Source organism: Gopherus flavomarginatus, chromosome 5, assembly GCF_025201925.1.
Source record: "Gopherus flavomarginatus isolate rGopFla2 chromosome 5, rGopFla2.mat.asm, whole genome shotgun sequence".
Taxonomy (NCBI): Eukaryota; Metazoa; Chordata; order Testudines; family Testudinidae; genus Gopherus; species Gopherus flavomarginatus.
The window spans coordinates 97,989,505-98,210,274 of NC_066621.1; the positions used below are offsets into that span (position 1 = coordinate 97,989,505).

Sequence of the window (220,770 nt, forward strand, 5' to 3'; positions counted from 1 at the left end):
ATGTGAGAGTTTTCAATGACCCAATGGGTTTTGAATCAGGCGCCAAAATCCCCAACATTTGTTATTCTCCTTTTTAAAAATATTTTTAAAATTATAATTTCACTCTTTGTAACAATTAAAAGAAACAAAACATGAAAAAGACTCCTTTATAAAGGATGAAATGTGGGTGTACATTTACAAATACATTTTGTTAGATTCTAACAGTGACATTAAAATGAAATGATACAACTCCTGCACACTGCTGCTTTGATTGCAACCATTTAGTGATCTCTCAATCAAGCATAGGGAGTCTCACTCTGTGAAATAGGCTTTATGGGGCTGATCCAATGGCCACTGAAGCTAGTGGAATGTCTCCCATTGACTTCAGTTGTCTTTAGATCAGAGCCTGAGTCAAGACCACTCTGAGGAACTTTTCAGGGAGCAGCTCCAGCCAGGGCTGTATTCTAATTCATTTAACAGCCTATTAGTGTATTCCAGAGGATTCTCAGTGTCAGCTGAGCTAGACAGAGGGTACTTTTTTCAGAGGGCTGGTCTACAACACAGAATCAGGTCAACTCAAGACATCTTACATCGGCCTAACTCTGTAAGCATCTGCACTAAAATGTCACTCCTGCCAAGGGTAACTTGCCCATTACTCTGATTTAATAACTCCATCTCCGCAAAGGCAAAGCGCAGGGGTCAGCAACCTTTCAGAAATAGTGTGTTGAGTCTTCATTTATTCACTCTAATTTAAGGTTTCACATGCCGGTCATACATTTTAACATTTTTAGAAGGTCTCTCTCTATTAGTCTATAAAATATTGTTGTATGTAAAGTAAACACGTTTTTTAAAATGTTTAAGAAGCTTCATTTAAAATTAAATTAAAATGCAGAGCTTATCAGTTTAGTGCAGTGGTCTTTAACCTGGGGTGCATGCACCCCCTGGGGCAGGGCCGGTGCAAGGATATTTTGTGCCCTAGGCAAAACTTCCACCTTGCCCCACCCCTTTCACATCGGTCCATTGAGGGGCAAATCCCAACGAGCCTTTATAGACCCCAGGGGCCAGTCATGCCCTGGGGCCAGCCATGCCCGGGGGCTGCTCCCTAGACCAGATTTCCCCCTCCCTGCCCCCTGAACTCTCCTGGAGGGTGCACAGCCCCCTCATGAGCCCTTCCCACCCCACTCAAGTTGCCCCTGCCCCGAGTCCACTCACTGGTTTTGCCTGGCAAAATCGGCTGCCGTGCCAGAGGTGGCACGCATGCCAGAGGTTGCCGACCCCTGCTATAGTGCTTAGGTCAATGTAGTTAGGGCAACACAGTGTCAATGTAGACACTACATTACTTAAATCGACTTTAAAGGCCTCCAGGTAGTGTCCCATAATGCCAAGTACACTGGTATAAGCCTGCGACAGTCCCAAGGATACAATCTGGACCATGGAACAGCTGTGTCCCCAGGTCTCCAACAAAGGGAGCCTTCTATACTGCTTTACTATGAGATCAGCCACTCCTGGCCAGATAACGCAGTCTCCAACATGTAACTTGCTCTTAGCTGCACAATATTGAGTGCTACTAGCTAGCCTCATGAATTAAACTGCCAAGCACCACCAGCAAGTTCTGTAGTCTTAGACGTTCCACCACAAATGTGAGTCTGGTACTGCCCATGCTGCTCACTGTGCAATACAAGCTCATACAAAGTCCCTCATTTCTTCAAAAGAAAATGATAATGCATCAGCCTTATTGTCCCAAATAGAGTTTCCTATACACTTTAATCCAAACACACTGGTTAAGATAAAACAGTAAAACAAGTTTATTAAGTACAGAAAGATTTTAAATGATTACAAGTCAAGATGCATAAAAGTCAGAACTGGTTACAAAGTAAGTAAAAAGATAAAAACCAATCTACATTTACCTAGCTAAATGAACTTAAAAGCAAAAGGTTTGTCTCAACATAATCTGTGATAAATTTCAGCCTGAGACCCTTCCCCCTTAGTTCAGCGTCCTTCAGGTATTCCTAGATGTCTTCAGTAGAGAGAGATGGAAGGTGAAGGAGAGGTGAAGTGAAGGCCACCGTGTCTCATTTTTCTACTACCTACTCCTCTGTGAAGATTACCCCCAGCTGGGGTGCAGGCAGCAAGCAGTTTGTTTTGGACATGAGATCTGCATTATCTCTGCGACGAAATGTAAATTTCTTGTTTATACCTTTCCCCTGCTGGAAAATGGCTGCTAAAGCAAGTGCTGACTCTAACACCTGGCAGAAGCCAGTGTGTCTTTGCCTCTGAAAAAAACAGTTTGTCGGTGTTACCTGAAATTACAGCATATTTCAGTAAAAATCATACAGTAGAATCGTACAACGTCATACACAGTGTTGCTACACATATTTAAACAGGACAATAATATTCAGCAAATTATGAGCTTTCCAATGATACATTTTGTACAAAGTCTGCCATGTGAGGTATCACAGTCCTGTAAAAGGGATGAACAAAATGGTACAGCCTGTCACAACGCCGCTCCCCTCAGAAGCCTTGATAATATTTGAAATTCTCTTTCCTCTTTGGTCAGAGTAGAGAGCTCTCCTAGCAACTACCCAGCTGACTATGCCAGCTCCACATTGCAGACACACTCCTGACTGGAGTTACACAGAAGGAGGTGGATCTCCTGGGTCTCTGAGGTAAAAAGGCTGTGCAGGCACAGCTCCGATCCAGCTCTAGAAACAACGATATCTACAAACAGATCACGAGGGGCATGGAGGAGAAGGGCTACAAGAGGGAGGTGCAGCAGTGCCAAGTGAAAGTCAAGGAGCTGCAGCAGGCAAACCAGAAGGCAAGGGAGGCTAACAGTCATTCTGGTGGAAAGCCACAGACAAAGAGCTGCATGCCAGCCTCAGTGTAGCCATCCCTCTACCCTCCCCCCATCCCAAGAGCTCCAGGGATACTTCAGGGGAGCAGGAGTCGGAGCCCCCTGCCATAAACAGACAAGGAGGAGGAGGAGGAGTATGGGGGACCAGCAACAGGGAGAATCCAGTGGTGCAACAAGCCAGGACCTGTTTTTGACTCCTGGATAGTTCAGCTAGTCCCTATAGTCCAGCATGGGCGAGCTTGATGCAGGTGAAGGAACCTCTGGTAAGTATGCAGTTTGCTTTAATATTGCAGGGACACAACTGTTTGTTTACTCTTTTTTACTTATGCTAGAAGAGGTAGTGAAACAACCAGTTGAAGTAGAGTTGTTATCTGCTTCTCATTCCCCTGTACAGTTGGGCAGCAGGGGGCCTGCAGATCAGTTTGTTAATGTGCACCAGATGACCCGTGAATCCTCCATGGAGATCTCAAGGAAACGTTCCAGGAGGTAGTGTGCAATCCTCTGCTGAAAGCGTCTGGAGAGGGCTGCCTTACTTCTTCTGCCATGGCAGGACACTTTCCCACGCCACTCAGCAATTACTTCAGCAGGCACCATTGCAGCACACAGGCTAGCAGCATACGGACCCGGTCTGCAGCCAGACTCCTTCAGGAGCTGTTCCCTTCCTGCCTCTGTTACTCTCAGGAGTGAGATATCAGCTAAAGTCACGTCCACTTGTGGAAAACAGAGCCAGTATTCAGTTCAATTGCCCTTTGCCCTATATGGATATACTTATGCCCACGAGCTATCCCCCAATTATTGTCCTAACTCGCTCCCTTCCCACTCCCCATCCCCCCCACAGGCTCTACTCACCATGGCTGGGACTGCTGCTGTGCTCTATGAATCCCAAGGAGAAGTGAGAATATAGTGCTTGCAACTCATGTGGATCAAGGGGAGTGAGTTCAGTATACCAAGTTTCCATTTATCTTGTGAAAATACTTTCAGTAGTACCTCTGTGCATTGTATCATGTCTCTCCATCCACACCAGCAGAGCAGTTCAGCCAGATAAGGAGGAGAAGGAAAAACATGCTGGATGACATGTTCCAAGAGATGCAGCAAGCCTCTGCCACTTCGGATACCGAGCACAGGGCTTGGAGGATCACCCTCGCAGACAGCATGGACAAGGATGGAGCGGAGGGGAGAATTAGGCACAGGAAAGAGAGAGAGACATTGCAGCAGGAAATGCTAGCGCTTCTCAAGTGGCAAACAGACATGCTGGGGACTCTTTTTGACCTTCGGGTTCAATAGACCCATGCTCACCTCCCTCTGCAGCCCATACAGAACTGCATTCCGGGACCTCCCTACATATACACCTCATATTCCACGTGGCATCCAGGGCCACTGCACTCCACCTACAACTCCACCACAGGGAAAAGTGCAGACAATCACATCCGCACATACACCAGCCATGTCTCTCATAGGTCAGTGTATGTGTTTGTGAAATGGAAATGACTGTTCTTTCCCCTCTGGAAGTAGAGAAAGAACTGACAAGGATTTGAAGGGGATTTCAAATCCATGCAGTCTCCTTATGTGAGGAAGACTCAGGCTAGCTGTAACTCTAATAACGTGAGATTTGTAGAAGCGAGGATTGTATGAAGCAAGTGGGAAAGAACGTGTGAAAAGTTGTTGCGACCTTGTGTTAGATAAGTATAGAATGCAGACTATAGTCTAAATAGAGGTGAGAAAAAATAAGATATCAGGATGACCTATGTATAAACAAAATGCAACTGTTGCTCATTATTGTATGTAACAAAGGTATAAATGCTTGCTGTAATTGTTTACTGGGAGAGAGCTGTTTAGCTTTCTCCCTCCATGCAACTGCTAGAGATAATAAAGTATCTGACTTGCTGCATCCAACCAGAGAGTGAGAACTCTATTTTTCTCTGACACCCCATTCAAAAGTTCTTTTCCCTGTATTTATGAAGTTTCATTCTGTTATTTTAAAAAAGTCTGTTTTCATGGTTTCGGAACAAAAGTCTATTTTTGGAAACTTAATTCATCTTTATTAGTTCACAAAGTATACTGACTGGGGTTGACATCATTTAGAGATAATAGCAATGTTATATTTCAACACACTCAGCACTCACTACAAGGTTCATAGCAGGGTGCAAAACAACATTGTCAGGCACAACACATTATAGCAACACACATTACTGTGGCTCACTGTTAAAATGGTATTTCAAAGCATCCTTGAGCCATAGAGCTCCCCATTGAGCTCTTCTTAGAGCTCTAGTATCTGGATGCTAAAAATCAGCAGACAGCTGTTGCACATCCACCCTGGCAGAAACATATCCCCCTTTGCTTCACGGATACTATGAAGTACACAGCAGGCAGCTATAATCCATGGGATATTTTTTTCACTGAGATCTAAACTCATGAGAAAAAAACAACGAGGAGTCTGGTTGCACCTTAAAGACTAACAGATTTATTTGGGCATAAGCTTTTGTGGGTAAAAAACCCACTTCAGATGCATGGAGTAAAAATTACAGATACAGGCATAATTATATATTGGCACATGAAAAGAAGGGAGTTACCTTACAAATGGAAAACCAATGTTGAAGGACAATTTAGTCAAGGTGAGTGTGGTCCACTTCCAATAATTGGTGAGGAGGTGAGAGGGAAAATTGCTTTTGTAGTGAGCCAGCCACTCCCAGTCCCTAGTTAAGCCCAAATCAATGGTGTTAAGTTTGCAAATGAAACTTGTTTTTGTGGATCCAGACTAACACAGCTACCCCTCTGATACTTTAAACTCATGAGTAGAGAGCACCACAGCCTTTTAGACAGCCAAAGGCACGTTCAACTGTCATTCTGCACCTGCTGACCTGTAGCTGAAGCGCTTGGGGATGTCAAGGTGGCTGGTGTTTGGCTTCATGAGGAGCAAAGGATAGGCTGAGTCTCACAGGATTGCTACTAGCATTTCAACATCGCAATGATAATCCTCTGGTCTGGAAAGAGAGTCCCTACTTGCAGCTTTCTGAACAGGCCTGTGTTCTTAAAGATGCACACATCTTGCACTTTCCTTGACCATCCCCATGATCCACCTGCACTTGCAATACCTTAGAGAAGTAACTCTTTCTGTTGATGTACTCTGTGGCAAGGTGGTCTGGTGCCAAAATAGGGCTATGTGTACCATCCGTCAACCCACTGCAGTTCAGGAACACCAGTGCTGCAAAAGCATCCACTATGTCCTGCACATTGCTCAGAGTCACAATCCTTCATAGCAAGATGTGATTAATGGCCTGCACACTTACATCACAGCAACCCCCACTGTGGATTTCCCAACTCCAAATTGATTCCTGACTGATTGGTAGCAAGCTGGCACTGCAAACTTCCACACAGAAATCACCACTCAATTCCCCACTGTCAGCGTAGCTATCATTTTTTTGTTGCTGTGCTGAAGGGCTGGGGAGAGCTCTGCACACACATCCAGGAATGTGGCCTTGAGCATCAGAAAGTTCTGCAGGCACTGCGCATCAATCCCATACCAGCATAACAATGTGATCCCACCAGACAGTGCGTGTTTCTCAGGCTCACAATCAATGCTCCACCATCTGCAGCTGCTCTGTGAATGCCAACAACAACCTTGAATTGTTTCTTCCTATGTCCAAGCAAGGCTACAATGCACAGATGTTCCCTACATCTACTCTGGTGGCTCTGCAAATACTGCACTCATCACAAAAGTTCAGAGCTGTGCAGGGTCCTTGCTTCTCACACAGATGGTAGGTGTGTGGGTTTGCGAGGCTTTTGAAATAAGGCACAAAACATTATGGGATGCAGATAAAATTATGGAACAGAGAAAACTGAATGATAGGTCACTGAAATCATGTTCCCAGTCACCACTGTATTACTCATTTGCCCCCATGAGGCATTGCAAACCCTTCCCAAACCCCCGAGCGAGATGATGGTAGGTTGCACAGTGGGATAGCTACCCACGGTGCACTGCTCTCTGCATCGATGCAAGCATCTGAGGAGACGCTCCCATGACACAAGAAGCGTAGTGTGGACACATAAAAGTGATTTAATTACTATGGTGGCTGTATTGTGACATAACTTAAGTCAACTTAATTTTGTAGTATAGACTTACCATGAGGTGAAATCAGGCCTGATATACTGAACTAGTGGGGTTTCACCAAAAGATGGGGTGCTGGAACAATTTATATAGTGAGGCCACTGAGAGCCATTGAACCAAACTGTAAACTCTGTAGTATATTATGGAAACCACTTCAATCCAGGGGGTGTGGCAGCACCCCCAGAAACCTTAGTTCCAGCACCTATGCCAGAAGACCAAGATGTCTCATTGTGGCCGAGACATATTCCAAAGGACAGGACACTGCACTGAATTCAGAGCATTAATCTCTTTTATTCCCTTTCTTGCATGCACACAACAACAAGGCTATTTCTGCTAGAAGTGGGAATGTGCAAATTGTCTTCTTGCAGAAATCAGCTATATTTTATGCTTCTTGCTGTCAGAGCCACTATGAATGATATTGTTCTTTATGGTTACAGTGTGATTAAAAAGAAAGAAGGAGGAAATGGAGTCATAGGGACAAATTCACTGGCACTCATATCACTCTGTAAAAATTTAGAGTGATCAAACACACCCTCGTGTAATATTTTCTCCCCTTTGTGTATGTTCCAAGGGAGAGTAATGAAAAGATTCACTCACAGGCTGCACATCATTTCAGGCTATTTAGTTCCTCAATTTTAAAAGCGGTCAGCTTTCAACATTCAGGCAGAGATCAAAATAAATAAATAACGCAAATACAGTACAGAACTGTGGTAATGTAAACTATTAAAAAAGAGCAAGCAGCATTTTTCTTCTGCAGAGTAAACTTTCAAAGCTGTATTAAGACAATGTTCAGTTGTAAACTTTTGGAAGAACAAACATAACATAACATGGCCGAGGTGTTCGTAACTCTGAGGTTCTACTGTATTAGGCAGTTGTCACAGCACATTAACTTAACTTTGGGATCAAAGTAACTAGATTCTTGCTGTATCTTGTCCAGATGCCTCTGGGCATAATGATGTGGGGGATATACATGCTGTATAGTGTAGATATCCGCTCAAGGGCAGGAGTGGCGCCAGGGTTTTTGGCGCCCTAGCGGGGGTCCCTCCGCGCTCCTGGTCGTTGGCGGCAATTCTGCGGCCGGGGGGGGGTGTTCTTCCGTGCTCCCGGTCTTCGGGGCACTTCATCGACGGGTCCCGGAGCGAGTGAAGGACCTGCCGCAGAACTGCCGACGACAACCCAGAGTGCGGAAGGACCCCCCGCTGCCGAATTGCAGCCGAGGGCGGCCACCCTCCCAAATCCTGGCGCCCTAGACGACCGCCCAGGTGGCCTAAATGGAAGCGCCGGCCCTGCATAAGGGGTTTTAACATCCTTACATTTGGTAGTATTGAAAGCAACAGCAGTGTTACAAAACAGCAGTGTACAAACTGAAGAAAAACATAGTGCTCATTGCATAAAAATAATATCCCCATCTCCCCTTAATTTCTCCCTCTGCTTCTGTCCATCTCAATTCCCAGCTTCTAGTCCCTCTCCCTTCAGGCTCCTATCCTCCATCCCCTCCCCATTCCCACTCTTCCCCCTTACCCAACCATTCCTTACTCTGCTATATTTGAAGCAGGCAGACTCACTGGGTACCTACAGCAGGTGCCCTGAAAGCATTGAATAGACAGTCTCCCTGCTCTCAGTTCTGGCACTAGAGCAGCCCCTGGTATCTGGGAGGACCAATTTCAAGGAAAGTCCTGCTTAGCCCTTATAGCCGGGGACGGAGCATGCTCTTTGGAGAATTTAGCTGCAAAGCTCTAAGAAGACTCTACTGAGCATGTGGAAAGTGTGATTATTCTGAGTCTTATAATTTCTCCAAAGTTGGACAAATTTAATGGAGGCAGCAGATGGCACATCCACAATGATTATCCATCATGACACTCAAGCATTTTTCAGACTCCCTGCTTCCCAGGATAGAATCCTTCATCCTTTTAATATAGTCTACATTCCTGGTCCTAGATGTATGACCTTACATTGGCCATATTGAAACATATGTTGTTTTCTTACACCCAGCTTTTCAAACCAATACCAACTGCTCAATATCAGTGATAACTCCTCTTCATTATTTACTTAAGTTGCTGAAGTTTAACATCCTCCTTAGTTATTATTGAAATGGAAAGTATTTCATCATTAATTATAACCACCCAATATGAATACCTCATGTAGCTTTTTCCTTAATACAGGACAAAAATATATATTGAACATTCTGCTTTTTCTTCCTTATTATTGACAATTCTAGTATTTCCACCTAGTAATGTACCATTGTTAGGATTCCTTTTATTCCTTATAAACTTAAATGCTTCCTTTTTATTGTGCTTTACTCTGCTGGTTATAGATTTCTCCTTGTGTCCTTTTTGCTTCCCTTATCAGTTTTCTGCAATTCCTAGCTTTTAATTTATATTTAATGCTACTTTTTTCCCTTAAAATTTTTTTTTTAATATAGCTGCTTTCACTTCCCCTCTGAGAGAGGCTGTTTTTTAAACCAATGTAGCCTTCTGTCTTGATTGTGGAATCATGTTTCTTTGAGCATCTAGTAAAAGTGTTCTTAAATTATTCCAAATTATAATTCATTTTTTGGTTTACATACTTCCTCCAAGCTGATTTGGCTAATTATTGTCAATTTTGTGAAATTTGGCCTTTTCAAAGAACCAATTATATATATTCTAGTTGGGACTTTATTCTATTTACACATAGCAAATGTAATCAGCCCATGATCACTTGTGTCTAAGCAACCAGAAATTTTTAGTTCTGTGACCAATTCCTCATTATCTATCAACATGGGGTACAATATAGAATTCCTTCATGCTTGATGCAACACTTTTTGAATCAGCAAATTGTCATCTATAATTTTTAGAAATTCCAAAGATTGTTTAGCACTGGCATCATGAAACCTCCAGTACGTCACTCGGATTGCAATCACCCCATAATAATGCAGCTGTTTTTCCAATAGATAGATAGGTGCTTTACAAGCCAGTCATTGTGCTCTCTAGTCCAGTTTGTAGCAAACACCAACTAGTACCCAAACTTACATTTTATCTGTTAGAACATTGACCAATAGGATATTGTTCCCTAATCTCATTCTTACAAATGGCTGAACCATTTTAGCTGAAACTATTTTTAAAATTCAGCCTTCGGCAGACAGCTAACATGAAAAAAGATCAGTCCAAACAGTTAAAGATTGTTAAAGTTACAAGCCAATGAAAACAGGATGTTATAATGGGAAGTGTTGGGCAACCTTAACCAATGGCTACCTTTGCCACCTATAACACCCACACAAAAATTTACGCGAATAGAGAGAGACCAATGGTATAATAGTATTAGTTACGCTCAAATTGGTTTATTATTTGCTCAAAGTAAACTAATGAAAAAAAGTCAAAGGTATTTAAAATTTCCACATGATACACATAAAAATGCAGGTGTGTCTCAAACAAACCTTTGGTAAGGAAAAATCTTATTGCCATGAAGCACGAGGGTAATCCTCACCATTTTATCCATGATAATGGAGAGGTTCCAGGTTAAAAAATGAAATGACGTTAATCATTATATTCTTACTGATACGTTTGCGTAAAAATGCGTGAATCAGACTGTAGGTCTGAACAATAGAAGGCAGGAGAAACACCTAGAAACTGATATCAATATCAGTAGTTGGGTTCCATTCTCTCTGCATAAGCCTTGTTACTCCATTCTGAAGAGAACTATAAATGATCTGGTTTCAATTTTAGGACTGCCACATTGGGTCCTCTAATATGTGGACTAGAGGGAATTATATCTGCAGCTCCACATGAACAACGAATCACATCCCTTTAGAAAAAAAATAAAGGAAAAGGGATGTTTAAAGTAAGATATTCCCAGTACCTTTCTAGTGGAAAGGAAATTCCATAAGTATGTAATATGGCTACAGTTAGCAGAACAACAGCAACAAAGAACGACTTGAAGGACATCTCAGTTTTCCCTTTATTGAATGTTGTTAATACACCATTTCAAGTGTGCTTTAGCTATTTTATACACAGTAAGTGCCTGGTTTATATAGAATCAAAACAAATAGGTTGGAAGACATTATACTAAAGACATTATACTAGGTTAGTTTATAAAGGCCAAGAGGGACAACAATGTTAGCTGACAGTCATTGACTGTCTGTACAGCCATGTAACAAAATTACTCCTTTGTATTGTATTGCAAGTATGAACATTTATACTTGAGAAGCAGTCTATGATCACATAGTAAAGATTATAGCATAAAATATATGCACAGGGAAATAGAGAAAAAGTTGCAACTGTATTTCCTAGGAATTCCAGGCATTTGGTGCGTTTAAGGCTTTTTGTTGATATTTTCTAGCTTAGACATGCAACATTAACATTATCTTAACACCATTTTACACACATTTCCTAGGTTTATAAAAAAGAAATTCCATCTTCTGGAAGACGTAACACTGCCTCATTCAGTGTTTACCTTACTCTGTGTAACACAGATTCCTGCAGCTCCTGCGTCTCTTGGTGAACACCTTGTGCCACTGAAAATTTCATCCAAGAGCACATCAAGATTCAAACATCATGGAAAAATCACCAGTCTCTGGAACGTAACATTTCCAACTGTACTAGCTACTCACGCTAAATGAAACAGGTTTCTGACAGAGGCTTGCTTTATTCAGGTCTGAACTGTGACTGGCCCTTGCGTGAGTGCATGCAGCAAAAGGGCAGAAAGAACCATCCCACTTTGTTTGCCCTGCATAAGGGCCGCTCTTAATCCCAGTCCCAGCACTTAAGGAGCTGAGGACAATGGCTTCAGCCTGCCCTCCCCCCCCCCCCCCCCCGCCCACACACACACACACTCTTTCTCTCTCTCTGCTGCCTGGATCATGGAGAAGGCTAGGTACACCAGAGAGAACAGGCTGCTTCAATCCAAAGTATGATGCAAGCTGTGCACCTGTCTTGTAAACTGGGAAACCCTGAGGCACAATTTCTCAATCTAGGACTGTGTGACTTCCCTACTGAGACTGTGTCTGGCTGCTACAATCTAGTTCTTAATGACCAAATCTCCCCAAATTTTAGGAAAGTTTAGACATGGACTCCACAGCTCAAGTTCATCATTAACAGGAGCACACTGGTAGCCAGTGAGGACACCAAAATATGAGTGAGCACAGTGTAGCACAGGGGTGGGCACACTTTTTGACCTGAGGGCCACATTGGGGAGTAGAAATTGAATGGTGGGCCATGAATGCTCACAAAATTGGGGTTGGGGTGTGCAAGGGGTGAGGGCTCTGGCTGGGGGTGTGGGCTCTGGGGTGGGACTGGGGATGAGGGGTTTGGGGTGTAGAAGTGTGCGCTGAACTGAGACCAAGGAGGTTCAGAGGGCAGCAGCGGGATCAGGGCTGGGGCAAGGGTGCAGGAAGGGGTGCAGGTTTCAGCTGAGAGTGTCGGTTTTGAGGTGGGGCTGGGGGTGAGAAGTTTGGGGCGGCACATCGGGCTCTTCAGCAGCAATTCAGGGGCGGGTCCCTCACTCCCTCTCGGAGGGAAGGACCTGCCAATAAAGAAGACATCGGCATGGTGGAGCTACTGCCAATCGTGATTGTGAGGTTTTTTTTGTTTTTTTTTTCCACCGCTTGGGGCAGCAAAAACCCTGGAGCCAGCTCTGGTCCATTGGAGCACGTAGGAGCAGGAGGGTGGCCATGCCGGGGCTTCCAGGAGCCACATGGTGTGTCCCCTAACCCTGCACCTTGGCTGGAGCCCCAGAGCAGGCCAAGCTCCAGACCTCGCTCTTCAGCGGTAAATATGCCCAATGGTCTGTGATGGGAATTCTTTCCTGGGTGCTGGCTGGTGAGTCTTGCCCACATGCTCAGGGTTTACATGATCACCATATTTGGGGTCGGGAAGGAATTTTCCTCCAGAGCAGATTGGCAGAGGCCCTGGAGGTTTTTCGCTTTCCTCTGCAGTGTGGGGCACTGGTCACCTGCTGGAGGATTCTCTGAACCTTGAGGTCTTTAAACCATGATTTGAAGACTTCAATAACTCAGACATAGGTTAGGAGTTTGTTTCAGGAGGGGTGGGCGAGATTCTGTGGCCTGCACTGTGCAGGAGATCAGACTAGATGACCATAATGGTCCTTCTGACCGTAAGTCTATTAGTCTATGTGCTTAAAACAACCCACAGTTTGCCCACCCCGTGTAGCAATACTGATTTAAAGAGTGCGGGCTGCAGGGCTGCCCAGAGGATTCAGGGGGCCTGGGGCAAAGCAATTTTGGGGGCACCTACCATAAAAAAAAGTTGCAATACTATAGAATACTATATTCTTGTGGAGGCTCCTGTGGGACCTGGGGCTTGGGGCAAATTGCCCCCCACCCGGGCAGCCCTTGCGGGCTGGTAGCTCAGTCTCAGGAACCGCACCCAGCATGGAGCAATTACATATCCTCTTGGCTTGCTGAGCCACAGAGAGAACAATAATATCTAGCCACAGTCAATGGCCTATAGAACAGAAGAGCTTGTATCTTAGTTCCTGGTAACTATACCTTCATAACCTTGACATTCTAATTTGTCAAACTTCCTTTACTGTTAATCTGTAAGAGTCAACAACTTTAATCCTAAATAAATACAAAGATTCCCCTACTCAAACTTCCATGTCACATAGGGAATTCAACAAATAAATTATACTACCAAAACAAGGCGGAGGTAACAAGTAACCGTTGATAGTGGGAGGACACAAATTTGAACCACTCCCTGAAAGAGAGGAAATAAAAATAAAAATATAAATCCATGCAGAAATAGGGGGGAGGAGGGGCAAGGCACATGATCCACATGCTGCCCCCTCTCCTCCAAACAGATACACACATCTCCTCTGATGCACAGTATTTCATTAGACACAGAAAGAGAAACTCTAGTCTATGGTATATGTTAAAGGTATAAACTAAAAGAAAATGGCTGCACAGCAGAGCAAGGTGGAGAGCCCTCTTACAGGCTGCTAAGAGCCAAGGGACTATGACAAGTTACTGAGAAGCCCACTGCCTTCTCCTATCAGACAACCTCAAATGGAGAAGTCCCACTCTACTAAACTGTATTAGATAGAAAATAAACATTCAGAGAAGGGAAGGCCACACCAGGGGAATGGCACACTTCTATTTAATGCATGGTATGCAAGGGGAGAGAGGAGAGCGTTTGCCTTTCCCATACCTGGGTGTCTGGCCCAGGCAAAGGTTCTTTGCCCACATACAGATGCCTTTCAGGAGGAGTGTCTGGCAACCTTTGATATCAGGTCCTTCCTACCTTCCCCAACCTTGGGGAGTCAGGATCTCCAAGGAGGGGAGAATTAACCTGACAGTGGAGGGAAAAGGGGTAAAATCTGACAAGCAGGAGGCAAAGAGGGACTCTTGGCTGTGCCCATAGTGCTCTGATTGCTGGGGGTTTTGCTCCAGGTTTATTTAAAGAAAATGTCCTGTAGCAGCTCAAGCACTCACTGCCTTGGCACTGTCTGCTGGTCGTTCAGGAATTAGCTTTATTCCAGGCTTGGAGCGCCTCATGTTGGCCAGTGTCCCTTCCGGACCCTGGTGCCCTTTACCTTAGGGTTCTGCCCACCATAGTACCCCTACACTCTGGGTCTCCCCTCCCAGGGGAACCCCAACCCCTATGCCCACCTTGCTTCAGTGCTACTGCCAGTCATCATCTAGCCTCCTCTCTCTGGGGCAGACTGCAATCTGTAATGGCCATTCATCATGGGCAAAGGGGTTGGACCAGCTGCCTCTGCCTATCCGCAGGCTGCACCTCTGCCGCCCCAGTACCTGCTTGGGCCTTAAACGAGCAGGCAGCAAAGAGGGACTACTGGCTATGCCCAAAGTGCTCTGACTGCTGGGGGTGTTGCTCCACGTTTATTTGGAGAAAATATCCCTAGAAATTTTTTAAAACTCTGATAAAAAGGACTACAGTTTCTTACCTTTCCTGCTACTTCATCCACTTCCTCCCTTTTCTATTACCATTGACTATGCTTCCCTTTTCCTAGGCTCACAAACTCCATTTCAGTTCTGACTCCTTCTTCACCCACATCCTGTTTTTAAGGTAATAAGGCTGAATCACTTAGACATGCTAGTAAAAGACGGCACCTTGTTATATGTTATGGGCTACTCTCCACCAACTAAATCTCCACTCTCATTTACTCCTACTCTGCCCAAGAAAGCAACACTCTTCCCAAACTTCCCTCTCTATAAAGCCCTTCCTCACCTCTCACCTGTGGCTTTGCATCTTCTCTAATGCTACCACTTATTCTTGGATCATTCACCCCATTACTTCTCAGCTGGTCTATTTTTAAAAACCCACTTCTTCCATAGATCTTCCTTACCTGATCACTTCATCTGCTTCTGCATTTCCAACTCCTTAATGGTCTCCCCCATGTTTTTCCTTGTCTCAGTTCAAGTGTAAACTCAGTTCAGGGCAGTGACATTGATGTATACCATGTTTTGTAAAATGCCATATGCATTTATGATGCTACATGGATAATCAACAAAACTCTACAGTCATTACTGGTAGGGCCCAGAGCCAAACCAGAGACCTAGAGAACAGACCTTTTTAGAGACCCATGCCATCCTAACCCCGATTTTTCAGTTCTTGGTTTAAACTCTCATACCATCCAATTATGAGAGCAAAAAGAATGAACAATCACATCCCCTTCAAACACACCTCTTTATTACACAGTGACAGAGATGATGCATCACCCTTGATAGTGGAGGGGCACAATTTAAACATGCACTCACATATTTTGAACCCATTTCACACAAAAAAAGAGAAACAAATATATAAACTCTGGCAGAAATCTGGAGGGGGGGTCACATGACCCCCCCCCCATGTTCTCCCTCACGTCACTTCTCCAAAATCAATTCCTAAGAGGAAGTTTATAAACAGTATAATATATTTCTGCACAGAGAAAGAGAGAAGAGCAGCCTTTAGCTTTTTAAAGATACAGACTAAAAGAAACCTACAGTAAAGCACAGCAGTGTACTGGTAAGAGCCATGGGATCACAAGAGTTTACTAAGAAGCCTGCTGTGCTCTCCTATCAGACAACCTTAGATGGAGAAGTCCCGCTCCCCTAAACGATATTAGACAGAAAATAAATAATTCAGTAACGGAAAGAACATGCCAGGGAAAAATGCACCTCCGTTTTATGGACTGGTGTGCAAAGGGGAGAGAGGTGAGCGTTTGCCGTTACCCATGCAAAGCTTCTATGCCTGTGCACACCTTTTTAGGAAGGCTCATTTCTCTTTTCTGTTTTATTACATGCAGTTTAAATAATAAAAGGTTGCTATATTGCTCTGTTCAGTGGGCGCTGCACATTCTACATATTATCATACTCTGTGTTGTATCTCTATTCCTAGCTTATGTAGTAAATGTTTAACCCTTTTCTATGCCTGTGTGTGTGTCAGTAATAACCTTTTATAGTTTATCATGTGCTTCATCCTGGGTGTGTGATCGACTATTTGTTTCCTAGTCATTTCTCTACCAAAAAATAATATCATGGGAGTTTTAATACTGGTTCAAACCCAAATCCATATAGTCTTTTATTTTGCCTGGAGCAATGAACAATACTGAATGCTTTTAGAAGGTGAAATATTGTCACAGTGCACCTCGTTAGTTGTGTGATCCTTTCTCACTTTCCCTCATCCCCATTCAGTGCTTGAAGTGGAGAGGGGCCGCCAGGGGTCGCAGACCCAGCTAAAAATAATAATTGAGCTGGGTAACTGAGCAGTGCACTTTCAAGCACTGTCTTACCAAAACTGATTATGATAGACCCACTATTTTCAGACCACTTCAAGCACTGCCTCCACTTACCACTCCTATCACACACACACCTCTGGATCTCACATTTTGAGTATGAAATGTAATTGCCTATATCAACTTAGTTTGTATAATCATAATCATAAAATTATCCAGGCTACAGTATTTGATCGTGCTGGCCTCCTACTGCACTGAATGCCCCTGGGGACCTGTGAGGTAAGACTTCTTTTTATGTGTTCCAAATGTCCTAACGTTTACTTTCCTAACGTTTACAGATTCCACATTAGGTATGGTATTATGGGCCATAAAAAACAAGAAAGGACTGATCCATTTTCAGTATATTCTTTATACCTTTGTGTGCCTCAGTTAAATCTTTCTCTGTAACTTGTGTTCTTATACCACACCCATCACTGTGACGTCTTGAGTGTTTCACACTGTTCTAAGGAATACTCATAAAGATATAGTAATCTTTTTTCCTATCTACCATCTGGCCTTTTGTTTTGGCCTTGTGCAATTTTGTGGGCAGACTGTTTAAAGAAATGGGTTTTATATTTTGCTTTGAAGCTTCAAAAATTCATGGTCAATCTGATCTCTTCCATAACCGAGTTACAAATTCATGGGCCAGCTTCCCAGATAGCTCTCTGGCCTGCTGAGAGTGTCACTTATAGATGATTGGTGGGGGGAGGAAATTTGCAAAACTTTTTTTTAATTTGCCTTTTATTTTGAAATTCAAAATTGTATTAAATTATATACTGTACTTTGAAAACTTTTGACAAGCTCTATCATTAGTCAAAAATGGGGTTGGTAAATTATAAAAGTTTTACTGACATTTTTTCCTTTTTTTTCAAATTTTTACAAATTAAATTTCTTCAGAGTTTCAAAATTTGAAAAATTTCACCTGGCTCTATTTTCATTTTTGGGGTTGACAGTTCACTGTTCCAGGGCATCACAGCTGTCATGACCATGCAGAATGAGATGTTTCCCTGGGTAACTTGGGCCAGACCCCTGAAGTGTTTTGGAGATGAAGGCTAAAATCTTGACTATGACCCAGAAATTCCATTGTGAGCCAGTGAGGACAGCAGAGCACTGGGATGATGTACTCAATGTGGTCTATGTTGCTAAATAGAGAGGCTGCTGCGTTCTGAACCAATCGTATCTTTTATAAGGACATGTTCTCATCCCTAGATACAGAAAGCTGTAGTCAACTATGGAAGTCACAAATGCATGGATCATCTTGGCTAAGTCTGAACCTGACAGAAAAGGAACAAAATCTTCTTGCCAGCAATAAGGCTATTTCCTTGGCTGTGGCGAGATCCTCCAGTCCTTCTGTCTATATAATCTTAGCCCTGGTCTACACTTGGGGGGGAGGGGGGCGTCCAGCTAAGATACACAACTTCAGCTACTCGAATAGCATAGCTGAAGTCGGCATATCTTAGATCAACTTATCTGGCCATGAGGACGGAGGTGAGTCGACTGCTGCTGCTCCCCCATCAACTCCGCTTCCGCCTCGTGAGAGTTGGAGTTCCGAGGAGCACATTCAGGGATCAATTTAGCCACGTCTAGATGAGATGTGATAAATTGATCCCCGATAGATTGATCTCTACCTGCCGATCCGGCAGGCAGTGAAGTCCTGCCCATAGGATTTTGGGCTATATAAATGCTGCTATATCTCCAACTTTTTCACATTCCCAAGGCCTTTTCAGTCTCCATTCTATCATAATTATACTGAAGTGGTCAAAACTGGATGCTGCAGTGCAGGGGTCTCAAACTCAATTTACCTTAGGGCTAGTGCCAGTCATAAAATCCTCCCAGCGGGCCAACAACTTGACTGAAGATGGTGTTCAGAAAAGAAAAAGTTTATATTGTACTTTTTATTTTGAATTTCTTAGAAATAATAAAACTGTCATACTACTTTATACAATTCTTCGCCTGCCAGAGAATTTTAAGTGTTTGCCAGACACCTGGCAACGCTTCAGTTCTGTCAGTTTCTTGATATTTGGCTTCAGTGACTGAGCAGTTGAAACCTTCAGGATTGCTGTAAGGTTTGCATCAGAGAGTTGTGTTTGGTATTTTGATTTGTTTATATTCATTGTGGAAAAAAGTGACGCTGCTTCCATGGCTGACTCTGCCCCGTGACTAGTGACGGTATCTCTCTCCCTCTCCCCTAGCCAACAGAATCTGCAGGGGGCAGCGCCTACAGCAGATATTGCCAGCAGAATGGCTGCCTGCAACTCTCCTTGGCTGGCTGCAGTGGGGAGTAGGATGACCAGATGTCTCGATATTTAACCCTTTCTCCCGCATCCCAATCAATGTACCATCGGGATGCCATTTGTCCCAATATTCAGGTAAGGAGGCGAGTGGGAGGGAGGCACTGACCCTGTGGGTGCTCTGAGGCTGGAGCACCCACAGGGAAAAATTGCAGCCAAGCTCCTCACTTCTCACCTCCTCCTCCCCCTCTCCCCCCAGCATGCTGCATCCCCACTATCCCCTCTACCCCAGCACTTTGCTACCTCTTAAATCTAGGATAATGCAGACCTTCTGGGGCTCAAATACTATTGAGAACATGTTCAAAACCTTCCTGCAGGATCTCACATTTCCTCATGATGCCGTAGTGAATGTTGCAATGCACATAGAGTGGAAAAATCACAATGAATGTCGAAATGTTCTGACTGGTGGTGGTGATTATTGTTGGATTGTTTTTATGTTTTATGTTATTTTAGAATAAAGTTAACAACTTTCTGGTCACTTCTCTAGGAGAGAGGACTTGTTTGGAGTTTTCATTCTGGATCAGGCCATGGACCAGATTCTGGCTCTAGCTATTGCAGTGCAAAGAGTCTCTGACCTGCTACACATTTTTTAGCTGAGCATTCCCATGACCGGGGTGGGAGGAACCCAAGCTGGCACAATGCCAGCTTTCCTGCAGCTACACCAACACCTTCCAACATCCACAAGGGTAGGGTACTTGATGGGGTGTGGTGAGAGCACTCCTGTACTCACAATTTCCAGCTGTATATGTAGCAATGATTCTGTTTGGTGCCTTGCACCTTTACATGTAAGATGTCTTCCTGCCTGCTAGAGGATTCCCATTGGAGGCTCCTGCATGGTTAGGGACACACACTACTTTATATTTTTTTATTAATTGAAATTCAAAACAATCTAGACTAAAAGTGGATGCTCTGAAACATCTGTATATGGAAAGGTCATATTCCCCATTCCTTTCCCCCATCATACCAAGGATCTCTGTGAATTTCACATACATTCAAGGCAATCAGATCAGCAGAAGGAAAAATCTCATAGAGATGAAACATTTGTTACATTGATTCAGTAGACAAGTTGTGACTCAAGCTGCCTAGGGTAGCTCACAATGAAAATGCCAAGGTCAGGGCAGGTTTAAAAAAGAAGAGCAGATTTTCCCAAAACCGGTGGTTAACACTGATTATAGTTAGATTAATGAACCAGTCACAAACTGTGCTCCCAATCCTTCCCAGTGGTAATCGAGAAGCTAGAAAAAAGAACTAACATAGCCCCCTTTATTGCATTCCAGTCTCTGGCTCCCAATCAGCAAATAGGTCCAGAAAAGTGAAAAGTTATTTAAAACTCTATTCACCATATAAAATATTCTTCTGGTCCCCCAAGGGCCAGCCACATTATCAGATCAATACTAGTTAGGATAAAGAACAGAACTATTTGTGGCACCTTAGAGACTAACAAATTTATTTGAGCATAAGCTTTTGTGGGCTACAGCCCACTTCTTCGGATGCATAGAATGGAACATATATTGAGGAGATATATATACACATACAGAGATCATGAAAAGGTGGAAGTTGTCTTACCAACTCTGAGGCCTGGTCTACACTATGCGTTTAAACCGATTTTAGCAGCGTTAAACCAATTTAACGCTGCACCCGTCCACACAATGAGGACCTTTATAACGATATAAAGGGCTCTTTAAACAGGTTTCTGTACTCCTCCCTGACGAGAGGAGTAGCGTTGAAATCGGTATTACCATATCGGATTAGGGTTAGTGTGGCCACAAATCGACGGTATTGGCCTCCGGGCGGTATCCTACAGTACACCATTGTGACTGCTCTGGACAGCAATCCGAACTCGGATGCACTGGCCAGGTAAACAGGAAAAGCCCCGCTAACTTTGAATTTCATTTCCTGTTTGCCCAGCATGGAGCTCTGATCAGCACGGGTGGCCATGCAGTCCCTAATCCAAAAAGAGCTCCAGCATGCGCCGTACGGGAGATACTGGATCTGATCGCTGTATGGGGAGACAAATCTGTTCTATCACAGCTCCATTACAGAAGACAAAATGAGAAAGCATTTGACAAAATCTCCAGGTTATGATAGACAGAGGCCACAGCACAGTGCTGTGCGACAAGCATAACGGAAAGCCAAAGAATCAAATGGATGTTCATGGAGGGAGGAAGGGGGTACTGAGGACTCTAGCTATCCCACAGTCCACAGCAGTCTCCGAAAAGCATTTGCATTCTTGGCTGAGCTCCCAATGCCTGTAGGGTCAAACACATTGTCCAGGGTGTTTCAGGGTATATGTCGTCAATTTACCCCCTCCCACCTTTGTGAAAGGAAAGGAAAAAAAATCGTTTCTTGACTTTTTTATATGTCACCCTATGTCTACTGCATGCTGCTGGTAGACGTGGTGCTGCAGCAATGAATAGCAGCATCCTCTCCCTTCCCCTTCCCGGTGGTAGATGGTACAATATGACTACTATCCATAGTTGTCATCAGCCCGTGAGTGCTCCTGGCTGGCCTCAGGTGAGGTCGGCCAGGGGTGCCTGGGTAAAAATAGGAATGACTCCTGGTCATTCCCAGTAGATGGTACAGAACAACTGGTAACCGTCCTCATCATAGCAACTGGGGGCTGAGTTCCATCAGCCCCCCGACCTTTCATGTCTAAAGAAAAGATTCTGTACTGCCTGGACTATCATAGCAGAGGGATGCTGGGCTCCTCTCCCCCCTACCGTTTAATGTCCAGCCTGGACTATCATAGCAGCTGGAGGCTGACTCCCCCTCATTTTATCTCACTAACAAGTCAGTGTTTCTTATTCCTGCATTCTTTATTACTTCATCACACAAATGGGGAACGCTGCCACTGTAGCCCAGAAAGGTTGGGGGAGAAGGGAATCAATGGGTGGTGTTATTGCAGGGGCACCCCCCGTGATTGGCATGCAGCTCATCATTTCTGCGGGATCTGACACGGAGCGGCTGTGCTCTCTGGTTCTCTGATACACTGGTTCTCTAGTACAATTGCCCCATATTCTAGGCAGGACTGACTCTATTTTTAGATAAACCATAAAGGAGGGAGTGACTCGGGGAGTCATTCCCATTTTTGTCTTTGCGCCCCCGACCGACCTCAGCTAAGGCCAGCCAGGAGCACCCATGACAGCAGCAGACAGTACAGAACAACTGATAACCGTCATCTCATTGCCAATTTACAATGGCACAGCAGACAGTACAGAATGACTGGTAACCATCTCTGCTACCTTGCAATGGCAAATGAATGCTGCTGTGTAGCACTGCAGTACCGCCTCTGTCAGTGGCATCCAGTACACATACAGTGACAGTGACAAAAGGCAAAATGGGCTCCATGGTTGCCATGCTATGGCACCTGCCAGGCAATCCAGGGAAAAAGGGTGCAAAATGGTTGTCTGCCGTTGCTTTCACGGAGGAAGGAATGAGTAAAGACATTTACCCAGAATCACCCACAACACTGTTTTTGCACCGTCATGCATTGGGATCTCAACCCAGAATTCCAATGGGCGGGAGAGACTGCGGGAACTATGGGATAGCTACGGCCCGAATTAATGTGCCCTCCGATTTAATGTGCTTAGTGTGGCCGCGTGCACTCGACTTTATACAATCTGTTTTACAAAACCGGTTTATGTAAAATCAGAATAATCCCATAGTGTAGACATACCCTGAGAGGCCAATTAAGTAAGAAAAAAAACTTTTGAAGCGATAATCAAGATAGCCCAGTACAGACAGTTTGATAAGTGTGAGATACTTACAAGGGGAGATAGATTCAATGTTTGTAATGGCTCAGCCATTCCTAGTCCCTATTCAAACCTAAATTGATTGTATCTAGTTTGCATATCAATTCCAGCTCTGGGCTATCTTGATTATCACTTCAAAAGTTTTTTTCTTACTTAATTGGCCTCTCAGAGTTGGTAAGACAACTCTCACCTTTTCATGCTCTCTGTATGTGTATATATATCTCCTCAATATATGTTCCATTCTATGCATCCGATGAAGTGGGCTGTAGCCCACGAAAGCTTATGCTCAAATAAATTTGTTAGTCTCTAAGATGCCACAAGTACTCCTGTTCTTTTTGCGGATACAGACAAACACGGCTACTACTCTGAAACTAGCTTAGATATTACCCAAAACACCATGCTGCCAGACAATGATTTAGTATCCAAAATCAAAAGGTTTATTATAAAAGAAAAGAACAGGAAGAGAGTTGTTAGGTGGTCAAAGCAATCAGATACGTACATATGACCTCAGAATCCATTTATCAGGTTCTTAGCAACACTGGTTGGTTTGCTGACTTGTAAAGTCCCTCTGGAACACATCCAAAGTATGGCTGGGTCTATCAGTCCTTTATTCAAAGCTTCAGTTTGTGGAGAATCATAGACTATTAGGATTGGAAGAGACCTCAGGAGGTCATCTAGTCCAATCCCCTGCTCAAAGCAGGACCAACACCAATTAAATCATCCTAACCACGGCTTTGTCAAGCTGGGTCTTAAAAACCTCTAAGGATAGCGATTCCATCACCTTCCTAGATAACCCATTCCAGTGCTTCAGAAGTTACTCCAGAGGTGAAAAGCATGCCTGAAGATGAAATGGAGGTGATGCAGCTGCCTTTTTATAGTCTTTTCCATGTGGCTTATACATCTTTTGTCCCAAACACAAGCTCACAGCGCATGGGCATGGAAAAGTACTTGGAGTCCCCTGTCCATAGGCATATCCTGACATGTCCTGCTGGCTCATAGATGTAGCCCCCGGCTTCTCTCAAAGGGTTCATTGGACAGCTGATTGCCCTTGATGGGCTATCAAGGAGGCTGGATAGTGCTGATGCTAATCTGTCTGGGGGTGTCACCCAGATACACAGCATAAATTTGAGATATCAATGAACCACACATTTATAACTCATGATACAAAGATGATACATATATAAGAACAAACTTATCATATTTAGCAAATCATACCTTTTCCACTGATACTTTACATGGCATATCTGGTATAAGATTCATTGCAATTTTGTAATATTGGTACTGATAATATAATTAATGACGTCCCTTATTCCATACAGCATCACACAAGTGCCTACAACTAATAGCTTTATGAGCTACAAAACACCAAAAGTGCTTGACTGCTACCATCAACCATCTGTAATCATCTTTGTAGACAACTTCATGTGATATTGTATGAATAAAAACTGCCTTCCAGCTCATACTGTATCAGTCTTGTAAAAGTTCATTTTCAAATCATAAGGATAGTTGAATAAGGCAAAATCCATCTGGTACAGCTTCTTGATCTTTTCAATTTGCTCTGAGCTCAGCTTTCTGAGATATTCCAGGGTGATATCATCATTAGTACGTTTCTCTGAGCTATGTGTCTTAAAGTTAGGATACTGCAAATCCTCTGGGGCTCCAATGTTCCTGAGAACATGATCAGAATCTTGCTCCAAGGTCTCAAACTTCCCCAGGATGTCATAGTGAATGTTGCAAGGATCACAGAGTAGAAACATTGGTTTCCAATGAATATCCAAATGTTCTTGGTTTTTTGACAGAATAAAGTTAACAAACTCCTGGAAAGTGACCTTTTCAGTTGAATTTTTGTTTGTCCTGAACATGGCCTTCATCTCATTTGCCACAGTGATACTATAGTATGGCTCAGAGTGCAGAAGCTTGTCTCTGTAAGCTGAAACCAACCGTTCCAGAGGATCTCTGGTGAACATCACTTTGGTGTAACTGGTCAGCAACTCCTTCTGGTAGTCAGAAGGGTAAGAACTCAGCCTCTTTATCAGTGGGGTACGGTGGATGAGGTTCTGTTGCACTTCAGTAGCCTTTCTGCTCAGGTTCATTGTGAGAAGAAGGATGATTTTCTTCCAATTGGAGCAGCCCACCTTAGGCACCTCACAGTAGATGAACTTGTGGTTATGCTCCACAAAGATCTGTCTTGCAACATTATGTTTCAGTTTGCTTTGTGAATGAGAAAGGTTGTTCATCAGGCAGGTGGAGTTCAGTATGTCTTTGCGATAGACTTGACTCATCAGCCAATCTTCCTTAGGAACTGGAAAAGAAGATGTATGCAAGAAAGGAAGGTACACCATCAGTGTAAAGTCATTTCGCTGAATTCTCTTTCCATTCCGGAAATGAATGAACTCAAATTAATGCCTTGAGGAATGAAAACAGCAGCTCAGGATTAAAACGAATCTCTAGTTCACTGTCACTTGCCTACACTATTACAGGTGTGCAACACAAGCTACCGTGATTATTAAAAGGCTTGTTAGAAGGAGAACCTGGGAAATGAATGGCAGGAGCAATATTCTTAGGGAGAATCCTGCCATGCATCTTCAAACACTTCAGTGGCAAATGTGGCTTTTTGTGGGTTTCTCTTCCCTACATGTTTCAGCATAACAAAGAATCTGACAGGACAGGCCCCTCAGATATTTTATTTGTATTATTTGTATATGCACCCTAGTTGTGCTACATATTTTATATGCTCCAAAAAGACGGTCTCTGTTCCAAGAAACACAAAATCCTTCTATCTATATATTCTTTACTTACTCATCGTTTTTGTTTGCCACTTGTAGAATGCCCCAGAAAGAAGACATCCAAAAACGAAAGTTAGGACAAGGAAAATGAACACCTTCTGGAAAACCTTGTCCACCATGTTTTCCCAGGAAGGAGAAGGATGTGGCCTTTGTGCAGGGAATTTGTCTTCCTAGCTACAAGAAAACAAGAGACAGTTTATTGTATGAATTTTGCTACAGAAATATCACATGCTACACAGAGTATAAGAGGTCAGAGAGTCAGTGAAATGCCAGAAATGTGCTAGAAAGAGGCTCTTTATTCTAACCAATGTATATCATGTATGTGATATATTTTCTGTAACAAAAATACCTCATGAGTTGGTGTACCAGGTCCTACCTCCCCTCCAGATGGCACAGGCCTACCCATCCTAAAGTAAATCTGGGCCCATGCTCCCTCACACCTGCTGTATAGTCCATGCAGTGCTGGAAAGTTCCGCATACACCTATGATGGACTTTGGCCATGTCTACACTACCAACTGTGGTCAACACAAGTCAGTCAGAAAATAGCTGCTATATTTAGAGTATAGCTCATGTTCATCCATAGTTGGCTCCTTGCATCAGCGCGTCACATACTCACCAGGAGTACTTGTGTCAAAGCAAAGTGCGGTACACCATGAGTAGGTATCCCAGTGCACCATGCACCATACTCCAATCCAATACCTTTTGGACAATTTTCACAATTTGTTCTGGGACATACAAGAGTGACACAAAAGGGACTGGAAGCAAAAGGTCAAGTTCCAAGCATGCAATTTTCTGCATCCCATAATGCCATCCCCATCCCATAATTTTTTCACCTTTTTTAAAAATCCCATAAACGTATACAGCTCTTATCACTGTCAGTTCCCCCGACCTCTCACTGCAAAACAGCAAACCCACACCCCACTGCCAAAACCCATGATGGAGGGGACCACTCAGTGCACAGGAGGATCCACAATACTTCCCACTGCAAAATAGCAAAACACTTTGGAAGGGAGGAGGAAACCTTGCAGCTGTGCCTCTAGTGCTCCCCCAATCCTAGCTTCGCCTCTGAAAAATCCCTCTCTTCCAGGTGCATTGCAGGGTGCTGGTGGGGTCCCTGCCAAGTATGGTGTGCAAACTGTTGTAAAACCAGCAGGTCTGCAGCTAGCTACTAGGGGAGAGATAGCTCAGCGGTTTGAGCATTTGCCTGCTAAACCCAGGGTTGTGAGTTCAATCCCTGAGGGGGCCACTTATGGATCTGGGGCAAAATCAGTACTTGGTCCTGCTAGTGAAGGCAGCGGGGTGGACTTGATGACCTTTCAAGGTCCCTTCCAGTTCTAGGAGATGGGATATCTCTATTGATTGTTGGCTTTCCTGGCATGCATGGCACAGGTCCTTGGCTTTCATCCAGCACTGCTGCTGATCTCTGTCATACCCCACTGCCTGCATCCACCATGCAATCTATTTGTAGATGTCCCCATTTCTACAACTGGTCTGTAGCTATGCCCAAACAGCCTCTTTCCTGCACAGGCCTAGAGAGCCAGTACCTCCTGTCTACTCCAGGCGGGAGCACATCTAGAGAATGTAGCCAGCATAGTCTGGCAGTTGCACACATAATCTTTCTGCCAGGCGGAGTCTGCAGCAACAGGGGCCAGGTTCAATATCTAGGGGTCCTTCTGAACAACACAGAAAAGAACTGGCCCGAGCCCCTGCCAGGGGAGGCTCCAGCTTTTTTGCTGCCCTAAGCACGGCAGGCAGGCTGCCTTCAGTGGCTTGCCTGCAGGAGGTTCCCTGTCCCACGGATTCAGCATAGCTGCCGCCATATTGCCAGCAAATCTGCAAGACCAGCAGACCTGCCACAGGCAAGCAGCCGAAGGCAGCCTGACTGCTGCCCTCACAATGACTGGCAGGACGCCCCCCGCGGCTTGCTGCTCCAGGCATGCTCTTGGAGTGCTGGTGCCTGGAGCAGCCGCTGGCCCCCACCCAGTAACCTGGGACACTAATCACCCCTCAGCACCTTTCAGAGGCAACACTTCCCCATCCACAAGCACTGAGTCTGTGTATAACAAAAGAAAGCTTTTATGAAAAAGGAAAGGGAACCCAGCATTAATCTGGCAAAACACCACAACCATAATTCAAAAGTGCCTAATCATAAGCAAACTACCTCCCCGCACAGTATTTTGGGCAGTGTCCTTTGCCTCAGTTTTCCAGCTCACAGGGTGAAAGTCTGACAAACAAATGTTCCTTTAACACGTCACTCCCTTTCCCTCCAGGGCACCCCACTCACAGTTGGTTGTCCGTGGTGAACAAAGACCCAGATTCCATGGGTGTGTTCACATGAAGGGGGGGCATCAAGCTGCTGCCACCACCTCTGCAACTGCTTCACTGCTCCTATTAGCTCTGCCGCTGCCACCACTTGCCTCCTGTGCCACAATTATCCCTGCTGCTCTAATCGCAACTGTCCACTCACTGCCACTGCTGTGATGCTGTATTGTTAGGTTCCACTACTGCGCCCAGCTCTTACTGGTTTCACGGGGTAGTGGGGAACCTCTCTGTTGCTGCTTCTTCATCCTTGTTCAGCCTAACTCTGTCCCCACACCAGGTCTAATTTAGCTCCTGGACTTGCTTATCTGTGACTTCAGCTCTAGTAATCCCTGAACAGAACCCAGGGCTCTCAATTGAGTCCATGCAAATCTATTGTTAAACACCAGAGAGGAAAGGGGAGGTGAAGGGGAGGGGAGGGTGAAATGGTGTCAAGGGTTCTTTAAACACAGCTCACATCGCCAGGTAACACCACCAGTCTCCACTCTCTCTCTTTTTTTACTGGGATTTGGCATCCCTCCCCCCTGCTTAGCAAGTGAGGTGAGGTTCAGGCTGACATACTATCCTCCCAACCCTGGCCCTTCAGCACAGCTTCAGGGAACGCATCCCTGTCCGCTCGCCCTGCCTGCCAGAGCCTGCGTAGAGAGCGTGTGTAGGAGGGAGTTTGGGGGGAAGGGTCTACAAAAACTTCTTTGAATCTGTACGTTCAAGATGCTAGGGATTACCAAACAGTTATCAATCCCAAACTGGTTTGAAACTAAGTACATCAGATGGTACGTAAGAATGAATTATAATGAATCTGTCGCTGAAGTCTCAATACTGTAACCTTATGAAGGGATCTTTTTCACGTCTTGTTCCTTTTAATTGTTACAAAGAGTGAAATTATAATTTTTAATTTTTTTTTTAAAAAGAGAACAAGAAATGCTGGGGATTCTGGGGCATGATTCAAAACCCATTGAGTCACTGAAAACTCTCATATTGATTTCAGAGGTGTTTAAATCAGGTCCTTGTTATAGACAAAGTCAACAGGCTACACAATGCAAGGATAATAGAACATGCAGTGAGGGAAAAGGTTAAAAGAGAGACCAACGATTCCAGCGAATCCATACTTTACCTTATTGCCAGCTGTCTTATGCAGCCAAGAATGAGACCCACACACATCTGCTATGGAAAGGTATTGTAGTGTACAGACTGTGAGGTATGCACAGCATTCAAGAATAAATCTGCTTTTCGTTTGAGCCAAGTTCTTAAGCGAACAAAAAGCAAATCTGAGTGACAGGTTTGCAAAACCGCACTGAACTCTGTTGAAAGGAATCCTGTGTCCAGGCAGGAAGCTTTGCAGGACTTCCTCCCAGCTCCTGGCGTTCCTCGCACCAAGTCCACTGGTGGCCAAGTGAATTGTAATCCAAAACCAGAAGAATTGATCACTTTGACAAAGCAGCTCTGTTGGCTCAACATTGAGGCAGAATGGGGTGTGTTTCCATCCTGCTTACTCACATGACAAGGGAGAGTCACTAGGTATGCTCACAAAGCTGGGGAACCAGGAAAAGGCCTTTAAAAAATACACAGGGGTTTCAAAGTGGGCGGTGGCTTCTAATCTCCATGAACACGGGGCAGTGGAGTTCACATTTGTGACAAGAGCAGTCACTTTGGGGCATTGTGGGACAGTTGCTGGAGGACTGTTAGGGTCAGCATAGGTCACACAGTGTCTACATTCACTCTGCGTTTACCAGAGTACATCAAGCACGGCTCACTGTCGTTGATAGAGGTACCGTCACTGTGTAGCCATTACAGGGTTCTTATGTCAGCAAGTAACAGATGAGAGTGTAGACACATGCACAAGTAGGTCGACACAAGGCAACTTATGTCCACCTAACAGCAGCATACACCAGGCCTCAGAATCACCACATGGAGTGGATCCATTGAGCTCTATTACAAAGAATACATAGATTAAGCCCTTAGACAACACATTATGAGGACAGTAAAGAAAAGCAACCAAAGTAAAGCAAATCTGCATATTCCTTCAAAAAAAGCAGTATTTAACCTGTATAAAAATAAGTACAACACTAGCAAACCAAAATATGACTGCATCACTAATGTAAACTGCAGTATTTTGGATCATTATTGTAGAGTACTGTAGCACTTTTTTTAAGAATAGACTCATTCAATGAAATTATGAATTGGGGAATAAAGCTGGCCATTTACTGGCAAGTCAACCAAAGCAAATGGTACAACTAAGAGTCACTTCTGTGTACAGTCACCTAACAAAGAATCTCTTACAGGTCCCTTTCAAATTAATGACATTTTCCCGACTTTCTATCAGAATCTTATTCAGGCTCAGTCATTAAGACAGGTAATTGTGAGACTTTTTCCTCTAAAATAAACTTTTCATCCATTATTTAAGAAAAAAGACATAGCATTATATTTCAATCCAGCATAATCAGTGATGACTAATTAATTTAACATATAGAGAGGAACAGACAAAGATGGTTTCTGTCACCATTATTGCTTTCACCCAGCTTTGGACTCTTCAGTGAGTTAAAAAAAGAAGGAACTGCCCAGGGCCAAATTTTCAAAAGGGTAGAAACTGATGCCTCTGTGCAAAATTGTGTATACACGCCCATAGTCACAGGCAAAAATAATTTACTCTTGTTTGCAATGAGTCTTTGCAACACCCATTCAGTTATGAGTGTTGCAAAGCAGAGGGAGTTTAAAACTTCCATATATTGTAGCAGAGTCCATCCTGTAAGAATAAATGTTGGAATTAGCTGGAAATTTTAGGTGACTATAACTAGGATAGGAACCTAACTATCTTAGGTGCCTCTGAAAAATATGATTTACAATCACATATTTTAAGACTATAAAAGGGTTAATATGTTCTGGAAATGCATCAATAATGAAAATACGGTTGGTGGAAAAGAAAATGTGGAGGCATCTGTTTGCATTCCATCTGCATTTTCAGGAATTACAAGAGTCCCTACATTAATGTAAAAATGGATTTCTAATAGCTTACAGTTATTAAAAATCATATTTAAGGCTGTGGAAGGATAGGAATGCCTTGTCCTTAAGGGGCTTTCTTATGTCTTCCAGCTGTGCTTCATGTAGAGAAGTAAATTAAGGATAAGAGAACAAATGGAGAAATTAATAAGATCATGAGCCTATTTTTAAATTATGTAGAAAAACAGAAATTAGTAGCTATAGAGTGGTGTAAACTCCAGTGAAGTTTGAAGTAGTCTATAGATTTTGGTGCAGTATTTCTTCTGGCCATGTAACTCTTACCAATTTTTTTTTAATTATATGCTGAACATTTAGAGTTCACATCTTTTTCCTATATCTATTTTAAACTGATATGCATGGATTATATTTTGAGGGGTATACAAATTGTTCAGAGGATTTTTAGCTATGACATGATATGCTTGAGCTTTTCTTTTAAAACGCAACTATGGCATCTTGTCAATATCAATAAAAAAGCACTATCTACAAAATTATTCCTGAGTCTTTTAGCACCTATTAGAAGTCGTGTCATATTCTCCCATCACAAAATCTAAAGATAGAACTCATGATCCTATTTAGAAAACATGAAGGAGGCAAAACAAAAATCACTTTAATTTTATATATTCAAAGAGCAGTAGAAAGAAAGTAAGTGTATCATACCTGTGCTGTATAGTTGGACCCAACAAAGCTTCCTGACACGGGATGCCTCTCTATAAAGTTCAATGCAGTTTTGCAAACCTATGGTTCAAATTTGCATTATGTTTGCTTAAGAACTTGGCTAAAAAGCAAAGAAGGTGTATCCCTGAATGCTGTGCATGCCTCTGTACACTACAATACCTTTCTGTAGCAGATTTGTGTGGGTCTCCTTCTTCGCTGGATAAGATAGCTGCCCGACAATCCAATAAAGTATGGGATTGGCTGCAATCTTTGGTCTCTCTTTTAACCTTTTCCCTCACCGCATGTTCTATTATCCTTGCACTGTGCAGCCTGTTGAATTCTTCTATAACAAGGACCTGATTTATACACTACTGAAATCAACGAGAGAGTTTTCTGTGACTCAATGGGTTTTGAATCATGCCCCAAAATGCCCAACATTTGTTATTCTCTTTTTTAAAAAATATTTTAAAAATTATAATCACTCTCTTTCTAACAATTAAAAGGAACAAGACATAAAAAAGACCCCTTCATAAAGTTACAGTATTGAGACTTCAGTGATGGATTCATTATAACTCATTCTTATGTACTATCTGATGTACTTAGTTTCAAATCGTTTGGGATTGATAACTGTTTGTTAATCCATGGCAGCTTGAATGTACAAATTCAAAGACACTTGTATAGAAGTGTATGTGTTGCATTCATTTCGGTGCTCAACTCCCATCTGTGCCTTTGAAAACCTCCTCTGTGATCAGTCTATATTATAACTCCAAGTTAGTTTGCCATGTTAATACACCTACAGAAGGATGAAATGTGGGTGTACATTTACAAATAAAATTTATTAAATTCCAATAATGACCTCAAAATGAAATGGTACAACTCCTGCACACTGCTGCTTTGATTGCAGCCACTTAGTGATCTCTCAGTCAAGCACAGGGAATCTCACACTGTGAAATAGGCTTTATGGGGCTGATACAATGACCACTGAAGCTAGTGGAATTTCTCCCACTGAGTTCAGTTGTCTTGAGATCAGGCCCTGAGTCAAGATCACTCTGAGGAACTCTGCAGGGAGCAGCTCCAGCCATGGCTGTATTCTAATTCATTTAACAGCCTATTAGTGTATTCCAGAGGATTCCCAGTGTCACTCGAGCTAGACAGAGGGTACTTTGCTTCTGAGATGAAATCAGGACTCATATAATGAACTAGGGGGGGTTGCACCAGAAGACCAAGATGTCTCATTGTGACCAAAAGGTATTCCAAAGGACAGGACACCGCACTGAGCACTGAATTCAGAGTATTAATCTTTTTTATTCCCTTTCTTGTATACACATAATAATAAGGCCATTTCTGCTAGAAGTGTGAAGGTGCAAATTGTCTTTGTGCAGAAATTGGTTGTATTCTAATGATTCCTGTAGTTACAGCTGCTGTGAATGATGTTGTTCTCTACGGTTACAGTGTGATTCAAAAGAAAGCAGGGAGTCACAGGGACAAGTTCACTGGCACTCATATCACTCTATAAAAGTTTGGAGTGATCAGATACACCCTCATGTAACATTTTCTCCTTTTTCTGTGTGTTCTAAAGGTGGGTAATGGAAAAATTCACAGGCTGCACAGCATTTCAACCTATTTAGTTCTCATCTTTTAAAACCTGTCAGCTTTTTACAAATGGGACCAACTGTCCATAATTATTTATTACTGAGTTATCATGAGTGCCTAACAGCCTCAATCAGGGATGAAGAATCCATCGTGCTATAGTTTGCACATATATATACCAAATAGATGGTCCCTGCCCTGAAGAGCTAAATTGTAGTACAACTGTAAGACAGGAGAAGGCAGGTGGATATACAACAGACTGATGGAAGTAAACACAAGGTAACAATGAGAGTTATAATCAGTGTCATAAGGAGTTGTCACAGCACATTGAGTTAAGTATTTTTGGGGTCAAAGTAATTAGATTCTGGCTGTATCTTGTCCCAGTGCTTCTCAGTATAACAGTGTAGAGGGATATACATGCAGCGTGATAAAGACATCAGCAGAACACACAGGGAGATTTAACATCCTTACATTTGGAAGCGTTAAAAGCAACAGCAGTTGCTTTAATACTGTTGCAAAACAGCAGTGTATAAGCCGAAGAAAAAACATAATGTTCATTGCATAAAATAATATCCTCATCTTCCCTTAATATCCTGCTCTGCTCCTGCCCATCTCCACTCGCAGCTCCTAGTCCCTCTTCCCCCAGGATCCAATCCTCCATCCCCTCTGCCCTTCCCATTCTTCCCCCTTCCCCAACCATTCCTCATCCCTCTATATTTGAAGCAGGCAGACTCACTGGGTACCTACAGAGGGTGCATTGAAAGCACTGAAAGGATAGTCTACTTGCTTTCAGTTCTGGAACCACAATAGCCCCAAGCAGCTGGGAGGAGCAATTTCAAGGAAAGTCCTGCTTAGCCCTTATAGCCAGGGACGGAGCATGCTCTTTGGAGAATTTAGCTGCACAGCTCTAAGAAGTCTCTACTGAGCATACGGAAAGTGTGATTATTCTGAGGTTTATAATTTCTCCAAATTTGGACAAATATTCATGGGGACAGCAGATAGCACATCCACAAAGATTATCCATCATGACTCCCAAGGGTTTTTCAGACTTGCTGCTTCCCAGGATAGAATCTGCCACCTTGTAAATATGGCCTGCTTTCTTGGCCCTAGATGTATGACCTTACATTAGCCATATTGAAACATATGTTGTTTTCTTACACCCAGCTTTTCAAACCAATCCTGACTGCTCAATAACAGTGACCAGCTCCTCTTCATTATTTACCACGCCCCCAACCTTTGTGTCATATGCCAACTTTTCAGTAATAATTTTTCATTTTTCCAGGTCACTGTCAAAATATTAAATAGTGTTTATCCTTTTAAAATACTGGTACACAACATTAATTCTCTTACAGTCCTCTGAAACTTCCCCCATGTTCCAAGACTGATTGAAAATGAACATTAATGATCCCAAGAGCTCCTCAGCCAGCTCTTTTACAATTAATGGATGCAAATTATCCGGACCTATTGATCAAATAATGTCTAACTTAAAGAGCTGCGGTTTAACATCCTCCTTAGTTATTATTGGAATGGAAAGTATTTCATCATTCATCATCATCATCCAATATGAATACCTCATCTGGCTTGTTCCTAAATAAAGAACTAAAAGATATATTGAACAAAGCCAGCCACAAGTGATCATTTGGGCAAGCTATCGCATCATACTGAGTGCCTAGGCAGGGTGGGTGCATTCATGCAAATAAGATCAGCTCCTGAAGTCTTTTCCATATCTCACCACTAGATGTCAGGGGAGAGCTCATTCAGATTCTGCTTATATAGGTTTTTTAAAAAGAAATCCCGTCATCTTGAAGACGCAGACATGTGCCATGCAGATACGCTGCACTGCTTCATTCAGTGTTTACGTTACTCAGTTAAACACCGGTTTCTGCAGCTCCTGCATCACTTGGACTGCTGAAAACTTTATGCAAGAGCACATTAAGTTTCAAAGGTCATGGAAAATCACCTGCATCTGGAACGTAACATTTCCAACTGTACTAACTAATCACCCTGAATGTAACAGGTTTCTTACAGAGGTTTACTTTATTCAGGTCTAAACAGTAACTGGCCCTAATGTGCACATAAGGAACCTCCATACTTTGTTTGTCCTGTGTAAGGGCCAGTCATAATCCCAGTCCTAGCACTCAAGGAGCTAAGGACAATGGCTTCAGCCACACACACTCTCACATATATATCATGGAGCAGGTTAGGTACACCAGAGAGAGAACAGGCTGCTTCAATCCAAAGTATGAGGCAAGCTGTGCCCCGTCTTGTAAACTGGGAAACCCTGAGGCACAACTTCTCAATCTAGGACTGTGTGGTTTCCCTACTCAGAACTGTGTCTGGCTGGTACAATCTAGTTCTTAATGAGCCAAATCTCCCCAAACTTTAGGAGAGTTTGGATGTGGACTCCACAGCTCAAGTCCATCATTAACAGGAGCACACTGGTAGCCAGTGAAGACACCAAAATATGAGTGAGAACAGTGTAGCAATACTGATTTAAAGAGTGCAGGCTGGTAGCTCAGTCTCAGGAAGCAGCACCCAGCCTGGAGCAATTCCATATACTCTTGGTTCGCCAAGCCCCGGAGAGAAAATACACAGAGAAAATACACAGAACTATCCAACAAGACTCGACAGGCAAAAACCAGCCAAGACAATAAAATCTATTTTGGTCTAGTATGTCTTTATTGAGCATGCGTGAACTGCGATTTTTCAAAAGCTAACGACTTGGACAAATTTGTATTGATTTTCATGGGAATGGCAAAAGATGCATCCTTCCCCCTGCCAACATTAAAGTCCTTGCTCCACGGAATTGGGATGCTAGAATTTCTCAAAGAAAAGGTCAACAGAATTTTTGAACATGGGTAAAACAATACATTTTCCCTAAACTCATTCTCAGAAACAGCTGCAACATTTTGTCTGAAATTTTTCAAAAAATGAAGCCTGAGGCAGACAACTGGCATTTCAGTGCAAATTTCAGTGCAAACAGTTATAAGAAACTGAAAACAGGCTCTTGTAATGGGAAGCATCAGGAATCATCATAATATCCAGTACTACGTGTTCAGATTATAGTGATTTACAGTTATATCTGGGTGTGGTCAATGGCCTAGACAATAGAAGCATTTTTATCTTAGTTCCTGGTGTCTGTACCTTCGTAGTCCTGACATTCTAATTTGCCCAACTTCTTATACTATTAAGTTGTGGGAGTGAAAAGAATGAAAATCTTTAATCCTAAATAAACACAAATATTCCTCTACTCAAACTTCCTTGTCAGACAGGCAATTCAACAAACTAAGTATTCTAACAATACAAAGAGGAGGTGACACAAGTGTGGATAGTGAAAGACACAATTTTGAACTACTCCCCCCGCCAAATTTTTATATATATAAAAACCTGGCATAAAAATGGGGGGGGCACGTGATCCCACATAACCACCTCTCCCCCCATGCATCACCTCTGATACATGGTATTTCTTTTGGTGGGAGGGGACTCTAGTCTATGGTATCTTTTAAAGGTATAAACTAAAAGAAAATGGTTGCACAGCAGAACAAGATGGAGAGCACTCTCACACGCTAGTAAGAACCATGGGACCATGACAAGTTACTAGGAAGTCCCACGGCCCTCTCCTATCAGACAACCTCAAATGGAGAAGTCCCACTCCCCTAAAACATATTAGACAGAAAATGAACTATTCAGAGCCGGGAAGAACACACCAGGGGAATGGCACACTTATATTTAATGCATGGTATGCAAGGGGAGAAAGAAGAGCATTTGCATTTACCCTACCTGGATGTCTGACCCGGACAAAGGTTCTTTACCCACACACAGATGCCTTTCAGGAGGAACGTCTGGCTGGCAAACTTTGTGAACGGAGGGCTCATTTCCGTCTTCTGTTTCATAACATACACAATGTTAAAAGTAGGAATTTCCCTATGTTCCCTGTGGGCAGCCTCATCTGCAAATTGTAATGCCTGTTATTGCCCATGTTTCTGGGAAATATGGTCAACGTTTAACCCATTTCCATGCCTGAGTATGGTTCTATAGCAACATCTTGTAGCCTGCCAAGTGCCTCATACGCATATAATCTAGAGCAAGTTCACTGGGGTTTTCATACTGAATCAGACCATGGGCCAGATCCTGGCTCCAGCTATGGCAGTGCAAAGAGTCTTCAAACCTGCTTCACCTGTTTAGCTGAGTAGTCCCATAATGAGGGAAACCCAGGCTGATGTAATGCCAGATATACTATATCTGTGTACCGCCTCCTTCCACCAAGCCAAAGTTAATGGTATCTAGTTTGCATATTAATTCTAGTTTGCATATTAATTCAAGTTCATTTATTTGACCATAAGCTTTCATGGGCTACAGCCTACTTCATCAGAATCATAGAATGGAACATATAGTAAGAAGATTATATATACATATTATATTATATTATAATATATTGTGATGGGGAAAGGCCAGGAGGCTACAGTAAAGTACTGAGAAACAGGTATGTTAGCCCCAGGCTACACAAATCCCTAGGACCCTGGTAACCAAATGGCAGTTGCTCCAGGTTAATCAAGGCACCTGGGGCCAATTAAGATCTTTCTAGAAGGCAGTGGAGATAGCTACTTTAATTAGAACACCTGCAGCCAATCAAGGCAGGCTAATCAGGGCACCTGGGTTTAAAAAGGAGCTCACTCCAGTCAGGCAGGGAGGAGCCAGAGGAGAAGGAGCGTGTGTGGGGAGCTGGGAGCAAGGAGCTGAGAGTGAGAGAGTGTACTGCTGGAGGACTGAGGAGGACAAGCATTATCAGACCCCAGGAGGAAGATCCTGTAGTGAGGATAAAGAAGGTGTTTGGAGGAAGCCATGGGGAAGTAGCCCAGGGAGTTGTAGCTGTCATGCAGCTGTTACAGGAGGCACTATAGACAGCTGCGATCCACAGGGCCCTGGGCTGGAACCCGGAGTAGAGAGCGGGCTGGGTTCCCCCCCCCAAACCTCCATCAGACACAGGAGGAGCTGACCCAGACTGTGGGTTCCACAAGAGGGGAAGATCACTGAGGTGAGCAAATCCGCCAATAAGCGCAGGACCCACCAAGGTAGAGGAGGAACTTTGTCACTTTGTCACTATATATATATATATATATATATATATATATATATATATATATATATATATATATATAAGCAATAACAACAAACAACAAAAAAGGGTGACCGGACTGCTGAAGCAAAAAAAAACAAAAAATGCAACTGCAGGGAGCACATGGAGGGCAATCAAGGCAGCTCGTTGGGGAGTGAAGGGCCGTGCCCGCCCGCTCCCTCCACCCATGGGCAGCCAGGCACTGCAGCCTGCTCAAAGCAGACGAGAGGGGCTCCCCCCTCCAGCCTTGGGGTGCTTCTCCCGGGGGCTGCAGGAGGTGCTGGCTTAGCCGCTCCTTTAAAGGCAGCTTGGTGCAGTCAGCGGGGAGTGGCTCATCCCAGGAAGCCCGGCGGCAAGGTGAGTGGCGGGGATTGCTAGTTCCTGCGCCCCTGCAGGGCTGGCCTGGAACTGGAAGAGCGCAGGGAGCTGGTGGAGGGCTCTGGAGCTGCGGACCGGGCCAGAGGGCCTCCCCCCTCTGGCGTTGGGGTGCCTCTCCCGGGGGCTGCAGGAAGTGCTGGCTCAGCCACTCCTTTAAAGGCAGCTCAGCCGGGCCGGGCTCAGAGCGGTGCGGGAGGCAGAGACCGGTGCATGTGGCACGGAGTGGCGCATCCCAGGGAGCCAAGCGGCACAGTGAGCAGCGGGGATCGCTAGTTCCTGCCACCCCCAGGCCAGGGTTCCTGCCCCTGCAGGGCTGGGCTGGGACTGGCAGAGCGCGTGGAGCCAGCCAGGGGCTCCGGAGCTACAGACTGGGGTGCCAAAGCAAAAAATAAATAAATAAAAACAACCCATGGCAGGGCGACCGGAATATGCTGCCCCAAGATTGGCCGCAATGCCGCCCCTTACAATGTGCTGCCCCAGGCACATGCTTTCTCATCTGGTGCCTGGAGCCAGCCCTGGCTGGGTCATTACACAAACTGAATCTATTTCCCCATGTTAAATATCCTCACACCTTTTTGTCAACTGTCTGAAATGGTCCATCTTGATTATCACTACAAAATTTTTTTTCCCTTGCTGATAACAGCTCATCTTAATTAATTAGCCTCTTAGAGTTGGTATGGCAACTTCCACCTTTTCATGTTCTCTGTATGTATAGATATAGACATATCTTCTTACTATATGTTCCATTCTATGCATCTAATGAAGCAGGCTGTAGCCCACGAATGCTTATTCTCAAATTTGTTAGTCTCTAAGGTGCCACAAGTACTCTTGTTCTATTTTGCATAAATAACAGTGATCATCAAATTATCCGGGCTACAGTATTTGACCATGCTGGCCTCCTACTGCAGTGAATTCCCCTGGGGGACGATGGGTAAGACTTCTTTTTATGTGTTCTAAATGTCCTAACATTTACTTTCAGCAAATTCCACCTTACCTTTGATATTATGAATACCAATAAGAAAAAAAGAAAATTGACCAGTCCTTTCTCTATATCCTTCATACCTTTGTGCGCATCAGTTAAATCTTTCCCTATATCTTGTATGCCTATATCACATCCATCACCATGGTATCTTAAGTATTTCACACAGTTGTAAGGCATACTCATAAAAGATATTATCTTTTTTCCTAGCTACCATTTGGCCTTTTACTTAGTTTTTGGCATTTTTGCAGGAAAATTGTTCAAAGAAATAGGTCAGTCTGATCTCTTCCATAACCAAGTTACAAATTCATGGGCCAGCTGCCAAGATAGCTGTCTGACCCATAAGCGCCACCTTCTTCTGGCACCAGTGGGTGCTCGACCCCCCTCTGCTCCCAACCCCACCCTGACTCCATCTCATGCATCGCTGCCTCCTTCCCCCATTCCAACACCTTCCCCAAAGTCTCCACCCCAACTCCAACCCCTCCTTGCCCCTATTCAACTCCTTCCCCAAATCTCTGCCCCAGCCCTGCCTCCTCCTCCCCTGAGCGCACCACATTCCCACTCCTCCCGCCTCCCTCTTGGAGCTTGCTACAGCTGTTTGGCAGTGGCAAGCACTGGGAGGTAGGCAGAGGAGCTGGGACACGGTGCACTCAGGGGAGGAGGCAGAGAAAGGGGGCAGGGCCGGGGCGAGGGGTTGGGGAAGGAGTCGAACAGGGGCAAGGAGGGGGTGGAGTTGGCTGCCTATGCTCTGATCTGTTCAAAGACTGCCACTTACAGATGATTAGAGGGGGAGGAGGACAAAGTGGGAAATTCACAACTTTTTTATTTTCCCATTTTATTTTCCCAACATTTTATTAAAATGTCATGCTTTATCATCAGTCAATAATGGAGTTGGCAGATTAACATTTTGATTTTTTTTTTCCAATTTTTACAAATGAAATTTCATCAGAATTTCAAAATTAAAAAAATTTCAACTGGCTCTATTTTCATTTTTGTGGTTGACAGTTCCATTGTTCCAGGGCATCACAGCTGTCATTACCATCCAGAATGAGGTGTTCCCCAGGTAATCTAGGCCAGGCCCCCCTAAAGAGTTTTGGAGATGAAGACCAAAATTCCATTGTGAGCCACTGAGTACAGCAGAGCCCTGGGATATTGTACTCTATGTGATCTCTGTTGCCAGACAGAGATGCTGCTGTGTTCTGGACCAATTATACCTTTAATAAGGGTGTGGTTCCATCCCTAGATACAGAAAACTACAGTCACAAAAGGGTAACAAGCCTTGTGGACAGGGAAGAAGTGGTAGATGTGGTGTATCTTGACTTTAGTAAGGTTTTGATACTGTTTTGCATGACATTCTCATAAACAAACTACAGAAATACAACCTAGATCAGCAGTTCTCAAACGTCATTGCACCGCGACCCCTTTCTAACAACAAAAATTACTATATGACCCCAAGGTGGGGAGCTGAAGCCTGAGCCCCACCACTCCAGGTGGTGGACCAAAGCAGAAGCCCAAAGAATTCAGCCTTGGCCAGAGGCCTGTAACGTGAGACCCACTGCCCAGGGCTGAAGCCCAAGCCCATTGTCATGCAAGTCTAATGCCAGCCCTGGCAACCCCATTAAAACAGAGTTGCGACCCACTTTGGGGTCCTGACCCACAGTTTCAGAATCGCTGACCTAGATAGAGCTACTATAAAGTGGGTGTATAACTGGTTGGAAAATGTTCCCAGAGAGTAATCATCAGTGGTTCACAGTCAAGCTAGAAGGACATCTCAAGTGGGGTCCTACGGGGATCAGTTCTGGGTCTGGTTCTGTTCAATATCTTCCTCAATGATTTAGATAATGGCATAGAGAGAACACTTAAAGTTTACAGATGACACAAAGCTGGGAGGGGTTGCAAGTGCTTTGAAGGAAAGGGTTAAAATTGAAATCATCTGGACAAACTGGAGAAATGGTCTAAGAAAACACGATGGAATTCAATAAGAACAAATGCAAAGTACTCCACTTAGGAAGGAACAATCAGTTGCACACATACAAAATGGGAAATAACTGCCTAGGAAAAAGTACTGTGGAAAAAAGTATATGGGTCATAGTGGATCACAAGCAAAATATGAGTGAACAGTGTAACGCTGTGGCCAAAAAAAAAAAAAAAAAAAGGAAACATCATTCTAGGATATATTAGCAAGACTGTTGTAAGCAAGACCCGAGAAGTAATTCTTTTGCTGTACTCCATGCCGATGAGACCTCAACTTGGGTGTTCTGAGTATAGGACCTGAAAGAGATGATATGCAGAAGAAAGGAAGATAAACATTCACTGTGCAGTAGCCTCCTGGAATTGTCTTTGCATTCAGCCATTCACAGAGCTCAGGTTAACGTTCTGACGAGTTTAACCAGCAAATCAAGAATAAAAACTACCTACAACTGACTCTCCATAAGAGTTTTCAATGTGCAGCTGGTAGGGGGCAACAGCGCCTTCCCCCAAACACACTTTTGGTTGGGTGGGAAGAGAAGAGAAGCAGCAAAGGGGACAGAGGCTAAGTCTGCTGAGGGCAGCGGCGCTCAAAGCACTCCATCTTCTCACCTCGCTTCCCATTCTGGCTGCTGAGCAGCTTTAGCTGCTAGGTTCAACAGAAAGCAGCTGCAAGTGTACCCTTCCCATCAGCAGGAGTCACTGCTTCCTGCACTAGGCAGGCAGGAGCCTTCAGCTGTGGGTCCAGCTGGCTCAGCCTTTCTTGTGCTGGCCTGGAGGGCCTGCAGAGCAGGAGGGTGCTGGCTGGGGCATGAGGGAAGTGCCCTGGTTGGAACAGTACTGTCTTTTCTCTTCCTCTCAGCCCTCTTGGGGGCAGGCACAAGATCAGGGGAGAAGAAGGGGACCAGATACAGGAGAGAACAGGCACAAGGGGAAGGAACACAGGCACTAGAAGGCAGCTATGAAAGGAATTTGGGGGACAGGGATAGATGATGGAAGGATTTGAGAGGGAGAAGAGATGAGGCAAGAGGTGGCTTGGGGGGAGAGAATGGGGGTTTGGGGGATACTGAGATGAGTTTGGAGAAAGGAAGAGGGCAGACTAGGAGGAGGAGTGTTTTGGAGAAGGAGGTGAAATGTGACTTGGGGGAGAGGGAGGAGACCCTGGAAGAGTTTGTGGGAAGCAGTGGAGTCTGGGTCCAGCTCTACACTACAGACTTACATCAGTATAACTATGTCACTCAGGGGTGTGAAAAATCCACACAGACCCCAAGCAGCACAGTTATACCAACCTAGCTCCTGTGTGGACAGCCCTATGTCAATGGGACAAGCTGTCCACACACTAGGTCTAAGGCTTAGCCCCTGCACTTGCTCCTCAGTGACTTCAAAAAGCTCCCTGAACAAAACCAAGGGCTCTTAGTTGAGTCCAATCAGCTCAGTCTTTAAACACTAGAGAAGAGAGAGGAAGGGTAAAGGAGGGGAGGGTCAAATGGTGTCCGGGTTCTTTAAACAGAGTTCACACCACCAGGTAACACCACCTATCTCCAACCTCTCTCATTATCACTGGGATTTGGCATCTCATCCCCCTGCTTAGAAAGTGAGGTTCAGTTTAAGGTGACTCTCTTTATCGTCCAGCTCTGTTAAAATTATTTGATACAAATTGTCTAGACCTGTTGATCAAATATTGTCTAACTTTAGGAGCTGTGGTTTAACATCCTCCTTAGTTATTATTGGAATGAAAAGTATTTCATCATTCATCATCATCATCCAATATGAATCCTCTTCTGGCTTTTTTCTAAATAGAGAACTGTAGGGGACTGCGGAAGATTGTGTCACGGCCTAGCTAGAGTATTTTCGCTTTCTTGGCGGCCGGTCACTGTAGGACACGGCCCGCCAGTTATAACCCACTCCCTAACTGGTTAAAACCAGTTTGCATGGCCCTCAGCCAAAGGGCGTACACCGCCCATGGAAAGTCCCTGGCCTTTGGCCAAGGGGCGGACATAGCCTGTGGGACGTCCCCTTTTGCATATGTATGAGTTGCTTTTGTACTGTGTATATATAGCTGTATGCTCCTGGTCCCGCCCTTGGATTCCATACCAGGCCCGAGCTTCGGTGAACTGGGTTCCCCACCTCCATGACAGCAACGCCAGGAGTCCCCGTTGCGAGTGTGTCACTTTACCTTCATTAAAGCCAATAACTGTGTGTGTGTGGGCCTCATTCTTGCCGAGCACTCTGGGTAGGCCCGTAGCCTGCCACAAAAGTTGCAAGAACAAAAATCTAGATGGAAAAGTACAATTATTATTGACAATTCTATTATTTCCATCTAGTAATGGACCATTGTTAGCTTTAAAAACATTAAATATATAAATCTGTCACCTGCATACAGAGAGGGGGCAGTTTGGGTTTTATCTGGGCTGTGGTCAAATACTGCTTCCCATTTATGATGTTCTAGAAAAATCAAATAGGCTGAGTGAGTCTAACATTCCATCAAAGGCAAGTACTTGACAACTTTGATTCTGGTGCCATTTCCTGTGAGCTCAGCTTTCTGAGATACTCCATTGTGATAACAGCACTGGTCCTTTTCTCGGAGTCATACCTCTTAAAGCTAGGATAATGCAGACCTTCTGGGGCTCAAATACTATTGAGAACATGTTCAACACCTTGCTGAAGGATCTCACATTTCCTCATGATGTTGTAGTGAATGTTGCAATGCACACAGAGTGGAAAAATGAATGGTATGGTGGTAGTGATTATTGTTGGATTGTTTTGGGGTTTTAGGTTTTTTTAGAATAAAGTTAACAACTTCCTGGTCACTTCTCTAGGAGAGAGGACTTGTTTGGAGTTTTCATTCTGGATCAGACCATGGACCAGATTCTGGCTCTAGCTATGGCAGTGCAGAGAGTCTCTGAAGCTGCTACACACTTTTTAGCTGAGCATTCCCATGATGGGGGTGGGAGGAACCCAAGCTGGCACAATGCCAGCTTTCCTGCAGCTACACCAACTCCTTCCAATACCCACAAGGGTAGAGGACTTGATGAGGTGTGGTGAAAGCACTCCTGTACTCTTCCAATTTCCAGCTGTATATGTAGTAATTATTCTGTTTGGTGCCTTGCACCTTTACATGTAAGATGTCTGCCTGCCTGCTAGAGGATTCCCATTGGAGGCTCCTGAATGGTTAGGGACACACACTACTTTATATATTTTTAAAAGTGGATGCTCTGAAACATCTGTATATGGAAAGGCCATATTCCCCATCTCTTTCCCTCATCATACCAAGGATCTCTGTGAATTTCACATACACTCAAGGCAATCAGATCAGCAGAAGGAAAAATCTTATACAGGTGGAACATTTGTTACATTGATTCAGTAGACCAGTTGTATCTCGAGCTGCCTAGGGTAGCTCACAATGAAAATGCCAAGGTCAGGGCAGGTTTCAAAAAGAAGAGCATATTTTCCCAAAACTGGTGGTTAACACTATAGTTAGATTCACAAACCAGTCACAAACTGTGCTCCTGATCCCTTCCAGTGGTTATCAAGAAGCTAGAAAAAAGAACTAACATAGCCCCCTTTATTGCATTTGTCATAAACAGATAGTTAAGGGTTAATGTCTCTTTTACCTGTGAAGGGTTAACAAACAGGGAACCAAACACCTGACCAGGGGACCAATCGGGAGACAAGATACTTTCAAATCTCGGTGGAGGGAAGCCTTTGTTTGTGTTTTTTGGGTTTTGCTTTGTTCTCTCTGGGCTCTGAGAATGACCACACGTACCTACAGGCTCTCTAATCTTCTATTCCAATTTTGTAAGTACAAAGGTAGAAAGGCGGTATAGTCTTTATTTGTTTTTCTTTATTTGCAAATGTGTATTTGGCTGGAAGTATTTTAAATTGTATTTCTGCTGGAGGAGGCTTTTTCTCCAGTTTCTAGAAGCTGACAGGCCCTGTAATATTCCATCTTGAATTTACAGGGATTTTCTTTATTCTTTTTTCTTTTATTAAAAGTTTTGCTTTTAAGACCTGTCTGATTTTTTCCCCTTATTGAGGCTCAAGGGAACTGAGTCTGTACTCACCAGGGAATTGGTGGGGAGAAGGGAAAGGTGAATTTCCTCTTTGTTTTAGATTCACGGAGTTTGAATCTCTATTGCCTCTGGGTGAAGGGAAAAGAGGAGGGGGGGGAAGGTATCATTCCTCTCCGTGTGGTGATTCAAGGAGTTTGAATCACGGTGATCTCCTAGCGTACCCAGGGCGGAAAGGAGCTGGGAGGAAGGGAGGAGGGGGAAGGAAAATGGTTTATTCCCCTTTGTTGTGAGACTCAAGGAATTTGGGTCTTGGGGGTCCCCAGGGAAGGTTTTGGGGGAGACTAGAGTTTATCAGGCACTCCACTCTAAGTCCTGATTGGTGGCAGCACTACAGGATCTAAGCTGGTAATTAAGCTTAGGGGAATTCATGCTAGTACCCATATTTTGGACACTAAAGGTTCAGAATTGGGTATTATACTATGACAGCATTCCAGTCTCTGGCTCCCAATCAGCAAATAGAGTTTTAAGTAACTTTTCACTTTTCTGGACCTATTCACTATACAAAATGTTCTTCTGATCCCCCAAGGGCCAGCCACCTTAGCAGATCAATACTAGTTTGGATATTACCCAAAATACCATGCTTCCAGATAATCATTTTGTATCTAAAACCAACGGTTTATTATAAAAGAAACAAAGAAGAGAGTTGTTAGATGGTCAAAGCAATCAGATACATACATATGACTTCAGTGTCCATATATCAGGTTCTTAGCAGCTTCAGTCAGTTTGCTGACTTGTCTCTCTAGAACACATCCAAAGCTTGGATATGTCTATCAGACCTTTGTTCAAAGCTTCAGTTTGTAGAGAAGTTACTCCAGAGTTGAGAAGCATGACTGAAATGAAATGGAGGTGATGCAGCTGCCTTTTTATATTCTCTTCCACATGGCTTATACATCTTTTGTCCCAAACACAAGCTCACAGCACATGGGCATAGAAAAGTACTTTGAGTCCCCTGTCCATAGGCATATCCTGACATGTCCTGCTGACTCAGATGTAGCCCCCAGCTTCTCTCAAAGGGTTCATTGGACAGCTGATTGCCCTTGATGGGCTATCAAGGAGGTTGGATAGTGCTGATGCTAATCTATCTGGGGGTGTCACCCAGATACACAGCAGAAGTTTAAGATATCAATGAACCACATATTTATAATTCATGATACAAAGATGATACATACATAAGAACAAACTTATAGTTAGCAAATCATACCTTTTCCACTGATACTTTACATGGCATATCTGGTATAAGATTCATTGCAATTTTGCAATATAATTAATGATGTCCCGTATTCCATGCAGCATCACATGAGTGCCTACAACAAATAGCTTTATGAACTACAAAACACCAACAGTGCTGGACTTACCATCAACCACCTATAATCATCTTTGTAGACAACTTCATGTGATATTGTATGAATAAAAACTGAGCTCAGCTTTCTGAGATATTCCAGGGTGATATCATCATTAGTACGTTTCTCTGAGCTATGTATCTTAAAGTTAGGGTACTGCAAATCCTCTGGGGCTCCAATGTTCTTGAGAACATGTTCAGAATCTTGCTCCAAGGTCTCAAACTTCCCCAGGATGTCATAGTGAATGTTGCAAGGATCACAGAGTAGAAACGTCGGTTTCCAGTGAATATCCAAATGTTCTTGTTTTTTTTGTCAGAATAAAGTTAAACTTCTGGAAAGTGACCTTTTCAGTTGAATTTTTGTTTTTCCTGAACATGGCCTTCATCTCATTTGCCACAGTGATACTATAGTATGGCTCAGAGTGCAGAAGCTTGTCTCTGTAAGCTGAAACCAACCGTTCCAGGGGATCTTTGGTAATCACCACTTTGGTATAACTGGTCAGCAACTCCTTCTGGTAGTCAGAAGGTAAGAACTCAGCCTCTTTATCAGTGGGGTATGGTGGATGAGGTCCTGTTTCACTTCATTAGCCTTTCTGCTCAGGTTCATTGTGAGGAGAAGAATGAATTTCTTCCAATTGGAGCAGCCCACCTTGGGCACCTCACAGTAGATGAACTTGTGGTTATGTTCCACAAAGATCTGTTTTGCAACATTGTGTTTCAGTTTGCTTTGTGAATGAGAAAGGTTGTTCATCAGGCAGGTGGAGTTCAGTATGTCTTTGCGATAGACTTGACTCATCAGTCAATCTTCCTTAGGAACTGGAAGAGAAGATGTATGCAAGAAAGGACGATACACCATCAGTGTAAAGTAATTTCACTGAATTCTCTTTTCATTCAGCAAATGAATGAACTCAAATTAATCATCTATACTTGGCTGCTTGCATCAGCGTGTCACATACTCACCAGAGTATGTATGTCAAAGCAAAGTGCAATGCACCATGAGTAGGTATCTCAGTGCACCATGCACCATCCTCCAGTCCAATCCCTTTTGGAGAATTTTCAAAATGTGTTCTGGGGCACTGTCATAAACAGATAGCTAAGGGTTAATGTCTCTTTCACCTGAAGCACCTGACCAGAGGACCAATCAGGAAACCGGATTTTTTCAATTTTGGGTGGAAGGAATTTAGTCTCTGAGTCTTTGTTTTCTGGCTGCCTGCTTGCTCTGAGCTTTGGAGAAGTAGTTCTACTTTCTAGTCTTCTGTTTCTAAGTGTAAGGACAAAGAGATCAGATAGTAAGTTCTATGGTTTCTTTTCTTTGGTATTTGCATGAATATAAGTGCTGGAGTGCTTTGATTTGTATTCTTTTTGAATAAGGCTGTTTATTCAATATTCTTTTAAGAAATTGCCCTGTGTTGTATCATCTTAATACAGAGAGAATATTTGTACTTATTTTTCTTTCTTTTTATATAAAGCTTTCTTTTAAGACCTGTTGGAGTTTTTCTTTACTTCAGGGAAATTGAGTCTGTACTCACCAGGGAATTGGTGGGAGGAAGAAATCAAGGGGAGATTTGTGTGTTGGATTGCTAGCCTGATGTTGCATTCCCTCTGGGGGAATAGGAAAGTACTTTTTGTTTCCAGGATTGGGAACAGAGAGGGAGATTCACTCTGTTTGGATTCACAGAGCTTGTGTCTGTGTATCTCTCCAGGAGCACCTGGAGGGGGGAAGGGAAAAAGGATTATTTCCCTTTGTTGTGAGACTCAAGGGATTTGGGTCTTGGGGTCCCCAGGGAAGGTTTTTCAGGGGGACCAGAGTGCCCCAAAACACTCTAATTTTTTGGGTGGTGGCAGCAGGTACCAGGTCCAAGCTGGTAACTAAGCTTGGAGGTTTTCATGCTAACCCCCATATTTTGGACGCTAAGGTCCAAATCTGGGACTAAGGTTATTACATGAGTGGCAGCTGGTGGGAGATAGACAGAACCCAGAAGCCAGTAGAAATATTATATTTTTCTTTTCTCTGCTAAGGGCTTTTTAGCAGAGAGAAGCAGTTGGTTTTAAAAGGGAACCAGAGAGAATTTTTTTTTCTGCTCTCTCTCGCAGTTTGTGGCTTGCATGTTAAGGGTCTTTTGTCATGCAATAGCCCTCCCATTAGGAGTCAAGTACCAGCACTTATAGGCATGCAAATAAAGTGGTTTTTCTGGTTTCCCTTCATTGAACATTAGCTAGAAAGAGAAAAGAAAAATTAGCTAAAGGCACTGTTGCTAGGCAGACTTCAGGAGGCAACAGAGAACCTGCAGTTCAGAAGATAAACACCGGAGGGCACCCCAACACAAGAAAACAGGAACCATGACTTCTAAGGCAAAAATTGACGCCGAAGAACAAATCAAAGAAGCTGAACACAGGCGACAACTGGAAATAAAACAAAAAGAGATGGAGATGAAAGAAAGAGAAGAACAGATCAAAGAGGCAGCCTTCCAAAGAGAACAGGCAGCCCAAGAGGCAGCACACAAAAGAAAACTAGAAGAAGAAGAGGTGGCCCACCGCCGAGAAATGGAAAACCACCACCGAGAAATGGAAAAACAACAAAAAGAAAATGAAGAGAAGGAAAAACAGAGAAAACATGAACTGGAGTTGGCAAAAGCTGGGCTGCCTGTGCCAGCCAACCCTAACAACCCGGCGCCAAATATTGCTCCACAGCACAGGAAATTTCCCACCTACAAGGCAGGTGATGACACCGAGGCCTTCTTGGAAAATTTTGAAAGAGCCTGTCTTGGGTACAGCATTCCCGAAGACCAGTACATGGTAGAATTGAGGTCACAGCTCAGTGGACCTTTAGCAGAGGTGGCAGCTAAAATGCCTAAGCACCAAATGAATGACTATAAACTTTTTCTAACCAAGGCCAGATACAGGATGGGGATAACCCCAGATCATGCCCGTCGGCGCTTCAGAACCCAAAAGTGGAAACCAGAGGTGTCATTTCCCAAACACGCCTACTACATTGCAAAAAACTATGAGGCCTGGCTAACAGGAAACAACATTCAAACCTTGGAAGAACTGAACCTCCTCATACAAATGGAGCAGTTCTTGGATGGTGTTCCTGAAGACATCACGCGGTACATACAAGATGGAAACCCCAAGAATATCGCTGAGGCGGGGGAGATTGGAGCCAAATGGATGGAACTGGCAGAAAGCAAAAAAGCTACTGTCAAGGGGAACGATTACCCCAGGGGGCACACAGACCATAAACCCTACAACCGAGGACAGCCAAAAACCCCACATACCACCCAAGTAAAGCCACAGATACCCTACCCTTCAACCTCACCAGTCTCCAGTAACTCACCTCGGCCCAGTGACCCATCAGATGGAAGATGCTTTAAGTGTAATGAACTGGGACATATCAAGGCCAAGTGTCCCAAGAACACCATGCGAGTGCAATTCATTACACCACCATCACACCAAAGATCCCCAGGCCCGGATGCCTCTCAAATACCCTTGGAGCGAAGGGAAAATTTGAGAGTGGGCGGAAAGAAGGTTACTGCGTGGAGAGACACGGGGGCACAAGTGTCAGCTATCCACCAATCCTTCGTTGACCCCAAATTCATCAACCCAAAGGCCAAAGTTACAATTTACCCCTTCATGTCACAAGCTGTAGACTTGCCTACAGCTCAACTGCCTGTCCAGTACAAAGGCTGGTCAGGAATGTGGACTTTTGCAGTCTATGACAATTATCCTATCCCCATGCTACTGGGGGAAGACTTGGCCAACCAGGTGAGGCGGGCCAAGAGAGTGGGAATGGTTACACGTAGCCAAACCAGGCAAGCTTCCAGACCCATTCCTGTTCCTGAGCCGTCCACAGAGGCCCCGTCTGTGTTACCAGAGACCCAGACAGAGGTAGTGGACCCGGATTCCATGCCTACCACTAAAACAGCCACAGCATCTCCAGTCCCAGGCCCGGAACTGGAACAACAACCAGCACCAGCAAGTGCAACTACATCTTCAAACTCAACGCCAGAGGGCGCCAGCGAGCCAAAACTGGCAGAAGCGACAGACAGCCATACCCAAAAGGCTCAGCCAGAGCCTGAAATACCCTCAGGTGCACCAGCGGAGAGCGGTTCACCAGCAACGGAAACAACCCCATCACCTACATCGCTTCCAAAGGGACCAAGCCCAAGTCCACAGTCTGAGGAAGAACTGGTGACCCCAGCCTCAAGGGAGCAGTTCCAGACTCAACAGAAAGCGGATGACAGCCTTCAGAAAGCGTGGGCGGCGGCACGGAGCACCCCACCGCCTCTCAGCTCTTCTAATCGATCCCGGTTTGTTATAGACCAAGGACTTTTATACAAGGAAATTCTTTCTGGTGGACACCGGGAAGAATGGCAGCCGCAAAAACAGTTGGTGGTTCCAACTAAGTACCGGGAGAAGCTCTTAAGCTTAGCCCATGATCATCCCAGTGGCCATGCTGGGGTGAACAGAACCAAGGACCGGTTGGGGAAGTCCTTCCACTGGGAGGGGATGGGCAAGGATGTTGCCAAGTATGTCCGGTCTTGTGAGGTATGCCAAAGAGTGGGTAAGCCTCAAGACCAGGTCAAGGCCCCTCTCCAGCCACTCCCCATAATTGAGGTCCCATTTCAGCGAGTAGCTGTGGATATTCTGGGCCCTTTCCCAAAAAAGACGCCCAGAGGAAAGCAGTACGTACTAACTTTAGTGGACTTTGCTACCCGATGGCCAGAAGCAGTAGCTCTAGGCAACACCAGGGCTAACACTGTGTGCCTGGCCCTAACAGACATCTTTGCCAGGGTAGGTTGGCCCTCTGACATCCTTACAGATTCAGGGTCTAATTTCCTGGCAGGGACCATGGAAAAACTGTGGGAAACTCATGGGGTGAATCACTTGGTTGCCACCCCGTACCACCATCAAACCAATGGCCTGGTGGAAAGGTTCAATGGAACTTTGGGGGCCATGATACGAAAATTCATCACCGAATTCTCCAATAATTGGGACCTAGTGTTGCAGCAGTTGCTGTTTGCCTACAGGGCTGTACCACATCCCAGTTTAGGGTTTTCACCATTTGAACTTGTGTATGGTCACGAGGTTAAGGGGCCATTACAGTTGGTAAAGCAGCAATGGGAGGGGTTTACGCCTTCTCCAGGAACTAACATTCTGAACTTTGTAAGCAACCTACAAAGCACCCTCCGACACTCTTTAGCCCTTGCTAAAGAGAACCTAAAGGATGCTCAAGAAGAGCAAAAGGCCTGGTATAACAGACATGCCAGAGATCGGTCCTTCAAGGTAGGAGACCAGGTTATGGTCTTGAAGGCGCAACAGGCCCATAAGATGGAAGCATCATGGGAAGGGCCCTTCACGGTCCAAGAGCGCCTGGGAGCTGTAAACTACCTCATAGCATTTCCCAATTCCTCACTAAAGCCTAAAGTGTACCATGTTAATTCTCTCAAGCCTTTCTATTCCAGAGACTTACAGGTTTGTCAGTTTACAGTCCAGGGAGAGGATGCTGAGTGGCCTGACGGTGTCTACTACGACTGGAAAAAAGACGGTAGCGTGGAAGAGGTGAACCTCTCAACCACTCTGGAACGTCTGCAGCGGCAGCAAATCAAGGAGCTGTGCACCAGCTTCGCCCCATTGTTCTCAGCCACCCCAGGACGGACTGAACGGGCATACCACTCCATTAATACAGGTAATGCTCACCCAATCAAAACCCCACCCTACCGAGTGTCTCCTCATGCCCAAGCTGCTATAGAACGGGAGATCCAGAACATGCTACAGATGGGTATAATCCGCCCATCTACCAGTGCATGGGCATCTCCAGTGGTTCTGGTACCCAAACCAGATGGGGAAATACGCTTTTGCGTGGACTACCGTAAGCTAAATGCGGTAACTCGTCCGGACAACTATCCAATGCCACGTACCGATGAGCTATTGAAAAAGTTGGGACGTGCCCAGTTCATCTCTACAATAGACTTAACCAAGGGGTACTGGCAAGTACCGCTAGATGAACCTGCCAAGGAGAGGTCAGCATTCGTCACCCATGCGGGGGTGTATGAATTCAATGTCCTTCCTTTCGGCCTTCAAAATGCACCCGCCACCTTCCAAAGGCTGGTAGATGGTCTACTAGCTGGCCTGGGAGAATTTGCAGTTGCCTACCTCGATGATGTGGCCATTTTTTCAGACTCCTGGCCCGAACACCTACTACACCTGAAAAAGGTCTTTAAGCGCATCAGGCAGGCCGAACTAACTGTTAAGGCCAAAAAGTGTCAAATAGGCCAAAACAGAGTGACTTACCTGGGGCACCAGGTGGGTCGAGGAACCATAAACCCCCTACAGGCCAAGGTGGATGCTATCCAAAAGTGGCCTGTCCCACGGTCAAAGAAGCAGGTCCAATCCTTCTTAGGCTTGGCCGGATACTACAGGCGATTTGTACCACACTACAGCCAAATCGCTGCCCCATTGACCGACCTGACCAAAAAGACCCAGCCAAATGCCGTTAAGTGGACTGATGAGTGTCAAAAGGCCTTTACCCAACTTAAGGCAACGCTCATGTCTGACCCTGTGCTCAGGGCCCCGGACTTTGACAAGCCATTCCTAGTAACCACAGATGCATCTGAGCGTGGTATAGAAGCGGTGCTCATGCAGGAAGCAACAGATCACAACTTCCATCCTGTCGTGTTTCTCAGCAAGAAACTGTCTGAAAGAAAAAGTCACTGGTCAGTCAGTAAAAAGGAATGCTATGCCATTGTGTACGCCCTGGAAAAGCTATGCCCATATGTTTGGGGACGGCGGTTCCAACTACAAACTGACCATGCTGCACTAAAGTGGCTTCATACTGCCAAGGGGAACAACAAGAAACTTCTTCGTTGGAGTTTAGCTCTCCAAGATTTTAATTTTGAAATTCAACACATCACAGGAGCTTCTAACAAAGTAGCTGATGCACTCTCCCGTGAGAGTTTCCCAGAATCCAGTAGTTAAAAAGTGTTCTTAAAATGTAGAAGTCTATTAGTTATATACTTAGAAGTATATGTAAAGGTGTATGTGTTGTATTACTCTGTTTATTTTCAAGTTCTAGAAGGAAATCGCCGCCAGTGAGCTTCCCCACTGTCTGCAATTTGGGGGGCGTGTCATAAACAGATAGCTAAGGGTTAATGTCTCTTTCACCTGAAGCACCTGACCAGAGGACCAATCAGGAAACCGGATTTTTTCAATTTTGGGTGGAAGGAATTTAGTCTCTGAGTCTTTGTTTTCTGGCTGCCTGCTTGCTCTGAGCTTTGGAGAAGTAGTTCTACTTTCTAGTCTTCTGTTTCTAAGTGTAAGGACAAAGAGATCAAATAGTAAGTTCTATGGTTTCTTTTCTTTGGTATTTGCATGAATATAAGTGCTGGAGTGCTTTGATTTGTATTCTTTTTGAATAAGGCTGTTTATTCAATATTCTTTTAAGAAATTGCCCTGTGTTGTATCATCTTAATACAGAGAGAATATTTGTACTTATTTTTCTTTCTTTTTATATAAAGCTTTCTTTTAAGACCTGTTGGAGTTTTTCTTTACTTCAGGGAAATTGAGTCTGTACTCACCAGGGAATTGGTGGGAGGAAGAAATCAAGGGGAGATTTGTGTGTTGGATTGCTAGCCTGATGTTGCATTCCCTCTGGGGGAATAGGAAAGTACTTTTTGTTTCCAGGATTGGGAACAGAGAGGGAGATTCACTCTGTTTGGATTCACAGAGCTGGTGTCTGTGTATCTCTCCAGAAGCACCTGGAGGGGGGAAGGGAAAAAGGATTATTTCCCTTTGTTGTGAGACTCAAGGGATTTGGGTCTTGGGGTCCCCAGGGAAGGTTTTTCAGGGGGACCAGAGTGCCCCAAAACACTCTAATTTTTTGGGTGGTGGCAGCAGGTACCAGGTCCAAGCTGGTAACTAAGCTTGGAGGTTTTCATGCTAACCCCCATATTTTGGACGCTAAGGTCCAAATCTGGGACTAAGGTTATTACAGGCACACAAACCTAACGCAGGAGGGACTGGAAGCAAAGGGTCAAGTTCTTAGCGTGCAACTTTCTGCATCCCATAATGCCATCCCTATCCCATAATTTTTGCACCTTTTTAAAAAATCTCAAACATGTGCAGCTCTTATCACTGTCAGCAGTGGTGGATTAGCCACTAGGCCAACGGGGCCCGGGCCAAAGGGCCCCAGCCAACTGAGGGGCCCTGGAAAAAATGCCTCATACCCAGGACCAGATTAAGATCTTTAGAGGCCCTAAGCACTGAAAAGATTATGGTGCCCCCCCCCCCTCATTTAATTCAAAATAAAAACAATACTATACCGTATTTCTCCACAGAGATCCATGTTCAAGTCAGCAGGGTATGAGTCAACTAGCTTTTGGGAACCTTGTGAATATTGTTTGTCAGATAAGTCCATATCATTTAGAAAAGAAAAGAAAATCTACTTGATACTTCTTTGTACACTTCACCTCTCCTCTTCATATGAGCTTCAAGTGTATCAATTATAGCATAGTAAGGAGATATGCGCAGGAGCTCCACCAGTTTTTTTGCTGCCCTAGGCAGCGGAAGGTCCCACCCCTGAAATGCTGACGATGACCGGGGCAGCGGAAGGTCCTGCCCCCGAAATACCAACGACAACAGGCGGGTGAAGATCCGGCCGCCGCAGTCGCCGCTCTCCAAATGTTAGTGCCCTAGGCGACCGCCTAGGTCACCTAATGGGTTGCGCAGGCCCTGGATACGCAAAATTTGTCTCTAGGACTCAATGCTGTTTCCGTTGCACTGCTATCATTTGCTTGTTTTTTCCTGATTCAGTTGCAGAACTGAGCTTCTTTGTAGTTAGAATCAGGCAAGATATATTTTGGTAGGCCTTCAAATCTTTCTAAATCATTCCTCAAAGTGTGTAAGTGGTCTGCTAATGATTGACAGAGGTCTGCACATGTTTTCAAATCCCATTCTTTTTCTTGGAGAGCTTGACTTGTGTGGTAAAAGTGTAAAATTTCATTCCATCAGCCTATTATATTTTGCATGCTTGAGTTTTGATTCTAAGGATAACAACCTGTCTGACTGTCTCATTTTGTGTTCTTAATTAGTATTCCTTTGTTTTAAGTCTTTTCAGCATTTGTGTACCATTCAGCATTTGTGTACATGTTTACAGTAGAAGATTTGAAGTGTAGATAAGCTACTTATTTACAGCTTGTGTATGGAAAAACAATATCTGTACTGTGCACCCTGGTTCATTTTGAACAACAGTGCTGCAAATGCATCACTTCTCTCTGACCAATCAGGATGGAGCATCTACAGAGCCTCAACAGAGGTTGGAGGAAGTTGAAAGACTGAATACCATCACATGAGAGTTCAATGTCACACAAAGAAAACTATGTTGCATGGAAATCTGCCAGTAGGGCAGCATCAGCTGAAAGTTCAGTTGAGAATTTACTCTTGACTCAATTCTTTACCGAAACTAATAACTGGAAAAAACTTCTTGAGCACATCCTGAATATCATTCTTTTTCTTTCTGAGCAGGGATTGGCTCTCTTTGGTTCCAGTCAACGTATTGGTAATCGTGAAAATGGAAACTTTCTAGGCATCATTGAACTCCTCAGCAAATATGACCCACTTTTATCACAGCATGTTAAATATGTTTGAGACTCGCAAGAGAGTCAAAAGTGCATGCAAGATCATTAGCTCTCCTCAGCATGCAAAATGAGTTTATTGAGCTAGGTCGGTCATTCATACAAACAACAATTCATTGCTGAGGCCACTCCAGATTGTTCTCACAAGGAACAGACTACAGTGGTTATTCGATATGTTAAAATTGTAGACAGCTCAAAAATTTTTAATTGAAGAAAGGCTTATTGTGCTTGATAATTTCATGAGAAAAACTGGAAAAGAAATTGCTGCTCGAGTAGTAGCAATTCTAGAACGTTTTAAGTTAGCTTTTCAAGTCTACATTGGTCAAGCCTATGACAATGGATCTAATATGGCTGGGAAGTACAAAAGTGTACAAGCAGTTCTGTCTGAGCATAATTCAGACTGTATTTTCTCCAGCTGAAGAAACCACACACTAAACCTTGTAGGTGTTGACTGTGATGAATCGTGCAAGGAGGAAATTACTTTGGAATGGTTCAGAAAATGTACAATCTCTTCAGTAGCAGTCCACAAAGGTGGGAAATTCTGAAGCAATATCTTCCTGTTTCACTGCATGGGATGTCCAAAACTCGATCTGCATGGATTGATGTTACCACCAGTTGCGAAACATTTGAATTCAGTGAGAAAGGCTTTAAATTAGTTTGAATCTCTCAATCTCATTGCACAGGCTTGAACTGAACTTCAGTCTATTCAGAAACATGTCCAAATTTGAATTCATTCTGATGTTATCTGTGTGGATGAAGCTACTTACAATGATCCACCAAACCTAATTGTTAATTGAAGCACACAATGATACACTTGATATCGTGAGGGATAACATTGAAAGTCTGATCAATAACGTTCAACAGATTTGTGAACAATGTGATGCGATCCTGACTAAGTCCAAATTAGTAGCATGGAGTATTGGCATTTCAACTGAGTTCTCCACCAATCGCAACTTACCTACTGAATCTGACGCTGAGCAGCACTATAGAGTCAATGTTTTCCTTGTCGTCACTGACTGTTCAATCAGGTCTTATACGTCGATTTGAGTCACTGTGACTAATTTGTACCCGTTAAGGCTGATTCCTCACTCTGGCATTTTGAGTGCAGAAGGTGGGATCCCACAAGGATTTTAACAAATACTGGCCACTTCAGGCTTGTATTACACTTCCAAGGTTACAGCTTCTCTCTCACCTTGGATGGGTAGATACTGCGACCACCCAAATGCAAAAAACCCTTTGAACTCAGGAAGGCGCACTTGGGAATTCCTTCCTGTGGGGCACCCTCAAGCCCTTTCACCTCCTCTCTGGGAAAGAGCTGAGAAAGAAAACAGAAGGAAGTCAGCTGTTGCCACCAGCTAATTAAACAGCATATGCACAAACCTCTTAGGACACAAAAACCCAATTCTGTTCTTAAAAAAAAAAAAAGAAAAATTTTATTAAAAACAAAAAAGAAAATACATCTGGAACTTAGGCTATTGCTATATTTAAGAAGAGCAAATATAATAATTAAGCATCAAGAATGGTTTTCTTGAGGTCCAGCTTAATGGTTACAAGCAAAATAAAAGGATTTGGGGTTAGCACAGAGAAGTCCACAAGCCACAAAAAAATAAAGAGATAAACCTAATCACGTTTTCCTAGACATTTCCTGATCTATTTACATATCTGGGGGGTTAAATTAACAGTTTCTAGGTATGATCTGATGATTTTCATACCTGGCAAAAAGCTTTTTACAGCATAGTTCAGCCCAGTCCTGCCCTGTCCCCTCTCTCTGGAGAACAGACAGACAGAACTACCAAAGGGGAGTTTTGTTTCAATTTTTAAAAGTTCTTGCCTTCCCATTGGCTTTTTTGGCCAGGTGCCCACTCAATTCCTTTTACCTATGTATGCAGTCAGACTTTTTAACCCTTTACAGGTAAAGCAAGTAGAGAACAGCTACCAAGAGGGATTTTATAGCTAACTGGCTGGCTGGATGTCCATAAAAGGGAGCTACCTCCTCCCTCCACCCTGCTTCATTTGTCACAGTACCCTTTTGGGGTTTCTTTGGCAGTTCAACAGACTGGGTAATGAAGATCTACTTTCTGCAGCTGGACAATTTCAGCAACAGTACAACAAAGAAATCTCAAAAGATCTCATGCCAGTTTGTATAGGAGGGATTTGATATGTGCATGTCTGTTTATTAGGAAGTGGACAGAAACCACCAGTTAGGTAATTGGTGTCTATGAAATTATCACTGTTGACCACTAACAAACTGTGTAGTATTTGAACCAATGAACTACAATGAAAAGTTTCTATCTCATTACCAGTCCTCCAAACCAACCAGTCCCTGCCTTTCCTATGCATTTTATAGGAATCTCTCCTGTCTTCCGTGACTTTTCGAAGATAATCTCTAATAGCTCAGATACCTCCTCAGTCAGCTCCTTGAGTATTCTAGGATGTATTTCATCAGGCCTTGGTGACTTGAAGACATCTAACTTGTCTACATAATTTTATCTTGTTCTTTCCCTATTTTAAGCCTGTGATCCTACCTTATTTTCTTGACATTCACTATATTAGACATCCACTCACTACTAACCTTTTCAGTGAAAACTGAAACAAGTCATTTAATACTTCTGCCATTTCCAGTTATTGTTTTTCCCCCTTCATTGAGTAATGGGCCTACCCTGTCCTTTGTCTTCCTCTTGCTTCTAGTGTATTTATAGAATGTTTTCCTTTTACCTTTATGTCTCTAGCTAGTTTAATCTCCCTTTGTGCCTTGGCCTTTCTAATTTTGTCCCTACATACTTGTGTTATTTGTTTATATTCATCCTTTGTAATTTGACCTAGTTCCACTTTTTGTAGAACCCTTTTTCGAGTTTTAGACTGAAGATCTCCTGGTTAAGCCAGCGTGGTCTCTTGCCAGACTTCCTATCTTTCATATACAGTGGGATAGTTTGCTCTTGTGCCCTTAACATTTCTGAAAAACTGCCAACTCTCTTGACATTTTCCCCTTAGACTTGCTTCCCGTAGAGTCTTAGCTTCCAACTCCCTGAGTTTGCAAAGTCTGCCTTCTTGAAATCCATTTTCTTTATTGTGCTGTTTTCCCTTCTACCATTCCTTAGAATCATGAACTCTACTATTTCATGATCATTTCCACTGAAGCTGCCATCCATTTTCAAATTTTCAACCAGTTCCTCCTTATTTGTCAAAATCAAATCTAGAACAGCATCTCCTCTCTCCTAGTAACTTTCTCCCCCTTCTGAACTAAAAAATTGTCTCAATACATTCCATGAACTTGTTAGATAATCTGTGCCTTGCTGTGTTATTTTCCCCAACAGCTGACTGAGTAGTTGAAGTCCCCCATCACAACCAAGTCCTGTGCTTTGGATGATTTTGTTAATTGTTTGAAAAAGCATGACCCACCTCTTCCTGGCTAGGTGGTCTGTAGTAGACCCCCCCAATGACATCACACTTGCTATTTACTCTTTTTATCCTTACCCACAGACTTTCAACAAGTCTGTCTCCTATTTCCATCTTAACTTCAGTCCAAGTGTGTACATTTTTAATATATAAGGCAACACCTCCTCCCTTTTTTCCCTGCCTGTCCTTCCTGAGCAAGCTGTATCCTTCTATACCAATATTCCAGCCATGTGTATTATCCCAAGTCAATCTGTGATGCCAACTGTATCATAGTTGTGTTTATTAACTAGCATTTCAAGTTCTTCCTGTTTATTCCCCATACTTCTCGCATTAGTATACAGGCATCTAAAATACTGATTTGATTTCCCCACAATGATCTCTCTTGTCCTTCCCTTATCCCTGCTACAACAGCCCCTGCTCCCCTCCTTCTCGGTCTCCATGTTTTAGATTTACCTGTGGACTTTTGTCACCTGCCCTGTTGAACCTAGTTTAAAGCCGTCCTCAGTAGGTTATCCAGTCTGTAACCGAACATGCTTTTCCCCTTCCTCAGTAGGTGGGCCCCATCTCTGCTTAGAAGTCCTTCTTCCTGGAACAGCATCCTATGGTCAAGGAAGCTGAAGCCCTCCTGGCGACACCATCCCTGCAGCCAGGCATTCACCTCCAGGATGCATCTGTCTCTGCCTGAGCCCCTTGACTGGAAGGATCAAAGAGATCACCACCTGTATTCCCAACTCCTTCTCTCTTACTTCAAGAGCCCTGTAGTTACTTCTGATCTGCTGATGGTCATACCTCACAGTACCATTAGTGCCCTCATGGATGAGTAGCATGAGGTAGTAGTCAGAGGGCCGAATGGTCCTTGACAATCCCTACATAATGTCTCGGATATGGGCCTCTGACAAGCAATGTATTTCCCAGGATGCCATGTCAGGATGACAGATGGGTGCCTCTGGCCTCCTCAGAAGAGCATCACCAACCATCACTACTCTGTTTCTTCCTGGGAGTGGAGGCTGTGATCCTCCCGGCCTTGGGGGTGCATGGCTTCTCCTTCTCCACCTTTAGGGTGATTCCTGATCACTTGTTGACAGGGCAGCATAATGGTTCTTCATCACTATGGTGGGTGGTTTGGAAGTAGGGGTGGAACACTGCCCGCTGCCAGAAATAACAGGCAGCCAGTATCATCCCTGTGACAAAGCCATATTCTCCTCCCACAGTGGCACAACAACAATTGTCTCTAGCTGGCTAGCTTTCTCATCCTTGGACATCTCCACATAAATACTCTCAATTCCTTGTGTGCACAGATGCTTCTTAGCCTAGCCACCTCTTCCTGTAGCTCTACCACTGGCTTCCTGAGAGATTTCACCAGCAAACACCTTTCACACAGGACATTCCCCCCAGCCTGGCTTTCTGAGTGGGAAATACAGGACACTCCCTGCAAATCCATACCAGGATCTGGGTAGAGGCATCCATGGTCAGGTTTTCTGTCTGGATACAGGTGCAAGTGGAGGAGACAGGAGCAGTGCTGGAACTGCTTGTCTTGTTTTTGATAATTAAACTACTGAACACTTTAACCTCAAAACAGTAAAATATCCTAGAATTTTTTGGGAAAAGACCATCTCTACACAGTACGTCTGTCTCTAGTTATCCTTGAAAAAGAGAGTGAATGAAGAAAGAGTAACTACAGCATTCTGTTAAAAGATGTGAAATAATGCAGTGAGGAATGGGGACCACACTTTCAAAACAGCTATATAAGAGACAACAGGAAGCAATTCAATAAACTATTTCATTCTCTCTAAGAGAGATAATGCACAATCTGTTAAACAGCATTAGACAGAAAAATAAAATGTTTTATAGGTGGAACTCAGAGGGAATTACACTAATTTTATATATAAAAGTGAGTAAAAGAAAGGATTGCTAATAATATACTGTACCTATACATCTAGATCATGCATAGTTTCTCTGCTTGTAAGCCTTTCAGTTAAGGATTCCTAGAATTTGGCATTCCTGTTCTTTTCTCCTAAATAACCCCCTGCACGTGATGTTACAATTGATAGGTTTCCCGCTGTCTATTCAGCAATGGATTCTTGTGCGACCAGATTGGTGACTAACCTCAAGTTGATGATTAGTTTCCATAACTATGTTTCGGATTTATAATAGTACCCAGAAACATTCTGTACAAGGGTCATGCCTTCTAGAGGTTTCATGGGGAGTTTTAAGCATAATGGACTGTCAGTTGGTAAAAACCTCATAGATCAAGTGGAAAGGAAGATTGAAGTTATGTAATGAAAAAAAGTAAAGATGAGCCTTAGCTGCAAAGATGAGCATGGCATAAATGCCTAGACAGACACCCAGGGTTTAGGATTGAACTTTCAAAGGTTTGGAGTGTGTTTGTCTTCAGGGTCCTATATTGGGTTATTCTACTATATCCAATCCCTTCATCGGTGGGATATTTGTATGGCCAAGATGCCAGTTAAATAAAATTTCTGTTAAAAGTAAAATGAGCAAACTCTCAGGGTAGATTTGTTTTGTCACCACCGAAGACATTCAATAGGAATTGGAATAGATGGTGACATTCCTCCTTTGAAACCTTCCTGTTTTGGAAAACAGGTGGCTCATTGGGCTTCTTATCTCTATTCTGATCAATTGTTGAAATTTGGCTTTGTTCACCGGTGACTTGAATTCCTCACCAGTTGACCTCTTTTTAGAGGTCTGTATGGAATAAGTTGGTGGGTCTCAGCACAGTATCTGCTGACCAAATATCAGCATCTGAGAAAAGACCATTATTATTGGCATGCTGTGACAATTTAGAAATATGTCCGTGTAGTTTATGAATTGTGTGAGATTATGAGTATTATGTGGCTGGGCTGTGCTGAAAACTCCATTTTGAATGTGTTTCCCGGACTGATTTAAACACCTGCCCTGTTTCATGGATGAAAGTTGTCCTTTGCTGAAAAAACTTGGCAGCGTAGACAAGGCCTAACTTGTAAAAGCAGCAAAAAGAGTCCTGGGGCACCTTGTAGACTAACAGACGTATTGGAGCATGAGCATGAGCTTTCATGGGTGAATACCCACTTCGTTGGATGCATGAAGTGGATATATTCAGGGGCAGGTGTGTGTGTGTGTGTATATATATATATATATAGATAGATAGATAGATACACACACACACACACACACACACACACAATATATATATATGCAAGCAAGAATCAGGCTAGAGATAACAAGGTTAGTTCAATCAGGGAGGATGAGGCCCTCTTCTAACAGTTGAGGTGTGAACACCAAGGGAAGAGAAACTGGTTCTGTAGTTGGCAAGCCATTCACAGTCTTTGTTTAATCCTGAGCTGGTGTCATCAAATTTGCAGATGAACTGAAGCTCAGCAGTTTCTCTTTGAAGTCTGGTCCTGAAGTTTTTTTTGCTGCAGGATGGCTACCTTAAAATCTGCTAGTGTGTGTCCAGGGAGATTGAAGTGTTCTCCTACAGGTTTTTGCCTAACTTGTAATTACTCCTCAGGGGAAAATATAGTTGCATTATATCAAATGTTAGTACCTAAAGTGAATAAATCTGCTATAGCATTCAAACCACCAAACATTTTTCTAAAATAAGCTTGAATGTTTCTATGGAGAAGATAATGCAATTTTCAGACAAAAGGTGGACTATGTACTTTAGCACTAGAGTGGACGGTTGAGAGAACATATTTCATTCCAAAATGTTATTTTTAGGTAGTTATTAACATTACTGATCACAACTTTTTTGGGGGGGGGAGGAGAGGAGTATAAACATTACCTGTTAGTTCTTTGAGAGATTGTCCACACAAATGCTACTCTAGGTGCCCATGTGCCTGAGATCAGACTCTTTTGAATAGCAACGTTCATTGTAGTCACAGCTGCAGCCCCAACATCTCGCAGCTATGGTAGCTGAGGACATAAGGGGCAGCTGCATTCAATAGTCAGGTCTTTCTTATCACCCATGGTGCGAAAAAGTTTCAGCAGCATCTGTGGCTTCATGCAACGTAACAGTTTCCATTCATTTTGTGAATTCTTTCCTTATTTACTTTTCTTCATTATGGCACATTGCTTTCATTTTGGTGACCTTCAAATCTCCCAGTTTTAATTCCACCATGGCCATTCATGAACACTCCAGATGCTTTGTCTGCCTGGAAGACATCGTCATGGACTGTGGATCTGAAACCCCGATCCACAGGGCACTTTAGAACTAGCAGGTTCCAACCTGCCACCCAGGGACCTGGTAAGTGTTGTCAGAATAGGAGCTGAACTCAGCCAGCCAACCCCAGTGCTGGGAGCAGATTGGCAGAATGCTGGCGGTTCTGATTGGTCCACAGCCCCTATTTAAATCTAGCACAGGAACAGGAAGTTGTCCCTGCAACTGGACTCCACCTTGCTGTGGCCTGTGTGCCTTGTGCTTCCTGTTCCTGCTCCCCTGGCTTGACTTCCTCATATCCCAGCGTGGTCTGACTCTGGTTATCAAGCCATAGTTCTGCTCTCAAGTTTGTCTCCTGCTTTTTATCTTCTAGTAACCTGACCCCACCTGCCTCCTGACTCTTGGTTTGCCCCCTGGGCTATCTTGGACTCTGACCTTCTAGTATCTGACGCAGCCTGGCTCCCAATTCCTGTTTTGACCACTAGGTCAGACCATCCATATCTTGGCCTTGACAGAGGAGCACATTCCAGGTCGCAGCTCCATATGCTACTTCTTGAAAGGTCCTTTTAGAAAAGGACACAAAGGTGAGGCTGAAATTGTTCTTGATGGAGAAATCCATACAACCTCAGCTCTCAGCCACCAAGAAGTCCAGGAAAGACACTCAGCACTGGCTACCTGCACTACTGCCTACACTTCTCATGCAGTATCCTTGCATAGATCTCACTCGGCTTCCATGTCTGTACCATGAGAGGGAGGGAGGGAGAGAGGAAGGAAGGAAGAACTGCTCTGGTCAGGACTTCAGACCCAGATCACCCTTACCAATTCTGAGTAAGACACAGCTCCTTGGGTGTCCTTTCTGAGAGCTCGCAGTCTAAACATTCTCCCTAGCATCTCAGTACCTAAGGGTAACTCGACAGTGACAGCTTCTTCATACTGGAAGGATTGCACTGCGTCAGCACAGAATGTCCCGGTGCCTACCCCAGCACCAAGACCTATGGACACTACCACCTAGCCTCTGGTACCAATCACTTCCTCAGCATCCATCCCTACTCCGTACCAGATCTCAGCTACAAAGTCATTTATAGTACCAGCAGACCTATCAGTCCAATACCCAAGTCTCTTTTTCTAGATCATTGAACAGAGGTGACCCTTAACCAGCTCCCTCCTTCGGCTTCAGTCCATCCCATACTGTGCAGATCCCATATCCTGGACAGGACTGCTCCTCAGCTGGAGGAAAACTTACTCCTAGATGTCCTCCACTCCTGAATGCACTGGTGGGGGATCTCCCTCCGCCAGGCCCCAATCTCCACTCTGGGTGACCCAATGGAGATTAGCAGGGAGATGAGAGAGGTCTAAAAAGAAAAGACAGGCAGACTAACACATACCCTAAGTACCTGTGTGCCCACTTCCAGTTTCGCTTCCAAATGGAGCAGTAGTGATCTCTCTGGAGTATAAAAACTCTTATGCCAGAAGACCTACTCCTAAAGTTTCTTAACTGACATCCCCTTCTCTGAGGAGACAGCTACAACCTCCTCCATCTGCTCTGCTTCCCCAACATTAGCAGGTACAGGAGCAGTACATCAGGGTGGATGAGCCACCAACTTCTCAAGAAGCCACTTTCTCTTCTCCCCATAAGGCCATAAATCCACCTTCTTCAACATCTCAGGATGAGTTTAAGATTTTTCATGATCTCCTCAAGCGGACTGCTCAGACTCTGGACATTCCTCCTAAAGTTATTCAGGACAAACAAATTGTTGGTGATTATCCATGCTGCAACATTGGGCAGAATAGCAATGCCCATGAATAGGGGTCTTCTTCAGCCTGCTAAAGTGACTTGGCATACTCCCACCTCCATCCTACCAATCTCAAAGAAAGCAGACAGGAAAATATTAGGTCCCTGCAAAGGAATTTGAATATTTCTTCCAACAGCTGATTGGTTAAGGCTAAGGAGCAAGAGGCTGCTCAGAAAGCCCATCAAGAGACAAAAATACTGAACTTTCAGCTACAAGGTGTACTTCTCCACCAGTCTCCAAAGGATGGTGGCAAGTCACTAAGCCTTGCTCTCAAAGTACGTTTTTCATCTTTGGGACAGGCCATTGTCATGGATAATCTGCCACAGGGACAGCAGGGAGAGTGGAAGACCCTGATGACAGAAGACTAACTGACAGAGAATCTCCCTGCAGGCCATGTTGAATGCCGCTGAGACAGCAGCAAGCACAATGAAATCTATCACCATGAGATGTGCTTCCTGTCTCTAGGCATCTGGAATCCCCTGGAGGCCAGATTACCTTTGCGGATCTTGCATTTGAGGCTACTGATATCTTTACCAGTTCTACAGATGTAAGACTAGGTAGTGCTAAAGACACCAAGGCAATTCTGTGTCACTGAGACTTTACGTACCTACATCTCAGATTTAAGCTGTAGTGTAGATCTGCCCTATCTAGCTTGGGTTTCTTGTTGGGGGGAGTATCTTTTTCACACCCCTGAGCAACACAAGTTACAGCCACTTAAGTGCTGTCCACACCAATGGTACATCAGCAAAAGACTCTCTCCTGCCGACAGTTTCCGCCTCTCCCATCAGCATAGTGTCTTCACCAGATGCGCTAAAGCGGCTCAGCTGCATCGGTGCATCTGCGCCGATTTTGAGCTTCTAATGTAGACCTGCCCTCAGAGGAGCCTACTACAAGTATAAAAGCACTTGTCTGAATCCACATGAGAGACCAGTTCCACGGACACCATCGCAGTAGTCTTCCATCCACCATGCTGCACCTCCTCCCAGGATACAGCTTTGACGCAAAGTGTTGAGAGCCCAGCAGGACAGCCTATCAATTTAAGAATTGTCAGTGATGGAGAATCTACCAGTACCCTTGGTAAATTGTTCTAATGGTTAATTACTCTCACTTAAAAAAATTACATCTTATTTCCACTCTGTATTGGTCTAGCTTCAACTTCCAGCCATTGAATCACAATATACTTTTCTCTGCTAGACTGAAGAGCCCTTTATTAAATCTGTTTTCTGTATAGGTACTTATAGACTAATCAAGTCATCTCTTAACCTTCTCTTTGTTAAACTAAAATAGTCATAGATTTCCTTGAATCAATCGATCTATAAGGCATGTTTTCTAATCCTTCAATCAATCTCAGGGCTCTTCACTGAACCCTCCCCAATTTATCAACATCCTTGAATTTTGAGCACCAGAACTGGACACAGTATTCCAACAGCAGTAACACCCAAGCCAAATACAGAGTAAAATAATGTCTTTACTCCTACTCGGGATTCCCATTTATGCATCCAAGGATCACATTTGCTCTTTTGGCTACAGCGTCACACTGGGAGATGCTAACAAGGCTTACAGGCAAGAACAACTTGACCAATAGACTGAACATTACAAAGAACTCTATTCAAAGGATGCCATTATCTGTGATATTGCCTTAGCTGCCATTCCCCATCTTCCTACAATGCAGGAGCTGGACCAGACGCTAACACTTGAAGATGTAGAGAAAGCTATCAGAGATCGCACCTGGGAAAGTAGCAAACAAAGATCAGATACCTCTTCAGCTCCTAAAGGCAGAGGACAGGAAGTTTGAAAGTGACAACTATGCACTTTTCTGCACCTGTTGGGAAGGAAGCCACATAACCCAGGATCTGAAAAATGCAAAGATAAATTACTCTATATAAAAATAAAGGGGACAGAGCAGACTGCAACAACTACCAAGTGATATTTGCTCAGTGTGGTCAGCAAGATGCTTAAAAGGGTCTTGCTGAAAAGATTAAGTCCTTGCTGAGAGAGTCTACCGAGAGCCGGAGTGGGTCCAGAGCTAGACGCTCGATGACTGACATGTCCTTCACATTGCACTTGTTGCAAGAAAAAAAACTGTGAACAGGCATCTCTCTACATAGCATTTATTGACCTACAAAAGGCCTTCAATACAGTTAGCAGGAACAGCATCTATAGGATTCTGTTGAAAATTGGATGTCCTCAAAAGGTCCTCTCCCTATTCAAGGGGTTCCACGAGGGAATGAGGACAATCATACAGTATGAAAATTAAACAGTTTAGTATTGATACTGATATGCATCAAAGCCACCAGCTTTGGCATCTTCTCTGTTCTTAAGTAAGCCTTTAGAAATGATCAATCTGGCATACTAATTGAATCAAGGATGGACAGCAGCTTGTTTAACATCAGATGGTTCCAGAGCAGAAGGCATGTCACCCAGCTCATTATTCAGGATCTATTTTTCCACAGATGATGCTGTATTTGTCTCTAATTCACCTGTTCAACTGCAGGTCACGATGAACATGTTCTCTGATGCATGCACCAAGTTTGGCATGGTAATCAGTATCAATACACAGTTGTGTCACAAGATACCACCTTTCCACCTAAAATTGATGTCAATGAAGCTCTGGATAACGTGAGTCTTCTGTTTTCTCGGCTCAATTCTTACCAGCTCACTTAACCTTGATAGAGAACTTGATGCTAGACTCAAAGCTTCTGTCACTTTTGGCAAACTTACATCACGTTTGGAGCAACAAGTTGCTAATCCTGAACACAAAGGTGTCCATGTATCAGGCTTGCGTCCTTTGTACCCTCCTTTAGGATTGTGAAAACTGGGTTACATACTCCAAGCAGGAGCAAAGATTGAACCGCTTCCATCTCCGCTGTCTTAGAAAAATTCTTGGAGTTACTTAGGACCAGTGGATCACCAATAACAAGATTCTTGAGAGAATCTGCCTACAGTATATGCTGGATGTTCGCAGGCTTTGCTAGTTGGGACCCATGGAATGCAGGCCAAAGGCTGTGCTTTTAAGAACTGCCTGCAATGCATAGGAAGGCCAAAGTGCCAATACAGCAAGGTCAAGCAAGGTCTCAAGAAATTCAGCATTCCCACTGGGAAAATCCTGCTCACAGTCACTGTTTGAAGAAGTTGGATTAAGGCTGGTGCAATCACTGTGGAGTGCCATCATAGAGCCCAGGCTGAGGCCTGCAGGCAAGCCAGGAAGCAGAGTATGCTTCAACCTCCATCTGGCAAGTGGACCTGTAGCGACTGGAAGGTTTGCTGCTTGTGCATTGAGCTCTTTCCCATACCAAACACCACTTGTGGACTTTGTTGCATCTTCTTTAATCTGTCAAGATGTTGGATGGCGCACTGGGAGCTAGTGTTCAGCTGATTATCCACCAAGACCCCTAAAATCTTTCAGATCACAGCTTCCCAGGATAGCAACCCCTATCCCCAGGCCTATATTATTGGTTCCTAGATTAAGGCATTTATATTTAGTGATGTTAAAATAGGTTGTTTGTACTCAATTTACCAAGCAATCCAGGTCACTCTGAATCAGTGACCTGTCCTGTTCATTGTTTACCACATCCCCCAATTTTTGGGTCATCTGAGAACTTTATCAGTGATTTTGTGTTTTCTTCCAGGTCATGGATGAAAATATTAAAGTGTCGGTCAATGCCTCTGGGACCCCACTGGAAATAGATCCATGAAGGAAGGCCTCAGCATGTCTTTTCACATATGAGTGGACATATGAATTTGCATACCTTGGGGAGACTGGCTTAGAAAGAGAAAAGATTTGGAAACGTATGGTCTATTTCTTGACCTGTATGATCAGTGATCCATTGTTGTACACTGTAGCCCTCTTATTTCCACTTTACATATGCTATTCATTGAACACTTAGTTTGTCTTCTCTATTGCCAGTTCTTTTTTCAGGGAACAAGCACCCCCCATTTTTACCTACTTAAGAAAAAAAATTATCTATCCCCCCCGCCGCCCAAATATTGCTTTGATGAAAACTTCCAGAAGTCCTGTGACCCTGCAAGATTCCACATAGCATTTTAAAAGTGCATTTAGTTAAAATTCAGCAGAAAAACAAAAGCACAAATGTATTTTAAAGTGTTCAACAGTGACCTATAGGTATATACCTACCTAAAAGTGACAAGACAAACTATTATAAATAGCACACTTGGCAGATGATCCAGACACACTGAATTTTCCCAATGGATTTAGTGAGATGGGGTCAGTTTCTGCAGATTTGTTTTCTTCAGAAAAGATTCCTTGATGAGAAGTCTCTAGACCAATTTAGAAAATGTTAGGAAAAAAACATGCTATCAAAACAATAGCGTGTCCACCATATAAGCCCAGTTTCATGACAGCTCTCCTCAGACTAGGACCTGTGTGTATGCAGGCAAGCCAGGAGACAAGCCAGAGAAAACTGAAGGAAGTTTAAGTGATGTGGGATCCATTTCTTTAAATAGCTTCTCTGATCTCAGTTTCATGTTTCAGCACTTCTGACAAATAATGAGGTGGGAGAAGAGCAGCTCAGGTTTCTGTGGAATGAACAGAGCTAAGTTTGGGTCTGCAGTGAGGGACAATAGAAAGGCATAAATCATAGTGAACTATCCTTCCCAGTGGCTCTTACTTCACTCAACAGCATCATGGAGCCCACACTTGATTTTCCTGTACTTAGAAGTAGAGAGCTGCTCAGAAAACAATTGTCCATTTTCCCATTAATAACAGCAGCACTTTTCAATAAGTTTTTTTTTATAATGGTGATGTTTTTTAATCATTTCAGGTCATGTTATGGACAAAAATGCATAGGAACATGGGAAAAAACACAGGTTCCAAGCATGTGGAGATTGGAGTGTCTCATATCAGGGATTAAACATGATCAACCTTATTAAACCAACCAACCAAGTTTATTTATAGAAGTCTGTACATTTGTAATGAACTCAGCTAGGACACCAATGAAACAAAAACAAATAAACCCATCCCTTCCCAATGAGCGGGAGGTGTCACTCACCTTTACATGCACTTAAAAAAGCAAAAATATGATTACATCTTCATACACAATTAGTTCTGTAACTAGTCAAGAAATGGAGTCCCTTGATGCATTATTCTCAACACAGAGAGTGGTTTGCATACAGTAACTCCTTGGCTATTGCCTCTGTTCGACAGTATTTCTGCAGAAACCATTGAGGCTTCCAGAAGGTGGCAAGTAGTAGCTGATAACTGGGGATGCTCAGGACATAACCACTTCACAAGTTCTGCACACTAAATTCAGTGTGTGCACCTGTCTTTTTAATTTGATAAACTCCATTAATTAATGTGGGAAAACAGAGCAGATGTACTATTTACAACACTATCAAGGTCTCATCACGGTGTTTATTATAAAACCTGTTTCTTAGTTTGTAACTCAGTTGCAGACGTTTACTCTGGGATGAAAAGCATGTAAAAAGAATTTAGGAGTAAAAAGTTTCTCTGTAGACATTATAACCCAAAATAGTTTTTAGTAATTGTTGTAGGCAATTCAAGTTTTGCCTTGCACAATTTTGCAGTTATTCTTTAGTAAATCGTCAGAAATTTTGATAGCTGGGAAACTGTCTACTGCAAATAAAGTTTTTTTTTTATTACATATCTGTAACATCATTGTAGTTGCCGCAAAACCAAAATGATATCAAATGCACATCTATCCAGTGGATCATGATGTCTCCTATGAAGTGATAATGGCAGATTCCATAAATCCACTTTAAAAAAAAAAAGTCAAAAGGACATATGTAAATGAGAGCCCACGATAGCTCCAGGGACGTTGCTACAGACAGACAATCAAGGAAAAAGTCTATGATTACATATTTACACAATAGTCCATAAAGGAGTTCCAAAGCTATGGACTACCTAGTAAATAAGCTATTAAAAAGTCCACAATTTGTTTACACAGCAAATATGAGCTGCTTCAAAGGTGGAATTTTTTTTATACACAGTTCATTATATCAATTTTCACACAATTACATGACATTTCTTTAAAACTACTGTTAAAAAATTAACACAAGGAAATTAAAGTAAGAGCTAGATTAAAGTTTCATTAAGGATCCAACAAGCAAATCACCAAGAGTCAGACTCAGGTTTAGATATCACCACTATATAGGCTCTTAGAAAAATCATGCTACAACACTCCATGAGGTGGTGTCAGGATCTTCCACTCCTTCAAGCCTCAATTTAGCAGAGCATCCTTATTTGTTCAGCACTTAACCTCATGCTTTGGTGCTTAACTCAATCAGGGCCTCTGAACTGTCAGACCTCTAATGCTTTTTTTAATTTAGTTCTTAATTCAGTATATTCAGTTGCATTTGTTTTGAAAAGCTCTTTGTTAAATGCCACTTATATTTACACTGGATTTTTACACCTGAGTGATTATCAAGCAGTCATCTTGTTTCTAGTCAAACATTCCATAAAGCCACACAATCCTTGTGCTAGTGTTTTACTGCACCTGTACCAGTTATATATAGAAAATATGCATCAGCAACTGCCCTCATACATTTTCAGTACAGTTTCTACCTTGTCCTTCCCCTTCCACACAATATGAACTGATTTTTTTTTTTTAAAGCCAAGTTTAGAATTGCTCACAAAGCAAAAAAACCAAAAACCACAAACAGGTTGGAGCCCAGTAAAGACAAGGTGACATGAGAAAGAAAGGACATTGAATGATTAGTTGGATTTGTAGAAGAAATATAGGAGCCTGCCTAATGAGTGCCCAGGGGCATCCCAGAAGGATCTACTTCATTCAGTTACAGCAAGAGACTCAAGATACACTACAAATCTACAGAGGACGAGTCTCATACAAGAGTTGTTTGTGGGACTCTCAACAAGTATGTGTGAGTAAAAAGGGGAACGTGAAGGTATATCAGCCAGGCCTGTTTATTAAGAATCACATTTAATGAGTTTCTTTCTTTCAATTTCAGATGCTCAAATACAGCTGGTAGAAATTCAAAACAGCCGTAAAGAAATGTGACAGACTGATACAAATAGTACTGTAGCATAAAAAATGATAAAAAACACCTGAAAAAAAGTCACGTAACACCCTCCCCCCAAAAATTTACACTTTGAACCTAAGCCAGTTTTTGAAGTTTCCCTTCTCCAGAGCTAGGAGGAGGAAGAAGAGAAGGAAGAAAGTGCAGATGACCTTCAAGCCACAAAGGTCTTGTGCCAATGTTTACTCGCCATGCCTGGTGGTGGTATGTAAAGAGAGATCACCGAGTGCCGATGCTGCCACCACCAGAGATTCCTACAGAAATCCCAACTTGAGGCTAATACTGAACACTTAGAGTAGACCAACGAGCTGCATCAACAATAAAAAAAAAATAATAAAATCAAACTAAAAGAAGTGGGAGAACCCCAAATAGCACAGATCCACATTTGTGAAAGGGCAAGAAGGGAGGTCTATACAGTAAATAGTCAAATGGTTTATGTTACAGATGACTGGCAGTTTTAAAGAGTCTCTTCCCAGCTCCATTGCTGCTCCAACCCAGAAGGGAAACTGAAAAAGGGAGGAAGAAGAGAAGTTGGGACATCATCGTGGAGCATGCAGGATTGGAAGCAGCAGAGTGGGTATGCTCAAATAAGCCCCCGCCTTTTCTTGTAGTCTTCCAGGTTCAGTGATCGCCGAGGGGCACCATCTTTTGCTGGTGGAGCTTTGGAGGTGATGGCAAGCGTCTTAGACTCTGTAAGGAAATAACAGAAAGTCAGTACTAGAAGACATGGAAGTGGAAGTTCTTCTGCTTGGTGGTAACGGTAGGAGAGAAGAGATTTCAGCCTTCCCTGCCACAAAATGAACCAAGCTTCTTTGTGACAACTTCACCTTGGAAGTATGTTTAGCTTCTCTGCTAAACATAAATTAATAGTACATTGAACTAAAGGTATTTCCAATTATGTGACAAGCATGTTCTATTTTGACTTTGCACCTCTTAAACTTGCTCTCTGCCACCAATGTTTCCATCTCCGGAAGAAACTACTCTGAAGTTACCAATGTTGCTGTCTCACATGCTGCATTGCAGTGTTCTGACAATGAAGGATATTTGTTACATGAGCATAGCAGAGACACAGGACAGACCTCACAGGGGGGTAAAACCAGTCAAGTTTTCTATGCAACATTTCTTTCTTTACTTGCACAATAAAAAGCTTTATCTAAGCCAGGTTTTTTCATGCTGAGTAGTGCAGCCTCCCTGACTGCCATCTCACTCTCCTTCAATCCATCCAACACACTAATGTCAAGATGCAACTTTACAAAGAATCTATCTGCTCTGAGCACATACAGTCACTCTCAGATCCCGATACTGGTTCTCGCTCAGCAGTAAAAGCCAAATTTTGCAAAATCCCAACTTGTCACCCACTCTTACATTAGATTTAAGCTCCCTGCCATGGCATACACTGCGTTCTTCACCTTTTGGCTCTTCCCTTTGGATTTGCCTCCCTTGCTCACTTCATTCCTCCAAAGCCCTTCACTCCCACTACCGCCTTGTGTGTCCTTCAACTGTTGTCCTTCTGACTGCTTCCACACTGAGTCTTACGCCTACAAGGCCCATCTTAGCCTGTTCTGCCACAACTTAATGTTCTCCTTCATTTCCCTCCTGAAACTACTACTTGGGAACATAGGAACTTCCATATTGGATCAGCCCCACGGTCCTCTTCAGAGAGGCCTGCTAGCTCTAGTACTCCAAGCAACCTGATGCAAGTTAATCTTTCGTTATTCACACTGCGTTACACTGCCACCCACTCCCTACATTTATCAAGTTGTCTGTTTAGACTGCATGCTCTTTGGGACGGGGGCCTTGTCTTCCTATGTGTCTCAAGCCCATTGCCGGCACTGCATAAACAAACGTCACCATCAAAAAGACTATGTAGAGAGGTAGCTTTCATGGGTGAATACCCACTTCGTTGGATGCATGTAGTGGAAATTTCCAGGGGCAGGTATATATATGCAAGCAAGAAGCAAGCTAGAGATAACAAGGTTAGTTCAATCAGGGAGGATGAGGCCCTGTTCTAGCAGCTGAGGTGTGTAAAAGCAGCAAAGAATCCTGTGGCACCTTATAGACTAATAGACGTTTTGGAGCATGAGCTTTCGTGGGTGAATACCCACTTTGTCAGATGCAGCCTCATCCTCCCTGATTGAACTATCCTCGTTATCTCTAGCTTGCTTTTTGCTTACATATATGTACCTGCCCCTGGAAATTTCCACTACATGCATCCGACGAAGTGGGTATTCACTCACGAAAGCTCATGCTCCAAAACGTCTGTTAGTCTATAAGGTGCCACAGGATTCTTTGCTGCTTTTACAGATCCAGACTAACGCAGCTACCCCTCTGATACTCAACTAAAACTGGCAGCCCTGGTCCATATACTTCTGTAATCTAGCAAAACTGGAAAATCACCTCCCTGCACATACATAAGAGACACCCACCTGAGCTGGGAACCTGGAGATCAATCTTCACATCAAAGTCATGCACTTTGAACAGGTCCTCTGAGAGGTCACTAGCTGATTTCGAATTCACGTCTTTGTCCTTCCCCTGACCCTGAAATTTAAACAAAGTTTCAGCAGTAGCAGCAGCACAAATCTGACAAAGTAGAGTCAAAGCCAGAGATGAGAAAGTTATTAGCTACCATCATGTTCAGTCTGGTCCTTCTGTTGTAAGAGAGGCTACACATTTATCCTAATTATGAGCTTAATTGTAAAAAGTGAGTGAAAATTCACAAAATGTCACAATAACCTAGAACACCACAGATAAAAAGAGTTCCAAAATGGAGACAGACTGAATTAGTCCAACCTAAAAGGCCTGCTGATATAACTCTAGGCCAGTGTTAAGATCATGCCAGGTAAACAAGAGAAGTAGGGAACTGGAAATCAATTAACCAAAATGGGTACGTAGAAAATTAGGCCTAATCGGTGAACAAAATAATGAAAGGATGGGGTATTGCCCCATCACTCCCTTTTGGGGGTCTTTAAAAGACTTTGGGGGAAAACAATTGAAGGACGAATATGGACACTGGCTAAAAGACTGGCGAACAGGAAAGAGTGAGCTTCACCATCAGGACTGCCATTCTCACCATCTCTCAGACCTTGCGATCTACCGTGAAACCATTAGTCTTCATCATCCTAATCCTGAAAATATGTCCTAACCAGACTAGGGGCTGGGAGGGAATGCAAAAGGGACTCAAATGACATTACCATCTCCACCTGAATCCTGACCACCACCTGGGGTACAAGACAGTCTTCCCTGTCCCTCTGTGTGTCCTTTCCCTCCCCCACTTCATTTTCTTCTCTTTTCTATCCCTCTGCTTTTTCCTTCTGTCTAATAAAAGCCTGGCTTAGCTGGCTAAGACTGTTGTGAAATAAACACTGCTGTAACCAAAAGGTAAATAAAAGCAGCTCAACTAACTTCTTTTCTTTCTTCCAAAAGTACAACTATTTCCATCTTTATGTCATGTAATAACTTGCCAATTAGAGGGCGTGGAGAGGTTTCTTTTTGAAAATGCTCTCCAGCAAAAAGGTACAAGGAGAGTTAACATGAAAACCTTAATTAACAGTTTACATTACAAATGCTTTCTCCCCCTCCCCCCCGTTCTGTATTTGTAATAAAAGGTTAAAGGACATTTCATGGTGTTCGCGCCATGGTACTAAGCAGGCTGAGGTCTCTGTACCCCGAACTTTGTGTAACACTGTTTAATACTGGACAGTAACAGGGTCACGTTAACACCTTTAATTCTTTGGGCCCATTCATTCCATCTCAATTAATACAACACTTCTCTATAGCCATGACTCCAAGGCACTATGATAATACAAATAAATAGTAACGGTACCTTAAAATTAAACTGCAGGATTCTAAATAAAAAGATGGAGGAACACAGCAGAGGACGGATGCAGTACTTGCCTTGCCCATGTCCTTTGGCGCATCCGGTAAAGCACCAGATCCATATTTTGCATTTAGTTGGGCGAGGATGGCAGCTTGGACAGCAGGATCCCTGGACTACGAGCAAGAAAGACAGTGAGCAACTGTATTTCCTCGGTGATACCCATGCAAGATCTGCCCTGACATTAAAACTCAAAATGCTCAGATTCAAAGAGCTTAAGGCCCGAATGGGCCATTAGATCATTTTGTCTGACAGGGGTAACTGATATAGATATGTCAGTTACCCCTGTATTGAGCCCAATAATTTGTGCTTGGTGAAAGCATAACTTCCAGGAAAGCATCCAGTCTTGATTTGAAGACATCAGGAGAGGGAGAATCCACCACTTTCCTTGGTGGTTTGTTCCAATGATTAATGACTCTTACTGCTAAAAAACCCCCCAAAACTCTGTGCCTAATTTCCAACTTGAATTTTTCTGGCTTCAGCTTCCAGCTATTGGATCTTGTTATGCCTTTCTTCTCTACATTAAAGAGCCCTTTAGTATGGGGTATTTTCTCCCCATAAAAAGGTACTTGTGTCCACTGTAATCAAGTCACCTCAATCTTTTTTGATAAGTTTAAGTCTCTTCCTGTAAGGAATCTTCTCCAGTCCTCCAGTAATTTGTGTGACTCTTCTCTGCATCCTCGTAAACTTTTCAACATCCTTTTAAAACTGTGGACTCCTAAACTGTATGCAGCATTCCAATGTGCTAAACAGCGGTAAAAAAACCCTCCCTACACCTACTCCCATTTACACAAGGATCACATAGCCCTTTTTTGCCACAGCACTGCACCATGTTGAGCTGCTTGTTCACTGTGACCCTTAAATCCTTTCAGAGTCACTGCTTTCCAGTCCACAGTCCCTCTCTTCCCCCTCAGATGTTTTAGGAAACTATGCACTTAACTGAATATTTTAAGTGTTAAAATATATATTATGTTCCACAGTGAGACTTTGCAGCTATACCCACACAGAGCAGGTTGTTGTCCCAGAGCTGTTCTATAAGAATTTACGTAAGCTCCGAAGCGCCATCATCTCCCTGCTCCTCCATGCCCATGCCTGGATCACTACATCTCCAATATGCTTCACCAAGAATGAGCTGTAACACCTTTTCCTTGTGGTGGATGTACCGATCCTGGCCTGAGTATGTATCACCATTGTATCTGGACAACTGTTCCCAATAGCCCTTCCTGACTGTGCCACTAAGTATATTTATTCTTTTCCTTTCTATTCCACACATGGACAGTGTGCACTATTCCCTACCATCCTCCACTTGCCTTGGACTGACTTCAGTGTTATACTTACATTGGACACTATTGTGGGCTTGCACTGCCGCCTAGTAAAAGGGTCCATTTGCTGGTTTTTCATATTGTGACTTTCAGCCTGCAGAAGAAGCAATGAACAATCTTACACAGCTCACTATTTTCATCTGTCTTGCCTTTGTCAACCCCCACACAGACACCATAGCCATCTGCAGCATCAAGGTTAGAAGGACAGCAAGCACCACCAATAACCTCTACTAGGTCATATCCACAAATTTTAAACTCCAATCACTCTACTCCCTGAAAGACAAAGTGGAGAGACTACTTGCATACCTCTCACGGATGTTATGAGACTTAGTGTTTGTTAAAGTCCCTTGAACGAAAAGCACTACAGGGCAAAGCAGTATTTCCCTCCATTACTGTACCTCCTTAAGTCTGATTTCTGACTCATGCAATGCCTAGTATGCCAATATTACAACCATCACGGAAACCAGCTGAGAATGCGACTGGTCATGGGAGGGGCAACTAATTTCTTTATAAATACCACTTTCTGAGTTTTGTTTTGTTTTTAAAGAACATCTTGTAGGATAAAATAAAATGTGGTAAACCTCACCATGTAATCAGCTACCCGCCACTCCCCTACAAATTCCATTTTTTCTGGTAGCCCAAGTATTGCTTCAATATTCCTTACCACTAGAGCCTTCTCGGACTCCACAATGTTCCATTCTCGATTCCTCTGGTTGATGTAACTACAAAAAAGAAGGGGGGCAGAGAGGAGGGGAGAGGAGACAGAGTACAACAACAGTGTTACGTAATGCACACTACCCAAAGGCAGGAAATCATAGAAACCCAAGACTGGAAGGGACCCTAATAGGACATCTAGTCAAGTCCCCGTTACAGAGGCAGAGCTGTGTATTATCTAGAACAGCGGTTCTCAACCAGGGGCCCGAGGCCCCCTGGGGTGCTGCAAGCAGGTTTCAGGGGGTCTGCCAAGCATGTCTGGCATCAGACTTGCTACAGCCCAGGGCAGAAACCCAAAGCCCTGCTGCATGGGACTGCAACCGGGGCCCCCAAGCCCCACCACTAGGGGCTGAATCTGAAGTCTGAGCAACTTAAATTTGTAGTACCCCCTGTGGTGTGGGGCCCCAGTAAATTGCCTTCCTTGCTACCCCCTAATGGCGGCCCTGGCTTTTATATGTTGAAAAAAAGTCATTGTGGCACAGGTGGGCCATAGAGTTTTTATAGCACGTTGCAGGGGCTCAAAGAAAAGGTTGAGAACCCCTGATCCAGAAGACCATCCCTGACAGGTATTTGTCTAACCTGTTTTTAAAACCTCCAGAGGAGATTCCACAGCCTCCGTAGATAATTTGTTTCAGTGCTTAACTACCCTTGCAGTTAGGAAGTTTTTCCTAATGTCTAACCTAAAGCTCACTTGCTGCAATTTAAGCCCATTGCTTCTTGTCCTGTCTTCGGTAGATATGGAGAACAATCCCCTCCTCTTTATAACAACCTTTTATGTATTTGAAGACTGTTTTCTCCCCCCTCAATCTTCTCTTCTCCAGATTAAACAAATCCAGTGTTTTCAATTTTTCCTCGTAGGTCATATTTATCAGACATTTCATCATTTTTGTTACTCTCCTCTGTATTTTCTCCAATTTGTCCACATCTTTCCTAAAGTGTGGTGCCCAGAACTGGACAAAGTACTCCAGCTGAGGCCTTACCAGGGCTAAGTAATCCTTTATGTCCGTCCCTGGCTAGTTTAATTGCATTTTGTGCCTTGGCCTTTCTAACTTTTTCCTTTATGCTCTTTTTTTAATAGTCATTTTATTTAAATGATTGCTCTCACTGGCAATCATTTTCTGGCACACAACCCTTTATTTGAGATGGTTGGGAAGAAAGACTTCATTTTTGACAACAGGAAACTTATTCTGGTGCATATGATCAGATGGAGAGAAACAGCAAGTGAATAAGTAGCATAACTAGCAACCAAGGTATTCAGGCCATAAGTACATGTACAGGAAAGAAGTGCCAGAACTTGCAAATAGCACTAAATTTTTGTTTAATTGGTTTCTCTCTTCTGTTGCCTTTTTATTGATGTGCTTTGAAGGGACAATGCCAACTTCAGCTACCTACCTGATTGCAGAAATGTTCTTTGTCCGCTGGCGGTCCAGGGCCTCTGCTCTTTCTTCTAGTTCATTAAGCTGATCTTGAATCTGTTTTGCCTTGTCCTGGTCCCCCAAGTCCTCTGCCATAGCCTTCAACCAACCAGTAATTTGTTAGGCATAATTCTCCACCACAGGGCCAGTCATAGATATTAGGGATAGACCTAGAGTCATCTAGCCTGTTTTACTTCAGTGGCGTTCTTACTTTTACCACTAGAATAAGAGGATCTCATTTTTCATTCCTATACAGAAGACTGCTATAGTTTGATTAAAACTCATCTTTCCCCTGCCCGGTACAGGAAAAGACTGATTATTATCGCAATTGTGAATTTTAGTTTAGTTAATGCAATGGGAGTTTAAATCAGCCTCCTCATTCAATGAGATATACAATACAACCTTTGTCTAGCGTGCCACCTGGTGGCAGCGATCAGACATTCTTTCAACAAGTCAAAACTCAAAAGCTTCTCTCTCACCAACAGAAGTTGGTCCTATAAAAGATATTTCCTCACCCACCTTGTCTCACTAAAACTGAACATACATCATCACATAACCCACAACTCTGCATAAGTGAATTTCAGTAAATGATGGCTTATCTATAGTTAAATCAGTCCAAAGTGTGCAAGAGCAAAGTTAACAGGATGCTAAATCCCTTGTTTTCTTGGGTTTGTATTTTCTAGTACACTTCTACCTCGATATAACGCGACCCAATATAACACAAATTCAGATATAATGCAGTAAAGCAGTGCTTCGGGGGACTGTGCACTTCGGTGGATCAAAACAAGTTCAATATAACGCGGTTTCACCTATAATGCTGTAAGATTTTTTGGCTTCCGAAGACAGCGTTATATCAAGGTAGAGGTTTATCAACTTAATGAGAAAACCAAGTGTAGATTTTTCCTTGGTGTGAGAAGCTACGGCAATTTTTATTCTTCAAAAGGTATATTAAACTGTTTGACTTTTAGGCCTCTGCTATTCACATGACCAAGTAAGCCATTCAAGGCTCTGCATATTCAAGTCTCTTCACATGAGACGTTGACATGGAAAGAAATCACAACAGCCAGTAAACGGCTCAGCCATCTATTTCTTTCAATAGGAATTTGAACAGCAGGCTGTAAAAAACCAATATAGGCAAGCAATTCTCGAATTCTCCGAAGAGCATATAGCAGCAATAACGAGGAAAGAAAGTGAACTTCTACAGCCACCAGCTAGAAGCGCCTCACCCTGAGAACAAGAAAGGACAGCTGAGACAGCTGCTGGCTGTTGTGCCTCATCAGCAGGTGGCAAGTGCCCTCCAATGGAGGAGAAATTTAGTGATTCTGACTGGGCTCCAGATGTTCTGGAACCCTGCAGTTCTCTGCGTTCTATTTGCTGTAGAACTTAAGTCAAGTTGCTGCTTAAGTCAACATGGTGCTTTGGTTATAATGAGCATCCAAATAAGCTTGGATTCTTCAATCAAGAGAGCTTTGCACTAAGCAGGCGAATATCATCTCTTACCTTCTCCTTTAGTAGCTGAGTTTTCTTCATGGCATAGTTGGGAGGGGCTTTTCGGAACCTCTCTTTCTCTTTCACAATCTTTCACATGAGCAGAACAGAAGAGAGAAGTAATAACAATACATTCATTTTATAATACCTGGAGGAGCTACAAGTGACAGGCCAACTGGTCCCATTAAACATACGACAATATTTACTTCTACAGAACTTTTTTTTTTCAGCTGTAACTGACCTTTGCATTCATTACTCTACCAAAACACGAACTAACAAGTTACAACTTTCACTGTATATATGGCCTATAACAGACTAATGACACCAAATTACACTTAGTAAATCCTGAGCTAGTAAAGAGCTGAAGAATTGATAATAGCCAACTTTAATATGATGCCAATAGCTACTTAGGACTCTGTACTGTTTAACTCTGCTCAGAAGAGTAACAAAGCAAAGGAACTCTTTGCAAGGCTGCAGCACAATCCTGAGATTGGGCACAGAACAGAGAATATAATAAAATAGGAGTGGGTATTAAAAATCAGGCCTAATTAGACCCCAAACTATTCTTTCCATCTCTGTCATTTATTCCACTTAATTTTGTTACTTGTACCTTTCTCATTCAGCACCACCCAGGGCCGGATTTAGGTACCAGCAAACCAAGCACATGCTTGGGGCGGCACAATTCCAGGGACGGCATTTTTTGCTTTAGCAGTCCATCCTCGTCCTGGTTTGGTTTTTTTTTTGGTTTTTGGCTTGGGGTGGCAAAAAAACTAGAACCAGTCCTGGCCCCACCTCAGTGAAACCAAGCACGTCTGAATTCACAAGCGCCAGAGCTCTGTTCTTGTGAATTCCTGCTCCTTTTGAGCACTGCCCTAGTGTCATTCTAGGAGACACTACTTACAGGGCCACATCTCAAAGTACAGTCAATTCATTTACCTCCTCAATGTCTTGGTCATTAAATTTGTAGTTGAGGGCTTCTTTGATGGACACTTCCTTCTTGTTTATCTCATCTAGTGTAGGCAACTGCATCCCAGCAGAGAACATCTAGATACAAAAACAGAAGGAGTCAAGATCATTCTCCACTTAGAGTATCTCTGGCAGAGAGCTGCTGCAAAGAGGAAAAATTCGGGCAAACTCACCGCTTCCTTCCACTTCATGAACTCACTTTCAGTAAATTCCTGATTTGAGACAAACTCCAGACGAAACACACGTTGGTCACTGCCATGCCTGCAACAAAGAAAAAAAGTTACCAGGAAAACTCATATGCCAACCAATACAATAACGTGCCCATCTGCTGGATACAGGGCAATGACTTGGGTCTACAAAGAAAGACAAAGGTTCAATGCACTCTAGCCAGTTGAGTGACTATTTAGGCTACTCTCATTTTGTTCACTACGTCTACCTCCATCCCAAAATTCCTGCACACGCTTTGGTGAGTCAGTTCTGTTCCATTCTGCATATGAAAGACTGTATTGGGGGGGAGAGAAGAAGCATACTGCCAGATAGCCGAGTAAGGCACACACAAGAAGCTGAGGAGAGGAAAAGCCACATAGGCTGCAGTGGGTGGTGGTTTCTCTCAGGCACCAGGAGAAAAGCCTAACCTGATTCTCAGACTTGGGTTTGTGGACTTGTTTGGAAGCTCTGAAGCAAGGCCTTGGTGAACTGTTTGTTATGATTCCTGTTCTGTAACCTTCTTGAGAGGGGAGGTGGCATTTGGTCAATGTGTGTTAGTTTCTCCTGTCCTGAACTATTTAAGTGACTTTACCTTGGGAAATTAGTGAGACAGACTGACAATATCCTGTGATGTTGTGAACAAGCTTAACAGAATTAAGATAAATTTAATTCAATAAAGTTAAACCTCACTGAAATAGGGTTAATACTCTTGGTGTAAACTGTATTAAAAATGCAACTGTGTGTTGTTGTGGCATTGTATGCATCTTCTCTAGCAGCAGGGAGGATGCTAAATGAACTTCCTCCATCATCAGCCTTGGAAGCCAGACCATCCCTCTCCTTCCCCCCTTCCACTTCCCCCAAGAGACATATATTCTAGTTCAAAATGGATTCTCCCGTGACCAACAGACAAAGAAAATACTTTCTGATAAATAACCTGGGTTTAGATGGACTCAGGGCCGTCTTCCTGATCCAGCCAATGGACAGGACCTCTGATCCATGGAAGGTCCCAATCCTTTGGGGAGGGCTGGAAGAACTCTGTCTATTAAGGCCCCATAGGACTGGGTGCTTGTTCTGAGCTGGAGCTGTGGTGAACTGTTAAACACAAGGACTCCCCTAGAGTGGGCGGTTAAAGGATTTATGCTGCCAGAATCCATGTTAGGACTGGGGTTCCCGGTAAGCTTATTAGTGTGCATGGAGATTTTCTCTGTAATGTGTATACCTTAAGTATAAAGTAGGGTTGCTTAGAAAGCACTGCGTGGTAACATATCTACAGCAATTATACTGTTTATCCATCTCTGAAGAGAGAGTAAAACACGTCTGTTTCAGCAGACTGTCTTGGCTAGCAAATTAACATGGAAAGCAGGGAACTGTGCAGCCTGCAAATACCCTGATCACAAGGGGAAGAGACATGGGTCTCCACCCAGAAATGCAATGACTAGGAGCATCCACAGAGATACACATCTCAAAGAATCATCATTACTGCACAAGGCGAGTAACTTCCTCCTCGTCTTTGAGTAGTGTCCCTATGGGTCCTCCACGCCACATGACTCCCGTGCAGTATCCCTAATGGGAGGCTGAGGCTTCAGAATCTAGTCTGTTATGAATGACAATGCTGCGGAAGCAAAGACAGCATCAGAAGCACAGCACCTGGTAATCGCATAGTGTTTTGAGAAAGTATGCTCAGATGCAGAGGTTGCTGCCCTGCAGATTTCAGGGATACGGACATGCCTGAGGAAGGTGACAGAGGAGGAACCCGATCTCGTGGATTGTGCATGGATTCCGGATGGAGGTACTACATTATGAACCTAATAGCAGTGTTTGATACAGTTCAAGTTCCATTTGGAGAGTCTCTAGGATGATATCGCTGCGCCTTTATAGGAGAACTCCTAAAGGCCTTCAGCCTGTCCAGGTAAAAGCCCAGGGCTCTTCTAACGTCTACTGTGTGCAGTACAGCCTCCTTGTTTTCATGGTGAGGCTTTGGGTAAAAGGTCAGGAGATGAAAGAGTTGGTTTATGTGAAAAGATGAGATCACCTTGGGAATGAACTCAGGTGTAGCGTAAGAGTAAGCTTGTCCTGAAAAAATATTGTATAAGGGGTGTGTGCCATCAGTGCCGCTATTTCCCCTATTCTTCTCACCGAGGTGATCGCCAACAGGAAGGCTGTCTTCATAGACTGGTATGTGAGCAAAAGTAGCCATAGGTTCAAAAGACTGCCTAGTCAGGCTCTTTAGTACTAAGTTTAGGTCCCATGTTGGGGTAGGATGTCTGGGTTGGGGAAAAAAGTTTACTGTACCCTTGAGGAATTGATTTGTGGTTGGGTGTGAGAGCATTGAGAATCCCTCCATTTGTTGATGGAAAGCTGCTATGGCAGCTAGGTGAACTTTGAGTGAACTAAGAAATAATCCTGATTTCTTCAGAGTCAGTATATCATCTAAGACCACTGGGAGAATAGCCAATGTCAGGGAAATTTGTCTGGAATTACACCAAACTTAAAACATGGTCCACTTTTGAAGGTAAAGTACAATGTGCAGCCGATTTTCTACTGTGTAGTAATATACCCTGTACCGCCTCAGAGCAGGATCTTTCTATGATCAGCTGGGCAAGACACAAGCGCACCAACAGAGGAGCACCCATAGGGACACTATTCGAAGACAACGACTAAATTAGAGTGTCATTAATGCTAAGTGAAGTAGACAACCTCCATCTAGTTTCTAAACAGTATCAGAAGTTCTCACCACCAGCCAGTCAGCATTCTACTTCTGATGAACATCTCACATGGCTCTCAGATTACCAGAGAATCCTCACTGTCTGGGGAAGCTAGCTGCCCTTATGAACATTCCCTTAGAGCAATGATTTATCTCCTTAAACTAGACAGCAAAGACTATTACCAGCCATCAGAGGTGTGAATGATTAATAAGGCTTTTTCAGAGAACCTATCAAGTTATTGCAGACCTGCACCAAATGCATTCTCCAAACATTTGGGAGAATTAAGAAAGCAGGTGTCTCATTTTCCTACCTCACCAGGATGTTGTGAGGATCAGTACATTACCATGCTGAATGCCTCACAGTCTATAACGGGGTCCATATAGATACGAGAGAGAGAGATTTCATATTATGTCCACCTATCCACCATCTAGTATTTAAGCAGCACTGTGCGCCGGTCCCTGTTCTGCCTCTGCCATAGGAAGATACATTTCCCCATTGCCCTATGTGGAGGCGATGAAGAGGAAATAAAAAATACAGATGGCTGACATCGCACAGCAGGAATATACAGACATCTGCTCTGGCAATCTCCAGCTGAATTTCTCAGACCACAAGGGACCGAGGTGGCCATTCTGTGAGCTATTTACCTTCTCCCTATTTAAGGGGGAAGAGTGTTCTGACAAGCGTGTTGTGATGGTAGAAAAAAAAAAAATCTGCTTTATGGCTCTTGTCTCCATACCACACAGAAAACATTACATCCCATAAGAAGGCAATGCACCAATTGATAAAATTACTCTGTCACCTTACCGTAACTGTAGTCCTTTATTTGTCCTGGTACCCCCAAGCTGGTAAACTTTTGCAGTTTCTACAACACCAGTTATTTCAGCAACCTAAACCATAAAAAAGATGTGCAGAAGAACAGACTGTGAGGACTAAGTTCATGCCATTTTCTGAACACTATCCATACTTCAAAGTCCTCTCCACTTGAGACCAAGATTAGTCTGATTAATAATTTTAACTAAAAATCATCATCTAGAGCAAAGAAAGTTACACTGAAGACTAGTCCCTGCTATGTTAGCAGATATTGTACAAGTTACTTCGTATAAGTTTGTACTTCACCTTCAGCTGGCAAGCAGCTGGCAGTTTACAATGCCAGCTGAAATAAGTATGGCATTTAAATGGTCTCAATTCTTCCCCAGTAACATGGTGTGTATAATCCTACAGTAAAATAGCTGTATCTGGTATGGGGAGGAAATAAAATACACCTTCAGCACTGCCCCATGTGTTAAGCACAATCACTCAGAAGTACCAGTTTTTGACTGGAACTTCAGAGGATGCTGCCATATTGTTTCATGTAGTCACTGTGATGAACAGCAAGGAAATGATAAAATTATCTCGCCAAGAGTAGTCAGATGTGTCAGATTATTTTATTTTACACAATTACCACAAGAGAAAAAATGGATCTATGTTCTTGCTCATCAGTACACAAAACCAGTTTGACAGCACTATCTTGCCTTCACTGTTGAGCACAGCTGGTGTTAAATCCTTTACCAATGTCCTCAAATTCACTAACAGTTTTGAAGCAGCAAAGTATTTTTTCCCCAATTACTCTTCTTCTGAAGAGCACAGGCAAAGTGGAAATGTCTGGTACTGTAGTGAATACTTTCTGATTTCTCAAGAGATGAAGTGGTAAGAAGTTACGGGAGTGACCACAAATTACAGGAAGTGGGAATCATACTGATCCTTATTTGGTCACAACAACAACAACTCAAAAATTAATTTTCAATACAGAACAAAGAGAAGGAGAGCAGCATCAGTCAGTGTCGGAAGACTAGGTTTTCAATATTGTATTAGTATGGCCCCAATTTATCACATTGATTTAGAAACTAATAAAAGACGGTTACTCACCTTTGTAACTGTTGTTCTTCGAGATGTGTTGCTCATATCCATTCCAGTTAGGTGTGCGCGCCGCGCATGCACGTCTGCCGGAAACTTTTTACCCTAGCAACTCCAGTGGGCCGGCAGGTCGCCCCCTAGAGTGGCGCCACCATGACACCAGATATATACCCCTGACGGCCCGCCCGCTCCTCAGTTCCTTCTTGGCGGCTACTCCGACAGTGGGGAAGGAGGGCGGGTGTGGAATGGATGAGCAACACATCTCGAAGAACAACAGTTACAAAGGTGAGTAACCGTCTTTTCTTCTTCGAGTGCTTGCTCATATCCATTCCAGTTAGGTGATTCCCAAGCCTTACCTAGGTGGTGGGGTCGGAGTGAGAGGTCGCGGCCTGGAGCACTGCAGATCCAAAAGCAGCATCATCTCTGGACTGCTGGACCAGGGCATAATGCGAAGCAAATGTATGAACAGATGACCAGGTCGCTGCCCTACAGATTTCTTGAATGGGCACTCGGGCGAGGAAGGCCAGCGAGGATGCCTGTGCTCTGGTAGAGTGAGCAGTCACACGGCCCGACGGAAGTTGGGCCAAGTCGTAGCAGGTCCTGATGCAGGACGTAACCCATGACGATAACCTCTGAGAGGAGATCGGCAGCCCCTTGACCCTGTCCGCCACTGCCACGAATAACTGAGGGGACCTGCGGAAGGGTTTTGTCCTGTCCATGTAAAAGGCTACCGCCCGGACATCTAGCGAGTGGAGCTGCTGCTCCCTGCGGGACGAATGGGGCTTAGGGAAGAAAACTGGGAGGAAAATCTCTTGGTTGACATGGAAAGCTGAGACCACCTTGGGAAGAAAGGCAGGGTGCGGCCTCAGCTGTACCTTATCCTTGTGGAAGACCGTATACGGTGGGTCCACCGTGAGGGCCCTCAGCTCTGACACCCTTCTAGCTGAGGTAATGGCCACAAGGAAGGCGGTTTTCCATGAGAGGTAAAGTAGGGAGCAGGTAGCTAATGGCTTGAAAGGAGGGGCCATGAGCCGGGACAGGACCAGGTTGAGGTCCCATGAGGGGGCCGGAGGGCGAATTTGGGGATAGAGCCTCTCCAGCCCCTTCAGGAATCTCACCACCATGGGGTGAGAGAAAACAGAACAGCCGTCCACGCCAGGATGAAAAGCGGAGAAGCAGCGAGGTGAACTCGTAGGGACGACAATGACAGCCCCTGGGTCTTAAGGGACCAGACGTAGTCCAGAAGAGTGGTGACGGGAACCTCCATAGGACGAAGAGCTTTCTCTGCACACCAGCAGGAGAAGCGCTTCCACTTGGCTGTATAAGTCGCTCTGGTGGAAGGCTTTCTGCTGCCCAAGAGAACCTCGCGGACCGGGGTGGAGCACCGCAACTCAGAGTCAGTCAACCATGGAGGAGCCACGCCGTGAGGTGGAGCGACGGAAGGTCCGGGTGACGGAGCCTGCCGTGGTCCTGTGTGATGAGATCCCGATGAAGAGGTAGGGTAACTGGGTTGTTCACTAAGAGGTCCAACAACACGGGGTACCAGTGCTGTCTGGCCCATGCCGGAGCTATGAGAATCAATTGGGCTTTGTCCCTGCGCACCTTGATTAGAACTCTGTGAATCAGGGGAATGGGCGGGAAAGCATAATGGAGGTGTGTTGTCCAAGGGATCAGGAATGCATCCGCGAGAGACCCGGGCTCCTGACCCTGGAAGGAGCAGAATGTTCGACACTTCCTGTTCACCCGGGATGCGAAGAGGTCTATCCGGGGACGACCCCACCTCTGGAAGAGTGAGAGGGCGACGTCCGGATGGAGGGACCACTCGTGTGAGAGGAAGGATCTGCTCAGCCGATCCGCTAGAGTATTCCGCACTCCGGGAAGGTAGGAGGCGGAAAGGTGAATAGAATGGGCTATGCAGAACTCCCAGAGACGTATCGCCTCCAGACAGAGGGGAGAGGACCTGGTGCCGCCCTGCTTGTTGATGTAGAACATGGTCGTCGTGTTGTCGGTGAATACTGCAACACAACGACCGTGGAGGAGATGGACAAATGCTTGACAAGCAAGGCGGACCGCTCTCAACTCCCGTACGTTGATGTGGAGGTTGATCTCTTGCGGGGTCCACAAGCCCTGAGTTCTCTGAGTGCCGCAGTGAGCTCCCCAGCCCAGGTCAGAAGCGTCCGTGGTTAGGGATGCGGAAGGCTGGGGCGGATGGAACGGGAGCCCCGCACATACTACGGATCGGTCCAGCCACCAGTGTAGAGAGTCCAGCACCGCCTGAGGGACGGTGACGACTGTATCCAATGACCGTCTGGTCGGTCGATATTGGGTAATCAGCCATGTTTGAAGAGGTCTCATGCGGACACGGGCATGCGCTGTTACAAACGTGCAGGCCGCCATGTGGCCTAATAGGGCCAGACACGTTCGGATTGAGGTCAGCGGGGCCGCTCGCAACCGGAGAATAATGTCTGACAATGACCGGAACCTGGGCAGGGGTAACAAGGCCCTGGCGAGGGCAGAGTCTAGAACAGCTCCAATAAACTCTATCCGCTGTGTGGGGAGTAGAGTGGACTTGTCGGCATTGATTACAAGGCCCAAGGCAGCAAAGAGGGTGCTGATCCTGGTGACATGATCTCTGACCTGTTGCTCCGATGTACCCCGGATCAGCCAGTCATCCAGGTAGGGGAAGACGTGGATATGGCAGCGTCTGAGGTGAGCGACGACTACTGCCATACATTTTGTAAATACTCGTGGGGCCGTAGAGAGGCCAAATGGGAGGACCGCAAATTGATAGTGCTGGCGGTCGGCCACAAAGCGGAGGAAACGCCTGTGATGGGGGGTGATAGCAATGTGAAAATAGGCGTCCTGCATATCGAGGGCGGCGTACCAGTCTCCGGGATCCAGGGACGGGATGACAGTCCCAAGGGACACCATGCGGAACTTCAACTTCACGATGTACTTGTTGAGTTCCCGCAGGTCGAGGATGGGCCTGAGACCGCCCTTGGATTTGGGGATCAGGAAATAGCGGGAGTAAAACCCCTTGCCCTTCTCATTCTCTGGAACCACCTCTATGGCTCCTTTGGCCAGGAGCGTGTGCACTTCCTGACGGAGGAATTGCTCGTGAGAGGGGTCCCTGAAGAGGGACGGGGAAGGAGGGTGGGAGGGCGGGGGTGAGGAAAACTGCAGGCGATAACCGTCCTGTATCGTGCGTAGGACCCAGCGGTCCGATGTTATTTGGGACCACGCCGGGAGGAAAAAGGAAAGGCGGTTGGAAAACTGCGGGAAAGGATCTGTAGGGGAAACTGGTACTGCGCCCTCGGGTGCACCTTCAAAATGAAGGCTTAGGCCCTGGGGGGGCCTTAGCGGAGCCCTGGCTTTGTCCCGCCTGACCTCCCGACTGCCTGCGGCAGTTGTTCCTGCCCCGGCGTCGCGAGGGGTCCTGTCTCGGGCGGAACGGGGGTATGGACGCCACTGCTGCTGCTGGTTTTGTTGTCTGAAGGACCTGCGCTGGGTCGCCGGAGTATGCATTCCGAGCAACTTTATGATGACCCTATTATCTTTTAGGTCCTTCAGCCTAGGGTCAGTCTTGTCCGAGAACAGACCCTGGCCTTCGAAGGGGAGGTCCTGGATCGTGTGCTGGAGCTCTGGCGGAAGGCCGGAGACCTGCAGCCATGAGAGGCGCCGCATGGTGAGCCCGGAAGCCAGGGTTCGCGTGGCCGAGTCAGCGGCATCAAGGGAGGCCTGGAGTGATGTTCTCGCCACCTTCTTGCCCTCGTCCAGGATGGTGGAAAACTCCTGGCGTGCGTCCTGTGGCAAGAGTTCCGCAAACTTCTCCGTCGCTACCCAGGTGTTAAAGGAGTAGCGGCTGAGGAGGGCCTGCTGTTTGGATACGCGGAGCTGTAGAGCCCCTGCCGAATAGACCTTGCGGCCCAAAAGGTCCATGCGCCTGGCCTCCTTTGACTTAGGCGCCGGGGCCTCCTGTCCGTGGCACTCCCTGTCGTTCACCGACTGGACCACCAATGAGCAGGGAGTAGGGTGAACGTACAAATATTCATACCCTTTAGATGGGGCCATGTACTTCCGCTCCACCCCCCGAGCGGTCGGGGGAATGGAGGCCGGTGACTGCCAGATGGTATTGGCATTATTTTGTATAGTCTTTATGAAAGGCAAGGCAACCCTGGCTGGCGCATCGGCTGCCAGGATGCTCACCACTGGGTCCTCCACTTCCTCTACCTCCTCCGCCTGTAGGTTTAGATTTTGAGCCACTCGGCGGAGGAGATCCTGGTGAGCCCTTAAATCCAATGGCGGGGGGCTGGAGGAAGAGGTACCGGCCACCGCCTCATCCGGGGATGAAGATGAGGAGATTCCGGGCAACAGAGTATCCACGGGGGGTTGTGAAAGGGGCTGCACCTCGGTATCCTGAGGGAGCTCCGGGTCCCGGGAAGTGTCCTCCGTTTGCGGAGAGAGGGGTGGCCTGGACACCGTAGCCTCCGGTGGTCTACGCTCCGCCAATGGACGGGGGGTGATGTGATGAGGACCTTGTGTCTGGGCGTATGCCCACGGGGTCCAGAACCCCCACTGTGGATGTCCTCGATCTTGCTCCGGGAAGCGGTTTTCGTGCCTGTCGAGTGTCTTGTCACAGGCACTATCATCGAGGGAGGAGACGGAGGGCTCCGTAGCAGGCCAGGGAGGCGCTGAGCTGGAATGGTACAGCGCCGCCGGTGCCGCGACTGATGTTCCTCTCGGTGCCGTAACTCATACCGGGACCGGAACCAGGACCGAGAGCGGCGTGATGACCTGCGCCGAGATCTCGACCTAGAGCGGGAGCGATGTCGATGTCTAGAGCGGGATCGCGACCTTCTGGAGGCCCGGTGCCGAGACGGCAATGGAGACCGGGACCTACTACCAGCGCGGTGCCGGGAGGTCGACCGGGTTCGGGACCTGCCACCGGTTCGGTGCCGGGAGGTCGACCGCGGTGCCGAACGCCGAGGCGAACGACTCCTGGAGGCTCGGTGCCGATGGTGTGATGAAGCCGATCGGGACAGGCCAGATGGTGATCGGTGCCGCGAGTACGACCGGCACCGTCTGGGCGATCGGTGCCGGGACTCCGAGCGCTGCCCCGAGCGTGAGCGGTCGCACCTTCGGGGTGATCGGCGTCGGGACGCGGGAGAGGACGGACGAAGCATCGGCTTGCCCTTGGATACGATGCGTCCCGTGGGTGGCAGCTGTGGTTGAGTTGGCTCCGTGAGAGCAATCAAGTCCTGAGCCGAGGTGAAAGTCTCCGGCGTTGACAGGACCCTTAGCTCGACCCCTGATCATATTGGGGAGCTAGGAGGAGCTGGACTCGACGGACCCTCTGGGCCCGGAGTCGACAGTCCTGCAGGCGGTGCCACGGCTAAGGTAGGAGCCGGGCGGTCCACTCGGGTCTGCCTGGGTGTGGAGACAGACGTCGAGGGACGTAGGTCTGTCCCCGGTGCCGGAGATGGTCGGTGCTGGGGAGTCTTGCCGGTGCCGGCGCGGTCCGGTGCCGGAGCCGAAGCCGTGGACTGAGCTGCTGGTGCCGGAGAGAGAGCCGCTTCCATGAGGAGGGCGCGGAGACGTTGGTCTCTCTCTTTTTTAGTGCGCGGCTTAAAGGCCTTACAAATGCGGCACTTGTCACTAATGTGCGATTCCCCCAGGCACTTCAGGCATGCGTCGTGGGGGTCGCTTGTAGGCATCGGCTTCTTGCAAGTTGAGCACTGTTTAAACCCTGGCGAGCCAGGCATGGGCCCGGTGCCGGGTGCCAGGGAGGGCAACAGCCCACCCACAGGCAACGTTCAATAACTATTTACAAAAACTTAACTAACTACAACTACACTGAAAAGGTAACTATAACTAACTGAGAAAAAAGGTTTTAGAAGCTAAAAGACGAGGAGAGCTAGGGATGTGGAGGTCAGCGAACCGCACTCCACAGTTCCAGAAACCGACACGGCGGTAAGAAGGAACTGAGGAGCGGGCGGGCCGGCAGGGGTATATATCTGGTGTCATGGTGGCGCCACTCTAGGGGGCGACCTGCCGGCCCACTGGAGTTGCTAGGGTAAAAAGTTTCCGGCAGATGTGCACGCGCGGCGCGCACACCTAACTGGAATGGATATGAGCAAGCACTCGAAGAAGAAGCTGCAGCTCCCTATTTGGCCACCTTACCCCTCGAATTTTTATTTTTTTTTTAAAAACAAGCCATCTCCACTACTCTAACAGCAGCAGGCTCCTTCAGTACATAATGAAGGATCTTTTACTTGTAACCACCCAATAATTATGAGCTCTTTCTCCTGAGAGACCAGACAAATAATGGCAGCTGTGAATATTGCTGTGCTACTAAATGGGAATCAAATCCCTGGAAGACAAACTCACTCGATAGACAGGTTTACTGTTGTGGTTCCCAATGCCGATACGCACAAAGCAGCCGGTGACTGTCTTGGCAAAGAAGGGCATATGACACCAACGCTCCAGCTTATGCCGAGATAACCGTACTCGATTCAGTTCTTCAGGTAAGGAGACTGGCTGGGATTTGGGAGGAATTTCTTCTTTTCTGGTTTGGAAAAGACAAGGAGGACAAAAGAAATGTAAATCCATTAGCATCAAACAAAGGGGTTTCAATTAGTTATCTAAAGCATTTGTAAAAGGATTCAATTTGTCAGGATGGAAGAGTGTAGTTATTTGAATTTAGTGCTCATGAGAGGTGTCCAATGGAAAGCTCTGGAGATAAAAGCCCTATATACATAGGACAGGTACAGCATGGGCGGTAGTTTCTCTTACACTTCTCAACTATGAGCCATGTTCTTCAGGGTGCAAGTACTGTTGTCTCCAAATCACAAAGCAATGGTAGTAAATTTCAGTCACTACAAATATGGGCACAATTTGAATAGTGATGTAGGATTCTTATCCCACCATTACGAGGCTCCTCAACCAGTCAGTTTATACTCAACATTTTTCACAATGCAAGCGTGCAGCTTCAATTTTTCAACACAACTGAGGCTATTTCAAAATGTTTCCCCAACTGGTTTATCTCTCAAGGGTTAAGTGCAAACTCTGGTGCCAACAAGCAAGAATTATCTCATCTTCCAATCACTGCAGACAACAGGAAAGAACACACTTGGGTCACAGGAGAGTGTTAAATCCTAGCTGCTGATCCAGTGGTGGGAAGCTGGACTACAAGAGGGAATGCAAATAAATCCCAAATCTAGCTGCACATAGAAGCCCGCAAATGACATTGCCAAGAGGCAGAGCCACCTCTGATGCACCAAGTTGCCCCCACTTAATCCTCTAAACCAAAACATGGTCAGACAGGTATTTTAAACACACACACACACACACACACGACAGCAGTTTTCTATAACCTGTGTTCAATACTTACTCTTCCTCCTCATCAGATGAGGATGATCTGGATGTGCGATCACTCTTCTCACTAGACTTATCATCCTCTTCTTCCTCTTCATCATCTGAGTATACTTCGCTAGTTTTTAATGGCTGTTTTTTTTGCAAGCAACTCAGCTGAAAAAGGAAATAATTGAGCTTTTATTTTTGCTGAAAGCTTCTCCTTGCACTTGGAACCTTCAGTTGTAAGAGACAGGATAACCAGGTAATAATGTGCTCACAAGCGGAAAACCAGCTTCATAGCATGCAGTTACACTTACATCTAAGCATTCACTTACTCACTGTAGGTTTACTATTTGAAACAGACAAACAGGAGTATGCAAAAGTTTCCTAAATCTCAGCTGTGCTCATTTGAAACACTGGGTGGAGCACAGCAATGTGATAAGGAAACAGGATTCACATATGCATACTTGAGCTTATTGCTACCTTGCCAGTCTATCTGCTCATGACAACAACTTTTGGAAGAAAAGGCACAGACCCCTAAGTGTCTTTTTAACCATTCTAGGCAAGGACCAAGGAAGGCCAAAAAGATAGTGTCACAACTTCAGTCTGCAACAAGATGCCTGGGGCATATGGTGGAAAGAACAAAATGTGTTCTGTTTACATGTACAGAAACAGATGGCCACAGACAAAACATTACTAATAAATTAACAGAGTCTAGGTGGTTTAGGGGTTCAGAAATGGAACCTTTCACCTCTAGGTAGCCACTTCAACCACATCTCAAGCTGTCAGGAATGAAATGTTGCCAAGTGATCACTAATCAACAGACTGTGTGAAATTATTTGGTGGTTTCAGTCCACTCTCCAGTGAATACACATCCCTGTCTCACAAGCCACCACCAACAATTGGTACCCTTGTTAGCAATTTCAGTCAAAAAACCAAGGAATGAGTGAACATGGAAATGGCAATTTTGGAGTGAACAAACGTCAAGACTGGAGCATATTGGGGCGGAATATGAGTGGGGAAGCTTGATTAAAGATTTTGGGCTACGTTTACATGAAATTGTATTGAAGATTTAAAAAAAATTAAAAACTACACAGTTCAGAAGATATTACAGGGCTTAGAATCAGTTCAGCAGGCCACTAAAGAACAAAATGTACTGGCTTTTAAAATGGTGGAGGCAGCACTCTAGGGAGAAGTGGGTTCAGGAAAAAACTCTGCCCAAAACAAGAATTGGGAGCAAACAAAGAGGAAATGAGGAACAAGAAAACCACCATTAGTTTCAAAACCAAATCAACCCACTTAACTGAGCTTTTTGTATTGACATCAATTTATACAGATTAGTGCCCCAGCATCACCTGTTACAGTCGTATTACATGATTAGGAAATGCACTCCAAATTACGTTCTTTGCAGGTCAACAACACAAATTTTCACACTCACCTGTTCTGTTCTTCCTTTTCTCTCTCTCTGCTTTCAGTTCCTCCATGGCCTGAGATTTCTTATCCAGTTTCTCATCCCGCTTTGACCGTCGTTCTTTGTTGTGTGACATCACCTAAAGGGTGTGCACAGAGAACACTTCACTACCTAGCCAAAGCTCAGAGACTGAAATAAAGAACAAAGTTAAAAGTTCTCTATTCTAGAATTCAAGCTGGTTGAAATTTTTCATTCAAACCATTCAATGAAGTCCCTTTTCCCTCCCCCGAAAAAACCTGAAAATTTTCGGAAAAGCCTTTGAGACTCCTAAGCTCTGTGTCAAAACTGAAGATTGATATTTCAAAGTTTAAATTTTTGTTTCTCTCTTCTTGGCTTTTTCCTTCTTTTTTTCTTCCTTATTTCTTTCTGCCACTGAGTGTTGCCTAGTGTGTTTTTTGGCTAAATTTCAGAACTTCAATTCTGGAAGAATTACAGAATGGCAAAAGCAAAAATGAAACTCATTTTGCGAGTCTCAAAAGTTCTGAAAAGTTAAAATAGCAAAAGAAAAATGGGGAGATCAAGGTAAATAATCCTGGACATCATTCATCTTATTGCACGCAGTGACAAAAGGGAAAAAGGGGGATGAGGAGGGAAAGTTATACAGTTTTCAAAATATATTTTGCACAGAATTTCAAAAAAATACTGTTCCATTTCAAATTCTGCAAGATGGAAACAACTTGAAGACGCCATTTTTCACAAGAGATTTTTTTCCATTTTGAGCACCTCTATCTCAAATGCCTGGTAGTGTAGTATGGAAGGTTCTATCAGCATAAGTTCTGAGCGACTTACGCAGAATATTCTTGGACAAAACCTTTCTAACACATGACAAGCTGGGTGTTCTGTTTATGCTGTGTGTTACAGAACTACTATAGTAAAAATGATTTGGATTCAAGAGTTCCTATTTTCCCCCCTCCAGACTTTCTTGGTACCACGAGCCCAACAGCATAGACATCAAGGGCGAAACCAACTAAAATTTTTAGATGTAGCTGAATGTTTCCTAAAATAGCTCTACTACCATCACTGTAAAGTCTGATCTTGGAACTTCCCAATGGAAAACAAGTAGGAAGCTCAGGCCCTTGCCTTTCCAGTGGTATAAAGCTCTCATTTCTAGCCCTCCTGGGTTATGAGATCTGTCATTGGCGCAAGAGTGCATATTACATAACCTGCACTTCAGGCCAATGACATTCCTTTGCAAGGGCAAAAAGACCAACAACAACAACAAAATCATTTCACTGGCAGGTTGTTTTTCAAAAAAAGTGTTCAGTTGTTGTTTGAAGTTGTTCAAATGTTTGGAATTTTAGAGGTAGCCCCTAGGAAAGATGGAATAGTTGGCAGAATATACGAGTCAATTAACGATGCAGAAAAAAAAAAGTAACACGTGGCTCTGCCATTTATCACATAAGTAAAGTATGTACTTATAAAGTAAAGTAACAAGGGATGTTACCCAGGTAGGAGATAAAAGACTATATAGACAAAGCGGGTTCTTTCTTTATATTTGCTAGAAGAGTAAAATTGTGTAAATTAAATTTCACACAGAAAGCTATATTAAGAGAGCATTCAGGTTGCCAAGTGAAGCACTCAAGAGGCAAGAAATACCAAAGTATTCTTGCCTAATTAACTCCTACCCTTTATGCATGTGAAATACAACACAGTCCCTCATGACATGAACACATTCCTTCAGAGCCCTACCTCTGGCCCTCCTAGAACATTGCCACATGCACTTGCACGTGTAATGAGAAATTCAGCTCAATTTCCTTATAAATGCAGGTAATAGAGTCATCAGAATATTCAGAGGTTGTTTTTCCAAAGAGAACTCTTGTATAAAGTCTGGACACATGCACAAACACAGGTTTAAGAACTCATAATTCGACTTAATTCTAAACAGATTTTCACCAGACTATAGAAAGTCTCTAGGTTGCAGATGTGCTTATGTCCCTACCACCTTTTACACACCTGCTCCACACTAGAGGGGCACTAGGAGCTATTAATTTTTTTTTTAAAATAGAAAAAGTATTATTTATTTTTTGTGCTCAAAAATGGCTCAACTGTTTTCAGTCAAACTCCCCTAAAAAATATACCTCCACCATGGGACCAATGTGGGAAATTTCAGCTTGAAAGGTAAAAGTCTGACAAAAAGATATAAGCAACAACAAAAAGCCCCTTTAGACTGAAAACAGTTAAGCAAATATTATATAATAAAAGAACAAATATGGCTATATATTTTCTTTAATTTATATGCTCTTTGTGATCTGAAAACTCAAGACTGCATTGAGCACAGAAGTGACCTGACTTCCCTGCCCCCTACCAGGTTGCTGAGAGGGGTATGGAAAGTGGCAGGAAGGAGGGCAAAAGGCAGCAGCATTCCACTGTGGGATAAAGTGACTCTAGTAGTGCGAATTGCTGTGTTTCTTACCTGGCATTCCTGGATCTGTGAGAGCTTTTTCTTCTCCTGCTCTTCCTCCTGCTTTTTCTTTTTCTCCTTTTTTTCTTTCTTTTTCGCCGTTTTTAGTTTCTTCTTAATTTCAAATCTGGGCATAAACAAGTGGGGCAGAAGAAAGTAGATGAAAGGGCTGAAACCAATTTCTGGCATGACTCAGATAAGGACAGGCATCAGATTCAAGAAGCATTATGGATTAAAAACTGAGATGGACAGTAAGTATAAAATATTGAGTTCTCAATCACTGAAATAGTGCCTGAAGTTAAAGAAAATGGATACATGCTCAGAATCTCACAGCTGAGCCACAGTTATGCCATGATAAAGTGGGAATTGGAACAGTTAAGCCAAGTACAGTAAGAACCAGTAGTTGAAGTTTGATAGTAATCTAGAACCCAGACACCTACTACTTGGAAAGGTACATGTGATGCCATGTTATGCCTAGGGGAACAGACATACTAACTTGCAAATTTTGTTGTTTGTTACATTGCAGAACAGTACCTAAATATAATCAGGTTCTTTAGATTTCAACCTAAAAAGCTTGTGAAGTTTCTTTTTCAGCACCCATACAAACCTCAATGTTCAACTCTACAGCTATAGACCTTTCCAAAAGAACCAGAAAAAGCATGCCTCTAGTATTCATAAGCTACAAGAACAAAATTGTATTTCAGACTTGGTCCCAGTTCTATCATATATATAATTCACATTATAAAACAGCCAGAGAACAAAGACATGGCTTGACAACATTATAATAAAACTACAATCAGGGTTTCCATTCAAACACCAGCCAACTTGGGAGGAGACATGCACAGAATGGGTAGGAGTGCTGCAGCAGAGTGATTGAGCCTACAGCGGAGAAAAGCAGCATATTGTTGATGCCTGCATATACAAACTCAATGCTGACCTGTATAGCATCATTTATGTAGATGGGTCTTCCAGTGGGTTTATGATCAAATAAATTGGTTAGTCTCTAAAGTGCCACAAGTACTCCTGTTCTTTTTGCAGATACAGACTAACACAGCTGCTACTCTGAAACCTGTCACAGAAACAGTTTTACCTTTTTTTTTTTTTTTTTTAAAGGAAGCGAAGAATCTAGATTTTCTGGTTAGAGAACACCATCTCTACTCTAACAGCCCAATCCTGCAAAAGACTGAGCATGTAAATAACTTTACTCAAACAAGTAGTTCCATTGGAATACTTAGCCTCCAAGAAGAATGTTGACAAATTTTTATTAATGTGCTCTGTTGAGGGACCAGAGCTGAGTAAATTAATTAGTTTCCAGTTCTCATCAACCTCCTTTCAAGAGGCTCAGTCAATGATGGCTCTCTACCACACCACTAGGAATCTCCAAAAACCCACTGCTGAGCTCTGGAAGAAGGTATTCTGTTCACTCAAGAAGGGTACCACTTGCCAGCCACTGGCCCCAGCTCCCAAGATGTTATCGGAAAACCATAATTAGTGTTTCCAGAGTTTCAAAACACCAGCTCCATGCTGGTTGGGGGAGAAATTAATGGATTCCCTTTTCTCCTACCCTCTGATTCTCTGCACAAAGCCTGCATCAATTCACCTCAATAGAGTGTTAACACAAACCTAGAGACAATAGATTAAATTCTCACCTTCAACTACTTCCTCTGCTAATTGCTTTAGCAGAAACATCCATTTCAACTGAGGCTGCGAATGCAGAGTGGGTAGAATACCACCAATTTTTCACCCAAACTGATTCATGAACGATCTTAAGACAGAGTCTGTTCAGAGAAGACTTGGAAGAAACTGCTAAAAGCAGACTCTAGTAACAGCCAGGCTGGGCCAGATTCATGAAGATCCCATAACTGATCATACTGGCATGGGTAGTAGGCCAGAACCCTCCCCTCTACAGACCTGCCAGAGGAAAGGATGGAAGAAGAGATGAAAACCATTGAGAAAAAGTAGAATAGAAGGGAAAAATCTGTTTCATGTAAACCATAATTTTGTCGGTTACACGCAACAGCACCATCTTTAATGGAAAGAATTTTATTACTGAAATAGCAAGTTTGACAAGGGAGACACAAAAACCACCTCAATCTAAGGCCTTGTCTACACTACAAAGTTTTGTTGACAAAAGGTAGTTGTTCACCACTTTGGAGGTGTCTAGCCAGACAATGAACCATCACTTGGTTAAGAAGCCATTCTTTGGCAGGAAAAAGGGATGAGAGCAAAAAATTTGTATCTTGACAGTGGAACAGATGGAAGTTCTCATGCAACCAGACTTGCTGTCACCTGAATCCCAGCTGGAGATGATTCTCAAAGAAGAGAAATGCTAGAAGAAAGGGGAACATTCTCCCCTCATCTCTAACTCATGACATTAACAACATTTGAAAGACAAGGAAGCATCGCTGAACTGAAGGAGTCGTCTCTCACCACTGCTTACAGCAGTCTGGCTGGATTAAAAATCCAGCCAGACTGCTGTAAGCATGTGCTGAGAGAAACCTTTTTACTTTAAATTCACTTAGCTTGTTAAGTTAGGTATTCACTTGAATTTTACCTTTTATATCTTTGTAACTAATTCTGACTTTTATTCCTTATTACATGTAATCACTTAAAATCCATCTTTCTGTAGTTAATAAACTTGTTTTATTGTTTGGACAAGTCTGGGACTGGGAATTTGCTGGTGTCACTCTGCAATATAATTTAGGAGTGAATGGGCGAGCAGGCCAAAAGTGGATGCTCTCACAGCAAAGCAGTGTAAAAGGTACCCCAGCTTGAAGAATTGAGAGGACACAGCTGTTTAGCAATCCAGATTGTACCCTGAGTAACGTCACATGGTCTTCTCATGGATCAGTAGCTAGTTGGAAGACAGGAAACAAAAGGATAGGAATGCATGCTCAGTTTTCACAGTGGGGGAGAGGTAAATAGCAGGGTCTCCCAAGGATCTGTACTGGAACCAATGCTGTTCAACATGTTCATAATAAATGATCTGGAAAAAGGGGTAAACAGTGAGGTGGCAAAGTTTGCAGATGATTGCAGTTAGCTTTGGATTTAACTAAGAATTACAAAGGGATCTTACAGAACTGGGAGACTAGGCAACAAAATGCAGATGAAATTCAATGCTGATAAATGCAAAGTAATGCATATTGTAAAACATAATCCTAACTATACCTAAGAAATGATGGGGTCTAATAATTAGCTGTTACCACTCAAGAAAGATATTGGAGTTGTCATGGATAGTTCTCTGAAAAACATCTGCTCACTGGTAGCGGCAGTCAAAAAAGCTAACAATGTTAGGAAGCATTAGGAAATGGATAGAAAATAAGACAGAAAATATAATGTTGCTAGATAAATGTATGGTATGCCCACACCTTACTACTGCATGCAGTTCTAGTTGCCCCGTGTCAAAAAAAGATATTAGAATTGGAAAAGATACAGAGAAGGGTAAGAAAGATGATTAAGGATATGGAACAGCTTCCATACAAAGAGATTAAAAAGACTCTCTCTGTTTATCTTAGTAAAGAGAAACTAAGCAGAGATATAACAGAGGTCTATAAAAGCATGAATGGTGTAGAGAAAGTGCATAGGGAAGTGTTATTTACCCCTTCACATAATACAAGAACTAGGGGTCACTCAATGAAATTAATAGGCAGCAGGTTTAAAACAAACCAAAGCAAATGCTTCTTCACACAACGAACAGTCAATCTGTAGAACTCATTGCCAGAGGATGTTGTGAAGGGAAAAAGTATAAGTGGGTTTTAAAAAGAACTAGAGAAGTTTATGAAGTATAGGTCCACCAATGGCTATCAGCCAAGATGGTCCAGAACATAACTCTAGGCTCTCGGTGTCTCTAAACCTCTAACTGCCAGAAGCTGAGACTGGATGACAGGGGATGGATCACTTGATAACTGCCCTGTTCTGTTCATTCCCTTTGACACATCTGGCACAGGCCACTGTCAGAAAACGGGATCCTGGGCTAGACAGACAATTGGTCTGACCCATTATGGCCATTCTTATGTTCTTAATAATTCATAAACTTACCTTCTCTTCAGCACTTCCCTCTTCTCTATCCGGTTAAATAGCTCCTGTTCCCTCTCCTTCTCTGTCATCTGTTCCAGCCGAGCTCTGTCTTCCTCATCTCCCATCAGGTCCTCCCCATAACCATCATGGAACTCCTCATCTTCAGATGATGAATCTGAATCTGAGCTGGAGGAGGAACTGTTGCTCTCAGAATCAGACACTTCACCTGAAATGAAACCATGAGACAGTTATGTTATGCTGTGATAAAACTAAATACTCCGGCTTGGCCCTACCAACAATGGATGGGGAATATGGCAGCCGTATTAGTTCTCCACTACGCTAGTAACAGTAGTGAATAAGAAGGAATCAGAATAAAGCCAATTAAATTGAAAGACAGTACATTTAAAAACTCAAAATGGAATATTTTGCTTTCACCCAAAATGCACTACTATCTACAACATATCATGGAGTCCGAGGACTTTACAGAATTTTCAAGAGATTATGGTGTCACTACTGTTCCACCATAATGTCCACTCAAAGATGCAAAGTAGTTTTCATTTTGATAGGACTGTTAACATAATTTTTCGTGAAATGAAGTAGTAACAAAAATATTGAGTGACAGAGTATGTGAATTTTTCACATTGTTTTGATGCAGATCAGGCTGACACACACTGAATATAAGATATCAAAAGTGACTCTACCATTTTTGAATTTTTCAGTCCTTTTTGACAAGAACGTTAAGGTTCTGTGATCTGATTTTTGCCCCACATATTACTTTACATCTGCTAAATAGGACACAGTACCACTTAGAAGTAGGTTCCAAGTTTCCTACAAGTTAGTTTTAATACACCAACACGAAGCTGGCAGCTTAAGCACTGTCAACATGATCATTCCCACAGCTGTTTAAATAATAGAATGTTGTTTGCATAGGACTTCAGGTGACAACATTGCTGAGGGTACGTCTAGAGTACTCGCCGGATAAGCAGGTAGTGTTCAATGCATCGGGGAATCGATTTATCATGTCTCATCTGGACGCAATAAATCAATCCACTAATCGACGATCATATTCCACTTGGGCAGGAGGAGTAAGTGGAGTCAAGGGGGGAGCCACAGCAGTCGACTCACCGCCGTGAGGACAGCCAGGTAAGTCGAACTAAGATACTGAGACTTCAGCTACGTGAATAGCGTAGCTGAAGTTGCGTATCTTAGTTTGAACCCCTCCCACTAGTGTAGCCCAGGCCTAAGCTACAACACAAGCTAGAGCTGAGACAGACTGCCCCAAGGGATAGTTCCTTTAGACACCTTAAGTTCATCTCTCAGCTCAACTTATGGTGAAGGGTATGGAACTATAAACTACCACCTTTATTGCTAGACAACCTAAGAAGGCAATCAATTATAACTGCCAGTACCTCCCCACCATCACTTTACAAATAAATTAGCTTCAGGCACTGCTGAGAACAGAGCTTAGGCCTCTGATAGGACCACCCAAATATTACCCAGCCATATTGCATCTCAGATTGATTGGTCCACATTGTTATTTTAATCAATACACCATATTGCCCTCCCAGAGTCATGGATGGAATCTTGGATTCCTGACCCCATCCTCAACAGGTTTAAAAGTTTATTAGAAAATGTTTAAAAATAGATGGTACAGAGAGTTTGAAACGTTAGTTATTGGTCATCGGGGGTAACATACAGAGCACAGGGGGACGCTAGTATTTTGATATTGGACAGCACATAACATATACAGTCTGCAATGTCCCCAATGCGGGGTGTACGGTGGGTGAGATCAAGATACAGTCCAGGAGCAGTGAGGGTACATCACTCATACAAAAAGTTACAGACAGTCGTGGGTATAAATAAGTGGGCCGGATAATGGGGATAGGATGACCCTCACATGGTGGAGTTCAGTTTGGTTGGTTCAGAGCTCAGGGGATAAAATCCAACAGGGGAGCTTTACAGGTTTCCTTCCCCTTGTGGGTGCACGAAGTCACGCCGGCTCACTCTTGGTATTGGTGGTGGCTAGTGATGCGCTCTGTGTAAATAAGACCATCGAATAGTATCCGAGACCATTAGGCATCTCATGAGCTGCGCGTAGCGATGGCCTACCCCACAGGTCCTAAGTACACGTTCATTACAAGGGTCCCAGGCACCCAGGGCCCCAACGATCAGTGTTGGTGTAAACCTTGTACTAAAAAGCAACACAGCCCTAGGACCCTATGAAATCTGTTTTATTATTGTGGATTTTCAGATTTATTATTTTCTGATTGCTTTTTTCACCTTTTTTTAAATTCTGTCTTTATGAGGGTTTTTTAAATCAATTTTTTTGATACATTGACTACAATTAAGTAGTTAAAAATGTTCAGAATTGGATTGCAATGGGAAAAACTGATTTTACAAAAAAAAAAAAAACCCTACAATTTAAACCAAACATCCTGCAGATACAGCATACAGTAAAAGTAACACATTTTAAATCACTTTTTAAAGTAGTGCTCAGTAATGTGACCAAACTAACATGGCTGAACAGTAACACAAGTACACAGAAGTAAAAGCTCTTACAGTGTCAATTCAAGTGAATTAATATTTGAATTAAAAAAGTAAACACAAAAATGCACTAAGCATCAAATATTTCATCCTTGCAGCAGTCATTGTTGCCATTTTAAATTCAACTCAGTACTTTCAAACTTCCTATATGCTGAAGGAATACTTAAATTCATTTCAAATTTGATTAAATAATTTCAAACTATCACATCAGTTTGTTGCTGAGTAGCATTACAAATTGACAAACTTAAATGTCATTTTTGCCATCTTTGGCAGACATCTCCGCTGTGGCACAACATGGTTAGCCTTGCAGTGTTTCCTTTAGAAAGTGATTCCCTCTTGGCTGCAAGTAGATTTTTTATATTTGCTAAAGCTTCTCTCTGTGTCTACAGAGCTGACAGGAAAAAAGACTTAAGGGTAAGACAACCCCTGCTATTTTAGGCACTCATCCTTTCATAACCTTCCTGTAAGTACAAAGATACAGTGGATCTGGGATGGGCTCATTTTGAGTGCTGCACAGAAATACCAGCCATTGTTCATACAGTTCTGGTGAGAGGTGAGCAAGAGGTGGTAGCCTGCTGTACTGATCAATGTTTTGTTGCATGGCTGGAGTCTGCCTGAGAGCCGCAACTCCTGTGAAACTAACACAGCAAGGAACGGAGTTCTCAAAAGCTGCACTTAAATCCCAGATGCTGGCCCTTCTCCCATAGCCCTTGCACTCCCTGGTGGCCCTAGCACCCCGCAGTTAGCTCAGCTGTGTAGCCCGCACTGCCCATCTGCCACTGTAGTCCTAATGCTAGGGAGAGCCTGGATTCTGTATTATTTTGATTCCACGATTCCGTCCAAGTTCTTGTTGGAGATTTTATAGGGCCCTACATCCCCCAACTTCAATCTTGCAATCTAGCACAAATCCTTAAACTCATATGCTCTTATATCAACAGATTGGCATATCTGATTGTCACACAGTTCATTCACTTAGGAAATTATTCTGCCTTAACATTGCTGAGGTCACTGTTAAGTTTTCCAGTCAGAGTGTGTTTGATAAAGCTAGGGAACATATTGCTTTTCAGTATTTGTTGGAAATGGAAGTAACAAACCTAAACTTCTCAGAACGTTATCACCACTACAGCAGGCATTACGAAAGTGGCAAAGAATATGGGAGAGTTTTCCCTTAGTTTATTTTAATGCTTTTACATTTTTGAGTGGGTGGGATGTACCTGGATGCAACAAGAACTGTCATTGTAAGTTTTGATTTGCATTAACATGGATTACAACACCTTCCTCTGAAATCTGTTACCAGCCACTGTTCAAGACAGAATAATGGAATAGATAAACAATGGGTCTAACATCTTCCTAGATCTATTCCATTACCAGATACCTGCCTCACATTTTAACCATAAACAAAGTTACACTTGACTTTTCTTCTACAATTTCAGAAACATATAGTATAAGAATTTTGATACAGTGTATAGGATAATTAGCAGTCTTATATGAATACATTATTAAGTATTCCCCATATAGCACAATACCTGTAATGACAGTCAAAGGAAAAGTTTATGGGAATGCGGGAAGGGAATGAGGGGGAACATCCATCGGAATAACAGACAGTGGACCCTAAAGGGGAGGAACAAACTAGAGGGCCTAAAAACTCTGCCCTCCCCATCTTTAATTTCTAACAAAGACAGATAGGTTTAACATTTTTCTGTTGAAGTACTATTTAGTATTTTTAATAAGTGCTTTCAGCAATACTGTACTTAACTACATGCAGTTTGAGGTCCGTGCCGAGCCACCGCAAGTCTAAAAATCATTTGATGAGACCATCTAGATTACTAGAAGCATAAAACAAGTATTTTGAAGATGATTTGGAGTGTCACTGACATACTGAATAGCACATAAAATGAGATAGCTTCATTCTGAGTAGCACTGTCAGCTGGTGCACAAGGAGTGTTTTCTTACCCTCTTCAGGTGCTGAACTCTCAGCTGAGCTCTCTTTGTCTGAGCTGCCTGAGGAGGCAGCTTTGTTCATCTGTTTCTTCATAGCTCCCTTCTTCTCTACTTTGCCAGTTTTTCCCTTCTTTTTGTTTTTGGAACCTCCAACAGTCCACTGAAAAGTAAAAGAAAAGGGCAAACATGAGACAAGGAACGGGAAGACCCCACCCACTATCCTCAAAAATAATCAAGACCGCACCACTGTGTTAGAAATAGTTTTTGAGAAACATCCCAATATACAGACAGCTGGAAGACAAATCAGTGCTACAAGAAAACTGAGGCAAATGGTAAGCCATGCATTTGTCAAATCAGACCTAACAGTCACATAAAAAGCAACAGTCAGGGCTACCTGGGGGGGGGGGGGGGGGGAGGGAGGGAGAGGCAAGTGGGGCAATTTGTCCCACGCCCCGAAGGGGCCCCCAGGACGAGAATACAGTATTCTATAGCATTGCAACTTTTTTTTTTTTTTTTTTTTTTTTAAACAGAAGGGGCCCCTGAAATTGCTTTGCCCCAGGCCCCCTGAATCCTCTGGGCAGCCCTGCAAAAAGTCCTGTGGCACCTTATAGACTAACAGACGTAAGCTGCCACAGGACTCTGTTGCTTTTTACAGATCTAGACTAACAAGGCTACTCCTCTGATACTTGATAATCATTCATAAGAAAATCATCCAGATTTTTACTAGCTGCTAATGGATGGCTCATATTGATAGGACAAAAACAGTTTTAAGGCACAGAAAGGTCCCCAAACTCTAAAATCATTGTTTTGCAATATTTAACAGCAAGTCTGAGTATTGAGGGCTTTTACTCAGAAAAAAAAAAAAGTTTACCAATATAGCTGGACATTTCTTATTCAGTGTTTTAGCTTTAGCCTCTCACTATTAAACTGATTTGTTTCAAAATCAAGTTTATTCAAGAAGCATATTTTAGATTCCACTAAGGGAAAGAGGTATAGAGAGAGTCCCGCAAAAAAAGTCCTCATCCTCAACTCTACCAGGAATACACAGAACAGACAAGTATCATATGTGCAAATAATTGCAGGTTTTTTTGTCCCTAGATTAATGCATGGAACACCAAATGCAATAATACAAAATATTTCCATATACGTAAGACACACAGTAACCGCTGCAACGGGAACTATAAACTTAGTTTGACTTTTATACTTAAAAGGCTCAACTTCAACATTCTCTTAACATCCTTCTCTGGTTGTTATGATGTTTAAATCAAAAGCTTCCTGGGGCAGGATTGTACCATCTTGTAAGGGGGTGGGTCAATGAGATTCTGTAGCCTGCAACATGCAGGAGGTCAGACTAGAGGATCATGATGGCCCCTTTTGACCTTAAAGTCTGTAAGTATGTATGGAGAGCCCCTAGGACATGGTACGAAAGATTAACATTGTGTCCCTGTAGTTGCACAAATTCCTTTTATCTTCATTATACCGTATATTTTCTGATAAGGGCTTTTCTTCATCCTTTACCACTCATCACCCAGTCACAGCTGATCGACCCACAAGAAGGGTCAACGATCATTCAGTAAACATATAGTGTTGTTCATATGTTCTGGTCCCTTATTAACTATCAGTAGTCTTGTACTTTTGGGAATTCCCACTGGATATGAAAGAAGGTTCTATTTCCAAAAGGGGTAAGAGTTTTAAAATTTTTGTATCTTCACACCATGCCATTACATTAACCTCATTCCCGTGACCACCCACAGTCAGGGTTCAGTCCACCTGACATTATTTAAGCAACTAGTCCCTTAAATAGAAAATCCTTGTAGTAAAGCAACAGATATCCTTTTGCATGAATGAGAACTTGCATTCAAGACCATTCCCCCAGGCTATTTTAAAAAGAGAGGAGACACAAAACTACTGCCTAATTAATAGGTCTGTCAATTAATCGCAGTTAACTCACACAATTAACTCAAAAATTAATCACGATTAATTGCACTGTTAAACAATAGAATACCAATTGAAATTAAATATTTATGTTTTTCTACATTTTCAAATATATTGATTTCTGTTACAATACAAAGTGTACAGTGTTCACTTTATATTAATTACAAATATTTGCACTGTAAAAATGAAGAACAAAAGGAAGTCTTTCAATTACCTCATACATTGTACTGTAGTGCAATCTCTTTATTATGAAAGTGCAACTTAAAAATGTAGATTTCTTTTGTTACATAACTTCTCTCAAAAACAAAAACCAATGTAAAACTTTAGAGCCTACAAGTCCACTCAGTCCTACTTCTTGTTCAGCCAATCACCAAGACAAACAAGTTTTTACGATGTCACCTGAAAGTGAGAACAGGAGTTCACATGGCACTTTTGTAGACAGCGTTACAAAGTATTAACATGCCAGATATGCTAAACATTCATATACCTCTTCATGCTTCAGCCATCATTCCAGAGGATATGCTTCCATGCTGATGATGCTCGTTAAAAAATAATGTGTTAATTTAATTCTTGACTGAACTTGTTAGGGGAGAACTGTATGTCTTCGGCTCTATTTTACCTGCATTCTGCCATATATTTCATTTTATAGCAGCCTCGGATGATGACCCAGCATGTTTGTTTTAAGAACATTTTCACAGCAGATTTGACAAAACGCAGAGAAGATACCAATGTGAGAGTTCTAAAAATAGCAACAGCACTAGACCCAAGGTTTAAAAATCAGAAGTACCTTCCAAAAATCGGAGAGGGACAAGGTGTGGAGCATGCTTTCAGAAGTCTTAAAAGAACAACACTCAGATACGGAAACTATAGAACCCGACCACCAAAAAAGAAAATCAACGTTCTGCTGGTGGCATCTGACTCAGATGATGAAAATGAACATGCGTCAGTCTGCATTGCTTTGGATCGTTATCGAGCAGAACCCAGAATGGATGCATGTCCCATGGAATAGTGGTTGAAGATGAAGGGACATATGCATCTTTAGCACATCTGCCATGCAAATATCTTGTGACACTGACTACAACAGTGCCACGCAAACTCATGTTCTCACTTTCGGGTGACACTGTAAACAAGAAGCGGGCAGCATTACCTCCTGCAAATCGTAACCAAGTTTGTCTGTCTGAGCGATTGGCTGAAGTAGGATTGAGTGGACTTGTAGGTTCTAACGTTTTACGTTGTTTTATTTTTCAATGCAGTTATTTTTTGTACATAATTCTATGTTTGTAAATTCAACTTTGATGACAAAAAGATTGCACTACAGTACTCGTAAGGACTAAAAATACTATCTCGTTTTTTACAGCGCAAATATTTGTAATCAAAAATATAAAGTGAGTACTATACACTTTGTATTCTGTGTTGTAAATGAAATCAATATATTTGAAAATGTAGTAAACATCCAAAAATATTTAAATAAATTGTATTCCATTCTTTTTTTAATCACGTGATTAACTGCAATTTTTTTTAATCGCACGATTAATTGCAATTATTTTTTTAATCGCTTGAGAGCGCTACTAATTAAGTATTATTCGGAGTCAGTGTCAGATCTGAATGTAGTCACATGTATACCTTAGACCACACCTGTTATTCCTTTTGGCACATATTAACTCCCATCTTCCCTGCCTGCAATCAATGGTCACGTTAATCAAACCTGACTTTGTTTTCCTTCAGCAAGTACCCTTTTTCATTTGGTTAACCTGACATTCCTAGAATGCCTGGACACCACAGCTTTCTGAATTAACTCTCCTGATACTCAGTTATAGACCTCATCCTCTGATCTCTCAACAACTTTTTATTTTTCCCTAGCTTTTGATTTTTATGTTCCCTCTTTCATCCGCTCCACAATTGAAAGTTACTTAGTGCTGCGCAGTGCGTTCTCTTCCCATGTTTAAATATCCTTTGCTCATCAGTTTATGGAGGCTCCACCATTTCCATAGTTTTTTAAATGTATACAAGTACTATAGATTGATCAAACAGCTAAAGTATATTTGTCTCAAAACCCACTAGAGCAGCTATTATGAATATTAACCACCAATGATCTTGTGAGATCTCGGGATGGTGAGATTTGACAGAGGACTAGCAAGGTGTTTATCGGTGTATTCTATGCTCTCAGCATCCCTCTAAGTGTTCCATTTATTGTCACAGATGTTAAAAACCTGCAACCATCATGCAATTTCTTTATGGATTTTTTTCTCTTTTAACATTAAGCTCTGCCCTGCTTCCACATGGCTGTTCAGGAGGGAAAAAAAAGCAGAGAGGGAATGAAGTAGAAGACGACAGATATCTTGTGAGGTAGAAACGGGAGGAAGGAAGCTATCGATATAGCAAAGATGCTGCTGCATTTCACTTAGGAGGCGAATGAGTTGCTAAATCGTTAAAATTACATCTGCTACAGATCACTGACTTAGAAGCACACTTCTCACCAAAGCAGAGCAAGCCCCAGAGGAGTCACAAGAGCTGCAAAAATAGTTAGGTGACAATAGCGTACTGCTGATTCTCAGCTGGGCTAGTTTACAAATCTGGGGATGCAGTACACATGCAACCGGATAATTGACTGAAGGAGAACAGCCATGGCCCTGTCCCTCCCTTCTCGCAAATCCTACCATGCCAAGAGCACCAAACACTGCGGAATTCAGCCATAATGAAAGAAGAGGAGAGACGAAGATGATTTTCCACGGTTACCTTCTTGCTAAGATGACTTCCATCTGTTGCATGCAAGATATTTTAAAGTCAAGAGTCTTCACTCATGGAAAAATCTACTGCAATGATCAATGTGCATGAAGAGCACATGGTGGAGCACAAATATGTACTTCATTTTAAAAATCAGTGTGGGTGAAAACTGAACACTTTGCTTTATTTTTTCTATAATTTATAAACCTATTTATAGTCATTTTGTTCACAGTGAATATGGAGGTTTGCAGATTGAATCATAATGCAATCAAATCCTAAATTATAGTTCAGAATATGTATGGACAGGTATTTTTATTTGTATTTATTCAGAGTTCAAAAACTGAATATAAATACTTGTGCAAGGTGACGAGACAGTCAGTGACTACGAACTGAATTTTTCACATCCATCTATTGATGTAGTTTTAAATGCAATGTACATCTTGGGGTTTAGAACAAATCAGCTGTGTGCCAGAAAATCAAAATGCATAAGGTGAGTGATTAAAAGCCAACAGTCATCAAACAAAACAATTTACTTATTACTAAAACCACCTTGCTCTGATATAGCATTTTTCATCTATAGATCTCAAAGATGTACAAGAATAATAAAAAGTCACTGGAATGAAGCTTCACCCATCATCTCCTTCTTTAAAGACTTTACACCACAGTTTTGTTTCAATCCTTGTTTTCTATAAATGTCTCAGCAGAAGAACTATAGCCAATCGCATTCTTCCTATTCAGTTATATTTATTGGAAAAACACTGTACTACATGCTAGAAATTTGGGAGAATGGCAGTTTATCATTGGTCTACGCTAGTGGTTTTCAAATTGTCAAAATGTTCTTTCCTGCGATTGTAGAAAGAAGAATTCAAACAGCTCCTGGTGTGACCATTTTTAAGAGGTAGAATGAACCATCAACTCCACTTCCTGCAGAAAGATGTTTGCAAAGCCAACTGTAACATTGCAACAGAATATTTTTACTGGTGTAGTTGTGCAAACAGCTTGTTAATTTCTCTCTGTCTTACTGGGTCATTTTTATTTTGAATAAAAATGAAATTAGAAGACATCGATCCCCACTTCTAGAATTCCTAGACACCAAGACCAAACCAAAAAAACCCAAAGCCAACAGCCAGGCCTTACCATATAACAGAAATAGCCAGATAAACCCTTAGAACATGAAAGATCAGAAATATCTTGCTCTCTCCAGGCATTCCCACTTCCTCAAAAGCTCTGGTAAAAAGATGTGCTCTGCAGCATGCTGATGATCATCAAATTTGGGCTATTTCAGACAAGATTTTCTGGAGGAGGTTAGAGGGAAACAATGCAAAGGGAAGTTCTAATGCCAAGCCCCTCAGCTCCAAAGAATACTCAAGTTCTAAAACAAGCAGTCCCTCAAACTGAAGGGCTGTCAAGCACCTCCACAGATCTCACCTCTAAAAATATCATATGGGGAAAGCAGTAGTTTTAAGCAGGCAGGTGAAAAACCATTTAGGCCATTTTCTCATAGCATTAAACAAGTGCTGAATTTTCTCAAGATATTTGGTGTATTGAGCATACAATTACAATTCTGCATTTGGTGAATTCCAAGTGAAAGGAAGACAAGTTCTTTCTGAAGCCATTGTCTTTAGGCTTAGTTATGCCTCTAAGAGAGGCCAGCCTCACTTTACACGTGTCTATACACAGGGGTTCTGAGTATACTGTATAAAAAAAAAAATATTATCACTGTTAATAATGTCAGAACTTTCAGACAAACAAGCTGTAGCATCTGAGATTTACCATGTCAGACTTACCTCATCATCACTGTCTGAGGTCTCGGAGTCTGAAGAAGCTGTTGGTTTGCTAAGAGGTGGCTCTTTCTCCTCTGAGTCGCTGCGTTTCCGTTTGGCCAATGACAGGAGCTCCTATACAAAAAAAAGTTTACAGTTATTTTAAAGCCAAATAACTGAATCTGCTAATCCATGTTCTTATATTTGTGCCCTTTTCTACAGTATCCAAGTACTTTCCAAAAGCAATAGGTCTCTCAGTCAGTATCAGTCATCAAGTTTGTGTTTGTATTGCATGAAAATAAAAACAGGTCAATGCTGGAAAAAGATTTTGAAGATGACAATCCGTAAGTGCTAAGTATTATTATTACTGTTTACTTTGTAAAGAGACACGGCATCAAGACAGATAACCTGTTGGTGATGCCACATGGCAAGCTGCGTTACAGATACTTTAAGTGCATTGTTGCGTGACCCAAAGGCCAACTGCCTCTAACTAGTCAGGTAATTCCTAACTAATCTAATTTTTTGAAGTATGTTAGTAGTTATATACATTTTAAATAAGTTATTTTAAAGTTACAAAGGCATCAAGACATACATGATTCAAAATCCTAACTCGTCTATTCAATCCCTCTTCACATCCCATAACTATAATAAAATGACACACTCAGTCTTTGGATAAACACACTGATATGGCAGGCCTCAGGCTGGAAGACTGTAAATTAGCAGAGTCACGCTCCCACAATTCAAAGGCCTGGTCTACATTACGCGTTTAAACTGATTTTATCAGCGTTAAACCGATTTAATGGCGTACCCGTCCACACTACGAGGCCTTTATATCGATATAAAAGGCTCTTTAAATCGTTTTCTGTACTCCTCCCCAATGAGAGGAGTAGTGCTAAAATCGGTATTACCATATCGGATTAGGGTTAGTGTGGCCGCAAATCGACGGTATTGGCCTCCGGGTGGTATCCCACAGTGCATCGTGACCACTCTGGACAGCAATCTGAACTCAGATGCACTGGCCAGGTAGACAGGAAAATCCCGGCAAACTTTTGAATTACATTTCCTGTTTGCCCAGCATGGAGCTCTGATCAGAACGGGTGGCGACGCAGTCCAAAATCCAAAAAGAGCTCCAGCATGGACCGTACAGGAGACACTGGATCCGATCGCTGTATGGGGAGACAAATCTGTTCTACCAGAGCTTCGTTACAGAAGACGAAATGCCAAAGCGTTTGAAAAAATCTCCAGGCTACACAGTGCTGCGTGACAAGCATAATGGAAAGCAAAAGAATCAAATGGACGCTCAGGGAGGGAGGGAGGGAGGGGGTACTGAGGACTCCAGCTATCCCACAGTCCACAGCAGTCTCCGAAAACTATTTGCATTCTTGGCTGAGCTCCCAGTGCCTGTAGGTTCAAACACTTTGTCCGGCGTGGTTCAGGGTATAGCTCGTCAATTTACTCCCTCCCCCCACCATGTGAAAGAAAAGGGAAAGAAATCGTTTCTTGACTTTTTCAATGTCACCCTATGTCTACTGAATGACGGTGGCAGACTCGATGCTGCAGCAGTGAAGAGCAGTATCGGCTCCTCTCCCCTTCCCGGTGGCAGACGGTACAATATGACTGCTATCCGTCGTCACCATCAGCCCGTGAGTGCTCCTGGCTGGCCTCAGGTGAGGCTGGCCGAGGGCGCCTGGGTAAAAATAGGAATGATTCCTGGTCATTCCCAGTAGATGGGACAGAACGGCTGGTAACCGTCCTCATCATAGCAACTGGGGGCTGAGCTCCATCATGTGTAAAGAAAAGATTCTGTCCTGCCTGGACTATCATAGCAGCAGCATGCTGGGCTCCTCTCCCCCGCACCGCTTAATGTCCTGCCTGGACTGTCATAAAATGAGGGGGAGGCAGCCTCCCGCTGCTATCTCACTAACAAGTCATTGTTTCTTATTCCTGCATTCTTTATAACTTCATGACACAAATGGGGGGGACACTGCCATGGTAGCCTAGGAAGGCTGGGGGAGGAGAGAAGCAACGGGTGAGGTTGTTGCAGGGGTACCCCCCGTGAATGGCATGCAGCTCATCATTTTTGCGGGATCTGACACGGAGCAACTGTGCTCTCTGATACACTGGTTCTCTAGTACACTTGCCCCATATTCTAGGCAGGACTGACTCTATTTTTAGAAACCATAAAGGAGAGTGACTCGGGGAGTCATTCCCAGGTTTGCCTTTGCGCCTCCAGCCGACCTCAGCCAGGGGCACCCATGATAGCAGCAGACAGTACAGAACGACAGATAACTGTCATCTTACTGCCAGTTTACAATGGCAGCAGATGGTACAGAATGACTGATAACCGTCTCTGCTACCATGCAAAAGCAAACGAATGCTGCTGTATAGCGCTGCAGTAACGCCTCTGTTAGCGGCATTCAGTACACATACGGTGACAGTAAAAAAAAAAAAAAAAGCTGAACGGGGCTCCATGGTTGCCGTGCTATGGTGTCTGCCAGGGCAATCCAGGGAAAAAGGGTGCGAAATGATTGTCTCCCGTTGCTTTCCCGGAGGAAGGAATGAGTGATGACATTTACCCAGAACCACCTGCGACAATGATTTTTGCCCCATCAGGCACTGTGATCTCGACCCAGAATTCCAAGGGGCGGGGGAGACTGCGGGAACTATGGGATAGCTACAGAATAGCTATCCACAGTGCAACGCTCCAGAAATTGACGTTGGCCTCGGACCATGGACGCACACCGCCGAATTAATGTGCTTAGTGTGGCCGCGTGCACTCGACTTTATACAATCTGTTTTACAAAAACCGGTTTATGTAAAATCGGAATAATCCCGTAGTGCAGACGTACCCAAAGTTCTAGTGAGCACTTTCAAAAACTGGAACTGAAAAAAAATACACAAAAATACATTATCAAGAGGAGTAAATCTATTAGCCAAAAGTAGATGTCAAGTGTCAAGAATCAAGGACTCCACTAGTAGGTCCAGGCAAGGCCAGCTCCAGGGGTTTTGCCACCCCAAGCAGCCCAAAAAAAAAAAAAAAAAAAGCCGCTATCGCAATCTGCAGCAATTCAGCAGGAGGTCCTTCGCTCCGAGAGGGAGTGAAGGACCCTCCGCCGAATTGCCACTGAATACCTGAAAGTGCCGCCCCGCTCCGGAGTGGCCGCCCCAAGCACCTGCTTGATAAGCTGGTGCCTGGAGCCGGCCCTGGGTCCAGGGCCAATAAAATAAACTCTTGCTACCTCAGCTAGGTGGGGCTGGGATTCTATGTTCTGGTTTATCAGACGCAAACTAGTCAAAGGCTGCTGCAGAAGCGTCAACTCTCCCTAGTTGTTAAAAGGAAGAGGAGCTTTTTGCCTTCTGTTTGCTGTAAGGATGTGAAGTGCCACAACTTCTCTACCCTTACCTTACTTATGGTCTCTCCCACCATGAATATTTCCATTCCCTGGTATCATTCCTAGCTTTTTCAAAGAGCACAAGCAAGAGCATGAAATTGACATGATTCGAGAGTTTAGCTGTTGCCTACATTGTTCTGAACAGCAGATTCTCTAAAATCCTTCACTACTGCTGTTGCTGAACTATCAGTAGCAGCATCACCGCATGGGAACTTCTGCAGTCCTGGGAAGATAACACCAAACTGGTTTACATTAGTTTGTACAAATGGAAGCTTGACTTCACAACCATATTTTTTAAATGCATGTAAATTCTGCAGAAATTGATGGCTTAGGTCCGCACTCTTGCTAGGGAAGATTCCACTGGCAAGTGTTTTTTTCAAACCTCTCTCTGAAACAAAGGCATGTAACATCAGAAGATTAAGTTATTTTTTGAAGCAGGGATTCCCAACCCTTTTTGTTGGAACTCCTAACCACTTGCACAGAAATGGCTGAATGGCATCCCTCACCCCACCTCCCTGTGTATCCCCTCACACTGTCACCATTGTCCTTTTATTCTTGCCTGTTTTCCTTCTTCTGTCCTACATGTAGTTTGTTTGTTTTTCTTTTCCGAGTAACTATTCTCAAAGATTCCTCCTTCTCCAATTTACCAAAAGACTATATGCTGCAAGGCTAGAGGTGAGGCACCAATCAGGGCCCTATTTGGCATATGCTTTCCCAGCTCAGCCATGTTTTCCCAGTGGAGTCACAGAAGACAAAACTGCATCTCTCTGCTACCTTGAGCCTTAAGTCCAGTACATGTGAGCTGCTAATATGGTTGTCTCAAAGGCCTCTGTGGAACAGTAAGAATCAATGGGTAGCTTTGATGGAGCTATCCACAACTTCACCCACAGCTGAGAACACGTTTACAGTGCATGGGGAGAGGATCCACAAGCTACCCTCACCCACAGTGTTCCTCTTCTCTGGCCTATGCCAGCCTGCTCTAGCCCTGGCTTGTGGTCACTCTCAAGCCATTTAACACTGTGAAATTTGTATGAATTTAGTGATGGTGAAGAGCTGACAGCCCTGGAGACTAAAGTTCATTATTCGTGCAAAGAACAGAGATAAAACCATCACATCTATGCAAGTTTTCTCATCACTGCTCCACTACTGTTTCTCAAACTTTCCTGAAGGAGCCACCTGCCTAGGTCAGAGTCAAATTCAGTCTCTAGGCGATGTTCATTCTTCTTCATCTTTCTACCAAAACTCCAAACAACAAAAGTTTGTTTAAATTTGTTTTATTTCCCAACATCTCAAAAACGTCTCCCATGAAGTTACCAGTTAATGACCCAGTACCTGCATCTGCTTCAGATATACATACGCTTAAGAATATTTAGCCAAGATACCCAACTGGATGACCATCCTTATGTGATTTATAATATATACTGTACAGAAATATATCACATCACCAGTGACTGTTAAGATTACAGAAAATTAAAAAGACACAAAGTCTTTTGAATAAAGTCCACTCCACAGAGCACAAAAAGTGGAGTCTAACTTCTATGCCCTTTTTGAAGCTCTCATGCACTTTAATTAACGTCATGTACAGTATTTATCTTTGGGGTTCCTCTTGGGATGTACAGACACTCTACCTCACCACCATTTTTTGGGCTCCTAACCTCAGGTAATCTCCCACCAATTGAGCTCCCCAGATTCACCACTGAGGTTCAGTGGAAACTAATGAATGTATATTATTAATTCCCACAGTAACCTGTCTCAACCCTCTACGGGAATACTGTGCTAGAAGGTCTGGAGAGAGAAAGGGGATCTGATTGAATTTATCTCCCCCTAATTGGTCTCCTAGCATCTGAAATACCACCAGAAAAATAACTGTTCCTTTAAGGATAGGCACAGGCCACCTGAACCCTCAGTGTGAGAAGCATCAGCAACTGAGTGACACTTTTCCCATGGAGCCAGCACCAGGATCTAAATCCAGGGGATTAAAGCATTTTAGAGCATCAATCTTTCTTCAACTTTTAGCAGCCTATAGACCCTCAGACCTTCACCTCTGAAAGAGAACGCTAACACCTTTTCCTAGCAAGTAAGACAAGCTATGAGAGAGAACTTTACAAAGGCTCTCTTTCCAGGGCCTGGATGAAAGCAGCCACCGTTCTACACCACAGACATGTACCCTCTGCCCCACATCCTAGTCCAAACTGATGTCAAGGTTTCCATGGATCCTTAGATTATCCCCAGGGGAGTTGTACCTTAATTAGCACCTGTATCCAGGGCTCTAGCGTTTCTGTTGGCACCCCCACCGCCCCACATTCATTTCACCTCATGCCACCCCCAGGTGCCGGGCTACTCTCTACCAGCACCCGCTGCCTCCCCCCACCCCACATGCGCTGTGCCCGGGGGTCTCTCCCGCGGCCCCGGAAGCCAATCGGGACCCCATCCCCGCACGGGGAGGCGGGTCCGAGGCCTCCCCCGGCAGGGCGGAGCGAGCTCCGGCCGGCCCCGGAGATTGGACAGCGGCGCCCAGCCGTGTGCTCCGAGCGGGGAGCCCGAGCCCAGGCCCCGGCCCTGCCTCCCGCTCAGCTGCGTACCTGGTCCAGGTTCTCCTCGCTGCCGCTGTCCTCGGTGTCGGAGTCGATGAGGACCCGGCCTTTCCGCTTCTTCACCATGGCGGGGCCGGCTCCGCCGCGCTGAGGGGCCCGCGGACGGTGCGGCACTGAGAGCGGCTCGGCCTCCCCCGCGCCGCCCGACCGCCCTGGACACAAAGGGCACCGAGCATGCGCCCCGCGCCGCCCCGCCCTCCGGGGCGGGGCCTCCACAGACACTGGCGGAGGGGGCGGGGCCTGGGCCGGGTGCACGTGCCTGTGTGGGGCTGCTGGGACGCGGTGTCCCCCGTGGGACCGGAGTGTCTCTGTCACCGCTGCGCGGCGCCTGCTGCCACGGCCCCTCGGCGCCCTGGATCGCCCGTGCGCTGCAGCTCGTGGCTACCGGGTGACTGCGGCCGACAGGGAGTGCGGAGAAACATGTCTCCGTTTTCCAGCGCGGGCTGATGTCTCAGTGCATCTGGCAGCGCTCTGAGCGCAGACACGTTCACTGCCGCCCCGGAGAGTCAGGCCGATTGCCCCCGTGTCGGGGTGGGGCTTTCATACAGTAACTGGGGAGAAAAACATTTAAAACGCGGGAAAATGTGACTCTGAAATCTCCAAATTGCAGAGGAGGGGCGATTACAAAGGTGTGTCTGTAATACACAAAACTAATTTGAACTAAGTCTTGAAATGTACTAGATAGCAAAGTAAGCACCGACACGCTGGGCAAAGCCCCACTGACGTCAGTAGGACTCCTTAGGGGTGCAAAAGTCAGTAGTATAAAAGAGCTTGTTTCAGGATTAGGGCTCAAGGGTTCGATCCTGCTTCCACTGAAATATTAAAGTCAGCGATCTAACTCCGACGGACTTCACTGGTGCAGGATCAGGCTCGAAATGAGGACAAAATGTATCCTATTGTTTTTATATTATAACTGAATGGGTTCAATCATGAGAGCGGATTTGCAGCACGCTTTATAAAATCACCTTTTAACAAATACAGCTATAAAGCATTGCAGCTTCATGACCACACAAACATCAAAACAGTCAGCTAGCTATACGTATGAGAGTACAACCTGAAGTTTTTATTTAGGTTGTACTTGGTAAAATTTCCCATTGAGCTCAGAGAGATTTGACTTAGCGAATTACTCAGATATATGATAGGTACCATATAAGAAATATTATAGAATTCAAGATTTGCCCCTGAAGAATAGAATATAACCTTCTTTTCTAAAAGCACAGATTATATACTTCGTCCCCGATTCTGCATGAGGCTTTGCGCAGGCACAAGATCCACTTGTATGGAGCTCATTGTCTCTGTAGTTGTCGAGACATTTTCTTAGCTGTACATAGCTTTAGATAAGGACTAGCGGTTGTAATTAATAATCATTACTTTTGTAGTCAAGACAAAAATATTCAATAAATGATAGTTAAGATTGTAAATCAGTATATATTAAAATACCATTGCTATTGGAAAGCCATGAACATTAAGGTAATGTTTAAAACCCCAAACAACAAATGTTGAGATGTATCAATTATATAGTTAAGGTACTCTAAACAGCCTTAACTCTGACCTTCCCTAACACCACAGAGTATCCTCGTTACTCTGGATACTTTCAGTGAACAGTAGTATAAATTAGCCTGTACTGTACTAAGTATCACACCCCTAACTAGTTAACATTTCATATAATGAAAAAAATCCTTAAAGCTGTTCATAGCATACAGAAAAAAAACCCTTTTAATGTTCCAGTAAAACTACATGTAAACATTAAATACTTTGCACTTACAAATTTCATTTAAAAAAATTCAGCTGAGGATCTCAAAACACTTTACAAGCATTAATGATTTAACCTTAACAACTTCTTTGTGACGTATGGAAACCTGACGCACACAGGTGACTTGCTCAATGTTTATCACACATGGAGATAGTGATACAGTTGGGACTAAAAACCAGGAATCCTGATCCCAAGCCCTTGCTCCAACCAGAAGGTGATGCTGCCTCCTGGCAGAGGGATCTGTATCCTGGAGGGACACACACACGGGAACCCAGCAGCAGACAATGACATGAAGGCTGAGCGGGGAATGCGGTGGGCATAACTGTGAGCACTGAGATTCTAAGTGCCTTGCTCCCACATGAAGCTAGACCTACAAAGCCTTGCAACGCCTCAGGGTTTGCGGAACCTTTGCGACGCGGCCAGGGTTCCCCTAACGGGGCCTGAATGCGGCGGACCCGGTCGCCAGAGGCCGAGCGGCCTGCGGTGAGGGGGAAGTCTGCGGTCCCTGCTGTCAGGTGAGGCGGGGGGAGCGTGGCTGTCCCATGGCGGGCTCACTCGGGAGCAGCGGGTGGCCAGGCTACTCCCGGGGAGGGGGGCTGGTCTGTGGGGAGGAAGTTCCTGACTCTGGCATCGGCCCGTCTCGCCTCAGCAGCGATCAGCGCCCCCAGCCTGGTGTTCCCCAATGAGCTGGTCTGGGGAGGCCGGCCGGGCGCTCACCCTCGCAGATGTGTCTTGCTGCTGCAGCTGGGCGCCTTGGGACAGTCCCCGTGTCGTGACACGATGCTGCCGAGCTAGCCCTAGAGTAGCGTCTAGGGCCGCTGCAATCATAGGCGGGCGCCGCACATTTCATGAGGGTGTGCACCCAGGGAATTGTATTTGTAAAGGCGAACATTTATTGAATACTCAATCATAAAGGACGTTATATTTATTTATTATTTTTACTGCATAATACAACAATCCATACTTTAAAAGAGCATATCATGTGATTAAATTAAAATGCAAATCTACTTTCTTTTTTTTTTGAGACATTAGGGTGTGCCTGGGCATGCCTGGCACACCCTGTATGCACGCCTATGGCTGTAATCGTGCCTGGAAGGGTTGACCCCTCAAAGGTAAATGTCTGAAATTGTAATAGCCAGTACATGTGGCCATGAACATTAGAGATGTGAAATAGAGGGAAAAGTGTGTGTGGGGAGAGTAGCAGTTTAAAAAGACTACAGATAACACCCTTTCTTCTCCTAAAGGGAAGATTGTCATACTTTTTTTTGGGGGGGTGAGCGGGGGAGGCTTTAAAAGCATCTTTGGGGATTTCTTTTTCAGATGCAATCTGCCATCTTAAATCCTCCAGCCAATTTAACTCTTCCTGACATTTCTATGGTGCTTGCCTAAATGTGATCTGTTAGGCATGCAAGGTGAGTGAGTGATGCTTAATGACAGGCAGAATGAGGGAAGGTATGGTATGATGGCTTAGACTTTCTGCGTATTTGCGTCTGAAAGGTAATAACTGAATGCAAGATGAAAGGACCATAGTAGTCCGTATGGCATTATGGTTAAGCTGCTGTGCTTTTCCCTATGGACTGAGCTCACTTAAAATGCTACAGCTGCGCTGCTGTAGTGCCTCAGTGTATGCCAATACCTATGCCAATGGGAGAGATGCTCCAAATCCACCTCCCCAAGAGGCAGTAGCTAGGGCCATGTCTACACTAGAGAACTTACAGCAGCACAGCTGTAAGATCTCTTGTGTAGCTGCTCTATGCTGGTGGGAAAGAGCTCTCCTATCAACATAATTACTCCACCCCCAATGAGCAGCAGTAGCTATGTCAGTAGGAGAAGCTCTCTTGCCAGCATAGTGCTATCCACACCAGTGCTTATGTCAGTGTAACTTACATTGCTCAGAGGTCTGAAAAAACATGAGTGGCATAAGTTATGCCAATATAAGTGGTAGTGTAGATATAGCCTAGGTCAACAGAAGAATTATTCCTTCAACCTAGTGCTTTCTACACAGCGGGTTAGGTGGGTATAGCTACATTTCTCAGGGATGTGGATTTTCACACCCTAAGAGATGTAGCTATACTAATGTAAAATTCTGTGTAGACCAGGGCTATGCCTCTTACTGAGTCCGTCACTTTCCCCCCAGGGAAGAATATTGTGCAGCTGAATTCAGGGCTTTTCAGTTTTTCCATGTCTGGCATTTGGTACTGTTGGAGACAAGATAGAACAGGGCTTTTCAAACTTCATTGCGCCGCAATCCCTTTCTGACAACTAAAATTATTACATGACCCCTGGAGCGGGGAACTGAAGCCTGAGCACCACCACCCTGAGTGGGAGAGATGGGTTGAAGCCAAAGCCCAGGTCCCACTGCCCCAGGTGGGGAGGCCAAAGCTGAAGCCCAAGGGCTTCAGCCCCGAGAGGGGCCTCTGGCCCCAGGCCCCAGCAACTCTAAGCCAGCCCTGGCAATGCCATTAAAATGGAGTCACAACCCACACTTTGAGAACTGCTGAGATAGAAGATGAGATGGACCATTGCTGTCCTGTATGGAGGTCCTGTTTTTTCCCCCACATTAAATGCCAGATTGCTTCAGTTACTGTAATGGCCAACACTGGATGATATTGTCAGACAAAGATCACAAGAGATGTTGGACTGAATCTGGTCTGTCTTAATCTTTGTTCCATGTCTTCTTTAGATGAGAGTTCCTTCAGCACTGTCTTTTAACTAGTGCCTAAATAAGGAATATAAAGCAGGGGCTGAGCTATTGCATTATAAAGTCTACCTTTGTCAAGTGACCTTCTCCTGTCCTGTGACAGAATTCAACACACTGTGGTATCTGGGTATCACGGAACTTAGAGTCTGAGTCCCAGTCTTCATGTTAATAGCTAGGCTGTGAATATTTCTATGGAGTTACATATCTGCAATTCTCCTTTCACTTCCTGTCAGATTATGGTGCACATATGTAGTGATTGTTCCCAGATATGTAGTTATCTTGAAATTGTGTTCAGATTTGTTAATTAGAATTCAGGAGTCCTCTAACAGTTATGGTAGGGTATTTAGGAGCTATTTATACAAAGAGATGAAATGGGTATTTTTTGAGTAATGTGACTTTTATTTTTTGCTTTCTTCAGTTTTCTCTTTTGCTTAGAGTATTCCCTGCGCACTAAGTTCCATCTAGTTACAGAAACTTTGCAACTTTTAAAAATATTATATAAGAAATTCTGTGGTTAGGTTATCAGACTTGAGCATCTTTCAGTCTGTGAGTTTCTAGTGGGATGCCTTTGATATGAACTCTAAATAAATACAGTAATGAATTGGAAAATTAATAGTCATTGAGCTGGATAATAAGATGCAGAAGCCCAAAAAAAAAAAAAAAGAGGAGGAAATTCCTTCTAAATTACTAGGTTTCATGCAATCTGTACTTAGTTGTCCTAAAAACACTTAACTATGCAATGATTCCATAACTGGTTTGGGTCAAAATTGTTCACAAAATTCTCTTCACACAATGCTTTAAAGCAGGGGTTCTCAAACTGGGAGCTGGGACCCATCAGGGGGTCATGAGGTTATTACATAGGGGGTCGTGAGCTGTCAGCCTCCACCCCAATTCCCGCTTCGCCTCCAGCATTTATAATGGTGTTAAATATAAAAACGTGCTTTTAAATTATAAGAGCGGGGGGGGGGTTGCACTCAGAGGCTTGCAGTGTGAAAGGGGTCACCAGTACAAAAGTTTGAGAACCGCTGCTTTAAAAGTACACCATCAACTTTTAAAATTATATATCTCTTTGTAAAAGTTGTATCTATTGTTCTTACAAGTAGCACCTCAATTTACTGTAATGGAAAGAGACTCAGAAAACATTTTTCAGTTGATTTCCTTTATGCATTTGACAGTACTTTGTTTAAGTCAGTCAGTTTCTCCTGTTTGTGGGTGTCTTTCACACAACAAGGGCAGACAAAAAGTGTTTACAAATTAGGAAAATGTCACTGTAAATTCACAGGAGGACTCAGCAGGTGTAGTACCTGAAAGTACTTTTAACTCATTTATTTTTTAAATTGACTGGATTTCAAGTTGGTGAGCCTTTTAAATTAAAGTTGCAAGAATGCCTCAAGTGTAGCTTCTCTAATTGTTTCTTCTCATTACAGGTGGAGGCAAGCTACATTAACCAAAATAGGATATATCTATTTATTTATTTTTTTGAAGAATTTGTTTCAAACCTGATAGTTATCTTCCTCAGGGAATTCTGATTATCCTTCAACCTTGTTTATCATTATGGCTTTATCTTTTAAACTGCTGGACGGTGTCTTTCTTTCTAGTAGGTGCCATAGGCAAAATGCCTTGCATCCTTTGCTTGGACCTCTCCTCACTGATTGCATCTCAAAATTGTACAGTAGCTATAGGAGACCAGGGACAGCCCCTGATAACACTCCACCTTGGAAGATGAATTTCAGCTTTGAGAAGGGAGTGGATGGAATTAAGAAACATTTTGGCCTCCTAAAAAAGGAGTTGGTGGATCACTGGAGAGGGCCTGAGGGCTATCCTTTAGATGAGTACTTGTTGGCACAGACTAGAGTGGTCTGGGAGTTTCGCAGCCAGAAAGATTTAGATGAGTGGGTGGTTTCTTCTGATGCCGAGATCGGAGGGAAAAGTGAAGCCTACCTAAAACTGAGTAAGAATAATCAGACTGCTCTGCTGTATGGGACCCTCAATACTGAAGCACCTCGAGATGGGGAGACAGGATACAGTGGATATTGTGCAATGAGATCCAAAATGCCAAAGGTGAGTATAACTTAGTGACTTGAGTTATTAACATTCAGTGTTGAATCAGTCAGCATTTCTCTGCAGTCAGGACTGCAGCAGTAGAGACTTGGGTGGCGATTCTCTCTCTAGAAGAATACCTTTTTGTGTCATGTTTGTTTTTTCCTCATTTAAATTAAATTCTTCTGGATGCAAGAAAATAGAAACAGGCTGAAGTTACATACTATGCATCTCAATCTTATTGCACAAAATTAACTTCACTCCACGCACAACTGGAGAAAACTCTACCCCTTGGGTGTTTATTCTTCTGAATATGAGTAACTGATGTAGTTACTTGGCATGGTGCAGGGAGCTTACAGATGAACTTTCATTAGTTCACACATCTCACAGTCTGTCCATTGAATAAAAAATGCAAAACTCATACTATTGCTTTCTATTGGTGTTAACTAATAAGGTTTCTTGAATTTAAATTTATAACCACTTAATGTGTCAATCTGGCCAAAACAAAGGCAGCCTTTCCCCTAAACTCAGAAGCTCCTGAGACTTTCACAGGAAAATCTATTGCCCTGTTTTACAGCTGTACAACTGCTTGTCATACCAGCCAGAATAAAGTGGTCTTTTACTTGTTGCAAATGTATCAGAGCATCTGAGGGAATGAGACATTGCTGCATCAATCCAGTCAGTGATGTAATCGCTGCCCTGCTCTGTGAGCGGACTCAATGAAACCTTAGCTCAGGGCTAGATCTTCGTTTTCAGGAAAGAAAAAAAAAAGTCATTTGTTTATCAGTATAAAGTGGGTTTCCTACTACACCTTGATAACTGAGTAAGAGACAACCTTGTATATGGTCTCTTCACAAACCAAAGATCTCCTGCAACAAGTTCTGTATCCAGAATTGGTTTGTTTTAAATGACTGGTTTAGTGTCTAATCTGGAGTTAGTGTGTGTATACATATACAGCCAAATTGTCTAGGCCTTAACTCTCAGGATATGCATCCAAACTCAATTTTAGATCAGAGAACTTCCTATTTTAGTGGAGTCAGGAGGGAAACAATCTATATTGGAATATGCCTCTTTAAGATCTGCACTTGGGTTCTGTAGTGTGTCAGAATATGCAAGGGACAAATCTTTTTCTGCCAAGAGACTGAACCTAGTTCTAAATTGAACAAAAACCAAAAAAGGTGTGAAGTTGATATGGTTTACTGTTGTCTGTTTCCTACGCTCAGTGAGGAACTATTGCCCTTCCTATTTTACATTTACAAAAAAAGGTGGACGAACACCCAGTCAGAAAGTAAAGCTTAGAGTCAAATGTATAAATAACACTGCTTTTGTAAAGCAGAATAAAGAGGGTACACAGTTAAATCACTTTCTTAGGACTAGGGCCTTGGGGGATAGAAAATATGTACAGGTCAGTCAAATGCCATGATGACAGAAGCAATATAAGAACTAGAATAGGTAAAAATGGACCAAATTAAGTGTACGGGTGAACACTTAAGAACTCATTCAAAGGGAGACAGCAAAGTCCAAAGAACAGAACACAAGATTTTCAGACATGGATATATTCCCGCATCTGCCACTTACCTGCTGTCTGAAGTTGGCCTTGTTGTTTAACCCCTCAGCTCCTCAGTTGTAAGAGTTACCCTCCTTTCCAAAGCAGTTTGAGGGTAATTAATGAGGCATAAGGGCAAGGTATAATTTTTAAACTAAAGAAGATGCATACCACAGCATTGGCACAAGCATAAAAAGAACAGCCCCAGCCTTCAGGCTAGAGTTAATATTATCTGTTGTCCATGTTACCTGAAAAACTAGTAAGCAGGAAGAAAATTGCTCTTAATAACTATGGAGTATACCTCAAAACTGAGGGAAATTTAACATGTTTCTTTGGTACTGTTGTAAGCCCTGAGTGTGCAACTGTTCAGCAGAGGGAGGCTCTGTTTCCCCAGAGCCTCATTAGTCTCAGTGGGGCTTCTTGTAGGTGCTTGGGTCTGCCTGTGTGGAACCAGTTGCAAGATCAAGGCCCTATCTTATAAAATAAAGGCGATGAGGTAGGGACGTGTGCAAGATTGAGGAATTGGACATTTATATGGATAACAAGCTTGTTGGCATTAACACATTTTGGAAAGGATGGTAGTTATATAAAAGCTAGTTTCAGGGCTTAAGCCAATTTTTATTAGGGATAAGAATGTGACTTTCATAGGGGGCAGATTGTCCCACATCTGCCATCTGTGAGGTTTCTTGCACCTTCCTCTGAAGCATGCTGAGCTAGATGGAGCATTGGTCTGATGTGCTATGGCATTGCATTTTATGTATGGAAGTAAAAACAGATGGTAGGCCTGCTACCTTTGAGAGGGTAATCTGATGCTGGGAATGAAGTCTCATTTGTTGTTGTGATTGAAGAAACAGCAAGTATGAGCTTCTAGAGCAGTGGTCCCCAACTTTTTTGTGTGGTGGGCGCCGGATGACTAGCTGCAGAGGAGCATGGTAACCAGACAAGCAGCCACCAAAATGCCACCAAGAAGTGGCATCAAGAGGTGTCGCCACTGAAAATCAGTGGCATTTTGGCAGCGGTGCTTCTTGACGACGACGCTTCTTGGCGGCATTTTGGCAGCAACGCTTCCTGGTGTTGTCACTTCTCGGCGGCATTTTGGCAGCTGCTTGTCCGGCGGCCAGTAGGCGGACACATAGATGCCCCGCCGTTGAGGACCCCTGTTTTAGAGCATGCAATCCCATTTGAGGCCTCAACACATTACTGAAATTTTGTGTGACTGATAGTGTAGTGAAAGCCACTCACTCTTACTTTCCTTATCCTCTAGTTTCCAGTAGGTCACAATAAATAGTTGGGATAAGGAGTGTCCAGAAAGGGAAACCTGATCAAAGTAGTAGTTACCTGTGATCTTCGTAGTAGTACTTCTCATTGAAATATTGAGCTGCAGTAACATGCTTTGTTTATACCTTCTAGGGAGCATTTGAAACTAAGAAGTATTATGATTGGTCAAACTTTAATAGTCTGTATTTACGCATTCGTGGTGATGGTCGACCCTGGATGATAAACATCTATACAAACCCATACTTCTCCCATCAAAAGGATGACCTGTACAATTACTTCATGTTCACCCGAGGGGGTCCATATTGGCAGGAAATTAAGGTAAATTTGAATATTTCCTGGGACCTGAGGAAGATTAATTCTGTTCAGTACTGTATTGCTTTAAAGATTGCTGCATTTATGCATACTTAGTTCTTTGGCTTCAATACTGACAGAAGTTCCCCAAACAGCTATTCTCTGTTTCTATTGAGAAAACAGCTAGCTTATATAATTTTGTCTAGTCACATGGTCAGATCACGGAGTTCCAAAGAGCTACCAGCAACAGTCACCACAGAATAATACAGGGCTGGAGTGGACTTCAGAGGGAAACAAAGAATAAGTTTGATCTGGTCCATCTTCTGCGTATTAACTCCATGTATGTGATTGGTACTATTGAAAGAGCCAGACAGAGCATAAAATAGGTTATTAAGCTTTATGGGGAAAGTAGTTCTCCTAGTATTGTATGTATACATGTAAAACTAAAGTCCATATTTCTTATGGTCAGATTCCATTCTCCAAGTTCTTTCTCTCAAGTCGGGGGAGGATCCAGGATGATCAGCACCCACTCTGGTTAGATAAGGTAAGTTGTTTCTGCACCTTACGCTACTGAAATTCTCATTAAATGATAGTAACTGTATAAGGGAAGACCATTTAAAACTCTTAAAGGTATCTAGAGTTACCTTAATTTGAAATTGCAGTATTTTTCTCCACACATTATATTTGGTTTCTCACCTTTCCTCTTAATTTTCTAAATTTAATTAAAATCTCTTATCAAAACAAATTTGAAGAGATGTAGTTACTGAGAATCAGTTGACAATTTGAGGTTTTCAGAGAGTCCGGAAAGAAACTACTGATGAGAGGAGGCGAAGTCCCACACTTAGACAAAAAACTGTCAAAGAAAAGTAGATTTAAATGGTCAATTATGGCAAGAAAGTGGGATCTACTAGAAGAGATTAAATGTATTAGCAACATCAAAAGGGTAAGAAGTGAGGTGATAATTTGTAGCTAACAATTCTTTAGGATAGTCAAGGCAGAAGAAACCAAAAATTAGATGAATGGGTAACACTGTTGCATATGAAATTCACTGTTGGCAAATGCAAGGTAAAAAACATTGGAAGCAATGGGCTATTTGTGCATCTTACTGGATTCTATGTTAACTAACTCAGAATACTGGTCATAACTGAGGACTGGTCAACATGCAGTTTCTGTCAAAAGCAAACAAAACAAAGTTAAGAGAAGAAAAGTCATTTTATGTAGTACTCATTACATAAATCAATGCTATGTATTCACCTGGAATACTGGGTTCAGTTTAAGTACCCAGTTAAAAATATATAGTAGGGGGTTCAGAGAGGAGTGATGAAAGTGATTAACAGCATGAAACCACTTCAGTAGTAAGAATGGAGAAACTGGAACTGTAGAAGAGACATGGTAAAGATTATACAAAATAGCAATTGATAGAGTAGGTAAATCAGATACAAGAACAAGGGGAATTCAATGAAATTTAAAGCTTAAATGCAAACCTAATAGAATACACAACATTACCCCATCAGACTCATTACCACAAGATACAATTGAGATTACAAGCTTAAGGTTTAAAAAAGGAGTATACCTTTTGTATAGTTAATGAGAACATCCAAAGTTACGTTAGTGAAGATTAAAAATAAAACCTAAAATGTTGTAAGAGGCCTCACATTTCAGGGCATTAGCCACCCACTGTTTGTGGGCCAGGAAGAAACTATCAGAGTAATGTAAGCTATAATTGGCTACTACAAAATTTCATGTACTTTCCTTGGTCTGATTGGGTATGGGAATTTTTGTATGTAATACCTGACATTCCCTCCTTACACACCCCCGACTCCCCCCAATAGCCTCCATCCTTTTACCAGTTTTCTTTGTGAAAATCTTTAGTAGTCTACTTAAGTCTGAAATCCTAAATTACATGGAAAGTCATTATGTCACATGGGAAGTTTGCCATGGATAAAATAAGTCTGCATTTTTAGCAGTATACTTAAAGGCAGAAACACAGAAATTTGCAGCATTGAAGAATTTTCCAGGTTAAAAATTCCAGGGCTTTTCCAGGCTCAATTAGACACTCCTTTTTCCATACAGCTCAACATCATTCAGAGACTTAATTGTTTAGAAAATACACAAGGGCACATTATATCACTTTTAATCACTTTCTGTAGTATTAATCCAAAGAGTTTCAGGAGTTAATTTTGCTGTCGCAGTGTTGCACATTTGGATAGATTCGTGTTGTAACATGACTATGCCTGTGTGGTCAATGCACTGTATGGAGAACAAGGAAAAGTTTCCTAGGTTTTACTACCTTTAATCTCACCATTACTTGAAACAGTATCCAAATGAATAACCAATTTCTTTTATCAGATTAGTACTGTTGGATTCACATTGGGAGACAAAGCAGATGGCCCTTTCCAGCTGGAGATAGACTTTATTGGATTGCTGAATGACAGAGCTCACACAGAAGAATTCGCCTATGAAAAATATGAAAGAAATCCCAAGGTCTAGATGGACCTGCAGTCCTGTGGAACATACTTCAGTAGCTCATTTTATTAAATATTTATACAACACCATGTTAAACCTGAGTTTCTTCATGCATGGTGGGAGAGGGAGTTCATGTAAATATTAGAGTAACTGCATGAAGTGAGTGGGATGGACTCCATAATAAACTGAGCAGACTTGCAGCTTAAGAACATATAGTATTAACGGTTTCTTGTGGCTTCCACCAGCCTGTTGCAGAACTCCACTTTGAAAACAGACCATGTGAGATTATTGCTCTGTTGCTGGGGAGATAGTTTCGAAGAGAATCAGGGTCCAGTAGTGCAAAGTTACGTTTAGAAGCCGCTGTCTGGATCTATTGTCCAGGCACGTGCCTATTTGTTAGAGGCAGTTTTTATCCCAAAACTGACAAGGCACAATTCATAAGATAATAGGGGCTTGTAATGCTATAAGATTTCCTGGTTTGTACTTTATCTCACCTTTAAAATTAGAATAACCTTCCCTGTTTAATACTCTCAACAATTGGCAGGGACTATAAGCAGGTACACCTCTAACGTGTTCAAAATAGTGTTCAAAAAGTGCTCAACTTAAAATCTAGAGTTACAACAGTTCAGAAGGTGTACCTGCTTATAGTCCCTGCCAGTTGTTGAGACATATTTTCGTATTTAAGTGTCTTTCTCCCATTTGTGTCAGACTCAGACAGTAAACTGATAGAACCATACACAATATTGTCAAAAACAAAGTAAAAGATATTCTGTAACATTATCCCTCTGTCCCTGCTAAACACTATCAGTAAGTGTTTCAAAATTCTAATTTAGGACATCTCAACAAGTGGACTGCGTCAGTAAAAGTGATTAGGTGGACCAGGAAGCCTGGCAAATGGTAATACGTTCCTTTTCTTTAGTGGAAGAGAGGATATGACCTGTATGTATGAGCACATCTGGCAATTGCATATAGTTAAACTTTGAGTGTCTGCCTGTCTTACCCACACTTAAGTCATCATCAACAGCATTAAATACAAAAACAAAATTTATTTTCCCTAATTAAACAGTATAACATTTTATATAAAAAGCTTTTCTATTTCTGAATCTAATGTTTCAGCAAATATCACGTGAAAGGTTAAGCCTAAACACAAAAGTGAACCTATTACTTTGTAAATATTTGCTCAGAAGTCCAAAGAGCTGTAATGAAATAACTGCAGTGCCTCCTGCGCTTCCAGTCTATTCCATGATGTTTAATGATAAAAATCAAGGTAATTTTCTTTACAGATTACCTTTGGGAAATTGCTGATGTTGCTGCTACAGGCTTTCTAAATCTACTCTAAGTATATCATACTTTGAAAGAACTTGGTTTACTAATAGAGTACCTTGTAAATGCTGCAGGCTAGACAACAACTGTTCTATTATGCCAAATTTTATCCTGTAATAAATGTGAAGAGGGACAAAAAACTAATGAATTGCTCTTCACATATCCAGTTAGCAACCTACCAAGGTTTGTGTTAACTTATTTTTTTCCTATCCCATTCTAAAAGGGTACCATTATTTAGGGCTTTTACTTCTCCAGAAAGCCCTTATAAGATGGTTTTCCCTCTCCTAGAGATTGCTGTTTACTTCACAAAGGACTTAAATATAGGAAACCACTAACTGCTGCTACACATACCCTACTTAGTCAGCGAAGTCTCAGTGTCTTAAATTCCTTGATAATGGAACATATTTTGAAGTTATTTCCATCTAGAGAAATATGCCCAGCTGATAAGTGACTCAGTGTGAATAAGCTTCATGATTATCCCTTTAACATTTCCTCTTTTCCCCCCCTCCCTTAGTATCTCATCAGTCTAATAGTTTTATGGAATCTGCTGACTTAAAAGGCAGCTTTTGTTCAAAATTTACAACCAAGAAAGTCCAGCCAATCTAAAAATCTAACTGGATGAATGGCTCCAAGTAATTTGAGATACTCTAGGCCCTACTTAAAACATATAAGATTTAAAGTTTCGATATTTTATCCAACTTGTAAAATCACTAACAATGTTAAGCTCAACAGCACTAAGAAAGCCTGCCCTATATGGCTAGTAACATCCAGTCAACTCAGGTGACCTGACTCATCCTTTAATGCACACATATAAACAGAAATATTTACAAAGGTAGGAAAGATTTTTCCTGAGAACAGTATTTACAGTGAGTCCTTAAGAAGTTACTTAATTCCTCAAGCCATGGATAGTCCTCTGCGAGTTCCAAGCAGCTGAGCCTTTTTCTGCTTTCTCTCCAGCAAATGCTTCTCACGCCTCCCTTCTCTGAAAGTGAAAAGAAAACAAATCACACAAAACTGGAGCAAATGAGCAATTAGTTATCTCTATGACTATGCAACTATATGCATAAGCAATTAGAAGGAATCCTTTAGGTTAGGTAGAGGCTCCCAGATTCGCTTAGTCAACATGTTGCACAGGCCATCTGCTCCATTTTTTACTCATTAGATTCCATTTAGAAATGTATGGCAGGAAGGAACCTCAAGGAGTCATCTAGTTCAACCCCCTCCACTGAGGAAGGACCAAGTAAACAGAGGCCATCGCTGACAGGTGTTTGTCTAACCTATTTTTAAAAATCTGACTCTTATGAACTCGTTTGCAGAAGCACAACCCATAAAGCATACTGGTCCCACCATACAAGGCTATAACTTGAGCTGATCAACTACCTGTTAAAATCAAGGTGGGGCCTAGCATACTGAGACCTGTACTTTCCAGCAGTCAAATTTAGCCCAGGTAGAGGGGAGCTCTGAGCTATACTTTGGCCATCCCGATGCTAAACATTTTGATAGAGAAAAATTTCTCTAACATAAGTATGGTTCAGGACAGAGCATTTATTTAAAGGTGTTGGCTTGTCATATATTTAAGTCTTAGTGTTCTCCTACAGAGTTCTAGTGTTAAAATAGCACCTAACACACTCTTGTACTGACCTGGTCTGGAGATGTGGCTGTTTGTAATCTTTTGTGTGTGAAGAGACACTGCTATTCATAGATTTATTCAGGACAGTGTTTTCTTTTGAGTCACCCCAAGGTTTCAGTCTTCCTACATTGTAAGAAGCAAAAAATTAAATAAATAAATATAAATAAATAAAAACAGACCAGCTAGTTATTAAAATTTAGTAATTATGTGTATTTATGTTGTTAATACTGACATTCTCATCCTCTACAGATAAAAGACGGTTACTTACCTTTGTAACTGTTGTTCTTCGAGATGTGTTGCTCATATCCATTCCAGTTAGGTGTGCGTGCCGCGCGTGCACGTCTGCCGGAAACTTTTTACCCTAGCAACTCCAGTGGGCCGGCAGGTTGCACCCTAGAGTGGCGCCGCCATGGCGCTTGATATATACCCCTGCCGGCCCGCCCGCTCCTCAGTTCCTTCTTGCCGGCTACTCCGACAGTGGAGAAGGAGGGCAGGTGTGGAATGGATATGAGCAACACATCTCGAAGAACAACAGTTACAAAGGTGAGTAACCATCTTTTCTTCCTCGAGTGATTGCTCATATCCATTCCAGTTAGGTGAATCCCAAGCCTTACCTAGGTGGTGGGGTCGGAGTGAGAAGTCGCGGCATGGAGCACTGCTGAGCCGAAGGCCGCGTCATCTCTGGACTGCTGGATCAGGGCGTAATGGGAAGCGAAAGTGTGGACCGATGACCAGGTCGCCGCCCTACAGATCTCTTGGATCGGCACTCGGGCAAGGAAAGCCAGTGATGACGCCTGCGCCCTGGTAGAGTGCGCAGTCACACGGCCCGTAGGGATGTGAGCCAAGTCATAACAGGTCCTGATACAGGATGTTACCCACGAGGATATCCTCTGCGAGGAAATAGGAAGGCCCTTGACACGGTCCGCTATCGCCACGAAGAGCTGGGGGGACTTGTGGAACGGTTTGGTCCTCTCCACATAAAACGCTAGTGCCCGATGGACATCCAGCGAGTGGAGTTGTTGCTCCCTGCGGGACGAATGGGGCTTTGGGAAAAAGACGGGAAGGAAGATCTCCTGGTTAATGTGAAAGGCTGAGACCACCTTAGGGAGAAAGGCAGGGTGCGGTCTCAGCTGCACTTTGTCCTTATGGAAGACCGTATACGGGGGGTCTACCGTGAGGGCCCGGAGTTCCGACACCCGTCTAGCTGAGGTGATGGCCACTAGAAAGGCGGTCTTCCAGGAGAGGTAGAGCAGGGAGCAAGTCGCTAATGGCTCAAATGGAGGGCCCATGAGTCGAGACAGAACGAGGTTGAGATCCCATGAAGGGGCAGGGGGACGGACCTGTGGGTAGAGACGTTCCAGCCCCTTCAGGAATCTCGCCACCATAGGGTGGGAGAAGACAGAACGGCCATCTCCTCCCGGATGAAAGGTGGAGATGGCCGCTAGGCGAACCCGAAGGGACGATATTGCCAGACCCTGGTCCTTGAGGGACCAGATGTAGTCCAGAATATTGGCGATAGAAACCTCCATAGGGAGATAACCCTTCTCCGAGCACCAACAGGAAAAACGCTTCCACTTGGCTGAATACGTAGCTCAAGTGGAAGGCTTCCTACTGCCCAGGAGAACCTCCCGAATCGAGGTAGAGCAGCGTAACTCGGAGCTGGTCAGCCACGCAGGAGCCACGCCGTGAGATGCAGAGACCGAAGGTCTGGGTGACAAAGTCTGCCGTGGTCCTGGGTGATCAGATCCAGGTGAAGGGACAGGGGAACTGGGTTGGTTATTGAGAGGTCCAGCAACATGGGATACCAATGTTGCCTGGGCCACGCCGGGGCTATCAGAATCACGCGAGCTCTGTCCCTGTGCACCTTGAGGAGGATCTTGTGGACCAGCGGAAATGGAGGGAACGCATAAAACAGATGGGTCGCCCATGGGATAAGGAAGGCGTCCGCTAATGACCCGGGCTCCTGACCCTGAAAGGAGCAGAATGCCTGGCATTTCCTGTTCCCCCTGGACGCGAAGAGGTCCATCCGGGGACGACCCCACCTCTGGAAGAGTGAGAGGGCGACGTCCGGGCGAAGGGACCACTCGTGTGAGTGGAAGGATCTGCTCATGTGATCCGCCAGTGTGTTTCATACTCCAGGGAGGTAGGAGGCCGTGAGGTGAATGGCATGGGCTATACAAAAGTCCCAGAGCCGCGTCGCCTCCTGACATAGGGGAGAGGATCTGGTGCCACCCTGCTTGTTGATATAGTACATGGTCGTCATGTTGTCGGTGAACATCGCGACACAGCGACCTTGAAGGTGATGGACGAACGCTTGACAAGCAAGACGGACCGCTCTCAACTCCCGTATGTTGATGTGGAGGTCCAGTTCCTGGGGGGGACCACAGGCCCTGAGTCCTCAGGGTTCCGCTGTGTGCCCCCCAGCCCAGATCTGAGGCATCCGTCGTCAGGGATGCCGAGGGTTGGGGCGGATGGAACGGGAGCCCTGCACACATGACGGACTGGTCTAGCCACCACCAGAGGGAGTCCAGTACCCCCTGGGGGATGGTGACAACTGTGTCTAACTAATGTCTGGCCAGCCGGTACTGCGCGATGAGCCAAGATTGGAGGGGCCTCATGCGGAGTCGAGCATACGCTGTCACGAACGTACAGGCCGCCATATGGCCCAGAAGGGTCAGACATGTTCTTATGGAGGTCAGGGGGGGCCGCCTGCAAGCGCAGAATGATGGCCGATATCGACTGGAACCTGGGCAATGGTAGCAAGGCCCTGGCCAAGGTGGAATCCAGAACGGCCCCGATGAACTCTATCCTCTGCGTGGGGAGCACAGTGGACTTGTCCACGTTGACAATGAGGCCTAGGGCAGCAAAGAGGTTGCTGATCCTGCGGACGTGGTCGCGGACCTGCAGCTCTGATGTGCCTCGGACCAACAAGTCGTCGAGGTAGGGGAACACGTGAATGTGGCTGCGCCGAAGATGTGCGACTACGACTGCCATGCATTTCGTGAATACCCTCGGGGCCGTAGAAAGGCCAAATGGGAGGACCGCAAATTGATAATGCTGGCGGTCGACCACGAAGCGAAGGAAACGCCTGTGCTGTGGGAATATGGCGATATGAAAGTAAGCGTCCTGCATGTCGAGGGCGGCGTACCAGTCTCCAGGATCCAGCGATGGGATGATGGTCCCTAGGGATACCATGCGGAACTTCAACTTCACCATATACTTGTTGAGTTCTCGCAGGTCGAGGATAGGCCTGAGGCCTCCCTTGGCCTTGGGGATCAAAGTATCGGGAATAAAACCCCTTGCACTTCTCGCTCTCTGGAACCTCTTCTATGGCTCCCTTGTCGAGGAGCGTCTGTACCTCCTGACGGAGGAATTGCTCATGAGAGGGGTCCCTGAAGAGGGACGAGGGGGGGGGGGGGCGATGAAAACTGCAGGCGGTAACCGGCCTGTACAGTGCATAAGACCCAGCGGTCTGATGTTATTCGGGTCCACGCCTAGAGGAAAAACGAAAGACGGTTGGAAAACTGTGGGGAAGGATCCAAAGGGGAAACTGGTACTGCGCCCTCGGGCGCACCTTCAAAATGAAAGCTTGGGTCCGGGTGGGGGCCTTGGAGGAGCCCTGGTTCTGCCCCCCTTGGCCACCCAACTGTCTGCGCCTACTGTTCCTGCCCCGGCGCCTATTAAGGTCCTGCCGTGGGCGGAACTGGGGATATGGCCAGCGTTGTTGCTGCTGGTTCTGCGGCCGGAAGGGTCTGCGCTGCGTCACGGGCGTGTGCATCCCCAAAGAGCGCATGATGACGCGATTGTCTTTAAGGCTCTTTAGCCTGGGGTCTGTCTTGTCTGAAAACAGGCCCTGGCCTTCGAAGGGGAGGTCCTGGATGGTATACTGGAGCTCTGGTGGAAGGCCAGAGACCTGAAGCCAGGATATGCGACGCATCGTAAGCCCTGAGGCAAGGGTCCGAGTGGCCGAGTCTGCAGCGTCCAATGAGGCCTGCAGCGAGGTCCTTGCGACTTTCTCGCCCTCGTCAAGAATCGCCGCAAATTCTTGACGTGTCTCCTGCAGCAACAGCTCCTTAAACTTGTCTGCCGCTACCCAGGAGTTAAGAGTAGCGGCTAAGGTGGGCCTGTTGGTTGGAGACCCTGAGCAGTAGCGCCCCCGCCGAATAGCCTTTACAGCCTAGGAGGTCCATCCGCCTCGCCTCCTTAGATTTGGGCGCTGGGGCCTCTTGTCCATGGCGCTCCCTCTCGTTCACCGACTGTACCACGAGGGAGCACGGTGTCGAGTGGACGTGCAGGAATTCATAGCCCTTGGAGGGGGCCATGTACTTTCTCTCCACGTCTCGTGCGGTAGGAGGGATGGAGGCCGGTGACTGCCAGATAGTGGTGGCGTTGGCCTGAATGGTCCTAATGAAAGGCAGGGCAACTCTGGTGGGAGCATCTGCGGAGAGGATGCTGACCACTGGATCCTCGATCTCAGCAACCTCCTCCGCTTGTAAATTCAAGTTTTGCGCCACGCGCCTGAGGAGGTCCTCATGTGCCCTGAGGTCGAGAGGGGGAGGGCTGGAGGACGAGGTGCCTGCCACTGCCTCGTCAGGGGAAGATGACGAGGAGACCCCTGGCAGCAGAGCGTCCACAGGGGGTTCCGTCTGGACCCGGCCCTCCGGCTCTGGAGGGAGCTCTGGGTCCTGGTGGCTGGACCTGTCCTCGCCTTCTGGAGAGGGAGGGGGGCGAGACAGCGTTGACTCTGGTGGTCTTCGGTACGCCGCAGGCTGGGGAGAAGTATGTTGCGGACCCTGGGCTTGATGGTACGCCCAGGGAGTCCAAAACCCCCACTGCTGTGGCCCTTGGTCTTGAGGCGGAGGGTCCTGAAAGAGGGCCGCGTGTCTGTCCGGGCCCAGCGTATAAACGCTGTCCGCCTGAGAGGAGACCAATGGCTGCCTCGAAGGCCATGGAGGTACCGAACTCGGCTGATAGGCATCCCTCAGTCCCGACGCCGACGATCCTCCCGGTGCCGAGGATCGGTACCGGGAGCCATACCAGTGCCGGGACCGGGATCGGTCTGGTACTCGGTGCCGGGATCTGGACCAGGACCTGCCTCCAGCTCGGTGCCAGGATCGGGACCGCGATCTACGTCCGATGCAGTGCCAGGATGGCGCTGGGGACCGGGACCTGCCACTGACGCGGTGCCGGGAGGTCGACCGGGGAGTTGATTACCGATGCGAACAGCTCCTAGAGTCCTGGTGCCGGTATGGAGAAGAGCCAGACCGGGACCGTACCGACGTCGACCTGCGCTGCGAGTGCAACTGGTACCACCTAGGAGAGCGGTGCCGGGACTGCGAGCGGCGCCGAGAGCGTGAGCGTCCACGTCGTCAGGGCCTCGAAGGCGATCGATGCCTGGATTCCGGAGACGGCGCTCTCAACATCGGCTTGCCTCTGGAGATGACCCGTACCGGGGGTTGAGGCTGGGATGGCTCAGTCAGAGCTATCAAGTCCCGCGCTGAAGCGAAGGTCTCCGGCGTGGACGGGACTAATGGCTCGACCCCAGATCTTAAGGGGGAGCTAGGAGGGGCCAGACTCGACGGACCTTCCGGGCCCGGAGTCGACGGCAACCCTGCAGGTGGTGCCGTGGCAGAGGTAGGTGCCGGGCACTCCACTCGAGCCTGCCGAGATGATGTCGCAGACGTCGAGGGTTTTTGATCGGTTCCCGGTGCCGGGGATGGGCGGTGTTGGGGTGTCTTTCCGGTGCCGGTGCGGTCCGGTGCCGGTGTAGAGGTGGCCGGCTGCGCTGACGGTACCGGATTCAGTGCCGCTTCCATCAAGAGAGTCCGCAGTCTTTGATCTCTCTCTTTCTTTGTTCGAGGCTTAAAGGCCTTGCAGATGCGACACTTCTTGGCGATATGCGATTCCCCGAGGCACTTCAGGCACGCGTCATGGGGATCGCTAGTTGGCATTGGCCTCGCGCAGGCCGAGCACTGCTTGAAGCCCGGCGAACCAGGCATGGGCCCGGTGCCGGGCGCCGGGAAGGGCAACGGCCCAACCTGCGAATAAGTTCTATAAACTATATACAATGACTACTAATTACTATACAACTCTAAACTGTATTTTTAAACTATTTACAACTACAACTATTGACAGTAATGAAGGAGAGCTAGGGACGTGGAGGACAGGAAGCCGCACTCCACAGTTCCAGCAACCGACACGGCGGTAAGAAGGAACTGAGGAGCGGGCGGGCCAGCAGGGGTATATGTCAAGCGCCATGGCGGCGCCACTCTAGGGGGCGACCTGCCAGCCCACTGGAGTTGCTAGGGTAAAAAGTTTCCGGCAGACGTGCACGCGCGGCACGCACACCTAACTGGAATGGATATGAGCAATCACTTCGAAGAAGAACATAAGTTGCCTGACTGCATCTAAGATCAAGCACAAACACTCCGGTCAATTACATCAATCTGGATACTAGCTGACTATTTGGGGAGAGGGCTTTCTGCTGGGAGTGGCAAAAGCCTCCCCTCAGAACCCTGCCTGTGGGGCAGCATAATGGAGCCCTCTCTGCTATCGTGGAAGGCAGGGATCTGCCACCATGGTCTTTGGCTGACCAAATCCTTCCTGTTCTTTAATCTACTGTGCCCTGTTTTAAGGGGAGAGGAAGTGGCCTGGTCCAAGAGAAGAGCAGCCTCAGCTCCCTGCCATCTGAGTAGAAAGCTCTGAGTGGGTCTGTCTTGACAACACAAAAGCGGACTCTAGGGTCAGCAGAAAAAACTAACCGTACTAACCTTTCATAACTGTTGTTGTTCAAGATGTGTTGCTCATGTCATAGAATCACAGAATATCAGGGTTGGAAGAGACTGCAGGAGGTCATCTAGTCCAACCCCCTGCTCAAAGCAGGACCAATTCCCAACTAAATCATCCCAGCCAGGGCTTTGTCAAGCCTGACCTTAAAAACCTCTAAGGAAGGAGATTCCACCACCTCCCTAGGTAACCATTCCAGTGCTTCACCACCTGCCTAGTGAAAAAGGTTTTCCTAATATCCAACCTAACCCTCCCACACTGCAACTTGAGACCATTACTCCTTGTTCTGTCATCTGGTACTACTGAGAACAGTCTAGATCCATCCTCTTTGGAACCCCCTTTCAAGTAGTTGAAAGCCACTATCAAATCCCCCCTCATTCTTCTCTTCTGCAGACTAAACAATCCCAGGTCCCTCAGCCTCTCCTCATAAGTCATGTGCTCCGCTGGACTCTTTCCAATTTTTCCACATCCTTCTTGTAGCATGGGGCCCAAAAGTGGACACTGAGGCCTCACCAATGTCCAATAGAGGGGAATGATCACATCCCTCAATCTGCTGGCAATGCCACTACTTACACAGCCCAAAATGCCATTAGCATTCTTAGCAACAAGGACATACTGTTGACTTATATCCAGCTTCTCATCCACTGTACCCCCTGGGTCCTTTTCTGCAGAACTGCTTCCGAGCCATTTGGTCCCTAGTCTGTAGCAATGCATGGGATTCTTCCATCCTAAGTTCAAGACTCTGCACTTGTCCTTGTTGAACCTCATCGGGTTTCTTTTGGCCCCATCCTCTAATTTGTCTAGGTCCCTCTGTATCCTAGCCCTACCCTCCAGCGTATCTACCACTCCTCCCAGTTTAGTGTAATCTGCAAACTTACTGAGCATGCAGTCCATGCCAACCTCCAGATCATTAATGAATATATTGAACAAAACTGACCCCAGGACCGACCCTTGGGGCACTCCGCTTGATACCAGCTGCTAACTAGACATGGAGCCATTAATCACTACCCGTTGAGCCAGACGATCTAGCCAGCTTTCTTTCCAACTTATAGTCCATTCATCCAGCCTATACTTCTTTAATTTTCCAGCAAGAATACTGTGGGAGGCTGTTTCAAAAGCTTTGCTAAAGTCAAGGACTAACATGTCCACTGCTTTCCCCTCATCCAGAGCCAGTTATCTCATAATAGAAGGCAATTAGGTTAGTCAGGCATGACTTTCCCTTGGTAAATTCATGCTGACTGTTCCGGATCTCTCCACTGTAAGTGCTTCAGAATTGATTCCTTGAGGACCTGTTCCATGATTTTTCCAGGGACTGAGGAGAGGCTGACTGGCTTGTAGTTCCCCGTGTAGTGTCCATTCCATTGTAGGTGGGTGTGCTCACAACATGCACCGGTGCTGAAAGTTTTTCCCTCCGTGGTATTCATAGGGGACCAGCTCTGGTGCCCTCTGGAGTGGCCCACGTATTTGCCAGTATAAGGGGCACCGCTGGCTTCTCCCTCCCTCAATTCCTTCTTGCTGGAACTCAGAGAGGGGAAGGAGGGTGGGTCATGGAATGTACATGAGCAACACATCTTGAAGAACAGTTAAAACAATTACTAACCTTTTGGTTTCTTCGAGTGATTGCTCATGTCCATTCCATTATAGGTGACTCCCAAACAGTACCTCTGGAGGTGGGCAGGAGTTCATGGTTGTGTCAGTTGCAACACAGCTCTGCCAAATCCAGCATCATCTCTGGCCTGCTGGGTAATGGCGTAACGTGTGGTGAACACGTGTACCCAAGACCAGCTCGCAGCTCTGCAGATGTCCTGGACAGGGAGATGCACCAGGAAGGCAGCCGAAGACGCCTGAGCTCTAATAGAGTGAGCCTTCACTATCGGTGATGACACAACCTGTGCCAACCTGTAACGTGCCGATGCAGGTGGTAATCCAGTTTGAAATTCTCTGAGTGTACACTGGAAGGCCCTTCATCCTGTCAGTGATCACAGTAAAGAGATGAGTCGATCTGTGGAAGGCCTTGGTGCACTCCAAATAGAAAGCCAGGGCATGCCTGAAATCTAGAGTGTGCAGGCATCATTCCTCACTGATCATGTGAGGCTTTGGACAAAACACTGGGAGGAAGATATCCCAATTGACATGGACGTGCGACACCACCTCCAGCAGGAAGGCTGGATGGGGTTGCACCTGAACCTTGTCCTTGTAGAATATTGTATACGGGGGCTCTGAAGTGAGGGCTTTAATCTCTGAGACTCAATGTGCTGAAGTAATGCCTACAAGGAATGCAACCTTCCACAACAGGTAGAGAGGAAACAAGAAGCCATAGGCTCAAAGGGTGGACCCATGAGCCTGGAGAGGACCAGGTTAAGGTCCCGTTGGGAACTGAGCCCCAGATTGGCAGAAAGAGTCTTTCAAGAAGCTGATTGTCATCTCATGTGAGAATACAGATCTACCCTGGATGCAGGTTTAGGGGGAGGGATAGCTCAGTGGTTTGAGCATCGGCCTGCTAAACCCAGGTTTCCAACTTCAATCCTTGAATGGGCCATTTAGGGATCTGGGGCAAAAATCTGTTTTGGGAGTAGTCCGGCTCTGAGCAGGGGGTTGGACTAGATGACCTCCTGAGGTCCCTTCCAACCCTGATATTCTATGATTCTAAGGCCAATATGGCTGCCAGGTGACCTTGATCGAGGAAAAGACAAAGCCCTGGTGGTTCAAGTGAAGTAGGTAATCCAGGATGGATTGCAGAGGCGACTGGGTCAGGGAGATAGTCCACTCCGAAAGGGAGAAATGGTTCCACTTTTCCACGTAAGCCACTCTGGTAGAGGGTTTTCTGCCCTTCAGGAGAACCTGCTATACCTGACTAGAGAACGTTTGTTCCTCTAAAAGCAGCAAAGAATCCTGTGGCACCTTATAGACTAACAGATGTTTTGGAGCATGAGCTTTCATAGGTGAATATGCACTTCATCAGATACAAGTGGGTATTCACCGACGAAAGCTCATGCTCCAAAACATCTGTTAGTCTATAAGGTGCCACAGGATTCTTTGCTGCTTTTACAGATCCAGACTAACACAGCTACCCCTCTGATACTTTGTTCCTCTAGGTTCAGCCATGCAGCAGCCAAGCCGTGAGGTGGAAGGAGGTGAAGTTCGTGTGCAAGAGCTGACCATGATCCTGTGAGACTCTCTCTGGGCGGCTGTAAAGTGGCCACAGGGTCAGGTCCATGAGCATGCTGAACCAATGCTGGTATGGCCGTGACCCACGCCTTGTCCCTCCTGATCTTCAAGAGAACCTTGCTCATGAGTAGAAATCGACAGGAAGGCGTACATCACGTCTGTGGACCATGACAGGAGAAAGACATTGGAAAATGAGCATCTGCCTAGGCCTTGCAGAGAGCAGAACTGATGACACTTTCTGTTCTGTCTGGTGGTGAACAGGTCCACTCGGGGAGCTCCCCACTTCTGGAAGAGCATCCTGACAACTTCTGAGTGAAGGGTGAGAGAAGAAAGGCCTGCTGAGGTGATCCGCCAATGTGTTCAGGGTGCCAGGGAGGTGCGAGGCTTCCAGGTGGATTGCATACTGAATGCAGAAGTCCTATAGACATAGGTCTTCTTTGCACAGAGCCGACAAACCACCTCCCCGCTGCCTGTTGACATAGAACATGGAGGCTGTGTTGTTCGTCAACGCTTGCACCACCTGACCAGACAGCTGGGGAAGGAAGACTCCACAAGGTAGGCAAATGGCTTTGAGTTCTCTGACATTTAATTTTAACACAAGCTCCTCCCGAGACCATAATCCCTGCATCCGCAGAGATGCACTTCCCAACCGAGGTCAGACGCATATGAAATCAGGGAGACCGTGGGTCATGGGCTTACGAATGGCACACCTTCTACTACCAGAGTTGGATCAGACCAATGCTGCAGGGAGGTAAATACATGTGGGGTGGGATCGTGACAATCTTGTCCAGGTGATATCTGTCCAGGGAGTAGACTGATGCCAGCCACATCTAGAGGGGACGCAGCCTGAGTCTCACATGACAGACAACATACATGCATGCTGCCATGTGCCCCAGTAGTCTGAGGCAGACCCAGGCAGTGGCAAGCGGATGGGCTATGATACTGGCAATCAGATCTGCCATTGCCCTGAACCTGGTCTCCAGCAGGAATGCTCTGGCTCGGATAGAGTCGAGTACCGCTCCGACAAATTCTATCCTTTGAATCAGAATTAATGTTTATTTTTGTTCGTTTATCAACAGACCTAAAGCTTGGCAAGTGGTCCGCAACTTCTTAACACTGCGCTGGACCTGGAGTGGTCCTTGATGAGCCAGTTGTCAAGGTATCCAAATCTACCCATACTTCAACATCTGAGGTAGGTCGCTACCACCAACATGCACTTCGTGAATACCCTTAATGCCTTTGCTAGGCCAAAGGGGAGCACTGCAAATAGGTAGTATGAAACGTAGGAACTGTCTGTGTCCCTGAAATATTGATATGTGAGTAGGCATCCTTCTGGTTGAGGGTGATGTACCAGGATCCAGGAAAAGAATGATGAAGACCAGGGAGACCATGCGGAACTTCAACTTCTTGAGATACTTATCGAGGCCCCGCAGGTCGAGGATGGGTTATAGACAACCTTTGGGATCAAAAAATAGCAGAAATAAAAAATTTTTTCCCGTAAGTGCAGAGGAACTTCCTCTACTGCTCCCATCCGCAGAAGGCCTTGCACCTCCTGAGCGAGTAGATGCTTGTGAGAAGAGTCCTTGAAAACAGACAGGGAGGGAGGAAGGGAATAGAAATAAACTCAAGGGTATACCCCCCTGCAACTGTGCTGAGGACCCACTGGTCCGATGTTATAGAGGCCCAGGCAGGGAGGAAGGGAGACAGGCGATTGGGAAAAAACAGGGATGCTGGATCCAGGACACAGGCTGGAAGTTCACCCTTGAACACACCCTCAAAATGCCTGCTTATTACCCAATTAGGTGAGGCTAGAGCTTGAGTGAGCTGAGGAGGCCAGCTGATGGCCTTGCCAGGCCTTGTAGCCCCTGCCCTTTTTAAGGAATGGCTCTGAACGGGAAAGGCCCCTGAACCTGTGGGACTGTTGCGGCTTGAACCACTTCCTTGTGGGCACCTAAGTGTACAGGCCCAGTGAGTGCAAGGGCCATGCAACTTGCTGTCTGTTCTGCAAACAATGCCAAGCCATCAAAGAGAAGGTAATGGATGGATTGCTGAACTTCTGCTGACAAACCCGACGACTACAACCAGGATGCCCACCTCACTGAAATGGCCGAAGTCATAGACCGGGATGCAGAGTCCGCTGCATCCGAGGCTGCTTGCCTGCCCTGACTACCATTCTGCCCTCCTCCAGAATAGAACTTGACCACAGACTGCCAAATGTTATAATCATAGTGGCCAAGTAGGGCCTGATGGTTGGCCACTCTTAGTTAAAGACTGGCCATAGAACAAATCTTTCTACTGAAAAGATCGAGCTTCATCATCTCCTTATTCTTAGGGGTCGATCCCCGTTGGCCTTGTCTATCGTGCTCATTGGCTTCTGACACCACCAGCAAGCTTGGAGCAAGGCGTTTGTACAGGTATTCAAACCCTTTAGTGGGGATATAGTATCTCCTGCTCCACCCACTTAGAGATGGGGGGCAGGGAGGAGGGGGTTTGCCAAAGGGCTTTTATCAGTTTCACAACTCCCTCACGAACTGGTAATGCCACCTTTGAGGGGGCTGCTGCACTCAGCACATCAAACAGGGAGTCCCAGGGCTCCACCCGCTGCTTGGCTTCCAGCCCGAGGTTTGAAGCCACCTTCTTCAAAAGCTCTTGGTGGGCTTTTGTGTCATCCTGGGGGACTGTGTGAGAGGGCCCCGCTATCGCCTTGTCGGGCAGAGGAGGCAGGTATAGGTGGGCCAAGTAACTCTACTCCCTCTGCCAGAGGAGCCTTGGTTGCAGCTGGCTGTCCCTGTGAAGCTTTTTCTGACTCCGCTTCTGAGTCAAGGGGCGGGCAGGAGACTGTGGCTCACTGTCTTTCCGATGACCCTGAGACCAACTGATGCCCCAGTGATGGTTGCAGAAATGCCCAGGGATTCCACAGATGCCAGGGGGTTGGCAATTGGCCTGGGGGCCATGCAGCCCCTGGGGGCCCAGAAGGAAATGCCAGTGGTCCTAGTGGGTGGCCTTGGCCTGCGGGCACGTCTTCCTCATTGCTTTCAGAGCCTGAAGAGAGGAGACTTGTCTGGGGGACCGGACAGGACTGATGTCACCTGTCTACCCTGTTCCTGTTGGCTCTCTCTGCGGATCTCCACTGGAATGATGTCTCGGTGCCACGATTCCGGTGACTGGCGGCTGCGTTCGGCGACAGTACCCTGATTACTGAAGCCTCACGCTGTGAGAGCTGTGCTGCTCCATGGACCAGGAGTGATAATGGGAGCGAGAGGATTGATATCTTGGAGACCATCAACATGCCCATGGAGATCAGTAACAGTGAACTGGAGGGAGACTGGTAACAGGACTTGGGGGACCAGTGTACCAACCCTCCGGAACGGTACCGTGAGCCTGGAGACCTATTCAGATGCTCTAAGCGCCGGAGTTCTGGGGATTGATGATGCGCCTCCAAGGGTCTGTGCCAGACAGCCGGTGATTGATGCCGGGATCCCAGTGAACACTGCCTGGAAACTGGAGAACAACACTGGGAATTCTGGTAGGTAAGCTGACCCACATCTGGGGGCTGGTGGCACTGTTCAGGTAAGCGCTGCTGCACTGACAAAGACCACTGTAAGGGTCCCAGGGTGGGTTTTTCCCTGGAATGGTGCACCTTAGTAGCAGGCATGGGCGGCACCAGAAGGGACAATATATTCTTAGCAGCCTCTGCCATGGACAGCACCATCAGGTGCTGAGTGCCTCTGCTGCTTTCTGGGGTGGTGGGCAGATCTCAAAGAGGGCTCAAACAGCTCTGTAGGTGCTGGAGCCTGGCCACCATCCATAGAGAAAAAACTGCCCCTCATAGGTCTTCGCTGTCCTCTGGCTCTCTCCTTCCATTTACGGAATACAGGATAATGCCCTCTCCTGGCCTTTCTTTGCTTTTCAACTGGTACCAGGGATGGGGATTGGTGCCAGTCTCAGGTCGGTGCTGGTAGCACGCTCTACACCGAGGCTGCAGTGCTTGGAGCAGAGTCTGATCTAGTCGGCTCCGATGCCAGTGCGAAGGCTGACTCCATAAAGAACACTCAATGACAAACGTCCTGCTTCTTTTTCATTCGTGGTCTGAAGCTCTTACAGATGTGACACTTGTCACTCACATGGGTTTCCCCCAAGCACTTCAGACATCTTTTATGGGGATCACTGACTGGCATAGGTTTCTTGCAGCAGTCACAAGGCCCCGTCCCTAGGCTAAGTCCCATCCAGGACTAACCAACTATTAGTAACTCTAACACTAGGGAACTGTAAAACTATAAAAGTTTTTAACAACTATATACAAAAAGTTCATAACTAGACACTGTTGAGAGAAGTAAGCAAGCCGAGGCAAGGAGATGTTCCAGCACTGTCACTGGTGGTACGAAGGAACTGAGGGAGGGGGGAAGACAGCGGTGCCCCTTATACTGGCACATACGTGCACCACTCCAGAGGGTGCCGGAGCTAGTCTCCTATGGATACCACTGAAGGAAAAATTCCCGACACCAGTGCATGTGGCAAACACACACACCTACAATGGAATGGACATGAGCAATCACTCAAAGAACTTGATTTATTGGGGGACATATGTTGTTGTAGAGGTGTCTCAGAACTGACTTGTTTTGTGTGGTGGTGGTAGGAGGGCAGCATTAATAGGCAGCAGAGCTCAGTCAGCAGGAATCCAGCATCTATAGGCTCAACAGGAGAGTGTTTTTTTCGGCCTGGTGAACAGGTATTAGACAGGGCTTGGAAAAAGTTGCCTGTTAATTTGAACTTGATATTCTGACACCTAGAATGCAGTGTGTCTAAACACTTGAGAAACTAGAATTCCTCTAGCAGCAAACAGAAAGAACCAGTCCAGCTGTTAAAAGCCCAGATTGTCTTAACAAAAGTCTCTCTGCTAGAGAACGTACTTTGAATGGTTTAACTTCAGAGCACAAGTGATCATTTCTAAGTCTACATCCCCATGTAGAGTGTGTGATCAGATATGTGATATGACAGAGGTGCTTTGTTGCTGCACATAATGTAAGAATGCCCTCTTTCATAAGCTCAGTGCTTTTGTCTCCCTCATGGAAATAGCACAAAGTCACAGTACCTTTGTGTGGCTGATATCCAAGTGGCCTTGACAGACTTGCTTTCAGATCAAATGTTGGCTTCTTGGTACTTGTGGGTTCTGCAGTCTGAGCTGCAAATTTGAATGGTGTAACAGCTAAAAAGAAAACCAGGGTACCATGTTTAGAGAGAGGGCACAAGAATTTCCACTCCTAAAAGCAAACAGTTGGGAAACTACACAAGGAGAGCACTACAACAGCCCAATTCTATAAGCCAGTCAAACCAAAGTACCATAGGGTCTTACAAACTACCAAGGATCCACACACTATACAATGTATTCCACTGAAAACACATTTAACACTTTGAACAACAGGGAAGAGGTTGAACAATATGGGGCAATAGCGTACAAAGGGCAGATGTGGAAGGTCTCACTCTTTTGGTTTGGTTTTAAGTAGATAGCTCTGGTGTGTATCAGATCTCCTAAGCCATATATCTAGTTCAGCCTTTCTCAACTGCCCTGTGGTCTCCCAGTGGTCTACGGAGAGCACGCTGATCACATGATGCTTATTTCCAGTTGTCACCTTAAATCACAACTAAAAATACATTAAGTACTATCGCTATTTTTTCATGTAAGCAATTACTGTAGGTTACATAAGGAGGAGCAAATCATGAGGAGCATGGAAGGTGGTCCACAAAACTATGACTAGAAAGGGAAGTGTCTGTGACACAGACTAGCACGTGGTCCACACTGGAAGACACTGAGGGTACAGGATGGCTGTTAACAGTTCTACTTGCACACCACTGAGCAAACTCTTAGTACCAAGTAAAAGTTGTGATTCACATGTATAATGCAATTTACATGGTCATGTAACTTGCTACAGAACCAGGGATTATTTTTAAAATGCTATATAATTTACTCCAGAATCTAAGTCTTCATTTAAAAAACATTAATTCCCTAGCAGTTCAAGAGTCTCTATGTCTTAATCTCACGTTTCAACAGAAAAAACAGATAACCAACAAATGGATATTGTACTGATTGGCATAAGTGCCTGCATACCATTCTTAGGTCCTTGACACATACGTCCTATGTGGCACATAGGATGTGAGGTGTCACTAGTGAGGAGTTCAGTCCTTTCTTAAGATGTTTAAGAAAACAAGACTACCTGGGGTACCTTATTCCTTATATGTAGGCCAGCTACTATCCCATACAAACTTTTATCAACACTTCCAAGAAATGTTGAATTTAACCCTAATCCCGAACTACCCAAAACAAAGTAAACCACTCAAGCTGTTCTAATACTGACTTCTTGCTCAGGATTGATTTATTTTAGCTATCTAATTTATTTCTACCTCAGGACATGACCTTCACATGCTGTCCCAACGCTTGGTTCCCTGCTCTCAACTTCAATACTCCGTAGGATATGAACTGTTAGTTTTATTATCAGAAGTGGGACTTCTATACAATTGTATGCATATATTTTGAGACTAGTAAGTCATGCATCACACCATACATGGTTTTCCACTTCTCCTGAGCAAGTATGATAGCTCCTTCCCTATTCCATTGCATGGTTATTTGGTGGTCCAGGGAGCTTTTCTACAAGGACACTTAAACCTCTTCTGGAGTACTCTAATACCAAGTCTGCAATGGTGCTTTTATGTTTCCTTGAGGCACTTTTATCTGCTAATACAGGGGTGAGCAAACTTTTTGGGCCGAGAGTCACATCTGGATGGGGAAATTGTATGCAGGGCCAGGACAGGGGGTCGGGGGGGTGGGTGCAGTGTGCAGAAAGGGGCTCAGGGCAAGGATTTGGGGCAGAGGAGGGATGCAGGGTGTTACAGGGGGCTCAGAGCAGGGAGTTGGGGTGCAGGAGGGGTGCAGGGTGTACGAGGGGGCTCAGGACAGGGAGTTGGGGGGCAGGAGGGCTTCGGGCTCCAGGGTGGCAGTGGTGCGCACCAAAGCCAGAGCAGGCTCCCTGCCTGTCTGCCCTGTTCCTGTCCCCATGCCATTTCAGGAAGTGCTGCAGCTCCTGGGGGGGCGGGGTGTCAGAGGGCTTCATGTGTGCTGCCCTTGCTGCACCTCCAGGTACCTCCCCCGAAGCTCCCATTGGCCACAGTTCCCTGTTTTCAGCCAATGGGAGCTGCGTAGGGCAATGTCTAGAGGCAAGAGCAATGCAGAGAGCCCTCTGCCCGCCCCCCTCACCCCGCCCAAGGGCTGCATGGGTGTGGTGCCACCACTTCTGGAGAGTCGTGCGGGACCCACTGCGCCACAGGGGCAGTCCCGCGGGCCAGATCCACACACAATAAGAACAGCTAGACTGGAGATAATTTCCTCGCCTTTTATCTTATCCAAAGATTTTTAGCACCTACCCTTTTCAGGTCAAAGGATTGAAAGAAAACATAAATTTAAAAACAAGATATTGCAGTCCCCTAAAGAATCACTCTAGTCTTGGGAAATAATATATTCCCCCTTGCCCTTTGCTAAAGCATTAAAGCTTGTTTCCAAATATTATGTACATTTTATAGCATCAGTTTCTCAGAAGATTACCATTAGGGTTGGTCTTTGATGCAGTCAGCTCATGGTTTGTTCCATTTCCATTAGTGCTCTTTCTAATTGTGGGTTTGCCACTTTTATGACTATCAGGTGTGCAAATCTCCAAGAATGGTGACTTTCTAGATGGAGTCTTGGTAAGGGAGCGCTTGTGTTCATTATCTTTTGTAGCTTCTGAGAATCTGAAAGGAAGTAGTTATTAGTCGGAATAAAGATCTGAACCTTCCTGCATTAACAGGTGCTCATTAAAAACATTTCAACCAATGTAAGTCTCTTATCTATTGGAGAAAACATGAAATGCTGTAATACATAATCCTATGGCACATTCTTTGTCATGAACATGGAACAAGAATTTGAATCTGCATCAAGTGCTATCAACAACTAATGCAACAATCACACAATGTTTTTATTGCAATTTAATTTTCAAGTTCAATTTTTAAATTTCATGATTTAGTTCACTGTGTTGTTCATATATTATACCAAATGCTTGACTGATGTTTTTGGTGAGTCCTTTTTACCTGACATTCATTTTGGTTGTTGAGAGAAGGGAGGGATTGAATGAAGATTTCTGAGATAAAATACTCCGATTTGCGGTGCCTACAGAGATGCGTGGGGAGCGTCGCAAGTTGCCTGGAGTACAGCTGGCAGAGAACCTTCCTCTTTGGGGATGTGGGCTGAATAAAAACACTCTGCCACCGGAGCGTTTCTAGAAACACAGAATTGGGCATTTAGCACATTCTACGAGAGTTTAGCATTCGGATAGGCATAACATAAGAACGGCCGTACCGGATCAGACCAAAGGTCCATCTGTCTACCGACAGTGGCCAATGCCAGGTGCCCCAGAGGGAGTGAACCTAACAGGCAATGATTAAGTGATCTCTCTCCTGCCATCCATCTTCATCCTCTGATGAACAGAGGCTAGGGACACCATTCTTTACCCTTCCTGGCTAACAGCCATTTATAGACTTAGCCACTATGAATTTATCCAGTTCCCTTTTAAACATTGTTATAGTCCTCGCCTTCACAACCTCCTCAGGTAAGGAGTTCCACAAGTTGACTGTGCTCTGCGTGAAGAAGAACTTCCTTTTATTTGTTTTAAACCTGCTACATATTAATTTCATTTGGTGACCCCTAGTTCTTGTATTATGGGAATAAGTAAATAACTTTTCCTTATCCACTTTCTCAACATCACTCATGATTTTATATGCCTCTATCATAACGCCCCTTAGTCTCCTCTTTTCCAAGCTGAAGAGGCCTAGCCTCTTTAATCTTTCCTCATATGGGACCCTCTCAAAACCCCTAATCATTTTAGTTGCCCTTTTCTGAACCTTTTCTAGTGCTAGAATATCTTTTTTGAGGTGAGGAGACCACATCTGTACACAGTATTCAAGATGTGGGCGTACCATGGATTTATATAAGGGCAATAATATATTCTCAGTCTTATTCTCTATCCCCTTTTTAATGATTCCTAACATCCTGTTTGCTTTTTTGACCGCCTCTGCACACTGTGTGGACATCTTCAGAGAACTATCCATGACGCCAAGATCTTTTTCCTGACTCGTTGTAGCTAAATTAGCCCCCATCATATTGTATGTATAGTTGGGGTTATTTTTTCCAATGTGCATTACTTTACATTTATCCACATTAAATTTCATTTGCCATTTTGTTGCCCAATCACTTAGTTTTGTGAGATCTTTTTGAAGTTCTTCACAATCTGCTTTGGTCTTAACTATCTTGAGTAGTTTAGTGTCATCTGCAAACTTTGCCACCTCACTGTTTACCCCTTTCTCCAGATCGTTTATGAATAAATTGAATAGGATTGGTCCTAGGACTGACCCTTGGGGAACACCAATAGTTACCCCTCTCCATTCTGAGAATTTACCATTAATTCCTACTCTTTTTTCCCTGTCTTTTAGCCAGTTCTCAATCCACGAAAGGACCTTCCCTTTTATCTCATGACAGCTTAATTTACGTAAGAGCCTTTGGTGAGGGACCTTGTCAAAGACTTTCTGGAAATCTAAGTACACTATGTCCACTGGATCCCCCTTGTCCACATGTTTGCTGACCCCTTCAAAGAACTCTAATAGATTAGTAAGACACGATTTCCCTTTACAGAAACCACGTTGACTATTGCTCAACAGTTTATGTTTTTCTATGTGTCTGACAATTTTATTCTTAACTATTGTTTCGACTAATTTGCCTGCTGCCTGGATTGTGCTGGAGCTACAGAACATAATACATTTAATCATAAGTGCACAGATCAATCTGCTTTAAAAGAATAATATTTCAAAAAAGAGAAGCTCTCCCTCGTAACTAGACAGACAAGATTATCGGGGGGGGGATATTATCGGTGAGGGGAACTCACCTTAGAATTGCTGTGCGGAGTTCCTTTCTCACATGCTTTTGGGTGGTTAGTTTTTTTAGCCAACATCTGCAAAAACAAAATGTATGGAGTCTTAAATACTCATCCACAAACTTGGTATCTATCAGCAAGATAAGAAACGTAACATTCAGAATAAGTTTCAATGTTCTTGTTTTGACCATATTCATTGGAGTACACTGCTGTAAATCTTGGCATGTGCACACATTTGTCACATCTGAAAATGCCATTATTTTGGAATTCTCACACATTTAAGTTTAGAATACAGAATTTGAGAGAGATCAAGGGCCATGAAGAACCATTTACATGTGACGTCTTTTGAAGGTGAGTCGAATGCCTTTCCATAAAAGGTATATAAAAAGCACTTAAGTTTTCCACCTTGGATGGGCATTAACAGGTCAAGACCACCATTTAAATCCCACTTTTTAAGATGCTCAAGTTCCATGGCAACCCAGACACAATTAAGAAGGTAGACAAAAAAGCCAAACAACCCCACCAATGTAATTAGTAGTCTACTTTTTTTTCCTCTTTTTTTAGGAACTACTTATAAAGTATTTATGCTACCACAATAGAGTCAGAGAAAGGTTAGTTCTGTGGCAGGCAGAAACAGGCCTGGAGGTACAGCAAAAGTACTCAGGATAGACTTATATCCTCACAGTCTATGGGATGTTAGGATCGTTGAAATTGCAGGGGCCCCCTACCAGTCAACTACTCCTCAAAAATGATTCTTTAGCCACATGCATAAATGTATGACTCATACTGAGCGTCTGTGAGGAGATAATGCAATAATGAACCCTCTCTAGATTTTAGAAGAATGTAAGGATGAGAGATATGATCCTCTATTGATTCCTACCTTGACCTCATTGATAGAATTGCTGAAGTTTTCAATCAGTTTATTTTTTCTCTCAATGTAGGCATCAATAGACTCCATTTTCTCGAAGTGAGCCTCATGCAGCTTCTTGAAATCTTCAAAATTCCAAAAATATGAAAGAGAAATTGTCAAGATTGCTCATTTATAGGCAAGTTTAAATGATCAGAGGATGGAGCAAACCTGGAATAATTGTCACTAGGGGATAGGAGACAAAAGAAAAAAACAAAACTAAGTGCACAATTTTTCCTGACTGTATCCTGTGAGTCTAAGTAAGTGGTTCTCAAACTGCGGCCAGCTTGCGGCCCAACCAGCCCACAGGTGTGGCCCATGTGACAGCCTCAGGGCCATACAGGCTGTGTATAGATATATATATTTTAGTGTAGATGTGGTCTACATAACAGAGCGCTTCATATGTGGCCAGCAATGGTAAATAGGTTAAGAACCATTGGTCTAAGTGATTAAAAACACATGGAAGTGGTCACCTATCTCTGCCTTGACTAATCCTAAACTAATGGCAAGTCATTATTTATTCAGTTACTGGGCATCCATTTTAGAGCAGATCATTAGTTCAAAGAAAAAATGATAGTAACTTAATTTAGCATTCCTGTCTGATGTTAAAAAAACCCTTACATATATAAATGTTTTTCACCCAGAGGGTTTCAAAGCACATTTATCTACTACCAACACACAACTAGCTCTTTGGAGAAACACAGGCAGATATACACCACATTGGAACACTTCAGAGCCACGACAATTGCTTTATAAAAGAGCAAGATGTTTTCCCCAAGCAAGCCCTATGAGATTTCGAGCCCCACATTAAAAAAAAAGAATGAGATTGGATTCATTTAGGCAGTAACAGGCAAGTGTCCTTTCATACATGGACAATAAGCCTGTTTTCAGAGATAGTAAATAGCTTACTTGGTGTAATGGGTTTCACTCCTGTTCTTCCGGTTTTAGACAGACGGTTTACATATCGAGGGATCTTCCCAGCTGGAGGATGGGCTGGGAGAGTGTCATCTGGTACAATCAAATCAAACAAGTCTGTTAAAACTACTGGAAGGTTAGCTTAATGCTACTAAAACTCAAGTTATTCTTTTGCTTCATGAAACTCTGGAAGCTTGTATGCCAAAGAAGTATTCACTCCCTTAAATTGGGCTCTAGTACGAGAAGTAAAAACAAAATTGTGGAGTTCCATGTTTATAGTGTCTCAGAGGCTTCCATATCAAAGGTGTACCCAAGTAATAGGATGACTTTGCCAACTGCAAGCTCAACATGGTATCGGAAAGTCAAGGCAGGTTATTTCTTTCTCATGCATCTCCATCAGTAAAGGTTCTGCAGGCCAAATTCTGCTCTGGGTGGCAACCAATTGCCTGGACAAAGTGTAATTGGATTGGCCCTGTATGAGTAGTACTCCATTAGAATGAGTAGTATTTTGTTGATTATGCATAAAGAAGGAACAGAACCCAACTCACTTTCTCCTAGCGGTGTTGGCTCTGCAGCACTAATACAAGTAATAATAAAAGCTTCCATGACTATTGTAAGCAGAGATACCTGAATGCACATCTGGGAGCTTATCTGTTTCAACAGAAGGTGACATTTTTACTTAGAGACTTGAGAGCAGAACCACACAGTGACTAAAGATTTAGCCAATAAGTCTTTAATCTTTTCCTAATTTTTATGGTTTGAATTCAGCTTCTTTTGTATCATGTTTACACCGATATTTCTGTTGAATTCAGTTAGTCTTCTTTCTTCATTTTAATACAATTCACAAACAGCTGTATTTTTTAAAAAGACATTCAATTAGAGTATGATAGCATTTGTAGACTGAAAGCGAGTGCTCAGTTATTTCTTATTTGAGGTCCATGCTGAAGTCAGTATAGAAAAGCCCCATGATGTTGGGGAAAAAACGCAAACCACCACAATGGGACCAAAGGATGGGAATATTAGTGATTTCTTTTAACCCATGTGTGTAAGTTTCTCTGTAAGCTTGTAACAGAACACTTGTGTCACTAGAAGGAACCATTGCTTAGACAGAAGGCAGCAAGTGTAAACTCAAACAAGAATTATGATCATGATGTAAGAGAGGGATACTACAGCTGTTTCTCAATCTGAAAGCTCAAATTGTTGGGTCAAACAGATGGCTCTTATATTGTGTGTTGCTTGAAAAACTCAACTGGGTGTGTTGAATGGTATATCTAACTTGCAGCAAAACATTAAAGTTGGCTTCCCATAATAGTTTTCTTGCATACTCTACTGAACAGCAGTTATGCCCATGCTGCAAATCAGGGACTGTACATACCTATTGTGCCATCTTGCTGGAGCAGAGCATGGGATTGTGTATGGCTTAGTGCTTGGGTTCTCAGCTTTTTTCTTTCTGAGCCCCTCCCCCCAGCATGCTATAAAAATTCCATGGCCCACCTGTGCCACAACTGTTTTTCTCCATATCCAGTAGATTGAAAGCCAGGGCTGGCATTAGGGGGTAGCAAGCAGGACAATGGCTCAGGGCCTGACATCATAGGCGACTTCATAAAGCTAAGCTGCTCAGGCTTTGGCTTCAACTCTGGGCAATGGGGCTCAGGCTTTCTGTCCTGGGGCCCAGCGAGTTTAACGCTGGTCCTGCTCTGTGGTTTATTTTGGCAGATCCCCTGAAACCTGCTCATGACCACGGCCACACACACAAGTGAGGAAGACACCAGTTCTGATTTTCAGCATCACATCAAACACAGCAGGCAGGTAATGATGAAGTTTCACTTGCCTGGACATGTTTTTTTGCTGTCTAAGTTGCCCAACAATAATTTTTTTTCTAGCCTGAGTATAAATTTATACTAACTACACATCGGGGAAAGTTGAGTCATCTGCAAGCAGAGGCCAATGAAGTACAACACATGAAGTACTCTTCCCCACCTCTTTCCTCAGGAAGAGAGTGCCACATTTATGATAATCCAAGAGGCACTGAATTTAAAGGTGACCTGCAAAGGAAAAGAGTTGAGATTGTGCACCCTATCTTCATCTTCTTCTTCTAAAAAATATATAAAGCAGGCCTGAAAGGTTTTTGGTTTTTTTTTAAATATTCAGCTTGCTTTTCACATAAGAAATTCAGGTCTTGTCTACCCTAACCCTACCAGCTATGGTAACTGGATTTAAATAGTTAACAAAAAAAGGTTTTGAACAGCCTGACCCAAAATCCTTTCCATTCTCAACTGCTCACCTTTCACTTGCTTTAAGCTCGTGAAGGTTATTTTACTAGTTCTCCAAGAAGTAATGTTTGGGAAATGGACCTTTGCTAAAGATTTGATACATTGGTTTATTTAAGTAAGGGCATGTTTGGATCCCCAAGAAGTTCTTCACCAAAACTATGGAAGACCAGACTTGACATTCCCAAGGAAAAAACCCAAGCAGAATCCCCACCCTCTCCCAACTTTCAAGCCTTCTTTAAAATTCATAAAGAAAACAAGTGCACAAGTCCAATTTTAAAAGTTTCTTCACATATCACCTTTAAGTGAAAGGTGTTTCTCAAACAAACGATCTGTCATGGGCCAACGAGCTGGGCTATTAGACCACCAGGACATTCCACAATATTTTTACAGACATAGTATATAAATCAAAATTCCTGTTTGAAGTACTGTAAGTAACCAAACTAAGAACTACTTGCAGTTTCCCCTTACTTTCAGCTCCATTTCGTTTAGCAGAAACGATCTTCTCCCTTTGCTGGCTCTGCATGGGATGCATCGCTGGGTTCACAGGAGCTTTGTTCTTAGCTACAGGTTCTTCATTTTGGCGTCTTTTCAGTCTCTTGCTGTGTCCATCCTGGGGTACTTTTTCTGTCGTATCTGAATAATTCTGGAGTTCAAAGATGTTTCGGTTAGGCCTTTTTTTCCAGTGATGTTCTGCCTGTTCTTTAGGACAAGTTCTACACTAGAAAAGGTTTGCTGGTATAGCTATACCATCAAACCATAGTAGTGTAGACACAATTTATACCAGCAAATAAGTGATTTTTCTGATGGCTTATATTTGGCAAGCAAAATAAGCCGACTGACAGTCACTTTGTTGCCACTATACCTGCATGTACACCAGGGGTTTTGCTGGTATATGTGTTGCAATCTCTTACCCCTTATAAACAAAACAACACCCCCCCCACTGACATTGCTATCGTCACCGTTCTGGGTTTAACTGCACACCTGCCCCCTTTGTGGTCTCCTCAATAGCATCTGTCAAGGTTCCTCCCCGACTCTGAACTTTAGGGTACAGATGTGGGGACCTGCATGGACACTTCTAAGCTTAATTACTAGCTTAGATCTGGTAACACTGCCACCATCCAAAAATTTCAGTGTCTGGAACACGTCCTGACCCCCAAAACCTTCCCCTCCCTGGGCAGCCTTGAGAGGCTTTTTCACCAAGTTCCTAGTGAACACCGATTCAACCCCTTGGATCTTAACACAAGGAGAATTTAACCATTCCCCCTTTCTTTCCCCCACCAATTCCTGGTGCATCCAGATCTAATCCCCTTGGATCTTAAAACAAGGAAAAAATCAATCATGTTCTTAAAAAGAAAGCTTTTAATTAAAGAAAGAAAAGTAAAAATCATCTCTGTAAAATCAAGATGGAAAATACTTTACAGGGTAATCAGATTCATATAGCCCAGAGGAACCCTCTCTAGCCTTAGGTTCAAAGTTACAGCAAAAAGAGGTAAAATCCTCTCAGCAAAAAGGAACATTTACAAGTTGAGAAAACAAAAATAAGACTAACACGCCTTGCTTGGGTGTTACTTACAAGTTTGAAACATGAGAGACATTCAGAAAGATTTGGAGGGCCTGGATTGACGTCCGGTCCCTCTTAGTCCCAACAGCGAACAACCCCCAAAACAAAGAGCACAAACAAAAGACTTGCCCCCACCAAGCTTTGAAAGTATCTTGTCCCCTTATTGGTCCTCTGGTCAGATGTCAGCCAGCTTTACTGAGCTTCTTAACCCTTTACAGGTAAAAGAGGCATTAACCCTTAACTATCTGTTTATGACAGCATCCCCTTAGGTGTCAGGCTGGGAACCTCCATGTTCTTCTCCCTCCAGATCAGAGTTTTAGGGATGCAGTCCCCTTGCCATTCACTGTGCTTGTCCCAGCAGCTCTGACTTTAGTTTAACACTTGCAGTTCTGCTCTCTCAGGAACAATGAGAGTCAGTGACTAACCAGCTTTCGCAAAGTACAGTACGTTTATTTAAGTCAAAAACATTACAGAGGAAAAAAAAAATCTATCTATATGCATACTAAGCTTACGCAGATATGACCAATCATCTGCATGAGATCCTGGTAGGTCCATAAGTTTGTTAGTTCTCTGTCCAGAGTGACTCTCTCCATGAGTCAGATCAGACTGACTCTACATTTTTTTGGCCTTTGTCTCTCAGCCTCCTAAACCAGGTAAAACTAGTTAATTTTACTTCTCCTATGGGGAGAAGCTTCCAAGGGCTGGGTATCTGCATAGTCAGCACTGGAAATTTGCATTAAAATCTCCAAATAACAGTCTTCCATGTTTCCAAGGTCTCACATCTGTCCCAGCTATACCAGCAAAAAAGCTTTTCGTTTAAGACCTAGCCTAATATGCTATACCCATTTGGCACCTTTCAAACAAAACAAAAACCAAACCAAACCATTCTCCTTCTGCACCTTTTCTCCCCTCACTTTTTTTTTTTTTTTTAATAAACCAAAAGTCTCACATTCCAACCTAGAGAGAAAGTCCTGCACAAAGGGAGATCTACAGTCTATACAAGGGAAAGTGAAACATTCCATACACCAAATGCTGTTAAATGCAAAAGCAAACCAACTGAAGAAAGTTTTTATTTCAATTCTGGTCATCTTAGGTGTTGCTTGTATATACTAGTTAACATTTCAGAGAACGGCATGACTTAAACTGAAAACGTCCTTTATTCTATTTTTCCAAACTGACCAATGCTCTTTAAGCTTAGGCTAAAGAGTGAGATCATCTAGTTATCTGAGCAATTACATAATGTTCCAGGAACGCTAGGAAAAGATTTTTACCATGTTATTTTAATTAGATGGACTACTTATAAACAAGGTAGGACAAGCAAAGTTCTCCATCTTGCTAGAACTCCCTTTTCATCAAAGCTAGCCAGCAGAGATAGAGAGTATCATAGAAGCATGGAATTTAATGCAAACTGATTGGTTGGATGATGAACCTGCTTGACGCCAGTGCTGCTGGATGTATTAGGTACAGCACAGAGTTCCACCCTTTTGTTGGAATATGCAAGAATGTCACAATACACAGATGTGGGAGAGGAGAACACAGAAACCCTTATTTATCTGAAGAGTACAAACATGAAGGAAAATATTTTAACAAAGATAACAGATGAGAGAAAAAATTCTTGATTGTCATTAGTTGTCATTCTGCCAGAGTAAGGGGGGGAGGTGGAGGAGGAGAAATTCAACAGCTGCAAGATAAGTTAAGAAATAGTGATGTCTCTGCAGCCTTAGTGCAATTGCACCTGGAATACTGTGTACAGCTGTGCTTCAGACTGCACAAATACAAGCAGAAAATTGGCTGTTTCCTCAACAATGACATTTCAAAAGTTATAAATAATTTAAAAAACTGACAAAAGGGGGATCATCATCTTTCTTTGAGGGCAGCTTGGTTTTAATCCCACCAGGGACAATGGGGACGAAAGGTGGTGGCCATTTTAAAAGAGGGCAGTTAATATTCAGAATTCTCTAAAGAACAAGCTTCGTCAACCTCTGCTGAAGAAACCTGCAGTTATGAAGAACAAGAAAATAAGTCTAAAAAATGTTTCTTCAAATTTAAGACAGTTTCAGCAAGTTTAAACTATATGAGAAAATTGAAGAGTTTGCCCTATTCCATTACTAACTAAAAGAATGCCTTCAAAGGCAAGTCAAGCACAAAGTATAATTCTGTCTTGTTTATGATTATATAGAGAGATATTGTGGCTTTATTCTATAAAGCAATCGAAAAGCCATACTTAGAATATGGTGTCATATAGAGTACAGAAAGGAAGAGGATATTTCAATGCTTGAAAAAAAATGGAAAGATGGCTGCTTGACTCATCTGGTGATCAGAATGTCTATTAAGAAAAAGCCTTCAAGAGCTGAGTGTATTTAGCCTGAAAACAGAGTGAAACATGATTATAGTATCCTGGGACTTAATCTCTAATGAGGTGCTTAAACTGTACCCACTGTGGTATTTGAGCACTTAAAGTCAAATTAATGACTCTGGGAAAGACCCATGCAGATTACAGGTGATCTGAAGTTGATAAGCTTAAACAACAGGAATAGTTGATCGCAGCTAGCAGTTGACACAAGTTTCAGAAAAGTAGGGTACCAAAATACAAATCAACAACATTATTGGTCTCAGAGTAGCAGCTGTGTTAGTCTGTATCCACAAAAAGAACAGGAGTACTTGTGGCACCTTAGATACTAACAAATCCCACCTTTTCATGTTCTCTGTATGTGTGTGTGTATAATATATATCTATATCTATATCTATATATCTCCTTTCTATATGTTCCATTCTATGCATCCGATGAAGTGGGCTGTAGCTCACGAAAGCGTATGCTCAAATAAATTTGTTAGTCTCTTAACGTGCCACAAGTACACCTCTACCTCGATATAACGCTCTCCTTGGGAGCCAAAAAATCTTACCACGTTATATTGAACTTGCTTGGATCCACCAGAGTGCGCAGCCCCACACCTTCCCCAGCACTGCTGTACCGGGTTATATCCGAATTCGTGTTATATCGGGTTGTGTTATATCCAGGTAGAGGTGTACTCCTTAATATTACGGGGTTTTCCTACTGAAAGCAAGCATTTCCTGCCAAGTGGTGGCAGAATAGACCAAAGGTTTATTTAACTTGCATTTCTCTTAATAAAGGAATAAAACCTGAAAAACTTGAGTTACCTCTTTCTCAACAGGAAGCGCCATGTCTTCTTCATTAGTATTTATTTCCTCCTTGGAGGCCATCTTTGCAGTTGCTACCTTCCTCCCTTTCCCACGCCTTTTTGTGACAAAGGACACTGGAATAGGTTTGACCTGCTCTGGACTGCTGAGCTGCTCTGTGTCTGTGGAGGAGGACGCGCTCCTTCCAAAGTCCTGTATAAGAGAAATGGAACCATTGTCTAACATCTTTACATGTGCATATTCATGCCAGATGCACTAACGAGAGAGCTTCACAAGTTATTAAAGGAACACAGATACATCACACCCACTGTTCACAAACAACTCTGTTGGCTTTCTCACTGTTCACTGGCATCACAATCAGTGTGCTGATGCCAGCTTTTTCCTCAAAATACTGAAGTTAGGTTTTTGAGGGCAGTTTGTTAGCATTCCATCTGAAATCCTTTCATTTAATTTTTATTGTATGCATAGCATTCCATCAAGGTATTTAACACATGCAGCATTTCGCATTTGACATGTGACTGGGAGAATCCTGGGGCTCTCCAAGTTTTTAAGATCTCAGAGATCTTTTTAAAATCCTGCAAAAGATCATGTCATCTGTGGTCCTCCTACAGGGCTCCTCTGATCCCTAGCAATGGGAAAGCATACCTGTGCTGTTGCTACTGCATACACCACAGTTCAAGGACTCAGCAGAGGAAGAGTGAATCTGACAAGGATCATATCAGTTCTTAATGGTTTCACAAAAAGGGCTACAATAGAAGTATATGCAATACATAATGACAGAGAAAAAAAGCTTCTGATTTACCTTGTTTTATAACATAAAAACAAGGGGACATTCAATGAAACTGAAAGGCAACACATCTAAATAAAAGAGGAAGGTTGTTTTTGTTGTGTTTTTTTTAAATACATACAGTGTAACAATATATGAGGATAAAAAAAACAACTAAATAAACTTTCTGTCTGGTATGTCCTTTGGTTATAGCATCCTGAGGAGTAACTTGTAAGTGTAGTAGGCACAAACTGGCTAGACAAAATAGGATTAGACATTCATAGAGGTGAGAATCTCCAGTTAGAGAATATAAAAGATAGATAGGATAAACAAACAAAAAAAGGAAGGGACACTCCCTCCCATCCCAACTGCCTAGGTTTAGCAAAAGGCTTCCCATACAAGCTGGTTTATTCCATATAATAATTGTCTATGGGGTTTCTTATACCTTCCTCTGAAGCTTCAGGTATTGACCACTATCAGAGAGGATAGATTCTATGGACTACTGATCTGGCATAGCATTCCCTGTTTGTAGGCTATCCTGGGAAAGCATTATTTGCAGAAGCAGCACAGGTGTTCCCCGGAGGTGGGTTCAAACCTTCACAGCTAGTATTTAAAATATTGAGATCTAGGTTGTCATTAGGCTTGGTTCAGCTCGTGAAGATGATCTTCTCTCAAAGGACACAATGGAGAATTTTATATGTTTCCCATTGCTCATGTCTGGAGCTGAACAGATCAGAGCAAATTAGAACATTAGCTTATCAGTTTCCATTTAACAACATTTTAAGTTCACACTAAAGATAAATCTGTGTAGGTACTGGAGCACAAGTTTTAACTCCAAATTGTTTTGTCAGAATTCCATTACTAGGATGGATGCTGGCCTGGTCATATATGGAACCATTTCTAAACTGAATACCAAAAATGTCAATTTCCAGCAGTGGGTGAACACATTAAGCACGATGCACTGATTAAGTAAAAATTTCAATTTATATTACCATGTGCACTACATGAGAAGCACTTTTCATTAAACGCAATGCACTGCAATTATCAAAATAGGAGCAACTTTCTTAGAAAGAATGGTTCTGCATATTGTCTTTCATAAGATTATAAGAAGTCAGCAGACATCTGTTCTTACCTTACTTCCATTTTCTTGTTTTGGCTCATGAAAGTGCTGCTTCAGAGTTTTCAGCAATTTGTCTGCCTGCAGAGGAGTCAAGAGTATAAAATGTGACCCAAAGAAGACACTAGTCCATTACATAAAATGTTGCATATGCCAACCCTGTATATCAACCAATTCAGCAAAGCACTTAAGCATCTGCATAAGTCCATTTCTATTCAGCAAAACACATGTTTGAGGGTATGTCTTTTGGCAACATGTAGAGTACCTACCTGCCCAGCTCCCCAGCACAAGTATAAATAAGCAGTGTAGCTGGTGAAGTATGGCTTAGGCAAGCAGAGTAAAAGACATCTCGGGGGAGGTGGGTCTCTCTGCACATACCAGCCTACACACTGCTGGCCCAAAGCTGTACCTCCCCGTCTACACTGCTGTTTTTATCAGTGCAGTGTCCTGCTGCTGGAACCTTTTCCCTCTGCAGGAAAAGACTCCCACCGCGGGGATGTGGTGAGGAAATCTCTGCCAGCTCCCTGCTGCTACAGCTCTTCCTTGCCACAGGAAAACATTATGGAAGCTATAAAAGGCTCTGGCAGGAGGGAGGCAGCAGGGAAAGACAGACTTTTCCTGCTTCCTTCCCCCTGCCAGAACTTTTCCTTGCTGCATTGACAGGTTCCAGTGGCAAGGAACTGCTGAAGCCTTTTCTTGCTGTCTCCCCTCTGCCAGGGCATTTCACTGCAGCATGTAGCTACATGTACACTACACACTGTTGCCAGTGGCATTTAATGTAGACATAGCCTAATTTTAAGAAGGTACTTGAGTCTCATTAAAATCAATGGGACTTAAGAGCTGTTTAAGTACTTTGGTGAATAGCTCACTTGCTTCATTGGAGCAGAGATGTAGATTTTCCTGACCAGAGATCTTACAATCCATCCGTTTTCCAGAGAAGCCAGTATTTTGACTCATCTAGTTAAACATAACCCAATTAAAACTTGTATCTAATTTCTGCAACAGCATCACTTACTTTGAGCCATGCTCACATGCAGATCATACTTTCCTAAGTAAATAATGCCAATAGGGAAAACACTCAATACAAAAAAATTGCATAATGGAATTTTTAAGCTGCTTAATGGCAATTTTCCAATGACCTAAATGGGAAAAATCAGCATAATACCAAAGTTTATCTCCTCCCTTATGTAAAAGTCCTTACTGAATGAATGTTAAGGATCAATCATTGATTTATATAGTTCTAAATCTGAAAAATATGGCAATGTGCCACTTTTGCAGCACTGTAAATGAGAACATTAGTACTTCCATAATAATTTTATTTCATTTGTTTTAACCTCTGAAAATTAGTTTAATTAACCCTAACTCAAATTATTCAATTTTATTTTAGGCAACTTGGCTGGTGAAGTCTCAGTCCAACACAAATTTGAAGACATTATGGCTCAAAGAAAACTATAAGCAACTTGAAAACAGTAGCCATGCATAGTATATCCTGTAGCCTTTTAAAAGCCTTTGCAGATTTCATACATATATCTTTTTTTTTTCAAAGTCAAGGGTGCTCATTCCAGTTGGAGATGAAAGGATAAAATTCAACTTTGATTTGGCATGACTTCTTTTTTGCTCTAAATACACAGCTAGTTTAGCATTTTAAAAAACAACATTAGTTCCAAACACATTATAGGAACAGCTTATTCTCTATTCCTTATTGGTTGTATAATGAGACAATCAAGTGATTGGTAGAAGCTTTCCAAGATATTAAACTGAGTTTGAAGTTTTTAGGAAATTCCAAAGTAAAGAGACAGCTTTGGAAAAAAGTTTGAGAGATTTTTGAAAGGAGTGACTATTTTCAGTCCAACACCATGTTTAAAGTAGTTGTGAAGCCATTCATTCTAGCAAAGGTGCCAGAAGTCAGTGCAAGTTTCTCAGAATGTAAAAAGTTCTGGTCACAAAAGGCAGTTTACTCCAATGTCTTCCTGGGTAGCATTCTGACCAAGCTTTCCCTTCCTCAATACCTTCTCCCACTTTTTCTTTGTCTAAAATAATAGTTGCAAAATGAAATACTGCAAAGGTTCTCAAACTTGATTACTGTACAAATATAGATTTTGATACACAAATGGTCTAATGGATCATTTCCTCTCTCATGTGCAGTCACCATAATATCCGTGAGGCACCTATAGCACTTAGTGCATAGGAAAGTAATATTAGGAAAGTATTAATTTTGTTTATTTCTTTTAATGCAATTTAGTAAATGAAAACAAGGCAAATCAGCATCATGAGAACAATGCAGCCTCCATGGATTACAATTTAAGAACTGATGTATATTGTATTTAACTTTGGGGATGGGTTATTGTCACAGATCTGATTGGGCTCTCCCTGCTGGCAACTCACCAAGTTGCTGTGAAGGGACCCAACTGCTCAATCCTCAGGTTTTTAACTATGTTAAGACTCCTGGTAGCTTTACAACTGTTATCATAGAGAGCTCCTGTGTCAATGTATATCAAGCTATGCACTGGAGCAGAAAGAAAGACTCCAGATGGGCACAATGGCCTCTGACCCCAGCCCTCAGAATACCCTGGAGTAGTAAGGAAATGGAGGCAGTGAAATGCATGTAGAGTTTGCTTGTATATAGTTCTGTGCATTCCTCATGTGCTTAGGTAACAAGAAATAATGTGGTATAATTCTGTGCAAAGCATCTCTGTGCTATATTCTCCAATTACAATGTGGCCCCTTGAAGAAGGGAACTAGAAAGCTCACTCTTTTGGGTGGAGTTTTGGGAGAGGCTTTGTTTAGGGGAGTCCAGGAGTCACCAGGGTTTCAGGAACTGGACAGAGGGACCATGTTGTCACAGCTCTGAGGATGAGGTGATAGAGGATCCAGACCACAAGACAGGGATAGTGACTGGAGTGGACTCTAGGTAAGATAGATGTGTGTGTACACTATTGTTTCAGAATCCTCTTTTTCTTTAATGCTTTGTTCCTAGTAGTAAATACTACTTTTGCTTTAAGATGGGTGTTTAGGTCACTATATTCCACTGATCACAGACTCCTGAAAGGAAAGCGGCAGATGACTGAATTCAATTGAAGAAGCATGATAATACATGGTGGATATGTGGAGTATCATAGCCTAGGTCCCACTTAAAAGTAGAAGAATTGTGAAATTGGATACGTAAAGACCTGATACCTAAGCTAAGATGATGCACTACGAGAGGCCAAAAAGAGGACAGAGGTGCAGCTAGCCCAGTAACCATGATGGTCCACATCCTCTCTCCTTGTGTCTTTAGGGGAAGCATTAGTATACCTACGGTTTAGTCTACAGCTTTGAGCTGCTCACCAATAGCTGCCAAGTTCTGTGCACTGTAGTTCCTCCAGTGATGTTTTCCATGGAAGTCAGCTAGTGATGAGAATGTGTGCTTTCTGGATAAGCTTACCACCCACCACAAGGGGTCACTATCAACTGCAAAAAACCAACACACCCTGCATGTGCCTGATGTTATCTATCACATAATAGTGGACAGGTAGGAAGAAATGCTTCCCTCCAGATTACATTGTGCCTTTGACAGCACCTTCTTTATAGCCAGAAATACATCTGGCATTGTGTTGCAAGTTACTGACATGTAGGGGGTGGGAGGAATCAGAAATAGCAGAGCAAAGAATTCTTTAAGGGGAGTCAACAAACATGCGGACAAAGAGAATCCTGTGGATATAGTGTACTTTGACTTTTAGAAAGCCTTTGACAAAGTCTCACACCAAAGGGTCTTAAGCAAACTAAGCAGTCATGGGATAAGATGGAAGCTCCTCTCATGGATCAGTGACTGGTTAAAAGACAGGGAAAAAAGGGAGGAATAAATGGTCAGTTTTCTGAATGGAGAGAAGTAAATCGTGGTGTCTCTCAAGGATCTGTACTGGGATCAGTGCTGTTCAACATATTCATGAATGATCTGGAAAAAGGGGTAAATTGGGAGGTGACAAGGTTTGCAGATGATAAAAACATTACTCAAGAGAGCTAAGTCCAAAGCAGACGGCAAAGAGTTACAAAGGGCTCTCATAAAACTGGGTGGCTGGGCAACAAAACGTCATATGAAATTCAATGTTGATAATTGCAAAGCAATGCATATTGGAAAATATAATCCCAACTAAATATACAAAATGATGGGGTCTGAATTAACAGTTACCGCTCAAGAAAGAGATCTCGGAGTTATTGTGGATAGTTCCCGGAAAACTATCTACTCAATGTGCAGCAGCAGTCAAACAAAACTAACAGGATGTTAGGAAACATTATGAAAGGGATAGGCAATAAGAAGTAAATATCATGCCACTGTATAAATCCATGATATGCCCATACCTTGAATACTGCAGGCAATTCTGGTTGACCCATCTCAAAAAACACATATTAGAAATAGAAAAAGTACAGAGAAGGACAACAAAAATGATTAAGGATGTGGAACACCTTCCATATGAGGATAAATTAAAAAGGACTTTTCAGCTTGGAAAAGAGATGACTAAGAAGGGCTCTGATAGAGGTCTATGAATGGGGTGGAGAAAGCAAATAAGGAAGTTGTGGAAGTGGACAAAGGGAATTTGGATATAGACATCTGAGTTTTCAAATCAGAACAGAGCAAGAGTCAGGCTAACTCTAACTATGCAAGACTTCAAGGCAGGGCCTGAGTGAGTGAGAAAAACTGTAAGAGATGCTGTTTGACCTTGTGTTAGATAAGCCTGGAACACAGACTATAGCAAGAACTAGTAGAGAAAAGTAAGATATCAGGGAGGAATATATATATGAACCAGACGCGGTTGTTGATCATTATTGTATGTAACAAAAGGTATAAATGCTTGCCCTAATTGTTTATCTTGCAGAGACCTGCCTAAGAAGGGGGAATCCCTGTCCCTGCCACACTCTCCCCGTTACAATTGCTTGAGAATAAACTGTTTCTGACAAGTTGCAAACAACCTAAGAGTGAGGACTGTGTTTTCCTTCCACAAAGTGTTATTTACCCATTCACATAACAACAGAACCAGTGGGCTGATTAAATTAAAAGGCACCACATTTAACAGTAATATAAGGAAGTACTGCTTCACACAAAGCAGAGTCAACCTGTGAAACTTGTCAGCAGGGATGTTGTGAAGGCCAAAAGTATAACTGGGTTAAAAAATTAGATAAATTCATGGAGGATAGGTCCATCAATGGTTTTTAACAAAGATGGGCAGGGAGACAAACCCATGCATGGTTGTCCTTAGCCTTTGCCTAGCTGGCCCAGCCAGGGAATGGATCACTTGAGAATTGCCCTGTTCTGCTCATTCCCTCTGAAGCACCTGGCATTAGCCACTGTCAGAAGACAGGATACTGGGCTAGATGATCTGTTGGACTAACCCAGCATGGCCACCCTTATGTCCTAGAAGTTCACATGGAAGCTTAGGGGCTGTGGTCCCACCTCCACCCCCTGTAAACCCACGTTGGACAGGGATCAGACTGTAAGCTGGTCACCTCCACACATAGCAGAGACCCTGTGTCCTCAGGGCGCTCGCTGAGCCGCACAGGGAACTTGAGCACAGCTAGGGCAGGGACCCAGGCCTCAGCCGCGCCCGCTCCGCCACCCTTAACCCAGATCCCCGCTCATACCTTTGCTCGGCAGTCTCAGCCCCCGCTCAGGGAGCAGACCCCTGGCCCAGTCCCCGGTGCCATTCCCTCTCCCTGGGTACCCCCATCTCCCTTCCCAGCGGCTGGGGGACTCTCCCTGGCCGGGGCGCCGTCCTCTCACCTTCAGGTTGGCCCGGAGGCCGGCAGCCTTGGCCACCTGCTGTAGCTCGTTGTATTTGAGAGACTCCAGCTGCGGCAGCGAGGGCGGCTCCATGGCGGCAGGACTATGGCAGCGATCGGTCTGTGAGCGCGGCCCGCGGTAACCGCCGTGCCCGTGCTTCGAATCTCGCGCTCAACTGACGCCAAACTACTTCGTCCCACCCCTCCATCATTCGAACTCACCCTTCGCGCCCTGTCATTGGCTGAGCCACTTACCAGCGGATAGACGTGAGACACACCGACAGCCAATGGCATCCTGAGGAACGGGATTTGTTTTGTTTAAACTCGATTGGCATATGTAAACAGTCTATCAAATTAAAGCCCCGCCCTATCCCAAATTATCATTCTCTGATTGGGAAGGAGAATGATTGGTATCCAAGCTCTTCCAATGGCCGGAGGAAATTATTTTCCTGTTGCGAGCACCCAGTGAAGTGATTGCTTCTATTTCACCCAATCGGAGCTCATATTTTAGGTAGTACTCCAATTGGAATAGCGAGGGGGCGGGCGTTGGGTTCGAATCCGGGCGGGAGCGGTAGGTCAGGCACCTTGAGAGCAGAAGATGGCCGTGCGGAGGTGCATCCAGCAGTTGTTCCAGGAGCCTCAGCTTGACGGCGCCATCACCTTCGAGCGGCCGGACCCTGTTCTGCGGAGCTGGGGCTGCCCCCCGCGGGAGGACGCGGGCATGCCGCGCGGCGCGAAACCCCAGCGGGAGCCGAACAGCCCGGGTGGCGGGACGCTGCTGCGCCGAGGGCTCCGGCTGGAGGAGTGCGCCCTCTTCCACTGCCGGGGCTGCCGCGCCGTGCTGGGTGACTCGCTGCATCTCTGCGCCCAAGAGGACCGTTGGCTGCGGGTCCTCGTCTGCTTCAGTGAGTCCCCGGAGCGCCAGACTCTGCCTGGGCAGCGGGGCTGCGACTGGACGGAGCCTGGGCCTGGATTCACCAGCGCTCCCTTGGCCTGGTTGCTCGTGGGCGCCCCGGGTCAGCCCCGGGGGCTGGGTAGAGCAGGGCAGGGCAGGGCTACCTGGCACGGGCGCTGACGTGAGCCTCCGGGGAGGGATGCGGCTGCTGCAGTTGTGGTCCCCGGTGGTCTAACTGCGCGCCTAGCATCCCCTCCGTGGAGAGCAGCGTAATCAGGCGGTTATCCCTGCCTGAGTGTGCGGGTCTTGCAGCGCCTTGTTTTCTATGGGCCACCAAATGGCCTTAATGTGTGCTCGGAAAGCACGAAATGTTGGGGGACTTCATAAAACGTGGCGTCAGTTTCGGTTCCGCTCTGAAGTGACATTAAAACAGTAACTCTCTCATCTCTACTCAGTTTGCAAGTGAAACAGCAGTCCTGTAAACTCAGTCGGGACATATGTGGCTGTAAAGCTGCTCCCTTCCCCTCAGATTGCCATTGCCCAGCGACTGTTAATTTCATTCCCACTGAGATCTGCCCCGCTGTCTGCCAGCTGTGAGCTGTCCCTTCCCTTTTCCTCGTGCTCCATTACAGGATACTCACAGTAAAGTGGAATTTGCATGCTTCTTTAAATAGACCCGTTTTTGTGTTAGTGGCTGGCACCAGCAAAAAGTCAGTATTCTATTATGCTTACACAAATTAAAAATTACAAAACATTTGAATCTGGGATTCAGTCACATATAGTCTGAATAACAGCATTAGAGGAATTTAATTTTCGATGAATGCAAACATTTAAGGCAACACAAACATTAAAAAAAAATCTACTAGGATTAAATTTTTTTCTATTAAAATAAATATAAAACAAAAATGAATCCTTCCAAGCCTAAAGATAGAAAGTTCACAACCTTAGTGTTGGGGACAATTAAAAATATTGGTGAATGATCAGTGGCGTATGACTATCTATGGGTTTATCTTCTCAGAAGTCACAAATGATGTTGTTTTGGACGATTCTTTAATGATCGGTATTGAAGGACCCCTTCTAGGATGGTAGGTACCTCAGATGTTGCTTTTTTGCTTTTGGTATTAGTTCTCAATTTGAGATGTTCACAAAGTAGAGCAGAAAGGGATTAATGTGTTGCTTCTGAATTTTAGAAATGTGTTTGTGCTGGAGGGATTTTAGAAACTTATTTTCTTCTAACTCCCTCTTAGAGGTGTCTCATAGAATTGACAAATAATCTAGTTTGGTTTTGGACTTGTCCACTGCTTTTTCAACTGAGAAAGCCTTTGTAAATCGACAGCCTATATTCACCCCCCCCCCCTCCCAATACAACTAAGCTTTTGCCCTATTTACCCTTGAGATGGAGGGGGAGGGGGATCATTTGAGTAAATCAAAAAAGGAAGCAATATCTATCCAAAAAAAAATAACGGTTTATATACCTGTTAAGATGGAAAGTCTTTTTATATTATTTAATAGTGAAAGCGAATAAGTGTTTAATTCATTACTAGCAAAAATCAGTAGAAGTTGGTTCACCGAGATATGATAATGCTTTTTCTTTACCTATTATGGGGTGAATCTAATGGGAAGGAAATAATTTGAGTTCATCAAAACGCTGCAGAAAGGGAAGTGGCTAGAGGAGAGTATCTTTGTCAAGTATGGTTTACAGTGTTTTTATTAGACTTCACAGAAGAAAATAAGAAACTAAGTTTGAATCAGGGGTTGCTACTTTCAAAGTTGAGTAGCTGCAGTTGCTTGAGCTGCCCCCAAATTTGAGGAGGCAGCCCTGTATCTGTATTGTGCTTGATTCATCTTTGGAAGGTTTGTCACAATTATAAGGGTTAGAAACTTTTTCAAGGCAAGTTTGTATTCTGCAGAAGGTGATGGCACTTACTTTCTGCTCCCCATGAGGAAGTGAATTTTTCGTAGGCATCTTACACAGTTTGTAATTCTTACCTGTTAACTTAGGTACTATATTTGTGTATCCCAAACCACTCTTGGGGCCATTTTTAGCTTTTCTACTCTAGTGGGGTAGAGGAGGGACAGGACAAAAAGGAAAACTTAATGGTTGTATAGCTAATGAGTTGATGATGTTATGGTTTCACATAGCTCAGTTTCCTCTGTGCATCATTTGTAGTTTTGTTTTCAATTTTAAGTCTGTCTGAAATAATTTTCTCTTTAAAATTCATAGATGTGTTTCAATAGCAGCAGGGTATCCTGAACTGACCTTTTAAGTTAGATTTCAGTTTCCATATTTTAACCTCAGCTTCTGGGGTTTTCCAAACTTTTGAGTGGGTAACTGCCTTTAATGCAAAGACCATCTTGTGGACAGCCTAGCCCACTACTTTGACACAGAGGTTATGGGACTCCTATTATAGTGCTTGCTTATATGGAGAAGTAATACTACATTTATTGTTATGTGCTGATGGCACCAGTAAGCAGTGTTTGGACTAGAGTTTGGAAACTTCTGCTCTGCTGAAACCTTTTCTCTCTCTCTCTCTCTCTTTCAGTGCTTACTATGCATTGTACTGTCATTCGTGTGGATTAATGGTGGGCTTCAGCCTCTATTCTGCCTTCGCTGCCCTGGTTCATCTGCGAGGCCTCTTTTGTCTTTTCAAGGACAACATCCTCTGGTTAGTACACACCAATGTGATGGAGAATGATCAATTAGAAATTAAGTCCAGAGCAGAGCTCTTCATGGGAAGAGAAGAATACCAGTATAAGGAATAATATTTTGATTGCTATAAATCAAGAATAGCAAATGCAGGTTTGTGTTATTTTCTGCTGCCAGTGAGAACTGATAATATCAAAGCAAACTCTGAACTGCTTGTTCATAGTTTCTCTTTCTGGTAGTAAATGCAGATCAATCAAAAGCTGTGTGAATTCTAGTAATAAAAATGCTTCCTGTGGAGCCCTTACTTTGTCCATAAATAGCAAAATCCTCAGCTACCAATCTACTCTACATTTTTTTAATGTGCTGAGAAGCTTATAGGAAGGCACATGAAACTTGTCTTCTACAAATATTGCAATATCATTACAAGCCTTTTTCTTTAGAATGACACTGGCTAAGTTTTATAATGTATTGATTAATGTACGTTATATTACTCTGTCTTATACCACTATTAGTATGTAGCCACTGTTGTGCAACCTCCACCTCCAGCATCTGTGTAAATTCTTACCTTGGAGAAATTATTTTGCCCTTGCTTTCTATTGCAAGGGTAATAGAAGTAGAGAGAATGCAACTTTCCAAATTAATACATCTCAGCTAATACATCTGTACTGCTTGAAGACTATTTCTAGCCAGCTTAGTCATAAACACTGTTTTGTTCCTCACAATACAAAAATACACCTCTACCCTGATATATCGGGTCGCGTCCTAACACGAATTCGGCTATAACATGGTAAACCAGCGGGGAGCCCCAGGCCCTTTAAAGCGCCACCCGAGCCCTGCTGCTTTACTGCATTATATTCAAATTCGTGTGGAGCCCCGGGGCCTTTAAATCACCACCCAAGCCCCACTGCCAGAGCTCTGGTGGTGATTTAAAGGGACTAGGGCTTTAAGCTGGAGCACCGGGCCCTTTAAATCCCCGCTGGGGCTCTGGCAGCCAGGCTCGGGTGGTGATTTAAAGGGCCAGAGGCTCCAGCCGCTGTGGGAAGCCCTGGGCCCTTTAAATCACCACTGGAGCTCTGGCAGCGGGGCTTGGGCAGGGATTTAAAGGGCCTGGGGGTCCCTGCAGCATCTGGAGCCCTGGGCCCTTTAAATCACCACCAGGGAAGCCGGTCCAGTCCGGTACGCGTACCGGACCAAACCCAATATAACACAGTCTCACCTATAAGGCGGTGAGATTTTTTAGCTCCCGAGGACGGCGTTATATCAGGTAGAGGTGTATATCACAATTGTATATCACTTAACTAGAATTGAGTCAGACTTACTAATTGTTATAATAGCATGCTAGTTGTCAAGTAAAAGTGATCTTTTTAGACTGAGGGTCTATCTGTGGCAGCTATAAATTGTAGTTGGTGAAAGAGAGATCAAACAATTGAGGAAAATGAAAGCTTTATTCTATTTTAATATTTAATTATTACATTGACTATTTTTGGTCATAGTTTGGCACCTGCATTAGTTTCTGCATAAACTACCTTTTTATACAATGAATGTTTCTCTGGTTTTTATTACTATTCTCTCTCTTTTGACTTTTGTTTTTCAGTTATCTCTTAAAAACTAAAGCCATGATAGAGGCCTCTGAGATGAACTTTCCTGCTTTGAGCCTAAAGGAACACCTGGGAAAAGTAAAGTTGCTTTGTGATTTTGTGTGTTTAAAACGGGTGAAATGCAAATTTCATACAAATTAAGTTTTCAGCACCACTGCAAATACACTAAACTATTAGAACAGTCATGCTTAATAATCCCATGAACAAATGGATATGTATGTTCTTCTGGCACAGGACAGCAACTTATCTTTAAAGGGGATTAAAGGAACACAAGCACGTTTAATTTAACCTATAGTTCTTATCTGTGTCAACATCCTGTTATTGAAATTTGTTTTTCTTCAATTTATTCTTCATCGCTGACATTTACCTTCTGCATCAAACTTAGGATGGACAACAATTAGTCACAGTCTTATCTAATTGACTTCTATGTTCTCATATATTGCAACGTTTGGGCTGTGCTAAATGTAGAAGAATGCTGCTACTCTAAAATTTGATTCTACTCTCTTTCAGTTTCATGGGGATACTTCTATTTAAATCCTGTAACTGCTTTTACAGTACCCTATATTTTAGGCCTATATTAGTTTGAATATCGCTTTTTCTCCAACATTTATTCTTCCTAAGTTGTAAACCACTTCTGCTTTTGTTTTTGTCTTTGTTTTCTGGTCTGAATATGAAATTGGGTCTCATATGTTTTCTGAAGACTTCTCTCCTCCTACAAGTCCTCTTCAGGCCTTTCTGGGTACATCTACACAGCAACTAGATACCCCTGCAGCTGGCCTGGGCCAGTCAACTTGGGTTTGGGCTGCAGGGCTGTTTAATTGCTGTGTAGACTTCCAGGCTTGGGCTGGAGTCTGAGCTCGAGGACCATGCGAGGTGTGAGGGTCCCACAGCTCAGGCTGCAGCCTGAGCCTGGAAGTCTACACAGCAGTGGAACAGCCTGAGCCCCATGAGCCAGAGTTGGTTGGTCTGGTCCAGATGCAGGTGTCTAGCTGCTGTTTGATCAGAAGTGCAAACAATGTTTTTGAAAGGTTTGCTTACAAGGGATGTTGCTAGAATGATCATAGGATTGAGCTCTTTATGGAATGTTTGCCATTCATAAAATAATGATGTGTGCAGGACTCTGTTTACAGTGGTAACCTGATGGTATCTCAGGTTGTCCTTCAAATAATTGTCCACACAGATTCCGTTGGGGAGCGTTCACTTGTGTGAGATCAGACACTGCTATTAAAAAGAATCCTTTATGACTGCACCTATATCCTGGATGGCTTATTGCCCTCTGTAGTTGGGTACAAAAAGAGTGGAGAAGTCTCAACCATCACTCAGTTCCTTATTACCACCTGTGGCTAAAAGACAGAACCCCTTTTTAGTGTCTGCATCCTATGTGGCTTTAGCTTTAGCATTTCAATAGTTACTACTTATTCTGTAGGTTACTTTTACCCACTGGTTTTATTTAAAAACAAAAAAAATACCCCCATATCATACCTTAAAATGCCTGACATCAAATCACCAGGGTTCAAAATGTGTCCCTCTTATGATACAGCAATGCCCATTATTAATGGATATTTCTAGGTGTCTAATTTGCCTAGCAGACGGATATGTCTCTGAGTGCTGCTCTGTATTCCACTCTTTTTCTAAATGTGCTTCAGCATACGAGGGAGGCAAGGCTTAAGCTCTTCCTCCTGGAAAAGTTGATGTAAGCCTCATTGGATCGGCAGACCCCTGGCATAACTTCACCAATTAGGTCAGTCACATGCCTCCAGAGGCCCAGTGAGCCAAGACACCACTCTGAGCTCCTGGGCCACCTTTTAAGTTCGTCCACCACATTCACATCTACTTCCAAAATGGGGCTTCAAGGAGAGCCACTCCTGGGATCAGGGCAGGTACCACCCCCTTTCCAAGCAGGAGACAGAGACCCTCTCCTAAGACTACTTCTATTAAAAGCTTGAAATCAGAGTCCTGCTTCAGTACCTCCATACTGAAATCAGAATGATGGTTCCTTTTCAGCATAAGGACCTGTCAGCACTGAGTGCCCTATATGCAGTACTGGCCTCTTCAGTACAACTTCAGTGCTGGGCCTAAAACAAGGTCTCTTGGTGCTGTGGAGTCACCTCTTATTGAGAAACTTGGAAAGGTGATCACCAAATCCACAACTTCTCACCCAAAGGTTCACTCCTTTTTGTCTTACTCAATGGAATACACCAGGCCTCTTCCTCTGAGCATCCCTTTCGACCCCCTGTGGGTAGCACAGTGGGAATTGGGCTGGGAGTCTGGGGATTAATCTCTGAAGGGTGTCAGGAAGTCATTGGGGTCCTGCAGTGAGCATTCCATTGATATCCACCCATGTGCCATCCGTTTCACTGCTCTTACCAGGTCTGGCCATATTTGTCCCTTTCAGCTGGGAAACCATATTCTAGGAAGTCCAAATCCTTTGCAGTCTACAATGCCAGAGCTTTATCACCATAGAAACAATTCCAACCTGCACAAGTACCTATCCTAGCCATAATTTATGAAAGTTGAGGAAGACTATAATGGAGACAACCATGCTCCTGAACAACCACTTTATGCCGTATCCTTGTGCTCCTCCAGATGAAGCAATTAATCCTCTATCTGTTGCCTCACTGGATGAGCTAAAAGTCTTCCAAGACCTGATGAGATGAATGGTGGAGATGCTGGATACCATGATATCCTGCAAACTTCATCTTCAAGGAGATGGGTTAAAATAAGTGCTGGACTGCTTGAACCAGCCAAGATAATTTGGCATACACATGCCTCAGTTCCACTTACCTGGTACCCTCCTATCAGTTTTCTTGGAGGTATCAGCCATGAGATTTGAATATTATCAGCATCCTACTTTAGGCACTCTGATGGTATAGGCATTTCAAGTAAACCTAAACATCAAGGCCAGCTGAAATCTACCCCTCAAGAGATGGACCCCAAAAAACAATATCTGGTAGAAAAATCTACTTGTTGAGCCTCCAGATGAGAATAGCAAATTACCAGATGCTACTCAAAATATGATTTTTTGATTTGGGATCAGCTTTCCAACGTTCTCAAATTCTTGAAGGAGACCCAAGAGAATTCAAAATTTCTAATGGCAGAAGATCAGCTTATGGGCAGCCTCATATTTTAAGCAGCATTAGATATATCTGATATGGCAGCAAGAACTGTGCCCACTGCTGTTACAATAAGAAGGTCCTCTTGGCTGCAAGCATCTGGAATCCTCCAAGTTACCACTAAGGACCTCCCATTTGAGGGAAACTAACTATTTAACGGTGGCACAGATGAGCACTTCCCACTCAGAAAGACTTGTGAGCGATCCTGCAATCCTGGGGACTGGAACATACAGCCTCAAAGAGAGAGCAACAGAAGCATCAGCTGTTCTATGGTCATTTGTCTATCACAATATTATTCTCAGACTTTCAGCGCCCCAGAAAGAGGCAGAGACACCTGGTCAAACCGCTGTCTCTTCTTCAGCTGCCTCACAGTCTAGGGCATCAGACAGGAATCAAATTGGCAACACTGTCAAGGGGCTGCCTGGATCAACTTCAGATCCTTCTTTTTTCACCCCTGCCTGGCAACTGCCTTACTTCCAAGAAGCCTGGGTTAGAATAACCTCAGACTGATTGATTGGTCCTCGAGATAATCATCAATGGGTATCACTTCCAATTTTAAACTGCTCCAATGCCCTCCTAATTCTCCTCGTCTCACTTCAGGAACCCTTCCCATGCGGGAATCTAGTTCCTGCTTCAACGAGTTTCTCATATGACTGGGAGCGGTGGAGGAAATGCCCCCAGATTTCTGTGGTAAGAGCCTTTATTCCCATTGGGGTTAGGAAGTGAAGAAGAGAATGGGTCTCTATTTCCCTATCTTTGATGTTTTAATGCTTTCATCTATCATTTCATGTTCCACATGCTTGCCCTAGATTCTGTAATACCCTCTTTGGATCCAATGGTCTGTAGTTCTCAACTTCAGGATGCCTATTTTCACACTTAGATTTATTCAGCTTACAGAAAGTAGCTGAGATTCATAGGAGCATTTCATTAACAATACAGGGTTCCTACCCTTTGGCCTCTCCACTGCCCCATGAGTCTTCAAAGTTCTTACTATGGTGGCAGCTCATCTGAGAAGGCAAACAATCCAGGTATACATCTGTTTAAACTGGAGCATTTGAGGGAAATCCCCATAGCAAGTGATCAGCTCTTTTCATGTGTCTTTTAAATCTTCATTTCGCTGGGCCTCAAGGTCAGAGACAAATCCACACTAGCACCAACTCAAAGGATAAGAGTTCATCATGGAAGTGATTAGATTTCACACTTGTTGGAGCATACCTCTCTCAGCAGAGATTCCAAACTATGACAGGTATCGGACAGCTCCAAGCACTCTCCAAGACATGAGTGAGGACCTGTCTACTTTATATACTGTGTTGTAATTGAAATGTAGAAAAAACATCCAAAAATATTTAATAAATTTCAGTTGATATTCTGTTTAACAGTGTGATTAAAACTGTGATTAATCACAATTTTTTTGAGTTAATTGCATGAGTTAACTGCAATTAATCGACAGCCCTATTATTTACCTTACAGTAACACAGCAGATTCCATGCCTTGCCCTCCTTCCCTGCTAATTCAGAGTCCTGTTATAGGATTCTTATTAGTGAAGGGTGGTTGAGGCTGCTCTCCCCTTTATGCCCTCTGCTGTAGGGGCGAGAGGGCACTCAGAGTGTAGGCACAGCTACAAAAAACACTGCTGTTAAAAATAATTTGATCTTTGGCACAGGTGCACTAACAGTGGAATCTGGACAACACATCTCAAAGAACCACAGTTACTGTAGGGCAGTGGTCCCCAACCTTTTCGGCTGGCGGGTGCCAGCCGAAGGACCACTGCGGCGGTGGAGCACCCGCCGAAATGCTGACGCCTCTTGATGACGCTGCTTGCCGGTGACAAGCGATGTCATCGAGAGGCGTCCCTGCCGAAATTCGGGAGTGACGCCTCTCGATGACATCACTAGTTGACGGCAAGCGGCCTCAGCGAAATGCTGGCGGGTGCTCTCTCGGGGACCAGGACACGGGCGCATTAAGATGCCCCTGCGGGCGCCATGGCACCCACGGGCACCGCACTGGGGAGCACTGCTGTAGGGTATGTAACTGTTCTTTACCTACCCTTAATTTTTTTTTTCTTCTAGCTGAAAGAACAACTTGTGGGGGTCCATGGGCGCCTAGAGTTACTGATTAAGAAGCTGGAAGAACTGAACCAACAGATCACCATGGCTGACAAGCAGGGCTATGCATCAAGGACAGTTGGCCTAAAGCTAGGGTTTGCAGGAATCAAGTCAAGCAATTAATATGCCATCATAGAATACGGAGCTATTTTTGTATCATTGCAGGTTTCTTCACTGAGGTGAACAAAGTGGTTTGAAATCACCACCACCCTGAAAAATGTCAGAGAACGCTAATTTGCCACTTTGTTTTATGTGTGAAAAGCTTTTGCTGAAATATAGCTCAGACTAGTGAAGTGGACTGGATTTTTGAGAAGCAAGAAACTGTTTCCTCCTTCTGAGGGTACGGCTACACTTGAAACTTCAAAGCGCTGCCGCGGCAGCACTTTGAAGTGCGAGTGTGGTCGCAGCACCAGCGCTGGGTCTCAGGCCTTGGCTACACTGGCGCTTTACAGCGCTGCAACTTTCTCCCTCAGGGGTGTGAAAAAAACACCCCCCTGAGAGCTGCAAGATACAGCGCTGTAAAGCGCCGGTGTAAACAGCGCCGCAGCACTGGGAGCACGGCTCCCAGCGCTGCAAGCGAAACCCCATCAGGATGTGGAGTACGTGCAGCGCGTACTCCATATCCTGATGGGGTTTAGCTTGCAGCGCTGGGAGCCGTGCTCCCAGTGCTGCGGCGCTGTTTACACCGGCGCTTTACAGCGCTGTATCTTGCAGCTCTCGGGGGTGTTTTTTTCACACCCTTGTGCGAGAAAGTTGCAGCGCTGTAAAGCGCCAGTGTAGCCAAGGCCTGAGACTTCAAAACAAATACCTCATCCTTCAGCACTTCCACTCTTGGAGGGGTAATACAGCTTCTACTGTGGTTCTTCCTGAGCAATATATGGTTTAAAAACCAGCTGTTGGAAACTAAGATTTTAAGTTCCTGAGAGTGATTCAAAATATGCAACCATGTGGTGTTATTCAAGATCAACCATTATACAATGTTCTTAGTAGGGGCTGAAACCCTGGTGGTATCTTTTCTGTAGAGGAAACGTTCACAGGAGCTAGGCCTTGATCCAGATGTTTTCCTGTTGAGTCTTGAATGGGTTCTTTCTCTTGCTGTGAATTTTTTTTATTATTATTTATTTAGTATGTGTGAGAGAGAGAGCGAGAGGGCTCTTCTTCCTTCCTGGCTCGGGGGGTAGAAGCTTCTCTCTATACCTGGGAAGATGAAATGAGCTTCCCTTTTCACTCCCCCTCCACAGAAGGCATACTTACGTTTTAAAGCCTCCAATATGTTGGGGAAATTATGCCTGAAATTTTGTATCAGACAGAGGGGAAAGTACTTACATGCTCATTTTAATTCCATTGAAAAGTGATTCCTCCCTCCCCCCACCCCCCCCATGCCATGAGCAAAAGACTATAATCAGTATTGGTTCTGGCCTGAGTTGCTGATCTCAGCAACCCTAGTACCTCATGCTTTTTCAGTTAGTGGTTTGTTTGATTTTTCTCAAATCTGAGCTATGTAGGGAAAATGCAAACTTCTAAACGAGAGAAGGGAGTCTGGGACTGCTGGAAAATAGCCCATTCCATGATACTAGAATGGTCTGGATCAGCAGCTATCACATAATAAATCATGTGGAGTTTTTTGGTTAATGATCATAGGAAGTCTTTTGAAGTATCCATTCTGGTTACACCAAATACTTGGCAATAACCTAGAATAGCAACAGCTGTGTTTTGAGGTACTCAGACTGAAATAGGAGAACTTAATATCTCCTAAACTAGTGCTAAATTCAAATCTTGTAAATTACTTACTGCATTTTTAAGCTGTATAATTGTGTATGCTCCACAACCATCACAAGAGCTGATACTCAAATATATCAGAGCACTTTTCAATAGTAACAGAATTAGTAACTAAAGGTGAAGTAAAAAACTAGGTGTTTGATGTAAACGTGAGATTTTTGTATCCGTATTTTGCATATCAACCTATTTGTTTGAGACCAGATAGGTGCAGTAATCTCTTTGATTGGACCAACTTCTGCTGATGGAAGGTACAAGCTTTCAAGCTACACCGAGCTCTTCTTCAGCTTAAAAGCTTGTACCTTTCACCAGCAGAAGTTCATCTAATAATTTCCTGACCTACCTTGTCTGTATCCTATCCAGGGACTAACACAGCTACAGTAACACTGCAAACAACCTATTTTGTTCATACTAGCAGATTTTATTTCCTCTTCTGTAAGAGCTGTAGTCGGAGCCTCTCAGAACAAATTGTTCTTTTAAATAGCAAATACTTCAGAAGTCCTTATTTTTGTTAAAGGTCCAAAGTTACTGTATACTACTTCACTAGTGTAGGAATAAGGGAATTTCTTGGGTGTTGTTCAAGCAGTGGAGATGACCAAATTCTATTTTAAGGTCTAGGCTATACTTCCAGTAATACATAGTTGATCTCCTTTTGATGTGAATAGACTATGCTTGATCTTTAGACAAGAGTATGATCTTAATATTGTAACTTAATTTTGCAGTTATTTGTTCAGCCTCTTAACTGTTGCATTCAGCATTAGTCTTGAAAAAATGCCTAACTGTGAGACCAGTTCTCTCCCTGCTTCTCCATTTCCCCTCCCTCTTTGTCTCTTGTCCCCTCTATCTCTGCAGTAACTCCAGTTACCTCCCATGGGCTTTAGTCCTACCTCCTGTCTGCTAAGATTAAATAAATGGTTAATGTTTATAAAAAGTGCCATGTTTTAGAATCAGCACCCTAATAGGGGAGCAGGGGTATCGACACACTCACCCACTGTTTCGTTGTTGTTAACTTGGACGAAAAGCCTCTGTCAGTTACATTTTGTTCATGTATTCAGCACTATCTTTGCCACGGTTAGGGCTAGAATTTATTTTTTTTCGTTTTTTGAAAGCTGAAATTCGGTAGAATCTGATTATATTCTACAGCTCATGTGTAAATCAAACGGGGTTGATCTGATCTCTGGAGTAAGTCTAAATCCCCTCTTAGGCCAGTGGCTTTCAATCTTTTTTTAAATTTATTTGCAGACCCCTGAATTTTTAATGGCGGTGCGGACCCCTTTGAAAATCTTAGACATAGTCTGGGGACCCCCAGAGGTCTGCAGATCACAGGTTGAAAGCCACTGTCTTAGGCCATGTCTACTCTGCAGCTGTAGAGCCATAGATGCTTCCTACATCGACAGAAGGGGGTTTCACTTAGAGAGTTGAATTAACTACATACCAAGAGGTGGTAGCTAGGTCAATGGAGGAATTCTTCTGCATGTACACGGGAACTGGGGGGTGCGGGAGGTCAACCTAACAATAGTGCAAAAATTTTCACCGCCCTAACGTGACTTAGCTCAACCTAGCTAACTTTTCAGTGTAGAGCAGGTTTCAGATACTAGCTCTTTGGGGCAGGGATCATCTGTTTGTTCTCTGTACAGCAGCAAGGGTGACACTGTCCTGGTCCATGAGTAGGGCTCCTAGGTGCTACAGTTATAGAAATAATGCACTGTTGCAATATTTTACTACTACTTCGAGTGATTACTCATGTGTATTCCACAGTAGGTGTGCGTGCTCACCATGTGCACCAGTGCCGGGAGCTTTTCCCTTAGTAGTACCAGTACTAGGGGAGCGCCGCTGCAACCCCTGGAGTGGCGCCTCTATATTGCTTTATAAGGGGAGCTGCGCATTCCCCCCACCCTCAGTTCCTTCTTGCCACCAGTGAAGGCAGTAGGAACTTCGTGCTTCAGCCTTGCTGCAGCTTCGGTAGTTAGTCTTTGTAGTATAGTTCTTCCAATAATTAAATAGTTTTCTTCAGTTAGTTGTCTGGGCTCAGGGCATTCCCCATGCCCCAGGCTTCTCAAGTCATGCGACTCCTGTCGCAGTTCTATGCCAAGAAGCGACCCGCACACTCACTGTCCCCATTGCTTGGGTGAGACCCACGTAAGTGAACACTCTAGGATCTGCAGATCATTCAAGCCCCGAACTAAGGAGAGGGACATTAGGCTTCATGCTCTCCTAATGGAATCAGTGCTGGCCTCAGCACCGGCACGCTGAACGGACTCAGCGCCTGGCACTGCGTCTTTGGTACAGAGTGAAGTCCCCTCCACTAGCCGGCACTGCTCCCCCTTCAAGAAGCAGGGGAAAACTCAGTGGCACTGAGACAAAGATAGGAGTGAGGCCAGACCTGAGCTGGGCAGCCCCCAATCCCCCTGGGGACCCAGCCCTCTGATTCGCGTTGAGCAGAGCAGCCTGATCCTGTCCGCGCGTGCCTCCCCTGCAGTGAGGATGCCATCAACTCTGGAGGCTGCACAGGCCACGCGTGACGCGTGACATCTTAACCCTTCCAGTATCTGAGGCACTGCCTGAGATGGGCCCCTGGTCTTGAGGGAAGCCACCACTGGGAGCACAACAGCCCTACCCGACGCGGTACTGTCCCCGCTCTAAGGACCGCACACTGCCTCGCTCGACGCGGTCTTCCCACAGCCTGCACCAGCCCTCTACCTCGCTTAGACTGACAGGGCTTGCCGCCTGTGAAAGAGCCTCAGGGCTCCTCCATGCGCAGCGACCGGGGACGCAGGCACTGAGATAAGCGGCGCCGACGCTCCTCTTCATGCCGCAGCTACTGGAGCCGATCCCGATGCCACCAATGTAGCCACTCCAATTCGAGTTCCTGCTCTACCAGGTATCACACGTGGCACTCCTCTTGAGATTCTCCGGCACCGAAGCATCATAGCTCCGACCGCTGGGGCGAGTACAGGAGCAGCACCTTGGATGGGTACCGATCGTCGTCGGTGAGATCCCGGTCACGTGGATGGCACCATTGCACTCGCTGCTCCTACGGAACCGTGTGGTTGATGGTGACCTGAGCATCAGCACTCAGCTGCCCGTCTCCAAGTCATGCGGCTCAGTGAGAACAAACTGCGCTGCCCGGCCCCCAAGTCGGTCAGTGGCATAGCACGCCATGACAGGGGCATTGGTGTCAATGGGCACCGTAGCCGCAGATGCCTGCCCAGGCAAGATCTCACTCGGTGGCTGGAGCATCTCAGGCTCCTTTGGCCTCCCCTCCTCGGCAGAGGAAAAAGTCAACAGGTCTTGAGCCGAGGGCACCGCAGCCGTACTCAGACCTGGGCATCAACCCATCGGTAGCCCCTGACGCCCAAGGCACCATGCTGGTCTCCTTGCCAGCACTGGAGGAGGCCATAATGGCACCCCTGCCCATCCCACAGGAGGACTTCAAGCCTCACCAGGAGCTCCTTAAGCAGTTGGTGTCCAAGCTCCAGCTCCAGGCTGAGGAGATGGAGGAGCCGTCTGACTCTTTTTAATGTGCTCTCGTCCCTGACACCGGGCCGGGTAGCCCTGCCTCTCCACCAGGAGGTAGCCAATATCTCGACTACCCTGTGGCAACCCCAGCTTCCTTGGCCCCCATCTCCAAGAAAGTGGAGATACTTCATGCTAGCTAAGGACCATGAGTACCTGTAGTCCCAGCCGGCATCTAACTCCCTAGTGGTGGAATCAGTGAACCACCAGGAACATCATGGTAAACCCGTGCCCACCCCCAAAGATAAGGATGCCAGGAGACTGGACACGTTTGGCAGGAAGGTTTATTCCTCAGCGAGTTTCCAGCTCAGAGTGGCCAACCATCAAGCCCTACTGAGCCGGTATGACTTCAACCTATGGGGGTCCCTGCCAAAGGTTGAACCTCTCCTCCCTGAGCGGGACAAAAAGGAGTTCAAGGCCCTGATAGAAGAAGGAGCAGCAGCAGATAAAGCAGCCCTCCAGGTGGTTGTCAGACACGGCAGCCCGCTTGATGGCCTCCGCCATATCCATAGACAGGACATCGTGGCTTCTCCTGTCTGGACTGTCTGCAGAGTCCCAGTCCTTAATGCAGGACCTTCCCTTTAACGGGAAAGCGTTGTTCAGGGACCAAACTGATGTCCACCTGCATGGGATGAAAGACTCCCACACCACCCTGCAAACCTTGGGCCTGTATGTCCCTCCGGCGAAGGATAAGCCCAGGCTGCAAGCTTCGGCTCCCCCTGCTAAGAGCAGATACGAGCCCCTGCCCAAGAGACCGCAGGAACAGAGCTGTGGGTCCCAGCGTCAGTCCCGCTCGGCCCCATGACCAGGCCACTCGAAGGGCAAAAGGCAGGGAAAGAGGTGGTTTTGACTCTTGGCAGGGGGCCACCAGGCCTGTTGCCAGGGAAGCTCCCCAGTTAATAAAGTTTGTGTTCTGCAACCGTTTAGCTGCCTTCCGTGTGGAGTGGTCCCATATAATGTCAGACCAATGGGTCCTCAACACTCTCTCTAAGGGCTACAAGTTGCAGTTCACCTCACACTCCTGAGCCCCGGGGACCTGGAGCATGCTCACCTTCTAGACCAGGAGGTGGCACGCTTCCTCCGCCTGGAGGCGGTGGAAAGAGTACCGGTAGAATTCCAGGGCAAGGGCTTGTACTCCCGGTGTTTCCTGATCTCAAAGGTGAAAGGTGGGCTCAGACCCATTCTAGACCTACAGGATCTCAAGATTGTTATGGTCCACTACAGGTTCTGAATGGTATCCCTGGCCTCTGTTGTTCCCTCCCTGGACCCAGGAGATTAGTTCATGGCCCTGGACCTCCAGGATGTGTATTTCCATATCCATATATTTGAGGGACACAGGCGCTTCCTCCGATTCCTGGTGGGGGGACAATTACCAGTTCATCGTCCTCCTATTTTGCCTTTCTACAGCTCCCAGGGTTTTCACCAAATGCATGGCGGTGATAGCAGCCTACCTCCGGAGGAGAGGGGTGCAGTTCTTCCCATATCTGTATGATTGGATCTCAAGGGTGCCTCCTGGTCCCAAGTGCAGGCCCAGGTGGGACTTCTGTTTGTGCGTGCAGATCTTGGCCTAGTGGTGAACGAGACCAAGTCTACTTAATTCCGGTTCAATGCATAGAATTCATAGGGGCACTACTAGGCTCATTAGAGGCCACAGCCTCTCTTCCCCGAGATAGGTTCAAGACCCTCAAAGGTCTCAGTCCCTGGGTCAGGGCCTTCCCTGTTACGAGGGTGAGGGCATGCCTTCAGATCCTTGGGCACATATGTGGTTTGCCATGCCAGGCTCAGAATAAGGCCCCTCCAGCTCTGGCTGGCCTCCTAGTATTCCCAGGCCTGGGATGGGCTGGACAAGGTTGTCATGATACCGTCCCAGCTAGTTGTTGCCCTTCAGTGGTGGTCCCACCTGCGCAATCTCCCCCGTCACTAGACGTGGGGTCAGATACCTTAGACCTGGGCTGGGGAGCCCATATGGGGAACATTCAAACGCACGGGAGATGGTTGGCCTTGGAATTATCCCTACACATAAACGTCAGTGAGCTCAGGGTAATACGGTTAGCATGCGTAGCTTTCAGCGGGCACCTTTGCGGGAAGGTGGTCAGAGTCCTCATGGACAATACGGCTTCAATATATTGCATCAACAAACAGGGAGGAACGCACTCCTGAGCCCTGTGCCTGGAAGCCCTGAGCCTGTGGGAGTTTTGTGTAGCCCATGATATCTCCCTGTGAGCCTTCCACCTACCCGGCATCCACAATGTGTGAGCCGATCATCTCAGCAGGGTTTTTTCCCACCAGTACGAGTGGTCACTCCACTGGGAGGTCGTCCTCCAGCTCTTCCAGGAGTGGGGAGCTCCCTAGGTCAACCTCTTTGCAACCAACCAGAACTGACGCTGCCCCTAGTTCTGCTCCAGGGGAGGAGCGATCTTGGATGCTTTCTTCCTTCAGTGGTCTGGCCAATTTTTCTATGCCTTCCCACATTTCCCCCAATAGGCAAAATACTGCAAAAAGTAAAAGCAGACAGGACGTGGGTCATCCTCATAGCCCCGGACTGGGCCCATCAATACTGGTACAGGACCCTCCTGCAACTCCTAGCGGCTCCCCCGTGGAGGCTGCTGCTTTGCCGGGATCTCCTTTCCCAGGAAGGGGGATGCCTTCTCCACCCCAACCTGGCTGTGTGTCACCTGACAGCGTGGTTGCTCTGTGGTTAGATGAAGAGGAGGGGAGGTGTTCAGAAAATGTCAAATGAGTTCTGCTGGGAAGCAGAAAGCTGTCCACATGATGGACGTACCTAGCCAAATGGTCCAGGTTCTCTACGTGGGCAGGGTAGTGGGGAACCTCCCCATCATCTGCATCGCTCCAACTCGTTCTCGATTACCTCTTGTCCCTTAGGACCCAAGGGCTAGTGCCTGCCTCTGTCAGGGTGCATTTGGTGGCCATATCAGCCTTCCACTCCCCCACCCCTGGTACAGAACCACTCGGTCTTTTCCTGCCATATGACCTCCCGCTTTTTAAAGTGCCTGGATCATTCATTTCTGTGTGCCAGGCCCCCTGTCCTGCAATGGGATCTAAACCTAGTGTTCTCCCGCCTCACGGGTCCTCCCTTTGAACCCTTGACCACGTGTTCCTGGTCCAAGCTGTCATGAAAGGTAGCATTCCTTGTTGCTATCACATCAGCTCGTCATGTCTTGGAGCTTAGGGCCTTGACCTTGGAACCCCCATATACAGTCTTCTACGAGGATATGGTCCAGCTTTGCCCACACCCTGCTTTTCTCCCGAAGGTGGTCTCTGCCTTCCATATGGATCAGGACATCTTCCTACCGTTACTCTGTCCTAAGCCCCATTCCTCCAATGAGGAACGCCGCCTACACGCTAGATGTGCACAGGGTGCTGGCCATTTACTTGGACCGTACCAAGCTGTTCTGGAAATCCTCGCAGCTGTTCGTTGCGTTGGCTGAACGTATGAGGGGGCAACCGATTTCAACCTAGGGTCTTTCCTTCTGGATCACCTCGTGCATATGCACGTGTTATGACCTGGCAGGGGTTCCCCTGCTGCCTATTGTTAAGGTGCATTCTATGAGAGCTCAGTCCTCGTCGGCCACCTGTGCAGCCCACATCCCTATCGAGGACATATGTAGAGCTGCCACATGGTCCTCTGTCCACATCTTTTCTTTGCATTATGCAACTGTCTCCCAAACATGGGATGACGCCAGGTTTGGTAGGGTGGTACTCCGTCCCGGAAACCCTTAAACTCCTACTCACCTCCATCAGATATAGCTTGGAGTCACCTACTGTGGAATATACATGAGCAATCACTTGAAGAAGAAAGGACAGTTACCTGTTCCATAACTGGTGTTCTTTGAGATGTGTTGCTCAGGTGTATTCCACATCCTGCCCTCCTTCCCCTCTGTTGGAGTTGTCTGGCAAGAAGGAACCGAGGGTCGGGAGAGTGCACAGCTCCCCTTATAGCATGATATAGAGGCACCACTCCAGGGGTTGCAGTGGTGCTCCCCCTGTACAGGTACTGCTAAAGGAAAAACTCTCGGCACCGGTGCACATGGTGGGCACACATACCCACCATGGAATACACCTGAGCAACACATCTCAAAGAATGCCAGTTATGGAACAAGTAACTGTCCTTTTCCTGGGGAAGAGTAACTGCTCAATGAACAAGTAAAACTAGCTTTTTCTTTCTTTCTATGGTGAATAGATATTGTGCATGGACTAGTAAACTCATGACTTTGTAACAATGCTGTAATGGGAAATGCCTTAAATAGTAGAGGATGTTCTGCCATGCTAATTCCCCGTTATAGTGCACTGGCCTCCAGTGCTGAGGAGAAACTAATCTTGCTTGATTAGACTGCAGTCCTCTTTGAGGACTGTCTGTTTCAACCTTAACATTTTCCTTCAGTTCCAATTAAAGCCTGCTGTATTCTATAGCACATTCCTGTTCTAAATTTCCACTTACAAAATCCCACTCTCCTGTGTGAAGAAATCCTTCTATAGGTGAAAAGAATGTAAATTAATAGATTCAGGCAGTCATTATTGCAGACAACTTAATACAATAGCTGTGAGGTATGAACTGCCCCATACATCTTAATAGGATGTTGACACTTTTACCTAAATACTGCACTGTGTCAACATTTAAATTATTTTATCAGAAACATCCAGTGCTTTGTGCTTGTTCCACAATGCTGAGCAGCCCCTGCCACGCAGGAACTCTAACTACTATATGCAGCTTATTTTGAATGTACAGTCAATCTGCTATTCCTTGTTTTATGTAGTTTACCGTGTGAGAGATCTATTGCAGAACTAAGTCTGTTGTAACAGAAGGCTTGCTAAAGAATTCTTCTTCTGCTTCTCAGAGTACAGAGAGCCCTATTAAGTCTATCTGTAATACTACAGTTACAATGTTTACAGTTTCACTGTGCAATGTTTAGTCAGGGCTGGGAGATATTATACTGCACATTGCTGAGATGTTAATTCTCTACTTCTAGAGTTGAGACTAATGCATCTGCACAGGGAAAGCTTTGAAAGGAGCTATAACTTTTCTTAACATGCTATTTGCATGTTTAATGCTGCCTATGAAGGTTAAATAACTGAAAGGGAGAATGACAGTGACAAATAAGCTTAATTGAATGTTTATCTCCAGCCCTCTAGCATAAAAGGAGCAACAGACTATTGGCATTTTTCAGAGGTGTTAAGCACCCCTATGTCTGTTTGAAGTAACCTCTGAAAGTCAGGTCGTACAGGTGTGTGTTTAGTGTAAAGGGCAAACAGGTAGACTACACCTTACTGCTACAGCTTGGTAGTTTTATCCCTAAACACAAAAGATGAGAAGAAAATGGAGCAAGGACAGTGTAGTAAAAGATGACTGATAAAGCAAACAATCAGACTAATGTTTCTGGTACAACATTTTTCATAAACTAGCTGTTTTGGAGTTTCTAAGCAAAATTGTATCTCCTGTTAGCTTTGTATGAGGAAAATATAAATACAGAGGCATGACTAATGCTAGCTGAGGCCATAATTGCACATTCATCTGTTTTTATGGAGTGGCAAATGGTCATTCTATTTCAGTGGTTCCCATACTTTTTGCCAACCTTTGACATCTGAAGAAGTTTCCTGGACTCTTCATTTTTTATACATAAGTTTCATGTTATTCTATTAGGTTAGTTTATTTTTAAAACATTTTATAATTAAGACTCCCAAAGGAACAAAAAAACAAACCTGTAATAATTGCAGAGTCTTTTTTATCACATCACCCTTTTTTCACTTTTAACTACAATTTTATGGTGTAGTCTTGAATGGGCAAGTACTGGTAATATCACAGTGCCCCTCCCATCAACATGATTTCTTGTGTGAAAGAGGTAACTCTGCGAAGGATGTACTAAAAGTGCCTGAATGCCATTCTGGTTCCACTGCAGTACTCTTTAAGGGACAGACCCCCTGCATAACACATGGTGGGACCCCACTTTGGGAACCACTATTCTATTTTGTATATCACATGCATAAGCTACATTAAAAGAACATAGGCTGCAAAAGTCAAGCTCTCAAAAGTTAGGAACTACCACTTTTAAGAGGGCCTATGCAAGGAGAGGTTACTTGTACAGTAATAGTTCTTTGACATGTTTGGTCCATTGGGGTTCTTCACATGAGGGATGTGCACAATCCTGTGCACTCAAACGTGTTAAGGGGATCTCCCTTTGCTTGACTACAAGGGCATATAGCACCATTCCAATTCCTTCTCAGCTGTAGAGCATGGTAGACTATGAAGCAGAGAGGAAAGAAGTGGGATAGTGGAGCACCTCATAGGGACAAAATATATCCAAAAACTCCAGTTATGGTACAAAGTAAGTAACCTTTTTTGGTTATTGTCCCTTGGGGGGTGCTCCATATGATAAGACTCCTGAGCAGTACCTTAAGGAGGAGAGTACCAAGGAGAGGGATCCAGGACACAGTGTAGAACAGCTTCACCAAAGGCCACGTCCACTCTGGAAGCACAGAGTAAGGTATAATGCTGTGAAAACCTGTGAACTAAGAGCCAGGTGGCAGCCTTGCAAATGTCGTTAATAGGTACCTTCCTAAGGAGGGCAATGGAAGTGGATTGAGCCCTAGTAGAGTTAGCAGTGAGACTCTAGGAGGTGGGGTGCACACCAGTGGACTCATAGGATGCCAAAATGCAACTTGAGGACCACTAAATCTGAGAGGAGACAGGTGACCTCTCAGCAAAGGAAACAAAAAGCCTCCAGGGGGAACTCTGAAGAGCTCAGTTCAGTGAAGGTAGGAAGCCTAGGCTCATCTTCCATCCAGCCTGGTCTTTTCCCTGAGCAAGTACGGCTTAGGGAAAAGGCCAGCAATTGAATATCCTGATTGATGGGGGAACTCTGACACTTTAGGGTAGAGGTGAAGGTGGACATTCAATATAATTGTCTGGCTACAACTGTATATAGAGGAGAAGTCAGCTTGAGGGCTCCTAGTTCCACTAGCCTGGCTGAGGTGATTGCCACCAGGAATGAAGTCCTGAAGGACACATAGAGCAGTGAGCCAGTCACCTTGGGCTCAAAAGGAGGCCCTGTTAGGTTATGTCGATGCAGACATTGAACACCCATGGCTAGCCCAGGTCAAGTGGCTCTGGGGTGGGGGAGGGGGTGCTGCAAAATTGCTGTGCAGCTGTTAGGGCTCAGGTGGGAGCCCAAGCTCTGGGGCACTGCAAGTGGGGGAAGGTCTTGGAGCCCAGGTTCTAGCCTGAGACCAAACATCTGCATAGCAATTTTTAGGCCTATAGCCTAAGCCCCATGAGCCTGAGTCAAGCGATCTGGGCCAGCCACAGCCTGGGTCTTTTATTCTAGTGTAGATGTACCCTTAATATGTAAGGCACTGAACTGAGGTCCTAGGGTGAGGTAGGCTACCACACTGAAGGCAACAGGTTAAGGAGTCCCTTGAAGAATTTTGCTGTTGTATGATATGTGAAGACTGAGAAACCGTCAATTGACAAATAGTGTGCAGTGATGGCAGATAAATCAATCAAGTTCAGGGACAACCCTAGTAATTTCAGGTCTAGGAGGTAGCTGAGGACGGATATCACAGGAACACAAGTAGGAGATATGGAGTGTTGGGTGCACTTTCTGGAAATGCTTCCACTTCTGCAGGTAAGTCTTTTGTGTGGTAAATTTTCTATCTAATAGCACTGACCTGGACTTCAGAAGAACATCCTTGCTTTAGGCCTGAGAACCATCAGGGAGCCAGGCCTTGTGGTGCAGGGATGATAGGTTGAGGTGGGTTATGGAGTTCAACTCCTTGGGTTGGTGGGGCTGTCACTAGAGGGAAGCAAAGAGGCAGACGTGTTGCCAGATCAGTCAGGATTGGGAGCCATACCTCAGCCACAAATGGTTACTGCTTTCTCATTTCAGTTTGAGCCGGGCTTTGTGGATCAGTGGAATTAAGGGGAAAGTGCATAAGAGACCCAAAGAGCAAGGAGGGTGCTCCCAGGGAATTGCAACCATGTTCCACCACCTTAAGAACTGATGACATTTAGTGTTGGAAAATATGGCAGTAGTCTACCTGCAGAAGACCCCAGGTAAGGCAGCTCTTACCTGTGGTCTTGATGGAAAAATCTGCTCAGCAAGTCTGCAATCAATGTTCTATAATGCCATCAGAGAGACTGCTGAGATAAGTATTCATGGAGCTATGCATTAATTCCATAACCTTGGCAGATTATATAGTACATGCTCGTTCAGTTGTCCAACATCACTGTGGTTGGCCTTGAATGAGATGTTGGAAGTAAAGCCTAAGATACTGCTGAAGTTTGAGGACACTGATGTGTAGGAACCACTGTAGTGGAGCCTATCTGTATGATCTTTTAAATGAGTGCCCCAGCTGAGAAAGGAGGTGGAGGTGAGAAGGGGATTCCCATGCAGACTGACATCCTTGCACCTAGGTGTCTCAAACTGGGTACCCAAAACCACGTTTGAGAAGTTTTTGGTTTAGGGACTTGCCTAGCATCACAGGAATGGGACAGAATCCAATTCTCCAGAAGAGCATTCAACTGCCTTAACTATAAGGCCATCCCTTCTCTTTCTGCCATCCACTGCCTTTTTCAGTGTATACTTTCCATCTTCTGCAACAAATGAGGCAGGGTCCTATTGGCAATAGCCTCCTTCACTACACAACTCTGATTCATTGCCAAAGGACGTCTATCCTGTGCACTGATGGGAGGCAGGGGTTCCTGTGGAACAGAATGTGATCATGTAATTAAAAGACACTCTCAACGCATGCACACAAGGAGAATTAACTGACATTGCACAGGAAACCTTAATTCTGGCATTTCCTAACTTGAGTATGACTCTGCAAGGTTAATGTAGTTTGTGTATGCAGGTTCCTAGGTTTTTAAAAATCAAAATTCCATCATGTGGCATGATACCACCACCCACACTGGTTGTCAGCAGTGTTGAAACCTTTACGTCTACAACACCAACCTCTGCCAGTTGAGCTAATACAGTAACTGATTAGCAATAGTAGGGTCTCATCCTTTCTGTGGACCAGTGCTAGATGGGGACTGGACACTCAGGCAGTGGATTTCGCAGATATTTGCTGACAGCTGAGAAAAGCAATCTTGGGTTCCATTCCTGACTCTGGAGGAGACTGTCCTCTAATAGTCACAGACTCCTTTCTATTCCTTGTGTCCCAGTTCCATCTCTTCCCTGCTCCTAATCCCACTCCCATCTTCCTTACTTAGCCATTCCCAGTGTGCCCATCACCTCCATTGTCCCAGTCTCCTTGTCCAAACCGTCCCACTTCTCCCATGTATACATGCTAGTTCCTATCTGACCTCTTTCCCCAACTCCACTGATCTTCAGTTCCATTCTCCCTCACCACTCCAACCCCCAGTTTCAATTTCCCTCTCCCCCTTCAGTCCCAGTTTCTGTCCCCCTCTCCTCAGGCTACCTGTCCTAATCACACTGGAGCTTTTGTTCCCTCTGCATTCAAATCAGGCAACTTCCTCCTATGGACTGGTCTGGGGATGGGGGTGGGGGTGCATGGTGTGAGTACAGAATTACCCAGTGCAGTCTAGAGCTACAATTGTATAGATAATCCTGCTCAACACTGGGCTAGAGTATGCCCAATGTGGACTGAAGCATCAGGGGGTGTAGCTGCTAAAATCTACTGAAACTGAGCAAACTGATTTTTCAAAATGATTTAACTTGAACAAATTTGACAGACTTTCATAGGAATGGCAAAAGGCACATCCCTGACAAAGGCCACCTGCCAAATTGGGTGCTGGAGATTTTAAAAGAAAAAGTCATCAGAAATGTTTTAAGTGTGTGCAAAACAAAGTACATTTCCCTAGCTGTGTTCTTGTAAATGGCTGAATCATTTTGGCTGAAGTTTTTCAAAATAATTCAGCCTGAGGCACATTAAAGTTTTGGCAGAGTTGTTTATAACTCTGAAAACAAGGTCTTATAAATGAGAAGGGTCAGGTAACCTTATTAGGCAGAACTACCAGTTCCACCTGAAACAACATGGCTACCTTCTAACTTGTCTTCTTTTCCTAACAAATGACACACAATGAGGTTTCAGTGCATTCTCAGCCCGTGCTGCTTTATTGCTAAAAAAAATTGTATACAGGTGCAGAGTTTCCAAGTTCATTTTTAAACAGTTCCTCTTTACAGTGTCAAAAGAATAAAAGTCTTTTCTTCAAATCCCCAAAATGCATAGATATAAAAGCAAGCTGCCTTTTGGAAAACTTCAGCTATATACAGGGAGAAATTTTCAGTATTACCACATAAAACATACTATGCAATGGAGTAAATGGTTTCCAGTGTTATCACTAAATTCCTTCACTAATCTTTCTTGTGCATGGTCTATTGAGTACAATAAAAATGTGATCATACTATCAGAAGTTCAGTATTCTCTAACCTAGTTTCCAAACTTAAGGACAAAAAATTATTTTTAAAGGCATCTACTCTATCCCCTTCCTATGTTGGAGCTGAAGACCACCTTCAACACTTCTCCTCTGCTCTTCCACCATGCGCCTCACAAAGATTATTTACAATGAAGTTTTATTTCCTTTTTGTTTAGAAGGGAAATAAGTGTATATTTGTAAATACACTAACTGCTTACCCCTCAGGCAATGTCTACACTACGAATACTACAGTGGCACAACTGCAGTGTACATTACAACAATGGAAGAGGTTTTTCTCTCACTGTAGTAACTCCACCAACTTTAATTCTTAACCTAGCTACTGTTACTCTTCTGTCTACCTAGCCATAGGGGGTTTATGTCAGCACAGCTGCAACATTCAGGGGTGTACGTTTTTCACACCCTGAATGCAGTTACTATGTTGACCTAAATTTTAAGTGCAGACCAGGCCTTATTTGGAAAAAAAAAAAATGAAAAAAAAAAAGTACTAATGCAGGATTTTAAACTGAAGAGTAGTCCTGAAGGATGTCCAGTAGGGTTTTAGAGGCATGGTTGAACACTTGGGTTAAACATGTTTTAACCATTCCTTTTTGCCTACAGAAGTTGGCCCAAAGGAAAAATTTCAACCATATTCTGATAGTATAAAATACAGTCACCAGAGAGTAAACCTTAATATTCCCTTTTTCATTTGACAACTACTCTAAATCTAAGGAAAGAACAACAAGAAAAAAATATATGGCCCCCACACCAAACCTGCAAGCATGGGTGTGCTTGTATTACTCTGGCTAAGAATGTAGACAGGTGTTAACTTGATCCATAAACCGTTCCTCTTGCCCCATTCTGTTTGTTCAAAGAAACAAGGGAATTTCTGACAGAGGGATTTTCACATATACTAGGTCCTCCTGCAAAGTTAGATGTAGCCGTAATAAGATAGAAGGAAGGAATCTTGCAGGCTAATTGTCTCAGTCTGAGAGCTTCTATGAGTTTACATGCTTCAGTCTAGGAAAAGCAGCATTAGTTCTTGTGCTCTGCTACAGATACCATAACATTTTTTTTTTTAACACTCTCAGCAGAAATTTTCCCCAAACACCCACAAAGTGGCTCGAGAAATTTTCTTTGCAGAAAACATAGTAAAAGTTTGCAAACAAATAGATGGCACCAGATTTTCATTAGTGTTCTCATGTCAAGCATTTTTTTTCAATCAGTGAAATTAAGAACAAAACATTGTCACCTATGTTGCTAGAGGTCAGGACATCCACTGAGCAAATCTCATTTTATAACTTTTAAAAAAAACTTAGTCACAGAGCTCAACAAAATAAAAACACAAATTTGTCAAAAACTTCAGGTTCATTCTTACAGGGTGCCATTACTGCTGGTTCATACCAGTATGCTTCAATACAGTGGCCTATGTGGCTAAAGAGTGACCTGAAAATACTATTAAAAAGCTATTCAACACCTGAAATATGTGGACTGTGCTTATTGATTTCAACCCTCTCCAAAGAATTTACCTCACTAGGCCAAGACCTCTTTCACCTATTGTCAAGCAAATCCTACACTCAGTTTACTATGAGTCAGTTTTTATGTTATCCAACTTGGATTTCACCTGCTGCCCTCCCCACACCCTGGGAAACTCTGCACCTTTCTGTTTGCTACAATTGCAGCAGCTGAGAAACCTCATCTCGCCACTAAACATGCTTAGTTCATGCCCTGTTTTTTACATGCTCAGGGCCTAATGTGAACCAGGCAAGAGGTTAAAAAGGCGAGTTCTGATGATCCTTGTTCCTGATATGCAGTTTTGGTGCCATGCTTCTGTCCCTATCTGTATAATCTGCCCCTTTCTCTACAGAGGCAGTGCATTCTCTAAAAACAACATTTGAGAATCAAAGCAGTAAGTTCAAGCTATTGGTATATTAGTTCCTATTGCTTCATTATGAATAAATGCATATCTGAATTTACTGGTAATAACTATGTAACACTAGACATTTTGAATCATGCATAATTAGAATACTAGCTCTATAAGACTTGATTTGTGGGCCTGTGCCATTCTTCCTCATTTTGTCCATGCAGTTCTTTGTGCCTAGAGCTTCACAAATGAACATTCTCTTAGTTGCCCTGCAAACACACATTCAGTTTGGAGAAAAAACAGAATTTACACAGGACATATGCTACAGCAAGTTAGAACATCTGACAGTAAAGATAAAAGGTAAGCCTTAGAGAATTTGGGTATACTGTGACTGCTTTGTATGTAGGTTTACTGCCAGACATATCCTTTACTTATGCTGTGTATGTATTCACATTATTCTAAAGTCAAACTTCAGGAAAAAGTGCAAAGCAGACTGAAGGAAAATGTGGGAAAGTGGGGGGTGTCCATAGGTAGCATTCTGCACTGCTATGTAAGACACCCAGGTTCCACTGGTGGCCCTTGGTGCCTTAGCCTGGCCATACCGTGGAGGCAACATGCTGAACCTTTGGGAGGAAAGGCTGCACCTGGAATTGCCCAACATATAGCCACTCTGGCTCAAGTAAAAAGCTGTACGAATGGGCTTGGAAGGAAATCTCAGCTAGTCTCTATTCACAGCTGAAAGGATGGTCACTGCAATGCAGGGGAAAAAGGGGTCTCTAGGAGCACTGACAAACTTCCACAGAAAAGGTTCTGTTCTCCCATTATTACGGAGGAGTACTTCCATAAAACCCTGAAAATAACCTTGACAGCAGAGCTGGCAGTGAAGCCCTATTTAAAATATCATTGTCCTGAAGCTTGCCACAGCTCTCTATTCCGAAAAACTTGCCACAAGGATTTCTTAGTGCTGAGAAGGTCTTTAACAGCCAGCTGTATTGCACAAGAGCTGCAATTCACAGCACAGGTACTGGCTAGAACTTCTCCAGCAGCACCAGTGAACAAAACAGCAGACCACAGGCTTCTGCACAGTCCATACACTTCTGATCTAGACTTAGCGCTGCTTAGACCTAGTATTAGCATAGCACTACTTGACAACCATCACATTATCTGATCTTTTCCTTGCTTGCAAAACAAAGCAGAATCAAGGGCTTGGGAGGGAATCATACCACAGCTCAGTAGCCTTAGGGTCAGCAGGATCTCTGACAGTGCTGCTGTGAGCAGTCCTTGGAAATTTAGTCACCCCTGGAGAATAGTACACCAGAAAGTCTGCATTGGCAGCAACAAGCCAATAGCCTTAAAGTTTTCATTGTAACTGTGTAACACAGTCTTGCAAAAAACTCTACTCAGCTAGGAAAACTACATATTCTGGAAATATGAGCAAGACAGTGTTTTCATTAGTATGGTAAAAGACTGGCAATTAGACTTTCGTAATTGTATATGGCTGGTCTAATACCATGTAGTATGACTAAGACATGATCAAGTTAAGGTCTCCTCTTGGTACGTTTCCTGTTTTAATAATAATGTAATGGCTGGAATTTATTTCAAATCACTATCTTTCAGATCACAGGTTTTCATGTCCAAGACTATTATTGGATATGCCCTGCTTGCTAACACTTAACTACTTATCCATACATCCATCTTGGTTACATTATATCAGGGGTGCCCACATTTTGGCTCAACACGGGGTCATGTTATCCACTTGCCAGGGGACAAATGGCCCCACAAGTTTATTAATTAATGAAGCAAAGTTCAGCCACTCTCTGACACTACAGATGGTAGCATGCAATATCCCATCCTGATCAAAGAGATTAAGCCACCACATGGATCAACACACACTTTGGTTTAATAATTCAACTCAGGACAGAACATGGCATGCTGAGCTGTATATTCTCTGCAGGCTACACTTCTGTACTGAAGACAAGGTCAGCTGTGGGCTGTATTTTAAAACTCTATGGGCTCTTTTGAATGCCCCTCTAATAGTTGCCAGGGACAAGTACCACAGCAGCAGATCAATTCTCCTCTGCCTTACCAGAGAATCTACTGCAACTGGCTTTGCAAAACTCAAAAGGTGAACAGAAAACAGTTTTAATCTTAAATGGAAGCATATGGCCAGTTTGTACTTAAAATTTTAAAAGAGGAAGTAGGATAGTCTTTTGAAATAAATCCTGCAATTCTGTCCCTGCAGAACAAACATTTGGGTTGTCAACATTTTGCAATACTTTCTTTTTAGGACCTGTCACAGCTCTACTTAGTTTCTTTTTACAAAAACAAAAACTCCTCTCTCCAATAAAAGCTTGAATTATGCTTTCCAACTGTGGGAAACGGGTCTTCTTCATATCTCAGCACTTTCCTCCCAGAGGCACTGCACATGCTACACTACAAAACAAGCAATAGGGAAACCAGTCACTCATACACAACTGCCCACTCTTCCCTCACATGCACTAATTCCGATGCATGACCTATAGTTATCCAGGTTTTATACCAGGCTCATCACCATGGTATTTAAGCGCCATTTCCCCTCTTTTGAGGGAATCAGTAAGAGGAATTCTTCTATCTTCTTAAAAAGAGACACTGTTCTCTTCATGCAACTCCCTGCAGCACACACCACAAACTTATTTGGTTATTACCACTTATTCTACTGTACAATCTTACTAATGCAAGTTAGTTACTATTACATGCAAAACAGTTATTGCTACTAAAATTCTAGTTTTATTTAAATCTTTTTATGGCTTTGTTTGCATCAGGGATATTTCCCCCTACATACTGTGCTATTTTGCATTCCAGTTTCAGAGGTATTTTTTAATCAATTGATTCCCCCAAGCACTAAACTACTTGATTCAATGGTATAGCTACTTTTGTTCAGAACTGAACTAGCTTTGAGCACAGTTCCCAGAGCTCTACTGTAAACAGCCCACCTGCCCAATATACATGGAGAGACGGAATATGCAGAGACTCTGTCTTTTATTACATAATTAACTCTGCAAGAATCACTGGTTTTGTATCTCAATACATTTTGCCCATTTAATTAAACTAGATCAACTCAGAAACCCAAGCTACCCATTTTATCCAGGTGGCCATTTACAGGCAGGTCTCAAGAAAAGATGCAGTATCCTCTTGTAGCTGACAGCAGTCTGTTATTTTTAAAGCAGAGGTGAGTGAAAAACAATAGCGACAGCAATAAAAAAGCTATTTCAGGAAATCAGATAGATACGATACAGATTGTTGCAAACCTGGGTTGGGAGTCATTTCCATCTCTTGCTTCGGTAGCCTAAACTGCCTGAGAAAGTGATAAAGTTAAGATTTTGTCACAGTTATTTTTAGTAAAAGTCAGGGACAGGTCACGGGCAATAAAAAAAATTCAGGGAAGCCCATGACCTGTCTCTGACTTTTACTAAAAATAATGGGAATGGGGGAACTGACCGGGGGACAACTGAAGCCCAAGCCCTGCAGATGGAGGAGGGGGGAGCTCCAGCACCCACTGTGGTTGACAGCTCCAAGGCTCCTGCAGCTGCTGCTGGCTCCAGTGGCAGTGACTGAGAGCTCTGGGGCCCTCACTGTCCTCAACGGCTGACAGCTACAGTCCCCTCTGCTCACAGTGGCTCAGATCTCCGAGGCCGGTGGCTCAGAGATGCGGGACTCCACTGCCTGCAGTGGCTGACGGCAGTGGGGCCCCTGCACGCGCAGTGGCACAGAGCCCCCGCCAGCTGACAACTCTGGCCCCACCACCTCAGACGCAGGGCTGAAACTGAAGGGAAAATGTCACAGAGGTCTCTGAAAGTCACAGAATTTATGACTTCCACAACAAAATATTTTCCTTAGTGATAAACCATTTGGATTTCACCTAGCTCAGCTTTCCATTCTCAGAAAGTAGAGGGAGAGGCATTGTGGAGAGAGAGAGAAAATTGCCATGCAGTTAAAAAAGAAATCAGATAGCTAGGAAAAGTACTGGAAGTGTCAATCTATAATTTAGGACTCTAAGTGTACAAAATAGACAAAACTTGTAGACAGCAATTTGAATTTAATAATTTAACTAGTCTTACTAATTAAGATTAACAATAGTATCATATTTTTTAAACAGTTATTTCTGCAAAATTACTCTGCTCAATAGTTAACAGAGCTCACTAATTATACCCATGTGAGAAGGTGGCAGAGTTGCCTATAAAACACATACAGTGGCTCTTCAGCTTCTGTATGATGGATGGGATGGGTAGTAATGAAGCGGTCTACATGAAAATAAGAGTCTGCAAGAACAGTTTAGGGTGTTTCATTAAGACTAAAAGGAAACAAATGCCATTGTCAATCTGGTGTGTGTCCTGGATCTGTCTTGCAGTTCACTTTATATGGACGAAGAGATGATTAGCCTGGATGCTCACAGTCTACTGTTTAGCCTGGATAGACTTTACCAAAAACAATACAAAAAAAAGTCAGCTATTATTCCACAAAGCCCATCAATTTAATAAATTCTGGTTCCAAAGATAGCATTGTCACTACGACTGCCTAAGAAGGATACTGCATCTTTAGACCACGTTCATAACATCTGTTACTGTCTACTTTCTACTGTTAGTTACATTATTGTTTATTATTGTCATCAATAATTTGCCACTCTGAAATTGTAAAAATACTACTAGGCTCATGCACTGATCCTAACATGGCACTACAGTTTGCTACGAAGCACTAATGCTTATGGAACTATACACATCTCAAAATGGAAGACATTGGTGATTTTGTTGTTTTCAAACAACTTGTAACATCATTTTGTCCACAAGTATTAAAATATATATATATGTATATATATCTATTGCACATGCCCCTTATTTATTTGTTTAACCTTTCATACGGGAAGATTTCCAACCAACATGGAGAAACAAAAGCGGAGCAAAGTCTAAAGGCTGAGGCAGTATTGCCTGGCACAGTAGTTTCATAAAGAAGCTGGCAGGAAGCATACTGGGGTGGGTTCTTTTGCGCATGCACAACTGCATCCTGTGACACCACAGAATATTAGCCCTATCTTAAAAAGTAATCAAGTGGTTACATGTTAGGGGGCAGGCAGGGAAAGTCAACATTTGTTTCCATTTTTTCATTATAAGGCAGAGCGCAGAGACAATTATTCCTATCAATGTGGCAAAGTGGGCTAAAGTGTGTCCACCTTCTTCAGAGTCCATTCTCTGCCTTTTACAATATATGGGAAACAATATCAAATTTTCTATCAAGCTGTGCTAGAAACAGCTGCAAGTGGTTATGTCAGAAGGAGGGCAAATGGAGTCACGAAGGTGAAAAGAAGAATCACCAGGCTTAAGAACACACATTTGCCATAACGGATGCCTTCTAATCACATCTAAACCTGTGACATTGACAGCAGAGATTTCCCTCACTAACAGCCTGATCCTGCCTCTACTGAAATCAATTCAAAATCTCACTGACTTCAGTAAGAGGCGGCCCTAAAAGGGAACGTATTTTTCTAGTTGTCTTTAACACTCAAAAATCCAAATTCTGTTTGGCAAGGGACTGCACTGTATTTAAACGAAACCAGCCCAACTGCCTACCCAGGACGAATATAATCATTTCTCCAAGTGAACAATAAACGCAGCTGACTGTGCTGCATTGGTGCTTATTATATTCTGATGCCATTACATCTTGTGTTGTTTTCAGCATGAAATGTATAGCTCAACATTTCCTACCCAATGAGACTGATTTTTCTCTCCAAGAGAGCACAAAACAGGAAAAGATGTAATTAAACCTTATTGTCACAACACAAGTTCACTGTGGCTCTATACAACTTTATTCCCAGGAGGGAAGAGCAGGACCAAAGCCAGTGCATGAGTCTGTTCAACTCCAGAATTTGTTCTCCTTCAACTTCCACTACGATAGATTAGACAGATATAAGAAAAAGTTTCTTTAGAGATTCTCTCTTCCCCATCCTTCTATAACCCCTTCCCTTCTCTACCAGTCATAAAATGTTGCTCTCGCTACTCATCACCAGAAGCTAAATAGAATTTCAGCTTTTTTTTTTTTAAAGGCCATTTTTAGGCTGCCTGACTCTCTCCAGTGGATTTCTAAAACAAAACAAAAAAAGAATATAAACAGAGCCTATACCCCTTTTTTGGTCCAGATTTGAAATTGTATTTTTTTTAAATCAGCAAATCACATTTGCTAAATTCACATTAACACAAGCTTGGAATAAGGTGCACTATGAAGAGGTCCAGGTTCAAGCAGAAGAAAACAGATAAACCAGTTATGGCCTTTCCACCAAGAAACCTCATTGACCATACAGGCAACCACTGCAGAGAGCAACTAAACAACATAAAGCTTCTATCTAAAATGGAAGGAAAACATCCCGTATAAAAGTCACAAGTGATGAAGACAAAGAATCTGGTGTAAACACGTGAGAACCATGATCTCCTCCTTAGTTTGGGATGGAGATACAGGAGGAGCCAGAAAAAGAGCACACTTCCTTCAGCATTTCTGCTCTCTCTGAACTTGTTTCTCCATCAGACCTCCCATCTACACCCTGGAAGAGTACTCTTCCCAGTTCTCCAGTAGCCAAAGGGAGTTAAAAACCAACTCCATCAGCTGTATGAAGAAGTTATAAACTGCACTCAGGACCCTGTGGGGATGAGTTGGAGCATTATATGTGTAGCCTCTCCCATCCTACCAGAGGCCAGTTCCTTTATTAAAAAGAAGAAGTTCTGTCCCATCTCTTGGATCACAGAGAGTTTTTTGTTCCTTTTGCTGCTGAAGCTGCTGGAGAAGACTGGAGGTACAATGTAAACCGAACACTATAGGATCAAATTTAGCACTAGGAAGTTCTCAGATTCACCTTCTTAGGGAAGGGGCTTGCTACAAAGAGAGACAGTGCAGAGCAACTTCTTTTCCTGGTGAAAGCTCTTCACATTCACTGGTTACGTGGATTTACACATGCAAATACTTTTGATCACAGAATGTGATGATTCATTCATCCATGATGGACAAGGTAATTCTGTATATGTTTCTGTGCATTAGCTGCTTCACAAGGTGACATTGAGATATTTATCTACAAAGTCAGTTCTTTGTTCTGGATTAGGACATCCTCGTTATGGGTTTTCCAGGATTGTGGATTTTTTTTTTTTTTTAAGTTTGTTCCTCATTTCAGGGTGGAAATGTATTCTTGTTGCAACCTTTCACACATGTTGAAATAGCTTGGCACAGCATCACATGCAGATGCATTATCCATTTACTTGGTTCTCCAATAGGACACAGTGGGAGAAGATGTTACCCTCCTAAGATATAGAAAGGAGATACCATTCAAGAAGACTGGTTTCTGCGTGAGCATGCTTGTAAAAATCTTCTCTAGGGTGCAAAACAGAGCTCAAAAACTCTGAAGACATCATCTCAGGAACATATTAAACATTGATTTCAGTTGCTTACTTGTAAGGATTGGTAAAATGCTTGCAGTGTGCTCCTACGGGGGAAGCCAGCTGGTGCAGGCTCCATACATCAAATGCTGGTTTAAGAAGTTGAAACATAAGAGAAGAATACTTCCTCATTACACACCATGGAGATAAGGAAAAGACTTTTCTTCACCAGTAGTGGAGCATCCACCATTTACTGTCTATGATCAGTTTCTAAGCAAAAGTAACAGAATAATTTCTTCTGGGATGCCAGGAACAGACCTGAAAACACAAAAGGAAAAACAGAAGGAATAACAGAGAACAGAATGAAATTAACTCAATTAAATTGCTCAGAAGTTCACTTCTTCAAAATCTGATTTCAGTTTACACAAGATCAGGACGTTGCACAAACAGCAATGAAAGCTAGACTTGAAGTTCTTAAGCGTTCTAACTAAACACCACAGATATACTGAACTAAAAACTTACTTGCTCACACAGAAGCAGTGTGTCCAGCAACAAATATCACACTGTTGGGAAAGTGGTAGGTAGCTATGTCATTTCTTAATTGTGACACAGAAATATACTGTAGCAAGGGAAGTGTGGTGCTGGGAAAAGAATACACACACTGCACCTTGATTGTGTATTTGGCCACAATTTCAAAACAAACAGGTACCATAAACCAGGAGCTAATTAACCACAATCTACAAGTCTATGAATACCACAAGTGAAGAAAGATGTTCATAGTGGTTGTAAGAACACACAAGTTAGGTACTTTTCCTGCTCCCACTTGCTCTTCTTCATTCACTCAAGAGCGAGAATCCCAGTGTGACTACACCTATGCTCCTGCACCACTAGAACTTCCTTGGCATCACTGATCATAGTGGCAGTTTGAAATGAAGTCTTTGTTTTAAACTGATGATGCCAGCATTACTGGCAAGATCAAACTGTGTAGGGTCACAACCATGTTGCTGCCAAGAGATCATTTTTCTCTTCTATAGCAGGAAGCCCATCAATCACCCTCTCTATGGTGCAATGTGGGAAAGGGGGAAGATTTCATATACACACCAGTTTTTATTCTTCCTCCATTATCCTCTTCCCCCCTTTATCTGGTTTTTCCTTGCCTACGTCTCCCTCCCTGCTCTATATCACCTTCATTCCTTCCTTGGCAAATAGCTGAAATTAATCTTCTAGTTAACATTTTAGGGTCCCATATTGAAAAGGAGTGGATGGATATTAGGTGGATAAGAAAAACACAACTAGTGTACACATCTCTCTAACTTTCTCACCAAGGAGTTCAAAGCACTTCACAAATATTAATGAATTTCACATCATCATCATACCCATATGTGACGTTATGAGTATAATATAATATCTCAGTGAAAGGTGACAGGGCCAGAAAGAGTTAATTAACTCACCTCACCAACTGACCTGACCCATGGGTGAACCTTAAGGACTGGTTAGAAAGATATGTAAATGAATAGAGCTTTGAAATGCATTGTTAGAGGTAGAAGGGTAGATGTTTGCTCAGGTCTTGGGATGTCAGCAAACAAGTCTTGTCTATTGCTATAGTTTTAATTCAAAGATCAAAAAAGGAATATTAGCATTTATGATGATACTCGAATGAAATAGTATTATTGTCTATGTGTCTTTTTGAAGGTTGTGGTAACCCGTATCTGAACTGTTTAATGGATAAATTACTCTGTGCTAATTGCCAGGATGTTTGGAAGAAGGAGTTAAGCCTATTGTTTTCTCAGGCCGAAAGGCTGCTGGAAATGTATAAGAAGCCTGGGACACGATCCTTCTTCATCTCAGATCTGCTTTGGGTTTCAAGAGGGGGAAACCTTAAGCCACAAGGATTGAGATCCCCAGTCATTGACTGGAGCCACCCTGAATATGGACATTGGACTATACTCTATGGACTATTTCTAAAAGGACTTTTGGCTACTACAAGCTCACCTCTACTATATATCTGAACCTCAAGAATTGAATTCAAGTCTGTATGTATATTGATCTTTCAACCAACACACTCTCTTTTCTTTTATAATAAATTTTAGCTTAGTTAATAAGAATTGGCTGTAGCGTGTATTGTGGGTAAAATCTAAGTGATAATTGGACCTGGGTATGTGGCTGATCCTTTGGGACTGGAAGAACCTTTTCTTTTATATGATGAAGTAAGATTTTTAGGAATCATCATCATATCTGATAGGTGTGTCTGGATGGAGGCCTGAGGCCGGGCACTTTAAGGAAACTGCGTGGTTTGGACTTCTAAGTAACCAGTGAGGTACTATAGAAGCTGTTTTGTGCTGGCCGGTAAATCTAAGTATTGGAATAACCACTGGCGTTTGGGGTTTGTCTGCCCCGTTTTGTTTGCAGTTAACCCTGATTGAGTGACCTCAGCTGGCTCCCACAGGCAGCACCGTCACAGTGGCGTAGTTAGGGTCCCATATTGAAAAAGAGTGGATGGATATTAGGTGGATAAGAAAAACAACTTTTGTACACATCTCTCTAACTTTCTCAGCAAGGAGTTCAAAGCACTTCACAAATATTAATGAATTTCACATCATCATCATACCCATATAAGTAGGAAGGTCTTATTCTCATTATACAGATGGCGTAACTGTGGCAGAGAGGATGAGTGACTTGCTTAATGTCGCACCAGAAGTCTATGGTGACCTGGAAACAGAATCCAGTGTTTCCTGACCCCCTGTTTTTTGCCTTAACTGCAAAAACATCTTTCCTCATTGCAAGAGACAAAAATGAAATCAAAGCCCTGGAATTTGTTAGTCAAAATGTCAAATATTAAACACCAGCATAAAAGAGAATGCAAATAGCATTTATTCTTGCTGGAATAAATAATTAAATCAGGCTCAGTTACCAGAGTGTCTGCTTGGGTTGCTCCTGATAACAGTCCAGTACCCCTATAGCATCCCAAGGAAAGCCAAATCCCCCTGGGACTCACTTTAAAAAAAAAGAAATCAGAAACCAAAAAGAAACAGTTTATACTTACCCTTAACCTCATGGCCACATGTGCCATCATTTTCCACCCGGAGCCCTTCCTTTTCAGTTTGCTGATTGGCACTCAAAATGGAACACAGGTGAACCTGATTGGCACAGCAAGGTTGATAATAAATACATAAAACAAACAAAAGAGCAAAGCAAGAACAAAATTTCTGTATGAGGGCAGATGTGCCTGACTGAATGGGAGAGGCTAGGGGTCAGCCAGGATCTGCTGGAGGAAGCTCCCTAACAATCCTTCCCTGCCCTCCCCCCCCCCGCCCCCCCAAAAAAACTGTTCCATACTTTTCCACCCAAACCCAACAGCTCTCCAAGTTCACACCGAGGCTCTCTCTCAGCAATTTACTTCCCTCTCCCTCAGCTCCTTCATTACCCCTGACTCCCCCAAGCCTTTGCTCTGCTTCTGAGGGGTGTGGGAAATATGGTTCTATATTGTTGTTCAAATAAATTATTACTCATAGTTATGTATTAAATATGCCTAGTAAGGAATCTATTTGTCAAAAAACATTTCCTGAATCTTTTTTGTTGTCTGTATTGTTACAGACATACTTGCTGACAGGTATTTTGAAATAAATAACCAAAAATAATTGAAACATGGTGTGATTATATTGTGTTATCTTGACAAATAAAATATACAGACTTTTGCAGAATTTTTAATTTTTTGGTGCAGAATTCCACCAAGAGTAAACACTGTACTCCTCAGCCTCCTAAAATGTACATATCCATACCTTATTAAGAACACCAGTATATCCATGCACAGAAGAGCTCACTTGGAGAACTAGGTATACACTACATTACTGCCCACACTGCTTTTAACTGGAATTGTTCTGTAAGAAATTTTTTTTATGGTGATAATTGCTCAACACACTGGGAGTGAGATTTCTTAGAAACTGAGGTGAATGGAATTATTGCAGATTGATAAAACAAACATATCTTCAATGCCTGTCTAAAGAGTTGTAGGGGGAAGGAATAATATCAGGCCTCAAGAATGTGATGCTGACAACCCAACTGGTAGAATGATGGATCACTTGTAAGCAGGGTTGCTTCATTACACAGAGCTTACACAATTAAAAAACACTCCCAACATAACCCAACTCCCAAAACACGAAAGCATTCTGATCCTTTTATTCTCCTCCTCCTGCATTCCAGAACATTTTCACAGGCAGAGAAGAGCCAGAATCTTTAGCCAAGATACAATCCACTGTGATCTACTGTGATTTCTAGCTCTATTTTCTCAAATTAGTCCTCACATTTTCACATTGTAAAGGTCAGAATTTGACACTCTCAAATCCAACTAAATATACAATAGATAATTTTGAGAGCACGGAACACAACATTAAGTCCTTTATAGAAGGATGATTGATTTGATAACGAATGGTGAGCCTGAGCTCTCAGAAGCCTATGCATCATGACCAAAGGAAAGAGGAGACAATTTCCAAGAGATGTTAGAATGAGCAAAGTAAGACCCGAGACTACGAGTGAACTACATATTAAAATAAGTCACATTTTTAATATTTCACCTGCTGCTGCCACCTTTTCATAATTACATAATGCAAATCAGCGCCTCAACTAGTAATGTATCAGAAAGGTAGCTGCGTTAGTCTGGATCTGTAAAAAGCAACAGAGTGTCCTGTGGCACCTAACAGATGTATTGGAGCATAAGCTTTCATGGGTGAATCTAAACATCACACTCACACAGGTAGCATCAACTAGTAATATACCTCAATTTGCTACGGACAAAATTTTCAGACATATCCACTAACTTCATATTTAATTTTTAGGATGCTCAGCTTGACATCCTTTCTACTTGATTTTCAGAGGTGATGTGGAACCATTAATCACACTAACATCAATGGAAACTGCAGGTGCTCTGAACTTTTGAAAATCAGACACAAGTGAATGAAGTTTACTTAAAATTAGTGAACACTTCTTTAAAACGTTGCTACTTACAAAAAGAGGATTGTTTGGTCATAAGATTAGTAATTTACAGGTATGCAGCGCAGGATTTAATTTTAGTTGACAACTGTCAGTAAACATCCAGTTTAGCTGACACCAAAATCAATGGAGGAAAAAAAAGCCCTCTGCACCCCTGGTGTCACACAGGAGTAAGAGGTGCAGAGGAATCCCTGTGCTGCCTCAGGGCCTGTGACACCTGATCCTTGCAGGCATAAGGTGTGGGGGGAGGCTGCAGACCTGGCAGGGCAGAGCAGAGACTAGGACTGCAAGAAGGAGGACTCACCTAGCTGAGGGCGAGGTCGCAAGGTGCTGAATGGCTTCTGGGGCAGTGCAGGGAGCCCTCTGCCCCGCTGCTACAGACCCACTCTCTCACTCACCATCAGGGAATGTCAGAGGTCTCTGCTCTGCCCCGCCAAGACCACAACCTTCCTCACAATTTGCACCTGCAGAGATTGGCAGCTCCCTTGTGGCAGAAATGTGGCCATGACATGGGAGGTGTAGACGGCTCCCTGCATGGCTGCAGGGACGTGCTGCCCAATCCCTGCAGGCACAAGGTACGGGACAGGCTGTAGTCATCCTGGCCTAGCGGATCAGAGACCACCCAGCCAAGGCTGCAAGGAGCAGGAGGAGGAATTGTCCCCATGACAGAGGAGCCCACTCCACTGCTGAATGTCTCCATCCTCCAGGCAGAAGCCATTTCAGCAACAGTGTGATCTCAACCTTGGATAGGGACTCACGGAAGGGTGGGGGGAGGGGAAGGGTGGTGTTGGTTCTGCTCCACCCAGTCAGGATGCCAGCCTCCCCCGCACCTTCTGCCAAAGGGATTGAGTGTCACCAGCCCCGCTGCCATGCAGGGACCCCTCAGCAGCTCCATTGTCATGACCACACTCCCTCACTCACGTGCCAGGAAGGTGGGAGCCATCTCTGGTCAGAACTGCTCAGCAACAGGGTGACCTTCCTCACAGCGGAGGGGTTCATCCTCCTTGCAGCTCCAAACTTGGAGAATCTGCTCCACAGGCCAGGACCACAGCCTCTCCTGCACCTTGCACCCTCGTGTCTTGGACCCCTCAGCCACTCAGGGAGGCTCCTGTAGCCCTGCTGTTAGCACTGCCCTAATCCTAACCCCAGCCTTACCCACCCCAACTGTAAAAATTAAAATACTTAAAAATGGGAGGAGGTGGGTGAAGGTTCAATTGATAAAAGCTGTCAAAATATGAAAAAAAATTCTAATTTTGCCAAGCCTATTTACTGGAGTTTCTTCCCATCCCAGCCAGCATTCCTATTGACGTACCTATTTACCATCATGAGGTTAATGTGCTATTGGCAAAGGAAAATGGGATTCTAAAAGTGCATTGCTGTTCGATACTAGACTTCAATAGCTTCCACAAAAAGGTGCTTAGTTTACAAGACAATCAGATTTTCCAGCTGCCAGCACTGAAAACTTAAGGTGGTTTCTAAAATACTACAATTTGCATGCAAGTGCTCTCACTCTGCCCTCCATACAGCATCATTAAAAATTAAAGTTAGCCAGCACATACGGAAGCATGAGGCAGAATAAGATACAGTTCACCTTTAAATTTAAAGACTTATTTTGTTGCCAGTAAACAAAGCAATTACAACTTTAAAGCTTTGTATGGAACACATATAATATTAAGGTGTCCTTTTGATAATTACTTTTCTGTTATTTATGGAGGTGTCAGTAACAACTCCAAAGTTAAGATTAAGTAGCATGGGAAAATTTACCAGCATAATTATACTGGTATAACTTCGTGTGGACACCCTTATTAAGGTGAAACATTGCACTTTTCCAGTTAGTTTATGTTACTTTGGAAATGGTATAAGCTAAACTGGAAAAAGGCACTCAGACTAGAACAAGACTGTCCACACAAGCAGTTATACTAGTATAACTACAGTGGTATAATTATGCCAGTGAATTTCCCTGTGTAGACAAGCTCTTAGTCTCCTAATTCAAGATAATTTGAGTTTTGTCCAGATTAGCCAACAGAACTGTTCAGATCCACCAGGTACTTGTTTTTCCAATACCACCTGCCTGACCAGCTGTGCTTTGCCAAGCAGGGCAGCAAGGGCTGATATCTGGAGAAGAGAATGGGTTTGGAATGGATGGGGGTGCAGAAAAGAAGTAACATAGGTTTGTGAGTGCACACAAAGGCATAGTGATTGAAGGTCATGTGTGATGGATGTAGGCAAGGAAGCATGGAGAAGGCAAAAATCAAGATTACAGATTACAGGAGACTACTAACTATGGATTTCCTGTTTTTCATGGTTGCACCGGTGGCATGCTCACGTAAGCAAGTTAAATAAACCAGGGGTGGCATGGTATTTATGAGAGGTGGTTTTTACCATCATGGGAAAAACCAGTTAGTCTCAGTTTAAGGCATTTTCTATTTCTATTTTGTCAATGCACACCTCATTTCAATTAGTTTTAGTTACATAGTCAAACTGTGGTTACATAAGGCAGTAGATTTGTAATTAATTTAGGGTAATACAAATAAAGTAAAACTACAGTGGACATAATACAAATACATATAATTATAATACTAAATATTGGAAGGTCTGTATACAATTTAGTTTGATATTTTCTCAAGGAATTTATACATGTTATCACATATTTCAGTTTTCAATATTATATAAACAAAAGTAAAAAACATTTGATTATATGAAAATGACAATAATGCAGGGTTGCACACTTGAAGCATTAAGCGATCAGAAGCACAAAAAGTTGCAGACTACCAGTCTAGATCCATTTGGCCAGGCACCATTTTGTAGCAGAAGACTAAATGATGTAGTGGACAGACCAAGTCTATTCCTCTATTTTTAATGGATGTATCCATAGTTTCAAAAGATTCATTCTGTGTTTGCTGAACTTGCTAGACACCAGTACAATTATTTTTCCAGTTCAAACCAAGTTTAAGACAGTATTTACCAGCACCCTGTCCTAAACTAGTTTTTCCAGGAAATTGCCAATTAGAGTTTAACTGCTTTTTAACCATGTTTTTGATTTGAGGGAATATACATGAGAGCTACACTACCTGCTAGGCTCTAATGGTTTCATAAGCAATGGTCCCGAGAGTTAATTTTTCCTTCAGATCCTCCTTTTCTATCACAAGTATTGATTTAAAATGCAGTTTTGGTCAGAAAACTGAGCAACTAAAAATGGCAGCTTCTTGACAGATCTGCTTTTTGTATTGCTTCTAGTATTTTCTTTTGTATTCTTTGATAAAAGATTTTGCTCATGTTCTCCAGCAGCATAGGTTGGATTCCATTCTGCCTTCTGCATCAGCAGCAAAAATGTGAACAAACTTCTAACTGCAGATTTATTTATTTTTACTGTCAATTAGGTAAGAAGGAGTATCTTGATTTTCACATCAGTGCGGAATAGAAACAGAATAGTAAGGGGAAAGTTCGTGTAAAAAACACCATCTGAACTAGGATTCCATGTTTTCGCTGAAGAAGTTAATGGCACCTTAAGCACTTGAAGCCTGGCCACAAAATGCTCCAATAGGAGCTTACAATCAGTCCAGAAATGAATGTCCTTCACTCTCCTGCTATTGTATTCTAGAGAGAGGTTTTAAAAAGAAGCTAGAACACCATGCTATGCAATAATGAGGAAAAATAAAACAGAATCAAGGTCAGAAAAATTTATTTCAGAGAACTTCCCTTTATTTTTCCTTCTCAAAGACTATGTTGACCTATGAAGGTAGAGGGATGGACACAAATAATCTCCTGAGTTCCTCAAACAAATCCTCCTGACAGGGAAAGGAAGATAGAAATTGCTCAACAGCAACTCTTCAGATTCAGGCAGCATTTTTAGCCCCCGCTGGACAAGGGAGTTTAGAACATTGACAGTCAGGTCCTCAGTACCCACCAGCCCCTCGCCCACGGGAACAAGATTATTAGGTTTTATTTTCTGCAGCTTTTGGGGAGCCAATGCAGCTTAATGTAATCATTAATCCATGTTCAATGTACGTACTCCTATCATGGGCTGAGTAGATGCGGTGAGTGCAAGCATGTGAAGGAGGAGGGAGTTACTTGGCTTATTATTCTGTTCATTCTAGTCAGAAGCATGTCCATATTTATTCTGGAATATCCTAGCAACATATTCACCTCTTGCAGAATCGAAGAGAACAGAATTTAAGCTTTAATTTGAAAAAGAAAGATTTCTTGTAAGAAAATCTTCCTAATACAAACTGAGAGAATATGAGTGCAGTCTTCTTGAATATGCATACAACCTAAAACAACAGTTAATTCGAACTTAAATATAGTATAATTTAATTATGGACATCGATAACTATTTCACATCTAGTTATTTTATCAGTAACATGCATCTAATTTCAAATATCCTGCCATGCTTTCCACAGGTGTCCGAAACTTCAAATGTCCTCTACCTACCTACCTACCTTCCTCCTGAAAAGTACAATGTAGTGATGTATTTTCAACATCAAATTCTACAGCAAACTGAAAATTTAATGACAGCATTACCAAATTAAACACCAAGAATTCTATACTTATTGTATTAATCATTTACAGATTTAACTGAGTAAAAATTGTGGAAGTTCTTTCGCTGGAAGTTTTCAAAAGGAGGCTGGATGGCCAACTGTCATGGATGGGTTACACAACAAATCCTGCATCTCAGGCAGAGGGTTAGACTAGATCAGGGGTTATCACACCATTTTTGGGAACCTCAAGAGTGTGGCCACCAACTCTTGCTGGTGGCTGCTCTGACAATTTTTCCTAAAATAATTAACTTTAGGAAAAACAAATAAATATGCACATATACATGTCCAAATTGTAATTTATTTACGTAGGGTGTTTTTTTTTTTTTTTTGCAGACTCAACAATAAAAAAAATGTACAGTTGTCTCTATTCTTTACTGGACCTAAATAAAATAAAAACTCAAATAAGGTGCTTTTCATGTTCTTGTCTTTTTTTTTTTTTTATTAAAAGACTTGCTAAGTAGTAAATCTGCTGCTGTGAAAAGTGATATTTGTATGTTTGTTAATATCACCTTTCACAGCTCTCAGCTAGCTACTGAGTCTGCTGTGAAAAGTGATATTAGCAAACCTAGAAATATCAATTTTCACAGGAAAGTCTTCTTAGACCTGGCAAGTCAAGGAACAAACTAAACTCTAGATGGGGAGGTGGGCAGGAGGCAGCAGGGGCCGGGGTGATGGGGAGTGGTGGTGAGCCTGGGGCTGGTGCCTGCTGTCTTGTGGCCACGGTCACAGCCTGGAGCCTCATGGCTGTAGCCCAGAGCCCTGCAGCTAGGGCCTGGAGCTAGCTACCCTGTGGCTGGAGCCTGCAGACCATCACCCCCAGGCTGAAGCCGGATGCCTGAGCACCAATGCCTCAGGAACTCATACTGGTTGCCTGCTCCTCTGGCATTTGTGGCTCCAGGAGGCTGTGGCAGAAAGAAAAAGCTCCTGGTGGCCACGTTTGAGACACGCTGGACTAGAGGACCCCATGGTCCCTTCTAACCCTATGATTCTATGAAAAACGTTCTTTTACCACATCAGAGCAAAGGCCTACATGCATAATTTAGTAAGTACATTGACCCTGGCAACAAGTTACAAATCTGGAAAAGGGGAAGCCTGTTTTTAAATAATATTGTATTATGTGAATTTTCCCATTGTTTTTAGAATACTTTCCTGGTTGCTGTCTTCAATAATCATTTGGTAACTTGAAACTGAAATCAATTTTCTTGTTAATATTTCCCTCTCTCCAGGATGCATACAATCACCTTTACTGCTGTAGGATTGTTTGTGAATCCTGACTTTGAATTTTAAACATCTGAAATCCATTCTCTTGTGTGCACCCCTCACCCAATGCAACACACTCACAGAAAATAGAGGAAGAAAAAGTAGGTGGTGAAGTCATCAATTTAACAGAGTTCCACTAAGATCCAGACTTCATGTATAAAAGATACAATCTTTTAATAGTGTAATTTTCAATCCTCTCTATTTTTGTAATCTGAAATATTCAGCACTCTTTTCACCAGCTGAATAGACTAAATTCAAATTATGTGTTTTGATTTTTCTGCCACATGCACATCAACAGTTGCAGCTGTTCTCTGAACATAAATTGCAGCTGATTTACTAAGCAGGAAATACGTTTTTCTAACCATCTGCCGCAGCCTACTAACAACTCTGTATCTAATGCATCACTCTGGATTATCCATACTTCCAGCGTCTCTAAAGTTATTCAGACTTCTTCAGTGTGTATTCGAGCTCTCCTCATTCAGACAGACTTGAATTCAGCGCCCTTTAAACCAGCACTCCAAACTATTTCTGCTATGGTTTTCTACGAACCCTTGAACTACATTAGTATTAAAGTACAACAGCGATAAGGCTAAAGATAGGCGATATAAACCACAGCAGCCGGGTAGCTTCTGGAGGAGAATTATTAACTTGAGTAAAGTAGCGTGTGTATGTGAGACATTCAGATGCGGGGAATCGAATTAAACACTCCCCCTGGAATGCTGAGGCGCCAGTTTTGGAGCATCGCTAATACACACAATCTGCCAGGCCCAGCCCAATCCAGGGGGCTGAGGAAGTGGGGATGAGATGGCGAGGAGGGGGCACACAGACACCCAGCCTAGTCAAGGGAATAACAATCACACAAACACACACGGCGGGGGAGGAGACTGGAGACATCGCAGACGTACGTGCCTGTGACCGGGTCCAGCCCGCTCAGGGATTAAGAGAGGTGAGGTGGGGCAGGTACTTAACCTGAGCGAGTACCAGCCGGAATTCGTACCCGGCCAGGCCCAGCCCAATCAGGGTGCAGGAAGGGGAGGCGGGTACATAGATACCCGGGCCCAGCCCAATCAGGGAGCGGTGAAGTCCCGCCGCTAGCCAGGCTCACTCCCGCTCCTCAGGCAGTCGGTTCCCGCTCCGTTTACCTGCCCCTGGCCGAGGCCGCCGGGCCGGGGCCGGCCCTCTCCCTCCGCCTCTTCCTCTCACTCCGCCATCTTCCCCCGCTCACTCGGCCACCCAGCTGGGGGCTCAGGCACCCACCGCCTCCAGCCCCGCCCACTCGAGAGCCAACCTATCGGGCATCGCGTCGTCATCCTTCCGCCTTCGACGAGCATTTGTCAGTGGATGCATCCGTCAGAAGTACTTGGCGCCAGCCTGCACAACTCTCTCCTCTGATTGGTCAGAAGAGGAGCACCTTTTTGCGAAGGTATTGGTTACCCCGTGGGATAAGACCTCCCCTCTCCCTCAACCTCCCACCCCTCCCCACACCTATATTTAAAGGGGCCGTTTAGAATTAAACGTGTGTTCGTGTGACTGCGCGGGAAAGGCAGTCGGGAGGGGGGCGGCACTGCTACTAGGGAGCGAGGCCAGGGGGTCAGAGCCCAGACCTTACCGAAGGCGTCGGAGGTTGTGGTGCCCACCTCACTCAAGGCTGTTTTAGCGGGAAAGCCCCACACTGCCTGAGGTGATCACCCCATTCGCCCGCATGGGACTGGAGCCTGTTGTGCCAGGGAACGTGTAGTACCACCAGCAATGCCTGCCCCGCCCTATCAGCTAGGACAGGCATCCCAGAGCCGGCCTGGCAGCTAGGCTAGTATCCCTCTCAGTATTCGTACAAGGGAGGGGGTAAAACTTACGTGCACTTGTGCCCCATTCCCACCTTAAAGGAAAAGCTAAAGCTAAATCCTAGATTGGCCCCCTTTGAGTTTTTCCACAGGAACCCCCATGTGTTTCAAGCCTTCACACATTGTCTAAAATACAGTTGTCCTAATTACGCTAGACAAAAAAAAGTGGTAGTTTTTCTAAGTATATCAAAAGTAGGAAGCCTGCCAAACAATCACCAGGGTCGCTGGACAATCAACACACTAAAGAAATACTCATGCAAGATAAGGAAATTGTGGGAAAGTTAAACTAAATTGTTAGCTTTGGTCTTCACTGCAGAGGACCTAAGGGAGATTCCTGTACCTGGCTTTTTCTGTGACAAATCTGAGGAACGGTCCCAGATTGAGGCATCAATGGAGGTGGTTTTGGAACAGACTGATAAAGTAGTAATAAATCACCAGGACCAGATTGTCTTTGAAGCATCTTCCACTGGTCCCTATCAGAAGGCAAGATACTGGGATAGATGGACAATTGATCTGACCTAATATGGCCATTCTTATGAATCCACTATTGTCTGTGGTAGTTTGTTCCAACAGTTAATCATCCTTACTGTTAAAAATTTGTGCTTCCTTTCTGATTGGAATGGGTCTGGTTTCAACTTCCAGCCAGTGGTTCTTGTTATATTCTTCTATATTAGATTAAAAGAGCACTTTTAGTATGCTGTACTCTCTCCCCATGAAGATATTGCTACACCACTCAAGCCCTACCACCCCTCAATCTTTTTTGATAAGCTAATCAGAAAGAGGTGGTGGTTTCACTATAAAACATTTTCTCTAGCCTTCAAAAATCACTTGAGTCTTTGCATTTTAAAAAAGGATGTTGAAAAATTAGAGACACCAGAACTGTACATGCTATTCTAGTATCAGCATCAATGCTGTAAACAGAGAAAAAATCTTCCTACTCACTACTTCCATTTATACATCCAAGAATTATTTTAACCTTTTGGACACACCATTGCAGTGGGGTCTTACGTTGAGTTACTTGTCCACTATGACTCCTAAATCCTTTTTAGTCCCTGCTTTCCAAGATTCACTTCCCCCTTTCTGTAGGTGTGATCTGCATTCCTTGGAATACAATTTTGTATTTGGCAGTATTAAAATGCATTATTTGAATAGGCCTAGGTTGCCTAGCAATCCAGATCACTTGGTATGACTGCCCTGTCCTCAACATTGTTTACCAGTCATCTGCAAATGTAGTGATTTTATATTTACTTCCAAATCATTGATGAAAGGGATGGTGTATCAGGCCTAGTACTGATCCTGCATAACCCCACTAAAAACAGACCCATTTAATGATTCCCCATTGACAACTATTTGAGATTTGTCAGTCAATTCTTAATCCTTTCAGATGTGTGCTTGATAGTGTATTGCTAATTTTTAATCAGTGTGTCATCTGGTACTAAGTAGGTACTCTCAAGAATCTCAGTATATTGTATCTATGCAGTTATCACCCAAAATTGTCATTCTTCACAGAATGAAACCAGGGTAGACGAGATCTTTTTCCCATAAAATCATGTTAACCAGCCTTATATTGCTGTCCTTTAATTATTGAATCTCATTTTTTTCCATTATTTTCCCTGGATTGATGTCAGACTAACCTGCCTCTGGTTACTTTGGTCATCTGTTTAAACTTTTGACTATTAGCACAATAGTAGCACTTTTCCAGTGTCCTGCAATAACACTGGTATTCCAAGATTAAAAATAATCAGCAAGCCTCAAAAGTTCTTATCCTTCTTCTGGTAAGGATAAACAAGGATGTTTAAACATCCTCTTTGGTTACTAGTGGACTGGAAAGTACTTCCTTATGGTAAGTGCAGCATCCTCTCTTTAACTATAA

General features: G+C 44.0%; 4 protein-coding genes and 2 long non-coding RNA genes across 7 annotated transcripts; 3 read left to right on the forward strand and 3 right to left on the reverse strand.

Annotated features, from left to right (window-relative positions):
- Nucleotides 1-70,746: 70,746 nt before the first annotated feature.
- On the reverse strand, nucleotides 70,747-119,743 carry RTF1 (RTF1 homolog, Paf1/RNA polymerase II complex component). The gene is made up of 18 exons (XM_050954914.1): nucleotides 119,585-119,743; nucleotides 113,635-113,745; nucleotides 107,201-107,348; nucleotides 102,725-102,929; nucleotides 98,699-98,813; nucleotides 96,249-96,364; nucleotides 94,852-94,983; nucleotides 93,849-94,026; nucleotides 86,373-86,455; nucleotides 82,830-82,917; nucleotides 82,627-82,734; nucleotides 81,703-81,780; nucleotides 80,180-80,301; nucleotides 78,738-78,795; nucleotides 78,090-78,167; nucleotides 76,772-76,867; nucleotides 75,304-75,415; nucleotides 70,747-73,567 (listed from the first exon to the last, which is right to left on the reverse strand). The coding sequence occupies exons 1-18, from the start codon at nucleotides 119,660-119,662 to the stop codon at nucleotides 73,461-73,463; spliced, it is 2,013 nt and encodes a 670-aa protein (XP_050810871.1). The 5' UTR covers nucleotides 119,663-119,743; the 3' UTR covers nucleotides 70,747-73,460.
- A 2,022-nt stretch (nucleotides 119,744-121,765) lies between these two features.
- On the forward strand, nucleotides 121,766-131,760 carry NDUFAF1 (NADH:ubiquinone oxidoreductase complex assembly factor 1). Of its 2 annotated transcripts, XM_050954870.1 has the most exons (6): nucleotides 121,781-121,864; nucleotides 122,670-122,761; nucleotides 125,478-126,111; nucleotides 129,047-129,232; nucleotides 129,675-129,749; nucleotides 131,555-131,760. In XM_050954870.1, the coding sequence occupies exons 3-6, from the start codon at nucleotides 125,605-125,607 to the stop codon at nucleotides 131,693-131,695; spliced, it is 909 nt and encodes a 302-aa protein (XP_050810827.1). In that variant the 5' UTR covers nucleotides 121,781-121,864; nucleotides 122,670-122,761; nucleotides 125,478-125,604; the 3' UTR covers nucleotides 131,696-131,760. The 2 variants fall into 2 exon arrangements, with proteins under 2 accessions (XP_050810828.1, XP_050810827.1); XM_050954871.1 differs by lacking the exon at nucleotides 122,670-122,761 and having other exon boundaries at nucleotides 121,766-121,864.
- Nucleotides 131,761-133,775: 2,015 nt separating this feature from the next.
- Nucleotides 133,776-171,130, reverse strand: NUSAP1 (nucleolar and spindle associated protein 1). The gene is made up of 12 exons (XM_050954837.1): nucleotides 170,982-171,130; nucleotides 165,242-165,307; nucleotides 163,344-163,535; nucleotides 159,092-159,266; nucleotides 156,345-156,476; nucleotides 155,409-155,521; nucleotides 154,541-154,606; nucleotides 152,694-152,881; nucleotides 152,173-152,357; nucleotides 149,671-149,784; nucleotides 134,636-134,747; nucleotides 133,776-133,976 (listed from the first exon to the last, which is right to left on the reverse strand). The coding sequence occupies exons 1-12, from the start codon at nucleotides 171,072-171,074 to the stop codon at nucleotides 133,889-133,891; spliced, it is 1,524 nt and encodes a 507-aa protein (XP_050810794.1). The 5' UTR covers nucleotides 171,075-171,130; the 3' UTR covers nucleotides 133,776-133,888.
- Nucleotides 144,445-152,806, forward strand: LOC127051929 (uncharacterized). The gene is made up of 3 exons (XR_007774641.1): nucleotides 144,445-145,133; nucleotides 145,658-145,770; nucleotides 152,720-152,806. It is a non-coding gene; the product is annotated as an uncharacterized LOC127051929 (long non-coding RNA).
- A 448-nt stretch (nucleotides 171,131-171,578) lies between the features above and the next one.
- Nucleotides 171,579-181,648, forward strand: OIP5 (Opa interacting protein 5). The gene is made up of 5 exons (XM_050954882.1): nucleotides 171,579-171,885; nucleotides 172,894-172,960; nucleotides 174,419-174,541; nucleotides 176,117-176,198; nucleotides 181,303-181,648. Exons 1-5 carry the CDS (start codon nucleotides 171,579-171,581, stop codon nucleotides 181,459-181,461), a joined length of 738 nt encoding a protein of 245 aa, XP_050810839.1. The 3' UTR covers nucleotides 181,462-181,648.
- A 5,251-nt stretch (nucleotides 181,649-186,899) lies between these two features.
- LOC127051927 (uncharacterized) lies at nucleotides 186,900-189,095 on the reverse strand. The gene is made up of 2 exons (XR_007774639.1): nucleotides 188,867-189,095; nucleotides 186,900-188,197 (listed from the first exon to the last, which is right to left on the reverse strand). It is a non-coding gene; the product is annotated as an uncharacterized LOC127051927 (long non-coding RNA).
- Nucleotides 189,096-220,770: the final 31,675 nt, after the last annotated feature.

What these genes read in the sequence shown, in the direction of transcription:
- RTF1 (XM_050954914.1), bottom strand. Translation starts at nt 119,662, where the DNA reads ATGGTGAAGAAGCGGAAAGGCCGGGTCCTCATCGACTCCGACACCGAG. An exon ending in CCTCAGACAGTGATGATGAG is followed by an intron (nt 107,349 to 113,634) that starts GTAAGTCTGACA and finishes TTTACTTTTCAG; the next exon opens with TGGACTGTTGGAGGTTCCAA. An exon ending in TCATGAAGTGGAAGGAAGCG is followed by an intron (nt 82,735 to 82,829) that starts GTGAGTTTGCCC and finishes TTTTGTATCTAG; the next exon opens with ATGTTCTCTGCTGGGATGCA.
- OIP5 (XM_050954882.1), top strand. Translation starts at nt 171,579, where the DNA reads ATGGCCGTGCGGAGGTGCATCCAGCAGTTGTTCCAGGAGCCTCAGCTT. An exon ending in GCGGGTCCTCGTCTGCTTCA is followed by an intron (nt 171,886 to 172,893) that starts GTGAGTCCCCGG and finishes TTATCTTCTCAG; the next exon opens with AAGTCACAAATGATGTTGTT. An exon ending in GAAGGACCCCTTCTAGGATG is followed by an intron (nt 172,961 to 174,418) that starts GTAGGTACCTCA and finishes TCTCTCTTTCAG; the next exon opens with TGCTTACTATGCATTGTACT.
- NDUFAF1 (XM_050954871.1), top strand. Translation starts at nt 125,605, where the DNA reads ATGGCTTTATCTTTTAAACTGCTGGACGGTGTCTTTCTTTCTAGTAGG. An exon ending in TGAGATCCAAAATGCCAAAG is followed by an intron (nt 126,112 to 129,046) that starts GTGAGTATAACT and finishes TATACCTTCTAG; the next exon opens with GGAGCATTTGAAACTAAGAA. An exon ending in ACCCACTCTGGTTAGATAAG is followed by an intron (nt 129,750 to 131,554) that starts GTAAGTTGTTTC and finishes TTCTTTTATCAG; the next exon opens with ATTAGTACTGTTGGATTCAC.
- NUSAP1 (XM_050954837.1), bottom strand. Translation starts at nt 171,074, where the DNA reads ATGGAGCCGCCCTCGCTGCCGCAGCTGGAGTCTCTCAAATACAACGAG. An exon ending in GCCTCCGGGCCAACCTGAAG is followed by an intron (nt 165,308 to 170,981) that starts GTGAGAGGACGG and finishes ACTCCTCTGCAG; the next exon opens with GCAGACAAATTGCTGAAAAC. An exon ending in ACAACCAAAATGAATGTCAG is followed by an intron (nt 152,358 to 152,693) that starts GTAAAAAGGACT and finishes ACTTCCTTTCAG; the next exon opens with ATTCTCAGAAGCTACAAAAG.